Raw genomic sequence first — 287,550 nt, 5'->3', positions numbered from 1 at the left:
TCCCAACATGAACTGAATGTCCTTCAGAATGAAGACTATATTTTGTTGTGTGTTATTGTTTATGCAATGTGCTCTGGTCCTTGCTTTTTTAGGAATACCAGAAGTGATAACTTGGTGGACAGGCTGGATACACCCAGTCCTGCAGTTCCCAAGTCAGTTTTCTGCTTGTGGATTTACCTGACATGGAATTACAAGTTTCACAGCAAAAGGGCAAGAATCAGAATTTGTGCCCTGAGAAGAGAGGAAAGGTTATGAGTAGGACTTAATGGATGAAATGAAAGAAAATAAGCAATCCTGGAGTGCAAAGATGCAGGCAAGCAGTATTATCTGGATGTGTTGTCCCAATCAAGCCCATAAATCTATTCAAAGGAGTACTTTGTACATACACAGTGTTCGCAAACTCAGGCCATGATTAAACAGCAATGACATGTAGCAGCCTATGAAGGAAAGCAGCGGGTGCTAAAATGCTTAGCTGTTTTTCTTTTGAGAAATCAAGTGTGCTTTAAAGATAACAGGCCATGAAGATTAAGCTGCTACTGCACCAAAGGAGGAAAGCAGATGGAGCCACCAGCACTGCCACAGATGAGTACACAGAGATGTTTAAAGGCTAGAGATTTTATCAGTCCCTGCTCAAGGAGGGCTGAAGGTTTCAGCTGTGGAAGCTGGAGAGATGCAAAGAGGAAAAGAAGGGGAGGAACATGAAGTGGAAGGATTTCATTAATTAAAAGAGATTAATTAGCTCCATAGGAGCAGGTACCATGGATTACAGCAACTGTCAACAAAGAGCAGCGACAGCTGCAGCAGGGCTGGCCAGCCACTCCCAGCCCAGCCACGGGCCATGTGCACACCTCAAGCCTCAGGGCAGCAAAGCCAGGCAGCTCAGGCGTCAGAGCGCTCCCAAAGTGAGGGGTAACTTGGAGGATGGATCTCAACCGGACAGTGGAATGAGCTGGGGCTGGTTTTTGTACATTCCATGTCACCTTGAGCAAATCACTGATCTTGCTATGCTCCAGTTCCTGAAATAGGGAGATAATTCTTCTGAACTGCCAATTTAAATTGTAAGACCTTTGGGGCAGAGAGTAGAGCACGCCTTCTATTATATTTATAAAGGATCAGTAAGCATTAAAGAAGTGCTGCAGTAAAGACCTAGTTAGCTGGTAACCATAGTCCAGATGCACAAAGCTAAAGTTAAAAAAAAATGTTCATGCACTCCCCTTCCACCCCTCAATATACCTTTCATATCAATTAAGTATTTCATAATTTAGCTATGCCAAAGATATTTTTAACTAACCTGGAAGCAAATATTACCAGTTTATTTGTTTGTATTTCTATTAAAAACTTTTTCACTTTAACATTTTCTTCTATTTGTAAAACGCCAGAATACAGAAGGGTTCTAAAATTAATATCATGGTAATTTTTCCAAAGTGAAACATTCACATTGCTATTAAAATTGCTTCATTCCCGTTTAGCCAAACTTCTCCAACTATTATGGATTACAGAATACTTTTGATTCCCAAGAAACTCTCTATTTACAGCTATCATTATGACTACCTCCAGCTTGTTCCACTGCAGCACCACAAGTAACACAGACTGTTCACATGCAAAGCATTTTAGTATTTGGTATTCAGCATCTATTAGTCCTGTAAAAAGACATTTATTTAGAAGCAAATAAAGTGTGTTAGTTTAATTCTGTATATGCACAGCACTGGAGGATTTGATCTCCACTAAAGGTCCCATTTGATCCTTAAAACCACAGCATGTTCTTCTGTTGTCAGAAACAGGCTAGAAATCTTGCAGAGTGGGGAGAGCTCTGGAGAGGCTCCTGCTCCCAGCTTTCTAACTCTCAAAGGCACAGAAGAGTCCTTGCAGACACTGAATAGCTTCCCATTTGCCTCAGTTTCTACACATACAAACTGAAGATATTACTTAATACAGCTCCACAATATGTTGTAGGGCAAATATATTTGTCTCTGCCAGTAGAGCAGACAGAGGCTTGGAAGGACAAAGCAACAGAAACAAAACAATTGGTATCTCCTAATTCAGAAACACACAGAGTTCATCTTCAAAAACCTGAACATCCTGGGCAGATTTTAAGAATCTTTAAAGACAGAAAACTAAACTCCAGCAATGAGCTGGGTTTTCTCCTGTGTCCTCAGATGTCATTGCAAATCACACACATCATCTGGATTCCAGCTTGGGGGAAAGAGAATGTGAAAACTGCAGATACATTGCTGTACACCCTGCCATTTGGATTGCAACATGTGAGGGACCCGTTCTTGGCTCCAAGCACAGGGGCAAGAACTACAATATGAAGCTGTAGATTTACTATGTGACACTGGGTGAATCACTTCTTTTCCCCTTGTCTCAGTTGCCCCAGCAACAAGAAGAAGTAGGGAGGTAAATGACATACCTCCTGGAAACACTGGAAAGACATAGTTCACCCTCATCCAAGCACACAGTGTCTGCAAAAGATGCATCATAAGCTGGTTTTGACCTGAGCACTCTGCTATCCGTGAGAGCTCCCCGCTCCTTTAGGATGCTGAAAGCAGCAGTCCTGTAAAGCTCTGTACCTGCCTGCTGTGCACACAGCAGCCATCTCAGCACACAGTGTCAGACTCTGGGCTGCTCCAGTCTATTTTATCACAATTTACTTGGTAACAGGTTACAAATGTGGCATCTGATGAAAATAATGAGCCTTGATGTCACTTAGTGCACGAGGCTCCCTGCGTGTGTGCAGGGAATAGCAAACAACAGCCAGTCTGGCCTCCTCACAGGTGCCAGCACAATTGGTCCCATGGCAGCATCCTCTTTCTGTGCTCTGCCTCAGCAAACCTCACCACCAGCCACACTCAGGCACCATCAAAAGCCCACTGCAGCATCAAGATCAAGCCCAAGGCAATCAGAGCAGGACTAGTCTCCACTGTGACAGGTCAGTGTCCCTTGGAAACCCACCCAGTGGCCAGCTCTCAAGGACACTGCCCTCAGGTGCATCTGTGTCCCACTTCCAGAGGCACAGGTCAGTCAGGAGCAGGAACCAGCCCACTGCAAGGAAATGATCCCTCTTTTCACCTTAGCATTCTTAGTATGATGGGGAAAATTTCAGCGAAGAAAATCCCACTACAAATCTAGAGGAAGGTTATCCAGCTCTTAAGTGACTAAGTACCCCTGGTCTTAGGGGCTGGTCAAACCAAGTCAACACTTGCTAGGTGGTTCCTACCCAAGCCCCTTTGCTCTCCTGAGTCTTATTTTTTCTGTTGCTGAATGGAGAAAAAGTGCTCCTTATACTCCATGTGATGGCCTTAAGGGTAAATCTGACAAAGAACAATGTGGGGCTATGGACAAAGATAAATGTGGGAAGGGTACAAGCAGCTGTGATACAGAGTAGAGAGAAGTGCACCAAAGATGGGATAACCATAGAAAAGATCATGAAAAAAGTGCTAAAGCAGATATAGGAATGGAAGTAAGAAATTTAAAAAGATAAAGGCTGTGGAACAGAGCCATGATACAGCTCTTCATTCATGCTCTGACATTTTGCCTTTTTCTTATAAGTTGGGATTTCCCAGAGATTTTTCAAAGTTTCTACAAAGAAAAAAACCCAAAAAACAAAACAAAAACCCCCAAACAAAACAAAAACAAACAAAAAACAAACTCAAAAACACCACAAACCCCCAAATAACACATGTCTTCAGATGGGAAGCAGGACTCTGTATTTTTGGATGCTTTGGCTAGGTATCCAGACTGATGTCTGACTGACACTGTGTCTGGAACGGGCCAGGTTTAAATGCTTGAAAATCCCCTAGAGGAGTCACCTGATCAGAGAAGAGGAGCTTTGTAGCCCCTAAAATTTACTACAACTGCTATTATTATTCATTTCACTGTATAAAAATATACCGTGACTATATACAGACTTACAATCTTTTGGAAGTAGGAGACAGTATAGAAAAGCACCATCTTTACTCTTTCTAAATCCGAGTAAAAATATAAAAGTTGCCCAAGACACAGAAGAATCCTGCAAAATCAGACCTGGACTAATAAGCAAGAGTTCTCATTTTGCTCCCATGTGTGGTTGAAAACCCAAATACTTGCTTTCCTGTGTGTGAGGATACAGCCTTCCCAAATTTCAGATCAGTTGGATTACAAAGCCAAATTATTATCTGCTTGCCTTTTTTTTTAAACAAGAGACAAATCCTATCATGACAGGGGCTCTGATCTCACGAGAGCCTTTCATTGCTATTGTAACACAAACACTAACCCCACTCCTCTCATTAAAATCTCATCTTCTTCCCCAGAGCTTCAACACTGCTCATAGTCAGGTCACTGAACAGAGCCCATGTGTAAAGGGAAATGGCAGCAGGACAAGAGAGGGTGGATGAGGACATGCTGAATACTTATGTTTGTTGAGCTGGTCACAGTGACACCTAGCTTTTTTTCCCCGAGTTGACAGCATAAAGCATACAAGAAATGTAAATCATAGCTTTGGGTGTGCATAATCTTGCACTGAGTCTAACAGAGAAGCATCTGAACAGAGAAAAAACAATGTATAAAAGGGATTTTATTTTAGTCTAGTAGAAAAAAAGCCTAACAAAAACCAGTGATAGAACACAAATTCAGATGAAAAATATACTCCACTGTTTCAATTCACTGTGATTAGCAATTGAAAGCGTCAACTGAAATAGTGAGTTCTTATTCTCACTATGTAAACTGTACACTATATGTCTTGCTCAGGAGGTCAAAGCAGATTATTTCAGGATTCCTTCTGTGTGCAAATCTATTTTTTCTCTTACCTACTTTCCACTGCTGCCAGTCCCTCACATGATCCTTATAGTCTTTCCTGATCTTGATCTGCATGCCAAACTTTGTCACACCTACAAATTCCTCTTACGTATGTTTATTACTTTTTCAGGTAATTAACAAATATATTAACCAATTCTGGCATTGTTACAGATTGCCTGTTTTGCCTGAATACTTCTTTCAGTGATAGGAAAATTTTCACCATACTCCTTGCCAGTCTGCTTCTTAATGGATTCTCATATTTGAAGAATTTTTTTCTACTATCACTTCAGTGTATGTGAGTCTCCAGAATATGTTAACCAAGGCATTTTCTGTAAATTTCTGTCCAGCGTAGTTTGAGAGTGCCCCTCCTGTAAGGAAGTCTGAGCATTCCTATTTTGCAAATGTAAAAGTATGCCACAAGAGAACTACATCCTGATGCGTAAAGCATTTAAATGTCTAATTCTCACTGAACTCTTATCCCTTATGGATAAGATCTCAAATGACTGTGGGGAGAGCACTCTACTCAAAAATCTTATGTCTTAGGCAAAGTGCTTTAGAAGTACAGAAGCAGACTCCCAGCTCCAGAAAGCCTCCATGCTCACCTGCACACCACACTGTAGAGTCAAGATCCAGACCCACTAAAGCCACCATGTGAAGTAGTTACCATGCTGCTTCATCAGCGCTGGTCTCCAGGTGTGAAACCCACAGCCATGAGCCACTGGAAACAGCTCTCCAGATCAGGTGGATCAGCTACTGGGGACCTGGAAATTCCTGGCCAGTGTGATGGTGTGCATGAGCAGCTGAGCAGGGCTCAGCAGCCTGTATGTCAGCAGCTAGGGAGACTGGCATGCACAGACAGCTGCTGAGCAGTGGCTGAGCCCCACAGCTGGACAATCTGCCTTTCACCTCTGTGGAAGCCAGCGCTGCCAACAACCCAGAGGGCAAAACCAGGTGATCTTTAGGATCCCTTCCAGCCCAAACCATTCTGTGATACTCCTCAAAATGCCTGCATAACCAAGGCCAGCTCAACTCTGCCCAGAGAACTCTGTCTTTACACACTAGAACCCCTAACCCCTGGGGCCTGCTGACTGCGACAGATAGAAAAGCTCTGCGCAGCAGTGTCTGCTGGAATGTTTTTTAATTATCTCTGGAAAGTATGGACTGTGTATCATCATTAACTGGACTAAACACTGACGGTCAGTGAGTCAGGTACCAGTAAACGGTGCAATTAACAGCCAGAGGAGAGAAGTGTATTCAATCTGAAAGCTTTCTTTCTCAATCCATCTCCACTCATCACCCAAAGTGCTGAGCAGCGGACTTTTACTTTCAATTACATTAATCAGGTTAATTCCAAGTTAAAGTCAACATTTTAATCAAGAGGCAGGGAAGTAGAGGGCTGAGGGGAAGAAAGGAAAGAAAAGAAGGGCAAGAGGAAGCAGGAGGAAAGGAAAAGTGCAGGGAAAGAAAGCAAGACATTAAAGTAATAGGCACCACTGAAAAAATAAAATGAAATAAATAAGGAATAAGGTTTTATGTTGGACCTCTAAACTAAAAGGGTTAGCATTTACCTCCTGTGTAACTTCGGCATACTGGGCTCTTGCAGGGGGAAACTGGAATATATCAGAGCAGCTTCCAGAATGCTGTATTTTATGGAAAGAACTGTCCGTATAAATATCTCTTCAAAAGACTCTGTAACGACCCGAGTCACAGACCCATCACACCATGACTTCTGTTTGACCAGGCACAACTCTCCTGCATGCCCTGTAAAGCTTAAAAACATTGCATGCCTAGAAAAACTACCAAGTGCTCCATCAAACTGAACAGGAGTTCCACCTGCGCCACAGCTGAATCAACCATATTAGAGGATCAGGTATGAATGACTACAGAAATATGGAATTAAGTCTTTCAAAGAAGCCTGCTCTGATGAGCCCATTTTATGTCCCTGCCAGAGATTTGTTTAACAAAGTAAATAGTTAGAGGTGCCCAGCTTCCACTGGATTTCAAAAGCACCTGGGAGCCTAATTTCATTGAGCTCCTTTACTGATCACATTTACAGATGATCCAGATTTGCAAAGGAAACCACATAAAGGATGCTGAAAGGTTCATCTGGGATGAAGGTCCTCACTTTTGCCAGGTGAAACATAATGTGTGTGGGGTAAGAAGCAGAGATTTAAGAGTTTAGGTTTTGGCCCATCACACCCTTTCTTTCAGAGTTGCATTAGTTTACAGAGAAAGTCCAAGGCACAGCTCCTGTTTTGTAGAGCCCTACCAAAGCCTGAGTCCTGAGGAGCAGTTTCACTGGCTGTTTCATTACTATCTCCTGGACAGTGAACCTGCAAGTGCTTAGACTGAATCACTCATTTTGGGCCTGAGCAAAGTCTGTTAGTCCTTGGAGCACAATGCCAGTTTCTTCTCTTGGAGTCTTGAACAAAAGTCAGAGGGACATTCAGTACGTGGGAAAATGGAAGCTGGAGGAAAGCAAACTTTCTGTAGGAAGGAAGCCATGATAGAACAGACTGACTACCAGGAACACTTATTCACCTCCCGACTCTGGTACAAACCTCACCCATGACCTTGGGTGAATCATTTCTCCCAGACACATTAACCTTGCAATGGAGACAGCAGTGCCACTGCCATTACCTTTCCAAAGCACTTTGACAAAAAAAAGCTGTAATTTAGCATTATTATTGTTATTATATTTTATTATTAATGACAATTTTAATTAAAATCCTCTTAGGACCATGTCACACCTTTGAGCCAGCTAGATCGTATCTTTGACATCACTAAGAAAATCAGAATAATCATACATTAGGTATTCAGAGCAACAAAACAGTGCAAAGGGATTGAGAAGCACACAAGGGAAAGATATACATAAAGTGAAGAAAAGCTCACAATGTGAAGATGCCTGTATGTGCTACCTACTAAAATTCAAGCTTTGGGGTCTTTGAAACAGCAGCAGGCATTGTGGTTCTGTTCACATGCTTGTGAGGTTTGATAGCATAATAAGAACCACATGCCCCCACTGAGCAGAATGGTACCTGCTTTTAGAAGGGAGCAAGAGACAATGAAAATGTTCCCAAAAGCCATCAGGAGCAGAGTTCCAGGACTTTCTTCCCAGCAGGAACTCAGTTCCAGCACTTCTGAATTTACATTTTAAAAAGTTACTTGCTGTTTCACTTGAATAAGGAAACAAATCATGCAAAAATAGAAAGACTGGAGTAAATAAAAGAAGATAAAGCAGTTAATTAGTGGGTCTGATCAAGAATGCCCTGCCGTGCTCTTTCGTCCTCCAGCCTTCCCACTCTGTGCTCAGCGCTCTGCTCAGAGCCGCACTGCAGTGCAGAGGCCCCTGTGTGCCTGCTCCCCTCACCTCAGCTCTGCAGCACAGCTGGAGCTGAAACAGCCCCTGTGACACCACAACCAGCACTCCTGAACACCAGTCTCCCTAGAAACAGCTCATTCTTTTCCCTCCCTCTTCTCACTGTCACAGCTACAAAGCACAACAGGTCTCAGCAGTGGCAGTAAAACACCTCTTTCCTTAGGAGTAGGAAGAAAGGTAGGAATGTGATGATTTAGTGTATTAATTTGGGATTCCAACAGATTGTGTACTGATAAGGAAAGATGCTGCCAGGTTAGTGAAAACAGCAAATACCTTTTGCCTGGAGACAACCTGCTGAATCTGAGAATCAATGCTGAAGTCAGCCAGGGCCACCAGAAGCATGAATTTTGTCACATGAGGGGCTGTAGCTCTGGGTACACAATTCTGCTCCTGGATATGCTACTGAACTGTTCGTAACCACGTCACTCCATCCACTTTCCTAGGCTGCACACCTCTCATGGAGCAACTCTGCTTGAGGACTTGAACCCTGATAAACAGATGGTTGGCAGAACCACACCTGAAGATGCAATAATAATAGCAAAAATGGAGTTATAGCCATAATTTGTTTCACTTGGATTCGCTAGGAAAGTACAGAGCTCAGTGAAGCTTTTCAGTTGCAGTTGCAAAACTGATAAGTCATCCTGGTGTTTCTACATCATTAAAAACTCTGCATGTACATATGGCTTTACCACATGCCTGCAGATAGCCCAGTTCTTGACAGGCTGATTCTACAGACCATTGAAATGCTACTAAGAATAGGGCACCTTCCTATATAAAAAAATAGCCCATATCCTGAGTGCTGAGGAACTCCCATATCCCCCTCCATCTGGCAGGACAATCAGTCACATTCTATGTTGCAGGTAATGAAATCAAAACGTACAACAGGACCGTGATTTTCATAAAAAGGCTCAACTCTTATTATCTTTTCTTTCTATTCAGCAGTCCTGTCCCTCAGGATCCTCAAAACAAGGTTAGGCTGCTGTGTTCACTAACCTAATTCAATTGCCAACTGTGTCAAATTTCACGTTCCACACCATGGCCTTCCTGGGGCTCAAATCTTCATCTCTTGCCCTGCACATACACCTGGTGACTGATCTTACTGTGTGCTTAGAAATTGGAGCCACATTGCCATGATGCCTGCTGATTCCTCTCATCCTGAGGCTCTGGGAAGTGATATGGAGTGGAAAGCAGAATTAGCAGTCCTGAACCCATTGGCAGAGCTCCCATTTCAATGTAGTCCAAGGAAAAACTGTAAATCATAGCTCGAAGGGATGGAAAATGTCTGGGAGGTCACATTCTCCTCTGAACACACTGCACCTGCTGAAGGCTTAAGGGTCCTCAAAATGCTGTTCTCCTCAATACTGTGGGAAGTTCTAGGGAGAAGAAAGGAGAGTCTCCTGTTCCATTCCCTTTTCTTTGCCTAGAGGCCCTTGTTGAAGGATGGGATATTGATTCTTCTCCCTCCAGCCTCTCCAGCAGTACAAGGCCTTGGCCGGATGGAGTCAGACTCAATCATAATTGCATTTGCATAATACATTTTACCTTTCTCTCCTCTGCTGTAGTTTTCTGAACTTGCCAAGTTGCAAGCTGACCCTGTGAGCCAAGGTGTGATTAACTGAGAAATTCACAGCAGCGCCACTTTAATCAAAGGGGACAGAGGTTACAACAGCTCAATATTAGCGATAACCAGCCTTTGATCCACAGAGCTAGGCCAAGCCTGGCAGGCAAGCTGTGAGGAAATGCACCGTCAGGGCTTTTGTGGGGAAATAATACCTTATTAACCCCCTTCATTTAACCTGCTGTGGGTGAGCAGAGAGAATCACCAGAAAAAAACTCTCCTCCAGAGTCTTAATTACAGCCCACAAAGCTGCTGCTTCTTAAAACTATACCTAAAGGTGTTAAATTCCAGAAAAGAACGACCTTCATCTCAAAAGACCTATAAACTGATTTGTGAGGGCAATGACAGCTTCTAAATGCTCCTGCTTCTACTCTAGACTGACCACCAATGTCAAGCCCAGTAATGAACTGACAGAGACACAGCCCAGGCTATCAGCTTTTAGCAATTCCCTACAGGTCCACACACATGGACAGTGTTTCCAAGTCCACTCCCCACTGCTGCAAAGCCCTGGCCAAGTCGCTCAACCCTCCCTTTCCCTCGTTTCTGCTCTTTTGCCTGAGAAAATGCCATTTCTTAACATGGAGTTCCAGTAGGACCTAACATAATGCAGCCAATCGGCTCAAAATTTAATGTGGACTTCAACAAATAATTAGACATCATTCTCATAATCAGGTTGCACCAAAGATAATATGATATCTAAACAATGGGAGAAGTGCTATTTATAAGAAATGTCTTAAATTCAATATGTAGTGCTGAAACAGAAATCAGACGCAGAATCCCAGGGATAAGAAAGTCCCAGTTTTGGCAACTATAGGGAATTTGAAAATTCTCATTTTCTAAAAAGCTTCCAATTTTGAAATTTGTTTAGCATGGGACTGAAAATTATCCACACAGAATGAAATCTATAATAGAATACATTTCCTGGCCAAAAAAAAAAAATTGGATCAAAATTTTTTATTTTGATAAAATAATTTTTTAAAAAATTAATTTTCTGATTTAAATCCCCTTTGAATATTACAGAATCAAATTCTTCTTGAAAAAAAGTCATTTCAAAGTGAAAAACACCTTTTGCTTTTGAAGAAGGGAAATGGAAGGTGACAATTCTACCAACAGGCTTCTGTCAAAAACTTTTGTGAAACAAAATATCAGTAAAACTGACATTTCAGAGATAAGTTTCTCTTTTCAATTAAACAATCTTCTGTGGCAGGAAACACTCTTTTAATACCAATGCATTCCCTTAATTATATTTTTTTGAGAGGACACAGAAAAAGGAAGTGCCATCTTCCGGAAAGCTTTTTATTTACCCACTCTTACCATCTTCCCTCAAATGAAGACTTGGCCAGAGAACCAGGAAGAAGTCTCACCTCTCCTGCACAGATCAAAAGGACACAAAGTTTTCCAGTCAAGACTTTGGCCCAAAATTCTTTAAGTCAAGGAGGAGCTGTCTTTAAATGGGACCAGCAAAGGTGAAGAAATTAGCTCATATACTCCCAAAGCAATGCATTGTTCAAGTACTCTGCCACTGAAAATCAAACTTCCCAGTATAGTCACATTACAATTTTGGGTCATCACTTTAAAAAACAATTACTTGAGCCCATTTTTGAAGGATTACCTCTAGACACCTCTAGGAGTCCTCATTTTTGAAAAGGAAGGGTCTGAGAACTACACATCTTTCCCAGACTGTTATTATGGCTACAGACAGCTGCAGGCACTTGTTTTGTTTAACAGGGGACTAAAGCTCAGCAGACGCTCTCCAAAGGCACGCCTTAGCTGGGGGAAGTCAACTCTCACCCTGTGGGTCACAGTTTTACAGGTCTCAGCTCCTCTCACGCCACTTTCTCCTCATCACTTCCTGATGGACCATCCTCTGCTACTCCCACACCACATCTATTCACCTTCTTTCTCTTCAACACCTTGGGTTTTGTCTTATTCACGCCTGCATGAAATGTTTCTAGAAACATTGAAGGAAGCAACAGGAAATCTCATTCTGACAAGGAAAGGTGCTTCACCAGAGGCATGATGTATGCCAAAAACCTGTGTTGCCGTTTCTAACCTCTCCCTTGCACCTCAGTAAAACAAACAAACATCAGTTACCTGTAACATGAACCAACCCTCTGACCCAGAAATGCATCCCACTGGTAGAGGATGACAATAGATATCACACCAAGCCACTCAGCACATTGACCTCTGCTTGCCTGTCTGCTAGCAGGAGTCTTTGGCCACTTTCTCCCCCATTCTTCTCTACCCCCCTGCACATCCAGTCATTAATTGATCCCTGATCATCTCACAAATATTTCCTTCTCTCCCCAGGGCAGGTCCATCCGCTTTTCCCTGTTCTCTGCCATTAACATGGGTCTCACATCACCATGCACAGCAGCACACGCACAGCTCCAACACCTCAGGGCAGGCACATCATTTCCAATTGTGAGCAAATGCTGTTGGTTTTCATTAATCTGCAGACACTATATTTGCCAATTTCTCCAACTTTTCTTTCTCACTCTCTCTTTCTGCTCCAAGGCAGGTGAGTGCATCAATTTTCTTCTCATCTGTGGCAGTTAAATTAAATGGAATCGGCCTGATTGCTGAAAATCAAAGAGAAGGCTGATAAAGCAATTAAATCCCTCTAATTCCTCCCCTTGAAAAGGTGCAGCTTGGCTCAGAAGCTAATTAACTTCATAATGAAAATCCTTCTTCACCTTTTTAGGCTTTCTTTCATTCTTGTTTTTGGTAGAGGTGGTAGGTTGCCCATAGAAGAGGGATGTTATAGTGATAAGCATGGCTCCCTTGAACATGGCAGACAACTGGGTGCATGCATCACACCCTTTCCAAGGGCCTAATGTGAGCCAGTTCTGCTATGTTGGACCAGAATGTGCTGTGGTGTTTGCTCTGCAGTTGTACAAAAGATCCCAGGATAACCTGTTAGTCAGTAGCTTTCAAGTTTACCCTGTGCCCAGCCCATGAAGACTATCAAAGCCTAATCCCCTTGTAACAGCTTCAGCTACAGCAATGGCAAGTTTCATCTCTGGGAGTCATTAAATTTCTCATACAACAAAACAGCAGCTTCACATTAGACAATTAATCTTAATTGTTACAGTCATAAAAGATAGGTAGGCACAGATCTTCAGAACTCTGCACTCCATCTTCCTTACTCCAATTCTGCTTAGCATTTTGATGTTTGCTCCTTCCCACTTTCATTCTGTTGGGAGTTGGAAGGCTCTCTCAGATTTTAACAGATATCTTTCAATTCTCTTACAAGTAAGGGAATTTTCAGCCTGTGCTATGCTATGCTCTGTTTTTCTCTGATCATGCTCCTCCCGGTACCAAAGTACCCCACATTATTCTGCATCCAGTCACAATCCAGAGTGTGAGTGGGATCAAACTCCTCATGCTCCAGGACAATCCACCCTAGTAGTGAAGCTCATACAAGTGATGTATTTCAATTTGCATCTGCCAGGACCTAGACAAAGGAGCACTGTTGCAGCAGTACTCTGGCATGCTGAATCTCTAGGCAAAGCCTGGTCCTTCACCAAACCTTAATCCCTTTAATTTGTCAACCTGGGAGTCAGTAACTCCAGTGAAAAGTTAAGGGGACAAATCCCTTTCAGTATCATGCCACTTTACCTACATAGAAAATATTACAAACGTTTTGTAATACCAACATACAAGGGGAAGACAGCTGGTGTTCATGACATATCTCTGTACACTCTAGCATCTAACTTTTCATCAGGAAAATCTGTATCTATGTTTCTACTTTCCAGCATTATTCCTGCTATTAGAAATCTGTGTTTCAGGTTAAATTTCCATTTCCTTTTGTTATAAAATCAGCTTCAGTTTTCCAGGTTAAGTAACTCTTTGCTAACTATTGCTAATTTTTACCAAACACATAATTAATGTATACTGTATATTACCATTCATCAAAATTTTGCCAAATATGAAAGGAAGTATATTCTACTAATAATTATCACAATATCCCATCACCCCTGGGAAAGGTTAATTTTGCTGTTACTTTTATCTTTTGTTCCGAACTGAAGAGGGAATTTTCCTTCCTAAAAATAATTAACTGACCTGTCACCTGTCCCTGATGAAACTTGCCATGGGGTTTTTAATTACCACAAATGTTCTGATCAATGCTGCTGTATCACATGCAGAGAGCAGTTCTCTTAAAATAATGTAGAATGTCCAGCAAAGCCTTGAGACCATCTTTTGTCTATAGAGAAAAATCTAGTTTTGCATTGTGTTTGGGAACATCTGATTTATAGGACAGAAATGCTTTACAGCATAGAGTTTAGACTAATACTAGGTTTTTACTTAGACTGTTATTTGCCAGGACCTCACAACATTGTATAAAGAAATATTTTGTGCACCCCCTGCTAACTCCTCAGCACTCTCCTCTCTACTACTCTGGAGGAAGCACTTCTGAATGGACTCAGGCTAAATCCCAGTAGAGCTTCCATCCCATCCTGCTGGCTTTGAGAGGTATAACCAGGTCACATCCCAAGGAGGTGTGGCCTCAAGTTGTTGGCATCCCTGTGTTATCCTCGCTTTGACAAATGGTTTGTTTTTGCTGCAGCAGTAAATCTGACAGCCATTGTTTACTCCTCTGTCTATGCACTCGTCAGCAGGAATGTGCACAGCTCTGCAAACCCCCAAGCCCCTGGCTAACAAATGGCTGTGCACTCCATTAGTGCTCCCTCTCCACCATGGAAATCCCTGTTTGCAGGCATTAGAAGATATGCAGGGGGAGCCTCTGCCCCTATGCCCAGCATCTGGGGACAGAAGCTTTGTGAACCCAAAGCGCAGCTTATCAAGGAGTGCGGCATCCACTACCTATTGTCCAGTCAGGGGAGCAAACCTTTTCAGCTGGATCCATGTTAGACCCCATGTTTTACTGACAGTCAGGATTTTGCTTTTAACATCCCAGAGATTCTCTTTCACCTAAGGGCAATCCATCACATGCTTAAGGATGTATCACAGGTTTGGTTGTCAGAAACACTAATATTGCTAAAGAGTTAATACTTTGTGATTGCCAGTACCACTTTACTCTGGGGCTCTCAAAATATGTGAGCAATGTCAGCCCTCTGGCATCCCTGTAAGGTCACCCACTATGAGTTGCCCTTCCTGCAAATGAAGGAGGCATAAACACACAGTAATTTGTCAAGGTCACGTAGGAAGCTAGTGCCAAAGTAAGGATTCAGGTGTCTTGATTCTATGCATTTGCGCTAATGAGAAGATGAAACAGTTACACGTTTGGTCCACCACAAGTTGAACAGGTATGGAAGACAGGAACTCCGTAGTTACTCTGTAGTGAAAGTGCTGAAAAGGGAGAATAACAGACCCATCTACAAGCACATGTGTCCATCTCTGTCTAATGCACAACTTCACTTGTTCTACATATGTGATTTTGCAACCATTTACCCTAGAAAATCTACAACTCCTTTGAAAGTAGAGGACCAGATCTTCTGTTTATCATCAGAAAAAACATATGGTGTGCTTTAGAAAGAGCTGCATGCCACCAAATATATACTGAATGTTTATTTCCATCTCCTTGTAATTTTTTCCTTCCTTATTAACAAGGCACCCTTTAGGATCATCTAAAGCTCCTGGGTTCCTTTTTGGGCTACTTTGCTCCAAGCAGCATGTAAGGAACAGACACTGTCAATCACCTGCCTATGAACTGCTGGAATGTGTCACACCAAGGGGAAACGTGCAATATAATGAGAACCTTTGCACACCCTTCAGTACTGGTAAGCAGGAGGCTTATGAAAGCATGCTCACTGGAATACATATACACATCTGAGAGGCATAAATACAAAAATATTGGCTACATAAAGACAGGCACAGGCAGAAGCATCCTTAAAACCCAATACATCAAACACACAGAAACAAGACATGAACACACAGGTGGATACACACAGGTAAACAGGAACACATAAACTCAACCCTTATGAACATAGACTCTCGCAGCATGGGAGACACACAGAAATGAAAATTGCCTACATTCACACACACACACCCCACCGGAGCCACATCCAGACAGTGCCCTGCACACACGCTAAAGTCACAATAGAGCACAGGAGGAAACACCCAGCCACTTGCACTATTCAGCAATAAAGGTCTTTTTCATCCTTCCTTTCATCCCTGTAGGCAGCAGTACTCGGGATGTAGGGCCCAGGTTATGATGAAGGCAGAAGAGTGACATCATTGAGCTTGGGCATCCTTAGCCAGGGCACAGAGCACTGAGGGTATCATAGCCTAGGTTAGGCATTAGGGAACACGCCTAGGATGACTGAGCAGGAGAAGGTTTGTATTTCAATAAACCAGGGGCTGTAACAATCTCTGAACTGAACAGCTTAAAGCCTTGTTAAAAGCAATGGTGCAGCATTCTAACCGGAGGGGCCGTGTTGTCATACAAATGAGATGAGTTTATTTTCTGAGCCGTACCATTTGTTCTGACAGGCAGGGCGGCTGTAAAAGCTGGCGAGGGCACAGCAGGGGGCCCGGCTCTGCGCACAGCGAGAGACCGAGGAGAGGAGAGGCAGAGCAGCACCAGAGTTTGGACCCAGACCAAGTCCCTGCCTCTACCTTCTGTAAGCAACAGCCTTGCAAAGAGACTAAGAGATGAACCAGCCGGCTGTAATACTGTGGAACAAATGTATTCTAATGAGAGGTGCCTGGCAGCCCCAAGGGCACTGCACACGCGCCCATCTCCTCCTGCCCTCACCACCTCCTGGTCTGGCTGCTCCATGCTGCCCAGATCTGGTTTCCAACAGCCAAAGATGCTGCACGGGGCACTGGGACACTCGGTGGGGAGCACACTCAAGTGCTCTCCTGCGTTGCTCCAGGCCAAGTTGCTTGGAAACGTTTACCAAGGTGTCACCTGTGTCTCCCTGCTGGAATGAGATAGGGAAATCTCCTGGATGCTGGCTGTGTCATCTGGGCTGTGGGTGATCCTGTGGTGGATTTCCTGCATCCATTGTCTGTCTCTCCATGAAGATGTCAGAAGGCCCCTTCCACTTCAGGCCAAGAAAAGGCTTAGCAAAGAGCAATGATTACTTTGCCCCTGATTCTCTAGTAGAGAAAATGAACTGCATAAAGCAATGTGACTAGTTTGAAATCGTTTATTATAAGGCAGAAAATCAGGTGTCTCTTACTAAAATACGAGAGAACACAGATTCCTTACTCTGGGAATACATCAACCTGGCAGCAATGGAGCTGGTACAGGTTATTCCACAGAAATTGCCAACTGAGACCTGGAAAAGACAGGCACAAGCATTCCAGAGCAGTTGCTATAGTCCAGAAATCAACAGCAGGCATAGTGATTGCAGTTTTACTTGCAGGATGCCATTTGTATCAGAACTATCAACATTAACCCCTTGATAGGTACCAGGGATGTTTTATCATTTCCCCTCTGACCAGCTTGCCAAGTTTCTGCAGCAAAGCTTCTCCTTACAATGGCAAAAGGATGACATTTTCTTTTGGCTGCTGGGGCACCATGACAACCAAAATGTGGCCACTTTCTCCTAGTAACCAACAACAGATACGAGGGAAAGACAGGGAAGCCAGCCATCATAGCTTGGGGTGTTTTTGTCACCAAAGCAACAGTTAGCTGGTTTAGAACAGAGAATATGTTCCTCCAGATCTGGAAAGAAACTATGGCCCCCAGTCTCACTGATCCAGAGCTTAGTCCATCCTCTGTCACTGTTAGAAAAGTGTTTACTCTTTTGTCATTTGTACAGGTCAAAAACCATATTCAGCATCCAGCTCTTTATTTCTTACACTTTCCCAGTTTGGCTGCAGAAATTGAGAACTTCTCTACACTGGCATGATAAAAATGATAGCAGCCAATGATAAAAAGCAAAATATTTCCTATCCCATCACCAGTTCCAAGAGACATTTAGCCACCCACAGTAAGAAGCAGGCAATAGGAGATCAGGGATGATATTTCTCCTTTAGCATATATTTTCTCTGAACTCTTTTAAATGGGTTGGGAGCCTCTAAAGGACAGAATTTTTAAGTTCTGCCTGCACAAAATGATCTAAACATTTTCTAGGTATGTATAATGAGAGCAAAGAGACTGCACTAAACTCAGCACTATGAGGATAATCTGACTGTGGAAAGTAGCATGGTAGGGATAACACCCTGGAGAACCACCATGAGATGGAAGCACCTCATCCAAACAACTCTAGACATCTATGGTCAGACTAGGAATATCCATGAAGACAAAGGTAGGTAGGCATGCCTTTTTGGTTCCTATAGCAATCTCATACCAAACTTCCAGAGTCTGTTTTTAATAGCTCATTAAATAGCAACAGTTAGGCTTTCTTACTTTGACCCTTTAACTAACTGCCTAGCATCTCAAATGTGAATTAAAGCAAGTAAAATAAAAGTAAGAAAGGCTTCTTACTTTTATTCGTATCAATTTCCTGTGCATCTTCTGCAGTACAAATACATGTAGATTTGGCACTTAGGAATATGGTTTAGTAGTGAACTTGGCAGTGCCAGGTTGATGATTGGATTCAATGACCTTGGAAATCTCCAACCTAAACAATTCCATGATCCTACACAGCAGACTTCCCAGTTCTTTTCCAATGAGGAGTTAATACAGCCCTAGCTCTATATTCTTTGTGAAGTGATAGTAGCATCATCCTGGATCAGCAGTTTGGATCAGGTCTACTTGATGAAAGAATAAATGAACTGACCATTTGGTTGCACTCAGTTGAGTTCAAAGGAGGGGAGGTTTTGGATCATTTCCTCATTATCAGTCCCTGGCTGCTCCACCTCCTCTTCTTGGTGTGCCAACATAACTTATTCCAAGGCTTGTTGGGTTTGGGGATAGAAGGAGAGAACAAGGCAGACAGCCAGAGGATGGTCTCAGTCCTAAGGTGTTAGAGTGTGACAGCCCTGCTTGGCCAATACCCTAAAAAATTAATTCAAGATGTTCAGGCTAACAGCATTCAGTTCAACTCTGACACTACATTGGGTACAGTGGGGATATTGCATGCACTCATCTCCTGGACACACAACAGTCCCTGTAATTCCTGACCAACAATGGCCAAAGGTCACAGGTTCCTGAGACCCCAAAGCTGTGGCTGTACTGAGACAGACCTAGGGCTCACAGATAATATTTTACATATCTCTGACACTAACATATGACTCTTAACAGTCCTGACAGCATGGAACACCTGCAACATCAAGCAGGAGAGCAGCTTATTTCCAGGAGCAACCCCCGCCAATCCCCACATACTCCTGGGGTCTATTTTCAAAGAGAGATAAATGGTGCTTTTAATTAGCACCTTCCATTTTCATTTGAGCCTCAGGGTTTTTGGAGCTGGTCCCAAGAGGGAGACCAGGAATCTGAGGAAAATCAATCTTAATTCAAGCCAGTAATAAAAAGCAGAAGACTTGCTTGAGAGGGCTTTCAAAGAATGTCTTCAGCATAAACTCTCCTTTCATAACCTTTGGCCTCCTAATGCAGTGAGGAAGAGACTCTAAATGCTTTCATTCTGGTTTCATTCTACTTTTTAAACATTTCCCATCTGAACTGGTAAAAATAGAGAGCAGAAGCCCATAATGGTTACATCTAGGCAGTGAAACCTTCAGAAAGAAACCTGGAAAAGTGAAAAAATAGTCCAGAGGCCTCTAAACAAACCAGCAGCTGAGCTATCTATGATGCTGTTTCCCGATATGATGATGTATACTGTATTCTTTGCTGTCTGATCATTGTCCAGGAAAAGCCACGAGACAGCTAGTGTAGTTTTAGCAACTTAAACATGGCTTTGGAGGAAAAAAACATAAATGAGTTTTCATAAGGTTTACTGGAATAACCTAAACTCCTTTCCACCTGCATAGGGCCAAATGCCAGAAGGTCACAGGTAAACTACTCCACAGACACCTCCTCTGCTCCTCTCCTGCCTCTTCACCAATGCAGAATCATAGCCCATGATGCCATTCCCTGTCTAACCGTGCAGTCATTTCACTATGCAATGCTTCCACCTTTCATATGAAAACTGAGGCTCAGAGACACTCACCTCACCAGGTTCCTGCCACATTAAAACCAGCTATATTTTCATCTATGCAGGCCCTCTATGGACAATGGAAAGAACATTAACAGTAGTAACATACTGTGTAATTACAGGTGGTAACTACAGTGTAGGTAAGTATCCTAGAATAAGATCACTCCCAGATATTTAAAGCAGGGTGAGACAAACCCTACCTTAAATGGCTTTCCCAGAACTACATAAGAAGTCTGTGCTCAAATAAAGAATTGCTTCTCCTTACCTGAAGACATCTTAGGCACATAAAATATGCTGTGGTTGTCCAGCACACAGTGGAAGGTGCCAGGAATTACACAGCTTTAGTCTCTGCATTCTGATTCCATCTTTCTGGATGTCACTAATCAGACAGACCTGCCCAATACCCTCAGCAGTGCTTTTCTCAGCCAGACTACTTGAACCTATCCAGACTATTATTGGACATGCCTGCAACATCCCTCTGCCATCTTCCCCACAGTGCTTTCCAGGTGCAAGAAACAGACACAGCCAAGCTCTCTATGTCTGGTCTTCTTGATGCCAAGGGTAGTGAATAAATAAAATCATTTCAGAGTGAGTAAAACCCCTGCTTAGCCATTTCAAATTAATTTTAATCTATAAATAGTACAAGATGAAAGCCATCAGAAGAGGCTGACAGGCCTCCCAGAAACCCACTAGTTAAGAGCTCCTTGTTAAACTGAGTGCCTCCTTTAGGTCAACCATGCAAGAAATACCACCAAAAAGTAAGCTACAAACCTCAGAAGGAATGTTTATTCTCAGATGTAACACTGGTGTCAGTGTACCAGGGAAAACCAGACCTGGGGAGCAAAGTTACTAGTAAGACAATGAAAGGAATTTCCACACTCCTCCTGTTCCAGAAGATTCAGAGCTTTGCAGCTGGGAAGGAGCACTCATACAACAGGTAGGGCTGTATATCTGATTCTTCAGACAAGAAGAGAGGATGGAGTTGGTATCATTACCCATGCTGAAAATGTAAAAGTTCACCAGATACAGAATTCAGATTCAAGAACAGATGCTCTGAACTTGTTGATCAACGATGAAAAAGAGGATGCCACTGAGACCTCATCCTGGAACCTTTCCCGAGCACTAGCCCTGAGCGGCCACAAGCTCCCAGACTGCTGGCTCCAGAACCCACTTAGGATGCCAGAATCCTGGCTGTGCAGCCTGCCACATGCTTGCAGAAACCTGCTTCCCTAATTTAATGCAAGCTTGTAGAGCTTTGTTTCTGGAACCCATCCTGAGCAGCAGTGAGAAACTGCAATGGGCCTGGTCCCAGGCTCTGCAGTAGCCTTGTCTCACTCCACATTCTAGCCTGACCATACACCAGCAGCATCCTGGTTCTCAAGCCCTCGGTGGATGCAGTCAGGATGCAGTCTGGTGGGAAATGTAGAAACACTGATCAAATTCTGCTTGTGAAGTTCTGGATCAGTAAATCGCTCCATATACACCAAGGACATCTACACTGAGTAAAAAAAATTTGGAACCTACCCTCAAACATCTGCAAGATTTTTTAGAAGGCTCCAATGCACAGCAGTATATTTTTTTTTCCATGGAGGTTACTGCTAGAGTGCAAAACCTCAAAACCTACAGATGCAGCGATGCTTTCTTCAGTGGAGAATTCCAGCTGAGATCCAGAGGGCAGATCCTCACACCCATACCTTCCTCTGCCTCTTTAAAATTGCTTAAAAAGAGAATAAAGCAGCAGAGAGCAGCAGTTTGGGATGTTCCTGGCTGGACAGCCCTTGGGATCTCTTCAAAAGGGTTTAGGGTCCAAGTGAAGTGTAAGTTCACACAAAAAGATCCTATGCACAGATCAGAAATTTTCCACACATTCACTCTGGGGCACTGTTCCTCTCTGGAGAAGCATCACAAGAAAGAAAGAGCAAAAAGAAAATAATGTTTTCAAAGAGATCTTACTGCATCTCTACATCAAGACTCCAAACACTCTCTCTTTTCCTGCATACACTGTCAGTACTATACCAATTATAAGAAGTCCTACACCCCATTCCATATGGACTCCCCATAAGGCAATACTCCCATCCAGGCCTGAGGTGTACAATGAATGGGGATAGCTTCCAAACTTTTGTCACATTGTACACACAGTGTGCAGTAAAGCCACTTACAAAGAAATGAGGATTTTAAAAAGGGAATAAAACATAGAAAAAAGACCACATGACACAGTTCAACATCCTAGACAGAGAGGACTTTTTTCTTCCCTTCTCTGGACATCTTTCCTCAGGCCATCTTTTTACATAGCCTTCACAGTTTCCTCCTGTTGTAGCCTTTGGGAGAAGGCTGAGGGCAGCTACAGTCAACACAGCCAGAGTGCTTCAGAGACTGAGTGCTGGGGCTGGCTGTACTTGCTGACAGGGAGGTAAAAGGGTACTTTTCAGCTGAGAGGTATTTGAGGGAGATAGACTGTTAAAGATGCAGCTCCACTATGGCCCGTGACTGTGGCCTGGCTAGAGAGAGCTCCACAGCTACAGAGTACATGCGATGCCAGCTTAGCAGACAACAGAAGATTGCCTTGGTGAAAGTGTCACTACTGCAGCTCCTGTGTGGCCACTGGCCTCATCACAGGCACAAGAAGCCTCATCAAGCTGGAAAGCATGGGAATAGGGCAGGGCTGAGCACCAGCCACCCTTGCCCCATAAAGCTAGCCAAACAATTTCCTGACTGCTGATTAGATCTCAAAATTTGTGCTTCTTCTGCTAAGTCATATTTTCATTTTGGTAAATTTTCCTTAGTCAGAAGGGACATGGGGCTCGTCATCTAAATCAGAGCCAGGGTGAAAACTGAACTGAAAGTGGCATATCACCGCAGAGTATTTCCACTTCATCTTACTTCAAGAAAATTACATTTCAAAAACACCTGGCAGAAGAAGCCAGGGCAAAACTAGCAAAACACGGAGACTGCTTCAGGTGATTAATCCATGATTGGGGTGGTGCAACCAGAAAGGTTTACAGCCACCTTTACGCTTCCATCCCGACTTTCAGCTAAGGCAGCTTGGATGCAACCCAGGATAAACGCCTATTCTCTCTCCGTCTATCTCCCTCTTTCCCCTCCCTTTCTCTTTCTCTCTCAGTGAATCCCAGAGGGCACATTTCCGTGCCAGAATACGCGTCTTTGTGAGGAGCGAAGGGAATGCACAGAGCCGCTAATGAGAACAAAACTGGAAAGCACAACCTCGGGCTGAGGAGAGCCTTCCTCCCTCCCTCCTCCTCGCCGCAGCACCCTCGGCGACTCAGCCGGGGGCGGAGGGCTCGGGGCTGGGTGCCCTGACCTCTCTGGCTCTCCTACCCGTCTGCTCCAACTTCCCTGCCTTTTTAAGGCAGGCTGCAGAAAAGGCAGCAGAACAGCCTTTATCATGCAAATAACAAGAGTAAATGGGCAAATTCCCCGGTGGGCACTTGAGTGAAATGCAGAGCTTCTGGCAGCGGGGAGGGGGGGGAGTAGGGGAGGGGGTGCTTTATTTGCAGGTCTCTGTTCTAATTTAACTGCAATGGCAGCTAAAGGAGACACCAGGGACCTGCTCTCATCCTTGGCACTTCCCGTCGCCTGCCAGGGCCACAGGCAGGGAACGCGAAAGGGGGAAGGAGGGTGAGCGACGCCGCGGTGAGTGAGGCTCCGGCACGGCGGTCTGCGGCGCTCCGACCACGGAATGATGCCCGGCTGGGTACCCCCCCCCTCCCCAGGGAATCCTGGAAAAAGAGCAGGGAGGAGCGTGAGCGAGGGCTCCGGAGGGAGACGCCTTTGATTCGCTCTCTCCCGAGGCTCCAGGGGGTGCCAGCTTCATCCCGTCTCTGGAAGCTTGGGAGCAGGCTGTTCTCCAGACACCCCGAGAGCCCCTGCACCCTGTGGGGGGCGGCTGCAAGGCGTGCACGGACGGATCGGGGCCACCTCCTCATGGCAGCAAACCCGACACCACAGGGTCAGCGCCCGCTGCCGGCACCATCCCTCGGCAACGCAGGCCGGGGCTTGCGTCCGATCCAGTCGAGCAGCCAGCCCGAGCACAGGACGACAGAGGAAATGGGCCTGGCACTCAGGGACCAAACAGCTGATAACCCACCTGCCGGTGCTGGTAACACCGCAATGAGCTTGCAGGTTCACAGGAGTGAGAATTGTGTAGAGAGTCACCACTTCTGGGCTGAGACCAGAGCAGACTAATAGACCTAGGCCATTTTGTGCCATGCTTCCTTCTGTAAAATGAAAATAGTACTCCTTAAGTGAGCAGACACAGCTTCATGAGCTGGGTGGGTAGTGAAACCCCTGCCAGTTACACAAAAAGAAAAAAAAAACCAAAACCACAACACATGGGGAGAACACCAGAGTACTCAGAGAACAGTGAAGGAGGGACATATACCACAGGGTGAATGTAAATGAAAAGCAGCTGATGTAGTCAGAGGCAAAGGGAAGATATGGTGTCAGGAAAAATCCACAATTCCAAAGTTTTCCTGCAGATTAAAAACAAGTCCTACCATGACTGGATTTAAACCCTCAATCATCCTCAGTTGTTTTCAAAAGATATTTGGGAGCTGTCCAGTCCATCAGCTGCAAAGCCCAGTGCATGAGAAGCATCCCCACTTTTCCAAAAGCTATTGATGTCTTTTTCTATCCTGGTTTTCATTGCAGTTTGCTCTGCTCAAATCAAGGATCTCAAAACATTTTGCATCAGTTGTCAGTGTGAACCTCACAGCTGCATAGGGATGGGGGGGAAAATGCTGTTCTGTCCTTCAGATAATGTGAGAAACTGAAGCAGAAGCTAACTGGGCAGAAGCTAAGTGACTGAGCCAAGACAATGGGACATATCAGTGGCAGAGCCAAACTTCAAAGGCGTTCCCTGCATGAAGCCATCTCTTAGGATCCAAGCTACAAAACTCTTAAGCTCTGGGACCTAGCCTTCCCCCTTCTCTCCCCGTATCCAAAAAGTTGAAGCAGTGGAGTCACCTGTCCTGCACACAGCACCTCCCAGTTCCAGAGGTTCTCGCTCAGGAGCAGGCAAGGATGCCCAGCTGGCTGTCTCTGAGCAGCCCCAGCAAGGCGGAGGGTCCCTTCGCTGGCCTCGGGGGGCGCGGGGGACAAGGCGGCAGCCACGACTCATTTGGCATTCTGAGAGGCTGGTGCGCAGCATCCCCATGCCGGCAGGGGGTAAATGAGAGCTCAGACATGAGTTATTGGAGCACTTACGTTCCCAGATTCTCCAAAACGTTGGGAAAAGGACAAACTGTTTAGTTGTAAAGAGCCTGGGGGGTGTGAACGGGGGAGGGTGATGGGGGGAGTAAGGGAGAAGGAGGGAGCTGTGTCAGGCTAGTTTGCAGATACTTTGAAATTGAACACATAAAACAGGGAGGGAAAGGAGGGAAACCAACCTCCAACACCCAAACCTTACCCTGGAAGTCCATAATCCTTCAATGTGGATTCTGACAGCAAATTTGGGACTTACCTAGCACCTGTCACCACAAGATCCAGTAAGGCTGGGAAGCCAACTGCCACTACATGGATATCTGCTGGACTGCATTGTTTGGGAGGCAGTTTCAGTTGTTCAGGAGAAGAAAAAAGGAAAGCTGGGCAGAAGACGAAGCCCTAATTCTCATCAGAAAGAGATGGTTTGTAGGTACCACAAATATGAGTCACCCTAACCTTTCGATAGACATGAGCCACATCTAGACTTAACTACAGCAAGTCTCAATCAAACAAGAAGTCTTAAACTAATTGGTACTAATTGGTCACAAGCGAACTAGTTGAACAATGGGGAAGTCCCAGCCACAGCTGCATGAAGTAAAGATCTGGAGAAATAAGAGTGAAACTGAGGGCTCAGTACACCCAGATGTGCACAGGACATCTCAGAAGAAACTTGGACAGAATTTATTTTCTGTAGCTGAGTCCCCCAGTAATTAAAGATATACAACAATAGGTTAGAAGGATACAATTTTGCCATGAAGGAGCTATAAACTCCCCAGCAGCTAGCCCTCTTCAGCATCCCAAGTATGGTGCAAACCAAATTCTGATCAACTGCTGGACCAATCAACACAGTGCAATGAGCAGAACCAGCCTGGCATTTCTCTACTGAACAGGGCTCACAAAAGAATACCAAAAAAGGGGAAGAGATATTAGAGAAAGCTTGCCTAAATGGTCATAAATTTCTTGTGGTCTTTGGACTTTTTATTTGTATTGTTACTCTGAGACCGTTATCTTGCCATTATGAAATTTCCCTGGCAACATACTTCTCAGAACCACAGGAAATACATTTCTCCAAGCCTTTATTGACCAATTATTTGGATTAAGTGAGGATTTTGGTGAATGCTTTTTTTTTTCATTCTGCACTATAAGCAATGAAGTGCTGATGTGCTAGGAAAAATGTCTTATCAAAAGGCACATATTCAGCTTCATTTGTCTTCTAACTTCTCAGTCTTGCCAGATCATTTCACTTCCATCCTACTGAGGACTATTTCCTTGTCACTGAAGCAGCATCTTTCAAAGGGTGCCTCTTCTGTTTTCTCCTTGGCACATGCAAAAGAAAATCCCCATCACAGAGTGAATACATGAAGGCACACTGGATGTGCCTGAGGGAACTGCCCTGCTCACTGACAGACAGGCAAACTTATAGTCCTCAACATTTTGCAAGACCACACCCTAGCTGAAAAAAAACATTCAAAGGTCCAGCCTTCTCAAAACTTAAGAAAAAGCTAAGTTGAAGAAAGCAATTATTCTGAATACTGTAATACACAGTAATCATGCCAGATATGACCACAGTCTTAGTGACAAAGTCATCTGCCATAGGAACTCAGTCATCACTGTTGTGTTGCCCTTCTCGCGATCTCTCTTCTCAGGAGTACCACACTGATAACAGCACAGGAAAACTAAGTCTCATCAGGTACATTTCCTATTAATTTGTTTCCTGGGTCTTTTGAAGAGTCCAGTCAATCAATCTGTTCTCTTGGTTTTGCACTCATTTCACTTATGTTTGTAGATCAGTTTTGATTATACTTCCTAAAAGTCTGCTATTATCCCTACCTTGTCTACTTCTCTCCTTTCTTCTTGGCATCATTCTCCTTATACTTTCATGTGGGGATTTTCTCTCCACAGGTTTTCTCTCAGATTCTCCCTGATAAATTCCTCGTTTCATCTTAAATGTTCTTAAAAATAGTACATCCTGATTCCCTTTGCCCCAGCCCTCCCTTTCCCATTTCACCACCACCCCCCAATTCCATCTCCCAAGAACACTCCCCTGGCTGCACCTTCAAAACCTCCTCTTCCCACACATGTACCCCACCCTGCTTGCTCATTCATTTTCCATCTGCATCTCTCTCCTCCTGGATTCTTCTCTAAGTCTCAGTGATAAAAGTGCCAGATTGGAGTTGCTGTGTAAAGAGGGTTCATTTGCCATTTGCCACCATATGGGCCCAAAAGCAAAATCGTCAGCTAAGCGATTAAATCAAGTATGTCGAACAAAATGTTATGAACTGACATTATGGGTATATAATTTTATGCCATTTGTTGCCATCTGTTTATCTAAACAGCCACCATTCCACACAAACACACAGAAGTCTCTGCCACGCTCACAAGGCTTCGGTGCAGGGGTCACAGTGCCTCTCTTTTCCTCCTTCCCTCTTTCTCTTATTCTGTCCTTCCATCCTCCCTGTCCGCATTCACCACAGACTTGGAGTTTGGCCATAGACAAATCTTCCACTGCACTTCAGCACAGATCTAAAGGAAACAATCTCACAATAATCAAGGAATTTGTCTCAGAGGGTAAGGTGTGCTCTCTTGCCAAGTTCATTTCTATACAAGAAAATGAAGTATCTGACCAGAAAGGGGGAAGAAGAGAAGGAGAGAAGTGAAATAGTGGTGGTCAGCAAACAGGTGTTATTTGTTGGTACCCATCTGGGACAGAGAAGGAAAAAGATAAGAAGAATAGGCTCTACCAGCCTTCCTTGCTCAGCTGAGCTTTTCCTCTGTTTCATTTTACATTTCCCTGTGTCTTGAAGTGGATCACAGTCTACTTCAAGGTTAGGTGGTGGCTGTGACCGACTGCATACTGACCTGGTGACCCCCTAGCCATCCTGTTTTCTGTAAGAATATGAAGGCACCTACAACTCAGAAAACACTTAAGTGTAGCACAGGATGAAACCATAAGCAGCTCCCTATGGGTTGAATTTATTCCTCAGTTTTAAGACTGTTCTGAGGAAACTAGAGATAGGTATGAAAGAGATTATGTTTACATAAAGATTAACTGTTTCTTTAGAAGCTATTTATTCCACCAAAAACAGCCAGAACAGACAGAAGATCCAGCATGATAGTTTATCTCAAGTCTTTAAAAACAATACACATATTTGCACCACTTTTTGAACCCAAGTTTCCATCATCCACATTACTGGTTATGCAGATGATGAAGTGGACTTTCCTGATGACCACCAAGAAGACACAGCAGTAACTATGTCTGAGGCCAAGTACATCTCAATGTATCAAGGGCTACCTCTTGAATCTAAGAGAGTTGGCAACCAAGCAAGGAAAATATCATGAACCAATTACCAGTGTGTCTGGTTAATGGTTTTAAAGAACTTTATCGCTACCTTTTTTTTAAATGAATTGTTGTGACAGGGTGTCCTTCCTTTTCAGATGTCCTTAGTCTTTGAGGGAAGCAGTGTGTCAGTAATTGTCCCTGTAGTTCTGAATGTGACAAGGTGGCTGGGAACATTTGACTTTCTTCCTAGCTGAACAAAACCCAACTCACCATACACCCTGTAAAGCGAGCCAGCTTCTCTCTGTGAGCCCCTCTTTCTCCTGTACATAATTTCAATCAGTTTGAGGGTTCTTTGGGGGAGAGTGTTGAAGAGAAAAATGGAAATCTCTCACCATTGACATCTCCCATCCTCATTCAGGGGGCTACTGAGCTGAGCATATGTATCTCAGCATGGTGTAAATGGGAAGGTATTATGACTCTGTTACTAATGAAGAACAGTGGCCAGACATTTTTCAAGTGTCTGGAGCACAGGTTTTGCTCAGAAGCCAGCACTTGGCCTCAAAAGTGTCTGTATTTCCCAGGGAGTGGGTAGGTTTAGCTACAAAATTATTTGGCCATGAAGCATCCCTTTATCTTGGTTTTCTTCACCACTGAGAGTTCTAAATTTAACACCTCTGGGCCATCTGATCACTGTATGCTGGAGCCACCCTGGCACATAGCACAGCTCAGATCTGCAGCTGCACACTGGAACCTGGAAAGCACTGCTGTTTCTCCCCAGGGAAACTTTGCAGGCACAGGGAAAACTAAATACCTACTTTTAAAAGCTGAAGAGATTCCTACAGTTCCAGTGGATTTCAGATAAGGCCCTAAATGCTGGCAGCACACAAACGATTACACAGCAAGGCCATACTAATAAACAGGAGCTCCTTCCTTTCCAAGGCCACTGCTGATCTTCAGCTGAGGAAGTACAAACACACAGCATTACCGAGGATGTTCTCAGCACTTGGCACAGCAAGTGCTCTGTGCCAAGCTGCCCTGCTGGAAGCACAGGGCACTGCTCAGTTCAGGACAGCCCTAGTCCGCCTAGCTGTTAATGCAGTTTGCACTGTGTGTGCATGGCTTCTGTTTCCTTCTGCTAGAAACAGTGAAACACCTCAAAGACCCCTGGAGAGCCTCAGCTAGTCCAGAGACAGAAATCACCTGCTTAGACAAGCAACCTGGAATAAGCACAGCCCACCTGTCCTCTGGGTACTGTACCAGCTTCCCATCTGCTCCCAAGTGCATCTGAAGGTGGTCATTTTAATCTAATGAGCATTTGATTACTCCTATTCTAAAAGGCCACCTCTCTGCCAGCACATGCCCAACTACTGCCTTTATCAGATAGGCCCCTTCTTACAGCTTTTGTGTCTGCTGGGTATGGCTGTCACCAAAACTGTTGTAGGCAGCTGGTGCAGGCAGCCATATTGCTCTTTGCCCTAAAGTTTGATTTCCACCAAGGCTTAGAAGGAGAGAGAAGAGTGAATGGGAAAGTAGCTGGTCACTACTGCTTCCCAGTAAAAGAAGCAAGAGTGTTGCTGTGCTGTGTTAGACAGGCACAACCATTCTGCTGCTGCAATAAGCTCTCTCACCCCCACCTTGCTGTGGGTAATATCCAGCCTCCCACCCAAAGCCAGGTTTCAGGCTACCTCTTGTAGCACAGAACCATTGTGTGCCTCTGGATTAGTCCTTGCAGCAGATAAAGAAGTCACCAGCAACAGGCAGGGACAGGAGGGTACCACCAGAGCCCTCCAAATTCCTCCAAGGTGGTATGGGCACAAGATGTTTAAGATGAATGCTTTACCAGCTTCAGAACAATTGAGATATTTGATAGTCTTCAGCTGGATATATGAGCTTCATCCAATATATTATCAAAAATACCATAAATAACTCATTTTAAAGGTCAAAATAAGAGATGGGGTGAAAGTGAAGGCAGGATCATATAGAAAAATCACAAGTTGGGAAGAATACAGCTTTCAATATTCATTGCAACAACACCAAGGGAAAAAGTACACGATGATACACAAAAAAATACCATCTTGGATGTTACACAGCAAATATAGTAACTGGAGTGCCAGGAAGACAAACTATCAAAGAAGAGTCAAAGATATATTACAAGGGGTCAGAATGAGCACAGTAAGTAATACAAGTGGAAAAGCTGTGCTGTCTCAGATTCTATTGTTGCTAAATCAAAAGCTAAAAAAAACTACAAATCATAATGTAACCAGAAGAAACATCAAAATGAGGATGCTCTTTGGCTTTTGTGGGACAAGGCTGAAGAATCTTTTACTACTGTAGAGACTAATTGGTAACTAGCAATGCAAAAAGGAATAGATTTTCTTGTCTGCAAGAAGAAAAGTATTGGACAAAGAAAAAAATTTGACACTCTACAGTAGATATATCAGCAGTATTCAAAAAAACAGTGCTCTCACTTGTGCAGACTGCACATCCTTTAGAGAAATGCTGTTTGTGCAGACTGCCATTTGGGTTGTTACTAGAACAACAAACTGTTGATGGTATGGATACAGATGGCATTTTAAGCTGGGGTAAAACAGCAGAAGAAAATGATCAAAGGCTTAAGGCAATTGTGAAGAGAGCAAAAGCTGCTGGGCTGAATGAGCATGAAATATGTAAATCCCATTTAAGAGAGACAACATACCCTCCAGCAAAAGCAGAAAAGCATGCAGGTAGATCATGACAAAGTTGAAATCACCATCAATATTCATCCTTCAGCATACAAAGGGGTGCCAACAAAGGGTAAACTGCAAGGAATACATGCCCAAATGAGCTGTATGAACCAGCACCCTAGAGCACCACTCTGCAGAACTGTCCAAAGAACATAAGATGAAAATCTCAATAAAATAGCATAAAAATGAAAGAGCTAAAGACAATGCCCCTGTAGGCATTAGGACAGTAAGCATGGAATTAATCTGTCAGTGGCAATTTCAAAGAGGGTAGTGACATTGTCATTTTGCAGCATAACATTTAATATTGAAAAGAGCAGCATATGCCTCTTTGGCACAACAAAAATTAGATGGATGCAAAAAGATGATGATGGGACAAGGTGCACTTTTTGGTTTTTCAACCTCTTTTTTTTCTAATAGGTATTCTCTGAAGTAACAAATAATTCCGTTTTGCCATTGCTCCAAAAATGCTTAAAATAAAGACATACTTGAAATGAAGCACTATAGCAGCATTGGCTCTGCTGGCCACCGAGCCAATCTCCAGGGCATTTAACAGAAGTCCAGAGCCTAACTGTGTGTATCTCAGCTTCATTTTAAAATTAATAGCTTTGTCTCAAATTTTAGACAATGATGTCCTTAAGGAAAGGCTACATTTTGACTTATATTATTAACAGAGTTTGGGAATGCTTGCTTCCAACCACAAGCACAGTTTAAGGTGAAGCACTTCTATCACTAGAGGGGATTTGCTAAAATTGGTGCCCAAGATACTGTGCTGTCATTGTACTATCAGAATTGTATTGTTCATTTGGGTGCTGAGAGATCTTAAAGGAATCTCAAAGTTATTTTATCTAGGCCACAGGTGAGAAGAATTCCAGCAAGGGAAAAAAAGTGCTATGACAAGCAGTAATGTGGATGATATGGAATAACATAACTGTCTTGTAAAAAAACATCATATGTTTGAAGCCAAACATTTCCTTCCTCTTCCCACACTTAGTTTTATGAGAATGTACTAAAGCTAAAAACTCATGTCATAAGTAATTTTTCTAATCCTTGTGTACCTGATTTTGTAACATCTGACAGGTAGCTGGCACTCATTGACAAGGGATTACAAGAATTCAAGCACTATGAAGTAAAGTACCAGGCAAGTAGACAGTACATAGCTCTCCTCAAATCCAGTCCCAGAATGCTGGTTAACATCAACCTAATCAACAACCTGAAAAGAAGCAAAGTGACAGATGACTGGTAAACACTCATTTTACCACCTGATATTTTTTGCAGAAAAAAGCCTTAAGAAAAGGAATGATGAAATTGATAGTACAGGACCTCAGAGTCACAGATGTGTGAAATACATACATAATTAATCTGAAACCCAGTATAATTTCCATAGAGATGGTTTTCATTAAATTAAATTTTTTATAATTTCAAAGCAATTGCAATAATAACTTCAGTCAAAATGTGAACAACAGCTCCCGCTAAGATGCTCATAGTATTGGCAATGCATTGTGAAATGCATTGGGTTTATTCAGCAAGCAGTTGAAAAATCAATAAATGGGAAGTCTGATTGACACTATCAAATGTCTTCTTCAGACAAACAGCAGATAACAATGAAAACCAGCTCACACCCAGTGGATTTTTGGGATTCTACCCCAGGCCAACAAATAAGGACAAATATCAGCTATTTCAGATCTTTGGAGAAAGCCCAGTTAACAGTAAAGCACTGAACACATACTTCAAGGGAATTTTTCCCAGACAGAGCATTTTAGAAGATCTCTGGGACTAGGCTTTTATTTTTCTTCTACACACTACTGTGCTAGGAAATTCATGGCCATGGCCATGCAAATCAATTACCCTTTCATGGGAGTGCAGGCAGGAATTGGGAAAGCATCTTCTGAAGACTCACCAAAGCCTTCTCTTCTATATACAGCATCCAAATTACACCTGCTCACTTGTAGAAGCCAAAATTCCTTTCTCCAAATGTCTCCTCTCCTTTCTGACATGAGGTGGCTCATACACTTCCACTTTACTGGTCACAACCTAACTCAAAATGCCACAGTCACATTGTAAATACTTCAAGTGAGATGCAGGCAAACTGTCAGCCATTTCCTAGGACTAGAGTAAGATCTAAACAACTTGTGAGCTCTGGAACTCTACAGGAATGGATGGAGGAATGGATGGAGGGATGGATGGAGGGATGGAGAGGCACTCCCATTCTACAATATCAATCAGGTATCTGATAAAATCATCAGATGCAGTAAATATCCTATCTTGCTCAATGCAGTCTAGGTGTTGTGGACATTTCATCTTTACCAGGAAATACAGGCAGAATCTTTTGGCTTCAATATCAAGAACCATTTGTGAATACATACATGGATACTCTGGGCTAAACTCTTACAAGCATTTCAAAACCAAGCAAATAGCTGGTAGCTCTAAAAGTCTTCCTTCAACTTCAATCCTAGTGATAATTGCAGGGACTAAAACTCAGACTGTAAATTATAAGTGAGCACCAAATTAGAATGAAATGAGATTAAGATAGGGGCTAAGCTTAGAAACAAGGGAACAAATCATTTGCCCCTCTGTGACAGGCAAACTGTTAGAAGCCTTCAAAAGACAAGTTTGAGAGATGTCTGCCCATTCCAGAGCTGAACAGAGCCCAGAAAAAATGAGAAAGAATTGAGTAGTGAATCTAGATATTTTTTACCCCCTGGCCTCTCTTGTGAAACAATACAGGGCACAAGACATACTACAACTGATGAGCGTATTATTTCACTGCAAATAGACCTCTCAGTCTGCTTCCTGCATATTGGACGACAGTTCTGCCACTCAAACCACTCCTGATTTCAGCAAGAATTGCTTACAGCCCTATTCTTCCTTCTGTGGCATTGGCTGACACAGGGAAAATGAACCATGCTGAAAAGGACTATACATTAACCCTCTCATCAATGCTGTAGAGGTAGAACAAAGAGCTTAGGCTGACATCTCAGGGAAAGCAGGGGTCCTCTGTTCACACAGCAGCAACTGAAAAATACTTGCTGCATGTAGAGACAACAAAATAAGGGAAAGTAAGTCAGTACCCAGATGGCACCTAACAACTACTATGTACAGGAATAGGCCTTAACACAGCAAGGGTAAACCGATCTAGAATGGTCTCTAGAGATGAGAGCTGCAAGCAAGACATCTTGAGGTGCCTTTGAAAGATGAAGCCTTGCTGTCCAGTTCAGCAGAAGGAAGAGTCCTATTCTTTAAGCCTTCCTTCAGATAAGCAAGCATATCCATTGTTGCTTTACAGATGTCAAATGAATCTCATGTTTTTGTCCCTCTCTCTTTCCACTAGGAACAGAATTGCACCCTAATCTGATAGGAACCCTAAGTGGAAGGAGAAAGGGTCTGGTGGGACAGATGGATGAGCAGAGATGTAATTCCAGAGAAAAGCTGCTGTCATCCCATTAAAGATGAGGTTAAAGGTAGCTGCAATGAAAGAGTGGGAGATATTTCACTGGGGGAAATGGAGTGGCACTGAGCTTTGAAATTGCACTGCGTGAGAATATTAATAAAAAAGTTAATGACGCAATGTGCTTTTTGCTCCACATTAATTACACTTTTACATTCCAGTTTTTAATGCATTTTACACAAGACTTTATTTTACATTCCAGGAAGGGGAAAATATAATTGCTGCTTTAATTTCTATAGCCAAACCCTGATAAGATCACAGCTGTGAAAATCTCATAAAGAGCTTTAAATTAAGTTAAAAAAACAACAGTTCCCTTCCCTCCTCCCCTTACTTCTCTTCCTGCATGAGGTGCTATCAGTAGAGGTGGCAAAAGTGTTGGTTCAAGGCAGTGTTGTTCCCTGGCATGGAGACCTTTTCTGAAGGCAGCACCAGCTTATGAGGCCTCGACCATGCAACACCACGTATGCTGCTGGGGCTCACGTACCTCTCTCTGCTGCCCATGGGAATAAACCCTCTGCCAAGATCATTTGTGTGTGCAGGGCCCCAGCTGTAACCCACATAACTCTGGGTACTACCAAAGGCACAGTCCCCATCTGGGGCTGCACGTGCACAGACAAGACTGAAGAGATGACACTGCTATGAACTGTGAACTGAGGCTCAGTAAAATAACTGGTTTACATGAGATAAATGAGAAAGTATATTTGAATGACAGGAATTGAAAATTATTGTTTGGATCTTGTCAGAGATGACTCCCATCACTGCAGAGATAGATCAAAAAAGCTATCGTGAAAGTGAAGTAGCCTGATGCAGGTTCCTTCTTTCTTTGCAAGGGACGGGTTCTGGGTCTGTCCACAGTGTGTCTTTGCAGACAGCCACACCTCTATTGCTACAGATTGCGTCAAATCCTAAGGAATCACTCCAAATATGCCCCTGCCTTGGACTCTGACTTTTCTTTCATTCAGAAATCTCATAGATCTTAGGATCCATTACAGGCATTGCAAAAAAATCACAGCAAGAGTACATTCCTATATCACAACCATCCATTTCCTTTAGGAATATGAATAGAGGCCAATTCATCACTGTGCCTACAGCCCCTAGTGCAGCTAAAGCAACACAGCCACACTACGAGTGCAAGGCACTCGTAGTGTGTTGGGACAGTGGCTGTATGACAGCATATGCAAGTCTGTATGTACTCAAAGCAGTCTGCTGATATTCCACCAGAAAACTGATTTGGCTGTGGAAATGAATTGAATTTTCACTTGCCATTGGAGAAAAGCAAAGGGGAGTTAGACCTTCATCTATTAATAGCAGTCACCTACAATTTGAAACATTCATGCAGACCCTTCCATCCATTTCCTCTTTTTTATTCATCTCGTGGATCCTGCCAAGTTACTTTGATTCTCCACATCCTTATCCCAGGAACTCCAGGATAAGCCAGTGACTTGGTCATATACAAAAAGCTATTTCTTCCAATGCAAGGTCAGTGTTCCTAAACTTATGGAGCCTCATCTCAAGATCTTTAACATAAGCTTATCATAAAAGTGAGAGATCAGATAATCCATCCTCCTGCCCTTCAAAGGATCACTTATACAAGAATCTTCCTTCGCACATATCCCTATATGGACCTGAGTCACTTCTGTTAGAAGCCTGTGACCTTGCTGAACCACTTCTCCTTGGACTGACTTCTTTCCCTCAGAACGCCCAAACTGGATATCCCTGTTTTTTCTCTCCTGAATTCAAACCCAGTCCTCCAGTTTGACTAGTCTCTGTATTCCTATCCACCCTTGCCACCCACATCTGTTCTTGTGAATTCCATTCCAAAACCCCATGCAGACTGGACAACAGAGCTAAAGAAAGATTCACCTCTCCATAAAGATTTTGCTGATCCTTTTGAGCTCCTTCTCCTCGCTAAGTTCCCAATTTGCACCTCTGTAAACAAAAGCAGAATCCAGCACTCACATGTGTATTATTTTCTTTGATTACTCCCTACATGCAAAAAGCAGAAGAATGTGTTTTCACATGTGAAAGAGAGAGGGAGTGAAGAAAAGAAGAGGGATTGAGAGAAAGGAAGAGAGAGAGGCTCTAAAACCTCATTTTCCCGGTAATTTACTCTTCTATTCAGTTGAGTCCTGCTGCTCGTAAGCCTATTCCTGTTACAATATTAGATATAAACAAGTAAACTGTGTAATGGATCACATTAAGCAGGCCCTGCATCTTGAGGCAGGATTTAATTTGCATGGCAGATTATCTTGTCTGCAGTAGGAGAGGCACCCTGGGGCACTGACTGCATTAATAGGATCTAGTTTCTTAAAATCCATTAAGTCAATTGAGTGGACCAGTCTATAATCTCATTTCAAATCCAGCGTGAAAATGCTTAAACACTGGCCCTATGACACCAACAGCAGAGAAGTGACTAAAGGGACACTGGAGACCACACTCTGCCATATTGCTTGCCTGCTGGGAGTACGGAAGAGAAGAGAAAGGGGTAGGGCTCATTGTCTTCTAGCAAACTCTATTCAGAAAGATGCTGACAGCAGGAGTGAGGTGAGCTGAGGAGTCAGAAACAGTGAGAGGGAAGCCTAGACTTTCTCCCAAGTAATGACAGTGAGTTGTTAAACAATGTCAATCGCCTGATGACATTTTGGATACCTTATTCCTCTAACACAGTCAGAAATATGAGCTGGTGAAAGGGGGGGTGCAATTCCAGAAGTGTTCTACTATGAGTCACAGGAATCAAGATTTTCAAACTATCCAGAAAAATAGAATGAGTCTGAGAAATGTGGTGTTGCAGTTAAAATACAGGACTAGAATATGAGAACATCAAAGCTGTGGAATTGTAGGCTTGTGACCCCTTCCACTCTGGACTGCCACCAGCAGGCAATGCTCTTGAACTCGGAGACAGTTGCACAAGGTTATTCTTGGCCTAGCTGATCTGAGTTTTGCCATTTGCCCCATGCCAGAAAATTAGATAAAGGCTCAATTTATCTTTGCTCTGTCAACAAAGTCCCCTAAGTAATAACTCTTGGTTTGGATAGATGTAAACTATTTAACATAAAGAGTCTCCAGTTTGAGATCTGGGTACCTTGACCACATTACATTAACACTGTCACCACAAATAGCAACAATAGTAGTAGGGGATGCACAAAGCCAGATATATTGAAAACTGACAGATAGAAACTCAAATGGAAGAAAAAAGACATAATAACATAACCTAAAAACCAAAAGAATAAGAAACATCCAAGACCAGATGGCATTTATGCAAACACACTAAAAAACTCAAAGTTCATGGAAGTTACTAACAAAATCATTCAGTTTATCATTAAAAATAGCCACTCTCCCATCAGGCTGGAGTGGAGCCAAAACTCTGCACTTCTTTTAAAAGAGGTGCTAAGGGCAATCATGGGAATTATAGACCTCAGTGAGCCTTACGCCAGTCCCAGGAAAAATAGCTGAGAAAATCATTAAAGACAGAGTTATAAAGCACCCGGCTGGGTGAGCATAATGTGGTAAAGAAGCAGCTCAGCTTCTCCAAGCTGACTTTCTGACCTGCTAGTGTTCCTTGGAAATGTCAGCAGAAGAAGCAATGATAAGCAGGAGTCACCTAGCTATTAAGGATTTAACAAAACACACATTCAAAAATTTTAGGGCTCCGCTCCTGCAAATACATGTAAGCCCTGAGGGTGCGATTTTACAGCACACCACTGATTAAAAAAAAAACAAACAAACAAACAACAGAAGTTGTGTTGGGTTCTTGTAAGAATTCCATTCCTCTAATTCTGGCAATGCCTCTAGAAGGCATCAAACTTGGGTTTTAGTGCCTAAGACAGGCCTTTCTCACACAAGCTACGGATGAGCTGTGGCAATGGCTCCAGGAACTTGCTGCAGTGCCTGGTTCCTGGGCCATGTGCAGAACCACGTGTCCTGTATGTGCAGTGCACGTCAGACAACCATAGCAGGTAGGTCCTCAATGCTGGAGCATGCTGGGAACAGGCTACTGCTGAAAGGCCTGCAGAAGTACTGTTCAAGGGCCCATTGTCGAGGAACATTGCCCAGAGTCATCCAGGCTGCTGCGAGTGAGGCCACCTCATGAGACTACAGGATACAGAAGGTCAGAGGGAAATCGATCAGGTTCTTAAGCATTTAGGCAAAACAAAAATGGCATCTGTGAGGAATACCTGTTCCACAGCAAATAAATCACCCACTTTTCAGTCTCACTTTGTTTGGCTTTGCCCTGTTGAATTTATAGTTTTTTGGATCTAGTTGATTTACATGTTTTCCCTTCTTATTCCTTCTCAGCTGGAGTCTCCCAGGTTGGCATGCCTGGCAGCACTCACACTGTTACAGGTCTTAGCACTAGTTCCACCCCTATCAACACAGCTTCTCCTTCTTAGCTTTCAAATGCTGCCAGACTTGCTGCCCAAGACAATTGTGTCAGGGGAGCCCAACAGACTGATATTAGTCCAGAGGTGAATACCAGTCATTGAGTCCAAAATATTTTCCATTTCAAGAAATCTCTCAGCTCTGATTCCTAGACACTATATAGCAGAGTTCACTATATATCCATCCTGTTATTATTCCCTTCCTTAAATACTCACTTTGTAGGGAGACAAGATCACATGGAAGTTAGATATTTGGTTAGTCAGGTGCACCAGATTTCTGTGTTCTAAGCACTGGACTGTTGCACATAATTTTTCACAAAATTGTAGAGGCACAAGCACAGCTTCACTCTTTTCCTTCAGAGCTGTGTACTCTGAGTGCCACCCTGCCCAGATGGACACAAACATTCACACAGCAGTTCCCGTTCAAACTCAACATTTTCTCAGCAGTCCTTACCCAAATTGCTGAACAAAACCTCCAGGGTCATGACAGAAAATGGCAGTCACACTCCTCTGAACTCTAAACTTGCAGTAGGCACTGCACAGGGCCCCTGCTGGGGTAGGTGCCTATGGACAAAAATCCCTTTTACAGACAAGTTAGTGTAAGAAGGGGCAGCCCTTTTACCTGGGGTGAACAACTGCTATTATGCCCTGGAGAGATGCAGAAGGAAATTTTCAGCTCATGGGGTTTTATTGCTGGTTTTGGGCCATTCCCTGCTGCCCCTACAGGAGGCTTGTGGCTTAAAGACACAACCAACACTGTCACCTTTTCTTAAAAATATACCATGACACTGGTGAACTGCAGCTTGCAGAGCAAACCACATTTTGCTGTGTGCTCCCAATTGGTCACTCGATGTCCTGCATCATCACACACCAACACTATTTTTTTCTTTGAAGGAAAGAGAGAACCATCAGCTGTTTGCAAACCACAGCATCATCTACCTCTCCCACACAAACCACAGATCAAAGGTCTCTATTTTCTAAACCACAGGGGGGTCCCAGAGGGTCCAAGGAGCAGATGTCTAGCATTATACTTTCTGCTAGACACCAAGACTGTGCAGCTTCTGCAATACATGATAGAAGGGAAAACATTTCCCATTAGATATCCTACATACATATCCAAAAGATACAAAAACACCCAATCACTCATATCTGCCTGTAGGAGGCACAGCAAAAACTGAGGAGAGCAGGTGAAGATTGTTACACAGCTCCAGTGTGGAGCACTGGCTCATAAATTTGGTCAAAAAACACCACAGCAAGGAGGAGAAATGTACCTCGATTTTACAGCAGGATACACCAGGATACTCAATTTGACACCCATCCTCCTGCTCCTCAGCTTTCATGTTACAATGAAGCAGCTCAGCTCTATCTTGAACATATATGAAAGACTGAATATGTACCCTTCCTGAAGCCATTGGTATCTGCTCAAGCCCGACAAGATATTGAAACAACAATTCCAAGAAGCACAAACTATCCCATTCATCTCCCTGAGTGGCTCACTTGCCTCCTGATGACAATCTGCTAAATATCTTCACTTAATTAGTCCGCTGTTCTTTGAAGCAAGTAAAAATGCAATGTGACGATTGTGCTAGGAGTATCTTTATATAAGCCACTCAAAAGAGACAGTTCATTTTGCTGAAAAGACCTGGCAGTTTTGTGGGATGCATCAACTTATCTCTCCCTCATCAAGAATGACTCAGATTCAACAGGCTCAAAAAAAAACCACCAAAAGAGACAAACCAAAGGAAATTATAAGGTTCTTCAAGGTGCCCTCCAGAGCCCACATTGTGACTCAGTGGATGCTGTGGGCTGCTGGTGTGCTTCAGAAAATGGTGTGCCAGCATTTGGCTGGGAGAAAGATAATGAGTTGTATTTATGTGAGGATGCAGGGGAAACACACAGTTTTAGGAAACTAATATGAACATTAGCAAGGTCTCTGGTTTGAAGAATTGAGGAAGAGAAATTAAAGCAAGGCAGTCTCTCTTGTCAATTTAAGTGTGTATATATATATACCTATATGTCTATATATAGATATATCTAAACAGAAAGAAACACAAGAATTTGTCAAATATGTCAGCACAACAACTTTATCCAGGAGTGACAGTATGGTACAAGTGTGTGTGCAGTGAAGAATGTGAGAACAGACAGCAGGATTTGGCATCCATGGTGGGAGCTTTATTTAACGTGAAAAGAAAGATGGGTTTCCATGAACCTCACCAAGTCGGAGAGGAAAGAAGAGCTTCCATCCCATAACACATTCATTAATTTTTCTTATCAAATATGCTGAGCCAAGTCATATTCCCCTTCTGGGAAAAACTAGGACCTGCCATCTCCTGGAGTGTCACTGTACACTGGGTGAGCTGCAGACAAATCACTAAAGCCTGACAAGGGTATATCTGCTGAAGACTAATGACTGAATGATCAGAAACCAAATCCTCTCTTTGGCAGCCCACTGTACTGCCAAAAAACTGATAGGAAAGCTGAAGAGTATGGGCCAGGCTCATCCCTTGGTAGCTCCACAGAATTTAACTGCCTTATCAGTAATGGCTTTTGTCCAACACGTCTGTGACAGTCAGAAGTAAGCATGGTCCACAACAAACTTTGGCTTAAACACTGAATGAAGATCATCTAGAGTGCCTGCAACTAAAATTAAACAAGGAGACTATCAGCTTCAGTGAGTGCAAAAAAAAAAATACCTCAGCCACAAGGAGAAAGGAAAAGTGTTAGGAAAAGTCACTTACAAGTCATCCTTCAGGTTCTTAGTTTAACCACAGCATTGGTTCTTTCCAAATCTGTGCTACTGCATTAGTAACAGAGTTGCTTCTCCCATGTATACATTTCTTTGCATCCCATCACACAGAGTACAGTCTCCATATTTTCCCAAGCATATGGAAAACTAGCTTTACATAGTGGATATTTTAAAGAGAAAGTTCTGCTTGAACCTTCTCCTTCTATGCAGTGTGGCCTAAAAAGATAGTATAAAAGCAACTTAGAGATTGGTTTTATTTGCTTTGTTATGCAGGCATTTTTGCATGTACTAACCTCTTTACATACTCCAAGCTCATGCAGAGGAGTCTAGGAGAACATCCTGCTGTAGACTGAGAGGTGCTCATCCAAAACTACCAGCTCTTCTGGGTCTGCATCTAGGAAAGGCAAAGGGCCCGTTTGCACTAAGGGATCCAGGCACCAGGCTATAAGCTGAGGAAAAAGAAAGCAAACATTTCTTAGCAGCTGGTGAGAAAACCCCACTTATTCCTTCCCCTCAGAACTATGTTGACATATCCTATTCTATGTTTTCTGCAGCACATGCATGGAAGTCTGAAGTCTTCACTCTTCCCTGCCCACAGACTTATAGACCCTGGAGGTCACAGATTCAGAGGAAAAAGGACTCTCAGTATGTGGCAAGGCAGCAGCTGAAGGTGGTTAAGCTTCTCAGTGCTGCAGTAATTTTCCACCTGATTTCTGAACTCCAGAAGAAATGACAAGGATGGAGAGGAGGAGGGGAATTAGAGGAAACCACGACTTCATCATTCAACAAGAGTTTGTGAGAAAGCAGGTTATGTTGGGGGACCACCAAACGCGACGTCTTTCATTGCCCCACCTCCCACAATGCAAAGGTGCAGTGTTACCTCTTCTCCCACCCCCATCTCATCTACTCCCAGACAAAGTATTCCCGAGCTCACCATATAATGTAGTTTTTCATGGCATGCCTGCTTATCAGGACTCTGAAACTATGTGAGACATGCATGCAGACAATGGGCCTGTCTCTGAGCCACAGAGGGCTCTGAAGGGATCCCTTTCAGCACTCACAGATTGCTCTGTGTTCCCTTAATTGACAGACCCGGCCAAGTCTGACAGCAGCGGCGTGCAGCTGGTGCAGGCTGCTCTGTCTCAGGTAGGCCACCTTTCAGCAGGGAAATTGCTTTTGATTGGCTTTATTGGAAGTAGCTTCTCCTATTCTGCTGGCAAAATACTCTTGTATTTAATGGCTGACAATTTAGGACCAAATAATCCTTCCCAGAAGGTTGCTTCTTTTCCCCATAGGCCTAAATAAGCTATCTTGAACAGGACTGGACCCCAGCCATAAGGTACAACCTTATTTGATCAGAACTGCTAAGGCTCTGAAATTTTCTGGAGCTTAGCTTCTTTTATCTCTCAAATCTCCAAGATTTGGCTATGGCCTGAAAAAATTAAGATCCCAAAGCAAGATCAGAAGAGCTGACAAATACTAAGAGGAAGTCCTTGACTTTAGTGCATGCTCTAGACCTCCTGAGTGTCTAGGCTGCCACTTTCAAGAAGGCTTGCAGAAGCTGGTCTCCACCTTTTCTAAGTAGTTGGTAAAGGATAGACATGAAGTTCCACTCAGACTATTTTCAGCCTTGAGTGTCTGTGACATCAATTATTTACAAAAAGTCATTAGCGTACAAATGAGCATTTCTTGGGAGGGTGGGGGGGAAGGGTGGGAAAATAAATTTTAAAAAGAGAGTGATGAGACTGGTATGCTCTCCTGTAACTTGTTAGCCTGAATCTGGCTATCCTGTCCTTCACTCTCTGGTATGCTAGATGAGGCTGTACAGACTAAGCCAATACTTCATGGGCTGCCAAATGCAGCCCTAGTTCTTTTCTGCATTCAGAGAGAATTGAATTAGGCTTCAGCTTTATCAGAGGAAAGTGTAAAAATAATCTCCAGTGCCTTCCACAGCTTTTCTTTTCCAAAGATCTGTTTGCCTAAAGATTTTTTTATTATTGTTTCTATTTTTTTTATACACTTGCACTCAGCTTTCCATTGCATTTTATGATAGCACTTCTGACAGGCTTTGCTTAACAACAGATAGAATCAGGTTCAATCTTCAGGGATCATTAGTAAAGATCACTTTGAGAACCCACTCAGAAACCTGGAAAAATTAAAACTGAACTACTTTGGCACTCAATGAGATATGCTTCTCCAGAAATGATTACTTCAATGACATAACCAACCAGTTCTTCAATGAAAGGAAAAAAGAAAAAGAAATTGAGAAAAAAAAAAAATTACCAACTGCACCTTTCTCAAAGTACAGCAAGAAGAATTTAAACCTGTCCTCTCAGATTGCCTGCTGCAGAACAGCTGGGACAAGTGAGCAGCTTCCTACTCCCTGTAGTAAAATACAATCCAGCATGTCTGTGCCAAGTCCATTCCTGTTCTTTTGGGCTCCATCCTTCCATCTCCTTCTAGGAAACATTTCTTCTCCTCCTCAGGTATCAAGCTACTAGAAATGGGATCTCTCAAGAGATCCCATTCAAGAGGTGGAGGGGCTCCAGAGGAAGGTACTAATGCTGTTGCTGTAGACTCCTTGCTTAAGAGTAATTTCCCACTTTCGCCAGCTGTGCCTTAGCTGAAGCCTCTACAAGAAGTAAGCACAGGTGAGGAGTGAGGGACTGACACACACCAAAAAATACCATGACTGCAGGTTTATTGGCCTCACCCTGTCCAGTTCTTAGCCTAAACACCAAGCAAAAGGGAAGCTTCTTATGTGATAAAAGCACTGAGCCAGATGTGGGGGAATCTGCATTCTCTTTTAATAGTGCCATAAGACGCTCTAATTTATTTTTTCAAGAATTCCAGACAATTCCCTGAGAAGTACAGACATTTCCTACAGGACTTAAAGTTTCTGGTGCTGCTTCTCAGCTACATAGGTTATTTCAAAACAGTGGTGTTTAATCCTTTATATATTATTGATACAAAGAGAACAGAAATCTCTAGCAGAAGGTCCAAAGATTAACTCTAAGAAATATCACTGTGTTATGCAAATCATCATCACAAGTTGTTCCTATAAACATCACCTATCAACACCTCATATTATAGGATCTGGGCATTTTCTATGTGACACCAGTGAAATCCTTCTCTCTTTCTCTTCTGCATACATCTGTAGGAGATATTGCTTCCTATTGCTTGCTGATTTGTATTATGCTGGTCTGTACTTTTCCGTCTTTAATGTTATCTGAAGTGTTTGCTTGAACAGAAGGAGATGTAAAGTCACAGAGAGGTATTTTTCACACAAGACTGTACCGTGGGATTTCCTAAAGATGCTCAGAACCTGAATTTGTTTGCTTCCTGAAATCTATTCACCTTCTCAAGGAAAGATCTGCTGCATTCCCACCTCTACCATGTTATGTTCCCAAAAGCTACAGTATGTAGATTGCCAGCTGAAATATCTGACCTTTAAAGTAGGTAAGTCTTCTACCTTAGGAACAAATCACTATGACTGAGACCCTCTTGTCTGAAGACAGTGTCAATTAGGCACTGGCAGGGCAGGCTACAGGCTCTACTGCACACTGTCGAAGCACAGGGCAAATGGTAGGGATCCCACCCTCAGCTCCAGGGAATCCAGCTCTGTGTACACTACATGATACAGGAGGACACAGAGTTTCTGCTAGCATAAACTGTTGAGTCTGATTTTCCATTTTTTCAAGTAGAGAATAATTTAGACTTTTTGCTAGGTGGACTGACATGCAGTGGGCTAGGACAGACAACACAGATTCTTACACTATCACAGACCTTATCCTGATACCTAACATCACCCCTTTGGCAACCATAGGCTTTTATTTTGATTTATAAACTAGTGATCTTTTCCACAGTTTATAACTCTTTCAGTACATGACAACACATGCAGTCCAACTAAAGCCCTTTCTCTAGGGCTATTGGGACAAACTGAAAAAGAGAGGCCAGAAAAGCACTGAGAAAGACATAACAGTGGCACAAATTTCCATTGAAGAGGGGTCAATCTGCAAGGCTTTTTTGCTCCATGTGAAAGCTCTTCTGGGGAAGTCTCCAAGCCAAAGGGGAGAGGCCCAGATGGAGAGAAGAGTAAGAGACCCTGAGGGCAGCCAGCAAAAAAAGTTTCTGACACCTGGATAAATAGAAAACACTCTTGTTCCTAATGCTACCTGGGTTAGGGAGGTGACCAACCACTAAGCAACTGAAAGGCCTTCAAGTTTCTGTACTGGCAAGTCCAACATTGTCATCATGACCACTCCAGTTGGAGTCTGGAGTAACTATTCAAGCTACTGACATCTCAGGTACCTATGCTCATAGCCTGATGTAAGGTTTTGCTAAGCTCCCAGTGCTGGCTAGCCCAGACTGGGGCATGAGGTCCAGGGGACATGGCTCATGAGCAGAGGCTCCAGGCCTCTCCCAGTCACTGGAAGCAGAGAAAGGCTATGAAGGAACACAAGGGGTGGCAGGGAAGAAAGATGTTGCAGGGCTACATGTAATGACTGCCATGGGGACAAGCACATAGTCAGGGCTCCTTACGAGGTAACGTCAGTCATTTTCACTGGTGGGGGAGGCGAGCAAGAGAAGCAGGGGAGTAGCTCAGCTGCAGCAAAGCCACACAAAGTTGGTCTGTTCGGCCGCCTTTGTGGCACTGTTGTATTTATTGAAGGCAGCAGCAGTTTGTTCTGTCCTTTCAGTTACTGTACGGGACCCGATCAGGGTGCAGATGGGACTACAAAGCAGCCCTTGTTGTCAGTAATGTGACTCACATGTCAGGCTCTTATTTGCTGTCAGTGGCTTTATTAAAGTCTACAGTTTCAGACCCTAGACCCTTGCCTATTGTATGCCCTGGCCCCAGAGATTCTCTTAGGGAGCGCTCACAATTACCAACTCTCTCACAAGAGCACACAAACACACTGAGCTGGCAGAGCAACTGTGCACTCAGGGCTGCTGTCAGGCTAAAGCCAAGCTGGGGCACTTTTTATCTTTGAAGCTAACACATGTACAGAAATAGAAGAGAGAAGAGGCCATGCCTGGCACAGGATCTCTCCATCTAAGATCATCTGGTAATATACACATTTCAGTTACATACATTTATTTATATGTTCTGCACTTAGAAATATACTAATACTTGCACCCATGCTCACATATGCGTTCTTGGCTTTGCTCTCCCTGTGTTCACATACACATTCACATCTGTACTTCACTCACATGTTTGTGCAATCACACTTGGGCACCAATATCAATACACAGATGGGCTGAACCTTTGCACAGTGCACACCACACATGGTCACATCATCAAGTCCCCCACAGGTACTCACAGCCTCAGTGTCACACAGACAGGGACACTTACTCTCACCATTGCATTCTCACACTCAGAGTGTAGTTTCACACACACAACCCACAGATCATAGTCTCACCCTGATGTATACATTTTCACAAACTCAGCACTAGTGTGGCTGCACAGTCACTGCTACACACAGATGAGAATTCCCACAAAGGCACTTGCATCCCTTCACTTTGAGTAGAACAAAATTCCAATATCAGAAAATCAGCTGAAATTAAAGGCTTATTTCCTAGGCAAGGATTCCTGTGAAGACTCAAGCTCTTACCTCTATATAAATGTAGAACAACTTCTCTGACTTTATAATACACTAGTGTTGCTGAGCTTAGAATTCTCACTTCCTTCTGACACAAAGGTATCCTTCAATGTCATGGTTGTTCCTTACCACCAAAGAGCTCTCTTTCTCTAGAAAGCAGGATACTTGCCACCAGCCCTGCTGCAGTGCACAAAATCTGTCCCCCTGAATCAGCTAGCTACAGAAGAAATCAAGAAACAGACTATCAAGATTACTAAAAACGGTTAGAGTAAGAATGGAATAAAAAAAGGATATAAACAGCCAAGAAAAGATCTTTCATAAAGAGAAAAACACAGCAAACCAGAAATTTGTAACTTAAACCACACAAGTTTGAGAATGAGAATGCAAATGCTCTGATAACAAAGGAGGACTGGCTTGAACACCCTGTGGTGTCAGCGAGAGTCCTTACACAGACTTCTCTAGGACACAGTGTCTTACTGTTTCTTTTCAAGAATCACTTCAACAGCAACAAATAATCATTACAGATAGACATACTATTCACTCCACGTCAGAAAAGTCATATAAACCCAAGCTTATTCTGATTTCTTTTCAAAAAGAGCTTATACCTATGCATAGCAGTAAGAGCAAGCTAACTTCAGTGAGAACCAATTCCACGATTCCCTGCATAAACCCCTATATTATAAAATGACCATGAGAGAAATACATTTTTCTCCAGGTCACAGAACAGTCCTACTGAGTCCTCTTTGAGTACTTAAGCATAAACCCAGCCTCCATTCTACACAAGCTTCAATTTCACATAACCATGACAAAACTTGTGAGGTCTGATCTGCAATGGCAAACCTGACCATCTGTGGGCTTTACAGACCTTGGACACCACACAAGGATGGTGATGTTGGAGCATTGGATCCTTCACACTCCAGCACAAACCCCAATAGCCAGCCACTTAAGCAGCTCTGAATGATTCAGTAGGCTTTGGTACTTTTTATTGCCTGCTGTTAAAATTCTCTGTTGTTTGTGTAGTGGTGCATGCTGATGCATATAGCTGTCCCAAAGACAGGTGAAGCTGAATGAGCAGGTGATGTCAGAAATGCTTTAGATTTGAACCACAGAATCACAGAATATGCTGAGTTGGAAGTGACCCACAAGGATCATCAAGTCCAACTATTAGGCCTTCACAGGACACCCTTGAGAGTCACACCACATTCCTGAAAGCATTGTCCAAATGCTTCTTGAACTCCATCTGACTGGTGTTGTCACCACTTCCCTGGGGAGCCTGTTCCAGTGCCTGACCACCCTCTGGGTAAAAAACCCTTTCCTGATATTCAGCCTAATATCCCCTGATTCATCTTTGTGCTGTTTGATTGAGTCCTGGTCACGAGAGTGCAAAGATCAATATCTGCCCTCCACTTCCCCTCATGAGGACTACAATGAGGTGTCCCCTCAATCTCCTCTTCTCCAGGCTGATTAAGCCAAGTGGCCTCAACTGCTCCTCATACATCTTCCCTTACAGACCCTTCAGCATTCTCATGGTCCTCCTTTGGACACTCTAGTGGCTTAATGGCTTTTTTCTATTGTGGTGCCCAAAACTGCCCCCAGCACTTGAGGTGAGGAGGCCCCAGAGCAGAGCAGGACAATCCCCTCCCTTGCCCAGCTGCCCATGCTGTGCCTGATGCCCCCCAGGACAGGTTTGGCTCTCCTGGCTGCCAGGGCATGGCTGGCTCATGTTCAGCTTGCCATCACCCAGGACCCCCAGGTCAGATTTCAGAGTGCTGCTGTCCAGCCTGTCCTTCCCCAGCCTGTGCACACAAGCAGGGTAATGCACTGCTGTAGGTGCAGAATCTGGCACTTGCTCTTGTTACACTTCATTGATTGGTGATTGCCCCAATTATTGACTATCAAGGTGCCTCTGCAGGGCCTCTCTGCCCCCAAGTGAGTCAATGGTTCCTCTCAATTTAGTGTTGGCCAACTTACTTAGTATTCCTTCAAGTTCCTGTGTCCAAGTTGTAGGTGAAGATGCTGAAGAGCACAGGGCCTGAGATGGAGCCATGTGGAACTCCACTAGTGACAGGTCACCAGCCTAATGTCACCCCATTAACTATAACCCTGTGCCCAACCTATCACATAAAATAATTTTTCAGCTGTATGCTGGACATTTTCTCCAGAAGGATACTTAAAATTCACCCATTAACACTGCAATTGTCATTATTGTTTCAACTTTCATCTCATAAAAGAAATCCCTTTACTGCAGAAGTCACATAGGGTATTTCAAACCAAAATACCTGTATTTACAACTCTGGAAATAGATATGAAGAAAACAAGTCCAGAAGAACACATATATTGATTAGTAAGGCCTCTGGATCCACACAGATTTATTTCTGCAATTTATTTTATATGTCCAGGCAATTATTTTGAAATCAAACTAAACACATTAAAAAAAAAATCTTTTTAGGATTGGAGGCAATAAATATATAGCAGGGACTTGATTTTTCAGAAAAGGTCTGCTTCCTAAAGAATCCAAGTCTGAGTTTCTAAAAAATAAAAATCTTGTTCCAGAAATAAAAGCTGAAACAAGAAATACAGAGAAAACAAAACTGTACCAAAATACAAGATGAACAACTTTTGGGTGCTACAAGCCTATTTTTGCTATTTAATATCAGGCAGAGTGAACCATACATCACATTATTATAAAACACAAGGATACTTTAAATCATCTAAATAAAAAAATGCATCTATATAGCTGACTCATTTATTTGTACTTATTTGCTTTTGTTCTGACAATACGAAGGCTGGTATTTCTGTTTCTTTCTGGAATTCTGCATACTTCAGCCCCACTTGTCACAGGGAAAGCTGCATGGGAGCGAGTCTGGACTAGTAGGAATGCCTCTGTATGTGTGATGGCATTGACGAAAGTGCTTGTACATGAAAAATGTTTGTAACAGGAGACCAAGGCTGGCAATAAGTGCAAAATATCAATTAAAGTAATGCAGATGTACTGCAAACACAGTGCAATTACACTTTTCCTATCAGAGGGTTTCAATATGCTTTACAAATTATTATTGTTCTGTGTTTGTTGCATGCAATGGTAGCCCCAGTGGACTTGATCAGTATCTCCTCAAACTGGGCATAACAACAATGCTTCCCCTACCCTCTATGTCCCAGAGCCTATAATCTGATCATGCTGGAAAGCCACTTAAAAACTGTAGTTTATTTAAACATAGTAGATCCTGAGATGCTGCACGTTTGCTCCCTACCTGGCATGCTTTTATCCCCAGTTAAATAATTTGATTACATGTTTCTTTGGAAGGGCTTTCAGGATCACTTCAATCCTGCTTAGCTGACTTTCATTGTAGTTTGGTTGCAATTTCAAGCTCTTGACTATGCAGATCTGAGGTGATACTAAATTATAAGAGAAGCTAAAAACAGTGTGAAGGCAGAGTCTCTAGATGATCCAAGACATAGATATAAGTATGCAGTCCACATAACCACTAGGTTTCACAACCATCATGTCTCTGACCTGGAAACTTGCTGCTCCTTTCTGCTATGCTACTGCACAGCCGACCTTCCCAGCCTACCTGTCAGTAGAGTTGCCCTCCTTCCTACCTCTCCACTGCTTTTTTCTTTCTTTAAGGCAGCAATCAGAAGGTGCTTGTATTCCCTTTCAAGAGCCTTCACTGGTACCTGTTCTCAATATCTCTTATTTTAGGCAAGAGAGCCCCACATCTTAACCACCTCTATTCCCACATCCACTGTTAATTGCTGGATCTCCAAATCTGTGTCCTTGTGCCCCTCACAGGTTTTATGAAGGAATGGAGCTCCTTATAAATGTCCCTTGCTTGTTTCATTGGTCTTCATCACAAGCCCATCTGCAAAATCCCTTATAATGATACTTTCAAAAATAGTGTTATCCCATTTGTTTATGCTGCTACTGCTACTTCAGACAAATCTCCATACATCCCCTAAGCCACCTCTAATTCTCATCCCCTGTTGCCTTTTATCTTACAGTTCCTCTCTCAGTCTATAGAGCAAAGATTGCCTTTTCTTCTGTTTTCAGCAGCTATTCAAGCAAAACACCAAGACCTTAGGGAATCACCTTAGAAATAAGGATCTTCGCATTGGTTTCTTACTCTGTTCTTTTACTTGGTAACCTTTGCCTTTGCTTCCCTCTCTAGTAATTGGTCTGCTTACCTCCACAAGCATTTATCACACATGCAAAGTATTACAAACTAAAGATCAGGTCCCACAGGTCTGATCCAGTTTACACTCGAGCAAAATTCCTGCCACCATCAGAGAACACCCCGGTGTGTGATTGAGCCCCAACAATTACACACAGATTATTACTCTAGAGAATCAGGTTGCTTATTTGGATTCTCATACCTCCACTATCACCACACAGACAAACCAGACCAGCAGACTACAGATGCTGGTGTACTTCAAAGCCCCTTGGGGTAACTATCTGACCATCTCTGGTGGTAAATGAGCAAAACACTAAAGGTCATCAGCCAGTTACAACCTCTAGTAAAAAGCTTCCTCCATCTTCTAACTCAGGAATTAAAATTTCCAAGACTCAACACTGGCAGCTGACAAAACATCCTCAGCATAGCATTCTATCAGCCGCATTAAATTGTGTTTGTGGAAGTGCAGGAACTGCGGGATATTGAAGTGACTGGGAAAATGTAACAGCATTTCCCTTAATTCGGGCACACGGCCCAATCCTGTAGATATTTCGCCTTAAGGGTTTTTATCAACTGAGATGGCTTAGAACTGTGCTGGCTCTCTCTTCAACTTTCTATCGGCTGGCCCTGCTTGCTAGATAAATAGCTATGCTCATATAGAAAAACCTGCACTAATAAAAACATAGACAGCCAGAAATCTGCTGCCAACAAGCGAAATATCCTATATTTCACTGCACTGCCATGGGAGAGTCATATCTCACTGAACAAATATTCATTCCTAAACACTGTGCTAATGCATAAAAGAGTCTCCAACATATCTTGGAAAATTTATGGAAAAACAAGGCAGACCAAGCTTCAGATTCTCTGGGCTTTGTTTTACCTCTCTTCTTTTTTCCCCATACACTTGAAGAGAAGATAATTTTAGATATTTCCATGTGCTTTTGTTCTTTAACTCTTCCCTCTCTATAAATAGGTCAAGTGGATCAGTGTTTTGGCCTGGGGTTTTTATTGTTGTCATTGGGGAATTTTGCTGCTTTTGTGTTGTTGGGGTTTTTTTGTTTTGTTTTGTTGGTTTGGGGTTTTTTTAGCCAAGTTGAAGCAGAAGCACTCACTTCTCTGGTGTCAATTATAATGATTTGACCATGTCACGATCTTCTGTCTTAGATTGCTGGAGTTCTAAAGCATGAAATCATCTTTCATTTGTTCTGCATTCATATGATATCTAGCATAGGAATATCTTCATAGGTAATATGGATGCTTGGCATTCCAGCAGTACAAATATATAATAGCAAGTGAGGCTTGCAGCAGTAAATGTGTGGGTTCCCTGATTTAAATCAGCAAAATCAGAACTAAGTTATTTGTCTACAAGTCACGCTTGGACTTAAAGCTCTCTGGGACCGTATTTTGTGACTGTCAGGCCCTTAAGCACAAGCACATCCCCCAGAATAAATGAAGACTTGGAAACAATTCAACTTGTGGATTGTCAAGAATCAAGAGGCTATCTCTATGAAATCAAGAAAGAAGCCATACCCTTACATAATTTTTATAGCTTTGGGCAAGCAAAAACTTTGTCTCTAGAGTGATCATGTTGCAAGGCAACCTTCTTCCTAAATTCTTTCCTGATCTATACCAATGGGGTATTCTCCCCTCCTTGTTCACAAAAACGTTTGTGTAGTTCTATTGCAAACTGTAAAGCAAGTTCCACCTTCTAGGCCGACAGAAGTTGGAAGCTTCATTTCTTAAGGAGAGTCTCACAGTATTTACTGACAACACAGGATTTTCATTTGCTCTCATAATTCAGATAACTGTGTGCTTTGAGATCCTTCAGAATGAGAGGCACAACTGGTAATGCAATTAGTTATTATATATGACAGCATTTTTGGAAAGATACTGATTCAAACATTGCTTGTTTTGGCTTCACTATCTGGAAAGCATAAACAAAGAAAGCAAGTAAAGCTTTTCTTAAAAAGCAAGTATCACTATTCTATCACTTTCAAAACTCAAGCTCCTGGCTGTGTAGAGCTTTGGTAGGTCTCATTATAATAAATAAAAAGTATGAACAGGATTGCCTGGTATCTAAGAGAAAAGAAGGAATATTACACTGCCAGGAGCGGAAAAGAACACACACTTCTTACCTGAACCTCACAGGGGCCCTACAGACCTCAAACTCTCAGCTGAACATGGCAGTTTGGGACAGCGGAGTAACACAGCTTCTCTGGAACACAACCTCAGCTCACCCCAGCCTCTGCATGCAGCTGACATTTATATACTTTGGCAACATTAAGAGGGTTGATTCTAGCTTCATTAGCCATGTGCATAACAAATAGGCTAGACACTGATCTTGGATACATTAAAAGTAATATCAAAAATCACTGGGAATGAATGAAAAAGTTTGTTTTCATTATTCAGGTTTCCTAGTTGGAGTTAAAGATGAAAATAAAGTCCTATTCCAGTCCCAAACACAATTCCACTAAGAAACACGTTTCACATCAACAAATGCTAATAGAAAATGTTCCCCACTGCTCACATGAAACTGTTATGCAGATGAAACATGTTTCCTGCCAGTAACAATGAGTTACCTGCAGTTAAAACAGCAGCTAATCAGCTTTACTCACCATTAACGTGAAATGAACATGATGCTAAGTCTACAAAATGTTGGCTCAAAGCAGCCATGGTGGTAAGCTGGCTACACCAAGTGAGAGGTCCTTACCACGTTCTCTCAGCTCTGCCTAAGTACAAGGCTTTAAGATTGCTTTGTTACACAAAGACATCACTGGTGGAAGATGCTTATTCATAGTATCAGAGAGGAAAAGAATTATCTGTGGTTTTCACTTGCTCTCCAGCTTAATGTGCATATTATTTTATCAGCTGCTCACAGGGTTGCCCTATACAGAACATGCTGGTGACCAACAGCCTCTCCCACTTAATCCCAACTGCCTACTTGAAAACAAAGTGGAAAAGTTAACAAACAAATTAGTGTCCAGTTCAGTTTCTCAACTCAGCATTGTGATCCAAAATTAATGTACATCAGGTGGCATTTTTCCAAGAAAGATGACATTTAATCACACAAATTCACATAAAAGGCATCCTCTGTAAAATCTAACTCCAGTGCCCCAAGTTCCTTCCTATGACCATTCATGTCACAAATGTAATCAGCAGTACTGGAACAGGTCAGGATCTAAAAAGCCAATAGCACTGTATTCAATACTGAATTAAAAACAGGGAGACTTGCAGCTGTTCCTCCCAGCACCATGACTCCCACCACGTTCTCCAGCTGTTATTCCCATGTCCTAGTTCACACCCTCTGGCCAGAATAAAGCACATACAACAGAGGCACAGGATACAGCCAACAGCACTTACTGTTTAGAGACCATTCTCGATTTTTACTCAGCAACACTCTATACACATTTTGTTATAAAAGCATAAGGATTCTTTAAGCACAAAGCAGCATCAGGTACTTTCTATTGCAAAGAACTCTATGTACCAGACCAGAACTATCAGCTAGCATAAATCAGCCTCATCTGCCCTTGAATACATAGAAATTAAATTATTTATTCACCACTCAAGGTGTGAAATCACTTATTTTTAGAAAACAGAATTTTCAGTTCTCTATAGCCAAATCACTGAATACACAGATTATCCATACCGGAGCACTCTAGTGCCAATAGATTCAAATGTCTTATTCCTGATCTTGAAGAAAGAACAAATGTTTGGTCTGTGGTAAAGACTAGTGGTTTATTTTTAGGAACCAAAATTAAAGCGATACAGACAGAGAGCTGGATATTTGCTGAATTCTGCAAAGTGAAATAAGGCTAGAACAAGTAGATTCAAGTCTGGTGACAATGAGAGGAGAGTGTATGATGCTGGTAGGTTGGGATTTGAGTTATGCTTAGGTTCAGCAGGATCTGTAAAAAACCAAATTTAATACTGACCTCTGTCAGACCTGTAGAGAAAAGCCAAGGTCTGATACCACTAAATGAGAATGCCAAATTCTGGGTTTCTAAGCTGTCATCAAAAATAGGATTAGAGTTGGGGATAGAGTCTGGAAGAAGAGAGATTAGAGGGATAAATTAATTGTTGAAATCTTTAAGACTCACAAAACTGGATGAAAGTTAATGTTGCTATACTCAAATATTTATTCTTTATTTTTCACTGATAGCAAGTATCTGGGCAGAGGTCAAAGCAGGGTTAGGATTACAATCAGGCTCTAGCTTAGCATTCCAGAAATGAGGCTCTGCTAAATAATTTTTGTTGCTCAATTCTGCCAAACCTGCTCAGGGATAAGTAGATTAAAATGTATCATTTTTAATTGTCAGACAGAATGGGGTTACTGAGCCATGATCAACGCTGGAACCGGAATGGCATCATTGCTTGAGGTAAGATAAGTGGTAAAATCAGTATCAGCATATTTAAACATCTTCTGATTAACTTTTGGACATAGCTGGATTTCTAGGTCATCACTCATGCCAGGAATAAAGTGAGGACTAAAACTAAGATTTAGTGCATATTTACTGATGAGTTCTGTCCAGCCTGCAACAGGATTGCAGCCTGCCTCAGTGGATTTGAATTTTTCATAGTTAATGTTCACAAATCAACAGGTTCTTTAGCCATAAATGACACTGCAAGTAGCTCTCATTTAGGGCAGGAAACAAGAGGCTCTGCAGCATCATATCTCCATTGCAGAACTCTCCCAGGTCCTCCAGGGTAAGATAAGAGGCTCATAGTTGCAAACACCTTTAATTTCTCAGCAGTATTATGTCCTTGTGTTACAATGATCAGTAATGTCAAGGCTTGGATTTGTTACAGGATTCACAATGGGAGAATTTGGTGCTTATTTGTCTGGTCATTGAAGAAAAGTTCAGGGTAGCTGTCAGAATGTTTACATATGTTATGCTGAATTATAAGGGAGCCATGGATTCCTTAGCTCTGGACAACACTAGGGTTAGAGACGGCATTTGGGTTTGGATCTGGAGTTGAAGGCCATGCAGAAAAGTTTATTGCAACATTTTCCTAGATTTATAGGTAAAAAAGAAGAGCCCCTATCAGTAAATTCATACACTTCATCCCTAAATTTCAGATGCAACTGAATTCCCACACTAACACAGAATTATTTAAGTTGGAGAAGACCTTTAAAATCGTCCTTCCTACCCTATCAGTGTTTGGGAAAGCTTCAATAGAGGACTTTGGACAGACAGCTGTGCAAAACAAGCCTTGTGACAGGAGCATCAGTGGTCTACTGCTTCTGTATATTTAGCATAAGAAAGTGAGTGTTGATGTCATAAGATTTCATTATTTAAGCTTGATTTCCAAGCTATGAAAACCACTTCAGTAGGTTTCACATGGATTGCTGTTTGGGATAGGGTGCTCAGCAGTGCATGGGAAAATATTAAATCCTGCCCTGGCTGATGTAACAATTTCAACTGAAATACAGAAATCTGTCTTAAAAACATGAACAAAACAAATCCCTGTCTTTTCCTGCTCCCCATGCCAATAATTTTGTTGTATTTGCTGAAATTTCTGCCATTTTCTTTGGAGATGCATTTGTTTACCCATTTCATCTCCACCTTCGCAATCACTTCACAAAGCCACGGCTCTTTACAACATAAGCATATGCTCATGCCTCTGTATTCTCTTCTTCAGGGTACAGTTGTTGCACTTGACACTTTGTGAAGGTCTTGTGAAGGTTTCAGCATTTCACTCTGATGAGGATTAGGGGACAGATCTATGCAGGGATCTGTAAGAGTCCAGCTTACCGCTAGTGTAGACCTTGTGTCGGTGAGACACAGAACGCATTTTTACCTTGCATACCAAGCTGTGCTGATTTTCAGCTTGGCTTTTCTTCCTGAGCAACTTGGAAGTGATGCAGTGTGCCATGGGATGGCGAGTTAGTGCGGGTTTCGGGTCTGGGCCGTGCACCGGCACTCCGCCGGCTGAGTCGCCCGGGGCACATCGCACCTGTGAGGGGGAACCCCCGATGGGCAGCGTGCCCGGCGGCCGCACCATCCATCCCGTCCGTCCGTCCGTCCATCCGTCCGTCCCTGGTGCCGGGACCGCAGGCCGCTGCCGGGCCCGGCCGGAGCCCCCGCCTCAAAACGCGGCCTGCGGCGCCCCCTGGTGGCCGCGCGCGGCGCTGCCCGCCCGGCCCGAGAGGGGCGCGGAGCCCCCGGGCCGCACCGCCCCCGCCCCGCTAAAACAGCAAGTTGGTATGCAAACCCCAGCTGGCCCCATCGCACCAGATGCACATTCATTTCTATTCCTTTTCATTCTTCACAGAACATGTTATAATCTTTGATCATCATTTGTTTAAATTGTATAAGTAATCTGCCCGGTTTTAATAGGATTTTTCTGTGAATCGGCAACAAACCATGAAATGTGATATTTTCACCATGACCGACCCAGGAAATTAGTCAACTTTGTCCTTGATTTGCATGGGACCTGGCCAACTCCTCACGCATCGCAGCAGCAGCCGCTCACTGCCTGCTCCCCCTACATTTCATATTGCAATTCTTTTCTCTTTTTCCTTCCTCTTCATAAGGGGTTCTATATACACCAGAGATCACCATCCATAAGCAGGGCCTGAATTTAGCAATGCCTCCATGGCTGCCTAAGTAGCCCAGGTTAACAAGCAAAACCCCACAAAACAGACTGGAAAAAAGCACCCGAGATTTATTATTATTAAATGCAATACATGTGGGAGATCTTGTTTTCAGCTTCTCATTCTGATCCTTTTGAGGGCAATAACATCATTTCTTCAAGTTTTCCATAGCAAGTATAAGAGCAAGCTTCCTCAAAAGAAAGCTGAAATTCTCAGTTACAGGAATCCATCCTATGAGCTGGGGCTTACAGGAAAAAATAATTGCTGTAGAACTCAAAATAAAATGGCCAGACTTGAATATGTTGAGACATTCAAGGGGAAGATACAAAAATAGCTGTTTGAGCCAATCTTTCCATCCATTTCACTTTATTCTAAATCATGTGCAATTTCTATCCTAGCCCATATGAAAATCACTTTTATTTCATTATAATTTCAGGGGTTTGACTTGTTTTTCCATCCTATTGTTTGACAGTGTGCATACATGCAAGCTTTGGACAGAAAGTGAAGTTGCAAGCTAGTAATTTGGCATGAAGATTGCAATGAAAAACACCCAGCATGATTCTTGCATGGGTAACAAGTTCCTGTTCAGTCGTGCCCTGCTGGAGGCTATGGCTGTATGGAGGAATGTGGTGTTCCAAAAGCTCAAGCCTCATGAGCTACTTTCCAGAGATTGCGAAGACACTGGAAGGCAGAGTGGACAAACACTGCACAGCCTGCAAGAGCCTGCTGCTAACTGTTTAACTAGGTGAGAGAAAGAGGAAAGCGGTCCTTCAGCTGCATCCCTGCAGCCACAGGACAGACAGCATAGCTGTATGGCGAAAACACAGCGACACATTGCTCCTGGGGCTCAGGGGTGCTCAGTCTCTGCAATCCCACCCCAACAGGCGTCCACTGTGAACAGGTAAATGCTGAGCATGTCAGCAGCTGCAACAGGTAAAGTTTGCCACCTTGCAGAACATACCACAGTTAAATTCAGTTTTATCCTGTCTCCCCACACAGGCAGAGTCTTTGAATGCATGTTTGCATACAGCATTTGTTCTGGATTCCCCAGTGCCATGTCTCTAAGCTATTATGGCAGCTACATCTGTGGTCTGGTAAGCAGCTCACGCAGCACTGAGGGAGTCACATTTCTGGACCACACTTTGTTCCAAAACCACCTTCTGATATCAAATGATCCATTTCCCTCTCTGTCTATTTCAGGTTAAAATCTCTCGCAGACAGGAGCTGTCTCTCACTGCATGCACATTTATTACACAGCAGGGTAAGGACTGGCCATCAGCTGGCTCTTGGGGTGCTTCTCTTGTCTCACCCAAAAAAGCCACCATATTCCTCATCGTCACACTAAACCAGGAGAGCTGCTGCCCCTTCCTTCCCTTGCTTGGCCTCAGCTCTTCAGGGCAGCTAGATTTTCTGTCCTGGAGGCATTTACACCCAACTTTCCAATCCAGGCCTCCCTGCCCCCACATCCCATGCCTCCCCAGTACATCGCCTCTCTCAACTCCCCAGCCTGTGAACAGCCCCTAAGGTTAGGTTTTATATTTCTTACCCACTGGCCCCTCCACTCCCACCAAGTCAAACTTCAACCAAACAAAAAAGAAAACAGAGGGAGAGAAAGGAAGAAAGAAAGGCCCCAAGAGGCTCCCGGTCGTTCCAATCAGGTCACTGTTTCCATACCAATTAGGACAGATGCAAAGCACATTATTAAAAATAGGTCTGCAGACCCATCTATGTTGATTATTGTCCTCCATTTCCGTCCCCAGCCAACTCCGTTAATTAATAAAGAAACTGCCAGAGAAGGAGGGGGGGAATGGGTGGCAGGGATTCCCCTGACTGGAGCCTCCTGTTCAGAGAGTTCAAGAGAGAAATTGGACACTTGAGCCTCTCTGCCATTTTCCATTGTGTGTGTTTTTCCTAATGAACTGTTTAGTGATGCAGGGCTGGAAGTCAGCTTTACCCCACCCCCACTAACTACCATCCATCATTAAGTGACCCAGTAAGAGGTATTTAGTACTTAACCCTCTCTAGAAGAAGTCAGATTGTTGTGTGGCTGGTTTTTCCATCTCCAGCCATCCCTTCACTTCACATCACTTTGTCTGCCTCTGAAAACATCTCTGCGATTTTTTGGAGAGGATTGTTCTTCCTTAGAGGAGCCCTAGAAAGAGACCCCATAGCCAGCCTTTGTGCAGAAGAGGAAGCACTCATGGAGTGGAAAACCAGGGATGAGTTTGTTGACATTGTCGAGGCCAGGATTTCACTCCCACAACTGTAAAGCCATCTGCCTCTGAGAAGGCAAAGAATTTGATGGAGAGATGGCCCTGTAATCTGTGCAAGGAATACTGCTGATCAATATACACATTGGTGATTTGCAAGAGGAGAAAGAATGTAGTCAGTAAAAGTCAAGGAGGGCTGTGAGAAACATAAGTGATAGATAATACTTGCAACAGAGTGCACGCTTGTCTCCTTCCAATTCTGCTAGCCCTGCAGGACTCTTCTCCAGCCAAAACTAATTTATCTTCATAACCCTTCCTCAAAAAGCAGGACAGTGTTATTAGTGCCATTTTGACAGTGGGGAAACTGAGTCAAGGACAAACTAACCTGACCAAATCATTAAATGAGTCAGACAGAGCTAAAAATGGAACTGTGCAGTCCAAGGTTTCTCAGCCAGTGCACCTTTGCTTTAAAGCCGAAGTTAGGGGGAGGCAGAGAGGTTAAATGAACCATTATCATAATTAGACTTGATGAAAGCAAATCTGGGGTTTGGCCCAAGATGGCAGATCACGTTTACCTTAAATGAATGTATGTCAGTGCACCTCCTAAAGTTTCTCTATTAAAATGCCCTCATGAGCTCTGAGCCTGTGAGGTGGAAGTCCCAGATATAATTTAGAGTGCAAAAGGCCCTGCATGATCTTGGTCACATCACTTATCTCTAATGACCTCTAAAGGCACTCTCCATCTCTAAAACAAGGGCTGTCACACCCATTTGTACTGTAAGGTATTTTTTGCAGGGTCTTTCTTACTAACACAGTTTTACAACACTCATGATATTGGGAACTGCTGATACTTCTGGAAAAAGAGCAGCCACAAATTGCAGCCATGTCTGCACCTCTGAGCTGACAGGCAAAACACATTCACAAGCACAAGCAGGACGGAGAACTGTAAAGCATAAGCAAAACACCCACCTGCAGATGCCAGCAAGGCTGTTTCATCTGCAGACTGACTGCAATTTCCAATTAAATGCCAAGTTACTTTCACACAGTCTGTTCTTTCGTTAGACTGAAGGGTTTTGTTTTCTTTTTCCTGAGTCACTCTTTACTAGAGACTTTCCACATCACGTGTTTTATTTTTCACAAGGGCTCTAATGCATCACATAATAAAAACTCATGTCACAAGTCCAGAAAATCCACTGCAGGCTTCAAAAACACACACAGGAGGGGAGGAAAAAAAAAAAAAAAAAGAAAAGAAAAAAGACCCAAACAACAAGGCTTCGATAGAAAAGATGTTTAGATTTTTTTCAGCCTAATCATTGTCATGACATCCCCTACCCTGCAAATTGAATTGCTGGGAACATCAAATGATTGATCTAACACTGAGATGTGATAACATGCTTTCCTACACAACAGAACTGAACTCCTACTGTAGTAGCAGGTCTACTATCATGGAAGAAAGAGACCACAAACATAGAACCACTTAGTTTGCTATCCCCACTTCTGTAAGGATCACTAATAACTCAGGATGCCAATAATCAACAGCCAGCATAGATACATTTCAAGTTCACCAGAGGAAAAACATTATGGGAAATAAGGCAGTCCTAGAAATACAGAGAACCACCAAGATTCCTATAGAGGCAAAGGAGGTCTGGGAACTGACAGCTGCAATGGACTGTATACTGAAGTGAAATCCCCTTATGTATGATGAGACACTTCTGTATAGAGACAAGAAATGAAACAAAAGCTACAGGAGGTGGGTATGTGGCAAGGAGTGGTCTTTTCTTCCTGCTGTACTAGAAATACTCTATTTTCAAAATTTTGGTTTCTGCAAAGTACATAATACATAAAATACATGTGAGGCTGGGTACTACATCTTCAATAAGTACATTGTAAACATGCCAGCTTGGCCTGCACTCTTGTGACTGAGGCAGAGATACCTAAAATTTAAAATAGGACCTATATTTTTCATAGGTCCAGTACAAAGAGTAAAAAAAAACCTCTAACACAGCGAGGCCAGAGAAACATGGACTCAGAAACACTGTCCCACCTGAAGCATCCCAGCATTCAGCAAGGATGAATGCTGGGATGCTTCTCCAAGCCTTTGAATGTGGACATTGGGAACAAAGAATGTACCTGACCTCCTCCCATCGTCATGGCTTTCTTTATCAGGCCAGTGGAGAGAATATCCTTTTCCTCTCTCTCCTTCCCATGAGCAGAGCCCTTGCACTGTGATTACAAGGGACACACACACATTGACTTTTTGTTGGCTGTCTACAAGGAGCAGGACTATCAGAACCTTTTTTTCCTTGGGAAAACTTTGTCTTTCATGTCATTTTTCCTGATGCCGAGGCTCAGAGTAACCAAAATATTTCTTCAAATGAGTCAATGGAACACCCCATCAGCTGGGGAAATGGCATCATCCTGTCTCACATTTACCTCGTGGAGCCAATTTCAGAGGCACTTCATTTCTGAAGCACTTTAGGTCCTAGTACAATTTACGTAGGGCGCACTCTGCTCTCCAGCTAAGCAAACATTGCTTTGTTTTCTTTAGCCCTTGAGAGCTCTTGCCTCCAGCATCCCCCAAGGGGAAAGGAGCAGAGCCTCTTGTGTCGGATGAATGCTCTCATGAGAGGCTGGTAAAGCAAGTGGTCCCTCTTGGCTCATACACAGAGGAAACACAACCCATGGCACAGGATCCAGTGCTGTACCCAGACCTGACCACTGTCTGCTTGCTCCGCTCCTCCTTTACCAATTTGTGAGCAAGTCCCTGACCCAATTGAACAAACCCTCCAGGAGATGCTTCCCTGACTTCCTGAGAGGCATGTTGGTGGCTCCTTGCTGGAGAGCCCTTAGATCAGGCTGAGAGCATCCAAGTGAGTCTAAAGCATACAGGAGGGCCCTTCAACCACAGAGAGCCCAGTCATCCTCCCGCTGCTAAATAAATATAACCAGCAGTGACAAAATCAGCACTCCACAAAACTGTTTGTGGGATTTGCCAGAAAAAGTTAATATCAGCAAGAGCAATGTAGTACTGACTGGGAAGGAGACTTGATAAAGTGCAAGGGAATGCTGGGAGTGAGCAATGGTATAACCAAGAGGAAAAACTGAAAAAAAAGGACAAAACCTGGCATGAGCAGAGATTTGATAATATTGAATTTGATAATATTGAATTTTTGATAATTTGAATATTTGATAATATTCAAATTTGAATATTTGATAATATTGAATTTGCCTCAGCAATTTGTACACCAGCCACTAAGAAATACTGATGATAGAAAATAGTGAGAGAGGCAAAAAACAAATAAAATCAAAGCCAACACAAGACCATTCTGACTTCACCTAAGACAGATCTGATTAGTGCAGCATTCCAGAGAAAGGAAATGCAGGAGTAAAACCAAGCTGGAGAACTAAGTCAGCATGTAAACCAGTAACTAGCATCACAACAACAAAAATAAACAGCTTCAGGTCCAGCTCTAAGAGGGTACATTCAGTGAGCCATAGACAGGAGCTGAACATGCCTTCATTCCAAAGATGCTCCTGGCTCAGCACATGGAAGAGATGAGACAGCCCATTGTATGCTCTATAGCATGTAAATAACTATACATTAGAAATTCCTGCTCTTCTGCAAGTTTGCCCTCCCTTCAGCCAAAAAACTTCTTCAGCCTTTGTGAAGTCCTAATCTACTGCTTTCTCATCAGAATATTTGATTATTTATAAATGGAACACCATGACCAGAAGTAATTTAGGAAGCCACACCATGGAAATACTCAAAGGCTGAGCATTTATGGCCAATATCCAGTAAATCCTGCATCCATACAGCCAGAGCATACCTCAATAAGAACATATGCACAGCAATGAGCCAGTTTAAAGACAGGTGTCTCTCTCCAGGCAAGAGAGAAGTGCCTACCTGCCAGACTAGATGTCCCACCCTGCTCTCCAGCACTTCTCACCCACCAGCTTACACAGCTCCCCAGTCCCATATACTTACATCTACAGGTGCCCATATTTAACACAGATACTTAGATTTCACTGCAAACAAGCTGCCTAGAAACCAAGTGTGCAAGGTCTAAACTCTTTTGTGGACTCCACTCCAAAGCTTTGTGTTTTGCTTCCCAACCTTCAAAATGCAAACAGCAGCAAAGAAATGTGGTGACATCTTCAGGTACTGTTATAATGCAACAAAGCTGAGTAAATACAGGTACCAAATGTAAGGAGGGGAAAAAAAAATCAAAATCTTTATGGAAGCTGTTTGAGGAAAAATATTCCCTGATTATTCAGCCACACGACAGACTATGCAGTTTACAGTCAAATCCCAGTTACATTCTCTCCAGCACTGCCTCTGCTGTATACAAAGAACCACATAGCTCTCTACAGTACTCTAGTGAAATTCCAATGATAGGACAAAATAGGTGGGAAGCCAGAAGCCTTAGTGAATTAAATACTATGTCATTGACTCATTACTCATTTCAGTACTCCAATCCATAGAAATCTCAAAAGGCAGCTGCTTTCCCAACATATTCATGTTTTCACAGAATCCAATGCTCCTAATAAGGAAACTGGTTGAGAAACCTGTGGCCCCAGCACATGCTGTCCTGCATGTCAAGAATATTCATCTCTGATTTCTTATTATACTTGGAAAAATCCAGTCCCTTTCTCTTCGTAGTATATACGAACAAAATTGACCTTGTAGTTATGTCCTGGATAGGATTTGACTTCAGAGCCCTGATTCAGACACCCTGTGTAATAGCAGGCAAATGATCAAGTTTCAAAGCTCCTCAGAGTTAACAGAGATCCTACTATTGTTTCAGTGGTTTTTGAATAAGACTCTTAAGTGTTTTTTTCCACTCAATCTGCACTGTGTATTTACACTGTAAGCTCCCCAAGGCAGAGATTGTTTCTCATTTAACGGTGCCTTTTGTCACAACTAAGATTTAAGTGACACTCTAACAATTATGCCCTGGTCCTGCTCCAGCATACTGACTTAGGGATTGGAAGGGACCAAAAGGGAACCCTCATGGTCAGTGTATTTCCTGCCTTGAGGTGTAGAGCCTTTTGTTTTGTTTTTTGGTTACAGATTAAAGAGATGCACCAGAAAAGTAAGTTTCAAAGACAGAGAGAAAAATCTAATGCTCTAAGATCCAATTCCTGTGCTCTGAGCATTAAATCCATAACTTCCAAAAAAAGATCCAGGCTCAGCATTGCTGCTCAGAAACTTCAGGAAAGACCTTGAATTGTCTCATGTCAAAACTTGCAAAACACAGGAATACAGTGGCTCCCAATTACTGTTGATTACAATGCTGATTTGCTACTCAAACCACAGTCCAGCCCTTGGAGGAAAACAGATTTTGACTTGTATCTGCATCTTTCCTATTTACTAATGCCAAAAGCATGTGCAATACCCAAGGAGAATTAGCTCCAGCACACACCAACACCAAGTTTATTTACAGTAAACAAGAGTGTTTCTTCCTGCCTCAGCATTATGCCTTTTCCTTCAGACTTTTCCCTTTATTTTTGTTGTTCTTCCCCCAAAGGTCCCCACAGGCACAGCTCCTAAGGTACTGCCAGGAGACAAGAGGCACAGCAAAGCCCCAGAATGACTCCTAGGCTTCATGCCACCAGCACCTGCCCCTGTGGCCCTAGCAAAGTTGGTGACATAAAAGCTGGAACATCCCCTAAATCTTCACTAATTATCCCTACAGACTTCAATGTCCTCCAGAACCATGTGAAGGATCTTCCTAATTACCAGCCAGACAATGGAGAGTGGAGTCAGGTCCCTGGGATCCTCAAGCCTGCCAGCCCCAGCCATGCATGTTCCTGTTTGGGGCTGACTGCTCCATATGGAGACCTCCACCCCACACTTCCTCTCTTCCATTTCCACCCAGCTCCCTCCCTGCCCCCATCACCACCACCTCCAGCACGTGGATTTTATGAATGAAACTTTCTGACAGTTATGAGATTGGCAGAAGTCTATTCAGCAAGCTGGGGAATGTGTGAACATCGGGCTTCATTAGAGACTTCTCCCAGTCAGCTGATAGCTCATTAACTTAAAGTGGCCTCTTGTTTTAAAACCTCAGAGACCGGGAGGTGGGGTGTGGAGAAGGGGGGATGGTTCTTATTGTTCCTCTTGCCTCTCTCCCCCTCTGCCCCCTGTGAGATTAGGCGCCCTTGGAGGGGAGTGAGAGAGGGGCTAAAACAACTTTAATTAGTTATTTTCAAAGATTTTCTCCCCCTTTCTTCCTTTTTTTGTGTGTGTGTGGAGCCGGGGGGGTCTCTCAGCTGGGTTTTTCTGCATGGAGGAGCTCACGTCATTATGCTTAAATCCAGCTCCTCCATCCTTTGTTTCCTGGCCAACAATAGAAGAAGGCTTTTTAAAAGCTCCTTCCAAAACTCCTGGAGACTGTCTGAAAAGGAAGATGGGGTGAAGACTCCTCTCTTTCCTCCCTCGGTCACAAAAGTGACAGTCTGGTGCCTGTGCCAACAGCGTTCCTGTGTGAGTACTGGGGGTAAGTAGGGCAAACAGAGTGCTGATTCCTAAACTGCTGCAATGGCAGATGAAAAGTGCAGCCCAGACTCAATTCACAAAGTGTCTGCTAACTGTTCTCTGTGTGGCTTTAAGGTCAGGCTGGAGCTCTGGACACCAAGGCCAGTCTTAGGACTTCATCCCAAGTCCTAATCCTTTTCTTTCTTTTAAAGAGATCATAAAATAAGCGCAGCAATAGGGAAAACTCCCCTGTCATGATTTCACTTCTTAAGAATCTGAAATAAACAACTAAATTGCCATTATTGTCACCCATAGGGAAGCTGGTTGAGAGCAGCACATTCATTTCTTCCAGGCAACCAAACTACAAACCACAATGGCTTTCAGCAACTTGTGCTGGATTGAGTTTGCCAGAATAGAGAAGGTGTCATCCCCTCAGTTGTGGCACAAAGAGCAATAACAAGAACAAAACAAACAAAAAAGGACAACCTAAACATTAAAAAAAAAAAAACCCTAACATCTACAACAAAGAAAAGCACCTTTGTTCCTTGCTATCACCAAAGCCCAGAGCAGTACCCTAGAGTAGCAGTTACTATAGAGCCAACCTCCAGCTCCACTTATAATTCTTCTTTCAGTACTGCAAAGATACATTTCTTTCCATAAATTCTCTTTGGGGCCATCCACAAAAGAGGTGTGTCTCTGAAGAGGATATAAGTTAATGTTTCAGTGACTAAATGAGTTCATGTGTGAGGCAGAAAAGTCTACCATGAACTATGGTTTAAGCAGTACATTTGTAAATCACATTTAATAGCATCTCCTTTGCCTCTTCAAATCAGAAGTCCCCAAGAATCTGGACTAACAAACTGATAGCTCTCAAACTTTATTCCTGGATTGCAGCCCAGACACAAGACCTGAGGTGCTGGTGGATGTTGCAGTTGAAGGCTAGACCAAGGAGTAGGTGAATCAGATTCAAAAGCAACAGTTTGGACAACAGGCTTTCCGGGATAAGGATTTCTACCGCAGTTTAAGCATTTGGTATCCAATTTGGTAAGCTTTCTTACATGAAACTAAGCAACTTCTGCAAGTCTTTAGAAACAAGGACCTTCACTCCCTTGTGCCTTCTTCAAAATCAGAACATAAACCTATCTCCTCTCAAGTCAATGGCATTCACCCATGGCCTGAGGAACCAGAAGACAGGATTTTGACCCTATTTAAACACTGACAGGCCAAGCAGAGTGCTTGGGAGTAATTTCTGCTGCTAAAGCCCTGCACTGCTGCTGCCAGGCAGGTGTCAGAGGCAGCCCCTGACAGGACTCAAACATTCCCCACAAAGGCTGTAAGCCAGAGTTTGTTACAGACATCACAAGAATGTTCTTTTTGGCAATGGTTGTAAGGATGATGAGTCTTTCCCTCCATTGTGTACCTTCTTTTCTATTTTTCCTGCCTTAACCTTATGTCCATGGTTTGTGGAGATTTTTTAAAGTTAAACATCTCCAATATCCCTTCCTAGAAGTGACTGTATTTTCAAAGTAGTAAACATGATTCTTATGTACCAGTAAGAGGCAGAATCATGTTCTAATCCAGTTGCCTAATGAGCCTAGCATCTCTGAATTAAATAAACTCTGCAAGTATTACTTTTTATTGTGCTTTCATTAAAGCAAAGAAGTTTCTTCCCTTGCTGATTGCAAGAATTTTAAAACATTGATTCATTTGCATTTGTGTGAGTTTCAATTCTCTGCCCTCAGCATCAAAGAATGTACTACATTCTGTAATGAGTCACACCAACTTTCCCTTGCCATGAACTGGTAGGTCTCAATGATTCCAGGAAAGGTCACTCCTCAGATTTCATTACATCACTCTTGAATTAAAAAAAAAAAAAAAAAATCAAAAGTCTTCAAGCTCTTTTCTACAGTTACCACCAGAAACAGCTGTATTCATCAAAATACTGGGGTTTCCCTCCAGGAAAGCTTAAAGATGACTCACAGGACACTCACCAAATGTTCCAGAAGAAGAAAGTAAAGATATATAAAGGTATAGAAAAAGACATAGCTAAAGAAATATAAAGGTAAAGAAAAAGGAGAGAGTGCTATAATTCTGTTTTGTTTATCCCTCAGTGAAACAGAAGCATACCAACATCAGGACACACCAGGTACTACCCAACTGCAGGTAAAAGATAAGCTATAGAGATGCTTGAATATGGGTTGGTTTCCAGCCTTTGGATCCAAAGCCAGAAGCCCACAAAGCCTGCACAGAAAAACCCAAGAGAGAGAAGAGTGGCTCACTGACCAGAAACAGACACTGAGCCAGGCAAGTCTGGCTTAGACAAGACAGAAAAGAAGGCAAGAAAGAGTTGTTGTTTTCCTCACTTTACAAATGGATAATGCAAACACAGACTGTGCTATCCCAAGATCAAAATGCAAATTTTGAACAGAACCAGAAGTAAATACTGCATTGCCTGACTACCACTCACAGACTTCATTTTAAAAAATAAAATCTTTTTACTGCACAATGTAGGAAAAGAGCTTGGTTTTCAGACCAATGGATATACTCTTATTATTTTAACTAACAATCTTTATCTACTCCAAATCTTTGGAGTGTCACGAGTGAAATGAAATACTGTTTCACTGAAAAACTGCATTCACCACCTCTTTTTGAGCATTTTCTGTGGCAAAATAGAAGCTGGGCAGAATCTGCATAGCAGTATGACAGCTCCTATGAGTCCAGCAGTTAGAAAAGACTGAGCAAAAAATGGGTCAGAGCATACAATCAGTGAGCAGCAGCAGCTTTGTGCATAGCACTGGCATTCAAATACAAATTTTCCAAAGACATACAGCACTGACATTTTAAACTTCTTTCCCAGCATGAAGGCTGCATCAAGACATGATCCAAATTTAACCTCCATGGGCTCTGTGCTGCCACAGCTGGGATGCTCCCTGTACCCAAGGCAGCTAATGCAGGCTTTACTGAATTTATTTATTTCTTGGCACCAGTCAGAAGTCTAAAGCATCTTTTACTTCTCAGTCTAATGCACAATTCCTGTCATATGGAGGCATAGATTGTTATATTACTGTAGAGTGACTTTAGCCAAAATTTTGACCAACTCTCTAGCTGGGTGCACCCATAGGAAGAAAATTCTTTCTCCGAAGTTTGTGATAGGAACATTCTGAACAGGAAAAGTCTCGATACACAAAGAGATTGAACAACTTGCCAAGGTCACCAGGCAGGAAAATGTTAGATCTTGCATAGGGCTTATCTTCCTGCCTCTCTATTAAGGTACCCTCTGGAAAGGAACAGCTTGATGTGCACAAATTACTTACCTGAAGATCCTTTTCATTTCTTCTTGTACAGGACAATGTGATGTGATCATTTTTTGCCCCAAGGTTTCCCTTTCAAATCCTCAATCACAGAATACAAGGAAGGGAAAGCAAACTTAATGTCTAAACCAAAGTGAGTGGTCTTGCGTGAGCTGTTGACTGTCCTGGCACTTATTAGGGCTACAGGTATTCGATTTTTAGTTCTCTGCTTTCACTGGAGCTCTGAAAGTGCTCCAGCAGGTGCTGGCCTTAGGTTTACAGATACTCCCCCACTCATCTAAACAGGAATTTTAGGGCACTGAGTATCCCAGCTGCTTTTTTTCTTTTGTACCAAGATATAACAATCTCTACCTGATTTTTCCCCTTCCCCCTTATTCAGTGATGCCCAAAAAATAAGCATGGTACAAACCAGCATGAATCTTGCTACATCAGATAGTGCAATGCATTAATATACCCTGAAGATAAGACGTGTCTCCCCTCCCAGCACTGGCCAGAGGTAGAAGATGTTCTGTTCAGTGGAGCATCTCCTGGCTGGTGGGAAATGACATGCATTCTCTGTACCCAAAACTACATAAGGATGAACTTTTGACTTCAACCCCTGCCAGGGCTGAAGAATTTAAAACTTCTTTGTCTTCTCCTTGGAAAACAATCCCTTTTTACTGTGATGTCTGTGTGGTGGTGGCAACTAAGGTTCAGCCTTCTGTCATGGCCAATATAATTTCAGATTTAGCCTGACATCATCAAAGTTCATGCTGAACTGCCAACATCCCTCCTTGTTTTCATCAATTTAATGCCTTTTTTTTTAGAAACATATCCCTATGTCACAAATCCGATGGCATACCTCTCCTAGCTGTCTTTTCCTTCTTCACTGTCACTATTTCATTTATGTATATAAAGATTCATAGATCAAATACAGATCACTCAACATCCTGACATTCTCAAGAGCTAGCTATGAACTCTGATTATCACAGAATTTTTTCCTAAAACAAGTATCACACAGAGTCTGTTTTCTCTTCTCTTCTGAAACCTCAGCCAGCATAATCCTGACATGAGGAACTTCCACATGCTCAGCCACTGGACAATGCTATGAAATAAGGAGATGGTGAGTCATTGCTCAGAGCTTCAAGTTTCTGCAGATGCGCTACACTGGCAAGGAAAGTTGAAGTCATAGCTAAGAAAATGATACATCACCAAAAATGATAATCAATTGTGATAGAAGACAATGGCAAAGCATTACAAAACCTGGCCTGACAGTAAAATGCAAAGCACTGGTATGTTCTCACTCCTAAAAAGTGATTCAGGGAAGCTGAGAACATTTCAGAAGACGGGGCACCCAACAGCACAGTCTTTCAAGAACAGATCTAGTGGCAACTGCCACTAGAACAACAGTAACAGCAGCTGGATAATGAAAGACTTACTTATACTCTGCCTGCTAATATTAAGGTAGAGTGGAACACTTTATTTTTATGGTCCAGCCCAGGCAGGTTCACATAACATTTGGATAGTTATGAAATTCTATTAGACAAGAGGAATAACAAGTCTGTCATCAAAAACAGCATAAGAACAAAAAGGCTACCATGAGGGGGCACTGAAAGAAGGCACTAGTCCTGCAACTAGGGAAAGGATTCTTGAAGAAATATCATTTTGAGGGATCAGGGAAAAAAAGGCCATCTAGTTGATGTCTGTTCTGAAGGATGCAAAGTCGCCAAAGGATAAAGCAGAGAAGGAAAGAAAGGAATAATCAATGTGGAGTTCCTTCAGGAATGCAGTGAGCACGAGGGGTGCCTCTGTTTGGCAGCCCCAGGACGCTTGCAGCTCTGGCTCAGATTGCGTGGATATGTTTTTGACTTGTCCCAGTCAGCAGATTAATGGCATTAACGAAGTTTCCATTAGCATGGGAGATTGGGGAGGAGGGTGAAGAGACAGAGGCGTCCAAGCGGAAAGCCACATGACTGCAGAATTGATAAGGCTAAAGATGAAACGGAGCTTCATTGGCATAAGAGAGGCCAGGAAATGCCACTACAAATTAGCCCCAGGCCTCATTTCTTTTCCCTTCATTATCCAAACCCCTTCAGGAAAAGAATGGAGGAGGTTATGACCCTCTCCCAACACACACATACACAGATATTGAGTGAGTCTCTCTCAATGAACATAGACATGGGTATATCTGTGTGTGTCTAAGGGTCTGTGTGTGTGGCATATTTGTGTCTAGGCAAACCTCTATTAATACACTGAGTAAAAAAAAATATGTGCCAGTATTCACACCAAAATAGATCTACCTATTCATATGTGTAAGGGCACGTGTTCTCATATCTATAAGCTTTGCAGTTAAACTGTGTAAATTTTTGCCATATAATTGAGCTTTTCCTAAAAGTAACAGTATTGAATGCAGAAATCTTGCACAATTCAGTGAGTTCCAGCACCTGAACATGCTGTCTGTGTCCACAGCAACTTTATACATTACTTTCAGAGTTAACTGGGCATCAGTTTCTACATACAGCTTTTCCTGCAGACTTATCCTTGTGCCTGCTTTTGAAGGTCTACATGCAAGGTGTGTTCTGAGGGCAGCTACACCCTTCCACATGGTTTGTTTGTTTTTTTCTTTTGTGTGTGCATATCCTGTGCGTCTCTGTATTCCACCAATTATGTGGAATTCCTTGTGTCTGTCCCAGCTGTCTCTTTTCTGTGCATGAGTGCCTTTTGTAGAAGTCTGCATACCTCAAATAAATTCTGGACTGCGTACACACTTCTGTGTATCTTTCTCTGTTTGTGTATCTTTGAATATATGTGCTGCAGAATACACATCAGTATTTGTGAAAATTTTTCTTCAAGTGACACAAACTATTCTGTTTAAAACTATGGACAAGTTTCAGTGTCTGTTGCTACATGTATCATGCTGGAGCATATATGAAAAATTCTACTTATTGCCCCTGAAACTTAATGAATACAGGTAAATGCAACAGTGAACAATAAGTATTTGTCATAAGAAACACAAATTCCATTATACAGCTATGAGAACTAGTTAAGGAAAACGAATAGAAGATCTGTTTCAGCTAGTCAGATCCAGAAGACTATTTCTTACATAGATTAAAAAAATAACATTTCTGCAAGTCTAATGACATCTGTATGTTCGTAAGAAAGGTGGGTTCTCTTCAAAGAAACTGTTAGCCATAGGCTACTAACATGAGAGACAACTTTGCCTAGGGGTAAACAAGAAAACAACCTCCTTCTGCGTTTGGAAAACAAAAAGAGGAGAGGAAAAGAGCCGGGAAGGATGTGTAAATGGAGCTTTGTGCAATGGTGCTCTGTCATGTGAGCTGTATGTGACAATAGCCCTGAAACCCTATGCGAGCAAACTCATAAAAGAGGTCACTGTCTCTTTAATTAAAGCTCCCTGGTTTGAGGTTAAAAACAAACCCAGTGTTTTATGGCCAGGTGTGCGTGTGAAAGAGATGGGAACACGATCCCCAGCCCAGTGGCACAGCAGCAGAGAGGAGATAAGGGAGGAAAGCTTTTTATTAAGGTGTTGCTTGAATGCTGCACCAGGCAAGGCAAACACTGGTGAGGCAGGACACACAAGCCCCCGGGGACCAAGGCTGCAGCAGGGCAGCACCAGGCGAGGGAAATGCTGGAGAGGCATGATGAACTGCCAGGACCAAGCCTTCCAAAGGATCAGGAACAGGAGAGGGGCTTCCAGGAGTGTCAGCTGAAGAAAGATCAGAAAAAGCACCAAGAAAGAAGGGAGAAAACAGCAACCACTACCAGTCCCTAAGGCCTAGAGAGGCAAAGACAACAGTGATTCTGTAGTAACATTCAGCTGGCAAATAACAGGCAAAGAGCAGCTACAGAGCCCTCCTTGGTAGGGCTTGAGAGGGGCCAACCCTTCCTAAAGCAGTCTGCAGACAAGAGTCTCATATTGTTTGTGAAAACAATAGGGACGAGACTGATCCTAGCATCTAATAAAATGCAAAACCAAGATAAGAAGCCAAGAAGTTGCATCCTCTTCCTCAGCCTTTCCTGTCAGTGATGTGTACATTGCTCAGGACATTCATGTCCCTGACACCATTACTAACAGCAAATCACACTTGTAAACTGGGGCTTCCCTTTGCCCTATAATCTAATCTCTGGATCTCACTCCTAAGGTACCTGCCACTGTAATATTGAACTCCAATGAAGTGCCTGCATCCCGTGGGTCCATTTGGTTACGGATCCTTTCTTTACAAAGACTCCAGCTGTCAGTCCCTGCTCCTAAAACTTAGAAACAAGGAAAATATCAGTCATTTCTCTTTTATATTCACATGGAGAGATACAAGTGCTCAACTGGAATCGGGAGACAATCCAGTTGTCCTGGGATGCAGGACAGTTTCTGCTGGGCAGGAACATAACACAAGCACTGAACACCACTGTCTCTGGGCACTTGAAACCATGTGTTTTGAGACACAAGTTGGTATTCCAACCTCAGCATGGCATGAATACTCCAGAGGCTGGAATGACACAACTATGAGACACTCACCGGACAGATTTGCTACAGTAATTACTAAAAGAAAGCTGAAATGCAACACAAAACAAAAAATCCTCATGAACCGCCCATCTTGTTACACAGCTATGTAAATAACAGCAACAGCACACACTCTTGAAGTGCTGTATTATGAACAAATGAAAAGCTAGCTTAGCATTTTGTGAGTTTGAATGCATGAGATTTTAGAGAAATTTGTCTTGATTTGTACTTCTCTTTAAGAAAACATAGATAAAACTTTAATAGGTAGTACTAAAGGCAGTAGAAGGTCAGCACATCATTTACTGCACTCAGTAAAAATATCACAGATCTGCAGATGAGAAAAGCAAAATGAGAAATGCAGAAGAACAAAAGGGATAGAGGAGAGAGCTGACTACAGTCACAGAGTGATGTTTTACTTGCATTTATCAGTCTTCTGCTATGGAATTTAAATCTATTTCCAGATGAGATTAACTATCCTATCTTTCAGCTATAGGCACAGAAATTAGAGCACAGAGAGGTAGTTTGACTGCCACAGAATTAGGAACAGAATCAAGGTCTCAGCCTTGTGTAAAAAAAAACCACACTTGATCATTCCAGCAATTTCCAACAGCATTTCCTTGAGATTTTTCCCTGCAGAAAGATACTTTTTTTTCAAAACATACCAGTTACAGGTTTGATGCTGAATAATAATATGAAATTCTGCAGCCTGTTCTGTGTGGCAGACCACAGTATGCAAGCTAATAGTCCTTCTGGGCTTGAAAACTAGGAAAACTGAAGATTAAAGTAATCCCTTGTGTAAATCCACTGGAATCAACTAAATTTTACCAATAAAGGGTTGAAATCAGTTATGGTAACCTGTTTGCTAACAGAAAACAGTCAAGGCCCAGAACTACAATTCCATGATGTTTATTTCCCTGCAATGCACACAATTATCCCACGTAGTGTTTCCACAGTCATGACTGCCACTCTTCTTTTTACACCCACTACTAAGTCTGACTTCTAATTTCCAAAGTAATCGGGCAAAACCCTTGGAGGTGTAACTGTTACTCTCCATAAAGAGAGGCTACAACTGAATTTCCCCTTCCCAGTTTCACAATCTGGCTTTATTCAACAGTCTGTGCATACTCACCCACACAAGCATTCTGTGTATGTAACAGCTCAGAAATAAGAACATAGATGATATAAAACAAAGATTTGTTTGTCTAAGGTGGAATGATTGAGCAAGCTTTTTAAATGCAGATTTACACTGACTGCAAATTTCTTTCACATTTGTTTAGCTATTCCAGTCTAGGCAAACTCTTTGAAAATCCAGATCATTCAGTTTGATATTCTGAATGTGAAATGTACACCCTTTAAACTCAAATCTGCAATACTTTCTTAAAATTCAGTTCAATTTTACTTTTTCTTTTAACAAAAAGAAAATCACACTAAATGAAAGTATTTCAGGCAGGCCCAAGGAAAAAAAAAATCTGGTTTTAAACTAATAGAATTATCCTCCAATTTGCTCCATATGTCCCACCTTTTTGGTATTGCAAACAAAGCAGCATATCGGTTATTAGAAATATCCAACTTCAGCAGCCAATAATCTACTTCATTTTCCTTGGGCTGAGTTCTCCCAGTTTTGTTCACTCCTGCCCTGCTGCCCCGACACCGAAGCAAAGCAAACAGAGCAGCAATGAGTACCAGCTAACAGGGACAGTCCCCTCCACCTCCTCTGTGCTTGTGTCAATAGTCACAAACTGGGCACCTGGCACACATGTTTATAGTGGCCTGCTGAGCAGGAACATTGCCAGCATCTGCTTTGTGACTGGTGCTGGGTCTCCTAAAACAAGATTTTAGTGGTAGGGCAAGTAACTTCTTGGTTGGGTTTCTTTTTCCATGTCTCCCAGCTTTGCTTCTTGTCTCTTCCACTGTGCTTCCCAGACTTGAGGAAAATACCATCTCCTGTCACTAAAGCACATTAGCTTACATATTATATCTGTGCTTTAATTTTTTTCCTGAAACACAATAAGAGTAGTTTTGTGGCACAGTTAGGAGCAGACTGACAGCCAGACCTCACTGCAGCTATCCTGATTTACACCAACAGGTTATCAAACTCTTTGAAAAGCTATGAACAAGTCTTAACTTATACCTCCTACACTAGCAAAACACCTATCTTCAAAAAAACCTGTGGCTTCCCTCTATTTTCTGTGCCAGGCACTATAGCTAGTTGGATTTTTTTACATGCTTTTCAGGATGAACATGTAGATTCATCAAACCAATACTTCCTTTCTCAAAGATCAAGCACTTTTGACAAACTACATGAATTAAAACACTTGATGAATAAATATTTTTAAATCTGTATGAAAAATTCAATTTTTCACATTCTACATTATTCCCAATACTAAACTATCTTTTAAAAGAAGTTATTCATCTCCTTTTCACAGTAGGATCATCAAAATCTTAAATTCTCTCCGTAGACCCAAAGTAATGCTTGAGGTTTTCTCTCATTGTAATTCATCAAAAGTACTCACAATTTAATTTCCCATCCTTACACTACAAGGAAAAGTGTCTTAGAATTTAGGGTTTTTCCTTGAACAAGGCAGATATTTTTCCATCCAGAATTACCATAGTTTTGTTGTACTACTCCCCAAATATCAGTGTTTTGTCTCAGTTCATTATCTGTACAACTGAAATAACACTGTCCCTCACCAAGGCCTCCATAACCATAAATGTTTTTTGAGACATTTAAGAGTATGGGAGGCTTGCAAGCACAAAACTACTGTAAAGATGTCTCCAAAGTCATAGTTAGCCAAGTTTGTATCAAGGGGTACAAAAATGTGTACAAATTCACTAACTGAATCATAGGGTCCCAGCACAGTAATAGAGTGAAGCTGAAGTTTGGAAACTAAAGACTGCCTGCCTGAAACTTCAAAATCTTCTTGATTATCATAGTCTTAACTTTTCATTATTCATTTCAGCATTAGCCTGAAATAGAGAGGTCTTACTCATTTTTTCCTTAGTCTCCAAGAAGGGAAGACATAGCCTTGGAATTAAAAGTATTTACATTAGACTATGCAATGAAAATTCACTTTCCATCTCAGCCACAGTTCTTTGGCAGTAAAGAAACCATTTGCTTAGTTCCTTAATTTCCATTACTTATCTCAGTTTATCAGTCCTACTCAATCATTTTCAATTCTTATGAAGATCTTGTCATGTGCTTCTCAAATCCAGCAGTCTGTATTTGTATGGATCATTCTAGATACTTCCATAAAGTAACTAAGAACAATAATAGCAGTAATTTTTAGAAAGCCACACATACAGATCTTCCTGAAACAGAAATAGTTATAAAGTTATGTAGTGGGGGTGGAGGGAAAAGGGGGCAGCACCCACACACTGGAAAGGTTTAAGAGGAAGAAAAGATAAAAGCTGCAAAGGAAACTAACAATCTCTCACATATAATTACACAGCAGTGGAGCTCTGCTGACTGACACTACACACCAAAAGAGATGCAGTGAAAGAATTCCTGCAGGAACCCCACACTCTCTGGAGAGGAGAGCTAGAATGTGAGACTGGCTGCATTTACTCAGAGCAAGGGGTCCCTGCTGCAGTGCCCCCGGGCTCTGCCCTCCTGTCAGCCAGCTCGGGGCCCAGGCTGTGTCACAGCTCCCTCGCCACCGCAGAGAGGCTCAGGAGAGCTGCTGAGTCCTCAGGCCTGCCCCATGGCACAGGGATACAAATGAGACACTTGGAAGAGGGGGCATTCCTGGCTTCTCCAGAAATGCTGAGCATATTCACAGCAGCCAAAAGTGAGCTGTAAGGAGTGGCTCAGAGGCAGTTCTGAGAGAAACTAGCAAAGAAACCAACTTATTCTTAAATGGTTCACAAAAAGATGCCTTTCAAAATACCATTATCCCTGTGTTCTAGGAAAGTGTCTGTCAACCTCAGCCAGAGACTACCAGCCCTGAACTCACCAAGTTCCCTTACAAAATTAGGGATTCTTCATTGTTTTTCCCTTACAAAACAAAATTAATATAGTCCCGCACAGACTCTGTTCCAAAAGCCAGACAGAACATCTTTCTTCCACAAACCTTTTACCCTAGAAATAGCATAGGAAAAAAGTTCCCCTCTACATTTTGTCCATAGAAGTTAAATAAGATTAATGTAAAAGCTGAGCAGTCTGAAGAGTTAGAGTGAATGCCTGTGAAATGTCACACTAGAGCTATGACACAACACTGACACCCTGAAACTCTTCTGAACTAGATAATGACTTAGAGAAGTCACTGTAGAGATGATCTCATCCTGCCCACTAGGGAAAAATGGCTGATCTAGTACCCCCTTTTACATCTCTCATTCCCCACTCCTTGCCGCATTCCATTTTTCCTCAGTTCTTTCAATTATTTGATCTCACAAACTTTATGAAATAGGAAAAAAAATAGAAATTAAAGGTACGACTGCATGAAACTTCAAGAGAGCCAGGCTTTCATTCCCAGTGTCCACCACTGGATTTTTGACAGTACTTTGAAGAGAGTAGAGGCTGACAGTTCTTACCCATACTAGTACAAGTCCTAACAAGCCAGGATCTCTGTATATCCAAGTCCCCTCTTACCCAACTCCTACAGATTTCAAAAAAGAGGAAGGAATGCTTTTATTCTCCACTCTGGCTTTTGCTCATTCCTCTGCTTCTGTTTCCCCTCTCCCCCATTTCCATTCCAAAAGTTTGCAGTTAAAAGCATTGCCTGAAGCAAGATCACATCTCCAATAAGAGAGGCAACTTCATTACAGTTTAACATAAAAAGATCAGCTGATATCGATCCATAATTTGGACAAGTGCCATGCTATTGACAGGAAGACAAAATAAGTTAGAATGGCCATGTTTCAAAAATTCTGTATGTACACTCAATCACTAGAGCAGAAATTGCAGTCAGGTATATAATAACACAGCTGTGTTCTCTATTTCCCCTGTAGATCAATGCTAACACGAGGAGGGTGCAGAAGATGGATGTTGCCAACAGAGAACCTTGAAATCCCACATTAGGACTTAGGGTGGCTTCATGGATAAAATGTGTGTGTGCAATGGTTGCGTAGTTCACGTGCAAAAGACCAAACTCCTTCCTCAATATATGAGAATGCTCTACTTCAAAGTAGTCACTCCTACAATTAAATTCAAGTTAGAGAAAACAGAAACTGACCCAACATCCTGCTTTACCTAAGTATCCAGGCTTCAGTCTCACATCCAAGGGAGCCCAGATGAATTACTCAGCAGACTCAGACAACCACAGGACAATACACCTTCACACACTTACAGGTACACAGAACAAATACACATGGACTTTCTGTACATTACTGGACAATCACTCTTCAGAAGATATTTTTTCCACAAGGTAGGTGGTGGCAGGAAAGACAGAATGTTTCTTTCTGATACTTTTTACAAGAAACTGGCTCCTGAAGTGCCACTCAATTTCTAGAGCATGCTGGCTATGTTGCACTAGTAGGATTTATGATCCCAATGTAACAGATGTTTAAACTGGACAGCGAAGAGCAAGTACAGGAACTCGAACACCAAATACACAATCTTGTACCATTTGAGCTCACATAAAACCTGTTACAGTAAATATCTGTTTATTCTCTGTACAGACCAATTAGTGCAGAGAATTAAACAGCCAGACAATGCATTATACTTGCACTTTGCCAAGAGCAGTTATTTTTGAGTACTTAGTTCTGTAAAGGTCAAACTCGCACACATCTCTACCACAACAGGGTTGGATCCAATCACAGTTCATGTGGGAGGGTTGCACTAGAGTACAGGCCACAAAAGCAAGGCTAGTGTTCTTAGGAAGTTAGCGCTCCAAAAAAAACTCAGCTGTGAGACACGTACCTCCACCATTTCTACCTAAAAAACTCTTGTAGCTAATAGCAGGGAAAAATCTTATTTTCTCTATAAGCCTGCTATTTGAGACCAACATAACTCACTTAGCAATGCATAGCACACTATTCCTGATTATGTAGGAATACCAAGTAACTGAAGATAAATAACACGCATCAGTGCCTAGGACTTTTACCAGGATTCATCCCTTCCTCCAGATTGACATGTATTCATCCTTAAGGCTGAGTACTACAAGCCACAGAGTTCACTCAAAACTATGATGTTGCTTTGGTAAATTCCTCCAGGAAACAGATCTATGTTTCGCTGCTTTCACTGCCCTTTTAGTAGTTCACAGCTTCTTCAGTACTTTGAAGCAACATGTTTGTTTTGCTAATATTACATTACATGAACAGGGAGTACTTTTTAGAAAATGTATAGTATGGGTCACTCACAGAAAGTGATCCATTCCCAGTTGTTCAGTAAAGCAGACTCACTTCCCAGAAAAGATGCTGCCCCATCAAAACTTCATTCCACATTCCAGCCTTGATCTGAATCCAAATTGCACAACTAGCCTTTATCCTGACAACAAGCCAAACCTTTCTTCAGATACCCCTGCATTTTTCTGAGCCACACAATACCCACACTGAGGTTTGTGACTCATGCCCATTATTAGTTTAGTCAGATTATACAGTTTTGAGGCCTGGTTCTCAGCACAATGCTGCAATGTTTAGGAGGTGTATGGGAATGGTGAAGGAGGGGGTTGTTAGCTATACTTCTATTGATCACAAACTTTTAAAGACATACCTGTAGGGCAACTGTACCAGCAGAAACACAGTAAGAGCCACGGGTCTTCAGTTCATCCTTAAACTCTCCTGAAACCCCATCCAGCGAGCCATAACTGCCCTTTCACCCTGCTCTTCCACCCTCCTTTTGAGCCCATCTGGCTAATAGGTCAGAAGTGGGGACACCTGTGCACAAAGCCATTGAAGTCGGGAGATTATTTGCTAGCTCTGGATGGAGGTTTAGTTCCCATCCGAAGCACCTGCTGCTGGCCTGGCTCACGTGGGGCCCAAACGCAGCACCGGTGGCCCCTGATTCACCTTTTCGCTGTTTGTTCTTTGAGCGTCACCGGAGGGGCACGCGAGGAGCTCGGCCTGTCTCGCTCCCCGGGGAGTTTCCGAGCGCTCTCCTTCCCAGCCCTCTGTGCCGGGATGCTGCCGAGCGGCCAGGCCCCTTCTGCGGCCTCAGAGTGGCATCTAGTGCTCGGCTGTGGCACTGCTCCTGCCGGCGCCCCGGGAGCCCTTCCCGGCCGCACTACTCCTGCCGGCACCCCCGGCGCCTTTCCCGGCCGCACTGCTCCTGTCGGCACCCCCGGAGCCTTTCTCGGCACCCCCGGCGCCTTTCCCTGCTCCTGCGGGCACCCCCGGGGCCTTTCCCGGCCCTGCCTCGCCCTTCCCACACACCGGGACAAGGACTTGCTGCTCTGGGACAGCAGGCCAAGCCGCTGGGCTGCCTCCAATGACATGAGTGCGCTTCTCTCACACCCTGCAGGGTGAGCTGATGGCACGGGATGCAATCTATAGCACAGTAAAACAAGAAAGGGAGTAAATTTATCCTCCTGGTTATCCACACTGTGCTGTATGAAGCGGATAATTTCTACACGGCCCAACTAGAGTATGGCAAGTTCTATTTAACTGCATTCACCCTCCACTGCACACTTGGTACGGTGGTTTTACAGATACCTATGGAAATTTACAAATTACCTATGGAAATTTACAAATTACCTATGAAAATCCATTTGTAATTACTAAGCCTTTCTTCAAAGGCCATGCTTGTTCTCAGGTACTGACCGCACTGCTTGTTCATTGCTGCTCACAATAAATTTCTCTTATAACCCTAATTTTTCAAACTCATTTTTTCTTCTTCTTTTATGTGCCAGTCAAAACTGAAATACAGAACTCTCCAACAGCAGGACATCAAAAGGAGACAAGGAACTGAATGCACTTCCAGGGAGTATTTTCCATATATCTGAAATAACAGCTATCAGAATTTTAAAAACCACAAATTATCGGGAGCTCTTGAGGGAGCTCCTGAAGGCAGCATCCTATTTATTATTATTATTATTATTATTGTTATTATTATTCTTTTTACTATATGACCTGCTCAAGTATAATTTTATGTGTATAATTTAATCAGAATGCTCTGCAGGCAGGTACATTATCCCAGCCTGAGATGAAGTAGCTGGATATGTTAAAGAAAAGCTACATAACTGTATAAGAAGTGTGTAGCTTTTTCATATGTTTCTCAGTAGCAGATCTCCAAGTGCTTTAAGAAAAAAAAGTCACATGTTGCTTGCCTTACTTTGTCCATCTGTGAAGTGAGGATAATACCTAAAGACAGTGGAAGGTGAGGATCAAAGACCATGTCCTGAGCTTTTTCCAGTACTGAAATAGTTAGATTTTTTCCCATTACATCTGAACAAAAGAAACACATCAGAATAAAAGAAATTAGAGATAGCAGTAAGACAGAGTGCTTAAATAGTGTTCTGATCCTCTCCACATTTTAGTTCTGCTAACTGCAAAAGTCAGGCATTTATTATGTAAATTCATAGACGTGTTCAAATATAGCTAGTTACATAGCATAATTTTCCAGTTCTTAAAATTCCTCTAAATTAGGAAAAGCTTTCACACTTGAATTCTGGCTGAATTAGCTGCTACAAAAAATAGAAGACAAAAATTACTTTCACATATGAATGCAACAGAAGAACAGACCCTGTCAATACTTTTGTCGATAATATGCATGACAAACTAACAAGCTTCCAATAAATTAAATTTCAAACAGTTTGGCCTTAACCTGGCAAACTGTCCAATATCTACTTTGGCAGATGGCTGAGAAGTATTATGGGTGAGAAAGTTCATCTTGGCAGCAGGGCCTGCATTCACAGGCAAAATGCAAGAAATCACAGCAGTATTGATGCTGCAAATGTCAGTTTCTTCAGAACGACACAACATCCTTTGGCAGCAGACTGTTGATCAGGGCTAGAGATAAGGACTGAGAAAGCCCTTTGTCATACGTGCCAAGAAGAGAAGTGAGCATTGTGAGGGCTGTACGCAATGACTAAGGCCCAGCCTACCGTGGAGCCCCAATGGCAGCACCCACAGGAAGCTGGGAAGAGCTGCCCATCATGGAGCACATGGTGCTCACGAGATCTGCACAGCGCAGCATCTCCACATCCTTGGTGGCCTAAAAGCTCCTCCCAGCCGTGAGACCATCTGACACTGTCAGCTGGAAAGTTACTTGCTATAATGCCACCCACTTTAGAGTTACATCACCATCCCATGTAAGAGCACCAATAGCCTTTTGCAGATGAAAAGCCTCTTCAGTGCTCCTCAATATCATCTTCTTACTGCTCCTTTAGAGTTGGCCAAACTGGAGCAGCTCCAGACATCCCAGCCTGTTACAGACTACCTTTGCTCAGTGTATTATAATATGAGACTGAAAAATACCTTTGTTCACTGATTATTTTATTATTTCACATCCTCAAAAATGCCCGTAAGTAACACACTTCCAACTGGGTGAGTCAGTGAACACAAATTCCTGGTTCCTTTTTCTGGTTCTCATGAAAGACTCATACTGAGACTTTTGGAAATACATCTCATCACTCCGTGCTCCAGCCTTCTGTATATAAAACTGTGCAGAGCACAATGAGTTCCGTGACAGAAAGATGACAAATTATTCATTTACTTATTATTCACATACTTCACTGTTTATTTTTAGGCAGATTGCTCATTTCGCTGTCACAAAAAAATATTCTTCATACCTGCAAGGTAACCAATCACAATACAGGAACGAAACAGATTCATTTGTCATACACAACCACAGAATTGTCTCTTATTTGACTACAAGACCTTTGTAGCTATGACAAGATGTACATGAGAGGAGGCAAAGTGACAAAAAAACCAAGGAAATATTCACTTAGAACTCCATGTTACCAAGAAAGTGTAAAGACTTATAGGCTCTAATAAACCCAGCTGTAACCTAGAGATGCCGATTACTCTACCTGCCAGACTCTCTGAAATTGCAACATGAGTTTTGCCAGGATCAAGGAAAGGAAACACCTCCTGGAGTGCCAAAAAAGGCGCGTTCGTAACGGGCCGAACGAGCGGAGCGCTCGGGAGGAACGCCCGGCGCTCCGCGGCGCGCCCGCCAGAGGGCGCCAGGCCCCGCCGCCCCGGAGAGCCGCCTGCCCGAGCGCCGGGACACGGCGGCTGCCAAACCGGGATACCCCGCGGCTGCCAAACCGGGACACGGCGGCTGCCAAACCGGGATACCCCGCGGCTGCCAAACCGGGACATCCCGCGGCTGCCAAACCGGGACATCCCGCGGCTGAAAACCCGGATACCCCGCGGCTGCCAAACCGGGACATCCCGCGGCTGCCAAACCGGGATATCCCGCGGCTGAAAACCGGGATATCCCGCGGCTGCCAAACCGGGACATCCCGCGGCTGCCAAACCGGGATACCCCGCGGCTGAAAACCGGGATATCCCGCGGCTGCCAAACCGGGACATCCCGCGGCTGCCAAACCGGGATATCCCGCGGCTGCCAAACCGGGATACCCCGCGGCTGCCAAACCGGGACATCCCGCGGCTGCCAAACCGGGACATCCCGCGGCTGCCAAACCGGGATATCCCGCGGCTGAAAACCGGGATACCCCGCGGCTGCCAAACCGGGACATCCCGCGGCTGCCAAACCGGGATATCCCGCGGCTGAAAACCGGGATATCCCGCGGCTGCCAAACCGGGACATCCCGCGGCTGCCAAACCGGGATACCCCGCGGCTGAAAACCGGGATATCCCGCGGCTGAAAACCGGGATACCCCGCGGCTGCCAAACCGGGACATCCCGCGGCTGAAAACCGGGATACCCCGCGGCTGAAAACCGGGATATCCCGCGGCTGCTAAACCGGGATACCCCGCGGCTGCCAAACCGGGACATCCCGCGGCTGCCAAACCGGGATATCCCGCGGCTGAAAACCGGGATACCCCACGGCTGCCAAACCGGGATACCCCGCGGCTGCCAAACCGGGATACCCCGCGGCTGCCAAACCGGGACATCCCGCGGCTGCCAAACCGGGATACCCCGCGGCTGCCAAACCGGGACATCCCGCGGCTGCCAAACCGGGATATCCCGCGGCTGCCAAACCGGGATACCCCGCGGCTGCCAAACCGGGACATCCCGCGGCTGAAAACCGGGATACCCCGCGGCTGAAAACCGGGATATCCCGCGGCTGCCAAACCGGGATATCCCGCGGCTGAAAACCGGGACATCCCGCGGCTGCCAAACCGGGATATCCCGCGGCTGCAAAACCGGGATATCCCGCGGCTGCCAAACCGGGATATCCCGCGGCTGCAGCGGGAAATGCGGGAGCCGTGGGCGCCTTCAAAGGGGTGCTCACACGTTGTTTAAATTTTTGTAGAGCTCTGAATTTGAACACTCATTGCTACTTAAAAAAAAAATAATAAATGGGACTTCTCAAAATACCCCTTCTCTAAATTGCAAAAATGGGAGTCCGTAGAGGACTGAAGATAACCCACAATTAAAATGCAGTTTGAGATAGTATAAATAAAAGCACTGGACAAAACTTAAAGCTGTGTACTGATATTCTAGGCTTAGCAGCAGGAAAGGATTTTAAGCAGTCTCAAGGACACATGAATGTATGACAAGATTAACTGAAAACAAAGGGAAATAAAGCCTAAATATCAGGAAACACATCCCAGTAAAGCGTGCTTTCCTTCAGATTAAGCCCCATCACCAGAGCCTTTCAAAGCTAGAGTATACAGAAACAGCATAATACCCATTGTAGGGAACACTCTGCACTAAGCAGGGGGTAAAACCAGGTGGAAGGGGTACTTTTTTGTTCTCTAATTTCAAGTCAAATATAAAGAGAAGCACATGTAAAAGTAAAATTTCTCACATACAAAAATCATTCACCCACACATTATAATGTCACAGAATAAACCCATTTTGCGTGGTATCCCTGACCATAGTGGGGAGCTGATCTTTAAGGTCCCTTCTAACCCAAACTATTCTATGATTTCAAGTACATTATACAACAAGGAGTTAATAAAAGGCTGAGGAAGGAACAATTTTCCTCTGGCTTGATTCAACACACTTGGATTATTCATCACATTTGTGAAGGAATATGAATCCTATCAAATAATTAGATGGTGTGTTAACTTTTCTGGTTTGCAACAGCCTGTGACTGACAAGTAGAAGGGTTCTCCAAGAACAATTTCCTGTGCTGTTGTTTCTTTCTGCCTGGACTCTCAATGAAGGGTGTATTTTGTGTGCTTGTGCACAGAATCCCTGTGGAGGTTTTGTTGAGCTTTAGATTTAGATTTCTGTGAATTTAACTTAAAATTGGGGAGCTATTAGATGCCATATTTTTTCTGGTATCTATTACCAGTACTACAAGACCAGTCCTCTTCCATTACTGGAATTTAAAAAATCCCACTTTCTTACATCAGAATGAGGTGGGAAGGTGAAATGTCAAATTGCAAAAAAGTACACTAAAAGAAGCCTCTGCTTCCTAGTACTCAATGTACACAACCAAGAAGATTAAATAGTTATAGGAGAATCTCAGTGGTATTGTAACTTAGATTTTCTAAGACCTCTGCTTTAAAGTCCAGGGTGGTTTTCTCCTCCCATCATCATCCCAGCTGATGGTCACCTTAAAAGTCTTGGCTGTAGAAAAAAACAACAAACAGCAGTGCAGTCTGTTGTTGTTCTGAAATCTGTGATACAAACATCATAGGATTTGTAAAATTTTTTAATTGTCCAAACTGACAGTATCTGAGAACTCTCAAAATTTCTTATGGGCCTCAAGGCTTCCAAGCAAGCCAAGGAAACTGCAAAGCAGATTGAGGCTAAATAAATCTAACACAAATCCTTACATTCTGCTGATGAATAGGATGCCATGAACTACCTGGAAAACACTGGTAGAACCTCTTAACATAACATAGTTTAGGAATGTCTGTTCTAATTCAGTTAAGAGTTGGTGAGGGAAGTTAGGCCAAACAGGGTAACTGCAATTGTTTGTCATAGATTTAAAAATTGTTAATTTCTAAGGGCTTTTCCTGGTTTAGGGTGAATTTGGGAAGAAACTTCTGAATGGGATCCCTCTAGAAAACAGATTCAAGCTGCCCCTCTTGGTCACCAGTACAGGAAAGATTTCCTTGGAGAAAAGTGGAAAAAATTGTTTATTTAACAAGCCAAGTACTAACAAACATAAAAAATAATAATATTAAACAATGGAATTCCTTGTTGTCCTGAAGAGAGGCAAATTCAGAGAGAGCCCAGAGTTCTTTTCGTGGGGTGTAGCTCAGCTCACTCAGTCTCTTTTCGGTCCCTCCTGCATTGGAAAAGGCAATCCTGGGCCCTGGTGGGCCACAGGCTGAGCTCCCGGTGCTTTTCTGTGTTTTTGGTCCAAAGCAAGGCTGATCAGTTCCAAGGAAAAGAAAAGCAACTGTCCGGGGAACTTCTCTGCCTCAGCTAGTTTTAAAAACGTTAACTAGAAGCAAAGGAGAGCTCTCTCCTGCTGTCTGTGCTGCAGACAACACAGCCCGTGAGAAAGAATGCGGGGGAGAAAGTGCAGTTTCTGCAAACAAACTGCGCGCTTCTTCTCCTCCCCTTCGCTCTCTGAACCAGTTTTAAAGGCACAAAACATATTTCTGGGCTAAACAGACAAATGGGGATAAAATTCAGCATCATAAAATCACCCCAGGACTGGGCTTTACATGTGCTACTTCATTTTCTTCAAAAATTCTCCTTCCACTTCACTGTGATGAAGCCTGTTCCAGAAGCAGCTTCCTCTCAGCATGTTCTTCACACAATGAGTCACACAATTTGAAACCTAGAAATAGTAGGCTTGGTAGAAGATTTCAAACTGTTTACCAAACTAAGGCAAAAACACAGATGGAAGGAAAGATAATAGAGCGCAGTTGATTACTTCCGGTTAAAGTGTGGATAAGTGCAGCTAAAAACAGTCAAAAGCAGCAGAAATTAAAAGCAGTGGTACTCTTACAATGAGGTACATTCATACAGTGTCAGTGGATGAATGTATGTACATTTCAAGAGAAATAAACAACGAAAACAAATAAACTCTGCTCATAGTAACACTGGAGTGAGTGTGATGTTCCCTACCCAGATGGCATTACTCTGGATTTTTTTTTTTTTTTTTAATAATTGCCAAAGGCAGAATCAGGCTCATTCGCTGGGTATTTAGAAACACAAGACTGAGGAGCATGAGTCGGAGAACAACTATGCCTTGCTGCTTTAGGGTATTTCTTTAGAAGCACCTGGCATAACAGAGTTATTTCTCCAAAGGTGCTCTAGGGAGCACTGCGTTGTCAGACCAGGCAGAGCAGCGAGCAGCGAGCCGGGAAAGGGCCGCGCTCCTGTCCCCATCCCGCTGTGTCCCCATCCCGCTCTGCTCCTGTGTCCCCATCCCGCTGTGTCCCCATCCCGCTCTGCTCCTGTGTCCCCATCCCGCTGTGTCCCCACCCCGCTCTGCTCCTGTGTCCCCATCCCGCTGTGTCCCCATCCCGCTCTGCTCCTGTGTCCCTATCCCGCTGTGTCCCCACCCCGCTCTGCTCCTGTGTCCCCACCCCGCTCGTCGAGCTTGGGTGTGCTGGGTGAGTCTTTAGCCAGGAGACTGCACTGGGCGGCAGCTTGGGGAGCATCCCCTGTGGGAGCGCTGGCGGAACGAGTGGCTGGGCAGCCTGGCCCAAACACCCGTGGTTTCCTGCTACTCTCAGCAGGAAACGCGTCTCTGGCACTTGGCAGCGAGAAGAGCTGCTGGGAGCCTTTCCCGGGGTGGCTCCGCCGAGCGCCCCCATCCCTCCCGCCCGCGCCGCGCCTGCCCGGGCCGCTGCCCACAGCAAAGATGGCGGCGCGGGCAGCGGCAGTGCGCAGCCGCCCCGCCCTGCCGGGCCGCGCGCGCCTGGGCGGCTGGCGCGGCCACGTGACGCGTTCAAGCGCGCCGCGCGGGCCCCGCGCGCAGGGAGGACGGCGCGGCGGGGGCGCGCGGGCGATCAGGTGACCGCTAACCCCCGGCGGCGGCGGCGCGCGCCCGTTACCGCCCCGCCCGCGGGGACTCGGGATGTGGGACACGGGACACGGGATACGGGACACGGGACTGGGGACGCAGGACACGGCGCCGGCGAACCCAGAGTGGGGCTCTCCGGGGTCCGCAGCGCGGGGGGCGGGAGACGGGCCAGGGGGCCGGGCTGGGTAAGGCGCAGCCTCCGCGGTGCGGGAACCGACCCACGGTGCGGGCGGTGCGGCGGGGGCACCCGGCCCGTGCCCCGCGTGTTCGGGACGCTCTGCGGCCTCGCTGTCAGCCCGCGGCAGGGAGTGTGGCCCGCCGGTGGCGGGGAGCAGCCCGAGCGCGCTGAAAGTCGCCCGGGCCGTGTCGCCGGTCCCGCCTGGGGCTCCGGCCGCGGCCACCCGCGCTGCAGAACACCGGTGCTCGCTCTCCGGTGTCTCCTCGGAGCCTCGAGAGACAGCTCCTGCTCGGCCGTGGCGATGAGGCCGGCAGTGCCTTCGCAGTATGTTGGTGATGTGCCGGGACCACTGCTGGCCTTGCTGCACGAACCGTGGATGTTGAAAAACATTGCGGCATCGCAGTGAATTTGAAGGGTGACAGGTACACCATTCTCACAGCCACGTTATCCTTTCACAAAATACATTTTATCCCAAAGAATAAAGCTGCACCCTCTGCGTTAGGGGAAATGGTCACAAGTGATGTAAAGCATAAAGACACCAGTATACAGAATGATTCTCTTGTGCTCCTGCTTCAGCTAATTCAGCTTTCCTTTCCCATAAAGGGGTTCCCTCATTCATGGCTTGAGCCTGGCAGGCATAGGATGGACTGTCAACTCCTCTGCAGGCACTGAAGTGACTTCACAAACAGTGGCCGTGAGCCGAAGACCTCGCGCAGGTGACACGTCTGCTCCGGTAAGGGCCCTGTGCCAGCAGAGTATCCAAGTGCAGCTCTCCAGGGTAGATCTAGAGGGGAGGGCAGGGCCTGGCCACTGGCATTATTATCTTCTATCACTGTAGTTTACTGGGACTAAGCTATGAACAAAAGTCTTACGTTAATTTTAGAGCATTAAGCAGTTAATTGTGTTAACACTCACAGTGACCTCAGTCTGCTTTCCCATAGCAGCCACACTGTGAAAGCACTTTCAGGGACTTCTTTAGCGAGAAAAACAAAAAAATAAAAGCACTGAAATTGTTTGTAAACTGTCATTTAGCCTGGAAAGTTTTCTTTTAAGCCAGCAAAGTTTGAGTCTAATAGTTCAGTGGAGTATAGCCACAGCTTATTTTCTGTCCTGCACATGTGTTTTGAGAAGTTCCCTCTGGGCCTGTTATGTCACAGGCTGCACTGAGGGGGCCTTATATCCCAGAGCAATGCACTTTCCCAAGCATAGACACACCAAGCAGCATAAGACATGCTCTGTGCTTTTTCAGAAAAAAAAAATCAGAGAGAGCTCAGTGAACCATCCCTGTCCCATTATTCACTCGCTGACACTTGAGCTAAATGAACCTTCTCAGATCAGATTTACATAAACTTGCTCTAACCTGTTCTGAGAAACATCCAAGGATACAACACCCACCTCCTTCCACTTGCAGATACCTCTAGTCATCAGTAGGCAAATTTATGATCCCATAAAAGTTGATATACAGTTCCTTAGTTCAGAAACATTCTTCTAAATTGCTTGAGTCTGTCTTGTTGAGACTGTGAGTCCAAGGCTCACAGTCATTCCCACTCCATCACACTGACCATTTAAGAATGATCACTGAACTTGGAGTTGAAAGAGCCTTCCAAAACAGTCTAGCTGTATGCAAACAGTTCAGATTCTTGCCTTTTTTTTTTTTTTTTTTTGAGGAAGACAGATTCATACCAACTTTTCTTCAATATACCATAAGTACCTATTTCATACACCACAAGAGCAATGGTACTTTTAGAGGGATATTATTTCTACATTTGTTTTACAAAAAGCCCCACCAAGCCAACAAAATAAATTTGACATTAACATGTTGGGAAGGAGAATACAAGGGGATGGAGATTGTTGAGATTGCTAGGTTCTCAGGACTGACAATAGGGTGGGAAACTGGCCAAAGCATCTAATACAGAAAATGAATAATTTTCACATTCACAGTTTGAGAACTGATACCACTTTTCTCTGCCTGAGGTGAGGAAATATGTATGCCATGCAATGTTATGTGATTCAAATAAGCACTGCTGGCATTTCAAACTAAGCCTGACTTAATGAGATGACATACAGAGTTCCACTACTCACTCCTTGATAAAAAACCTCAGTGTTTAAAGACTGGGGTTTTTCAGAAAATGACAGGGATTTCCAGGAGCTGAAGCTCTCATGTTCTGACAGTGCAAAACTGCAAGGCTGTGAGCAGAGCAATAGGAGTATCATTTCATCATATGCTTTTAAAAATAGATTCTGTGCAACATGTTACACAGAACCCATATTGCAACAAGAAATGCAGAAGGACTTTCACAAATTTATTTGAATCAGTGACAACTAGTGAAGTGATCTTAAAACTCACATTGCAATTATGACTGGAAGTTTAGAAGTATGGTAACATCTTTTCAGGAAAACTGAGCTCTCAGGAGAGTGATTTCTCTTGCCTTTGGGTTGCAGATAATTTTGTGCATTGTAAATCACTCACACAAAACTGAGCACATAGGATAAGCTCTCCTAGTGAATCTTCCCCTTAACTATTGCAGATCATCACTAGAAGAAGTGTAGCATTTGAAAGTTTAATGCAGAAGGAGTTTTGATGTCCCGAGTTACGTAATTCTAAATTTGGCTGAGTGTCATGGAGTGGTTTTGTTTATAGGCTGCTAACTCTGGAAGACTCCTCTAGTTCAGAAATGCCAAACCTTTCTGATTCCCATGGGACACCAGAATTGTCTGTTAGTAAGCTCTATGACTGTTCCATGAGTTCTGTGTCAAACAGGCCTGGCCAGGTCCTAGTGTGGTTGAAATGAGAGAGCTGCACTGATGGGAGCATGATGACCCTTGGAACCTCTCTGGCCAATGACCATACCAGTTTCTCTAAATGCAAGGCTGGTTTCCTTCCTGGGAAGAACTTGGAAGGAAATTCCAAGAAGGCTCACCAAGAATTTGTCCACCCAGCAGCTCTGTAGACCCCAATGAGAAGGAATGGTTAAGAAACAGCTGTTTTCCACCCTGTTCAGTCCAGGCTCAGTACTGATAGCCAAAGCAGGGCTGTGGGCAGCCCCCTTCTGCCACTGTTTCTGTAGGAGCTCTGTGATTCTTAGAACTCCCCTGAGTTTTGGGTTATCAAGTGCCTCTTGTTGCAGCTGCATCAGCTCTGGAATGGCTCATTTACCGAGCACAACAACGGGCTCCTGTTTGGGCAGGATTCCATTGGCAGTCCATGCCTGACCTGGAGACCTTTGATATTTTGGCTGGCAGACTACTTGTCTGTGCCCTGCTTGGTATTTCCCTGTAAAATATACTCTTGGATATCCTTTCTTTAGGAGACATTACCCTTCCTCCCACTCATTCCTGAGTCAAGTCCAAGCATCACTGCATATGCTCTTGGCTGGAAGGTCCACCCCCTTCTGCAGGGAGTGTACAAGCCCACTCTCTGTTTCTTCCTCACTGGACAGCACAGTCTTCCAGCTCAGAAGGGGTCCCTGGTTCCTGCAGCTGGACACATATGCACTTCCAGCTTTGCTTCCCAGAGGGGACTTGTTAAATGTAGGTACAGCTGCATACTGACAGCATCAACACAGTCAGGAGAGGCCCAACATACTGGGCTCCTTTTTCCAGTAGATCCCCATACTGCAGTTTTTTATGGATATCTTTGCCTGCTGTTACCCGGAGATGACAAGACATTGGAGAAGTTTGTGAATTGTTCTCATGGGAAGAGCACACTTGCCTATACCATACCTGCATTTTAATCTTGATATTTTTATTTTATTAAAATTACATGGAGTTTTTCCTTCTTTTTTTTTTTTTTAAGGAAAAGGCTTAGAGAGATATGGAGATTGAAAGAATCATTCAAGACACACTGACATGCTTCATCCAGTCCCACATCCCTGCAGCAGATCTCAGGTATGTTGAGATAGGCAGTTCCAGTATCGTGCTCCTGCATTGTCACTCTGTGCATTATACTGAATTCTGTAGTTTTCCTGTACTTTGTGTTGCTCCCTCTCAAGTCAGATCCAGGATGTAGCTAATTTGTACAGGCTCTGATGGGAATGCTGGAATAACTATAGTTTAGCATTGCAATCTAGCAATGGCATTTCTTTGATGACCAAGATGATTAATTTCCTGTCCAGTAATACCCATTAGGATATGGGATTTCCTTCATTCCACAGCGCTCCCAAATGGCTTTCTGAGCAGGATCATCTCTTTCAGGCCTCTCTCTGTTTTGAGCTCTGCCTGCATGCAGAGATACAGCCACCTTGAGGCTGGAACACAGCAGTGAGTTTTGCAGCTGGTGGCAGCAGTGACACCAGCGTGGAGTGCAGCAAGCAGAGAACACTGTATCTCACAGAAGGGTAACTCACCTGAAATACCAGTCCATATAGAACAGCCAAGGCCTTGAACACCTGGAATATTTTGGTTAGCTCCGCTGAAGCACCCACAGGAGCACAGCCTCTGGAACACACACTGGGACTTTCATTCAGTGCTGCCCAGGAAGCAGGACCACATGCACTATTTATCTGTTAATGCTTCCCTCTCAACCACTGACCACCTGCTACTTGGCCTTAGGGGTGGTATCTCCTCATAATGTACAGTCACATAGCTCCTGCTGCTGTATGAGAAAGACACAAGGTTAGGCAGAATGGGGATGGAGTGAAAGGAAAAAATGGGTCTGTTGACCTTGCTGTCTGTGTTGTCTTTGTCTCCAGTGGGATGGATGATGTTTTCTTCTCTTACATCACGGGTGTCCTGGAAGAGCTAGGCTCACCAGAGTCCTCTGAAGAGACTTTTGACATGGACATCTTTGTGGAAATGATGGAGGCATATATTCCTGGTTTTGCAGAAATCCACAGGTATGTGATTGTTACTGGTTTGTATGTGTATGCCATGCATCAAGGGCCTGGCCCCAAGACCCCCAATACTACAAATTCTTTTGTTATACCCAGATGAAAATGTATTAGTACTAAACCTGAGCCATCATGATAAGTCACTCTTTGCCTGAATACACAGATGCTAATCCTAATATAGTTTGCAACTAGGTCCTTGGTAATCTGAAATACCAGTTGATTTTACTGGGCTTCCCATCAAGCCTTGTCTTTCTATAAAATGGTAGCCAAGTAGGAGAGGCTAGTGCTTTTATTCCTCATGCTTATTATACAGCTTCTGTCTCTTGCAGTGGGGATGTTTGTGAAATGATGTTCTCCCTGTCAGAAAGGCTTTGTGAAGCTCGCAACAAAGGTGAGTTACACAAACAATGTCAGCACAAGATCTGTACATGTTTTTAGCCTTAATATTTGGAGTTGAACAATGTCACAGAAAAAGTACAAACTTGTTTGCCACAGTTAGGAACTCGTAAGGTAGCCCAAATTGATTGACAGGTTTGGGGTTTTTTTTTCCAACAGTCAGGTTTTTCACATCAACAAATGGGAGATGGGAGGTTAGAGTCATATGGAATACTGTCCAAGACATACTGAAGTGAAAAACACTTGATTAATTCTCCAAATACCTCTATTGAGATCAAAGCCAGAGTAATAAGAAAGAAATAACTAGTTCAGGGCTGCTTGTTGAAATTCTGCTGTGAGTTAATTCTGAAAGAGGATTTCTGCCTGCCTCTGATAGCCATCTGCCTAAGTGGCACTACCACTGGGCAGCCTTTATCAGGTACATCATCAAATAGGGTATCCAGCTGAGTGCATGTATCACATCTAACTTTGAACATCCTCAAAGCTCACTTCCTATTCATCCATGAACCCTGGCACAGATGCAAAATCAGTGATGTGCTCTGACCTGCACTGTGCAGGACTGCTGAAGACTACGCTGTGACAATGGCCCTTTCTAACCTCAGCATTCACAGGCCAGCTGGATTGCTGTATCAATTAACTCTGTGGATACTTTCCACTAAAGAACAGACAGGTTGCAGTGCCTGGATATCAAATCTTTCAGGACATAACCAGTCTGAGTTTTGCTGGTCTAGCAACATCACTGCTGCCTTGCCAGAAGGCTATACAATGTAGAATAGACAGTCCTGTCTTTTATCTTTCTTGCTGCTTTCTTGAACTTGACAAAATCTTCTGCTCTGCTCCCCTGCATCCTACCCTTTGAGGATCCTGATGTAGCCAGAGTGTGGAAGGAAAGCATCATTCCAGTCTTAGGACAGAACAAAAGTGAAATGGTTCTTCCTACTATGGGAGAAAGAGCCTGTAAAAAAAGAGACGATCAGAGTAACCTGATCACAGGATGTGCTGGCTTGCATGCAGCCTGAGGACTACCACAGTGTATTCCCAAGTTTAAAAATCAAAACTACACCTTAGTTCAAAGAGCAAATACCGGGGAATTCTTAGAAGTATCCACAACTGAAGCACTAGTGGACTGAGAATTGAAAAGTATAATTGAATTTGCAAGCAGCCCATGCCCTTTACAGCCTGGAAGTGCAGAACTCAGGCACTCCAGCATGTGCTAGCACTGGCTTCCTGCAGAACAGTGGGAGCAGAGCTGCAGCTGTCCCTGCTGAGGGCAGGAGAAACAGTAGTCCTTCCAAGTATTGTCACTTAAGAAGAGATTTGCTTTGGCACACAATGCACTAGCAATCTAATGCCAACAGAAAGCACAGAGCTCTAGCCTTAGTGGGACTGTTCCTCAGGAGATATCACTGTGTCTTTAAGAAAAACTTGGCCAAAAGGCTGTGGAAAGCAGGAGTGAAGCATCCCCTGAAGATCTCACCAAGGGCCAGGAGGCTGGAGCTGGAGCCTGCAACGGGGAAAGACTGTGCACTGTAACAGACGGAGCCGGGGCCCAGGTATGAGTACCCGCAGAGGAGCAGGAGCACTGGGACAGGCACACAGCACTAGGCTCCCAGCACCACCTGAGGGCATTTTCCAGCTCTGGACAGCATAGGCTGTGACACAGCATCACTTGTGTCCATGATCTTCTCCACTGTATGGCCTGAGCAAGACTGTCAGAAAATTATATGCTGACAGACTGTGAGCCAGTGCTCTGGCTCATCCTTTTCAGTGGCTGGAAAGGGTAAGCAAGAGCAATGGCTGAGAGAGCCTGTCCCAGTGCCTTCGGAAATCCCGCAGCAGCTACACATACTGCAGTACCTTCTACATCAACCCCAGCTTCCTCCCCCACACCCTGCTTGCTGTTGCTCCAGTACTGATCTATTCCTGCTCTGCAGTACAAGCATTCTGTGTCCACAGCGTTCTAGCAAATGCTGCTATGGTGATGCCTTCTGATGTAGCATCAGGTCAGTGTTTAGCAGCCCCTTTCCTTTCTAATCAAAGTACATATAACTTACAAGGTGGGCAGGAGTCAGGCATTCGCACCACAGGGTCCAGGAAACTCACTCACTCTTAAGCATGGCCACACAGATGAGTCAGGTTATGGGAGCCCTGCTTTAAAGCAAGGTGAAATACAGAGGGAGGAGATCAAAGGAGAGTGAGAGGAGTTGGTGCTTCCAAAGATACAGTCCCCTGTTAGCTTCAAGAATCAGATTTAGTAATGATGGTAAGGAGAGCTTTCAGCAAAAGGCAAGCTGAATTTCCTGACTCTGAAAAAACAGAGGCCCTTTTCAGTAGCCCTCTCCTCACTGCTGCATCCCCAACTTACCTCTGTCTTTCTCCAACTAGGAAGGTGCTGACTTGAAGGATGGGGTGGAGCTGCTCCTGGAGATGTTCCCAGCCTGTACTGTGAGCCAGGCAGAGAAGGCTCTTGCCATGACCTTGGGGAACTTGGAAGAGGCAGTGCAGTTAATTGTGGAGGAGAAGGTGGAAATTGGCCCAGCAGGTGCAAGTGTGAAGGTACTGTACTCTGACCAGGGTGGCAGTGGGCCAAGGAGCAGGGCAGAACTCAGGGACATACAGGTGCCACAGATCTCTGCTACTGCAGAAGCTTTATGCACAGTAAGCCAGGAGGATCATGCAGAGTGACAGCTCCTCTCCCTCCCCTGGCTCTATTGGTATAGGCTGTGCCCACCAAGGGAGGCCCCCGTGGAGCTGTGGCTGGCACCCCTTTCCCCCTGGAGTGCTCCCCCATGTGAACTGGAGTGCTTCACCCACCAGTGAACCTCAGCAGGGTTCACTGAGCTAGCAGGTAAGCTGTATGCCCTGTTGTTGTGCTATTCACACACCAGCTTGTCTCCTCCCAGGAACTGGCACGGCCCCGCAGAGCACCCAACCACGAGGAGCTAAAACAGGTCATCCTACAGAAGTAAGTACCCAGCAGCAAAGAACCCTTTGTTTTGCTCCAAATCAATGAAGAGGTAGCAGTTTGGGGAACAGTGTGTGGTCTGTAAAGAACTAGGGGTGGGTATTTGCTGAACACATCTAAGCACAAATACAATCATCAGCTGGGAAGAAGAAAAATAAAAATGAAAAAACCAACTAACCAAACATATACACGCAAAAACCCCAAACAACCCACAAAACCTAAACAACAGAACAGGTTTGGTTTCTTTTAGAGCTCTGGCACAGAAACACATGACCTGTACCAGCTGGGTCACAGCACTGGCTGCATGCAAGGTTTCAGCCTCCTGCAGATGCAGTGTAAGTCACAGTGCTGTTAGCTGAGGTCCTGGTTAAAGGTTCAAGGCACAAACATCATTCTGCAGCTCAGGTAACAAACATATGGTGACCTGTAGAACTACAGTAACTCATTCATACCTCCATTCTTGGAGACAGTCCAAACAAGGTTAAAGATACCTTCAAGAGACTGCCTGTACAACAGCATTGGGAAGATTAAATCTCAATTGCTGAAGGTGTGTATTCAATGCATTTAAAGAAACCTCTCTGAAGTCCTATGGACTTCTTGGGAATGAAAGTAGCTTAAGATTACTTTACCTATATTCATTTCTAAAAGCATTCAAACAGAATTCTCAATGGGAGAACCCACACTGTGGTTTCATCTATCTGCTTTAAGATCACATCTTTCATGAGTATCCTCATGCAGGCATACAGCTTCCACACGTCCATCCAGCCACATCTTTTCCACTTTACATTCTCCCCAGGGACAAAATAAACAATCAATAGGCTAGGAAAGATAAAGCAAGGCAGAACAGCATCCAGGCAGAAGTAGTAATCCTTGTCCTTGCCCATCTCCTGTGCAGGCTCATTTCAGGGGGAGAGGCAAGGGAACAAAAAATCACCAGCTTCTTGTTAATGTTTCTGAGAACTTCACTTTAATGACATTTTGGCAACATCCTGTACTTTAAACATCACTCAAGCACAGGTACAGAAAGCAGATCGCCATAGCTGAAGATACACAAGAGTAACTATACTAACTACTGAGGGAGAAGTCATGGTCACCTGTGCTGAACCAGCACCAAAATCTCAGAGTAGCAACTCAGCAGTACAGCAAGCAAATGCTTGGACCCTGATGTTTCAGTTACATAGGAAATGAGGTGATGCTTTTATCAAGTTGCTTCCAGCACAGACCTGTTTCACAGTCAAGTAGTAGGAGGAGTGTGAAAGGAACACCATCATTCAGGGCAAAAGCAGACAGATTGGTCTTGTAATCTCACCTATTTCTCATTTGGCTGCCATCACTAGCACTGAGAAGGAACAAAGCTGCCCCGATGGCAGATCACAGCAGACCTCAGTACCTCTCTCAGTTCTGCAGTGGCTGTCAGCATTCTCAACCACCTGAGTTTTCAATACCCTTCACATACAGCTAAGGATGCCACTCCAGGACAATCCCACTAGATTCTCACCAGAAGGGTGACATACTTCTTGCCCATTTCATCCAGAGGGGAACATCAAGTTTTCCTAGCTGCAGTGTAGGCAAGTAGGACAGAAACCAGCCAGGGGAGAAGGGACATAGGCTGGGAGTAGCCCCCAGCAATGTATGTTAGAGTGTTCACTGAATGCTTCTTATGTTTCAGATACATGATGGTGGATAGTGCAGACGACCAGAAAACACACCGGCCAGCTCCACCCAAAGAGGTAAGCAGGCCCAGCTCACCAGCAGTTTAAATGTCCCAAAGGTTAAAATAAAACCAGGCTGCAAGTTCAAAAAACACAACAGGGCAGGCCAAAGGCAGGTCTCTTCATAGAACCTGTCACTCAAAGAGGGAAGATTAGCTCAGCTAAGGTGCTGCAGGAAATGTCAGTTCTTACCTTTGCTGACTACCATGGCTCTTGCTCCCTCCCATCAGATAGCACCCTTCCCAGTTTTGGCCAAGATTCCCAACACAGACAATGGTAAAGCAGCCCACCCACCTCCCATAGTGCAGCTCTGCTTTTGCTTGCCCCCTCCATTTCTCTAGCAGTGTGGCTGTCCATCCACTTGGTGCTGATATCTTTCCAGGCTCCCAAGAAGTTGATCCGCTATATTGATAACCAGGTGGTGAGCACAAAAGGAGAGAGGTACAAAGACATCAAGAAGCCTGAGAGTGAGGAGATGAAGAGAACCTACATCAGCCTAAAACCAGCCAGGAAGTATAAGTTCCACTGACAGCCAGGTCCTCCAGCTCTTCAACCTTCCACCTCATTGCCAGGCATGGCAGGATGGATGTGTGGTGCTAGGAATGAGGTCGACTCCACCTGCCACTAACTTGAACTAACCTGGAAGCCAGGACACTGCTTTCAGCTTCCCTTTAACTAACCTGGCTGAGCAGACTTCTCTCCTTGTGTAGCTATCCCTCTGCCCCCAGGGGCACACTGCAGTTGCTCTCCAGGACCTGGGCATTCTCTGCTATTCCTTGCATGGGACATTTTGAGATCTGAGATGTGGCATGTGCTTTTGCAGCAACCTTTTTAACAAGTCTTTGTGCACTGTTGCTTTGAGTGCCAGTATTAATAAAGATGATGTGAGTTGGTGTGTAGTTCAGCCAGAGCGTGCACATGCTTTAAAACACTGCCTCCAAAGACAGGAGCAGGGTCATCCTCTCTTCCTCTCATTACTCTCTTCACGTTCTCAAGATGCAGCTGCTGTTTAATTAATTGCCTAGCAGATAAAAGGGCTTAGGCTCAACTCCAGCACTAGGCTCCCCCTGCCAACACAATCTGCAGCTCTTTCCATAAACTCCAGCTGATAGCAGAGTCAGTGCTCCTGCCATTTCTCACCACTGTTGAGAGCCAAAGCTCCAGCCACACAACAGGGAGCAAAATACAGTAGCAAGCCAGGGCACTGCTAAAATAGTCAGATGCTGGAAGAAACAAATGACAATGACCAACTGCTTTCAGTGACAGCACAGCTAGGTTTGGCATTTTTCTGTCAGTCAAACTGCCATTTGGAGCACAATTCCCACCTTGTTCCAGCCTAAACCAGCACACTAGGCCTGGGCAGACACACTGCCTGTACTGGGGCCATGCTAGTCCTTTGGTGCCAGGCTAGCCAGTGGCTGTGGGCTGGAGCTTAGGCTCACTGCCCTCCTCCCAGAGCCCAGAGGGGCCTGCCCTCTCTCAAGAGGAGGGTTGGTAGCTCTTTCTGCTCCAGCTGGTCTGCTTTGTTCCACAGCTCCACTGGCATGCCCTGCACACCCATCCCAGGGGACAGTCCCCATCAAACACTCCCCTGCTTTCTGGACAGCTGCCACTTAAAGATTTAAAATACAACAAATAACAAGTTCTATCTATCAGCTGGCCTGACCAAGCACCTGTTCAGCACCATGGTGTTCCTGCAAATCACTCGCTCTTTCCACACCACTGCAGAGGGAGTTACTTTCCCCAGAGGCACCAATGAAGTCCACTTATGAGCACTCAGTGGCTGCTACACAGCCCCAGAGGAAAGAGTGAGCCCCACTCAGGCCAGCCTCGCTAATGGGACTGACCTCTCCCTCTGCACATCCCTACAGCAGCCAGTTCCGGCATCCTTCTGGGATCCCAGCATTGTGCCAGTCCCCCCCTCCCCAGCAGCAGCAGTTCTAGATCTGAAGGTTGATGAAAGGGGCGAAGCCAACCACATCCTGCAGCAGAACGAGAGCCCTCTGCAGCGGAGGCTCCACATCCAGCTCCACCCCACGGCTCCGGAGGATGCTCAGGCTGGACTCAGCCACGTTGTGGCAATGCTTGACCTTCAGCGAGCGCAGCTTGGGACAGTACTCAGCCAGGACCCTGCCAAGAAAGACAGCACAGGCAAGTTGCAAGTCAGGACTTCTAAGTTCACCACTCACACACCTCTTTACTCCCAGCAGCCCAGCACTTGTGACTGTGCCACACATGCACCAACCTCTGGGGACAGCACCACGGTGGTATGAGATAAAGTCAAGGGACATCCGGATCCCAGACCTATCCTCCATGATATGCTGGGAAATTTGCTGTCAATAGCACATAGTGCTTCCCCTGAAGGGCCTGCTAGTGGCTTCTCTCCCAGGCTAAGCTCTCACTGCCTTCAGCATGAAGAAACGTGACTTTCCTCTCTGGTTCTGTTCCTCTCCCCATGCCAGACACCTGCCATCCCCACCCTGGCCCCCCATGTTGCTCAGTACCTGATGGAGTCATTCTTGACTCGTAGACACCCCGTGAGGTCCAAGTGCTCCAGCTCTGGGCAGCACTTGGCAGTCTCCTCAACTGCCACGTCGCCCACGTTGGCATTGACAGCCAGTGACAGAGACTTGAGCCTGCCACACTTCTGCACCAGGTAGCAGATGGCCTCGTCCTTCAGCTGACGACAGGCCGTCAGGTCCACGGCCTCCAGGGCCTTGCAGTGGTCAGCCAGGCTGCGCAGGGACAGGCTGTCCACCCACTCACAGTGAGCCAGGGAGAGCTGGCGCAGCTGGGGGCAGCTCAGCGAGATGGCCACCAGCGCGTGGCGGCTGAGCTGGGCGCAGCCCTTCAGCTGGATCTGGTGCAGGTGGTGGTTCTGCCCAATGACCGGGAGCAGCTCCCGGTCCGTCAGCCACTCGGAGCAGTTCTGGAGTGCCAGCTGCTGCAGAACTTCATTGTCCTTCAACAGGTTAACAAAAGCGGCCCGAGGGATGGCAGGTCCGATCTGCGTGGGGAACCCAGGAAGAATGAGGCATCCTCCCAGGGTTTGAGATAAGTCCCCACCAAATACTCTCTCCCCTCCTCTCTTCTTCTGTGACAATAGTGACCAAAGCCATCCCCTGTCCTCATCCCAAGGCAAACTCTACCATCAGACTGCTCACCTCATGCCGATGCTACTGCCACAAGCTAGACGATACTCTGGCTTCTCCATCCCACATTATCACTCCTGCATTTATATCCTCATGATGAGCTCCACACCTCCGCTCTGCAAATATCCCTTTGCTAGACCACTCTGTGTCCTCACAGAATAGCAGCTACTCCAGTCTGTCCCAGGCAGTGGCTCCCAGGAACAGCACAAACTTTCCAATAGCACAAACTTTCCCTAAAGACCAAGCAGAGTTATCTTCCATCAGACCCAACCTACTGCACAACTTTCGTGACGACATGCCACTCCAAAACTCCAAACTGCCAGCCAGTGCCCCATAATGGCCTGGGTGGAGTTTCCAAGCTTACTCCTCCCAGGGCCTCTTACTCAAGACACTGGCATTGCTGGGCCCTGAATCACTGCCTCTCCTTCCTAAGCCCATCTGTCCAGTTTGACACCTGAACTATTAACCCAAGCTTCTGACCAGAAACTACCCTCCTTGCCTACCCTTTCTTCTCCCCACAGAGATGCTCCCCTGTTAGTTCCAGAGCAGTAGGACATCTGTGTCCTCCCCCAGCCTCAGAGCCATCCAATACCTGGCTTGAGTCAAAGCAGCGCATGTTGGCCAGGTACAGCTGGATGAGAGACTGGAATGACTTGCTGACCCTCTGCAAGCTCAGGAGTTGCTGCAGCGGCAGATGACAGAGGATATGTGGAACCAAGATGTCTTCCCAGGGCAGGTCCAGGAGGCATCCCCTGGTCGGGGTCACACTCATCATCAGACACCAGAGAGCCAGGCTACTGCAGGAGCCAGGCAAGATCAGCTCACACCTACTGCCGGGTGCCTCTAGAACAGCCAAAAAGAAAAACTCAGACTCGGCGACGATTCCCTCAATCAGCCCACAGGGAACAGCCTCTTGGCTAGCCATCAGCAGGGCACGTGCCTGCCGCCTGCATCACCACCTCCCCAGCCTGGGACGTTCACTGCTCAGGCATCCGAGTCTACCTGCCCACAGTGCCCTCCAGGAGAGCTTGGGTGGGGCTTTCCGCCAGCTGCTGAAGGAGGCCCTGTCCCTCAGCGAAGCAGCAAGAAGCTGCTGCAGCGTTACCGCGGCAGTCGCACAGTAGCTGTGCCCAGCATTCGTGTCCGAGCATCGCTCTACCTGTCAGCAGTCCCCGCATCCAGTGCCGGGCCGCTCGGACACCCTGCCAGGGGGAGAGACCAGGCGCTTGCTCCTTCCCGCGGGAGAAACAAGGCTCCGGGCTCCCCGCAGGGAATCTCCCTCCGAGGAGCGGCCGTTCAGCGAAGATGAGGCCTCGGGCCGCGAAGGGAAGGAGCAGAGGGGTCCCGGCAGCCCAAAGCCCACCGAGCTGCGGCTGGAGGCCGCGGTTACACTCGGCCCCAGCACAGTCCGCACTTGAGGGGGTCCTCACCCGACGCCATTCCCGTCCCGCCGTCCCAAGGGGCCTCGCTCGGTCCCAGAGCCGCCCCCGGGCAGCCCCACCGCCGCAGCGGGGCGGCCACCGGGACCAGGACACCCTCCCGCTGCCCGCCGCAGCGCGTCCAGCCCAGCCTTGCTTTGCTCTGCTTTGCCTTGTAATGCCCTGCCCTGCTTTTCTCCGGCTCCCCGGTACCTGCGGCCCCGGCGGGGCTCTCCCGGCCGCTCCATCCGGCGCCGCACCCGCCCTGGACACCGGCGGCCGCCCGTGACGTCACGGCGGCGGGCGGAAGTGCGCGCGCGCCACCACCCCACCTTCGGCCCCGCCCCTGACCGCGCCCCGGCGGCGGAGCGCGCTACCGGGAGCAGACTGAGGCGCCGGACCGCGGCGGGGAGTGCCGGGCGGCACAGAGAGACACGGTGGTCACAGGTCCCACTGGTGTCGCAGCGACTCCCACAGGTTGCTCCCGGCGGCGCGGCGCGCACACCGGCTCTGGTGGCCCAGCTCACGGGGCGCAGCCGCTCCCCCGCGCACAGCGCCTGTCCCAGTTCCTTCAGTTATTCCAGATCGCCAGGGCACACCAGATCCCCATGGCCCCAGTTCCCCGGCGTACTCCGGTGGCTGCAGCCCCACAGCTACCCCGGCTCCCCAGAGCACACCGCCTGTCCCAGTTCCTCGGCTGTCCCGTTTCCCTAGCGCACGCGAGATCCCACCGCACACCAGCCGCTTCAGTTCCCCACGGCCTCAATTCCCCCGCGCACACCGGTTGCTCAGCCCCGCAGCTGCCCAGGTTCCCGGGCGCACACCGGCTGGCCCCCTTCCCCACGGCCCCTGTTCCCGGCGCACACCGGCTGCCCCCATTCCCCACGGCCCCGGTTCCCGGCGCACACCGGCTGCCCCCATTCCCCACGGCCCCGGTTCCCGGCGCACACCGGCTGCCCCCATTCCCCACGGCCCCTGTTCCCGGCGCACACCGGCTGCCCCCATTCCCCACGGCCCCGGTTCCCGGCGCACACCGGTTGCCCCCATTCCCCACGGCCCCGGTTCCCGGCGCACACCGGTTGCCCCCATTCCCGCTCCCAGCGCACGCCCCAGCCCCGGCGGGAGGCCGCGCATGCGCAGCGCGGCGCCGCTGTCCGTTCAGCACTACGCGGAGCCGGGACCCGCTGCTGCCGGTGAGCGACGGCCCCGCCAGACCCCCCCCGGCCACCGGCCCGGCTCCGCGGCTCTTCCAGCGGGCTGTGCCGCCCTTGTCCGCCCGCAGCAGCGGACGGATCCCTGGAGCTCGCAGTTCTCATAACACTCTCGACCGGCAGCCACTGGGCCCCGCTCCTCCGCCGGTACCGGGCTGTCCCCGCCTCGGGGCTGCCCGCGGCCCGCCGCTCCCAGCCCGCATCCTCCCACGCTGCCAACCGGCTCCTCGCGCTCCGCTCCCCCGCCGGTGCCCCACCTGCCTCCGCAGCCCCGGGCACAGGGCGGGGTCCCTCCCTTTGCCCGCAGCCCCCGCGGAGAAGCGGCCCGCGCTCCTGCCCGCGCAGTTGCCATAACGACCCCGTAGGAACGGACGCGGCTCCTTCCTGCCCGCTGTCGGTTTGGAGCGGGCACCGGCGGGCACCCGGTCCGCGTCGGTGCGGCACTCGCACACCACACCTCCGAGCCGCCACAGGGCTGTGACTCCGTCTCTGTCTCGGGACTGAGACCTGCTGACTTGTGCAGCATCGAGCTGCTGATTACTGCGGGCATAGAAACTATAAATAAATCCACCTGGCAAAAGAGCAGGGCCCACAGACAGTAAACAAATCCCAAATCCCTGCTCCCAAGTTTCCTGGAAAGCAAGGATCCGTCTGTGCACCCTGCTCTGCTCATTTCCTCAAAACATAGAAGCTGATTTGTGGAAAGGTCTTCTTTCCTCTGGGGAAAACTACCCACCCTGTCTGCCCTAGGACATGTAGCACCTGCTCCTCGAGGATTCCAGTGGCTCTGTGAGTTAGCACAGCGCATTTCTCATTTAAAGGACAAGTGATGCAGGGTTTTAAATTTTCTGTTGTAGTTAAGAATGCCCTTGGCCATGTCCTGGGACGGCTCTTTCTTTCCCTGTGGTGATAGCACTCTGTTCTTGGCTTCCCGCTGTGAAATGGAAAAATGCCACCTGGCAGAGTCCCTTAATGTATGGAATCACTGGGCCTATGGGCAGGAGTGGTAGAGGCTGGACATGAGGCTGGTTAGGGCCACTAAGGTTTATAAGTGCCCCAAGGGCCTGAGAGCTCTTGGCCTGTGAGGGATTTGGCCAGTTGGCTGGCTGCAGCTATTGAGATGTATATGTGACATACTATGAATTACGGATACTTTCCAGCTGTGAAATGTTCATATTGTTCTGGGTTTTTGTCCACAGGTAGTTTGCAGATGCAGAAGGAGCATCAGAGACTGTTAATATGTTGTAGAGGTGTGTGCTGAGACACAGCTTGACACCATCAGGATGTTCAGTGAACTCAGCAACCAAGGTCTACACCAATGGTAAGGATCCCAGACCAGTACTGGTTTTGTGCTCATGTCTATCAAGTTTTCCTGCATGCAGAGAAGTGGTGAAATGACTGTACAGCACTGCAGTACAGGGCTTGGGTGGTGTTATCCACTGTAGCTGTGCAGGGAAGGGACAGCTCTAAGCAGACAAGCTTGAAGAACCAGAGCTTTGCTTTGTTCAGTCAAGATTTGCAGCAAGCTTCTGGCTTTCTGTTGGAATATATTCTGCCAAATTTGGGTGTGCATTTCTCTTGAGAGGTATCTGTGAGTCTCCTTTTTAAGCTTCAGTTGGATGCCCATTTTTAGTTGATTCATAATACCTCAAACAGGTCTGCCAGAGCAGCTTTCTGCGTTGGCCCTGGTGAATGCTGGGCTATGGCACCTGCAGTTCTTGCAGGACAGCTGGGGGAGTGTATTGCACAGGTACCTTCAGCATGCAGGGGACGCTGCTCAGCCCCCTGGCACTCCTGTTATCCCAGAGGCCACCCATGTCCTGTGGGGGAAAGCAGGGCTACTGCGACAGACCATGAGCTGCCCTGTAGTAATGAGTGACCAAGCTGAGCACCAGGGGGAGGAAGCAGATTAGCTCACAACAACTGCTGCAGCTTTCTGGTATATTCCTTGGAAACATACGGTGCTGGCAGCTTGCAGAGCCAGGGCATGGCATCTTTAACCTTGTGAACATCCCCTGAAGTGAACAGAGACTTCAGCCAGCTCCACTGCTGCAAGGTGGTGCTGGTGCACAGCTATACTTCTGAAGAGTCTTGAGAAGCAGTTTGGTCATCACTTCACCCTTTAGGAAGTGGAGATGAGATTTAGGAAACTGGGCCCTGAAGGATGGGAAGTTTTGTGGTTAGAAGAGCTAGCCTCAAGCCAGGAACACAAGGGATTTTTTCCCAGAGATGCTCCTGATTTTCTAGCTATAATGGGCAAGTCTCCCCCACTTATGCCTTTTGACTTTTCCCTTGCATTGAAAATTCAGTTATTTCCGTGTCAGAGGTGTATTCAGAGATTGGCTGGGTTTCTGCAAGCCTGCTGGGGTTTCCAGAAGCTAGTGCTGTCCAAGGGTAGAATTTATTTTTAGGAGATCAATATGATGCCAAGCCAACATTATCCCGATGTTCTAGGATCTGTCAGCCCGTATGATGGCTTGGCACCTTGCTGGCTAAACACTTTTAGCCTTGCAAACACTTTGGGGCCATTTTCTTTGCAGTTTCCTACTAGTCTCAAGTGGGAGAAGAACCTTGTCAAGATCTTGCAAAGGACACCAGTAGTGCTGCAGTATTCACTCCTCTTAGATGTGAGAGCTAGGTGAATGCAGTACCACAAAAGTTCAGTAAAGCCCCTCAACACTGTTTTTTCTTGGACTCTCACCAGGTTCTTTCAAAGGATCTGGTTTCATCTTTTCTCTAGCTGCAGGATAAGTCTGACAGCCCCCATCACTCTCAGGGTTGGAGTGGACCACAGCTGGACTTCTTGGTTGCATGGGAGAAGGTATTGAGCTCATAGGGTAAGCTCTGCTGTCAGCCAGTGCTGAGATTGCACAGTGTAACCAGACACCATTTCTAAGCTGGTGAAACAAGAACACATGGTGACTTCTGTTCAACTCTTCCCTGTACATGCCACCTTCCTACTTCTTATTCAGAAAATAATTTGACTATACAGTCAGGACTAAAAAAAAAATAAATAAATAAATAAAAAGAAGTAAAGCAAGACCAAGTTCTACAAGTCGAGGCTGAGAGAGGATTATGCATGGGAAGCTCCCAGCTAAACAGAAATACAAGGCTGTTCTTCAGCATCCCACTCATGAATCCCCTGCATTCAAGCTTTGAATTTGTCTCAACACATTTTCACAACAGCCATTTTGCTCAGTTTTCTGGCTATATTTGTAATTACTCCTCTATAGCTGACCTTCATGGCCTTTTACACAATCCTGGATGTGACTGTGTTCTTCCTGTTCTGGGTCAGACTGTGTGCCTTGGGCTTACTGTCTCTTGTCTGCATAAAATATTCTGTTTTCATTGCTCTCATTTCCCTTTACACCCTTCCACGTTTCCCCATGTGAATCTTGAGTCTGAAGGTATGGGGAAGGGATCACATCTCATTGCTGCATACATTAGCTGGAGAGCAGTCTGGAGATCTGTGCTGCAGCACAAGCCTGTCCTGGGAGGCTACACCAGAGTTCATGTGATTTGGGCTGTTTCAGACTAAATTTGTCTCTTTGGTGCAGTGACTCACCATGGTGAGGCAGGTCTGGTGAATGACCTGCTGGCACCCAGGAAGCTCTGTCTTCACTGGAGAGCTCACCCTGCCACTCAGAAATCCCTTGCTTTCCTTCAAGACCATCTTTGCCTGAGCATCTTTTTACCAAGAGATACTCCCACACAATTGTTCCCCTAACTGCTGTGTAGGGAGATTATTTATGGCTCAAGCTGTGCTGAGGCCCCACCTCCCACGTCCCCAGGACAGGTTTTATCATGCTGTCATTTCTGCCTTCATCTTGACAGAGCAATGCTGGTGCAGGAGGAAGCCTGCTCCCGGTGCGGGTGCTGCCTGGGGCTGGGACAGAGTCTGAGAGGATTTCTGTGTCAGCAGGTGTGCCTGGGGCATGACAGAAATATGTTGTTACAGCTCATTCTGAGGCCCAGCATACAGTGTTTGCTACAGCCTCTCTACAACTCCACTCTTCCAAGCCCCCGTTCCTCCTGCAAGAGGGAGCAGCACAAGGCAGGGAGCTGGGACACTGGGTAGGGCACTGGCAGATGGGCAGGCAGCAGCCATCCCTCATGTAGAGTCTGCATGGGCTCTTCTCTCTGGTAAGACATTTTGCAGTCTGTACCCTCTTCTAGAATGTCTTTCACCCTGAAAAATCCCACCACAGTCCCACATGAGTGTCCCGTGCAGGGGAGCTGCCAAGAGGAACAGGTTTGCTCTCCCCTGTTCCAGGTCTGGGTGGGAGGGGCTTCAGAAAGGATCTCAGGCACTGTCTTTTTGCCCTGACAAAGCCACAGAACAGCGTTTGTACAGGACTATCCAAGGGAGGGTGTTTTCACCATTTACCTTTAACCACAAGTCTAATGCAATACAGATAAGTGCATCGACCCATTAGAGACTTGGCTTGTGCTGCAATGTAATATATGGCTTTTGTAATATATGGCTAGGTTGTGGTTGGGTGTTGGCACTGGAGGTAGAAGGCATTAATTAGAGACATGTAGTTATGGCTAGGCCCTGAGGGAACACATGCAATTTAATTGGTTGCCCTGGAGCCCTCTATGTGGAGGTGAGGGGAGTTCAGCTTCCCTTGCTTTCACTGGGACTCATCACCTGTGTGGCTGGAGTTGCTATTTCCACATGCTTCCAGTCAGTTGGGTTGAGAAGAGCCCATCTGCTGATGGAGTGACTGTCCCCCCTTGCAGGCCTACTCTGTGCCCTGAGGCTACTGTACAGCCCCAGTGATTTTGACAGCCATGAGGCAGAATATGCCCTTGCACCCTTTGCCTTTAGCTCAAAGCACATCAGAGAGGAAATGGCTCTGACAGCCCCCCTAGGCTCAGAGAAGCAGCCCTGGGGTGCAGCTGCAGCACCTTTCTAGAGACTGATCCATGTGCCTTAGGGCAAGCTGAGCATGAGCATCTCCTGGAGCCAGTTGCAGGAAAGGGCTTTTGTCTAACCCCTCTTCACCCAGATTTCATCTAGATCTGTACAGTTGTTCGGACATTATGATATGTCAGGTTGATCTCTTCCAAGCTGGAAGTTCATTGTTGTGCTGCCCTGATGATATCCAGACCCTTCTGCCTTTGGGAGGGAAAACTCTATTGCTTATGAAGATGACCAAGGACAGTGCTGGCAATATTTAGAAAACCCCTGGAAGCTCCCTTTTGTAGGACCTGGGAGGTGAAAGGGATGCCATGGAGTGGATTCCTCTAATACAGGAAGGACGTGGTACCTGCAGGCAAGGACTTCAGGAGGTCCTGAAGTACCCAAATGATAGTAAAGAGGGTTCCCAGTGCACTGCACTCCTATTTCTCTAGCTAAGCCCACTGGATTGGAGCTGGGAGCTGAGGTGTGGGGAACATCTTCTGTCATCTGCCAGAGGGGTTTTCTGCTCCTCCTGTCCTGCATCAGCTGTGGAGGCATTCACAGCAGGAGGGATCAGGAGAGCCAGGGCTAAATCCTGAAAAATCCTGATCCAAGTGAGGCTTATGTCAGTGCTAGCCAGACCCATGTATGTGGACACCTCTTTCATGAGTTTTAGGGCTGTGGGAAGGTGAGTGGGATATGGAGCAGGACACTGCAGGAAGAGCAACAGCTACTGCACCGGCAGGGAAAACACATGCTCTGGACAGAAATGTGTTTTCTGTGAAAGATCTGGATGTCCAGTCAGGGTGTCTGGAAAAGACCTCTCTTACCTTCTGCAGCTCTCAGCGGGGCTGCCTGCAGGTGCTGGGAAGGCACAGACATGCTTTGTCCTGGTATGGACACACTGGGGAAGCTCTGAGCTCTTCCACTTGGTTAAATTTGTCACTCTGGCTGTGGCTTAGAGAAAAGCCTTCCCCCTCCCCGCCCTTCTGCCATCAAGAAGCTGCTGAAGGAATCAGGTCGTTGATCCTTCAGCAGTGAGGCCCCTAATTAGCCCAGCTTCTTGGAGTCTGCCAGAAAAGCCGGCTGTGTCTAAGGCAGCTGAGTCCCACAGTCCTCAGTGGGGGCGAGAGGCCCCTCACAGGCAGGAGCCTGGAGAGGGAAGGAGAAAATGGCAGCACTTTGATGCATTAAATATGAGGAAACCCTACCCTGCCTGATGCTTTTTCTCCATGCCTGGGAGGGCAGAAGGAGACACACTTTCTGGGTGGCTGTGGGGGCAGGTGAGCTTGGAATTGGACTAGCTGCCAGCCTGGAAAGCAGCAAGGAGAGGCAGCTCTTCCCGAATTGTCTTGTAGATACGATGCGCACATGAAGCCCCAGCTCCCCTGGGCTTCTTGTCTCACATACATTTAATAATGGTTGCTGGGCTGGGTAATAAAGTGCTGTTTAATAGCAAATCGATCTGGCAACCTCTGAGGGCACAAAGTGCTGGCTGCCAGTCCAGGTGGCTGCCACAGGCAGACCCAGTGCACTGGCAGCATAGGGTCCTGCAGCCCTGCCACAGCCCCCCTCACCTTGGTACCCAGCTGTCCCATATGACCTCTGCTCACACGTGCCACTGGTGCCAGTGGAGTCCCTGTGCCAAGGCAGGAGACAAAGGATAGGTGACTTTCCCCCTTTGTATCTAGAAGTGGTTTCCTGAGATTCGTGCAGCATTTACCATCCTTGGGGTGCCTGGTGACACTGTGATATCAAGTTCCTGGGGGCCTGAGACACCTTGGCACCCCTCCTGTAGTGTGCTTCAGGTGATGACCTTTGGAGAGATAAGTGCCTGGCACAGAACCTGTACTCTGGGGCAAGGACTCGCTGATGTTGGTTGGTAGCCTGGACCATATAGCAGCTTTTGTCTTCTCATCCTCCTGGTTCTTAAGCCATGGTGGGGCACGGGGGAGCCTGTACCCTTTGGCGTACGGCACAAGGCACAGGCCGTGCATGCTCACGCATGCCACGTGCCGGTGGCAGGCCGTTCATCTTCATGTGCACGCTGCTGAACGGAGAAATGGACACCAGGACACGGAGACGTGAGTGGTGTGGCGTTGGAACAAGCACACCGGCATCCGGGGTCGCGCTGCCCGTGCATGAGACCCGGTTGGCACTGGCACGGGGGGTGTGCACACCGGAACCTGAGCGTGTGGAGGCTGCTGCACGGGCTGGGGACCCGCCGGCCTGCCCGCACACGGGGACAGGCGCCCCGGTGTGAATCCGGCCGCTCCTCGTGCGCCGTGCCACCGGGTGGGGCGGGGCTTGGCGCCCGGCGGGGGTTTCCCATTGGCTGCTGTGGCTGTCAGCGGGGCGGAGTGACAGCCCCGGGCCGGGATTAGCGCGGCAGGGAGCGGCGGGTTGCGGCCGGTGGCACCGTGCGGCACCGTATCGTACCGAACTGCACTGTACTGTCTCGTACTGTACCGCAGCGTGCCCGCCGGGCCGAGCCGTGCCGTGCCGTGCCGTGTCGTGCCGTGCCGGCAGCAGCGCGGAGGAGCGGCGCGGAGGATGCGGTGGCGGCGGCGGCACTGCCGGTGAGACGTGGGGAGCGGAGCGGAGCGGGGCGGGGCGCGGCGGGGACCGGAGGCCGAAACGGGGCGTCTGGGGAGCGGGGAAAGTTGCAGCAGTTGTTGCAGAGACCGGGGCGTCTCTGCGCCCTCCCGGCGGCGGTGACCGGCGGGCGGCGGCGCGGGGCTGCGGTGGCACCCGGCGGGGCCGAGACCCGCTCCGGCCCCGAGTGCCGGTGCGACGGGAAGGGCGCCGGACCGATGCCCAGGCATGGGGAGATCGCGGCGGGCAGCTCCGCCAGCCCCCCTGGCCGGGGGTGCTCCCTCTTCATCCGGATGGATGTCACATCCACTCAGGGCTGATCCCGCCAAACGGGAGGTGCCGGGCGAGGGAAGCCGGGCAGGGGGGGCCGGGGAGTGAAGAGCATGTTCAGCCTCAGCTCCAAGGCGGGGACACGTCTCCTGCCTGGACAACACAGCTGAAAGAGGTCACCTGTTTGCACCACAGCCTCAGGGCCTCCAGACATCCTGCTTCGGTCACCAGTTCCTCCCCTCAAACTGCTCTGTGTCCCTCCGGAGGGCAGACTCATCTCCCAGGGGCCCCAGCCCCGCAGGTAGCCAGGCAGCCACGGCCTGGTTTCCCCCATCCCCTGCCATGGCTTCCATGTCCAGCGCGCAAATACGGCCCATCGTGTGAATTTAACCCCCAGCCCTGCACCTCTTGCCTCTCTCCCATCGCTGTGCCGTTCTCCACTCAATCTCTTCTCATCCTCCTCCAGTTCCTACGCCTTGTCCCCGCACTCCCGCGGCGTGGGTGTGTGCTTCCCCCGGAGTGTAAGCAGTGCCTGCTGCCTTCGCTCCGCATCGCCCCATTACGCCAGGCAAGCGCTTGCATGGGGAGCAGCCGGCCCCTGTTGCACTGGGTATGGCTCAAAGCAATGGCCAGTAAGCATCCCTGGACATTCCTTTGTCCCTTAAGAAGGGACAGCCAGAAGGAACAAGTTTCTTGTGAGATGTTTTCTTGAACCAATTTAATCCCCCAATGATGTGCAGCCCCTGGCTATCACACTGCAGCTCCTGAGTTTTTCTCTTTGAATGTGTGCCCAGGGTTGCCCAGGCAGACACTCTGTGAGATTTTCTTTGCAGAACTTCTCCTGCCTTTAGGCAGCAGGACCAGCAACGCTTTCTCCAGCCCACCAGTGCTTTACAGCTCAACCCATTCATCACAGTGATTTAAGGAGCATCCTTTTGATTCACAATTGAAATCAGCAACCAGGAAGCTGTAGCTCATTCATTCCATCATTGGTTTTTCATCTCAGTTGCATTTGTGCATTTTACCTTTCATTATTAAAGAAAAGCTCACTCCACTGCAGGGTGTAGCCATCCAGCTTTGGTGGGTCAAAGGTAGGCATGGCCTTTACTCTAAATTCAATAATTCTGTTTTGATAACCAGGAGGACATTCTGCTTATCCCTGTTATTCTAGTAATAACTCACATGTTTTGAGATAGCCTGGTTCTTGTAGATTTGTTATGTTACAGAGAAAACAAACTATTTCTAGAGATAAATTTTTTCCTTGGCATATGTCTTAGTCGCATTGAGATAAAAAGTAGGATTTCATTTGCAATATATAAACCCCACATCATTATTTAGCAGTTAACTTCAGCAACCTTGAATATGAACACAACCATAACAGGAGAAAAATATTGTAAAAATAGTACATAATAAATTAATCAGGAGAATAAAATTTTCAGTGAGCGAATTAGAGATTGCTGCTGCTCAGCAGGACAGATTTTTTCATCAGTATGATAGTGCAGATAAATGGGTGCCTACCCCACAGGTGTGGTTTGGGTTATTTCCTTAATAGTTTTGTCTGTGCATCTCTGGAGCCTAAACACTTGAAAATTCAGCCCTACATCCTTTAGGAATTTAATTCTGTCTGGTTTGATCTCAGAAACAGGGAGAAGAAAATCATGCTTTCCTGTTTGCAGCTGGCATATGGTTTCTCACTTTCAAATGATGAAAGCGAGGGACTCAGTATCTTGGCATCTGTCAGAAGGCACAAGCAGCCAAGGCAGAATCTTCCCTGCACGTTAGGAATTCGAAGAAACTCAGGGAAGAATAGGTACAAGTTCTAGCTCCACTGGGAGAAAGAAAAATGTCAGCAGTCCTGCCAGTGGGGTTGATGGGGGCTCCGGGTCCCGCCTTTCCCTGCAGCCACCCCCCTGCTGCTGTGGGGTGGCTGGTCTCATGTCTGGGTATATGGTCTCTGGGCAGAGACAGGCAGGCGAGTGAGCTGTGTGAAGGGCAGGCTTGCTGTGTTCCCCCAGGCTGGGATTGTCTGTTAGCACTGCTTTTTGAATTTACTGGTGTTGGCAGCTCTGTCTGCACCATCAGTAGTGGCTGTAACATGTGTTGGTGTGACACAGTTTAAACCCAGGCTGACCTCCAAAGACAGAGGCTCCTTGCCCTTGCTGCTCATATTAAACTCCTTGAGCAAGTATAATTGGAGGATGTCTCAGCAATGCAGTAGATACTTTTTCCCCCTTACTTTAGTAGGCTGTAGGCTGTGAGTAGTAAATATATTCAGCCTAAAGCAGAATGAATGAAATCCATTTTATAGTGCATTCTATCGCAGTGTCTGGGGTATGGGACTGTGGGGAAAGTGCCTGAGCATCCTGGCATCCTGGGGAGAATGCAAACACTCTGGGTGCCTGGCGACCAAACAAAGGGCTCCAGCATCCCTGCAGTGGTGCTGCTGTGATACCCTTGATGAACCTTGCCTGCCTCTTGCAGCAGGAGGGGATTTACTGGGGACTGTCTCACCTGGCACATATCTTTCTTCTGCCATGAGGACAGGGCACCTTTGGCCTGTCCTCCCCATGGCCCCAGACTCTTTTCCGTTCCTTCCCTTCCCTAACCAGCCCCTTGCCCTTGTTTCAGAGCTGCCTGAGGATGCATCGCCTCTTGTCTCAGACATCTCAGGGGTGCTGGGAACCTGCCTTGCTGTGCCTGTGCCACCCTGCTGGGCTCCGGACTTGACACCTCTGTGCCCTCTCTGGCAGGATGGCCCAAGCAGGGGCACCTGTCCGCTTCCACCCCGAGGAGAGCTGCACTGCCTCCCCGCCGCCCTTTGCCCGCAGGGTGAACCGGCAGCCCTGGCTGGCGGGGGGCAGCCCCGAGGCCGGGCGGTGCAGCCCCCCGCCCTGCCTCAGCCCCAGCCTCAACGCCGGCCGCCTCCACCTGCTGCGCAAGGGCCTGGCGCCCGATGCCCGCCGCTGCCCGCTCGGCCTCTACAACAGCACCGGCTCCTTGGCCCGCAGGCCGGCTGAGGCGGCGCCCTTTGGCGGCGGGAGCTGCCCGGGCACGGGCCGGCTGACTGCCCCCTGCACCCCGCGGTGGGGCCGGCCCAGCCCGGCTGCCGCCTCCCTGGGCAGCCGCAGTCCGCCAGCCGCAGAGGGACACAGCTCTGTGGTCACCTTCCGCTTCATTGAGAAGGCCAGTGTGCGGACAGTGGGCTGCCCGACAACCCGCCATCTCCGCTGGGAGAATGGCCCCTACAGCCTCAGCCGCAGCCTGGAGCTCGGTGGGGACGTGGGATCCCTCCAGCCCCAGCCCCTGCCTCAGGAGCGGCTCCTGCAGACGCTGAAGCTGGAGGCCTCCGCGTCTGACCCGCTTCTGGCCGGGGGCAGGACTCCAGGGGGGACACGTCCCTGTGGGAAGGAGTTCTGTGCCCTTGACACCAGCTGCCTCTGCCGATCCCTGACCAATGGGCTGCCAGAGGAGTTCCCCACCTTCGCCAGGAGTCCCCTGAAGCCAGAGCCCCGACATCAGGTAGGTACCAGGGTCTCCACACTGGGCATGGCTCTGCCCTAGGGATGCATTGTCCACTCATTGCTCTCCTCTCTGCAGGGCAGCGCCGGGCTGTATCCCCGACAGAGCTCTGCCCATGCCCAGCGCGTTGCCAAGGCCAAGTGGGAATTCTTCTATGGCTCCTCAGATACCCCAAAGACAGGTAAGAAGTTGCAGGTGGATGCCATTGGGTGGGCCCACCCCTCCTTTTAAGTCTGTATTGTTGGCAGGACAGTGCCCAACAAAGAGCTGAGATTTCCCCCAAGATTGGCCAGCCTATGTCCTCCTGGGGTCAGATGATGTGTGTACCAACCTCCTTGCAAAATCCCCTGTGGCCATGCAAAAGAAGTGCCAAAGAGCCCCTGGCTCTGGCTGCCTCTGCAGAAGAGCTTTTGGGTTTAGATGGGGTCTCAGGGCTGGTGGAAGATGCACTAGCACTGACAGCCTCTCTCTGCCTCTCGCACTCTTTCTCTTTCTGCCACCTCTTCACTGTTTCCCTGTGTCCCTCAACACTCTAGAGTCACTATTCCTGGAGGTGTTCAAGAAACAACTGGAATGGCACTTACTGCTATGGTTTTGTTGACATGGCGGTGTTTGGTCAAAGGTTGGATTTGATGATCTTGGAGGTCTTTTCCAAGCTTAACGATTCCATGACATGTGACCACACTCTCAGTGGGGGGGGTGTGTGTGTGTGTGTGTGGGTGTGTGTGTGAGTGATGCTGCAGGAGTTGCTCCTCAGAGCTCCCCATTGCAGCTCCCCATAGCTCTGAATGCTTGGGCCTTCTTTGCAGGCTCCTCTGCCCCCGACTCCACTCCCCTGGCTGAGCTCCCCCAGAAGTCTGTCTCACCACTGCCAGCCAAGCCACCAGAGCTGGTACCTGAGCACAGCCTGAGCCATGTGGAGGTGGAGATAGAAGTGTCTCCTTTGAGCAGCCAGAAGCCTGGCTCCTGTGAAACTGGCATTATAAGGAGGACAGTGAAGTACTCTGAAACAGACCTGGACACTGTGCCACTGAGGTGCTATCGTGAAACCAACATCGATGATATCCTGGCTGAGAAGGAGGAAGTGGATTCAGCAATTGAGAGCCAGAAGGACAGTGAGAGCAACCCAAGTTTTGTGGGCACGCCAGGCAGGAGGAACAGCACACCAGAGGAGCCACCTGCTCCAGGTACCGGCTGCTCCAAGGATGGGCTGCAAGACAGGGACGTGGACGAGGACGATGAGGTTTTTGAGGCGATGAGGAAGGAAAACAGGGAAAGGTGAGGCTCTGTGTGCAAAGGCAAAAAGCTCCTGTCACCCTCGTTATTGTACCCTGCATGGCAAAACAAGCTCTGCTGAAGTGTCTGTGCCAAAATCCCAGTAGCAACATGCCGGCTGTGTGTGAGGGTGGGATGGGGTCCTGGATCACCCAGGGACTGGTGCTGCCCTCACTGCCCTGTGGAAGAGTAAGTCAGCACAGGGGATCCAGCTCTGGATGCTGTGCCATGGACCTCACTCACCCAGGGTGAGCCCTGCTGCTCAGGTTGCTCACCTGAGCCGAGGTTTCCCAGCATGAGTCCTGCCAGGTCAGTTACATCCTGCCATGGTGCTGCCAGGTGTTGGGGTGACAGTGTCAGGACACCAGAGGACAGGTTGTGTCCTAGAGCTACTCTGGGCTGCCAGGTGCTGCTGGGATGTCCTCCCCACAGATGTGCTTCAGCAGCAGGAGCAGTTCCATTTGCTCAGCCTCATTAAGTATTTGCCATTTTCAGAAAAGCACAGGGGATACGTTGGGATCAAAAAAGCATTTTGTTGCCTTCTATGTCATTTTTCACATGTGTGGCAAAACACCCTGTGCTGGGAGGCTGATGGAGTGGGTGGCATGAAGGTTATCATTCAGCTGCCTACCCATGGGCAGCAAGTGTGCTCCCAGCTGCTGTCTGCCCCATCCAGACACTGGCAATGAGCACATTTCATGCCACAAATGGTGGCATGAAACTCTGCCCATGGAGTTTCTGCTGGAGTGGTAGTTTGACCATGAGAAGTGATGGGCATCATCAGGTCCAGAGCACTGTGTGACAGCCATCTGAAGGGGAAAGGCCCTGTGCAGGAATGTTCTGACATGTGCATTGTCAAGTGAGTCAATTGAGTGAGGTGAGGAGGTTCAGCATCATCAGCAAGTGCTCCATAGGAGTAGGGACAGGTCTCATCTGGGAAGCAGAAAACTAGGGTGATGCCTGGAATGCCACATGGCAGCATGAGCTTACCTAGCTGTGCAGAAGGTAGGTGGGGAGCATTTAGGTGGAAGGAAGGGAAAAGGGAGGTTTTGATGTCAGAAGTTAAAAATAATTAAATACATACATTAATAATACATTAATACAGAAGTGCCCCTGCCCTGGGAAGAAAAAGAGTGAAAGTGCTGAGCTAACAAGGAGGGAAGGTGTGTATCTCAAGGGGAGCTGAACTCCTGTCAGTTTGTCCAGCCCTTGCATCTCTATTGGAGGGGACAAATACATGCCAGCGACTCTGTCCTCAAAAATTTGTGTTCTAGAGAAAAGCTGAAAATAAGCCATTTTTAATGTGGGGGTTTTTTTCCAAATAGATGTTTGAGTGAGATATAAAGTTATTGCAAGTTCTTCAATTTGCGGTAACAGTGTTATTTTGTTTCCAGATATCTTTGAGGCCACTGTGAGTTTTATGAGCTGTAAGCCTAGACCAGTTTTTTTGTCCTCTGAGACACCCTACTGTAGCTCCCCAGCCAGTGCTGAAATCTTGAATGTGTCCTTAAACAACCACTGTTTCTCCTAAAAGATGGTGCTGCCAGTATAGTTACCAATGTGTGTATGGGGGTGTCATGTTCATTTGGCACAGCTTCTTTGTAGAACAGTTGTTTTTTTCCCCTGCAGTCCCCTGAATATTCCCCTGGTAAGTGCAGACCCTGTAGACAGTGTCTTGAAAATCACGAGGCCCAAATTGCAAGCTTGTTCAGTCCCTGCATCACAGCCCTGGGTTTTTGCTTACACACTGCTTTGAGCTCTGCAGCTGCAGTCCTTATCCCTGTTTACCAGTCACCAGTATTGATGTTTTCTTCTTCAAGCTTTCTGCTTTGCCTGCTCACAGGAGGGGTGAAGTTGGGGGGATGAAGAAGCCACCCTGGCTTCCTGGACCTGCTGGCACCATTCTGCTGCTGCAGGGGCTGCTGAACCCCACGCCAGTCCTGGTTGCTGGGAAGGACCAGCCTTACAAAACCACTGAAGTGCTTTTTGATGCTGATTTTCAGCTTTTAGACATGTACATCCCTTTTAAAATCTAGCTTTAAGGGTTAGGTACTACCCTTTGGCTTGGTACTGCCTTGTTGTGCTTTATGTTCTGGCCGAAGTTCAGAATCTTCTTTTGTGATTTAACCTCCCAAAATAAGAGAGCATGCTAACAGGAAAAAAAAATCTACCCCAAACAAGACATGAAAAGTGACAGAAGAAATGTTGTCTTCTTCCAGCAAATCTGCTTCCTGAATGTATTCAGAGTTATGTCAACTGACTGTAATGACTAGTCTAAGCCTTTACTGTCTTTGTTCCTATTAGTCCAAGAGAGCCAAGACCTGTTAGTGAGAGCAGGCTCAATTCCCTTCCTCCCTGAGCATCAGCAGACATGCTGGCTAAGCTATAGGAAGAGCCTGCTTTGGCCCTCAGCATGGGTGCCTTGGGCTGATAAGAGAGAAGAGGCTTTGCTAGGGAATGCTCTGCTCCCCTGAGAGCACAGAGGGCTGATGGGAGGCAGTGATGCCTTTTCTCCCTGCAAGCCTTGCCTAGAAAAGCCCTAAGACATGCTCTTTGGAAAGCCTTTCCAGAGCCTTTGTGCTTGCTGCTTGTTGGCAAGAGAATAGCCACAGGGCAAGCCTTGTTGGGGATTAGAAAAATGGTTATGGTCTCAATTTCATCAAATTCTTAAGCATGTGCTTAACCTGCATCAAGCCTCTGATGTGTTGTCTAAGAGGCCAGAGTGGCCACAGAGGCACAACTCAGGTGATGCTCCTGGATGGAGCACGGGGCTTGGGCTGCAGAGGGGATGCTCAGGGTGATGCTGGCAGGGGCCTGTCAATAAGCAGGGGAGGTGTCTGCAGCTCTTGTGGGTGAGCAGGGGACAGCATGATGGCGTGAGGTGGCAGGGGAGTGTGGACAGTCAGGGGAGACTGCAGTGCCTGTGGTCAGTGCCTGTGCCTAAGCATGGGACAGAGCGAGGACACTGAGCCCTAGGAGCAGGCTGCTGCCACGCTGGAGGAGTAGTGCAAAGGAGCCTGGGGGGACTGCAAGGAGCTGCTGTGGCTTGGTGGCGATATGCTTGATCACAAAAGCGAGCCCACCTACCTCTCCTAGAAACAAGATACTTTCCAATCTGCTGGTATTGTCCTCCCTGGCACAGTTTTTGCCCTGCTCATGCTGTTCAACAGCATTAACTTGGTTTAGTCGCATGGGGCTGGGCAGGAAGGATGGAGAATGCACATTTGCATCTGTAAAGCACATCTGCAGGTATTATTAAAGAGGTCTCTTCTGCCTTGTCCTCACCAAAAACCACTTCAGAAGTGGCTGCTCCTGGGGCTTCTATTAAAGAGGTCTCTTCTGCCTTGTCCTCACCAAAAACCACTTCAGAAGTGGCTGCTCCTGGGGCTTCTACAGGAATTATAAGTGTCACCTGGTGCTGCACAACCAGGGAAACACTGGCGGATAGGTGAGATCAGCCTGCACCCTGCCTTCCTTACCTGAGTCTGGCTTCACTGCACTCCCCTTGAAGCCAGCTGGCACTCTGGGGGAGTCAAGCTGCCAGCTTTTGGTCTACTGAAGTAATTGGGGTGAGATTTTTGAGTGGCATGTGAAGGCTAATGAATGGAAATAATCTGGTGTGTGTTACAGCAACGCATCTTCTGATCCCTCTGTAGGAAGCTGTTTTTTCATAACAAATGTTATGACAGGCTGGAGCAGTTCCTCTCCTTTAATCAGAGGAGAGACTGGCATAAGAAGTGCTTTTCTGCTGCTTTAATAAAATGATAGCAGCTTATGAGTAAAGTAGGCTTTTAGGGCTGTGTTTGTGCCTGTACTGCTGAAGCACTGATGTTCCCTGGGCTGAAAACATCCGTGTTGTCACGGGCTTAGGCAGGTGGGCAGGCTGTACTTCACCTCATTTACAGGGCAAAACACTCAGGGCTCCAGGGTTTAGAAACTTCTGTGTTAGGCTGGACCTAGATCAGCACTGGAGACAGGCTGGACCTTTCTGTGGGGCTGATCCCTGACAAGAAGATGAGCTAGGACCAGTCATGGCCTCCAGGGCCTGGGTGAGCTCAGATCCCCAAGCCCAGAGATGGGTGTGAGGCTCCCTGTGTGCTGCCTGGGGAAGCCTGGCGCTCACTGGGACTCAACATCACTTTATGGAAACAGCCAGCAGACCTTGCAGGTGAGTGTTGGTCATGCTCTGAACACAGTACTCTGTAACCACAGAGCAGTGTTCATGGAGGAAGGTGTCATGCTGTCCTGAGCAGCTTCAGTAGGAGCCTTCTTGGTGATAAAAGGTTCATGAAAGCTCATGAAAAATTCAGCCACTTCCAGATTTGGTTGGAAATGGAGCTGAACCACATCCTGCTTCTAGTACTTGAGCCCTTTATTGGATCTTAGCTCAAGTCAAGTGATTGGGAGCAGTAGCCATCTCATAAGCTTCTTATGAGGATGAGCCACTAAAGGAACAAAAGTCTGTGGTGCATTAAAGGAGAAGCATATGTCTGGAGGGAGGCCAGCACAGTCCTGCTTCCCATGGTGCTTGGGCAGGCAAGGCATTTCCTTGGTGGTCTACAGATGTCCAGAAGAGATTTCTACCCTTCTCAGTTTCCTTCTGAAGCAGTGTGTGGGCTTTTGTTTTGGGATTTTGATCCCTTGCTCTTCAATGATCAGTTCTTCTCACTTTCCTTCCCTCTAGGATCATGGACCGAGACACACAGGGTATGCTCAAGTCTCCAGTGCCCTTCCTTCTAGGGCACAGCCTCTCCAAGGATGGCATGGACTCTTTCAGCAAACATTTTGAGACCATCATGGAGTCCCATCGAGCCAAGGGCACATCTTACACCAGCCTGGACTCCATTGACATCCTTTCCTCCCCAGCCCGTACCCATGGGACCTTTTTCACTTTTGACCTCCCAACCCTCACCCCAGAAATACAGGGAAAAATCCGAGACAGCGCCAAGGTGATCGAGGAGAGCTTTGCTCCTCTGGCTCACTTAGAGCCAGACTCTGGGACCAGTTCAGCCACAGATGCCCCCTGGACAGAGAGGGAGGAGGAACAGGGGAGACGAAGGAAGGGCACTCGGCACAGCCCTTGCCACTCGGAGGACAGCTTTGGCACTCCCTTGGCCTCCAACACGAGGTGAGTGACCAAAGTTGCTTGCTGTCCAGCTGGGCCACTAAGGCTTGATGTGGAATCTGATGCTGTGAGATCTGGTTTGCAGCCAGAGCCTAACTCATGTTGCTGGGGAAGGGTCAGGACTGCGTGTGCTAGATTTTCTAGGCAGTGGCTGATCAGGCCAGTGATCACCATGGTATTGTGGCAGGTGTGTTGATGGGAGCACAACTCCTTTTTCCATCTTTACCAGCTTCGTAGGTACTGGAGGACTGTGAGATTTTCTTCAGCCAATCAAGCAGGGAATGCCAGAACTTCAATCCTGTGGGTCTAGGCCTGTATGTGCTGCCCTGTGGCTGTCCTCCTTGTGGCCCCACAAGCTTTGCTGCTAACTGTGGCAGTAGTTGGGATTGGGATCTGCCTTGGAGACAGCCTTGCAGCCTGTGACTTCCCACCTCCCTCAGTGGCAGGAATGGCCAATCAGTGATGCCTTGCATTGCTGGGGAGATGTGGTGTCCCCCAAAGCCAGCGGCCTTGGGTCATACAGCCTTGTTGCTTATGCCAAGGCTCTGGTGTACCTCAGCACATAATAGTTGAGACCATGCTTTTATCTTGACCTTGTATGTGGGAAGTATGTCTAAGTGCAGACCTACGAAGACCTCCCCTGGGATGCCTGCACCTACTCCAGAAGGCTTAGTTGAAAGGGGTGGAGCAGAGACTGAACCCCCTCCCTGCCCTGCCCACAGTGGGACACCCAGCAGTGACATCTCCAGCACAGGCTCTGTGAGTATTTTATCACCTGATTTGGGCAGGTGAAAGTGTGCAGGTCCCTTGCTCTCACTGGGCAGAGCTGCAGTTAAAGCAGGTTGTCCCTGTGGCTATGACAGATCTCTGCAGAGCATGTGTGGAGGCAGAGCTCCCCAGGGCTAGGGAGTCCTTCGGACCCAGGGAGGCCAGCCAGGGATGGATGCAGTGCTGGCAGGATGGTGGGGCAGGAGCTCGGGCAGCCCTGGGAGATTACAGGGACATTACTTCAGTGGCAACAGCCAGAGTTCTGCAGCTGCAGGTCCAAATTGCAGGACTTGGTGCAAGCAGGTGTCCAGAGGGTCACTTGGCTTGCCCAGTCCCTACCAGTACAGGTAGGCACTGTGGGCTGTGGGGCATCAGCCCCGGAGGAATGTAAATGGGCAGCCTGCATCTCTCCGGAGTTGCAAGACCCCTGAAATCCAGCTGCCCAGCTTCCCTGCAATCCCACTCTTCTGGAGCCAGCCTTGGCCTCGGGCACAGTCGTGCCGGTCCCTGAGGTTTGTCCGCGGAGGGAAGAGACGTGACTCGCCCCCCGAGCGAGGCAGGGTCTGCTGGGAGCTCATCGGGGCTTGCCTGCGGTGGGACAGAGAGAAGGGTAGGCGGGCGAGGCAACATCAAAGGTGAGGCTGCAAACCGAGGTGAAAATGGCCAGACAGCAGGGCGAGGGCAGCGCGCCGGGAGCCTCGCTAGAGGGAGAGCTCGGCCCTGGAGCCGCGGCGGTGTGGGAGGAGCGGGGAGCCCGCGGCGCTGGCAGCCGCCCCGGCGGAGGATGCGCCGGGAGTCTGAGCCGCGTCCCTGCCGAAGCACGGGGCCCGCCAGCCAGCGCCGCTGCCTCTCTTTATAAGGCTCCTTTTGTTACTGCAGCGGTCGGGGAGCCGCTGCCCCTCCCCTCCCGGGGCCAGCGCAGGTAGCACTGGGCAAACTGGTGAGGATGCCGTGAAGGGCTGTGCCCAGTGTGGGGCCCCGTGGGGTGGGTTCGGGGTGTGATGCCGGAGATTGAGGCTGCGAGCTGAGCAGAGGAAGGTGGACCTTGAAGAAAGGATGAAGATAGGGTAAGGGAGGTATGGGGTGATAGCACAGTAGGGAGACGAGGCTGGAGTGCAGGATGAAGAGGTCTCCCCACAGGTCTCCCTCTTGCATTGGCACAGCAAGAAATAAAGGACAAGCCTGGGGGGAATTTTCCCCTATGTAAGCTATGTCAGGCCATGAAGAGCAGCAGAAGCCAGGACACAGAACACATCACCCCACCACGGCATAAAAGACAGTGTGTCCCAGGGATGGCAGGTCTGCCTGCAGAGGCATGAGCAGCAGCACATACCCGTGGGATGCAGCCCTGTGTGTCAGGTATTAATTCCAGCTCTCAGATCTGACCCAGAGCCCCTAGGCTGGTCTTGGCCCGAGGGTCCAAGACACCCAGGTTTTCCTGTGCTGGCTCTATGGCATCTGTGTCTTTGAAAGAGAAGACCACCCTCCATCCAGCAGGTGAGTAACTGGACATTTAAGGCTCTTGGCTCACACCAGACATTGTTTGGTGGGATTTTAGTGTCAGTCCCTGTCCTCCACAGGAGCAGTTGTGTTCCTCACAGGAAGAGCTGGTGGGATGGGGTGATGGAGGACAAATAGACATTTCCAGAGAATGCTGGTGCTGGAGGGGAGGTTCTGGAAGTCTGCAGAGAAAAAAGACTGAGGAGGGGCACAGCTGCCCAAAGTTCAGTCCTATCTGGATCTGTCAGCAGTAGCACTGGTGGGTGCTGCTGTGGCTGGGTGATTGTTGGACTCCAGAGCTGCCAGAAAGCACAACCAGCCGTGCCTGTGGTTGGAGGCTGGTCTAGCTGACCTTCAAGTGTCCTCCCAGCCCTAACTTCAATTCTGTGAGGAATGAACTGGCCCAGATTTTTGCTGTCATAAATCAAAGTCATTCCACTGAGACCGATGGAGGGAGCTGCGTTTATTTAGCTCAGCCAAAGATCCGGTCTGGTACATTCTTAGCAGCAACATTAGGCAGGCTTGGTTTGCTTGGCAGAGGCAATCTAGCTATGCACATGGCTTCCTCTTCCAGAATTGAGGGGAGTGCTGCTTTGCCCCATGCACCTGTCCCTTGTGGATCTGCACCAGGCTCCTTACCATGGTTTAGGATGAAACCAGCCTCATGTGGGGAGCAAGAGGTCCTCAAATTGTGTTTAAAGGTCTGGAGTTTCCTGCAGCAGGTGTCTTGCCTGGAGCTGTGTCAGGACAGACCTGGACAGCCCAGGAGCTCAGCTGAGCACACCCCAGCTCCTGGGGAACAGGTTGTTGCTGCAGGAAGGGTCCCACCATGCAGATGTGTCTCTGCTGGCATCTGGGAGGTGGAGGTCAGCCCCTTGGGCTTTCTTGCTGCTCCACATCCCAGAGAGATGATTTGCTCCTGGTTGCTGGAAAACCAAGTGGACATGGTGCCAAGTAAGCTTGGTTGATGGTGACAAGGTGGATAAGATGTCAGGACTCCTGCAGTGACACACTGCATTGCAGCCAGGGATAGTGCTGTGGTCTCTGCTTCTGGGCTCCAGGCAGCCGGCTAGAGGAGGAATATTGGGGTGAGATGATGATCCAGCTACAGAAAATGAGTGTTTGGCCCTGAGAAAGAACATTTGGGCCCTGAAAGAAGCAGTGTGCTTGGTATGGTGGCCCTGAGTAGGACCATGATTCTGCAGCAGCTTTCCAGGGCAGGGAGCACCAGTCCTCCTGCTGAGCTGGGCTGGGAGGTGGTCAGTGAAGAGCCTGTGTGTCAGGGTGAGCCCTGAGCCCTGTGCTGGATGACATGTCTTCCTTGCAGAGACCCCCAGATGTGCCTCACTGCAGCACTCTGGGCTCCAGGAAACGCCTCTGAGGTGGCAGGGGGAACTGTGCTCCCTGTGACATGAGTGGTGCAGCAGGGAGAGGGATGAGCTAGCACAGGGATGTGTCTGCTCAGGAGTGAATTATTTCATGCACACTGAGGATACTTGCACAGTATCAAATTTGATCTTTATTCCTTAAGTGTGTATTTAATGTAAAAAATATTATCTCAGTGTTTCTTCAAGCCAAAATAAAATGTCACTTTACTAAACACACTAAAAAAACCTTTACCCAGAGACCTGCAATTAGCTCATTGGTGAGAAAATTAGCATAACCTCAATTACCTCAGACATGGACACGTCTCTTGCTCTGCTCTCCATTTGCTTGAGAATTGGGCTCTTGTTTTTCTGTCTTTAAGCTGCATGTTCTCCAAGCCAGTTGTGGCTTTGAGTGGTGGCAGACAGGTACCACAAAGGGGGCATACTGAGCCTACAGAGGCTGACTGTCCATATTTAACTGCATGAGAGTGGCTTGAGTGCTAGAATAAAACCCATTTCACTGCATGGTTGAATAGAGCCTCATCCTGAGAGCAAGGTTATGCTTTGCTGTAAAACACCAAATCAGTGCTGGAACTTGGTGAGGGAGGGAGCAGCAAATTTCACTGGTAGAGCTACTTTGAGACTCAAGGTTTGAGATCCCTGCATGCCCATTGCAAGAAGCAAGGCAGGAATCATAGTCACAAGTTGGGACCCTGCAGGGAGATACAGGTATTGAAGGACAAGAGAAATTCTGTAAGTTGCCCCACACCTGGATGATCAGCACTAGGTAGGAAAGATGAGGACAATAGAATAGGAAGAGAGGTCATAGGGGGAGATTTGGAGCTCTAGGTTTTTCCCTGGATGCTCCAGGAACTGGGCCTGTGAGGGAGGACAACCTCTCATCTATCCTAGGCAGGATAGATGAGACCCAGAAGGATATCAGGAGTGTTAGGGATGGTGCAAAGATTTAAAATATATTGAGAGGGTGACTGAGCAGCAACTTGCTCTGGAGATGCTGTTGGACCATGGAGAGTGTTAGAGGGTGGCCAGTCGCCACAACCCATGGCTGGCAGGTGCCAGCTGCTGGGATGGATTAATGTCCTCTGCCTCTGGGAATCAAAGAGCATGTGACCTCTGTCCTTGGTTGAAGCAGTGACTGCTGCCACACAAGGAGCTGAAGTGGGGCCCAAGTGTGTGCCCAGCAGCACCCAGCCTGTTCTGCTGTCAGGCACCCCTCAGAGCGGCTTTGACCATGCCAAACAGTGAGGGCACAGTCAGGCACCAGGGTACATGCCAGCAGCACCTTTGGATGTGGCTGTTTTGGGAGGAGAAGAGCTTTTAGGCAGGTAGGAGATTTGCCCACAGGATGGGGTGTACTCATGATGCAGACAGTGATGCTGGAAGCTGCCTGCCCAGCTCCCAGAGCTGGTGGATTCAGCTCTGGTGAGCTCAGGGTGACCTTGTGACCACTCTTGTGGCTGCTTCCACCAGCGTGCACTGGAGTGATGGATGGTCTCCCTGGGGAGGACTGGAACCAAGTGGGCACAAATCTGCCTTGAGCACCCATCCAGGTCTCACCACAATCACCCACTGGTACCACTGAGTTCAGCAGTGGTACGAGCAAAGCACATCTCTCCAAGGACTTGCACCAGGGAAGTGTCTGACCCACAGGTTTGAGTGCAGAGCAGCTTCTCCTGCTGCATGCTGGCTGGGGATGGCAGGAAGGTGGAGAAGATGGCCCCTGAGAGCCCCCGAGGCGTGAGGCAGCCTGCCAGTGTTGTACAGGGCTCCCCTGGGACAGGCAGCGCTGAGCAGGAGGAGGCTGGTCCTTCTTGAAAAAAGCAGAGCCTCAAGGAGATTGGCCTGGGTAATAGGCTCAGGAGAGCAGGCCTCTTAAAACTCAATTAGAGACTTTTAAAAATAAATCAGACTGGAACATTGTAAGGGCTGCCAGAAAATTTGGGCGAGGTCAGAGTTGCTTAACATTTGTTGTTGATTAGATTCAACCAGCTTTTGGTCGGGATAACTTCTGCGCAGCTGAGTCAGATTGCTTTGGGGGCCAAGCCAAGAGTGTCTCCTAACATGGCCATTTAAGGCGTGGTGGGCTGAGAGCTGATGGGCAGCCTGGGGAAGCCTGCACTCCACTGTGAGCTGGGAGGGTTTTCCTTTGTTCTCTGCCTCATCTCTGCCATCTGGGTAATGCTTTGAAATCAGTGGGTGGGCAAAGGTGAAGGAAGGAATTGGAGTTGTCTTGTCTTGGATAGAAACTGCACTTGAGAGCAGCACGAGGAGTTTGTCCAGATTAAAAAACTGAGTACAGAGCTGTAGGACAGCATGTGATGTTGCACATGTTTCTGCTCCAAGTCTCTGCTACAGCTGAGCTTGGCAGAGCCTAAGCCCACACATACAGTTTCACAAGTTCAAAGTGGGGGACTTTGGAGTAGTTGTCCTTTCCTTCCACATCCAGTATGAATGTTGGTTTGAGTGCCTTGGTCCAGTCAGTCACTGGTGCTGTCCCATCACCCCACCCCTCCTCCCAAACCTGCATTCCTACACCTTCCCTAGCTCCCTTAGCTGACCTCACAGTGTCTCTGACCAGGGCAGTCATCCTGGCTCCCAGCAGTGAGCAGCTAGTCTCCAAAGCAGGGTGAGGAGCATGCATTTCCTGGGAAGCTGAACAAGGGGGGGATCTGTAGGCAGGCTGACGTGGAGTGTCCCTTCCCATTGCAGCGAGCGCCCCCAGAGCCAACTGGTTTCAGACTCGGAGTTGGAGATGGACAGCGTGGAGCAGCTGGCCCTGGGCAGCACGGACACCCTTTCCAATGGACACAAGGCTGACCTGGAGGCTGCCAAACGCCTGGCCAAGAGGCTCTACAACCTGGATGGCTTTAAAAAAGCAGATGTGGCTCGCCACCTGGGGAAGAAGTACGTGTGGGTGTTTGGAAGGAATGTTCCATTCTGCAAGGAGCTCACTTGCACCCGCAGCTGCTGCCCTTGTGGGGCACCAGGCTGGCAGGACCACAAAACCCACTCCTCATGACTGGTACATTTGCACCAGGTGTTCCCTCTAAAGATCTTAAAACCTAGGAGACATCCAGATTTTCATACCTTCCTACCATGACTGAATCTTGGATGCTTCAGTAAGGTGTTGGGGCATGGGGATGGCTAGCTGACCTCTCGGGGGCCCTTCCCTCTATACATGCCCAGTATTCCCAGTGAATTTGTGGGTGACTTCTCGGAGTTCCATGGGAGCATGGAGTATCTCTGTCCCTGGCACACTTCGTGCAACCCTGGGGAGCTCCCAGCCTCCTGGAACCCACCCAACCCCTGTGTGCCTTTAGCAGTCCCCACAGCTTGGTCAATTCCATTCTCATCCTCCCCCTTTTCTATTTCAGCAACGAGTTCAGCAGGATGGTGGCAGGGGAATATCTGAAGTTCTTCGTGTTCACAGGGATGAGTCTGGATCAGGCTCTCAGGTCAGAGCTGAGTGTGTGTACATGTGTGTGTGTGGTGGCCACCAGTGTGGGGTCCCAAAAGACTGTGTCCTCTGCAGCTCTGCAGACACACAGAGATCTGCACAGGAGCAAGCAGACCCCTTGACTGCCACCTGGAGATCCTCTTACCTCTTAAATATGAGAGGGTGATTTCCAAAATGGTCTCTCAGCCATGCAACCAAGAAAAAAGCATTTCTGGTCTTAACTCAATGGTCAGTGCAGTTAAATGACAGTCCGGGTCACCTAGAATTGACTTTCCAGGTCTTGAACTCAAATCCTTCTGTTGTTACACCTACCTCCTTTCCCAGTATAGCTCCTGGTTGTAGGTCTCTGTGATGTGCCAGCAGGATTTGGTGCTGTGGACTTGGAGGAGTCCCACAGTGGGTTTGGAGGGAGGGAAGGTTGTACAAAACAGGGCTTTATCCAGCATACGGGAAGGTCTTGAAACCAGAAAGCACAGCTCCATTCCTGCTCAGGGTGAGTTGAAGAAACTGCAGTGGGCTTCATGTGTGACCAACCCTGCTCCTGCTTTTTCAGGTCCTTTCTGAAAGAGCTTGCCTTGATGGGAGAGACACAAGAGCGAGAGCGAGTGCTGGCTCATTTTTCCCAGCGCTACTACGAGTGTAATCCCAATGCCGTCTCTTCAGAAGGTAAGAATCTGCATGTCTGTGGGGAGTGTGTGTCTGTGTGTGCATGTGTGTGAGTTTCAGAGGAGCTTATGTGTTTGTCAGCTCAGTGAATGTGCTCAAACTGAAACTAGAGAGCAGGCAGAGAGCCTATACTGATGCCTTAGAGGACAGTCCCAGTATGTCATTTCCCTCAAATGACAGATGCTTCAGATTTTTTTTTTTTTAAGCCTGGTCTGGTTGGATGATGCATAATTAGGGCTCAACCCATTCTTAATTTTGACCTTGAGTGGATTAGCACAAGAGACACACTTAGCACACTCCTCACCAAATAGACCCCAGCTCTCAGACCCTCAGCTCAGGGAATATCTAAGTGAGGAACCTAGCCTAGCATTTCAGGAGCACAGACACCTGCTTTGTACTATTTCATGTCTTTGCACCACTTCTGTGTGGGTTCACACAGAATGGGCCTGCTCTGGGCTGGCTGTGGCACTGGTGAGGTTTGGGCTGCCTGGCTGGCAGAGACTGTGTGAGTCCTACCTTGCCATGCTAGGAGCTCTGCAGGATTAGCTACAGCATCACTGCCTGGCTACAGGGGCAGCAGGCTTGGAAGGGAATTTGTATGCTCAGGTTTGGAACCAGCAGCCTCTTACCTATTTACCTGCAGGCTGTCAGCACTGCAGGGACTGCTGTGTCCCCTTGTGTCCAGGGTGGGAGGAGGGGGCTCAGCACTGTCTTGGAGGCTCAGAGACCCCATAGCTTTCCTAGGATGCTGAGGCACTGGAGCACCAGCTGCAGGGCTGGGGGCTCTAATTCCTGTCCTGTGCTTGTGCTGCAGATGGAGCCCACACCCTCACGTGCGCCCTGATGCTGCTAAACACAGATCTGCATGGACATGTAAGTCACCACTGCCACTGTTCCAGTCTGTCCCCTGTCTGTCCTCTCCACTCTGAAACTGTAGGCGCTCAGGGAAGGGTGAGAACAGTGCCACACGAGCAGGAGGCATGGGACCTGGGCCCATAAGAGCTTGTCACCCCTAATGTGTTTGGTGAGGAGAGGTGAGAAAGGCTAAATTAGAGGAGGGGCCAATGAAGGAGAGAGCCGGGCTTTGAAGGAGACTGGCTGAGCTGAAAGATGTAGAGGTGGAACAAGGACAGAAAAGAAAACTGAACAGGAAAAGAAGGTGGGAACAAGACTTCAAAACCAGCTGCCTTTGGGAGCAGGGAGCACACAATTTTGAAAAAGGAGGGTATTTAAAACTCCTGGAGTCTCTGCAAAGCCAGCAGCTTCCCCGTACCTGCAAGCAGCCTTGCAGAGACCAGGCTGGTCCCTCACCCCTCTGCAGGGATTGGTGTGTTTGTTCCTGGGCTGTGGGACCTGCTTCAGCCAGCAGTGACCTCTGTCCCAAAGGAAATCCTGATGTTTCTCTCTCCCTGACTCCCCCAGAACATTGGGAAGAGAATGTCCTGCTCCGAATTCATTGGCAACTTGGAGGGACTCAATGGAGGCACTGATTTCCCCAAGGAGCTGCTCAAGGTAAATTTGGTTGTTCTCCATGGCTGGCCAAGCAGCAGGAGCAGAAGTGAGAGCTTTGGGCTGGATCACATGGAGGGCTACCTGAGATGCTATGAATGCAAGATGCATTTACATGCAAGAACAGTGATGATCCCTGAGCCTGCAGTTGTGCTTCAGCCTTGCTTAGGGGAACGTGGGCTGCTCCATTCCCCCTGCAGGACAGTGGAGCTTTGCCTGGGGTTCTGATTCCCTCATTGCTCCTGCTGTGCCTGTATTGCAGGCAAGGGAGCACACATAGGGCAGCTTACTAGGGCTGGTTTGCCCAGCTGCAGCCAGAGGCTTCCTGCCATCACTCTTGTGGTACTCAGCCCTTTCTGACTCCTTGAAGCACTGGAGCCCAAAACCTTGGCCAGGCCCTGGGACTGGAGCCACCTCTGGGGCAGAGGTGACATGGGCAAGGCATTGCAATGGGGAGAGTGGGCTGGAGGTTAAAAGCTCGGAGCTGGGAACTCACCACACTGGTGGGACTGGGGGACTCCTGCTTTCTCCCTGCCTGACCCAGCTCCTAGAGGGGCTGGTCAGGGACAGCAGTGTTCAGCAAGCACCTCTGGCCTTGCACTGCTGCGCTTCTGTGGCACTGCCTGCACGCAGGAGGATTTTCTGAGCTGCTGTCTCCCTGTCTCAGACCCTGGGAATAGGCTTAGCTCCCATGGGCTCTGCCAGGCAGAAACTGCTGCTGTTGATGAAGCACTGCAGTTGGCAAATACTCATGATGTGGAAGATGGGTTCCCACAGGGTGCTCGAGCCACAACGGGAGGGAGGTGGTTGATGAAAAAAGGCAACAGAGGATGAAAAGCTGAGCTCCCTTTTCAGCCTTTGTGGGTCTATTCCTGGTTGTGTCGCTCACCCCATCATTAAGGGGTTACCAGCAGTTCTCAATAGGGCTGTCCTCCCTCTCAGCCCACACTTCGCCAGTAAAAGGAGTTACTCAGGAAAAATTCTCCTCTAATTTTAAACCCAGCTCCAGAAAAGGCTTTAAGCACACAAAATGGATGGAAACCTATGAAATGTGAACTCTGGCCCTTCAGTGCTGCTACACCTTGGAGTATCTAAGCTCCAAAGACTTCTTGGTGTGCCCCCTTTGCATCCTTCACTGCCCCATGGTTGGGTGCCCACCCTTGAGGCATTGCCCTATTAAACTCAGCCCCTCAGAACACCAGCAGTTCAAACACATGAGATGAAGTTACCACATCAGCTCCCAGAGAGAGGGAAATAGGCCAGCGGGGTAGTGCCATGAAGCTACAGGCTTTCCCTCACAGGCAGTGGCCAAGACCTTGGCTGGGTGTAAGGAGGTGGAGGAAGGCTGCAGTGCTGCAGCACAGCCCTGCACAGCTCAGCCCAGCAGCTGGGAGGCTGCTCTGCTAAAAATGGCCTGTTCCCTCTGCAGCTGCGGTGCTTCCCACCGCCACGTTCCAGCCGCCTCTGTACAGGAGCCATGCTGGGGAGGGGGAGTGGAAGACACTGTGAGGAACTCAGGCAGGGCAGGCTGCAGCTCTTCTGAAGAACCTGAAGCACCGTTCTGCTTTGGAAACCCCCTGCCCGTGCAAGGGGGAGTAGTTTTCTGGGGCAGGTGAGATGGAGAAAGTGCTGTTGGCTTGTGCTGGCAGAAGAACTGGCAAGGGGATCTTGGGCAGCCTCAGCCAGCTCATCCAGAGAAGACACTCTTTCCCTTCTGCCCACTGCTTTTGGCTGCTTGATGCTTTGTGGTCCCTGCACAGGCTCAGGGGCAGACAAGCGGGGAAAGGCTCTCCTGCTGCTGTGTCAACCTGCATTGGCCCTGTTACCCCGAGCAGGATGCTGCCTCCTTGGCAGACCTGGCGGGCTGTGCCTGGGGACTGAGGCTCCTGTGCAAGCGTGCCGCACAGCTGGCTGGCTAATTTTAGCATTCCAGGAGCACATGCGTTTCCTAAGGGTAAGGGGAGGGGAAGGCAGGCTTCACAGGAGCTTCCCAAAGCTCTAGGGCAGGTCTTGGGCAGCTCCAGCACCACAGAAGAAAGGTCCTGGGGCTCTTCTGAGCCTGCCTGGGTAGATAGCACAGCCTGCTACCCCATGGACTTCAGAGCTGGAGGGTTGGAGGTGGCTCTCACCCAAAGCACTCACTGCCAGGGAACTGGGGCAGCAGGGCAGGACCTAGGTGGCTGCAGGGGCACAAGGCCACCATCCCCTGTGCCTCTGAGGACAGCATCAGGAATAGACCCACAGGGAGCCAGAGCACTCCCCTCATCTCTGGCTGCAGGGAGTCCCAAGATAAACGCAGCATGATGCCTGAGAGCATGTGGCAGCTTGAGTCAGACAAGAACTTTATCTGCTACTAGATAATACGTGTAAACAGTCCCATTTTTATGCAGAAGCAATGAAAACACTTGAAGAGCTTTCACAGCTGAGCATCACATCCCCCTCACTGCCAGTGCCTCACTATGCCCTGCACAGCACTGCTGCTGGAACTAAGGCAGTGCTGCCTTACCAGCAGTGCTGCTGGAAACCCTTTGTCTCTGAAAGCTCCCCTGGAGAACTATACTCTGCAGGCAGGGCTGCCCAGCTCTCCAGCTGAGATGTCCCCGTGATCAGGCATGGAGCCATGCCAGGGATATAAGAACCCATGTAATGCTGTGCCCAAAGATACCCACACCTGCAGGCTTGGGCCTGAACTCCTGTGGCCATATGACAGCAGCTGCCCATGCAGCAAGGAAGGAGGTGGAAGCAGTACATCCTGGAGCTGGTGATATTTTGTTTAGCTCTTGAGATGTTGCTTTTCTCTTGACAGTGTGATTCCAGCCCAGGCCCCCTGGGATTTCACTCACCATTGCTGATTGTCTGTTACATTTCAGATGTGGATTTGACCTTTATGTGATTGATCACTTTGTGGAGCCTTAGCTCGTCCCCATCTTCTTTACTCTTTTAATCTTGTGCTTCACTGGTTGGCAGAAGTAGGGCTGAATTGGGCCCCATTTCTCACCAGCGCTGCTTAGCAATTGCAGGAGTGAGCCAAATCTGTGCTGCCTGCCAGCCTAGGAGCCCAGAGCACGTCACAGATGTTAATGAATTAAGCCTGACAATGCAGTCGGGTTCTCGGGGGAGGAAGGTAGGATGGGCCCCCACCTTCCAGCTTGGAGGCACAACAGCAGGGCTCAGACGCTCAGAGTGCTGGGTAAGTGATTAGCAATGTGGGAAGAAAGCCCTAGCTCCCACCTCTGAGCTATAATCACAGGAACGCTTGCTCAGTCTAATCCCCTGGGCTGTTTTTTTTTTTGCCTGTTTCCCCTGGGAACAATGGGCTGCCCTGCCTCTCTCTCCCATGGCTCCCCCGGGCTTCAGGGGCAGCCCAGTACATCTGATGAGCCAGACATACATGCCCCTTCCCTCACAAGTTGTGTCAAATGATCACTATGCCAAACAGTTAGGGCAGAGTGGAAAATTTCCCCTCTCCACTGGCTGCATCTCCTGCTCAGTCAAGCCTAACTAAATTACGTATCGATCCTTGTGCTTTCTGCAAGGATGCCCAGCTCTTTGCTTCTTCACGGAAGCAACTGCCTGAAGCATCTTTGTCCTGCCCATAACCAGCTGGGTGACTGTAGATACTGCTGTTTCCTGCTGACCTGGGAGGGACAGGCAAGAGTCTTAAGTGTGGGGTGGGCACTGTAGATGGAAAGTGAGCGCATCTCCGCTGGGCCCATCTCCTAAAGGTTTTCTGGTGTGGGCTAAGCTGCAGCAGCAGCTCTGAAGCCTGCCCAGCGGGAACCGGGTGGAGGTGCCACCTGGCCCCTGGAAGCCCGGAGTCACCACGGCGGCCCCCGCAGGAAGGCACAGCCACCTGCTCCCACTCTCCGCGGAAAGGAGGCAGGGACGGCGAGGGGGTGCACGGGAGGCAGCTCGGGCAACTCGTGCGGCATCACCATGAGGGATGCGGTCCCGCGGGCGGGATGCCCGCCGCCGGGCCGCCATTGGCTGCGGCGGGCGGGGCGGGGCAGCCCCGCCTCTGCCGGGAGCCGCCGCCGAGCCCGGCCCGGCCCGGCCCCGCTTCAACAGGCGGCGGCGGCGGCAGAGCGGCCGCGGCGGGCAGGGCAGGGCAGGGCACGGCAGGCAGGGCAGGGCAGGGCGGCCGGGCTCCGCGCCGGGCACCCCGCCGCCCCCCCGCCGCCGCCGGCACGATGATCGGCGTCAACAGCATCAACAGCAGCGCGGGGCGCATGCGGTCCCGCTCCATGTGCTCGGTGCGCTACGGGCGCAACTACCGCGGCGTGGAGACCTTCTGCTACGGCTGGCCCCAGCGCTCCCGCACCCTCAAGCCGGTGCTGTACACCGACCTGGTGGTCAGCCGCATCCAGAGCCGCCGTAAGAAGAAGCCGGTAAGCGGCGGGTCGGGGGAGCGGGGAGCGCCGCGGGGGGATGCTCAGCGCCCTGCGCCCCGGCGGCGACATGGGCGGGTGAACGTGCCCGGACAGCCGCCGTCCCGCCCGCTGCAAGAGCCTCAGCTCTGGTACGGATGTAGCGAACAGCAGCCCCATCTCCGTCTCCTGCCTGCTTTCTGCAGAGCCGGGTCTCCACCATGCCCCCTCCGCCCGAGGGTCCCCGTCCCCAAGCCTGGATTTCTCCCCACTGCCATCCCACCCCGATCACGGGAGTGCCGGGAACGCGGCAAGACCTGGGTGACATTGCGCCGCTTACAGTGGTCTGGCAGCAGTGCCTGCTCGAAAACATCGCTGCGAGAGGAATCCAGGACAGAGCGGTACCGCTGGGACCTGCCCTACGGCTTAGCATAAGTGACAGGCTCTGCGGGCTCCGTGCCAAGGGCTGCTCTGCACCGTGCCCTGGCCAGCCCAGCCAGGACAGACTGGCACCCACCTGAGCGTCAGGGAGAGCCGCAAGGCAAGGCGGAGGGGTGACGCCGCAGCCCCGGCTCCCAGCCGAGCAGAGTTTGAGAGGAAGGAGTGGCTGGACAAAAAAGGGCTTTTTCCTGCCAGGAGCTTGCTCGCTGGGAGCCGTCATCCGTTTGGAGGTGTTAGGCTGGTGCGCATCGGTCCTCGGTGGGAAGAAGCGAACAGGCTGTCTCTGGGCGGGTCGTGCCTCGGTCGGGTGCCTGCCTCGGGCGTAGTAGCTGGAGAAGAACGTTCAGCAGCCCCCTCCTCGCAGACAGGCTGGGGCAGAGCAGTCAGGGTTACCCCAGAGCTGCTTGGGCTGCCCCGGTGGCCGAAAGCAGCCCGGCGGGGCCATCGGGGCCGTGCCAAGCCGCGGTGCTGTCATAGCGCAGTACGGTCTGGGGGCAGCATTAAGTTGTGACGCACTCGGATGGAAACATGCAGTTGGGAGACGCTCGGTCGCTGTTTCCCGCGCTGTGGGGCTGCTCTGGCAAGGGTCTGCTGTCCTGAGGGTGATAGTTGCCTGGGCAAGGAGTGGCTTAAATATTTTGAAAGAGGCTGATGCAGCTTACAATGTTACTGAGTCAAAAGTGCGGGGCCGGGATGGGTAGCTGTCACCTGCTGCCACCCATGACTGCAGCAGGGTAGAAGGTGATGCACAGGACGTTGTCCCCGTGACAGCCCCTTCTATGGGAAAAAAAGTCTGTCCCCAAGTCAGTCTGCTCTGTGTGCACACAAGAACCCCTCTGCAGCAGAGGGGGGGAGGGAGGAACGTGATGGTGTATGCAGTAGGGCTGGTATGTGCCAGGTGATGAGTTGTTTTGAGCATGGGTTGTGCATGCTGTGGAGGTGTGGAGTGGGGTGAGGGGGACCTGCCAAGATGAATTAGATACCCAGCATAGGTACAGTTCTGTCGGACATACAGCTCTGATCTGACCCTACTGTTTGGATCAGTGCAGCTGGGACATCTGCGTGCCTGGGGGACCTCACAGAGCTTTGTGCCTGGGTGTAGCAAAGATATTTTGCTAAGATAAAGTTGGGGACAGCCAGCAATTGAGCTTTCATATTTAAATGCTGTCAGTCAGAGAGAGAGGTAGAATGACTGCAGGGAGGGTGCTTGGTGGCTGTGAAGTCTGTCTTGAATGTCCTGAATCCCTGGCTGGTCACAGGGCTGACAAAGAGGAGGGGGAGTCTTGATACGCACCTTGCTGCATGAAGAGCTGAGCTCTGTGTTTAGCAGAGGAACTAGCAGACTGGAAAGGGGATATATCCATAAGAGTTATGATGCAAAAAGAAGCACTCCAGAAAGGGTTAAAACCCTCATCTGGATGCTGAAATTCCTGCCTCAACCTTCATCTGTTACTTGAGTGCTGGGCTAAGCCCTCAGTGCAGCCCCGTGCCAAAGCTGTGTTCAGGCCAGCTTGTTGCTCAGCTCCACAGACCATTGCTGGATCTTGCCTCTGGTCTGGTCTGATCTGAGCTGAGGAGCTGAAGGTGAGTGTCTTCTCCCTGTCCTGCTTACATAGGCTGTCCCCAGCATGGCTGGGCTGGAACATCAGAGCCGCCTGCCTCTTGCCAGTGCAGCCCCTCAGCTGTCCTTGAGACATTCGGTAGAGGAGGACACACAGACAGCCTCTCAGCCTGCTTTTGGGGGGGAAAGCACCAAAGAAAGATGTTGATTCAGTTAGAAATCCCACTGGGACAGTACATTCCTGGTTTAGGGCAGAGCTGGCTGATTGGCCAGGCATGCTGCAACAGTGAGCTCATAACCCAGCGATGGCAAAAAACCCCAACCATGCTTGGGGTCATCATCCATAGTGGCATGTGGCCAGTGCCCAGCTTTCTCTTGGGGAGTACTTGCAAGCTCAGAGATGCCAAAGAGTTGCTGTACTTTCAGCCCAAGGGAAATGAACCCATGGAGCAAAGAGAGTCTGGAGAGAGGGACCTGCTGAGCGATGAATCTGGTGTCTGTGGTCTCTGCTGACGTGGTTGTGAGTTGGGCTTCAGGAACCTGCGTCACCTACGTTTCCCCAGCAGAAACAATCTATGCACCAGAGTTTTGTGGGCTGACAGGCAGTGGCTCTGCTGCAGGACCAGAGCAGTAGGGTGGGCTTTGTGGCTGGAATGCATCTCCTCAGCTAGGACTTGGGCTGAGTCCACCAGCTTTGTACCTGAGATTGGTTTTGTTTGGGGCCGGTGTTTAGCCAAGCAGGATTTTGGAAGGTTTTAAGTGTAGATGTAAACCTTCGTGATGTCTTCTCAATTGCACAGTTTTCCTGTTTGCCTCTCACAGTCCCCTCACACAGGAGTGTTGAGCAGCCCCTGCTTCCCGTCTCTGAGATGGTACTTGGCAGCTCCTGCTGGTAATGGGCTTGGGGTGATGCTCTCGGGGCTTGTAGCAGGGCAGCTGGAGCCTTTTGAAGCCATAAGGCAGTTCAGCCTTTGAAGTATTCAGCCAGAGTCCCAGGGCCCAGGTTTTTGTGACACAGTATTCTGCCAGGCTGTTATCCAGCACTGTGCCATCCCAAATTACTCCTCAAGCGTCTTCTATTGGCTCATTCATTCATTCATCAGCAGCAATCCTTCTGCAAGCCCTGCATGGGGCTGGGGTCTTCTCCAGCCCTCCAAAATCCCTGCTCAGCTGGCTCACATCTCCCTTCCTTGGGGCAGGGAGCTGACACTTCTGTGTATCACCAATGAGCCAGATGGAAGCCAAGCCACGTGTGCCATTCTGCCTGCTCTTTCTGAGGTGCTTTTCTGCTGTTTCCAGTGCCCACTACTCTGTGCCATTTCTTTAATCTCCTTTTTGTGCCTGTTGGTTCTCAGTATTTTTCAGCTGCATCCCTGGCAGTAAGATCCCTTCTGTTTCCCATAGTGACTCCTTATTATCTACATTGCTCTGAGATCCTGCTTATCCCCCTGCTCTGCTCCCAGATTATGTTCTGCAGGGCTTTGGATTGCTTTTTTCCTCCCAGATTCTTCTCTAAGTCTCTTTGCTCCTCTGGCTGCCTTGCTGCCAGCCCACTGGTTGGTACCTCCTGCTCACAAGTTAGCATCCTGCCCCTCTGGCACTGGGACTGCATGAATGGGTATGGGATCAAATCTTCTCTCAGGCTCTGGGGCCATTACCTCTTTATAGGTCTCCTGTCTTCCCAGGAGAGAACTGAACCCTACTTTCTGCTGGCTAGATTGAGACGATGCTTTCCTCCTCTGAGAAACAAGCTGGTGCCATGCCAGCATTTCCCAACGGGAAAGCGTGGAAGGAGCTGGGTTCCTGCTCCATCCTGGCTGCTGCGCCTCCGGGGAGTGATGGATGTCCCTACCCCAGACACCGCTGGGGCCTGTCTGCTGGCCAGCATTCCCGGGCCCCTGCACGCCTCCAGCTGCACTTTCTCAGCCACCAGCAAGATTTCTCAGCAGCAGTCTCTGGCCCAGTGATGGATGTTGACAGCTGCATGAACAGCCTGTGCAAGACTCGATTATTTTCCTTCAAGGATGATGCCTTCCAGATCTTGCTTTGAAGGCCTCTGTGAGCTCTGTATTGAAACCCTCTCTGGAGCCTCCCTGACTGCAGAGCTGTGCTGAGCACTGCTGGCTTGCACCCAGCTCAAACTGGACAAACACTTGGGAGTGGGGCCCTGGAGTATCCTGCTGCAGGCAGGCTTAGCTTGTTCCTGTGCAGCAATACAGGCAGCTGACCCTGCCTTGCTCAGATGGCTGTTGTTTGGGTCTCCGAGGAGAGAGAAGTGTTTGGAAGTGCTGGGGAGGGAGTAGAGGCAGGCCACACCCACTCGAAGCTCCGGCTTTGACCAGCCAAGAGGACAAGGTCCTCTGAGGGCCTTGTGAAGGACAACATGCTAAGGTCTCTGCCAGTGCAGGGCCATCAGTGCTGAAGTCTCTCACAAAGTGTGCTTCTGTAGGAGCAGTGCATTGCCAGGGAGTGCTGGGTGCTTCCATGAGCTGGTCTCTGTCAGCCCAGGATGGGTGCCTGACTGCAGTGTAGTTGTTGGCTGTGGTCTCTTGTGGCATGCAGCTTCTGGAGGCCCTGGAGCAGCCTGAGGTTCCACTGAGTGGGGTGAAGGCATGCACTAATGAAGTCTGTCCCAAAAGCTTGCTCTGCTTGGGCTCAGGATGTCATTTTTACCAGCCTGGAACACCTTGGAATAGGAAGAAACAGCTTTCTCAAACACTTGGGAATGTTAGGTATGTCTCACTATTATGCTGTGCCACTGTCACGGGCAGGTAAAGACAAAGGGTAGGAGAGGCCAAAATGCCAGGCCTATCCCCAGCATTTCTTTGGGATGGGGGGGTTTGCAGATCCCGTGGTGCCCAGGATGAGGTGTCTGTAACCTTAAATGGAGGTCAACTGGCTAGCCTAGCTGGGACAGATCTGCACTGGAACAAACTGACATGGGGTTACCTTAACCTCCAGAGTCCCTGAGCCAGTCTGGCGTGCCTCCTCTGTTCCCTGGAGCAGACCTCCAGCCTGGCACCGCTGCCCTGCTGACCCCCACTCCTCTCTCTGCAGGCGCTGTACGGCTCCATCAAGAACGAGAAGCTGCAGTGGGCCATGTAAGTACCTCTGCAGGGGATGCTGCTGTGTGCCACTGGGTGGGCAGGGAGTCCACCTAGCCCCAGAGGCTGCACACACCATGATGCTGCAAGGCAGCTGCTCCTGTGAGGATGAGGGAAGAAGAGGGAGCTTAGGATGGGCTGGGGTGCAGGCAAGGTACCCCTGGCTGCCCTCAGCACTGCCGTGGGGCCCCTTCTCCAGCGTGCTGGGAGAAAGCCACCTGAGGTTTGCTTCTTGCAGCTTCGGCCTGGGCTTGTGCCTCGGTGGCTGTGCCAGAGTGGGAACAGACAGGCTCTGGAGGTGCTGTGGCTGTGCCGGGGCCCCACAGGGTGCCTGCACCCTCGCCCACAGCTGCCATCTCCAGCAGCAGGAGCGGCAGCGCCTGCGCTGCAGGGATTAATCAGCCCGGTGCTACCCAGCGCTGAGCGATGCACTCGACCGCTGCCATGGCGACGCCGGCAGATGCTGAGGGGTTTAATTAGCAGCGAGCGAGCGGCTGAGGGAGTGGGGAGGCAGCAGCTCCGGGCTCCCACATCTTCCTGCGGACGGGGGAGCGGCACCGGTGCGGCCCGCCCGTAGTGAGGGCCTGTGACCCGGGGGGAGCGGGCTGCCTACACCCTGCCCACACCTGATCCTGCCCTTGGATGGCACTGCCCAAGGCCTTCCTGCCAGTCTCCCTGCACCCCTTTGTCTCTGGCTCTGGGCCTTCTAGTCTGGCTGCCACCCTTAAAATGTGGGGAACAGAGCCTGGGTCTCTCCTTGTGGGGGCAGTCCATTCTATACCCTTCTTCCTACCAGCTGGAGACCTGTGAGCCTGTATGCTGTGGGCTGGGGGGCTGTGGTAGTGCCAAGCCTTGGGGTACTGCTCCTGCATCACTCCTGGCTCATCAGCCTGGCTGGCCTCTGTTGCACTCCTGCCCAAAAAAGGCTTCTCACTCGCTGGGGCAGGCAGGGGTCCCACCCTGAATCAGCAGCAAAAGCCCAATGCCTTGTCTTTCAAGGGACCTCAGCTGTCTAGAGAGACAGGGGCACACAGGCATGGCTAGTTTGGGATGCTCACCAGTGCTGATGAATGGCTCCTCATCCTGGCCTGCTGCTGCTGGCTTCTCTTTCAGAAGCCAGGCCTAAAAGTGGCACTGACCAGGGGGGAACTTGGTATTTGCTGTCCCCAGAAAGGTAACAAACTCTTTCCCCATCCAAATCTGATTGGCAGAGATGAAGAGGAGCTGAGAAAGTCCCTCTCAGAGCTGGCAGATCCCAACCCAAAGTCCATCAAGCGCATCAGCAGCTGCAGTAACCCCTTTCTGGACTTTTCCCAGGACGCCAGCATTGCCACTTACAAGCACGGGCTGTTAGTCCGCAAGATCCACGCCGATCCCGACTGCAAGAAAAGTAGGTGCCTGGGGAGCCCATGGGGGCCCTTGGGGCCAGAGGGCACCAGTGAACTCCGGAACCGAATGGGAAGCAGGGTGGGAGTCACTATGTGATGTCCATCTGTAGCTTTATGCCAGCCTCCAGCATCAGTGCCCCGTCTGTCTGGCTGTGCCAGGCATAATTCAGCCCTCAGGCTGGGGAGCTGGAAAGCCTCTCCCTGCTCACAGCACTGGGAAGGGGGCAGGCAGGGTGGTGGGGTGGGGTTTCTGGGGGTTTCAACCCTGCGACAGGATTGTGTGGATGAAGGGATGTGTCCTGTGGTGTGATAGACAAGGCACACAGCAGGCTGCAGCTGGTTGGGCACTGCCAGGCACGTTCACCGTATTCCCCACAAAATCCCTCCTAAGCCCTGGCCATCTAATGCTGCCTAGAAGTGATTAGATGCAGCTGCCCTTCAAAGCCAGCATTACCTGGCAGGCAGCACTGCCTTGTCCCCATGCCCGAGCACGGAGGCAGTGGTGGAGCTGAGCACAAGCAGCGAGGCGGGAGCACAGCGCTGGCCCCGGGAGGCAGCGGGGCCCCCCTGCCAGCAGCACCATCTGCCAGCCACGTGCTGCACGGGCTCAGGTGCGCAGGGACAGCCCTGGCGTGCTGCCCATCCCGGGGGTGGGTGACGTGCGGCGTGGCAGGGCTGGCTGGAGGAGGCTGGGGGGTGGCTTTTCCCCCCGCTCCATTCTGATGCTGATGTCTGAGCTGCTCTCTCCTCCCTGGCAGCACCCCGAGGGAAGCGCGGCTGGAAGCCCTTCCACGCCATCCTGAAGGGAATGATTCTCTACCTGCAGAAGGTAGGCAGCATGCCACCCACACCAGGGACAGGGATTGTCCCCAGTCCAGAGAGACGGCAGTGAGAGAGGACCTGTAGCACACAGCATGGCAAAGCCTCGCCTAAGCAGACTCGGCATCCTCTATGCCTGAGCTGTTGCTTGGGGACCTGGTGGCACCCCCGTTTCCAGGGCGCTTGGGTACAGCTTGGGCAGTGAAAGGCACTGCTAACTGAGAGCGCTGCGTGCAGGGGGCTTGGCTGGGAGGAGAAGGGCACCAGGGTCTTTCCCCTGAGTGGAGGGTTGGGCTGCACATCCAGTTCCCTGCAAGCACGCACATGGGGAACTGGGGGCAGTGGGGAACAGCCCCCTGTGGTGTTGCCAAGCCAGTGTGCCTGGGTTGTGTAGCTTCTCTCCAGGGGTGTAGCATGAGCTGGAAGCAGAATCTGCAGCTGCCTGGTGAAGGGTGATCTCCAAGCCCTGCCACAGCCAGCACTAGTCTGCAGTTCCTGAAACCTCAGAGCTGACTCATGGTGGGGCGCATTCCTGAACTGGCTCTGAAACACCCCATGATTTGCAGGAGGAGTATAAGCCAGGGAAGGCACTGGCAGAAGAGGAACTGAAGAATGCTATTAGCATCCACCATTCGCTTGCCACACGGGCATCTGACTACAGCAAGCGACCCAATGTCTTCTACCTCAGGACAGCTGACTGGAGGGTCTTCCTTTTCCAAGCACAGTGAGTCCTTCAGGATCCTGGGCTGGGCCCCGCACTGGGGCACAGGAGCTCCCCTGACTTGAGTCTAGGGTGGGATAGGGCTTAGGGCCACCTTGTTCTCTCCTGTCCTGGCCCTTTCTGAGAGGAGAGGGACCTGGTGTCAGTGCTGAGCTTTGCCCAGCTCCTCTTTTTCCTACACTGCCGGGCTCAGATTGGCTGTGGGTAGAGTCCCAGGTGCCATGACTGGCCAGGGCCAGGCCTGAGGGACTCAGACCTTGTCTGTGGAGCAGATCCCTCTGTCTTTGACAGATAGCCCATGTGTATTTTGGCCTTTTTTTCTCAGGAACCCCGAGCAGATGCACTCTTGGATCACGCGCATCAATGTGGTGGCAGCCATGTTCTCTGCGCCCCCCTTCCCCGCAGCCATCGGCTCCCAGAAGAAGTTCAGCCGCCCGCTGCTGCCCAGCTCCTGCACCAGGCTGTCTCAGGTGGGCCACAGTGTGGGGCAGTGCCGAGCCTGGGACAGAGCCCCGGATCTGCCAGTGGCACATTCCCCTGTGGGGGGATCTGTGTGGTGCCATGCACCCAGCTGCCTCCCCAATGAGGTGACGGGCCAAGGGGGAGACAGAGAAGAGGGGTACCGAGACTGGGGGCAGACTGTGAGGTCTTGTTCCTTGCAGTGGGGCTGGAGTCAGGTGATGGTCAGACCATGGAGGAGAAAGTGGTCCCACATCACGGCTTGCAAGGTCCTGCCAGGGACCTTGAAAGGCAACTGACTGGGGGGATTAGCTGGCACTCGTGCATACCAGGGCAGTTATTCATAGAGCAGAAAGGATTTAAAAAAAACACCAGCCTAGTTTCAGAGGGATTAAATTCTGCTTTAAGACTGCAGTCAGTCCCCCTATGAAGTGAGAGCAGATTGCCCCCAAGAGCCTGTGATTTTGCCTGTCATTAAAAAAAAAACCAACCCAGCAGCAGCAGCAGCTAAGATCCTGGCTGCTTCTAGAAGGGGAAAAACCTGTTCTGTCCCTGGCCGTCTCACACTACCAGGGGGACAGAGCAGGGCACTGACATGGTGCCACCCTTCCCCAGGAGGAACAGGTGAAGAACCATGAGACCAAGTTCAAGACAATGTCAGCAGAGCTGCTGGAGCATCGTTCCTCACTGCCTGAGAAGAAGGTGAAAGGCAAGGAATATGAGGAGCTAAAGCAGAAGGAAGAGTACCTGGAATTTGAGGTAAGCTGGAAGATGTCCCCCTCTGCCCTCAGGCCCTCTGCCCCTATCTGTTTGGCCATCCTCAGTGATGGGACCAACCCATCCCATTGGCTGAATTACACTGCCACTGCCATGGTCTAGGACCATGAGCATTCCTCTGCCCCGGGATGCTGGCTGGGTTGGAGGGACCATGAGCATCCCTCCCTGCAGGGATGCTGGCCATAGGACAGTACCCAGCTTGCCAACCTCTGTCTCTGCTGCACTGTGCTCCTCAGAAATCCCGCTATGGCACCTATGCCATGCTGCTGCGGGCCAAGCTGAAGGCTGGCTCCGAGGACCTGGCAGCATTTGAGTCCACCCTCTTTGACACAGTGGGTGGGGAGGACGATGGCCTGAAAAAGTCCCGCTCCAGCCCCTCACTCAACGCAGAGCCCTCCAGCACGAGCACCAAGGTGAAGCGCAACGTCTCAGAGCGCAGCGGCCGCCAGCCCCCTGGCCACCCCCACAAGTCTTAAGTGTGGGGTCTCAGCTGCCTGCACTGCAGCTCTGTTCCTGCTCCCCCGGCACAGGGGCGGAGGCCGTGTGCCTGCCGAGACCCTGCATGTGTCCGTCTGTCTGGGCACGAGCCGGAGGGGGCGACAGCCCTTCTGCAGCCGCCAGCACCAGCCATGCAGGGCCATGGCCCCTCCGCCGGAGACAGTGGCAGAGCAGGACGGTCCCCAGTCCTTGCCTGCAGGAGCTGCCTGGCCCCATCAGACTTGTTCCTGCCCCTCCTTGTCCTGCACTTGGCTGCAGGACCTACTCTTGCTGCCCTGGGGAGAGGGAGCAACTGAAACCTACCCGCTGGGCTCAATTCTTCAATGGCTTAAAAAAAAAAAGACAAACGCAGCAAAACAAAGCCAGCAGCTGCTTCTCCAGCTCCATTGTGCCATGGGGGTAGATGGGAGGGGGCCAGCCCTAGACTGTCCCCTCTCCTAGGGCTGGTGGCCAGGGAAACCAGGCAACAGCACCTGGTTCCTTCCCTGCCACCTCAGTCACCTCTGCACCCTCCCCGCTTTCTTACAACTTTTGAACAGTTTTTGTGATACAGTTTTGCACTTTTTAGTACCAGATCAAGCTGACCACCAGGAAGGTTTTTTTTGGGGGCTACTTTTGATGCTTTTTGGGAACTGTTTAAAAAAAACAAAATCACAAACCCAGCCATATCTTGTAGGCAGTGCACTCTGAGGGAAAAGGGTTTTTAAAAGGACTCAGGGGGTGATCCAGCTCCCCACGCCCTCGCCCTACAGCAAGCTGAGCGTGGGCTACTGTGTGTACTGCTGCTGCCTGCTCCCCTGCTCCACTTCAGCACCAGCAACCCTTTGGGGAGACAGCCCTGTGGCTGCCAGTTCCGAGGAGGCAGCCTTGCAGCCTTGAGATGGCAGCACCCATTGCTGCATGTGTGGCTGCGTGGGAGGCTGATGCACCGGTGCTTCATGACCCCCATTTTCCACCACCCACTGCTGGCAGCTTGGACATGCCCTGTTTGCAGAAGCTGGGTGTGAGCATCGTACCCAGGGTGTGGTGGGCAGCAGTGTGTAAGTACTCGCTGTGGAGTGGTGACCCCTGGAGCCAGGGTTGATAGGGGAGGGTTCCCCTGCCCTATGGGTCCAGTACAGGCTGGAGCCAGCTTCTCTTGCCATCTCTTTTCCAATGCATGGTTGGGGCCTCAGAGGCTACCAGCAAAGCCTGGTCTGTAGTGCTGCAGTTCTCATGCTGCAGCAGCACTGGTGCAGCCCCATCCTCAGAACCAGGTTCCCTCCTTGCCAAGGCGAGGGGCAGGCTAGGGCAGCCCTCATCACTCCAGAGTGGGCTGAAGGATGCTTGCTTGTCTAGAGCAAGGTGCAAGTGATGGAGCATGGCTGCAGGATTGTCCAAAAAGGGGTCCAGGCACAGTGAAGGGCTGTGACCAGGGGCTGGCACACACACAGTTCTCAGCCGCCTGGCACCTGGCTGGTTTCAGCACTGACTTTGCGAATGTGTCAAAACTTTTTATTCTGCTCTTTTGAGTCTATTGCAAAAAAAAAAAAAATCCACCCTTGCCCCAAGTGGCTTGGGGGATGGTGGGGAAAAAAAAACCTTTGTACAGCTTCTTCTCTCAGTTACTGAAGTAAAACTCGCTCTTCAATTCTTGGGTGCGCTGTGTTTCTTCCCCATGGCTGGGGGCAGCCCCAGCACCGAGGGATGCTGAGGTGGGGCTGGCAGCCGTCTCCTCACTGCCAGACTTCAGACCCAGGCAGGGTACAGGGGGGTTAGCACCCAGCTCACTGCTGGGGCTGGAGAGAGGGAGGGCAAAGAACTCCAGCGAACTTGTGTCCTTTTATTCAGCTTAAAAACCATTAAATAAGAGCAGAAACGGGCAGGAGCCAGCTGCATCCCATCCCCCTGAGTCCAGGCAGCCGGATCCCCTAGTCCAGGAGGCACTTGTGTGGGTAAGGCAGAGAGCAGTGCAGCTCCCTGTGTGATCTCTGCTGGATGGCTCCTCAGTGCACCTGTGGCTGCTGGCTGGAGGGCAGCTCACCCCCTGGCTTCAGGGCTAGCGTGGGCGCCTGCTCCTCCTCCACCGACTCACTGCCGTAGGCACTGTCTTCCTTCAGCTCTGCAAAGCAATCCCCAGGTGCTTTTAGTGATGGGGCAACGGGAGGGGCAGCAGAGACAGCCCCTGCCCACCAGCCCTAGCCCTCACTCTCTGTACCTGTGCTTTGCAGCTTCTCCAGTGCCTCAGTTTTGTGAAGCATCCTCACGGCATTGTGGAGCCCCATGGAGTCCAGTGCCTCCAGCAGTCCCCCCAGGCTGCCACCTGCCAGCTGCAGAGAGAGGGAGCACTGAGTAGGGCTGATGGCCAGACAGGCAGGGGGACAGAGGCACCCCAGCCAGGCACTGACCTCGTAGCTGCGCAGGAGGCTGGCACTGGGCGAGGGCGTGTCCTTGTAGGTCTCCACGAGGCTGCACAGCCCCAGGCGCTTGGCCAGCTCGATCCAGTCTGACCCACTGCAGTCCTGGTTCAGCAGCTGCTCCAGCCCCTGCAGTGCCTCACTGTCCAGTGACAGGACCTTCCCTGTGTGAAAGAGGTGCCTCCATTACAGGCTGCCCATCCTTGCTGCTGGGAGGGTGTTACCTTGCCTAGGTGTGGTGCTTCTGAGTCGGGGGGTGGGGCACAGAGGGGCTGCTCACCTGGCTGGGGGGCAGTGGGCAGTTCTGCCTTGGGCCCCTGCTGGGAGGCCTGCAGCAGGATCTCCCGCACCTGCAGACAGACATGGATGTCAACCTTCCAAAGCACTGCCTAGATCCTCCATTGCCCCCTCACACCTTGGGTCTCTGCAGGACACGGAGGAGCACAGGCATCCTCACAGGAGCATCTCCTGGGACTCTGCTCCATCCATGCCGTGGCCTGCACAGAAGCTTTCCCAGAGAGTTTGTCCCGCTGTGCCACACACCTTCTGGCTCCGAGTCAGGTCCAGGGATGTGTGGCAGCGGCGCTGCCGGTGCCCTGCCTGCCAGTGCCCCTGTGTGGAGAGCTTGGAGCTGGTGCTGTGCTCTGCAGCCAGGGCTGGCTCCCCCAGATCCATGGCCAGCTCCTGCTCCTCAGGGTCAGTGTCTGTGTCACTACTGGCCTCTGACGAAGACAGGCTCATGGGCTCATCATTCTCACACAAAACATCTGCCCCTGTTGGGAAAGGTTGGCATGAGCCAGGCCCACAGGTCTGACCTTGTGCCTGGCACCACCCAGTACAGGCAGCCAGAGTTAAGGAGAGGGAAAGAGGAAGGGCAGTGCCTTACCAGCTTTAAGGAGCAGTTTGGTGAGGGTGGGAGAGCCCAGGCCAGCAGCCAAGTGCAGGGGGGTGTTCCCGGCGAAATCCCGGCTGTTGATGTCTGCTCCCAGCTAAGAGAGATGTGAGACCGTGAGGATGGGCTGCCTGGGCACTGCTCCTCCTACACCCCAAGGCCACAGGGGAGCCCCCACTTCTGCCAGGAGCCTGTAGGAGACCCCATCCCTGTCCCACAGCCACCACTACATCAGCCACTCCATACCTTCTTCACCAGGTGGGTGGCCATGTTCAGGTTCTCCATCTCCACAGCCAGGTGCAGTGGGGTCCTCCCACTTTGCCTCTCCACTGCATTCACATCTGCTCCCGTCCTGACCAGCAGGTCCAGGCAAGCCAAACTCTTTTCCTTCACAGCCAAATGCACAGGCAGGAGGCCTGCAAGATGGGGATAGGCTCAGCAGCCTTCTGGCCAAGCCCATGATGGCACACCGGGGTTCTGCCCATCACCCCTGAGCCACACTCACCACGGAAACTGGGCAGGCGGAGCAGATAAGGGGCAGCTGAGCCCAGGTGAGCCAGCAGCGTCCTCAGCATCTCTTCATTGCCAGTCTGGAGTGCCAGGTGCAGCAGGGAATTGCCATAGCGGTCCAGCAAGGTTGGGTCGGCGCGGGCTTGCAGCAGGAGCTGGACCACTTGGGGCTGCTTGGTTATGACTGCCAGATGCAGTGGCGTCTGCAGGACAGCAGCACATCCTCAGCAGCGCTCACAAGAGAAGCCAAGTCCTGCACCACCATTCTCTCCAGTAGCTGCAACTTGTTCAGATCTGCAGCCTCCCCTTAGCAGGAGCAGCTACAGGAGCCCCCAGGGTTGGAAAATAGGAGTGAGGAACTACTCCCAGGTAGAGGAGAACTGGCTGCTTTGAGAAACACGTACCTGTTGCAGGTTATTGGAGATGTTGATGATCTGCTGGCTGGGGATGCTAACAATGATGTCGATCAGCTGCTTGATCACAGCAGTCTGTTCATGGATAATAGCGAGGTGCAAAGGCCTGAAGAGAGAGTGGGATGGCCCCTAGCTCAGCTCCATGCTTCTCCAGATACTCCCTGCTGCCCTCAGAGCCCCCATAACAGCTCTGACAGACAACAAGACCACCATGCTCTCCCTTCCAACCCTTCGTGTGCTCACGTGTCTCCGTTCTCATCCTGTGACGCGGCCAGGTGCCTCTGGACTGCCAGCAGCATGCGGGGGTCGGCAGTGACCGAGTAGTCGAGCAGGGCACGAGCATTGCAACGGGCTAACGCCAGCATCCGCAGCTGGCACAGCTGGGCTGGGGGGCAAAGCAGGATGTCACCTCCAGGGCAGCAGCCCCATCCACCCTTCTGCACCCACCAGGTATGGAGAGCAGCAAACAACCCCAAAAGGTCCCCCGTCCGTGCCTCCCCTCCTGCGCAATGTGCCCCAGCCCTTCCTCAAGCTCAGCTCCTCCTACCGTGCTTCTGCAGCTCCTTGCAGTACGTGCTCTCTTCTGCAGGTGCCTGCCTGTCACTCTCAGGCCCCTCTGCCTCAGGGCCCTTCATCTGCACACCCCCCTGGTAGCTCCCCACTGGGTGGGGGCCAGGCGAGTAGATGCTGTTGTAAGTCAGCCCAGAGGAGTATGGGAAGCTGAGGTTCCCACCTGTGGGGCAAGGCAGAGGATGGGTGAGCAGAAGGGAGCCCCCAGGGCCAGAGCTCAGCCATTTGAGAGAGGAGGATGAAGAGGCATCGCCACTCACCTCCTCCAGAGCCAAAGCCCCCGGCCCCTCCACCGGCGCCCCCCATGTGCGAGCCACCGCCAAAGTGCTGAGGAAACTGAGGCAGGACTTTCTTGCGCTTCCTCTCCACCTCTTCCTTATCTGTGGGGAGAGAGGGGCAGCAGGGTCAGAGGCAGCCCTAGCAGCAGGGGACATGCCAGCCTGCCTGAGTGGTGCTCACCTTCCACCACTGGGTAGTAGGTGAACTGCTTGGAGTCACTCACGTCGCCTCCCCGCTTCCGCTTCAGCTGCAGGAAGACGGTGACAGGACGGTCGATCTTGGGCTTGTGGTAGGGGGGTGTGCGGAAGACAATGGCATACTGTGGGCAGGACATGATGGACATGAGGTTCTGCTCATCCCTGAAGCTGGGGACAGGGCTGCCTCACCCCACAAGGCAGTCATCTGCCTTGAAGCAGAGCAGGACACTCCCACCTCCCCTGTACCTGCTTATGCACATCTGTAGGAGAAAAGTCCCCGAAGGCCTGCCAGCCGTTCTCATCATCCTCGTAGAAACGCACCTCAATGTCATCTGGGGAGACAAGTGGCACTGGCACCGCCTGTCTCCTTGCCCCAAACAGGCTCCAGGGACAAAGACTCCTGACCACCCAGGGGCCCCGGATCTCTCCTGCTGCAGCCCCTCCAGGTGGTTTCAAATGAAGAGAGTGGCTTTACCTTTCTGAACTTTATCACACAGCAAGTAGACTTCGTCTCCTCCCCGCACGGAGCCTGCTGTCTTATCCATCCGTGAGATCTTCAGGTTGGAAGCTCCGGGGGACTCTGCAAATCAAGAGGGGTTGGGAGTCTCTGTGCAGAAGTCCTTACCCCCTCCTGCCCCATCCCCTTCCTGGACTGGCCCCACACTCACTGCTGTCATGGATGGGGTCTGAGATGACAGGCTGGAGAGCCAGCGTGAAGTTGCCACTGCTGTCACGGAGGTAGGCGGTGAAGCGCAACCGCACAATGCTCAGGTCCATCACCTTCTTCAGCTCCTTTGCCTCCAGCTCGATCTCACGCAGCTCCACTTCTGCCAGGGCAGGGCGACAAACTGTCAGGCTGTTTGGGGGGACAGTGCTCCAGGTCCCCTTCCTACCCCCCAAGCCCCACGCTAAGCCCAGCCCCAGTTGTCAACCCACGGTGCCAAGGCCCACTGAGTCCCCAGGCTGCCCTCACCCGTCAGCAGACGGCTCCTGTTACGCATCTTCTGCTGCTTCAGCTTTTCCTTCATGATCTCCATCATATTCTTCTTGGTGACATGGAGCACACCCAGGTTGCTGAACCTGGAGAAGAGGGAACCTGCTGGGATCTGGGAGCATCAGGAGCAGCAAGCCCAAAGGGGCACACACTCCTGCAGCTGGGAAGGTCCCGAGCACAGAGCGGTGCCACTCAGGCAGCAGGGAATCAGCGTGTGTGCAGCCAAAGAGGAGCAACTGCAGAGGAGAGAAAAGGAGCCCCAGAAAGTCTGGGCTCCCACAGGTGACGAGTCCAGAGGGCTGTCAAAGACAAGACCAGGAGAACTGAAGGCCAGAGGGATGCAAATGGTATGAGTTGAGCCAGAGATGGAAATGTAAGAGCAACTGCAGCAGTGGCAGAATAACCCTGTGACTCAGGCTGGCTTCAAAAGTCATCTGCAAAGCTGGGGAGCTGCAACCTCAAGGACAGAAGCTCAAAATAAGCTCCATATGTCAAAACCCAGAGACAGGCAAAATGCTCAGGGGACAGAGTTGTAACAATGAACTACACCTGCCTGACCTCATCCAGCAAACCCAGCTCTAGAGTGCACTAACCCCTATCTTCTCCCCATCTCAAAAGCTGCAGGCAGCACACCCACAGCCACCTCACACGGGCAAGAGGCCACCCTGGCTCCTCCTTGCACATACTGAGCAGTCATGTCCTTGGGTCCCACGATCGTGACACAGTTGCCAGCCTCGTTGCACTGCTTGCCCACCAGGCTGTGGGCATGGACACGGGGAGGGTCACTGTGCGTCACCAGGTCTACCTCAATCCGGGCCATCCCTGTGTAGTTACAGATCTGCAGGGAAGAAGGAGATGGAGGTCAGGTACAGCAAGCCAGGAGTCTGAAGGTTTCTCTACAAATCCCTGTTATACCTCCCCATGGCCACAGCCCTTCCTCTGTAGCTCTCCCATCTCTCCAGCACCAGGACACACACAAGAGCTTGTTATAAATTTCCTGTCCTCCCTTCATGGCTCCCTGGTGATGCTCAAGCACTACTGGCTGAGGACACTGCTCCATCCCCTCCCATGGCAGCGCTCACCTTGACAGTGGGATAGGTCTTGCGCCCCTTCTCGCTGGATGCTCCGGGCAGGCCCCCATGGGAAGGACCCTCGCAGCCATACCGAAATCGGAAACCCCGCTGTGGAGGCAGAGAATGGGTCAGCAAAGGGTGGCCAAAGCCTGATGCCATGAGAGCATGAGACAGTTGCACCTGTCTTTAGCTGGGTGACATCCTTACCTGCTTTGGCTGCTCAATAATGACAAGGTAGGGACCTTCCGCTGGAGGAGAGAAAGGAGAGGTACTAATGAGAAATATGGGATAACCAAAGTGTATGTTCTCACTAAGGATGCTGGAGATACAGGGACAGCACTGAAGGTGATGTGACTCCTGTCTGTCCCATGGGGGTCCTCAGAGCCCCCAAACCCTGTGCTGTCACAGCCCAGCTGAGAACAGCAGTCAGAGTAGCAGCAAGAGGAGGGAAGGGCCAGAGGATGCTCTGCCACTTGGGAAACAGGGACCCCCAGGAGGTCACAGCCCAACCTGGCAGTCCCTGGTAGACTGAGCAGTAGGGACAGATGGAAGAAGCCCCATTCTGGTGTCACGAGTCAGGAATTTCCAGCCAGCCCACAGTGGGGCCAGTAAGGACAAAGCCTGCGGTGCTTCTGGAAACTTAAAGGTGTGAGTCAACCTGCTGGGAAACTCCACTGCAGCTGGGGACCCCTGGAAGGGTGCAACCAGAGGGGCCCTTACCTGTCTCCATCAGCGGCTCCTTCTGCTCCATCATGTGGGAGTCAAAACTGAAGTCATCATAGTCAATCCCATCCAGGCACTAGGTGACAGGAGGGAAGGGGAGCGTGATGAGTGTGTTGGGCCGGAATCCCCCAACTACCCTGGGCGGGTGATGGCAGCTTGGCACAGCACCCCGTTCGGGCAGGCACAGATCCCTGTCCCTCCTCGAGAAGAGAGGAGGGCAGGTGCAGACCCCTCAGTGCCCACCCCGGGAGGCTGACACAGACTCTCCCGCCTCCCAGCCCGGAAGCAGGCGCGGACCCCCACCTCCCACCCCCCCCCGTGGGGTCGGGCACTCCCCGTGCCCAGCTCCGGGGCCGGGAGCAGGCAGGACACCCGCCCGGGCCGCTCCGCTCCGATCCGTGCCGCACTCACGGGCTGGAACTGCTCGTCCATGTCGGCGCGGGGCCGGCCGCCGGCCTGCGGGGAGAGGGGGGGGTTGAGCGGGGAGCGGGGCTGCAGGAAGGCACCGCCGCTCCGGAAAGTCCCTAGAAACCCCGCCGAGCCGGGAAATGACGGGACCGCGCGTCACCGCCCCGCCCCGCCCGGGACACGGCCCGGGCCGGCCCGGGGCACGGCGCGGGGGCCGCGGGACGCCAGGGCCGGCCCGGCACGGCCCGGAGCGCGGCTCTGCTCGGCCCGGCCGCTCCCGCGCCCGCCGGCGGCCGCTCGGGGCAGCGGGACGGGCTGTCCCCTCCTCGCCTGGGAATTTCGGACTCGGAGCCCCGGGCGGGCTGGAAATCCCGGAGCACTCCCGCCCGCCTCCCCCGGGCGTTCTCGCCCGGGCGCTGCCTGGCAGCTCCGGGGCGCCAGATGTGCCGTATTTTCCCCTCGGGAGTACGGAGGGATTTGCCCCACGCCGTCCCCAGCCGCCCGTCCCGCTACGGGTGCCAGTCCCGCCGCGCTGCCATGAGCCCTTGCCCGGCCAGAACTGCCGTGCAGCACGGCTGAAACCACCCGCAGAAACTCCCGGGTTCCCCAAGATCCCCACCCCACATCATCCATCCTGCACAGGGATGTGTCTCCCACACCGGGATGTCGTCTCCAAGCCCCTATGGATTCAAACAGGAGTCGCCCCGAAGTGCTGTCCCCAAGCCCACTGGCTCCCCCCTGGACATGGGAATCTCTCCAGGACTGCAGAGTCAGCAGCCCCTTGCCAGGCACCCAAAGGGGTGCTTCCCCTCTCCCCCGTTTCAACTTACACAGCAGCCGCGGCATCCTTCCCCCGGAGGTGGCCAGAGAGGGGCATTCGCTATCCGTGTTCCCATTGCCTCCTTCCCACTGGCTTCAGAGTGGAAGGGGCAGCCCCAGAGCTCCCTGTGGGAGCATCTCCCACCACCCCAGCACTGGATGCTTCCCGCCGACCCCAGCAAGGCACTGCCAGCAGCAGGGCCCACAGCGCTCACACCCTCCTACTCACCGAGGAGGAAGAGGTTGGTCTCAGCAACCCGTTCAGCCCCAGCATGGCCACAGGGACTGCCAGTACCACACACAGGAGTTCCGCTGGGGCCAAGGTCTGCCTGACCACACAAAACCACCGGCGACTTCTAGCAAAGGGGCAGGATCAGGGGAGAGCCTACGGGCACGCTCCACATTTCTTCTCACTAACCAATGAAAAGAAAAAAAAATCCCATATCTGACTCCATTTCTGAATCAGTGGTTGCTGCAGGTCTCACTCAGGGGATTTTGAGTGTGTGGGAGAAGAGGGGAAGGAAGGGGATTGTTCAATCCGTGCGTGACTCATATTCTTCAGAAGCTGAACAGAGCCTTTTCAAGGAGATTTTTCAGCCTCTCAAGTCTTCCAAAGGGACTGTCCTGTGACCTCAAGCCTGAGGTTTTTCCCGGTTGGCCTGCCACCTAAGCACAGAGAAGCATCCCAGGCAACTGTGCAGCTTGGGACATGGGGTCAGTGGGACCTGCAAGTGCAGGGGAAGGTGCAAGGAAAAGGTAGACATCCAGCACTGAAAAATGAGGTGGGGACCTTCCTCCTATCATTCTGTAGGGGCTTCTGAAGCCTAGGAACATGGACACAACCCCCTGGTGGTCTGTGGGAAGCAGCACAGACTGCCTGCTGTTCGGGTCCCATTGACCATCCCACCTGGACAGCTTCAGCCTGCCACCACCAGTCACCTGCCCCATCTGCTGGGCACAGATCTTGCAGAGAGGTGAACAAAGGGACAAGCAACCTTCCCCAGTGGGCTGGGAACAGCCACCTACCCTACCCACTGAGCCTGGAGGGAGAGCCCGGGCCTGAAGCTGCTGGATAAGAGCAGACTGTACCCCTGGAATAGCACAACTCCCCTTCTCCAGTGGCATCAGCTCCATCTCCTGTTGAAGGGTTTTCACACCTCACTCACTGCTGCCCAGGACACTTCCACTTGCTGCAGCAAACAGCATGACTAAAGAACGTCACGAACTTCTACCTGTGTCTCCCCATCCCACACAGCTCTGGCTCTCTCTGGAGGTTGCCAGCCATATCCCTGCATCCTTGTGCAGTGTGTGCTGGAGGAAGCCCACCTTGCTTGCTGAGCAGAGATGGTGTCACCACCTGCTTCCTTGTTCCTGGAAAAGCAACCTCAGGCAACCTCAGAGCTGCTCTCCAGGTGAAGTCCTGCCTCCTGTGCCAAGCAGCATGCCTTTCTGGCCTCCAGGACTGGGGTTTCCCCTAGGAGTGCAGCATATGCAGCTTTTATCCCCCACACATATGCCAGAAAGGAATGCATCTCTCCTTTCTCCATCAGTAGCATTCCCTGCTCTCTCTTCCCAACACATCTGCCCTGGATCATGGGCTTGAACTGCAGAGCCCATTTACTTGGCTAATTCCTCCCCATCTTCACACACTCCTAGGGTTCAGGCAGGATTCTCTGGGCATTGCTGGGGATGGGGGGAAAGAGCAGCAATCCAGCTACAAGGCACTGCCCAGAGCAGCATCAGCTCCCTGCCCTGGAGTGCAGCACTGCCACAGCACCCTTGCCAGATGGCACAGCCTCCCTGTGCCAGCCAGAGCACTTCAGTTAAGGGCTAGGCTTTAGCAAACAGTGTGAGTTAAAGCCAATCTTCCATGCCTGCAGCTCCTTGAACGTGACCTAGTAATGCAGGTGCTATTTTCTTTCCTCCCATGACAGTCGGCTGACTTGCAGAGCTGATGCCCTGCAGGCAGGAGGGAAACACACATCAGCCTATCAGAGGCAGGAGAGTTAGTAGCCATGGGAAAGGCTGCTCCAGAAATGCAGGAGGCAGCAGGAGCACAGCCCTGCTCTGAACTGTGCTGGTGTACAGCTGACATGTTTCAGCCACTCAGCTGACTGCTCCCCTAACATACTCTTCCCTTTGCATTTTGATTTTCCTTGGGTCTGCTAACACCTGCGAACAACAGCCCTAAACACCTGGCCTTGCTTTCTGCAGGAATCCTGTGCTCTGCTCCATCCCTGGAGTCCCAGCAGCTACTGCTGAGTCTCTCTCATACTGCGTTCACAGTGACTTTGCTCTGAGACCCTTCCTGGAAACCAAGTCTTTGACCAGCAAGCATGGCAGAGAGAAATCCCCTCTTCCTGAAAGCTTTCTAAGCCTTCTTCTCCTGACAGCCTGCTTCTGACCACTGAAGCCATTTGTGTATCTCTGCATAAAATGCCTTTACTCCCATTGTGGCTATCAAGTTGGTTTTGGCAAACCCCAGCCACCCACTGATCTTCTGGTTTTCTCCTCTGAGGGCCTGTAAATCAGCTCTGCTGCTATGACCGATTAACCCAGCTGTATGCCCTTAGAGAAGCCCTGCCAGCGTCAGCCCGGCGCTGGCTGTCTGTCACTCTCTCCAGTTTGCACTCTGCCCGCAGTACCACCGCCGTGTTGGTGCTCACAGCTCCATTGGGGCCATGGCTTGCCGAGCCTGCGGGCACGGATCTGACTCCCCTCGGAGCGGGCAGCAGGCCAGCCGTGCTCCAGCGCAGGAGGGCTCAGAACGCGAGAGGGAGAGCTGCAGGATGGGGCAGAACCCAATGGCAACACAGAAAATAGGGAACTTCCCACCGGCAGGGAAAAGGTGCCTTAGCTGGGACTGGCTGTCTCCTCTCCCCTCCAAGAGAACAAATGTCTCTCCAACCTGGATCTTCCCAACACCCCCACCCCAGCTGGCCGCAAGGCCGGCCAGAGGCGACCCGGGACCGGCTGGAGCGAGAGAGAGCCCAGGACCCTTCCGCTGGGACGGGCAGCCCGAGCACAGGAGTTTTAGCCCCGGGACCGCTCAGCTCCCTTTCCCTGGGAAGCGATCTCCCTCTGGCGCGGGGAGCCCTGCCCGCCGCTGCTCGGGCGCGGCCCCCCGGCACCCCCAGGACCCGCACCCCGCTCACCTCCATCCCCGCCGCAGGCTGGCCGCCGCGCCCCGGCCCGGCACCGGGAAAGTCCCGACCCGGCTCCGCCTCCCGGGGCTTCCCGGACCCGGCTCCGCCCGGCGGGAACAGCGGGAGGGCGGGCCCGGGGACCCCCGAAGGGACGGGCAGCTCCGGGCTGCTGCGTCCCGGCGACATCGCCTGTCCGTGGCACTCGGGTGAGGGAACCGAGCCCCGGGCTCATGGCTGTCCCCCGAGGGGACAGTACCCTTCACCCCATTCCCAAGGCCATTCCCAAGGCCTGCTGCTACTCCAGCGGGGAAGGACCGTCTGCCTCGCCCATGGATGATTTTCACTTTTATTATTGTAAATTCACTGTTGTCCTTATATATACTTTTTTAAAAATATATTAGATACAAAAGTCAGAAAGGCTCCTCTTTGAACTACATATACTGGTGGATTTACAGGCCGGTTTGGAAAAAGTGGGCAAATAGGAAAGCCCAACTTGATCAATGCGCGCAGCAGCAGCAGCAGCAGTAAATGCCCCTCTCCAGGGACAAGGGGACTATATATATATATATATGTACGTGTATATATATATATATTTGTAGATCTATGCATACACACACATGCACACACACACAGCACTCACAGCCCTTGACACCTCAGCCCCCTGCCCAGGACACACCAAGGATGCTGCGGCTGAGCGGGATGAGCTCCCGCCAGGCAGGCATCGGCCACGCACCAGAGGACGGATTTGGGAGTCCCAGAAGAAAGGGGCACATGCTTCTTCTGTTCCTACAGAAGTGCTCCCCCTTTCCATGGCTGCACTCCCTGGACAGCTTGGGCTGGCAGCAGCACAGAGCAGAAGTCCACTGGCCAGCAGGCACGGTGCCTGCAGGACATCCCCTGTATGATGGTAAATTTGAAGACTCATTTCCCAAATTAGCTGGAAGCAGGGAAATGCTGTGACCATGGAGGTGAAACCTGCCTCAGCAATTCTCAAAGCTGAAAAAATGCAGGAAAAGCCATTGACTGATGGCATAGAAGGCCTGAGCAGTGAGAGCCCAGGCATGGGGCACAGGGGTCAGCACAGTCCAGCTGGGGCTGCTGGTGCCATCCTGCAACAGAGTGAGACACCACCTCCACCTGGGAAGGCAGGAGGGAGAGAGCCCCTGCTGCCATCCTCACTGGGGTTCAAACAGACTGACAGTGCAGTCACTTCCCAAGGGAAAAGGCACTCTGTGTTTTTGGCTCCTCTGACAGTCACAGTAGCCAGATGGAAGACTTGCTTACTCCTATGGAGGTGGAAAGAACACAGATCTCATCCCCTTCCAGCCCACCACGTCCCTTTCAGGAGGAAGCTTCAGTATGATTGCCTTCAGCAGCCTGACTCACACCAGGCTACCCCAGAGGCTCAGGGGCAGATCCTGGCTCGGCTGATACCAGGATGGCAGCCCCACAGCCCAGCAGTGATCCCAAACCCTGTGGGCAGGGAGGGGACAGCTCCTGCAGGGGCAGCAGCTGCCAGAGGAGCACTGGACACAGCTCCTGCTGAGAGTGGAGGGCACTGCAGGCCCACATGCACACACACACACACAAACACACACACACACAAACACACACACACACAAACACATACACACAAACACATACACACAAACACACACACACACGCACACACAAACACATACACACACAAACACACACACACAAACACACACACACACAAACACACACACACACACAAACACACACACACACAAACACATACACACAAACACACACACACACGCACACACAAACACATACACACAAACACACACACACACGCACACACAAACACATACACACACACACGCACACACAAACACATACACACAAACACACACACACACGCACACACAAACACATACACACACACACGCACACACAAACACATACACACAAACACACACACACACGCACACACAAACACACACACACACAAACACATACACACAAACACATACACACAAACACACACACACACGCACACACACAAACACACACACACACAAACACACACACACACACACACACACACACACACATGCACACACAAACACATACACACACACACACACAAACACATACACACATACACAAACACATACACACACACAAACACACGCACACACACAAACACACACACAGCAGCAGGGTTTTCAGAAATATTCAAGGTGGGGAGTCACTGTCAGAGCCCAATTTGGGGTCTCCACTGTGGGCTGCCTCCTGTGGGGGTCAGGCCATAGCCAGGCCCTCCACGTGGCTGTGGATGTGGGCTGTACTGGACAGGCTGCTCTCGCCTTTGTAACTTTTGGGGGCCCGGCTGGCTTTCAGCAGGACCAGGAAGGTGTCTGTGGAGATGGCCCCAAACTCAAAGGTGAACGTGCCGTAGAAAACCAGGACATCAATGATGAATATCCACTCACACAAGGCAGCCACGTGCTGTAGCACAAAGCTCTCCTGGATGAAGAACACACCACCTGAGGGTATCCCAGTCAAGGATAGTACAGTGAACCCCATCCACCCCAGAGAGCCAAGTCCCACTGTTATTGCATGCTGGGATGGACATGAGTACCCATCCTCTGCAGGACAGCTACGCCACCACCACTCCTAACACTGAGAAACCCCCACATGCTTCTCCCAGCACCAGAAAGGCCCTGGCACAGGTAAAGCGGTGGCATACATGCCCAAACCAGCCTTGATAAATCACTGATGCCAGGCTGGGATTATCTGAAGAGGCCAGGGCAGGATGAGCTCAGGCTGCAGGTCTCCGTGCAAGCCAGGTGCCCAGATCCTCAACTTCCCCACACTCCTTGTCTCTTCCTCAAGCCAGGCTGGTGTTCTCCATCCTGTCATAGGATGCAGTCAAAGATGATAAAACTCAACCTTTGAAACATGGTTTGGACTGTTGCATCCCAGTCCTGCAGCACCTCCTGTCCTCCTGTGCTGCAGGCTGGCCCACCCCAGAGACGGGGACTGCTCCCACTCCTCCAGATCCTACCACTACCAGAATTTTCTTATCCTTCTCTCATCCCCACCAAAAATCTGCAGGGAAACCTGCTGCAAGAGCTACTGTGGGTGAGGGGAGGAGGTACATTCCCCAGCCCTCCAGGCAAAGCCTCCAGCAGTACCATCTCTTCTGCAAGGGAGACCAAGATCTGGGAGAGCTGCAGAAGCAGGGACCTGACCTGTACAGTGCAGAGCCCTCTGCTCACTCTTCCCATGCCAGAAAGATCCCAGCCCTCTCCCCACACTGTCCACACCACAGCTCGCTGCTTGCCCACTGCCAGTCCCAGAGCTTAGAGAGCAGAATGGCCATAGCAGATGGGCACCACTCCTGTCTTGTCCTTACATGCCCTTCCTGTCCCTTGCAGCTGGCATGGCCCTGCAGCAGTCCTGCCTCTCCCAGCTCCCAGCCTGCCTGCTCTGATGACAGAGCAGGACCCTCTGATATGTGACAGGCCTGCCAGCACCCCCAGGCTCCTCTGGTGCAGCTGATCTCAGCCAGACCTCAGCCAGCCTCTTTGGGATCCATGGACACTGCATGCTTTTTCCCCTTCTTGCCCAATAACCACTACCTTGTTTCCCAATTTATCTTCAACCTCAGTCCCAAATAAACTCCTCACTCCTCAGCCATGCACTTGGGACCATTCTTTGAGCTCTAGCCCACCTGATGCCATGACCTCTCTCCCTGGTAAAGTGTTCACAGCCCCCGTTACCTGCTCACCAACCCCTTCCTTGTCCCATGGGCAGGTTGGCTGGCAAGTGCCCAGAAGTTCTGGCTGGCAGAGTGCCAGAAGTGCCACCTGGCACCTTCACACAGTACTTTTGTACTCAGCTTCGCTCAGAGAGGTAACCCAGATGGACTTTGCATTGCCAAGGGCTCAAAATACCTTTGTCCCATTAAAAAAGCCCAACAATTAACCAGACCTGAGTGGTGTGTGACTGGAGCCTGCAGTAGTGGCTGGGCTGCAGCAGCCAGGGCACAGCTGGTTTGGGGCATGCCAGCACCCCAAGTACACCAGCATCCCTTCCCCTCCTCAGCCCCTGCCCAGCCCTGGTACTGCCCCTGCCCAGCCCTGGTACTGCTGCTCCTCTAGCCTACACCTGCAGGGAGCTGCCCACGCTCAGTGCCCTGCCCAGCTCCTCTCCTGGCACCATGCCTCATTGCCAGACCAAAGGATAGAGAATTTGGGGCATATACCCCACTGTGAGGACCACCTTTCACCAGCCAGTTCCCAATGTTCTTCCCACACCCTTCAGGATACTGAAGACGAGGGTGAAGAAGGCCACGGTGGTGAGGATGCTCCGCAAGTGGCCGGTCCAGTACTGCCCTCGGGTTTTAGCCATGCGGTAGGTGAGGATGGACTGCAGGAGCAGGAACAGCATGCTGGTGGGAAAGGCCACCCCTGCCCCAATGTAGTGTAGCACCTTGGCGTGATCCACCTGTGGGGAAGAAGCCATCAGTGCCATCTCCCTGGGACACTGCCTATCACAGTGTGACTGCTCCAGGAGTTGCACTCCTGCCCAGGAAGGGGTGCAGACAGTGCTGGGAGCAGGTCCAGGCAGCTCACCCTGTGCCTGACTCCTGGCTGAAGAGCAGACTTGGATCCACCATCTACTGCTGGGATCTCAAAGAGCTCTGTTTCTTTTATCCATGGGCCAGCAGCCCTGCTGTGCCCAGGGGCAGGGGCTGCCCTCTGCCCTGAGCAGCACCAGGGACTGCCTGCACCCCTCCCGAGGGTCACAGCTCAGCGCCGCTCACCACGGCAGGGCCGCAAGGGGGATCGGGGCCTGCAGAGCTCCTCCCGGGGCTGGTGTGGGCAGCAGCCTCCTGCCAAGGGGAGGGACTGGCTGCCGGGAGCCCGGGGCCTGGCAGAGCAGGCAGGGGCTGAGCACCGCCGTGCGCTGCCAAGCTGGGCCCGCTCCGCTCCCCGTGAGCACAGGCTCTGCCCCGACAGCTTCCTGGCATCACCCTCTGAGCAGGATCAGGAGCAGCCTGAACAGCATGTCCCTGCACACGTCCATGGAGAGGACAGTGCAGAAGGGGCTCAGGTAAGGGTTTAATGAAACCCAGCAGCTTAATCTGCACTTGAACTATGAATACACAAAGAGGACACCCAGTACCCTGGGAAGCACGGCACTGACTCAGGGGAAGGGAAGGATTGCATGGATGGGACGCTGCACCAAACTGACAGCCCCAGAGCCTTCCTTGCTGAGCACAGCCATTGCCCCCCCAGCCAAGGCCCTCTCCTGCCCCCCTACCCCAGGGGCTCCCGAGGAGATGCCTTACCTGAAAGTTGCCCACCATGGTGAGGCCAGCAGCGCAGACCCAGCCAGTGGCCAGCCCCAGGGTGTTGAGGAGGGACGGCCCCAGGCGCTCCAGGAGGTGGGCATAGCGCAGCAGGCCCACCAGGATGACTGCGGGAGGGAAACACAGCCTGTCACACGCCACTGCCTGCAGCCCCCTCATCCACTGCTGCTCCATGCTGCTGGGGGGTGCAGGGCAGCGTCTCCCAGCCCTGCTTCCCCAGCAGCAGAAGGCACTCACCCATGAAGGAGCCCAGGCTGCAGATGAGGCTGAAGAAGCAGCTCTCAGGAGGCAGGGTGCCACACTTGCTGTGGGGACAAACAAGACCCACAGAGCACTCAGAAAGGGGGCACTGGGCTGTGCGCTTGGCTCCCTCCTGGGCTGCCCTGGAGGGGTCTCAGAGCAGCTCTGCCCCCACGCTGAGGCTGCTCACCTGACGAGGGGGATGTGATCAAGCGTGCAGCAGGAGCTGGGGCCATCCATGTCACAGGACTGGTTGTAACTCCTGCCAGCAGCAAAGGAACAGGGTTAGGAGAGCCCAGATGCTGCCCAGGACCCTCCTGTCTCCTGCCCTGCAAGGGCAGCCAAGTTGCTGTGCAGTGAGTTCAGCCCAAACCCAGGGATGTGCCCACAACCTCCAGGGAGTGACCCGCTGCCCAACAGGCAGAGTCGTGCCTGTGTTTCCACAGCTTGTTTGTTCCCTGCCTGCTGGCTCTGCTGCTCACCCAGAGCCCCCTTCTGTGAGGGAGAGGCCGTGGCAGGGCAGAGGCTGTGCGGGCTAGGTGTGGGCTCAGGGGCCTCTGGCAGCCCCACACCCAGCCAGCCCCCCCACATATTCCCGGCATGGAAGCACCAGAGAAGCCGGGCACGCAGCCATTGACAGCTCCAGGTTTGCAGGAGATGGGTTGGAATGCTGAGCTATGCAGGGAATGGCCCCCACAGGCACCCCCGGGGCAGTGCCACTGCACCTGGGAGGGCAGGAGCTGGGAGGCACTGCCTGAGGGACAGCATGACCAGAGCCAGCCCCAGGCTGCCCTGGAGCCAGGCACACCAGCAGTGCACCCGGGCTGGGCAGGGCTCTCTCTGCTGCCTGCACCCACCACAGTGCGCTGGGAGCACCTCCTGCACACACAGAGCCCGTGAGTCCAGCACCCCGAGCTCTTATCAGCCTTCCTGTACCACAGCTGCTGCCTGCAACCCTAACCAAATTCCACCACGGGGTTCGTGTGCCCTCAGCCTCACAGCTCTCCCAGGAGCTGGCACACACTGGACTGGGGTTTTGTGTCTCTTTGCTGCAGCATCACCCATGCATCCAGCACCTCTGGCAGGCATGGCTAGTGGAACCCCTGTTCACACCACAGGCAGTGAGTGCAAAGTTCTCTGCCCCAAAGGGCCTCTTCAGGCACCCCAAGTCCCATGTGGCAGGGGGACTGAGGGGGGAGAGCACTGTGGGGGGAGCTGTGGGGGGATAGTGCTGCCCTGTCCCTCACCCAGGCTGTCCATCCACCACTTCCAGCAATGCAGCAAGCACATGGTTAAAAAAGCCTTTTTGGAAAGGGCTGGGCTGAGCTCTGATGTTTTTTCAGTCTCCTCAGTTTACTGGTGGCTTTGTTTTCCAACCACTAAACCAAGGCGTGGAGCCCCAGGCCTCCTCAAAGGCTGCTCTTGGGGCTGTGTTTGGTTTGGGAGGGTTTTTTTATTATTATTTTGTTTAAAGCAAGCAGCCCCAGGCCGGGAAGCATTATTCGTCATTAAGGGCTGGCTGTGCAGCAGAGACAACCCGACACACACATTCTTCCCAGGGCAGAATCAGCCATCAGGCAGGAAATGGCAGCAGGATTTTTTTTTTCACTTCTTCAAACACTCCACCAAGAATTAAACTAACATGGATCTTCCTGGGCACATTTTTAAGGCGACACTACAAGCCAAAAACCCTGCAGAAGGAGTTGCCAAGAGACCAAGCAGTGTTTCTTTTCCCAGCCCTTGTCTCTTCCACGCCTCATCCCCCATCTGGGGGTGTTGCAGGCAGTTCTGTCCATGGGGTGTCTGGGTGCTGCAGGACCATCCCATCCCCCTGGCACTGCCAGATTTAGCCTCAAGCAAGCAAGTCACAACCTTTTCCATGGAGACACACAGCCCTCTGTAATTCCCTGACCACTTATTTTCATACTTTCTCCATGCTGTGTTTTTTGAAAGGCCTCCTTCTCCCCTGCCTGGTTTGCAGCAAGGCTGGACTGTTCAGCAGAGTAGCTGTTACCACAGAGAGCCTGAGCAGGGGAGGGAGGGCAGCCCAGCCCTGACTGCAGCTCGCCCCCAAGCTGTTCTGCTCCCAACAGCCACTGGGCTGGGCAGGAGGCATGTGCCCTGGGGCATTTGCACCCCATCACCACCAAGTCTGTTGGGGAAGAAGGCAACTCTGTGCCCCTTTACTGCTCCCACCATCCCCAACCCCCCTTCAGCACAGTCAGGGTGCAGGGAGTGCCTCAGCTACCCAGTGGTCTAGCACAGCTTGGCATACTTTAAGTGGGACAGGTATGGAGGGACTTGGCATTATGAGGTCTTTAATCAAGCCAGGATGTGCCAAAATGCCCCTGCTTCCCTGCAGGCCTTACCAGTTGTGGACAGGGCAGATGTGGTTGTTGGACAGTGCCATGGCATATCTGGAGGAGAGACAACAACAGGGTTACCACAGCCACCCACCTCCCTGCACCCCCTTTCCCTGCCAGCATCCAGAGCAGCCCCAGGGACAAGCTGCCAGAGCAGAGGATACAGGCCCTCAGTGCCTGCCAGGGCCAGCACTCATCCTGTGGCACCTCCCAGCTTTACAAAGCAGGAAAAAGAAAAACAAGTGCATGAGCATGTACTCCACAGAACTGCCACTGCTGGGACCAGGTTCCCCTGCCTTGTACCCCTATCCCTGCTGACAGCCACCTCCTGCTCCAGTTCAGTGCAGCTGCTTCTGTGGGGCCTCCTCCATCGTGCTGCTGTGCTCCACGGGCTCTGGGGGACTGCTCTGTCACAGAGCCTCCCTGGCATGCCCCTGCCATCGGGGCTCTACACCAGCCTGCAGCTGTGCCAGGTGATACCCAATGGTGCTGGCCCTGCTGTGCTTCCCCCAGCCCCTGGCTGGCCAGCAGTGAGGTGAAGGAAGTCTGGAAAAGCAGCCAGTGCACTGGGAGGGCATCATGGGGGCAGCAGCCCCATCAAGCATGTGGCTGTGGAGTCACCCTTGTGCCTTAGTCAGTGTAACAGGGGGTTCATGACATGCATCCTGCTCCACTGCAAGGGCTCTCAGCCCTATGGCCCCCACCCCAGCTATCGAGGAGCCCTCCTGCCCAGCAGCCACAGCAGTGGGCAGCACCTTGTTGTTCAAATCACTGGCGGTTGTGAACAGCTCAGGTTAAAAATAGGCCCCAACACCAGTATGAAAACTCCTCTCCTGCTCAAGCTAGCCATGTAACAGCTGGGCTGCAAAAGGATGATCCCAGAACAGAGGCAAAGAGCAGGACAGGTGGGGGAAACCAAGGAACAGCGTTCCCAGCCACCAAGGAGCAGTGCCCTCACTGAGCCATCTCCCAGCACAGGTCTCCAAAAGAGCCACTCCCAGGGCAGCTCAGGCTGTGAGGATCATGAGCAGCAACTCCCACCTGTGCTGCTTTGGTATGGAGGCCATCTGCCCCCAGGGTCACTCACGGGAGACAGCCCATGCTTTGCAAGGTGTCCGAGGGAAAAACTTGCAGCATAAGTTCCTAGCACCAGGAACAATCGGCTTTGTCGTGAAGACCTGCATGCATGTGGGGTGCATTTGCTCCATCCCATACCCCAGGAAGTCCCACCACCTATACTGAACCTCTTGATGCCTTTGAGAAAAGATCTTCATCCACTGTTTACCTGTGTTAAGGCCTGAGAAATGGACTGCTGGAGTGGACTAGTACTGTTCACCCAAGTGACACAGCGTCTACTCCTAGCACAAGGCCCATCCATCCATCCATCCATCCATCCAGCACATGGGATGGGTGCCCACACACGGACCGCATTCCTGGTGCTGCAGTACCTGGGCTAGTGGCGTGGCTCCCAGTGCCGTCCCCGGGCCACCTGAGCACTCAGGCCGGGACAGGGGTGCACAATTCCGCAGGGTGTCAGGGATTTAAGGACAGGGAGGCACATGCCAGCGCTGCTGCAGGGACGCGGGGACCACGCAGGGAGGCTGTGGGAGCCCCTGAGCGTCCAGAAATCTCCCTGCAATCTCCAGCCCGCTGCATCCCATCCTAAAGCATCCTCCAACCCCCGGCCCTCAGTCATCCCGCAGCACCCGGCCCGGGCCCCGGCCCCAACTCCCGTGGGTGGGGGGCTGGCGGCGACCCCGCGGCACTCACACGATCCACATGCCGGTGATGGTGAAGGCGGGCAGCGTGACGGGCAGGATCCCCCAGGCCGGCATCCTGGGGCCTGGCATGCCCCGCCGGGCTACGGGCGAGCGGGGCCGCCGGGCCGCCGCCGGGCCGCGCTCCCCATGGGCGACGGGGCCGGGCCGGGGCCGGGCTGGCGGGCGGAGCGGGTCCGGCCGTGCGGAACGGCGCCGGGACAGCCCAGGCCGGCCCCGCCCCGGGGCAGCGCGGGTCCCGCTCGGCGGCAGGGCCGGGCCCGCCCCGTCCGGCGGCAGCGGGGAGCGGGACGGGCCGGCGCGGCCCCGGCGCCACGTGGCGGCCGCGCTGCCGGCCCGGGGAGCAGGTCGGTGCTGGGGAGGGCAGCCGGGAGCAGCACAGAGCGGAGCCGGGCTCCGCGGGGCGGGCGGCCCCACAGCGCGCTCGGCTGAGCCGCAGCGAGGGACAGGCTCCCCTAGAGCGCAGGGGAGGGCAGGCTCAGCTCAGCGGCGAACGCTCCTCCCGGGAGCTGAGGACCCGAACAGCTTTGGCCAAGGCTGACCCGGGCATCGACAGCCAGCTGCAGGGCTGGGGGCCTCACCCCCCTCAGCTCCAGGTGATGCTGTCTCTGCCCGAACGCTTTAGTTCACTCTTCTTACATGGGGCTCAGCATTCTGTCCTGAGGACAAGGCTCTGTTTGCACGCCAGGAGTGACTGTCCTTGTGCTCGCACTAAATGGCTGCAGCCACACTGCACACACTCCTGACCCGGTTACCCTGACCTCTCTCTTTCCAGACGCTTTCTACAACTAGGGATTAAGTTTAGCAGCCAGCCCCGCTGCCCAAAGAAATTTCCATTTTTCTCACACAGAAAACGTGAGGAAAGGAAGCACAACTTCCCCTGGCAGAGGAGCAGGGCTGTGGTAAGGCCACGAGCGTCCCATTTCCCTATTGGGAACTCTGCAGGAACTTGCCCTCTTGGCCCCTGGCTGCTTGTGGGGATGTGCTTTCAAGTCCCAACACATCCTCCATCGCCAAGCGGTGTGCACACCCCTTGAGAAGGGAGCATTTGTGCTCATAAAGGCTGCACTTTCCCTCTGCCTTCTGCAGAGAGGAGCTGCCCGGGGACAGCTCTGACCCTGGCCGGTATGGGAGAGGAGCGCTGGCTGCCCACCACCTCTCCCGGGCCAGGGCGCTGGTTACACAACGGCGGGAGCAGTACTGCACACTGGGAATTGTAGTCGTGGGGGGATCGCATCGTCCCCTGCAGCCTCGTCACGGGCCCAGGGTCTCTCCTCACTGTTCAGCCCATCAGTTCGGGGCAAGAGCTGCACTCCAGAGCTTTGCTCCCGAGCCGGCTGTGCTCCCAAAGCTGCCCCGCGCATTGCTGTCCTCCCGCCGGGAGCAGGCCTGGCCCTCCCTCTCCCGGCAGCCTCCACAGCTCACGGACAGCGGAACCGTGCCCGCTGTGCCGGGCTGCCGCCTCCAGCAGCCTTGGCAGCGCTCGGATCACTCCGGGGCCACAGGCGAGAAGCACAAGCCCCGCCGGGCTGCCTTCTGCACGGCTGGGCCGAAAATGCCAGGCACAGTGGCTTCAGAACACATCACCCTCTGTAACAGGCACACATTTTTCCACAGGAGTTCAACAGCTGGCATTTATAGAGCTGAGAGTAACTTCTAAAAAGCCAGTTCCCTGTTGATACGTCCTGGAAATCTTTCTTACAGACCTTTTGAGTATGCTCAGACCCAGTTTTTAAATTGAAATTGAAAGCAGCAGTGCTTCTGTTTCCCAAGTTTCAGTGCCAAATGTATGTTTTATAGTCAGGGCTTATCATTCCATAGGACTTCTCACACAAGTAACTTCATACCAATGAGGAAGACACCAGCTCCACAGTAAAGTGTTCTACAGACATCTGCTAAATCCCAGTACATATTTCTATTCTGTTTTAGCAGTAGAAGTCCTTGATATAAATGGGAACAGAAGAGGCAGGTAAATCCAACACGCAGTGATGTCTGTTCAGCCTCCTCTGGAAAATACTTAGTCAGACCCTGAGTAAAAATGAGAAAAAAGTCCAAGACTAGAAAAAGTATATGCTAGGACAAATCTAAAGGGTATTGTTGTGAACACCACTCCTCACCAGCAGCCATTAGTATGACTGACTTTTATGCAATTTAACTTACAAATAGAGTTCAAGAGATATAGTGGTTAACATATCAGGCAGCACATGCTACCTGACAGTTGATTCTGATTTCCTTTCAGTTCAGTACTTTCCCTGATTTTTTTTTCCCTGTAACATTAAACTTCACTCTTGCAAAATCCAAACAACATCCAAAAAGTTCTTTTTCTGGTTTTCCAGTCCATTCTTATTTACAGCCTAGTGAAAACTGTTTAAAGTGCAATTCTGTCTTTCCAGTCAACATTCCTTCCATTCTAGTCCCACTTCCTGCGGTTTTCTCAGGTGGCATTTGCTTTGCACCATAATTGTCTGAGTTGAGACGTAATGCTCTCTGTAGAAGCTGGGTTTGCAAACTCAGCATGTGTTAAAACACAGCATGTGCCCAAAACAGCTATCAGAAGGCAGCTGGCAAAATGGAGCTTTGCTGTCAGCTGACACCACCCCAAAAAGTCAGAGGACCACCTGGGCCTGGAGATCAAAGCCGCAGTCCTGACATCGAGGCACCTGACCAAGAGTTAATAATCTGAAGCTTTCAACAAGCAGAAAAAACAGAGCTGCAAATAGAAGTGAAGGCTCAGAAAGACAAGACAGAGGGGGGGCTGGATACAGAAGCACTCCATGAGCAGCACAAGGACTCAAATGCATTAATGAAAACATCTGAGGGCTGGAAAGACATAATCTAGAGGCAGTGGAGGGTGAGGAAGAGGGCTGCAGCAGCAAAAATATTCCAGGAATGGTACAAATGGGGTTAGGGAACCAGGATTTATAACCAGGATTTTTCTAGTATGCCCATTACTCTTCCATTATGTAATATTCAGACCTTTTCTCATGCAATTTAAACAAACTCCTAAGTTTTTACCCACTTACCAAGTCTGTAAGAGTCTCTTGGAATAGAGAAGGCACTGGTGCTTCACACAGCTCTGAGGACACTGTGGCACTGCGTGGATCTTGCCATGAAACAAAGTAGAAAATATCAGAAGAGAAGTGTAGTTGTTCAAATCCATGACAAGCACTAGTCCTGGCAGAGGCCAGCATCTCTCACACCCTCTCCAACAAGTCCTGTCCATGGAAACAAGGATTTCTTCTTCATCAGAGAAAAACCAATGTCAGCTGAGCTGTCACCAAGGTCTGTGTTCTGGCACCATGACCAGATGAGTAGAGCACCTGCTCCTCAGTCCTCATCTCTGCTCCCAGTCCTGGTGGTGCATGAGCATACACCAATGTAACACTAGAAATTTTACAGCCCATGTGAAACTATTGCCATCTGAAAGAGCCAATCTCACTATTACAGCTCTGCTTTGTCCATGATGGGAACCATTCCTGATTAGTCCCTTGATGGCTAACCTCCACTGCAGCCCCCCACCCCAAGCTGACAAGTCCCCCTGTGCTCCCTGCAGACAGAGCACTGGTATATGAAGCCAGGGCACAACACCTTCACAAGCAAAATCCCCTTCTCCCAAGGCTCTGAGCCAAAGTTGGATGACAGAAAAGGAGTCTAACACCAGAACAGTCATTTACAGGATGTATTTATTACACTGTAAAAAGTCCATTGGATTTTAGCCATTTACTCTGTATGTACACTGGTTGTATTCCCACACCAACTGCAGGTTCCTCTCCTTACAGGACACACTGGGTTGGAGTCCCATCCATGCCCCTCCCAGTCACCAGGGGGATTTCCAAGATTGAAATTACTGAGAATTTAGCCAACTAGTTGAGGGAGGAGGAGGAGGATGAGCGATGCAGCACTTGGCAGGCAGCCAGCTCTGCTCTGGACATGAGCGGGGAAAGAGCAGGATGTCCTTGCATCCAGATGGAAGCACAAGAATCACTGCCAGGGCCTCAGCTGCAGGGGCCTTCGGGGGGTAGAAGGACATGGGATCCCAACAAGAAGATGCAGAAGGTGCGTTCTCTTCAGAGCCTTCAAGAGAAACCACTGCAGACCTGCTGAGCATCGGTCAGCAGGTGCCACAGATCTCCACATCTGTAGGTGAAGGGGATGTTCTCCTTTCTCCTAAGGAAGGGGCTGGTCAGCTAGAGACCAATGTGTAGCGAGTGGCACAAAACACATGATTGCCCCACAAGTGCTGTGTGAGGCACAGCCATTGTGCTCTGCTCTCAGCATTTTTCCTTCTCATCTACTCAGCTACGCAGAGCCTTCTGGATTTGCCTTCTCCAACCAGAAAGCCTGATTACATTTACAGGAACAGGGATGAAAGCCCCTATCAGACTTGCCTGCTACTTAATCTCTATTTGGCTTGGGGACTGCTGTCATCCATGTTGCAGGAAGGAAAGCATGTACCAGCAGGCAAGAAGTCCTACGCAGCAATCTGAGAGCAATCCACATTTCTAATAAAATACTCTACCTGCTGAACCCAGGCGTGCTTAGATCCCAAACAAAGCAGTACAACCAGAAGAGTCAGCAGGAAAGCTAGGGAATGGCTGGGGAATTGCCCAGGGATTGGACTGAGTAATCTTGAGAGGCAGTCCTGTACTGCAGCCCCTCTCTGGTGTGACATCAATAAGTTTTCCCTCTTTACCAGATGAACTGGTGGCAGCTTGGTCCCAGGCTGCTGGGCACAGGCATTGCCTGGCCCCTGAGATTGCACAGGCAGGAAGGAGACTGGTCAGTGGAACTGGGCACTCCTCCACGGAGACAGGGATTTTTGGGCAGATTTTTAGGTGATGCCACAAGAAGGGAGCAGGATGGACATGCTCCAGAGGACTGTGGAAACAGCCCTTCTGCTCAGGTTAGCATCATCTTTTAAAACAAACATGCCCACTACCAGAGAACATCTGGCCAGCATCCTCCACCCACAGAGCCTCCTCAGCAGACAGTTCTCCAACACCCTCCAACTAATTGACTTCAGAGCTTGTCATAGGGTCAGTGGGCCGTGGAGTAGCTAAGAGGGGAACAGGAGAGGTGGCTTCAATTAGAGCTGGGTTGAGAATGATTGGAAGAGTCATAGGTGGCACCCCAACCTGCAGGGGAGAGGCAAGAGGCTGCAGGATGAGCGGTGGCTGTGCTGTCGTAGGAGGTATGTCTGTAACAGGGCTTGACTTTGCTGAAGCTGATGCTGGGAAGGAAGGAGAGGCAGAGGTGCTGATGGTGGGTGAGGCAGGTGCAGTGGCTCTCTCAGACTCTGGAAGAAGGAACAGACAAAATAGATCCTTACACAGCTCCTGACAAAGTCACCTATTAGCTCAAAACTAAGCAGGGCTAAAAATCAACTCAGGGGCCTTTTCAGACTTGCCCCTTCATACAAGGCCCTGAAGAGCAGGGGTCAATCACAGGCATTCTGCCCACCCCAACAGCCTCAGCAACAACATATCCATATGGAAGCACAACGTTTCACAACACTACAGGCTTGGTCACCAGAGATCATGCTAAAGCAAGGAAAAGCAGATCTATGCCACCATGCTGGGAAAGTGATTCCAGAAAAAAGAAAACAGGACTCACCACTAACACCCGGTTCACATGGCTTCTCCAAAGGAGCCACATGGGTGGATGGTCTCACATCCCCTACAGGAGAAGAGGGCACTGCAGACACTATTGTTTTCTGATGCTGCTGCTCCACTGGTATGTTGGGGACAGGATCTAGGAAGATAAAACATGCAGTGAGATCACACACCAGTTTACTCACTCCTTTCGCCCTCCCTCAATTTGCCCTTGTGCCAAGTTCCCACAGCCTCCTACAACTCATTTCATCAGCATCCAGGCACTCGGGCAGCTGGGTACTGGACAAGGGGCAAGTACTGTCCAAAACCTGTGTTGAGGTTTCCCAGCCTCTGGTACCTTGGATGACTGTCTGTTTGAAGAGCTCATCCCGCAGCCGAGGTAAGAAACAGTCAATGCGCTCCCAGGTGATCTCCCAGAGATCTGAGTATCCCGTCCGTGAGTCGGCACTGTGGAATATTCCAGCCGTATCCATGACGAGCAGCATATTCTTCAGAGACTCTGGAATGGCCTCCAGCTATGATCAGAGACAGGACAAAGAATGGACAGGTAGCAATGAACCAAAGCTCAAAACAGCCAATGGGCTGCCTTGGAAACTGTGGCCAGGCCAAGAAACCATGGAACAAAATGGTTTGGAAAGGAATAAAAAGTTAAAAAAAAACCCCAAAACCCACACCAAATCGAAACACTTTCCAAGTTTAGAAGGTTAAAATGCGATAAATGGTTGTCCAAAGGACTGCATACAGCACCTTACCAGTAAGTCACTGGAGCCAGCATGCATGTACTTGTCCATAAAATCCAGGATTGTGAGCCACAGGGCAGCAAAGGTGGTCAGTGAGAGCAGTGGGGAGAGATGCTGTAGGAATACCTGGGAAAAAACACAACTTGTCAACAAGTAGTATAGGGGCTGCCGCTCACCGACAAGCCAGTCTCACAAATCTGGATTCCCCTTGTGGCAGGCTGGGAACATGCACAGGACTGGCCTGAGGATGCCACAGGCCTCCACTCATCTGAGCTGTGTATGAGAAGGAGTGGATCTTGTCTCCTTTGTGGAAGGCCACTGCAGTCTGCATCACCCTGTCTTCTAGCCCTTCCAGACCTCTGCCTCAGGTCACAACTATCAGCTTGTGATGTGCATCATTTCACCTCAAGAACAGACTTCAACTAATGTTGAGTGAAATCCTTGAATGTTGAACTAATAGAACTGTCTTCAACTAATGTTGAGTGAAATCCTTTTCTCTATCATAAAGTCACAAACCTCTTCCTGACAACTTTTCCAAGGACTAGAATAATGGAGACAGTTCTGGAAAGAAGGCATGTCCCAGCAGCTGAAGCTGGTGGAGAAGCCCAGCACTGAACAGTCAAACTAGCAACCTGACACCTGTCTGGATCAGAGATGCTGAGAAGTGAACACAGCAAACAGTTTGGTTTTCTTGAGGAACACGGTTTCCCCTAAGTTTCCCTAGGCAGCAGAGGTGTGCTCACCTTAGAGAGTAGTGTTGAGGCTCTCATCCTAGTTTCTTCCATCCCACCAACATCAGCTGGGCTGATGTTCTCAAGTAGCTTGGTTAGCAGAGGAAACAGCACCTGTTGGATCCAACACATGTATATTTCAGAGCTGAAAAATGACCGATGAGATTTTAACAGACAGCCTTACAGACAGGCACTGGCTTTAGGGACTGGTGGCTTCTAGACAGAGGACATGATGGTGGCAACGAGATGTGCATGAGTGGATTCACTTCAATACTCCAAAAGGCCCTGTCAGAAGCCTAAGCAGGGGGGAACTTTTCACAGGACCAGAATAGGAAACATCTTGTCTGTTGCAGTGAACAAGCTTCTCAAGGAGACAGTGCTGAAGTAGGACAACTCTCCTGCACACAGCTTTGCTCTTCATGACAATGTTGCCCTGCTCACATGGCCATGCCAGGCAGGTGGTTACCTTGTTGAAGCAGGACTCCCATTCCAGAGCATCCAGGGCCTGCAGGTCATGTACCAGGAGGGCCCGCTGCAAGTAAGTGAGTGCTTGCATCCGGATCTGGCGTCGGGCATCACAGCACAGCCAGGCAATACCTGCAAGAGAGGGACTCAGGGCAAAGCCCACAGGGAGAGTGTCACACCCCTACTTCCCCAGTCTAGAGTAAAAAGTCTAGTGAAGATCAAAAACTCTCTGTGGAATAAAAAGCATCATACTTGTTCCAGGCCACAGACTGGCAATCTACTACCAGATGCAGAAACATGTTGGCAGCTAACTCATCATAAAGATGTTTTTCCAAATCTGATCCAAGTTCTTTTTCAATTAAAACAGACCCTAAAAACAACCTATGCCTGCTTTCTGCAGTTAGTTCTTGGCTCCTCAACTTTCCTGCTATTACTTTGGAAGAGTGTCTGCTCACTGTCATCACGAGGGGATGGCTTTACCCTGTAGCAAAGGACACCAGCAGTTGGACCACAGTGTTCGGGAATCCGCTGTGATTTTCCTGGCTGCTGTCTCCAGGTGTCGCTGCTCCTCTGCCCAGGAGCTATAGATGCCAGCAGCTCGCGTGTGCAGCGTGTGCATGAGGTCCAGGAGCTGCAAGTACATGGCACAGTAAGAAACACACAGGACTTTAAATCTTGAAGCAACTCTGATCTCTGCTGTTCTCCAAACAAGGCTAAAAGGCTCAAGCTACTAGAGCATGCTTTATGTATATACACAGCCACACACAGTTATAGAGATGGTGTCAGGCCCTGCTGTCTGTGCCCTCCCTAAGTGGTTAAGTGCCAGGTATCTTCAACAAGATTGATGTCGGTTCAGCACTCCCGTCAATCCCATCTCTGAGGGACACCATTCAGTCCTGTCTAAAGGAAGAATGAGCTCTTTCCTGGCACAGAGCATTGACTCTCCCAGGCAGAGGGATAAACCCACTGATTCACCTGTGCAGTCCAGAACAACTCTGCAACTTTTTTCCTCAAAAAAAGGTATGTGAAGCACATGCAAAGTTCCCTTGCCTGTATGGGCATATGACAGCACTTTAGTCAGTTTACTACTGAACTGAGACCCAACATCCTGGCAGTCAGCAGGCCTATGCCTTCACACCTTTGAAGTACCAGCTGGGGAGAAATTACTCCCTTAGCCCAGTCCTCTGTGCTTGAAATTCCAGAGCCTCAGCCCCTTTCCTCAAGCTCAGATGCCTTGTCAGACTCCTTGCTAATTCTACAGGAACCTCATGTCTCCAAATGACCTTAATCCATCTTACCTACTACAGTGACTCACAGCTTCAGACCTCTTCCTTGCTTTTCAGAGGACCTCTCTCTCCATTGCTAGTCTGCTTTTGCCAGTACAAATTGCAACCTTCCTCTTTCACTGCAGAATCACATATTGCCCCCACAGACACCCTCTGCCATCCAGTGCCTACTTATCCAGGATGCAGCCCTCCCTTTCCCCACAAAGAATTCCAGTGATTACCTAGCCAGGCCCTAAGAATGGGAAAGGAGAGGAGGAAATCCTTGCTATACTTACGTCCTGACTAACCTGTAAAGACACAGTGTGGTAGCTGGCAGGGATGCTCTCGTCCTCGTCCTCATCACTGTGTGCGTGTGCCTGGTGCTGGCTCAGGACCCGGGATCGCCGTGTGGAGCTGTCTTTGGGCTTTTTTTTTAACCGACTGGATTTACTGTCATACCTGTGGCTCTTCCCCCTCTTCTCCTGGGACTTGTAGCCTAGAACATAAAAGGCAACAACATTGCATAAACAACAGTCCACTACAAAATGTTCTGCTTTTCAACACACAGGGCAGCCACCTTTTGATATCCCTAGCAAAGAGTCCGGTCCTTTGAAATGACCACTACCTGCTTGAAGGGGAGCTAGTGCCCCATAGGAACAACTTCCTGCAAGAGCTGATACTGCTGTCTCCACATCAACTCCAGACCTCCCTTCCATCCCAGGGAGGGGGATAAGAATAAGGTCCCTGCTGCTTGCAGACAGGACACTTTTCTCCTGGTAGACCATTTTCTTTGGGTTGGGGGCTCATTTCATGACAGTATACTTCACACTGCTTGCCAACTGGCCACCCCAAGCTGAATTCTGGTTGACAAGTGCAGGGCCATCTTACCCCCATTCAAGCTGGCCTCCACGAAGATACGTATTGTTTTGACACAGAGTTCAAAGTTCTCAGGTGTAACATGGGCAGCATCTCGCACGATGAAGGACAGGGACTCCACACATTTCATGAGAGACTTTGTGTCATGTGGGCCCAAATCCAGCCCCACCGTCAGGCTGTACTGGTTGACGAGAGGTGACGGACCCAGCCTGCTGAGCCCAGCAGTGGATCTGGAGTTGTCGATGTCATCTTTCCCCACCTGCAGGTCACAGCGAGCAGGTAAGCAGGAGAGGGTAGCATAATGAGAAGGATCTCGTGCTTACACTGAAAAGGCCTTTCTTCAGAAGCCCACAGGTAATGTTTCTGTACGGTCCATTTCCCTTTCTTCCTCATTTGCCTCAAAGCTTTCTCTTTTCCATCTGTGTCTCTCCCTATCCTGCCTTTACATTATCAGCTCATCTTAACTCTCTTTTCTACAGTCTTATTCTTTCTCTCAATACCACACCCTCTGCTCACAACCATGGTAGGAGTAGTCCCCTTTGGTCACCAGAAGCCCACTGGCTACTCACCACTAGCCAGCCACTGTTCATGACGTCCACATCCGTGACGGAGCGATGCATCTTGCCTGGCTTCCCATGGTCTGTGTACACCTCAGAGTCAGAGGTGTAGCCACGGTCCAGGCTCGTGTCACTTGGGTGATAGGAGGAGGACACCTCGCTGTCTGATTGAGCACCTTTAAGACAAAAGACATGGGGTTTAGATCAAAGCCAAATCAAGAACTTGCAAGGGTAGCTGTGGATAAGGGAGTAACAATCCAGATCAGCATCGACCAGGAATCACAAGTGGTTATTAGTATGTTCTACACCTGTCAGATCTACCTGCCCTGACATTTAGGATAACCTTAAATTTCACATGTCTCAAGAGAGAAGTCCTTGCAAGGGACAAATTTAAGTTACCGATATGTTATTAAAAGTAAAAACTTGTCCTCTCCATTGTTCAACACCATCTAGAAACTCATCAGCAGATAGACAGATTTTCTGTGAACAGAGGGCACCAAACATTTTCAGGAGGTAGAAAACTAATGTTTTGACTTGTAAGGTGCCAAGTCAAGCAGTTTGCTCTATCAGCAAAGACAGAAACGGTTAAAAAAAAAAAAAAAAAAAAAAAAAAAAAAGAAAAAATAAAGGAGAGAGAAGAGGAGACAGGTCTGTATTAATCCAGGGAGCAAAGTCCATAAGTATTTTTAAAATCATGCTTCTCCCATCTGTCTAGCACAAAGCATCAGGACCTATTAAAGAAGTTCTAGAAAAGCAAAGAGGAAAAAAAAAAACTTCTAGAAAATTCCTTTATTGCTCTTTGCTTTAGAAGTCTGAAGACATCACCTTCAAATATCCTGACAGCTGGCTAAAGCAAAACTGAACAATTTGCTAAAAGGACCTCCTTTCTAACACAGTCAAGAGAACTGAGAAATACTGCATTGGTCTTGTGGGAATGGTTCTGGGGACTATTAATGCAAATGGATCTGGAAATATAATTTTAAAGAACAGCTCATTTTATGAGAACCTTAAAAATGGACAGAAAAGAGTCAGTCCCACAAAAGAAGCAAATGTGACAGGAACAGCAGCTGGGTTTACATTACATGCCCAGATAAGAGATTACGGTACCCAAGGCACCAAACCACAATCAGCAGAAAATGCTCCTTGGGTAGAGCAAAGACCTCCTACAGCTGCCAGAACTGATATCAGTTTTCCTCCCACCACCCCCCAGGGACTAGCACCTGGATTGCTGCTCACTGAGTAGGAAGAGATGGCAGAATAGGGACAGGAACAGACCATGAGGAGTGAACAGCAGGTGCTGGTCTTTAATCTTGCTAATGTAGTTTAATATCAGCTTTGTTTTCTTGCAGTCCCCTTTGCTAATTGAAAAGCTTGAGGAAGCAGCTAGCTTATCTGGCAGGCGGGCATCAGATTTCCGAGCAAAAGCTGGCCTGTCTTACCTGTGTCGTTATCTGCCCTTGCTGTAACCTGCAGGGCTGCGGGTGGCTTCACCCCAGACCCGATGCACTCCAGGAGGGTGAAGAGCGTGTACCAGTCATCCCCAGAGTGAATGTTGGCAGCATTGGTCTTCAGGAGCTCATGGAGGCCGTAGGCAACCTCATGGCTAACTCTGGACAGCACATTTGGCTTCATCATTAGTAAGATACGTAATGAGAGGAGAACCTGGCCACAGAAGGAGACAAGAATAACAGACCCTATTACTTACGCTCCATTCTCTAACAATGTACTCCTTCAACTGGTTTCCTGTGTCACAGGGTATAGCCACAAAACCCCAGTAACTGCCTTTGACAAATCCCTTACCTGTGCACTGATCTCATCTCGACGCAGCAGTCGAATGGCCAGCCTCAGCAGCCCCACCACTGCCCTCTCCACCAAGAAGCAGAACTCCATTGCATGGATACAGAGGTGATAAAGGTGGTCTCGGACAGTTTGCCAGACACAGGTCACACGGTCCCTAGCCACAACAAGGAGGAGGGAAAGGGTAGAACGAAAGGACATGAGACAAGCAGGACCCAGCAACCTCTCCCACAACTCCATACAATCCACCATTTCTTAACTTCAGTAAAAATTCCAGGTGGGAGGTACAAGAACAGACACACTGAAACAACAAAATGATCAAACTTCTTACTCATGACTTGCAAAGCAATCAGCTGGGAGAATTCTCCCTCTGGAGTTTAGTTTACATTCTCCAAACTTCAGGATATCAAGCACTAATTCATGAGCTAATAGCCTTTCTGTTTGCACATGCTACAGAGGAATTGTTAAGCCCTGAAATTACAGCCACATGCTGCTTCAGCTGGTGAATCACAGACATAAGGAATTCATTCCCTGGACCCATGCAGCAGCTGCAGTAAAGCAGGGACATTACAGTGAATGTGCATTTATTTCAAGGTCATACCTATTCTCTAGAACAATCCGCAGAAGCATCTCCAAGCAGAAGGCTGCATCTTCTTCATCATATGTCTCCTCATCAGGAGTCACAGAGATTAGAGCCTGGAATAGCCATGGTATTTTTATGAATCACAAGCTCCCAAAAATGGAGAACCAACAGAATGCTTTGATTCTGGCCAAAACTGTACTCCACTGCCTAGTGAAGTCATGCATAGTCAAAGGCAGTGGATAAAGGTGAAGTTAAATCTATGGGAAAAATAATTTTTTTTATTATGCAAAATGTAATATGAACTTAAAAGATGTTAAACTCTGACCAAGTGTCTCAGATTAAGAGGAACTGATATCCAGCAGTTTCTTGCTAATAAATATGTGAAGTACAGAAAAAGCAGGCATACCTAAGAATGGCTACAAATACTGGAGTTATGCTCTCAAGCCATCGGCCTGTATACGAAGGGAGAATTCCTGACAATCGGAGTAGCAGCACAATGTTCCCCCAGAACTGAGATGACACTCCCCCAGGGAGATGAGCTTCTCTAGCCCAAAGGCTAATGTGTCCAGCCTTATTTTATCTCCCACAGCAGGCAGGTACCATACTACTTAGGGACACACTGTCAAATATTTCTCTAGAGCTCTTGCCTTTTCAAATTCTCTCATTTGGTACACAGCACACCTGAAAATCTTTTAGCTTTGGCACAGAACTACAAATACTCACTAAGAGTTCTCAAGGCTCTTAGAATGCATTCCACAATTTAATGTTTTCTTCTACTGCCAGAGCAATTTGTGTCTGCCAGCACAGAAGTTACTTTTAACAGGTGAACTAAAAGCTAGTTTCACATCCCAAATAGTTCCAAGACCTCCTCTGAGGACAGAGGAGTTAAGTGAGTCCACAGCACATATCCACTATCATGCATAGCACATTTGTTCCACTGCCACCCAGTCCCTTGCCCAATATCTCTCTCACCTTCATGAGCTCCTGGAGGGATTCAAGTTGGAGAAATTTGCTTTCTGTGATCAACTTCTCAGGATCACATTGCTGCAAAATACAGAAAAGACAACTGTGTGTCTGGGGGTTGTGGAAGACATACAAACAGATCTTCCAGAAACACATAATGTTCACAGGAAAGACACAGGTTGTTGTTATTATCTGGAGGAAAACTCCTTCCAACTAGTTTGCTCTTTAACATCAGTTGCTTTTAACAGACCTCATTTTTGCTAGACAGATTTTATCAGATGACTCCTCTGGCCACACAGTGGTCAAACCCCAGGTTCAGATTTTGTTGGCACCATATACCTTTACACTGTCTTGGAAAAGATTAGTTGTTTGAGAATTCATTAAATTCTCTTCAAATATAGGACTGTGACGCCCAGGGCAGATCCCAGCCTAAGGAATCATTCCTGTTCTGATGTGTTAGTACCTTTGTGCACAGCAGCACAAAAGACCATTTAGCTGTCAATCCAGATATGCTCCTTTGTAGATTCTTTCAGTTCTTAAGTCTCCTGTTACCTGCAATACTGCCAAGCAGCATGCATATTTATACTTCTGTTACCTGTTACCCACATAGTACTGTCACCAAGAAAAAAAAACCAGATTCTTCTACAGTCTATAGGTTACCTTTATGCATTCCAAAGCTGCTCGCTTTGCCTCCTGTGTTTCCGTAGACGGCCCTCTCATACCAGATTGCTCTGTCCCACTGAGGGTGAGCCAACTAACAAAACTCAGTACTGTTGATTCACCACTGCAATTCAGAAGACACTAGCATCAGTAAGTAAACAAAAAATCATGTTATTTTCCAACCTTGGTACAAGAAAGACTGCCTGGGACATCTATGCCACTCACCGGTTGGATGGTGTCTCCTCACGCTGAAGATAGATTTTGCCATTAGGATCCACAAAGTCTTCAACCTAGAACATAGACCAGGACATGCATATGACCTCCCCAACCCCATTATATTTCTCTTAGTGATGAAACACAATACCAAACAGCCCATACATGTGCAGTCAAACCCAGCTCTTCACCCCACTACCCTGTCAGTAAAGTGCTGCTCTCATCTGGTAACACCAATGCAGGGCTCTAGCACTTCATGCCCATAAGCATGTTCCCCTTCTGCACAACATTCAAAATCTGTTCAAATAAAATAAATGCTGGCATTCCTCAAATCTAACAAGAAATAAAATGAGAAAAAAAGAAACAAACTTCAAAAGAAGCTGCAGACAACTTGAACACCATACCCTTCACAGGCTGCCAAGTTCTGTACATTACCAAAGCCAGGCCTTCGCAAGAGAGCTCTCCTACTTTTGGAACTGGCTCTATGAAAAGCCAGCTTCCCACTCTCCTAGTTCTTCAGTTATCCAGCCAGCCAGCTAATTATTACCTCCACCATGGCCTTGGGCAGCAGCTCTGCTCGGAAAAGCTGCAGCATGGCCTCCATGATGTTTTTCCAGCCCTCTCGCAGAATGTCACCATGGCGATGGGCCAAGTGAAACACTGTCTTTGCTGCAATATGGGCCTTGGGATTACTTCCAAAAACAGTGGGCAGGTTCTCAATAGACTGCAGGAAAGAAGAGGCGGTGGCAATCAGTCAGAAAGAGATGTTTTCTTTTCAACAGAAATTAGGGCAGATGCTTCAGAACTGGTTATGGGAAAGATAACAATTCAACAATTCTCTGTATGATGCTTGGATAACTCCTCAGCTCACATTCACTTTGCATATAAACAAGGACAAGGTAGCTCACCAGATACAAGTTAAATCACTGAACAACCTAGTTATAAACTCCTCAAGAATGACAACTCAGAACATTTTGAAAGCGATTGCTGAAAACCCACTAATTTATCCTGCTATAGGAACTCAGCTCAAGATCAAAGCCTTCTACTAAAAGTACCACATCTCCTCTGGAAGCAGCAATTACTCTGCTGTGCTGTTAGAGAAGAAAATTGTGGCCAAAACCATTACTGACTTGCAAAATTACTCCTACCACCACCTAACAGCAAGATTCAAAGTAATTCAATCCTAACGAGGAGTCTCTGCCAATGATTGCTGCATCTCAAATCCTCACAACTTGTTCAATGCACTCACAGCTTTTCACAGTACAAAAAGCCTGCTAAGTCATTGAAACCAACCATACACTGCCAAAGCAAGGAACAAACCAGCTACCATGTCAGCTAATATCAAACAGTGTAACATGCTTCATGATTCTGCAGTTACTTAAAATCATTGCAATCTTCCTTTTGAGAAGAGATGGGCTTTACCATTCTCTTGTTTATGTGGACAAAATCCATAGTTATCTCCTCACCAAGAATGGAAGAGAAGACAAGGGACTGAAGGAGTCAGTGTATCCTATCTCAGATTTGAAGTTCAGAAAAACTCTCTTGCTTCATCCAAACTGATGGAAAAACTGTTATCAAAATAGGTCTTTGATTTAGAAGCAAACTCCATTAGAAGTGCCAATCTGAAATCTGGCAGAAATGTAACAACCAATTTGGATTTTTTCCATCATTGCTATGGGGAAACTACATGAATACAAGTATCTCTGCAGTGTCAGGGTGCAAACAGCAATACACATGATTTTGCTCTCTGGCAAGAAGCCACATCACTGAGAACCACACACACAGGTTTTGCTACTACTTACATACTGAATCAGTATGAGTCTTAATTATGGATCATGAAGTGGGGCACTCATTCTTCCTAATCACTTAAAGACCTTCCATGTTCCTTTCCATTTCCTTTCTTTCAATCAAAGTGGCCATGCATAGCAACTGCAGTGCATGGAGAGGATGCCTGCTTTGACTCATCATCCTCAGAAGATGGCTCCTCCTTCTCTCCTTCCTCCAGACTCTTAAATATTTATTCAGTTATCCTATTCCACTACTGTCCCCAAGCCTTACAGGTATTTAGGACAGCAGAAAGTAGTCTATGTAATTAGAATCTGGCCAAAGATAAGAACTCAGCCTTCTTCAAATCCAGAAGTTCCTGATTCTAGGTCATCATCAAAAGACATGCTTACTTGATTAAGTCAGACCTCAGACTGCTCAAGATTCCAGTCTCTCAGCTAGATGGGATGCAGCTGGCAATAGCTGGTGCATCTGAGGGCTCAGCCTAGTCTAGTTGCTTCTGCTGTGTAAATCTGTGTCAAACTGTTTCATGGCAGACATTCTTCTGCTTGTGTTACCTATTGGTAGTCTCAAGGTCTGGTGTGCCTGAGGATGATCAAATACTGCATCTTTACTGTTGTGAGCTGTGCAGGAAGAGGGAATCTAAAGCAAACCCTCTGCTTGGGATTTCTTTGTCTTTCAAAAAATTCACCTGTCTTGGCCTTTTTACTCCAATGTTTTCAATCTTGAATTATCTTGTTTCCCTTTCCTATACGTGTGGCAATTCTGTTCTGCTCACTGAGGGTCTTGCACTGGTTCTGAGAGCAATACTCTAAGATCCTTTGGGAGTTCTGACCCTTTACAGGAATTGCTGTCAACTACTCCTTAGCAGACAGCATGGTCTGCCCCACACTGTCTATTAAACACTCTGGGGAAAAACAGGTGGATACTGTAACACACAAATAAATTAGAGCAATAAAGCTTACACTAACCACAGCACATTGAATTTATTCTCATGGTACACCCCAAAGGAAGAGTCTTCAGGGCTTGCCAAATGTGGGGCTAACAGCTAATCTGATTACCACAGTCCACACCCCAACTGACAATTCAAAGCATTTATTTTCTAACCCCTTTATGGTTATGCTGTGCATCTACATAGCTCCTACACTTTGGAAGTACATCTCACAAAACAGTCCCCCCAGGGCACTGCATAAACCCTGTCATTGAATAGTCAATATCTGAAATGTATGAACTTGCTTGGGATCACAGGGAGACCTAAGTCTCTTCAGGTCAAATAGGTGAATACACAATTCTACATCAAGGCATTCTGCTCTGCACAAACTGATACTTGTGAGTAAAAGAAAATTTGCATATTTGAACCTGGCCTATGGAAGTCCCACTTCACTACACATCTCCCATTATTTCCTCCAGAAAACTCTGGGCAGGGGCTGACAGATACCTACAGATACAATAACTAAAAAAAGCAAATATTGCTGCTTAACAGAGGAAGAGAGCTCCAGTGTAGTAGAAGTCATGCATTTTTCTCCTCTTTGCAAACTTACCTCACTGCTGAGAGCTGTAAACTTGCAGAGAGAAATTATGAGATTGTCAAACACATCACTAAGGCCATAATGAGCAGAAATCATTGCACATTTCCTGGGGAAAAAAAGAAAACAATAAATAATGTACTAAGTCAGCACAGACAAGTCTGTCTACAAGACAGCAAATCTGAGACCTTCTCTGTTGACATTTTAGACCTTCCTCTCCACCCATTCATAATGAATGCTTACGTATAGAAGTCTACTATTATTGCTTAAATAAGCTCAATCCTTATCCATACATACTGATACTTGTCTATGTTGATGCAAGAATCAATTTAAAGTGAGTCTAAACAGACAGCCCACTTGCACCTGAGCATTATATCCAACCTCCTGTCCTAATATAAGAGAGTTGCTGAGATTGGTGGTAGTGTTGAAGTCCAGTTTCCAAGATGTCATGGCTACAGCAGTGTATTGACAAAGCATTACAATTATGCTTAAAGCATCATTTGGTCTGATGACCAAAGATCATTCCAATAGAGTTGCTCACAGATGACAAGTTTTTGAGTACTGGTCATCTTGGAAGGAAAAAAGAATTCCCACATCCCATTCAGCCACAGCTATGGGATCATACAGTAGAAAGGTTTTGTTCCTACATGGAGATTTTGTCAGCATCACTGTGCCAGTTGAGTGACTTCTCACTTCTAAACAGCCTAGCTGTGTCAGTAGGTGCCTTAAATGTAACCAGGTTGGAGTTTAAAAAGATGTACCCTGGGCACTTTAATTTATTACAACACAGCAGTCAAGCTAAACAGTGACTGGCAAGCCAGAGAGGCCAAGATGTGATGAACTGACACAAATGACAGAACACTGGAGGATCACAGGTCATAAAAAGTGTTTTTCAATTGCTACGAAAAGCAACATTTGATTTTCACTGTGATGTCTCTCCAGCAGATAAACAGGAGCCAATGGTCCCACTTTTACTCTTCTGGGTCTTTATGAAGGTAAGAGCCACCTGAAACCAGAGATAGCCTTCTGGATTATTGTTTCCTCTAAGCTCTTGTCAAAAACATAAGAAAGTGCTGCAATGGTGGGCCCCCAGGTCATGGTGAACAGGTCATGGTCATAGCTTCCAGGAGGCACGTGGAGAAATATTCCCTCATCAGTGGCACCACGATGCAGCAGGACATTCCAGATATAGTTTTCCTTCACCAGACCCGTCTGCTCTTCTGGCATCACTATCTCATCATTTCTACAAGGGAGGAAAGCAGAAAGATTGAATTTTTCATTCTGAGCCAAACCTAACATTTACACAATGTCTTTCATTACGCAGTCCCAGGGCTAAGCAATACCTGTTCTGGAATGATTTCGCCAGCTCCTGAAATATTCTGTTTTCCTAGGCCTCCGTGCTTCTCCTGCCCTTCCTAGATATCCTGAATATAAAGTCTAATGGTTCTCAGAATCACACAGCAGCAACTGTGCAAGGTCAGTATTGAAGAAGCGGGAATCTACTGCTACAAGTGCAAAACACACCATAAACTGCCATTAAATGATAGGAAATTCTGGACAGCACACTGGCAAAGCTTCAACCTCCATCCAACTCTCACTCTGTTAGAGTGTGTTCTTTGTATCATTATTCCCAGTTAAAATGAAATAGTTACATTGCTGCAGTCACCAGTAGGCAAGAGTATCTTTGCATAAGAATAATGGAAATATTCATATTATGCCAAAATCAAATATTAGAAAGGAAAGTAGTATAAAATTAAAAATTAAACAAGAAACCAAAAGTATGATGGGGGATTTATAACCAGGATACCACAGCTCCTTACTCTAACTAGAATGAAGCTATACAGTAATAAAACAATTATGATTAATGCCAAATACTGCTTGCAATCCTAGACTAAAAAACCTAAAGCCTAAATACATACTCTCTAGACTTGGTTATCAATGCACAAGAGAAAATCCTCTGCAAATGACCAACTAAGTGAACAAGAGTCTCAAAGCCACTAAGAATAGCAGATTACAGCCAATCTGAAGAGTTCTTTCTGCAACAACCAAAAAATAACATACTTCAATTGCCAAAGAGGCAATTTTCATGTGCTAACAACAACTATAAAACTGCTCCTGATTTATGCATAAGAAATAAGCTCTTCTCAGCTTCAGGTGCTGGCATATTTTGACAAGAGCTGTTATTACTGGGATAATATAGGGAAGAAGTTTGCAGTAAACAGTGCATTATTTCTAAAATTTCATATATGATTGAAATAACCAGAAACAAGTGAATGAGTTTACTTGGAAAATTTCAGGAAATGAAAATGTGGTCAAAAGTGAAATGGTAAGACCCTGAAGAGATCACACACTACTTCATAGAGATGGCAGTGTTATTTTTTCCCCTAATAATACAAATAAATATTCCTCAGTCTCAACTATGACACTGAGGCAATCTGAGATGGAGCAATACTGAAATGATACATCAATTATTCCAATCATAGAACATACTGGAAAAGCTGAAATATCTGGTGAAGGGGGGATAAAGGGAAACAGACTGGGATAGAGGCACTGGGTAACAAACGTATGTGTATATGCTCAGTTTACTATTCAAAACATTAAGAACATCCTCAGGGGAGAGAGGCCAATCAAAATTAGAGCTCTGTTTGAAAGATAGAGCTATGTCTTGAAGAACTTCCAGATATTCAAGAGAGGCATCACGCCACCTTCCTGGAGAAGGCTCAAAGGGAAGGGTCAGCGCAGGCACACTGCCCTGCTCCCAGCACCAGCTGCTGCTGCCCCTGCAGATAGAAATCAGCTGAGACTCAATCACATCCCGTCTCCTCAAAGATGTAATCCTCTCAGCTTCAAATTGGCTGGGCCTGGATTTATCAATTTACTATTTTTTGAGCTATTATTAAAGCTTCCCAGCCACAGCCAGCTTGTGCACTAAAGGGCCTCAGCTACCAGGAACTCTCCTCAAATACTGCTCTGTGTGCCAAGAGCTTCAGGGGTAGCAGAAGAGGGCGGTGCAGAGAGCAGCCTCATATGAAGAGCTCAAAAGCAGAATATGTTAAACAGAGACATGGACACATTGTGTCAGGGCACAAGTGCTGCCCTGGGGATGAGATTATCTCTTGAATAGCATAAAAAAGTTCTAAAAACCTCTAAAGGCCTGATCTAGAGAACAGAGCTTTCTTATATACAGCATTTCACATGTGCTGGTCTTGCTCAGCCATTATTTCCCATATTCACAGAAGTAACATATTTTTAAAATTTATTTTAAGATCTGGATTAAACTACCATGGCAAAAATCCAAGGTACAAATCCATGTGTAATTGCTGTGACAAGCTTGTTTACCACAACCCCACAAAGAGCTGGAATTTGGTCTGAGCCAAACGGGCACATGAGTGGTGAGTCTCTCTCCATACTCTCCAGGTGTCTCACTGACCCAACAACTCTGCTTTGCTCTCTGAATACATGGAGATGGGCAGGTTGAGTCTTACTTGATGGCATGATACATGTCTTCCAGGATGTCCTGTTCAAAGTCTTTGCCTCCATTCACACCTTTCAGGTTCTTCCGAAACTCCTGGAAAAAGTTACACCGGTATTAATTCCTGGTATCTCCAACTTTAACTGTTTGGCTAGGATCAGTACTCCACTTGTTTTTCACAGGGCCAGGAAATTTTCCTGCATTCTTGAATATACAGACTCAAAATTCAAAGGTCAATTGCTATTCTTAGTGGGAGTAGTGTGCAGCATCTCCTGTCTATGCTCACAAGGAAAGAGCAGAGACACAACATGTGCTTAGCTGAGGCTGGACATCAGAATGGCAGGCCTGTACCACTGCACTGGCACTCACGTGACTTGAGCTCTGTAGAAGCCCACAGCAGTAGAACAATATTCTCTATGTTACTATGTCTGAGGATACAGATTGCTCCCAGAAACACAAGCCTCTTGAAGAATTTGTTAAGTTTTCTGGGAAGCTCCTATTTCTTCAGGCTCTCTCTTGCCTACAGCTGCTCTCTCATATTGTACTCAGCTGTGGCGCTGCACTCCAGCTTACTGTGTACATGAATGAAGGAGGCCAAAGAAAAGAGACAATGCCACTGAGTTAAAAAGAGGTACTACACTGTTTTCAAACCAGAGAAGACAGATGCCTGCACTGGCAACACCCACCTCCAGAGTCATTGGGACATTCTGCTTGCGGACGTTGTGGTTGTGCTGATCAGTGTTCAGCATAATAACTGCATAGGCCAGGGCAAAGCAGGCATCACTATTGGCAAACGGAGACCCGTTTGATTTCTGAAAGGCAAATATATGCACAAATGAATCCTACAGCAACAGTGACAGCAGTGACTAAAACAGCCATTTTCCTAACCACAGTACTGAATCATCTCTGGGACAAACAAAAATCCCAGGTTCTGGCTCCAGCTTCTAAAAAGCAGCCCAGGAATCTATTTACCCCTGCCAGCTCCTACAAAACAACAGCTGCTGCTTGCAGAGCAGTTATATAGGCCATTTGATATGACATGTCCACCATGGCAAGCAGATGGACAAGAAAGCTCAAAACTGTGTTCTTTCTGCCACCAAGTACACACCCTCCAATGCTCTGTGAAGGCTTCTAACAGTCTCTGAATTACAGGTGCCTCTCCTGGTAATCTAAAGGCCTCTAGATAAAGTCGTAAAGCTTCATCCAGCCTTAAACCTTGGAAGCTGAAAGTCCTGCAAAAACAATGAAATGCAATGAGAAGCTGAAACAGGACAGGAAAGGTAAGATAAACTTAATAACTACAATCTTGTTTGCTTAGACAGTAGAGAGGAGGGTGAGAAGAAAAGAAATGTACCACGAACAGCCAAAAACAATAAAGGAGAGTCAACAATCTTACAAGTGATTATGCAATTGTCTCTCCAGTCTTCACGGAAACTGGCCCAGCTGAAAGGCACTTGAATATCATACATATTTAGGGTGTTAACATATGCAAGAGACACACAGAATTAAGGCATGGCAGTACAAAGAGAAGCAAGTGATAGAAATCCAATGCCTCCAGGAACTACCATTCTACTGCTTTTTTTATTATTAAACTCTTAACTCTCACTGTTTCCTGACTGAAGCGATTCAGAAGCACACTCACCCCACAAAGCTTTCCAGCAAGTCTATGTTCTTACGGTCACTCACAAATTCCCCAATCATCTTTTTGTCCAGGCGAGGATTTTCCCGTAACCACCTGGCCACTTCATTGTTGTCAATGGGAGTGGCAAGAAGGTTTTTCTCCTGCAGAAACTGTATCCCTTTCTTTGGTTTTTGGTTGAACTGCTCTGTGCCGGTTATCAGGAGCTGCAGGAAACATTCTGATAATTACAGCTTGAAGTGCATTTCTTATTTTAGATCGTTCTTGGCATTTGAACCAAAAACAAAACAGAGGAAAAATCAGCCTTAGCATGATCAAGTTTACTGTACTGTGTAATCCAGGAAAAAGGCTAATGAAGTACAGAAAACCTGCATTCATCACAAAGTTTTACCATCAAATAGTACTGGACAGAGTAAGCATGAGCTGCCATCGTCGAAAATCTTTAACGTCTAACCGAGCAATAAGCTCTGCTGCTTCAAATGGCTCACCTGCTCTCATTTGTAAACACAGCAGATAAACCCCAGACATGTGGCAAGATCAGCCCTACCCGGTTACAACAGCAGCACTGCTCTATTGTCCTCTCCTGTCCCTTTGGTTCAGGTTCTCATAACTACCTCACCATTAGGAGTCAGGCAGCAAGAATCCTCAGCACTTATTCAACATGTGCCAGAGATGGTCCCAGGAACATCTGGTATTCCAGCCTGACAAGGTTATTTGTAGGCTGGGAAGAGCAGATACATTATTTGGTTCTGAAAGAAAGTCACCTCATCTGCCCTCCTAGGAAACTAGACTGTACCATAGTCACAATGTAATAAAACAACTAAAAAAGGGTTAACTGAATGTTCTTGGTGCTGTTCAGAAAAACCAAAAGCACAAACAATGGTATGAACTTTACTAAGGAACCAGAATAAATGTCAGTTCCCTGTTAGCTCCTATCATGATCAGACTGCTAGCAATGACCTAGTGAACTAAATTCGTGACCATCATGATTACTACCTCCCCTGGGTTTCTCAGTACCTCAGAAGCCACCAACCCTCTGGTCTCTGCTTCCCCTGCCTGTGTGAGCATCCTCAAAACTGCAATGAAACACGGACCCTGAAATAGCATGGAGTGCACAAAGACCCAGTGAGGCCATAATGAAAGAATAACCATGCACTGCCCTGGTCTCACAGGCCTGAAGGGACTGCGTAACATAGGCAGCATTTCTATTCAGCTGTAAATCCTGAAATCCAAGACCAGAGATATTCTATGGACTGGTTGAGACTTCTTAAAACCACTCGAAAGGAGAATGGACTGCTGGCAATTTGCAGTGCATTTACAATTATGTTACTCTTGTGCTTCTGAGCTTCTGGTCACCACCTTTGGAAACATCAAAGAAAATTTTCTGTTTGATGCACAATTTATTTTCTGCTTTTATTTAGCTTTTTTCTTCCTTCCAACTGTGGTAATGTTTATTACTTCAGAGGTTAAAGGAGGTAGTAGAACATGCTGGTGCCAGGTCAGCATCAACATAACTAAAGCTGAGTGTTTGGTGTGCCCTGTGCATGTGCTTAGGATGAAACCACTTGGAGATTTAGAGTCAGAGAACAATTTTCCCTAGACAAACTTGGAGATTTATGAACATCTTCCTGCCCCCTACTCTTGATTTCTTTTAAACTTGTTTTCCAGCAGAGCAAAGCCAGAGTATTACCAAAGGTTTTCAGTTAGAACAGAGGAAGCACTATGCAAGCTCCCTTCTCAAAAATGGACTTTCACAGAGTCCATCAAGCAGAGCTGTTATGAAAGCAAGATTTAAGGTAAAATTCGGTGGTTCCTTTGAATACTGTGCTGATGACCACTTCTCCCCACTGTCCTTGTGGCTGGGGAAACCAGTTACCATTACCCCACTGCAGCACTGTGCTACAGGTAAAAAAAAGATTTAAAAAAAAGAAAAAAAAAAAAAAAAGTACTGCAGTAAATTTCCTAGAGAGAAACCAATGCTTTAAATTACACTCAGATCCAGAGACTGCCAGAGTGGATCACAAAGCACAGATTAATATGGCAGCAGAAGAAAGATGTATTGTATTTTCTTCTACTTCTGATTAAATAAGTTTAAACAAATATGACCATCAATCCCTTGTAAAAATGTAAAATAAAACCACCTATGCTGGAGAGAGAAGCCAGAAGCCTTTTAGTCAGATACAAATAAAAAACGTCTGTCCTTTACCACCAGTGAATACTTCAAAGACAATAATTTCTTTTCTATTATATCATCTCCTTACCCACAACTAGTATGGCCACTCATGTTTCATCCAGGACATGCATTATTTTCATATTCGAATTTCACACCTGAAATGAACCTATCTCATGCATATGTTGTGCAAAGAGAACAAAATATGTCCAAAGAACATAGGTGAATGAAAAAACCTCAAGAAACGCACAACAAAAAAACCTGAACAGTCCCATGCAATCCCTGGGGATTTAAGATATATTCATCCACTGTCTCTGGAGGTGAAAGAGCAGGCCAGTACCAGGTATTTGACATAGGACAGCAGATAAATACAAAGCCATTAGCATGGAGTACCTTTATCAACACTAGGCCTAGCCCAGACCCACTCAGGGAATGGAAAAGTTGTATAAGGTTTAGGCTATAACTTGGACTAACGAGCTTCAAGCAAACAGATTCTGAAAACAAAGAATGGTGCTACCACAATCAGAACAATCTTTTTGGTCATCCTTATGACAAAGAAAACATAGGAATTACCAAATCAGAATGGCAGACCAGTTAATTTCCAGTACAGGCCTCTTGGCACGCTCCCCATTTACATCATTGATAAGAGTAGTGAAGCTGCCCTTTTTGATCAAAGTACCTGATTATCTCCATATAATAAAGACTAAATCCAGAGACTTTCCCACCCAGAAATCAGATGGATCTAGCTTACAAACTGTGCCACAAAATTTCCCAACAACTCCTGCAATCTTCAGCACAACTAAACCAGAACAGGTAATAATCACTGCTGTCTCTAGAGTGTAGCAGGATTTTCAGTGGCTGACTCTTTAATTCTGATCAGCAGAACTCAAAATTTCTGAGGTATGACCAGTCATGCAAAGCTCATATGGGATGGGAAATGAGAACACTCAAAGATCCATACCTTCTTTTTGTTCTTAATCTGCATAAGTTCCTGAGGACTTGGAAGGATACAAGAAAATCGAGTAGGTTTCCTGGGGATACTCTTCTCAGCTAGAATGACAAAGCATCATTACAGTCAAATCTATCCCCAGAGTAGCACCCAGGCATAAGAGTGTCCCATAATAACTTTCAGTCATGGAACCTTTGCTGCAATATTGCTGCTGTCCTGCAAAGGGCAGTCACACTTCAATTTAATTACTACATTCCTCCCACCCACATTATTTTCAGCATAATTGCATACTAGCTCCTTGCCCCAGACAATTTCACACAGCCACAAGATTTAATTTTCTGGCTATTCTGGCTACCTACATTACTGATGCCCTGGAGAGCCCCTACCTTCCTTCAAAACTCTAAGCTCTGCTATGAATTCACACCCTTTTGACCCAAAGTGACACATCAGATCTAATGCCCCCCAAAAGACATGCAACACCTAGCTGGCATAAACAGCACACATATAATAAACATACATTCACCAGATACCTCCTCTTCCAATTCTGAGCACAATAGCTACAATGGTCCACACTATAGCAGGACCTGTCAGCAAATGTCAGGACCATTCTAGGATACAAACCCCCAGGGTACTGCCAAGGCTATTACCTGCTTCACTTCCTCCTTCCAGCTCCATGCAGCTCTCCTTCATCTGGTCAGCCATAAGGCACCCACTGGTGGGAGGACATGCCCCAGCTGCCTCTGAGACTGCACTGGAAGATTTTCCCTCACTGAATACCCTCTCAATATCTGTAGAAGTTAAAACAAACAAATAAGCAAGCAAACAAACAAAACACACAAAAAAATCCCAAACCAAACATACACACAGAAACAAACCCATAAGCCAAGGAAAAAAGCTATCAACAGAAAAATAATGAGCTGATCACTCTAAATTGAAAATGTGCTTATACAGAGGAAGGAACCTTCTAGTAACCACGACTTTGCAGTATCCTCAGTATTTTGTGTACATGAATTCCATGGCAAGCCCTCATTCTGGTGTGATTGCCAGTCTTGACATGGCCTTTATATAAAGCTTTGTGAAAGACAAATTTTAATAACTGCAAATTTTATAAACAGTAAGGTTATTAACATCAGTGTGTAGTTATAAAATGTGTGACAGGAAGACTGAAGACATATTTAAGGAGTTTACTATGTCAGCAACCAAAATGAGATCTCCGAGTTTAGCACAAGACTAAGCTTAATATTAAAATATCAAAGAAAGGGTTCTTACTATTGCTTGTTTCTTTGGTGCTGTTGATGGTTTCTGGGCTGGGTTTGACAACTTCCTTCTCTTGTTGATGTATGTTACTCAGCACTTTGGCCTGGCAATGTGCCTCAGTGCTATCTATCACTGTCAGCAATGCTTCCAGAGACAGCAGATGGACAGTATACAGCTGTCCAGAAACTGGAAAGGCATTCTGGGAAATAACATGTAAGTATTAGTCAACTTTCACGTCTCTCTCACCATAACAGGGCAAGTAAGTTTTCCCCCACAACTTGGGGAAGGCAAAAAACTAGAACAGAACACCCTAAGCTGTCTAGCTTGTATTTAATAGTTTATTTGCTCTGATATTATTAAAGAATAATGACTGTTCTTTTTCTCTTTTGCTTCCCAATGTTCAATGCCCCTCCCCATCTCCCCAGCTCACACCCCCAGACCCTTGGAGCGCTCCCACGGTTCAGTGGTGCCCTGAGACACCGGCTGCCCCTCCCTGCCCTGCCCGGGTTCAGCACCTTGGAGAGCAGCTTGGTGAGCTCCTCGAACAGGTTGGCACAGTAGTAGTCGCAGTCATAGTTAATGTACAGCTCAGTCACAAAGCTGGGAATCCTCCACAGCTGAACAATGGCTTCCAAAGCCATCTCCTTCATTTCATAGGGCATCTTTGGGTTTTCCACAGCGATTATTTCCATCAGCTTCTTGATATACATCTGGCAGAAACACAGGGCAGCTCAGTTTAAGGGAAGAAAAAAAAGCAGGACAGTGAACAGCTTTGAGGACTGCAGAGGGAGATTTAAGCTTCACCTTCCCCCATAACATTCCATCTTTAATGATGGCTCATTCTGAAGGAGGCTGTAAAAAGGTTTCAAACAGTTCTACTGGATCTACAGTTTTAAAAATACAGTCTGAAGGCAGGCAGCATAGTACACCAGTCTCCAAGAGATTTGATTTTCCAACAGAAAAAGGCCTACACAGCCTACCCATAACACTGCGTAATTTATACAAACATAATTTGACACTTAGACTCTATTGTACTGTTCAGATGTATGCATTTAACTGAAGGCCAGCAAACTATTATGAGGCACCCAGTGATATCAAAAAACTCACCTCCAGCTGGAATTTCAGATGTTCTCTCATGCTCTCGAAGAGAAGAAAGCACACCCTGAGGGAGGCTGCATACAGATTGAGCCGTTCAACACTCAGTAGCTGAAGAAGAAACAAAAAACCCTCTAAGAATTACAAAGGCAAGTCATTATGTGCTGTAAGTAGCAGTACGAGGGCACGGCAGGCATCACCTTCAACCAGCCAAAGCTTCACACACTGCCCCCCATATCAATGACATTTTAAAAAACAATCCCTTGTTCAACCTCCTGGTTCCACTTTTTCTAGTGAGGATGAATATACTTAATTCTTATTTGTGTGTGGTAACATTTTACCTACTACAACTTAGTTCTTTTGTCAAGTCCACAGAGACTCTTAGTGGTGAAGGAACTTGGGAGAAGACCTGCCTCTGAGATGATCCCACTGCAATTAATAGCTTGCTATCCCCTAAAAGTTCTGCCTACTACTAAGCTAGTAACTTGCATTCATAATTATCACAAAACAAATTATGTCAAAACACAGTGTTATCCCACAGTAACAGTTCATTCAAATCACACTCATCCTTCTTGGCCCCGGTCTGCAGAAAAAGAAAATTGCATGACAATCTTTCTGGCTCTGCAACAGCGCCATTTGGTGCAATTCAGAACTCTCACTGCAGTGCAGGAGAGAGCTTGCTTGCAGACCTGCCGAAGCTCATCATACTGAATTTCAATACACTCTCTGATGGACATTCCTATCTGACTCCCCAGTGCCACGTTCCATGGGAGCACAAGCCAGACTCACTTGAAAGAGGTGCCGGCACAGCTCCTCCTTGACGAGCCCCAGCAGGGACTGGCAGTTTGCGATGGGCGCAGACTCCAGGGCCACGGTCAGCAGCTGCAGCCCCATGTGGATCATCACCTCCGAGTTGTGGCGGTCATGAGGGTTGGTGAGCGAGATGAGGAAGCGGAACAGTTCTCTGATACACGGCAACCCATATGGGACCAGAGCTGCTCCTGAAGAAAAAGGAGAGATTAGCAATCTAAATTTGCTTTTTGCAGGTGCCTAGGAAGTGTTAAAAATTTAATTGGTACAGACCCACTAAGGAACAGGAGCTTATCAGCCTCTTAGCAGGAAGTGAAATAGAACAGCATTTCAGCAGCACTGCCCACCTCTCACCTTCTTTTTGGGAAGACTGAGTAAAACGCACTCCCCGGGGGTTTACATAGTCCATGTCGTGAACTGAGGCAGAGTCAGAATGTTCTGCTACAGATGTGCACTCCTCTAGGACCTCAGGGATAGACTCGACAGAAGCTGACTGGACCTTCTCCTCCCTCAGACTTTCATTCTTCATTGAAATGTCATTTGAGAATGAAAGAAGCAAAAGAAGAGTTAAGCACTAGACAAGTGAAAAAAAGTTCTCATTTGTTTGCAGGTAATCTGTTAACTATTAAAACAACATAGGCCACTAATGGAAGAGTACCATAAAAACAAAATTTAAGAGAAAAGAGAGCCTCTACCTAAGCTGCAATCCTCTTTACCCTTCCACTTACATCAAGTTCTTATCTGCTTTATATAACTCTGGGTTGTGAGACTATGGACTTTACCTCAAAAAATACTTCCATAACCTATCAGTTTTTACTCCCTCTGAGGTGAAAACTTTTGCTCATTTTTTTAAAATGCTACACAACTTCATCACACTACTTTTGTTTAAGTCTTCCTAGCATTTTTACCATTCAAAACATCTGCAGCTCTGAAAGGTCCTCTGTGGCTCTATGATCCTCTCAATATCATTACTGTTGTGGGGAGAAGTGATCATGCTGGTAGTTGGAACTTTTCTTTGCAAATTATATTAATGTACCTGGAGTTCAGGCTGGTTTTGACTTTCAGTGACTTTGGCCTCATTTGAAGGTGTTCCTGCATTAAGTCCCAAAGAAGCGACTTGGTCCAAATCTGTCAGGTCTTCCTTGGATGTTGTCTGTGAGGACAATTCCAGCCCACTGTCTGTAACAGGGCTGACCGCTGATGAAACATTTTCTGAGCTCCCAGAGGAGCAGGGAGAAGGCCCATCTATGAAAGCAACTCCACTTGCTGATGAGAAACAGAAGCAAAATGATTAGTATTGCTCTGTCCCTCAACACAAATTCATACATGAAACATAGCAACAACAAATTCTCTCATTGCTACTTCATACTACAAATAATCTCAGCAACACACTAATGTGAGAACATAGATAAACTAAGACACCTCTTGCTAGGTATTAATGAATTAAATAGATGAACATTGGAGGTACGAGCAGTTCTCCAAATTTAACACAATAGTTGGGGTCTAACCGACTCAGCAAATTAGCTAACTTACATACTTAGATAAAGGATGCAGAGCATTTACATAAGAAGGAATCTGGAAAGTCTAAAAGGTGTACTTTACTCTTTAATACAATGACACAACCACTTTAAACACTTGCATCAAGAATTAATCATTCCTTCAGAACGAGAATTTTGACTTGATTCTAAAGCAGGACCAATATCTTTAATTCTTCCTAAACAAATGAAGTTGCATTACAATTCAAATGGATCTGAAATACGAGCAGTGAAGAATTTCTACCAAATTCTGTCTCTAAATATGAGACAGTGCTCCAAGAATCTAAGTGTTCCTTATGGAATCACAGAATCAATTAGGTAAGAAAAGACCTCTGAGATCATCGATTCCAACCTATGACCCACCACCACCACCACCATGTCAGCTAAACCATGGCACTGAGTGCCACATCCAGTCTTTCCTTAAACACCTCTAGGTGACTGCATCACCTCCCTGGGCAATCCATTTCAATGTTTAATCACCCTTTCTGTGAAGAAATTCTTCCTAATGTCCAAGCTAGGCCTCCCCTGGAGCAGCTTAGGACTATGCCCCCTTGTGCTGTCACTAGTTGCCCTTGGCTCTCCTCTTGTCAGTGTTCCTGTTCTCAGTCTCTTCTATCTGCTGCATCCTTCAACTCCTCTGCACCACACGGCTGTCCTTAACCTCAGCCACTTCTCCAGGTGTCCATTCTCTTTTGTCCAAACTACCCCTACGAGGCATGCTGAAGGCACAGAAATGCTGTTATGTGCAGGGCCATGCCTTTCTCATCAATATGTATTCCATTTCCTGAAAACTTTCTCCTGGACCTGAAAAGCTATGATATGTCTTATTGCTACAGTAACTGAGAACTATTTTTAAAAGAATTAATGCAAAATAATATACTAGGAGAAATTAAATAAAGATACATTCAAAAAAGCTCTAGCATAGATGCTGTCTGGTCTCTTGAAAAAAATTTCAACTTACCTGCAGTATTAGTAGCATTGCCTGCTGATGGCTCTGTCCCAGGAGAGACCTTAGTTACATGTCGAGGAGGCCTAGGTGATCTCTTCTGCTTTTTCCATTTTGATGATTCACTCATTCCTCCAGCTCTCATTTTCAACTGAAAACCAATAATCATTAGTATCAGTGCTGCAAAAACCACATAGCATAATGGATTACACAAGCCAGCTCACAAAGGCTACCTCAAAAACTTTGAAGTCTGGCAGTAGCACTTAAATATATCACACGAATTAATCAGCACCTCAAAATCATGCAAACTACCCCTTGACTCCCCACATATTAGCCAACACTCCACACCTAAATCAAGGGACAATTAACTCAGTGACTCTGCTATAATATATACTTAACAGTTCAATTATCAAAACACTCCCTATTCCCTATCAATACCTCCAAACTTTAAATTAGGAAAAAGAATTCTCTTGGACCTACACATTTCAAACCTCTCTGCTTTTACCAAAGCTCATAGACTTCTAAAGGGCATCGATTAAAGTATCTAAGTAAGCATTAGTCAAGTTTGACATGAAGCTAAAATGTCACCATCTATATATCAAGCTGGAAATGCAGCATGAGCATGCTGCAGCTCTGTCACTGACCTCTTGCCTTGATTCACTCTTCATCTTTGTAGCAATGCCATGCTCACATTCCTCCGTGCTCACTATTAACAAGTATTTCTAACACTTCACTTGCTACTGGTGCATGTTACATTTCAAATGCTACCTTAGCAATTTAGAAACAAACCTCATTCTCCTTTCACCTGCCTTCTGTCATTACTTCTCTTCTAAACCTAACCTTAACTCTTGATATCTTTGTTGACCAAGATTCTTCTTCTAGTTTGTACACAGAACTTTGATTGGGAAAAGAAGAACAAAACCAGGAGCAGGGCAGACTGTGTGGCACTTGCTGCACAGCACTGCTAATTCAGGCATGCAGAAATGCTCTAGAACTCCAGAAAAACAGTATGATACTTAGTCACATGGCCAATGGCCCTGGCCAGCATGAAAACCAGTTCCTTACGACACAAGTTCCTCCAAGTGCAGGACTGCATGTACTCTTGCATTTAGTAGCTGCAGGCAGCTTTTCTGATGCTGCCACCCCCTCAGTCTGAGTGCAAATTAAGCAGTGAACAGGTATCTTGCGTGTTGTGGAAACCATTCAGCAAGTTTCAGTACCAGGCCCTATTTGGTATTCCTCTTTGTAAATTTATGACAATTAAATTTTATTTTGGGCTAACATATTCCTTATTTCTTATATCTCTAGCATCGAATTTAGCTTATGTAGAAGACAGCTATATTCTTTAGTCTCTTCCATTTTCTGCAACTTAACTCCATCTAGCTACTACTACTCTTAAAAGCCAATAAATCTTCTAGGTTCTACTACTGTTCTTCCTTCTCTTTCCATTTTCCAGGTAGAATTCTAACTCCCTGTATATGGCCTCAGCCTGTATTTCTTCCCATTTAAACAAAGCTTGTCAAAATGTTATATCCCACTGCAGTAAACCATTTGTGTAACTTTTCTTCACACCACAAGTTTTATTTGTTTGATGACTAATCCCCAGGTTTTAGCTATGCTACAGTTTCCTTGAGTGTGCTGATTAATAGGTTCAGAATTATTTTGCTCCTTGTTATTTCTTTCAGAGATTGCAGCAACAATCTTCTAAATCACAGCTTCTGGCAAATACTTACATGACAAGCACACAGCTAAAACCAAATTTTGCAGATGTCAAAACGTTTTACAATGCTTATGGATCACAAACCTTTCATATCAAAACTATCAGCTTTCTCACCTTTCCTATTTATTCCTGCTTCATAGGGCTATATAAAATATGTGTTATTTTTGACTCTGGCCAATTTCTAAAATCTGAGCCTTAAATACTACCAATAGCTGCAATTATTAAAGGCTTAAGCTACAAATTAGACCATATATTTTTACCTACCAACTATTATAGAAACAGCTGTATTTTTTTCTCATTTTTCAGTAACTTATACTGTAAGATCTGAAGACTAGTGGTTCACTGTACCAAACTACTTTCATTAGTTAGGAAATCTGGAAGCATTATGTGTTAAACCAAAAAAAGTCTGTTTCACACAATTTCAAAACAGACATTGTTTCTAGCTACTAAAGCCAGTTATCATTATTTGCCAGGTTAAAGTTACTTGGAGCAGGATGCAAAATTGAATCAGCAAAACAGAGCTGAGATACTGATACAGGCTAAGCATGTACCACTCCTGAGAAACACCTAACATTTTAAACATTCTATCAGACAATGCAACCTCACAACTTAATTACTAATCTCCCCTTTCATACAACACCAAATACCACCTCAATTCAACACTAGCCCTTTCAAAAAGCATTTTTCCCCAGACACAAAATCTACCCTCTGTGATTGTCCTATGTTCTGTTCGAACTTCCAAGGTTGCATCTCAAGGGCCGTAAGATACAGGCCCATCTGTAATAATTTCCATGAGCCTGTGCCATCCTTCAGAGACTGAGTCACAACAGCTTCACACGGATGGGAAACAGTGTAGTCAGGCAAGCAAGAAGACTTACTTGATTTTTAAAGATTCCAAAACATTTAATCAGACTATAAATCATTTAGACCAGAATCTAAGTTTATTTTACCTTTTTAGGCTTTTTTTTTTTGTTATGGTGGTTTTTTGGGATTTTGGTTGGTGTGGTTTTTTGTGGGTTTCATTTTTTTGTGGATTTTGGTTTGGTTTTTTAGGTTTTGTTTTTTTTGTTTTTTTGGTTTTTTTTTCAGGGAATGGAGAGATGGGTGGGGTGAGATGAGATTACCCAGCAGGTCTTTTTCATCTCATACTATCTAATCTCCACATTCTACAAAAACAGGTATCCTTTTATTAGAATTACCTAGAAGGACTACATGGGACTGTTTCCAATATAATTTTGCCCTTCCTCCTTTATATTTTGCTATCTCCTTTTGTTTCAATGCAGTAAATTATTGCACAGCTTTAAAAATTTGCAGAAGCAAACAGAAAAGCTTAATAAAAACATTTCACCAGTGTCATGAGGCTAAATGCTGTTTTAACAAACAAACACTGACTTTGGGAATTCTAAAACAATACATGTATCAAAGGATAGCAAGTAACATCATTCCTTCTGGATTTTCTTTGAATTAAAGGTAACAATCTCACATCTCTTTGCTTTTAATGTTAGTATAAAAAATGTAAAAACACTTGTACAGTTTGCCTTTAACTAAAGGAACTATTTCTAAATTTTGTTTTTACCTTCAATTTCAAGACATTTCCCAGTTTCTCTAGAAAGCTTCATGGTATGTTAACACCCTAATATTTTAAACCTAACATTGCCTTTTTGATTAAATGCAGCAGTTAAATGGCATTTAATAGATCATTAACATATCCTGAATCTTACAAATTATCTAAAACTCTCATTCCCTCTTCCATGCTCAGTGATATTAGAGTTACATTAGTTTTTAGTTTTCTAATCATCAACATCCTTGAGACCACATTAAGCTTGTATTTTTTGACAGTAAAAACCATTTGGGGTTGGTATTTAAAAAATACTCTTTTGAAATGAGAGAGGGAGCTCAGAGGTACTGTTTGTTCATCTTGAAATTCTGTACAGATTCAATTACATTTTTCTGAGTTACCTTTGAATAAAGAAATGTCCACAAAATTACAGAAGAAAAAAGATACAAGACTCCAAATGCTTCCTTTGATAGATGAGGTTTTAGAAATAAAACCCTAACTAAGGTTCAGGAAGGTGAAGAAAAATGTAAGACTACAAGATTCTTTTTAAAGGGTCCACAAGATCTCATTTTTCTACAAGCCACCTTACCTGTACTCGTTTGTTTTTCCATAAGATACTGTAAGCCTCAAGAGAAAAGGGCAGGGGCCAATGATTAGTAATTAAAGTGATTACACTGAAACATGAGCTCATTCTAATGCAGCATGGAACTGGTCAGCACACCAAGTAGCGTTCAAGACACAGAAGCATGCAGAGAGAACGCAGTCCACGGTCTGAGTCCTGGAGACACCAAGGCAATCCAGTCAGCTCATTTTCATACCTGCCTGTACTGCAACAGCTAATGAAGGTTATTTGGTGAATGCATTTATGCATCTTAGGCAACTATGAACAAAAGCCACGCCAAAAATCTGTGAAGATTAAGATTTATGTTCCTCCTCACTCCCACAACAGAACCCTGTTTACCTAGAATGCTTTCTACTGCAAAGGGAAACATTTCTTAGTCTTTTTTTTCTGTGTAACTCTGCACAAATCTGCAAGTCTTGAGCCTTAGACTATCCTGTTCATCTAACTATTTTTGTCTTAGACACAGGACAAGAGTGGCATTTCTAAATGTTCTGTTCAGCTCTGTCTGGACTAAGTAACATCAACAGAAGACAAAAATTAAAGCTACGTTAAGTTTATGACCCAACATGGAAAACTGAGAACTGCCCTAAGTTAGTTTTTCAGGGTTACTATGATTGATCCAAACCAAATAATCTGCATGCCTACAGTATTTCTTTAGAAGTATTATCTAGGGGAATTAGCAGGGACTAACACATTTTGTAAATCTGTTTGGCCCCACTGATCCCCCATTAGCATATACTGTGCTGGGACACATATTTTCAGTAGAAACATGAACAAAAGATGTTGAAAACACACAGCAATCTCCTTCAAAAAATCTTCAGAAAGCATTGAACTCTGTGGCCCTGTACCAAGTAACAAAGCTCAGAGATTCACCTTGACTAAAAAAATGCTATGGCGTGCTGGGTCAAAAGACTCCTCAGGTATATGGAGGAGCTATGTCTATAATAAAGATCAACAGGCAAGACACACAACACTTCAGAGACAAATCTACACTTTTTAAGTTTCCTTTTTTCAAGTTTTCACTGTGAAGTCTTAGCCAGGCCCTCCCACTCCCTTCCCCCAGAGGATGCTGTGATGGTGTCTGAGGTGGCACTCACCAAGACAGTGAATGCTGCAGTAAAACAAGGGTCTCTGCCTCCCAAGCCTGCCCCATCTGCAGCCACAACACTGCAAAGCAACCACGGCATGCACTGTCTCCAAAAGCCATGCTGTGTCAAATGAGTGGAGGGAGATTTGCTGCACACACCGTAACTATTCTCTCAGGTGGTGTTTACAAGAGAAGGAAGAGGGGAGTAAGGTAAGAAGGGAGAAGGGAGAGAGCAACCTTCAGGTTCTTAAAGATCAATACCCTCTCTAACTGGTTCAGGGCTTTGGGCTGTTCCCCACTACTTAGCTCCAGTTTGTTGAGGAGACCTGAAGAAATCTGTGAAAGATAGGCAAATGCATGGTTTAAACAAAGCAAAATAAACCCAAAGAGAAGAATAACCTGGCAGAGTGCAAGGCTGCAGGGCACACTCCTGGCATGCACAGCAAAGAGACAGTACAGGGTAACTGCACAGAGCAGACACAAGACAGAGCATCACTTAACCGAGCTGAGAGCAGCCATCACTTGGGAAGGGCAGCCTTCCTCAATTCAGTCACCCTCCCTTCACACCTGTACACAGACCAACAAAGCCTGGCTCCTGCAGGACGTGAGCCTGATCTCTTTTAGCTTTCTGTGCACCAGCCTACCACCATCACAAATCCTGTTACTTCTCCACAGCAAGGGAAACAAGCACTCATTGGTTTACCATACAAGAAGTAAAGCCCTAAGTCTTACTAGGTTTCAGACTCCTACAAACAAGCATTCAGTCTCTCAAAACACTTCTATAATGGCTCTGAAATGTATGCTTACACTATGCTGCCCCTTTTCTCAACTTACTGAAATACAAACAGAGTGGAAGCTATAAGCTGAATATTCAGTGTTAAGTTGAAAGGTGGTTATTTCTTCTCTAGCACTTTTCCCCATCCTGTTGCTCTCAACAGCAGAATCTAACAACCTTTATTGACATTCTTCATATGGAATATAAAGAATATAGAACTGTATATGGAGTTCCTCAATAGGCCCTCTCCTCAATAAGAAATTACTACATTAATCATCATATAAGGTCACATAATGTTATTTGAAATACAGATTACAGCTACTAAAAACTTCACTATATTTATCAAGATGGTGGTGTTGAATAAATCCAGAACTTCTACCCTCAGAAAACTGTACATTTAGGAAAAGGGAGATAAAGAAAATTCTACTGTGTTTTGACTGCTAATAAAGATGGCACTGATCACGTGAACTAAGGTGCTCACCACAGAATGCTGTCCCTTCTATAAGTCACCAAAGTTTTTTCTACAAAAGCCCATTTCATGCTTTCATGCTGTTTCACCAGCCTCAAAAAGTTTCCCTTCCACACAGTAGGAACTGGACAAAAATATATCCCAAGAGCTCAGTATTGGACCTGTAGTGAATGAAGAATGATTAAAAGAAGCTGGAGAGAGAGCAGAAGACAGCAGATAACCAGACAATGACACCATCAGGTCCCAGAACTTGCTGGGGTTTTCTAGCCCACAGCACTGATGGCTGTTCCCAGAATCCAGACTGTCTCACTTGGGCAGCAGTATCATTAAAAAGACTTGTCACTGGGCTATCTGGACTTAATCCCATAGAATTAACGAACCTATGTCCATTTATGTGGTTAAACATGCTCTTTCAGTGAACTGGGACTTGTGGAAACGAAGAAATACAAGTGTGAAAACAAACAAAATAGAAATGAGCGCAAGCCAAAGACAGGAGCAGAACAGTCAACACAGAGCTGGGTCTTACCTTCTTCATGTTCGTTCCCATGTAGCTTTTAGGCTCTTCTTTAAACTGAGGCAACCTGAAATACAAAGAGCAAGCCAAAATACATAAGCTTATACGGATTAACAAGAAGGGGAAAGAAACAGGCTGGTCTTTCCAGTTATGCTGCAGATACTAACTCTCACAGGTTTACCACAGCTATATGAGCCTCTTTGTGAAGAAACCCAAATTAGGTTTTCTTCACAAAGAGAGACTACTAACTTCTTTTCCTGCCAAAATCTGCCAAGGGAAAGAACTCACACAAGTATAGATGAGAGGTGCTTTGCACACTATTACTGCTAATGGCTGTTTTTCTATATTGATTTTCTGGCCATGTAAAGACCATTTATTTTCCTTCAGTGTATGCTTTCAGCAGTGGACTATTTACATTTGTTCAAAACAGGTTTCTGTGATGCTGCTAGAAACAGCTGCTGAATCAGTGTCATCCACACCAGGACTCTTGCAGTGTACATTTTATTTATTACTAGTCATGGCAATTCTTCTCTTTGAATTTGTAGAAACCCCAGCAGTTATCCTGTGTTCAGCATCATATAAACACAACTGTGGAGGGCAGCAGATGTACATTAAGCTGAATCTTTGGAGATAAGCAGTTCTCATCTCAGAATGAAAAAAGGCTGCTCTCACCTGTGCTACCAAATGACAGCATGTACAGCTCCACAATTCCACACACCCTGCTCTCTCTTGTTTACTGCTTCTTTACTACAGTTCTGTCTTTACGTGATGAGGATGTAAAAGCCTTAGAGCACAGCTTTGCCTGTTTTGTTTTTGGGAAAGCAAGACGGCCAAATCACTCCTGCAGTTGCTGCCTCTGCTTTGCATCTCTATCCCAATGCCCACAGGCACAGATGGTGATGGTGTCTCTGAGCCTTACCAAGAAGGACAGAGGAGACGATTACAGAGTAAGTAATGAAAAAGCACCAAGTAAAATTCACATATGCATTTGGAGAAAAAGTAATGTGGTTTCTCCTCTTTGAGGAGACTGATTCTGTCTTTGCCCAACATTTATCTAGTGCATGATGCAGGACAAACAGAGTAGAAGAAAACTGAGATCTCATTGGAACTGTGTGACAATGGGAAAAAAAATATGATGCAACTGTGTTTCATAAGCTGTCAGTTTCACCAAAATATTTTTCTACTAAAAGTATATATGTACCTGTAAAAGTTTCCTTTTTACAATACCCAGGGAAAGTCTATGATTACTTCACTATTTGGAGAAACAGTTTTTAAGTTAATTAGCTTACTTGAGTTTTAAAGAAGTCATCTTAATTACCTGAAGGGTGCTGAAAAGGGCAGAATGTTTGTGCAAGACACACGATTTCAAGTGTTATAAATGTTCTTTGATGTGTGAGGTCAAAGCTCTCAGCTAGAAATCAGTGTGTGGGTATTCAACACCATTTCTATTCTCTCTGCTAAAGAGAGCTACATTTTTTTAGAGCACCTTTTTTCCAGTGAAGTTTGCATTCTCTGTCCTGAAACTGGTTCTCTATCCTAAAGCTCTTCATTACTTGGCTGTCCATCTCTCCTCAAAGGACACCCTAAACCAGGCAACCTTCCCTACCTCTGTCTCCCTGCAGTCTGACAGGGTCAGCCCTAGAGAAAAGTGCCAAATCCTTCATCCCCTTCCACCTCTAAATAATGACCATTTTGGATGATTTTTCTGAGGGCCCTTAAGTGGAAGTGTGGAATCTTTCTGTCCTTAGAGGGCCATCTCGGCAATGCTGAGGCAAACACAAGCAGGTTTACCTTGTGAAGAGCAGCTGCACCATGTCGACCAGAGTGTGCTCTGCAGATTTTCTCAATAACTCTGCGAAGACAAAAACAAATAACACAGGTGTCATTACTCAGTGTGATATTATCAAGAGGCTTCTTCAAGCAGACTCCCCTCCGAATCTTGTTTACAGAGATTACGGCAAATTTATTAAAACCAGCTCCAACCCCGCGTTACTGCAAACGGTCACGGCATCACACGGTGGCGCTACACAGCTGGGGAACAGAGCAGTCCAAACTCGTACAGCGAACACCCAGCAAATCTTCCATGAAGTTGTAGAAAGACACAATAATATAAAGCTCAGCAGCTTTCCATGGATGCATGCTCTACAACAGCACTAGTTAATGCTGAGGAAACCTGATCGGTTTCTTGGCGGCAGAAGGATGAGCAAACCTACCACTGAGCCTCATTTCGAAGCATATGCGGAAACAGGATTGCATGATCTCACACACCGACTCATTGGTGAGGTGGGCTCCCACTGGGGTGAGCAGCAACGTCCTCAACACCTGCGAAGAACAGCACCCACATGTACCACTCTGCAATGATACTTGCATGCATTCCCAAGAGGAGGCTGGTCTCCTAAGAAAGACTGCCATGAGCAGAAAACCTAAGGAGGCTTCTCCTGGAGTAATTTCAAACTGAATACTGTGCTCAAGAAGCCAGTCAGGAGACAAGAATGATCTGACCCACTTCTAAAAGGGGTCTGATACACTGCATGCTACCCAATACTTAAATTCAGGAACTAGATATCTACTCAGAAGTACACAGACCAAAAAGGTATACAGTCCATAGTTATGACTCCACAAAAAACTTTTCTCAAAAATAAGTCTGAGAGCTCCATATTCTTAATTAACTCCCCCAACACAGACCATGCAGAAGGTAGGATTACCAACACTACCACATTATCAAGTCCATAATTTTAAAATAATTTAATTTAAGCTTTTAACTATTTTCATTTGGAAAGCTTTTACCACAGGTATATGAGCCATTTGTTTTTAAACAAATGTCTGTCACTAAGCTCCTGCAGAGTCAAAACATCGCTTCCTCCTCTTCATTTCTATGTAATAGGATATGTTCCACAACAGGCAGCAACCATTATGGTAATTACCATTTCTCTCATCTTACCTGTAGGATTTTCATCAAGACAACCTCATCGCTTGCATGATCTGTGCCCACAAATCGAGCATGGGTGACAGCATCTGCCATGTTCTCCATCCCCTCCGCTGTGCCCTCATGGCTGGGATCTGAGTAACAGAATAAGAGACGTGTCACAGAACAGCCATCTACAGTCTACCACCTCTGTGGGGAGACATCTACACGGAGATATTGTGTATTCAGCTTTCTCAATTTATGTGACTTGCACTGAGTTGACCTGACAAGAACATAACTCACCTCCCACTAACAGAAAGGCTTTATAACTGGGAGCTTTCAGAAAGATGTATCAAGAATCTACTTACATTTGCAAAAAAAAAAATATAACTTAACAAAGAAAATAATTACAATTCCGTTGTTACCGGTTCTCTATGTTTTACAAGTTAACTTCTAAGACTGTGTCTTGTTCCCTACAATACAGCACAATCAGCTATTAAATGCATTCAGATTCTCCTTGGGAATAAAGAAAAAAAAGAGTTCTTAAACATAGGGGACCTAAAATTTACTCTCATGAGAAGAAAATGCCAAACAGGTTCCACTAAATTGAGGAAGGAAAATTGTCTCTTGTTCTACATCCTTCTCAAGGAACGAGAGCTGGGAAGGAACAGACCAGCAGCTTTCCCCAGAGAAAACAGCAGACAGACACAATCACAGTTTAGATATCAGAGTTGCAGGTCTCCCACTCCAATCATTCATCAAGGCTCCTTCTCTCCATTTCAGTCTTTTGCAGCTACAAACAATGGTGTAGTTGAGAGAATGTTTAGGATGAGATTGTTGCCAGTAACTGTATCTCATGCTACATTACAGTGGCTTCAGAAAAGCTGCCTCTGGCTTTGATTTCATTCTCACTTAGACAATATGGCACTGGCAAGAATCTTGATACCCTTCTACCTAAACAGTCATTAGGAAAGAAAGGAGACAACCTAAACATTGCTTAATACCTCATTAATTGGCAATGGGGCCTCTTGAACTCCAGCAACAATGATGCTGACAGAGCAACCAAGCAAGACCTTGTAAGCTTTGCAGAGAAGCTTTGCAGATTCCCTCTCTGACTCCAGTAACGTTCACATCTAGGAAGGGCTATAAGCCCTTGGCGTTAAAGAAAGCTGCCCTTATTGTGGTCCAGAGACAGCAGCCCTCTACCACACTCCTATCCTGAGTGGCTGCAGGGTAAGAAATTTCTCATAGTTGCATAAAACTGAAATGGCACCAGTGTACTTTAGAAGCACATAAATCAGCATGGGAGCAGCACTTTGCCATTGCCATCTCTTACACATAGCTTTTAAGAACAGAGCTGGCTTACTTCTGACATTGTTCACACACACACACAGAAATCTTGCACAGTTTAGAGCGAATTCCTCTCCTGGTTTGCCAAACAAACTTCACTGAGCTTTTAAGAAGCCTGTTCTAAAATCAATCAGTGACTTTTCACTCAGTTTAGCAGCAGCACACAACAGGATAGAAAACTGGAAGCATTAGGTAAGAAAGAGGTCTGGCTGTCAAAAGCAGTCCTCTGCATTCCTCCAATAATGGCTTATAACCCAATGAGAAGCTACTACTCTTCTACCAGAGGCAATAAAATCAGTCACAGGTTGGTCAGTCATGCACTCTTATTCATGGAGGTAATAGCATAGATCACCAAAGGTGATGCAGGCTCATTCTGAATTGTCTTAATTAAATTAGGCAAAGACCGGTGGTGTTACAATGCCAGCACCTACATGAGCATTACTGTTAACCAACCTCAACAACCACAGTGGAAAGCAGCCCAGTGGGAATCAAGACAAAAAAGCAACTTGCAGCAGAAAAGTCTCCCACAGGCAGCACACAGAGATTCACTTTATTGTCACCTTTTCCAGGAGATGTGAGTTACTCTGGTCTTAGAGATCTATTTAATCATAGTTATGGATAAATAGTCTGTGTGAAAAGGAAATGCAAGCAAGTTGTGCACATGCTTCTTTAACAGATCTGTGAGTACTGTTTCGCTGTTCTAGCCCCTACCTTCAACACCTCTCTCCCAACACACATCACGCCTGACTACTTCAGTTCTGGCTCCCTGGAACAGCACTACAAATTCAGGGCAATTTATAAAGCCTCTTGAGTTCAATTAAAAGCACAGATACTTCTACTTTGCAGAAACAAGATACAGACAAAAATCTTTGTTCCCTTGTGAGAAAACAGTACAGAAAGATGTATCGATGCCTGCTCAGAATCACTAACAAGAAGTTTGAGTGAGCACAATAACAGTTTGAAAATTGCCATCTACAATGCAAAGATCTAGACACCCCATCTAGATACACACATTTCATACCAGGTGCAGTCTTACAACAGGTGGGCAAAAGAACAAAGAGAAATCAGAAAATCCAGGCTCTGAACCAGAGGGAATTCAGGAAAGCCAGAAGCCTGCTCCGTAACACCTTTAATGGAACTAAAATAAATCACCAAGGAGACAGAAAAAGTGGAGGGGAGAACAAACCTTAAACTACTTAAACAGCAAATCCTCTCACTGGAAGCTGAGCAACAGCTACTTTCTTACAGATATGTAGTTTCCAGGAACATCAGGGAAAACTAACTTTAGAAATGGAGTCAAAAGCTGCTGTGGACAATAAAAAGAGCACATACTTTTTCTGAGGGAAATACAGAAAAACCTAATTCTGAAATTTAGCCACTAGTCTTCCTATAGCTAAGGTTTAAGCTCATCCAGCAGGCTGACAGCTCACTAGCTACTGCAAAACCGCTGAGCAAGGAAAAAACTAATCTGAGGGATACAAATCAATAGGAGTTTAGTATTACCACACAGTTTTCTAGTACTTCAAAAGTTATTGTGTAATTTATCAACTAAAACTCTTGTAGAAGAAGTACTTAGAGCAGAAGATAATCACTGTAATGCTAACTATTCCTGCTAAAACACACACATGGTGAATATCGAGTAATTTTATCTAACTGAGCTGTCACACTATATCATTAGTGAATTTGCAATTCAAACTACCAGAGATCAGAAGTCTTCAACTCTACTCAGGAATTATTCTTTTCTAACTGGTTTTAAAATGTAGCCCTGAGAAATACTGGCCTAGAAAGGAGACAGGTAACCACCTGACACGTGAAAGAATAAAAAACCAATAAAGACTGCACAAAGATTAGCAATGAAATACTTTGAAAAGGGGAAGAGAAAGCCATTTTAAACAAAGATATTTATCAGAGGAGTTTGGCCCTTTCCCTGCACCCTGGTTTTCAACCCAGTGTGAACAGCAAAAACCAGCCACTCAGAGAACAGACATAGCTAATGTCACTTTTTAAAAAGTGCTGGCTTCACCTGTCATTATGCAGCCCCAAAACACACTATATTATCTGCCACACTGCAATTTGCCTACCATGGTTATGCCAGCTTTCTTCACTCTTGTTCTGTATAGTTTGAGACAGATTTGTACATCAAGAACAGTTTTAAGCATTTCCTATGTTTAGGCAAGCAGTCTTTAGACTACTTTTAGTCTCATATTACAAAAAGAAATTATAATACCAAAAAGCTTTCATTTAACAACACAACCTAGCCAGATGTTCAGCCAGCACCACTAATCCCAGCCTAACTGGTATCTGGAGCAGCACAAAGGACAAGGCTGCTCTGAATGTCACCTGAAGCAACAAAGAAGGTCTTGAATTACAGGTTCTGCCCCAGAAAAAAAGCCAGGCAGAGAGTCTTCCACTGCCTACTACAAAGACACACAATCACCAACAGCTAAGGGATGCACTCTTGTTGGAGTGACCCAATTAATATTCTAAACAACAGGTAGCTAGAGAAAGGCTATAAATTCTAAACTCCATTTTTTCCTATTTCTGCCTCAAATCAAGGATTTGTAGCCAGTTGCCTGCGCAGACATTGCCTGGACATGTGCTATAGATCATAAAAGCCCAGAAGAAGAGTCCATCCCTAACTGTAATGCTGAAAGTCATATATTTTGCATTATTGTTTAATTCTTCAGGGGGACATGTTTTACAGGCTTATTTTTAAAAATTTTTTATTGTCCTAAAAACTTCTGTCATTATTGCATCATTCTAGTTATATTATTGTACTTAATTCTATCAAACACTACCCACTAACTGAAGTCTTCATACACTAGATTTTCATCCAACACCTCAATCTTTTTTCCTGCAAGTCTCTATTTTTGCTCATTTTAGTTTTGTGTCTTTCCTTCAAAAGTGATTTGCATGGACATAAAGCCCCTTTCTTTCCCTAACTGCCTTCAGACTATATCTAAAGAACTAAATATTTAAAACAACCAAAAATTCAAAGTGCTCCTTTACAATGTAAAGGAGAAAAAGAACTGAGAAATCTGAACTCAGGGGGAAGGAAGACTAATAAAATTGTTTTCCTTAAGTGAGACTATATATAAACAAACATGGATAACAGGTTTTGCAATTCACAGAGGTATGATCACAAAGTACTAGCAGAACTTACAGAGAAAAATCGAGTACCACTAACAACAGGGTGACACATTGGTGGCAGACAGAAAGCCAGCTAGTGAGATACAAGCCAGCTGAGCCACGGGAACTGACCACATGCACATTATTAGTCTTTCACAGCTACAAAGAAAAATGTGCAAATTTGAAAGTTTGATCAGCAGCAAAATACAGTCTCTGCAATGACAATTGTGGAAAGTGAAGAGTACTGGCACACCACTGGACAAGGTCTGGGACTGGGCAAAAAATCATCCTCATTCTAGAGAAGAAATATTAGTCCACAAAATTAAATAAATCCTACTGTGTTTCTACATGTTACAACATTGTAATCTAAGCTGATATTCTTCCCTCCCTAGCCCTTTTGCCTGGAGAGCATTAAAGAGCAGCTGGTGACCAGCACAGTCCTGCAGCAGGCCCTAAGCACACACAGCAGTCAGGGCAGAGCAGAGGCTTTGGCTCTGTCTCCAGACACAGCTGTAGAACCATGAAAGATCAGCCAGTAAGATATTAAGAAACTGCAGATGCTGATTTCCCCAGTGTTAATGACAATTTTTTTATTTCCCTAATCTCCATATTAAGACTGCAAGCATGTATCCTGGCCAAAGACACAGCTCACAGAGATGCATTTGGCTGGCATTTTGGTAAATCCCACCAAGTCACATAACATACCTATTAGTGCATATGAGAGGAACTTATTCACAGAGGTGAGTGCCAATCCAGTTATGGGGCCTGTAGTGTCTTCAGAACGGATTACTTCCAGAAAAGGCCGAAGAAAGACATTCGGTTCAATTTCAGATAGCTCTGTAAAATAAAAATAATTTTAAAATGACAATTAGACTTGATTTTTTTAGGATTCATTTTCTCTTTAAGAATACACATTTTTCATCTCAGAGGGAAAGAAGCCTGCTCTAGGTTAGTTTCAGAAGGCTGGTGGGAAGGTCAGGGTTGCTTTTACATGTACACACACACAAACACACACATAGGTGTATGTGTATATTTTAAATGCAATGCTTTGTAAAGTTCATTTTCTTGCAATCTTCAAAACAGCTTTCTGGAGCCTTTTAAAATCTGATTGTAGGAACACTCTGTAAACGCCACAGAGGCCACTGCTGCCTAAATTTATGCTTTAACTCATTGGCAGATGTAGCTTCATTTCCCTATTACCCTTGGAACTGTGTGAACCTTTGAACTCTATAGACCCTGTCCCACCTTCTGCCACCCCTGTAACATCCTACTACAGATAAAACTTCACACTAATCACATGCAAAGTACAAATGTACAACCAGGTTCACTGGACCTCTTGCAGCTCCTTGCCTGAATACAAACTGCATTTCTACAATACTAAATGTTTGCTTGGCAAAGACAGGAAAACCTCACAAGATACCCTAACTTAAAAACTCTTCTGTCTTGCTCTCAAAATAACTGTATAAGCCTCTCAACCAATTGAAAAGGGCACTCCTCTCCTTGCTGTTTTGGCCAGCAAGGACCCACTCTAAAGCTGCAGTACAAGAAGGCACTGAGCTATTGAGCTGGAGAAAAAACAACTAACAAGCTTCCTGAACTTTCCAAGATGATCAAGAGATGCTTTGGGAATGGAAAAGAAATACAGAAGAAAATAACCAGAACTAGGGAAATTGACCAAGAAAAACAAATAAAAAACCAAACCAAAACAAAAACCAATCCCAACCAAATAAAGCAGAAGGAATCAAGATAAGAGGAGCCCTAAGGGGGATTTAGGAGAAAAAGCATTAAAAACAGGTGAAGGTAACCACAAGACAGCTAGTACATAGACACAGAGGAATGAATTAAAAGTAACTTGAATAATTTTGAGACTAGAAATATTTAAGTACAACACTTGGCTCAATTTGCTGAAACATACTTTTTATTCCTAATAAAAGATACAAGTCTAATGGCTAATCGTGTCACAGGATCACTGGCATTTATACCCTTAATAAAATAATCAAATATTGAACTTATCTGTCATATGAGCTTCTTTGAGACAGGGAGAAAAAAGGACTGCAATTCCTGAATCCTTCGACAAGCTGCTGATTTTCTCTCTACCAATTTTCTAGCAAGAGACATTTCTCAGTGTTTTAACTAGAAAATACAGGATGGTTCTCTACTTAAGTAAGCAGTTTCAGCTCTGGGGGGAAAAAACAACCAAACAAAAAAACCCATCTGAAAACCCACCAAATCTGCAAGCATGACTTCAGCCAAGGGTATTACAAGAGGAAACACCGAATAACTATCCACAAAGAGAAAAAAATTTCACAAGGGACTCCTTAAAGCAGCCTTCCTTTGAAATCTACTCAAAGCCAGGAAAAAATTATATTAAAACATTACTTAGACTTAAATAAAGAGCCTGGTCTGCTTTGGGGAGCCAGCTGGAAAGCACTTCCCATTCTTTTCACACAGGTCCTTTCAACAAAATTTCAGAGAAGCAAGTGGAGACCAGCATCAGCACAACACTCGGTAATGCTCAGCTAGCTTAAAGCAGCACATGGAAATGGAGAAGACAGGAAAGAGTATCTTAAGTAATGTATCAAAAAGCCAACTCTTCAGGCTGGCAATTTTAATGAGGACACAATTCCTTTGAGACCACAGTGCTTTCCTTCATTCTTCCCATGGATTATTTGCACTTAGACACACATGTCTATAATGATATTTAATCAACTAATTCATGTTTAAGCACCCAACTCCCATTTCAGCAATCCCATCCAGCCATTCTGGCACTTCAGCAAACAAACTGCATCAGACCTCTGGCGTCCATTTTCTCCTGAAGTGCAGGAGCAGGTCCCTCTCGGACGAGTTTTCTTATTGTTAGCACACTGTTGGCACATTCCTGATCTAAAACGCTCACATAAGCTGCTTTCTCTGGCAGTTCAACTCTTCACTCCTGAATGACTCTTATCAGGATCGGCTATGCATTCCGAATCAGAGTAAATGAACAAGAAAAAATTGTTTATGACAAGTTATTTCAACATCATTTGTCCCGAGGACAGGCAACTGCAACCCAAACCACATGACCTGGACTCCTCTGATGCAGCAGCTGTTGGCCTTTGACGCCCAGCCTTCAGAAAGGCTGTCTGAGCTCTATCCCACGCACTCTCCAGCGAGGCGAGCCCAGACAACAGCAATGCTTTGAGCATGCAGCACTGTGTTCCCTGCTTGCAAACTGAGCTGCACAATGAACAGACATTCTCTTTTCTTAAGGTGAGAGAAAGACAAAGATAACAGTGTAACAGAGCAGAAATCCAGCTTTCCGGACTCTTGCCTTGGGGCTCAATCAGTTCATGCCACAGAAAATTGAAGTATCAGCAAGTGCTTCCTGGGTCATCCTCAAAACCACTTTCTGCAAACACGGCCATTCTGGCCTACATGACATGCACTTTATTCTCAGTTCACTCAACAAACACCAAAAACATTTTGTCTTTTCACTCAAAGGATGAGAAGCCCCTGCAATCTGGACCAGCAAGTCAGATTGAGTATGTCCCAAGAAAAAAGGACAAAAAGGTACCTGCCTTTTAAAACAATCCTAAAGCATGGAGGGTCACACTTTCTGGATTTTCATAAACATTTTAACTGCTGAAATAAGTGCTGGCTTAATTTCAGCTAGGTCAAAATGTAGGATTGCAGGGAAATGAGAAGTTATTTTGAGTTAGTCCTGTGATTATCAGCTGTTTAATTTAAAAGTTAACAAATCTAGCAAACAGAATTATAGTAACTTGTTCCTCTAAAAATCTTCAGAGCTTGAATTTGCTTTACATAGAGTCCCTAGGTAACAGGCACAGAACAGTATATGCATACTGGTTCTAGGTGCCCTGGCAAAACTGCAACCACAGCAGCTCTACAGCTGATAAACAGAGGAGCACGTTTTTCACCACTCTAAAAACAAATTCTCCACACTGACTGGAACACATGCCACTCTGCACCTGAGCTAAAAGACACCCTGACTTCCAGCTAGCAAATTTACTCCAACTCTGACATTTAACCCCAGACAATAACAGCCAATTAAAGTTGGATGACAAGTGCAAAAAAGCTACGTTATAAATGAACCACACTCATTTGTCCTGAGTGTACGTTCTGCTCCACACAGCCCTGGTACAGGCAGTGTTTCAAGTGAAAAGAATCCTCTGCCACCTCTCCCCCACAAGGGGGTCTTAGTTGCTCTCATTTTGTTTTTCTTGCAATACCTAGACCAGCCCTTGCAACATAGTGCAGTTGGTAGCACATTTGTACATATTTTTTGATCTGAAAGGAGAACAGATTGCCACCTATACAGTCTGTACAGTGCAGCTAGTATTATGAGAGAAAGCTTTAATTTTCCTTCCTGCAAATAATGCCAATGTCCATGAAACTTCATAAACAAGAGGTCATCAAAAGACACCAAATATTCTCTCCAGGTTCCCCACAGTATCATTGTCTTATCCTAATCTAAGCTCTTAATAGACAAAGAAAACAGGATTCTGCCAGCTAAGGAGCCAGAAGCTTACATCCTAGTTTCTAAACACATAAATACTGTGGGGATTGTGCAACACAGTATACATACCCTAGGGATGTGTGGAAGCAAGCTTTGTGCATCTCTGAAATCAATACTTCATTATAATAAATGGTAACAAAAGCTTTGCAAACAATAAACATAAACACAGTCTGAAAATCAAGGATATTCCAGCCAATGAAAGAGAAGTATGAATTAACTACAATCCTTTTGTAAGGATGTCTGTAAAATATACTCTTCAAAGCTAATGTCCTGTGAATTAAAGTGGTCATTCAGGGGCCCCAACCCACCAAACCAAGAGAGAAACAGTGCCATTCACAGCCACACATGAATGCAAAGCTGGAATTACAAATGCAGTTTGACAAGGGGAACCCAGAGATGTCAAGCCTGTTCTGTTTGCCTAATTTCATTACAATGGCACAAATGCTTTCATTTGTCACACTCCAGCTTCGTGTGTTTATCTCCCTTTCATTAAACATGACTTTAACAAATGATTGTTCCACAGTGCCAAGATCTCAAGCACCCCTCAGAACTGAGATTTTTATTTTGGGAAAGCATGACATAATGCATACTGAGCATTTGACTCTTCACATCTTTTAGTTAGGGCAACATAAACTCAACTAAAATACTGTCTTTGATGGAATTACTTATTATATTTCCCTACCAGTGAAGCAGAAGCACTGACAATGCCACCAGTGTGTGCCATTAGTTATAAGGAGTTTCAACTGATGCTGTGCTTCAAATTCAGCTGCTCTGACTGATCATTAAAATTTCCTGGGCATTTTTTCATAAGCAGGAACTTGCTAAAGTATCTTCAGCCAAAACTTCACTGTAAACTCCAGCTGTGTCTCCACTGTTTCCAAAGTGCTTTTCACCCAGCTGTAGTATTCTGTTCTAGAGTGGTATTACAAGCAGAAGCTACTCATTTCAATCACAAGGAAAGCAAATGCCATCATTAGAACTATGGAACTGCACAGGAGGCAAAGTCCCACAGTTTCTATTTGGATGGACTTAAAAGTACAGACATGAGTACTTGCTCCACCTTGAATTTCTAACAGCAGTCATGAAGACTGCTGAGTGTCTGGATATGACGTTATTTCAAAGGCTGAAGTTGTTTAATTCTGTTTTTATTCCTTAGCACTGAGGAGATAGCAGAGACAAACATCTTGACAAACTTTTTTCTGAGCTATGGTTGACACATACTGGTCAGAGGTTGCAATCAAAAGACTGCTTCAAAATAAGAACAGCTCTTAAAAGTGAGCTGAGGGGTAATTTAGCACAGTAAGGTTGAAGGTCATCAGGAGCAGACCTTGCTTCAAATCCTAGACTATTTCCTCCCATCCCATGACCTGAACAACTCTAAGAAGACATGACTAATTCTGATGAAAGGCAAAAAATCAAGTAACTATATAGCAAAAGCCTCCCATCTCCAAACTGCTCTCTCATGAGTGTATCTTTCGCCCGTGTGAAGAGTAATAAGGGTAATTTCAATGTTAATCCATCCTTGTTTTCATGAAAACCTTTCTCCTACTTCATAGTAGAGGACAAACATTAGAGCACCACTTGATTTTGCCAGCACATTTCACAGCAAGATTATTTACATATGCTAGAAATAAGCAAATTCAGAACTGCTTGAATACTTTTTTATCTCCCTTACAGGAAGGCTGATTGCTCTGAGGGAAAGGAGATAGGGTAATACAGCTGATCTAAGCCTCTGATAGGTTTTGGAATATACCACCGGTTTTGTGGCTTTTACAAACAGACAAAAGCTCTAAACTGTTAATGATAATTGGAATGGCATTAATTCTACTCCAGAAAACTGAACTCCCCAATGACCCAAAAACTGACTTGAGATTTTACTCATTCTTGAAGCATTTTTCTCACATGGGTGGAAGTTACTTAGCCTGAAGCTCAGTAAGCTAAACTGCTTAAAAGTTTCACAGGTAACTGAAACTTAACATCCACTTAAAAACTCCAACAAAACAAAACTATCCCATTAAAAAAAGGCAAATAAAATGAAGGCAAGCTTCACTTTTTGTCTGTTCAGAACCAGATGAAGCTGTTTCAAAAGATTCTTGCAGAAAATCACCATGCCTGTGACAACAGCCAGTTTTTGTGACAGACCTGCATCAGGTCTGAAGTTCAGAACCCAGAGGCACTCCTCCAAGCCAATGACACTCAACTCTAAATGAAATTACTAAACCAAAATAAACCAAATCAAAAAGCAGCCATCCCATGACAAATTCATCTGCCCTTGACCAAATGCTGATAGTTATTGATCTTGCTGCATTGTGAATTAGAGCCAGGTTTCCCAAGGTTCCCTCCTAATACGGGGAAGAGAGCGTGGCCAGTCTAACAAGACAGACCAGGCTAAATGAAACCTGTGGGGAATTGCACACTGCCAAGTCCAAAGGATGGACTTAGCTGCTCATCTTACTGACAGTACAAGTTTGATGTATGTCAAGTTTAAGCACTCTTTCTCCTCGCTAAAAGAAATTGGTACATGTTGAAGAAAGAGCAATTAGATTGTGACACTCTACAGAACCCAATTCAGTCACTGGACTTGCTTCACTCTGATATTTTACACATCTTGCACAGTACCAGGCCCAAGCTAAGTAGGCAATTTAAAAGCCCAGGAGAAATTAAAACTCCTTCCCTGGTATTTTAAAGCACAGTAATTCTCCACAGCTTTGTGTGTCTACCATGCTATGAATAGAGCTCTCATTGCAAATTCACCGTGTTGTGAAAAGGAAAACTTCACTATTTCTAGGAGGCTGGAGAAAATATTACAGTTTTATCATCAATTAGCTGTCTGGATGTTACTCCATTCTGTTTACCCTTTCCTCAAGGGAGGCCAATGAGTGCCAAGGGGAAAAATTAAAAGGAAATTGAAGAACAACATATCCCATAGAAGCCAAGACATTTCTTGTGTTGCCAGAGAATCAAAAATGCATCAGTGAGACAGACAAAATCCAAAGAATGAAATGAAGAAAAGCCTGATGACCCAAGAGGAAAGAATCTTTTAATGACAAAAATCTCTCTCAAAGGTTCAATGTACCTTGCTGTTATGATTTGCACAAATTCTTCTATTCGACCTGAACTAATCTAGGAGACATTGTGCTTTGCCATATTAACCAAAAACTCCCAGGTGCTACTGGCAAAATATGATGGCCCAGAGCTCAAGAGCCCACATACCAGGTGACCACAGAACAAAATGGGAGACTGGAGACTTGAGGAAAGCAGGATGCAAAACATCACAGGGATATCAGTTTTCAACCTAGAGGAGTGGAACAGAAGCAAAAGGAAGAAGAGCCCAGTGTGCTGGCAGTCAACACAACCACTACCTTAAGACATACAAACAGTAAAAATAAAAACATTAAGCAACCTTCCACCCCCCCCCCAGCAATAACTGAAGCAATCAGTAATCCTTGCACACACACGTGTGCCAAAATTTTGATGCTACATGCATTAAACAGCAGCTTGATTCCTATAATAATGACAAGAAGTGAGCATTATGTTCCTCCAAATGGACTAGGGAAAGAAATTAATTTCTGCATACTGTAATGTGCTTGAGCAAACCACTGATACAAGGTCCTGATGATACATGAAAAGAAACAAAATCCTGAGTTTCCACACTTTTGACTTTTTTTGGTTAGTTTTTGCATGTGAAGAGATCTGTGAATGGTATTCAATTTCAATGATCACCAAGTAGGATGTATCTTAAGACAGGCATCATGGAAACAATGTTATATCAATCCCCAACTCCATTAAATTCATTTTTTTCCATGCTCTGGAATCATTTATCTGCTCTAAAACAATAAAATGCCTATGAAGAATCAAAATGGCCTAAAATCCATGTAAAGAAACAGAATACAGGTTACAGTCTCTAAGAAAGTGTCAAATTGATCTACTTTAGTCTACTACTAATGTTTTTGATCTAGCACATGCCCATGACACAAGAAACCACTTCTGAGTGGCTCAGAAGTTCAGCTGAGTGATCCTGCTAAAGGCCATCACTGACTCCATGCTGCCCAGCAGGACTGAGGTAAAAGCGACAGCGCGGCGCAAACTTCAACCCCTTCAGACAAACAGGGCTGCTGGCTCAAGCCAGCCCCCAGCTCCTCACTCCCTCTGTTCTTCCCCTAGGCACAACACAGCCTGGCTCTCCAACTGGAATACACAACACACACTGAACAGGTCACCACACACAACCCTGCTTTAACCACTCACCCTTGCTGCCATGACCTCTGGGATGGAACCATTATACTCCAACAGCACTTATTCCCAAAACTCAGTAAAAAGCCAAAGACAGAAGAATTTCCTTTTGATTTTCAATCCTAGACCTAGACCTACAGAATTTGCTCTGACAGGATGTAAGCACATATTCAAATAAACTGACCATCAAGGGGCAGCAAGGCCCTTGATCATAGACAGGCAAATCAGTCTCCCCAGCCTCTCCCACTCATCTCCCCTTCATGGCCTTGGTCAAGTCACTTCATCTCTGCTTCAACTCCTCATATAAAAAGGGAACATATTTGGCCTTAAGTGCTGTGCCATAGGATTACCTGGAAATATTGTCAAAAAAACCCAGCAACACCAATCCAATAAAAGCTTCCCACTCTATCCTCCCAAAATCAAAAGTTAACTAAGACTCTTAGTTAAAACAGCTATTTTCCAACTTATTATTTAAGTTAGGGAAATATGATATGCACTGTATAATACAAGTTGAAGTCAAAATTATATTTACGGTTTATCACACAGAAGAACAGCAGCTGAGCTTACGAAATATCAAGGAGATTCACAGTTACAAACTGGACAAAAAACTCTGCAACGTTTAGCCACTCACTTTTGGGTGTCAAAGAAGTTGATTTTTAAAAAAGCTACCTAATTTTCAGAAGAGCTAAGGAATGAGGGGAAGAAAATATATCTCTTTTTCAAAAGAGCAGCAGCTAAACTGCTAGTAAATTCTCACGGCCTTGTCAGAATGAAATCACTTGACACACACCAGCATTTTCAGCTTTGAGAGCACTACTCAAAACCAAAAAGTGACTCTAGGTAACAGTAGGAGTTTAAGGGCCCTTCCAAAAACTTGGGATGAAATCCCAAAGCCCTGGGAGAGCAAGGCAAGCACCTGTTTTCCTGAACAGTCGATTTTTTTATGCTGCATACTTTACACAGAAGCTGCATTATTCTGGAGAAGCTGCATTCCAGCCAAAAGTGCACAGTTAATGTTTTTTGCAGCCCCCAGCTTCCAGTGATGGATGACCATTTTATAATGAAATACTTTATGCTCAATCAACTTACAAATAACGGATGTTTTATCACACTGAATTAAAAAGAATGTTTTTAACAAAAAAAAAGATAAAAAAATAAACAAAAAAGAAACAAAAAAGAAAGAAAGCAGCAGGAGTGGATCAGTCATAAGCAGAGGGAAAAGTTATTCTTCTTAAGGGTGGGTAAAACCATCCAGATAATGGTTCACTTTAACTTTTTCATGGCTCTCCAATAACATGTGGAAATGATGCACAAGGTAGTATTTACCCTGAAAACACCTACACATAAGCTCTGCTCCAGACCATTGAGACATCAGACTTTTCGGCTTCTACAAAAATTATTTGATTGCAAAATGTCTCAATTAGGTTTCCAAAAACCTAAGGCTAATAAATAAGCACTGTTTAAAGAGAAACCTTTTACAATACTCTAATCTCTCATGCTCAGTCAGCATTACCAAATTCATTTCTTGTGGGAACACCGGGCTTTCCCCTCCTGCACTCCCACCTGTCAATGCTCAGCAATAACCAGAGAAGTCAATGCCCTGTACTCAAAAGACTATAGCAATTCCTAAATCAAGTTTTGGAATCAAACATCCAAACTCAACTGATAATCATGAGTCAGTGTTATACTGTTGTACCACAACTGTTACTGTTTTTACACACTACAAGTCAGGAAACCCCAGACCTGCAGGGCCATATGTGAATCAACACAAGTTCTTTAAAATGCCAGCAGCAGAAGCATTCCTTGTCCCTTTTCTCCCAAATAGCATATGAAAAAGTCTCTAAGCTAGTCCAAACATGCCAAATCACATGAGAACGGAAAGATAACCTTATAGTATTAAGAAAAAAAATCTCTTCTAATAGGAATAAACTAATGCAAGAGCTGCAGTGACAGAAGCTACATGGGGAACACCAATTAGGTATTGGAAAGATTTTTTCTAAAGAAGGGTGGTCAAACACCACAACAGTTTGCTCAGAGAAGGTGTAGAAGCACTATCCCTTCAAACAGTGAGAATTCAGCAGGTTTTAACCCTGCACACAATCTCACAAGTTGGTCCTGCATTCAGCAGGACATCAGAGCAGATGAATTCCAGAGGTCTCTTCCTACTTAAACTATTTAAATTCTGAGTTGTGCTTACCAGGAACAAAAAGTCCCCTCTGTAATTGTACATGTAGGCTCCCTAATATCCACTGAGTGAAGAGAGTTTCCCTCCCCAGATCTTCTATTGGTTAGCAGCAGCAATCAATAAATACCAAGCAGAAGCTCACTCCAGAACTATGCCTAGAAAACATTCTTGATTTTCTAAATCAGTTTTTCAAGCAGAAGCTGCAAACTCAAGCCTGTAACTGAACTGGAAAAAGCAAACCAAATCAAAACACAAACAGAAAACCACCAAAACCACCAAACCAAACACTCCATAGTTTACCAAATTTGGAAACTTTAAGAAAACTAGCAGAAATAGAGCATGTTCTTCCTGTGGTCTCTTAAAAAACCATCACATCTGCTGCAGATATTAATGTTAACAAAAAACCAAAAAAAACAGCACCTTGGCCCAGAGTCATAACTTCAGATCTAAAACAAGTATCATTGCAACCACCTGAAGCTCCACTAAACTCAGATTTAATTTACGGCATTTTCACATACAATTTGAAGAAATGGAAATATTAATCAGGCAGAGATTTTAATCACAAAATCAATTCTCCTCCCTTTCCCATTCCTCAGCTGAAGGCTGGCACTCAATGAACCAGACTAAAGGGAGAATAGTTCCAGCACCTGCTTCAGCTTTTAAGTTTCCAATTTAAACTGCTGTGGTCTGGCAGCAGGCAGTCTGGAGATGTCATTTTGCTGCTCTGTGAATGACTGAATCTCAGTACAAAAAGAATCCAAACAGAGAAAAGAGTGAAGAGAGCAGCAGCAGGCAAAGGAAGGCACAACATAACTTATTCTGGCCAGGGAGAAAGAGCAGCTGAATGCAGCGTGCTACAAACACCGTGTCCTCTTCGTGCTCCCCTGTGTGCCTCCTGACGGGCACTGCCGAGCAGGCAGCGTCTCCGCACTTGGGACAACGCTCCTTCAAACAGTGGTGTCAAATATGACTCAGCACTGATGTATGATTTGGGATCACTTCATTACTAGACATTACAGACTATGGTTGTTTACCACAGTAACATTTTAAAATTTACTGTAAATTTAAATTTACTGGGGTTGTTTACCACAGTAACGTTTTTAAATTTCTAGATTTAAACTCTAGAATACATATATATATTCCTGCTGAAAGAATGTTTCCCTTCTTTTACAGAAGGACACACACAGATAACTCAAAATATAAATCCAAATATGCTTTTCTAGTGTATAGAAAGAATGTCAAACATATTTCTTCCTCACTATAATAGGCTTCAGGAAGTGGTAACAATATACCTGCAAGCAGATTCCTTCCACAAAGAGGAAATGCTCTCACTCTTAGTATGTCTGCTTGAAAAAAAAAAAAGAAGAAAAAGAAAAAAAAAGAAGAAGAAAAAAAAAGGCACTCCCTCTAGTCCTGGTCAACACAGCATCTCTACCACCTACTTTAAAAATCCAATTTAAGCCTATGAGTTAGAATAGCAAAACTCCTAAAATGAATGCAGTTTATTGGGGTCAGAACCTTTACAACAGCATGGCAGCACTCTAGTGCTTAAGCAGCACCTTAAGACTGATGGCAGCAATGTAACTTCAATTTAGTTTTGTCATAGCATAGGACAAAAACTGAGGGGTGCAATAATACAGTTTTTTCAATTGTTTTAAAGAAACTAAAAAAAACCCAAATCAAATCTCCTACACACATTCAATGAACACCCAGTTTTAATCTTATTCCTTTCTCCAACAGAAGCACTGAGAACTAATTCTTTTTCCAGCTCTCAAGGCTTCCTTGATCACAGAAACTCCTCACTGAAATTTCCCAAAAGTTGGAGAAGCAGAAAGAAGAGTGGAGAAAGGGTTAACCCACAGCTGGGAGAAAGTTTCTCTGGAAAATCAGAACACATGCTGTGGCTGTGACTAAATTTCACACTGGTTCTGTTGAGTACAAACATCCACAACTGTGTGCATTTGAGAGAGTAGGAGAAAATGAAATGCTCCTTATATATCAGCTTCACCTGCTAGGTTCCTTCAAATGGATAATGACATACTCAAGGGACCAGCAGAATCCTTCAGACTCACTTCACATTTCAAGCAGAGAAGAGGCACTGGGGGAAATGGAAGGAAAAAGTCCTTCCCTATCCTGCTCCCACATACTTTGGAACATACTGGAGAGCCAAGCCCATAATCTGGCAGAGATAATTCTGCTGTTTAAGACTAGATGTTTCAGCATGGAAATCACCTGAGTTGACACTTAAGACATCTGCGCCATCCAAGTGCACAAAAAGAGGAACTGTACACAGCGAACAGGGAAAAGTATGGGCACTTTAAAGATCATCTGATTATGTTTTAAACAAACAGGCAGCACTTGTCTGATGAGACAAATACAAAGTGGAGATAAGAATTACTAAAACAACCAGCACAGAACCACAGAGAGGTTTGGATTGGAAGAGTCTCTGGAAGTCACCTACTTCAACCAGCATTCAATGACTGCTCTGGAGCTCGGGTTGCCTCAAGGCCTTGTTCAGTCAAACTGTAAAAATCTCCATGGATGGAGATTCCACTCTCTCTTCCCATGTCCCAGTATTGAACTCTCTCTCAACATTTTCCTCCCAAGTACAACTGGAATAATCCATTTCATGGCAATGTATCTCTGGCCCATGTAAGTGGCTCTGCCTTTTTTGTTATCCTCCTTTAGGTAGAAGAAGACCACTATTAGGTCCCACTCATCAATGACTGCTTTATAACAGAATGGCAGTAAATGAAAAAAAAAATAAATTAAAAAATGAAATGAAAAAGGGGAAAAAAAGTATCTTCACTGAGTTGAGAGATCTCAAGAGGGGTTATCAATACAAAAAGGCACAGAGCTAGCACTTATACCTATTATGCCTAGATAATTAATAAATAGCAATAGATTAAATATAGAAAAACACTTCCTTCTCCTCAAAACATTTTTTCGCCAAACTACACAGAAATCTGGCAGACAAAGTATCTGGAAATGGAAGGAGACATGATTACTCCAAGATACTCAACACTCTGTAGGGACAGAAAACTTTGCTCTGCCCTTTTCTATAATGCATTCATATTTAAAAAGGTGGAAAGCAGGGAAGACTTGGATGAACTATACTTGTCTTTATCTGGTTTAGTGCCTTTATTTTCTAAATGCCTGCAAAGTTCTGTTCAAATATATAAGGACTGTTTTGTAGCCATCCCTCCCTGACAGGAACTAGCAAATGCAGCAAATTTACTGCAGATTACAGTAAATCACTCACTATCCATTTCACGGCATAAACTAACTTAAAAGGTTAGAAGACTCTCAAAGCAAGGTATTCATCACTTGCTCTCACCATGACTTTGTAAAAAATGTCCCATCTGACTATTTAAAGAAAACAAAAATTTGTATTTTTAGATTTCTTTTTAATTGTAAATACTTCTATTCAAAACAACTACACATCATTTATTAACTGAATTTAGAGGCATTTATTTGCTTTAGAAAGTCATTGGTGAGGAACATTTACAAAATATCAGACCCTTTACATTTTACTTGTTACTATACAAATTAATGTATGACTGCATTCTAACAGGATTCAGCTGAGTTACACCTGCTGTAACTGTACTAACAGTCACTAAGCCATGCTGTTACTCCTTGCATAGTCAATGTTCCTTTTCACACACAAAAAACCCCAATTCTTCTTCCTTGCTGCATTCTAAATAATTCTTGCAGCCACTGAACAAACATCAGTATATACAAATGTGAACTATTTCAATAGTAAGTAGTGAGGATAAAGTAAAGTACTTTTCACAGACAAACAGAAATAACAACTGCAGCCTATTTAAATTGGAAATCACTGAGTTAAGCAACTAGCTCAGAAATAATCTGGCTAGTGTATGAACAGCCAGCACGTAAACTAACAGAAAAACCTCCCTGCCTCCCCATCAGGCTTTTTAGAAGCAAGAACTATATCTTGTTCTGCTCTACATTGAAATTTTAATTTCTAGTAAGTCCTAGTAATTTCTTAGCTTTCTAGTATGTTTTCGGAGTAACAAATCAACTCAGCAACGCAGAAGACATGGGACTTATAGGAGGATCCACACATCCTCTGACAGCCTGGAATTTCACCATCTTTAAAACAAATCTTCTCTGTCCTTTTACAGCCACTGAAGAACTGTAGCAGTGCTAGGGAGGTGTCTTGAGATGAGGGTACCTCATAGGCAGAGAGGGAAAAAAAAAATCAATCTTACTATAACTCAGTAAAATCCAAAATCTAGATAAAATAACATTTATTTGATAAATCATTAACAGGACAACAATTATTTTGACTATTTTATCATTTTCTATCAGACAATGTTATTTCAGAACCAATGAAAACCTATAACTAAAACCCCCAAATGTAAAAGATCAAAACACACATTTCAGCCAGATTCATATTTAGCATACTTTGAATTTCCTTAGCTACAACCAGATTTATTCCATCAGAAATTGTATATGGTCTCTGAAGAGTTAGTGCATGACCTTGCATCCCTTATGAGAAGTCACAGCTGTATTCCCACATTGACTGATAAAGACAACTGAACAGGCAAGCAGAGTCCCGTCCCCTCTTTGAAACAAGCCAGATATTTAAACTCATCTCACTAAAAAATTATTTGCTACTATCAGAATTAAACATTTCTGCCTTTCTATAACATGGTTCAAAACAAAACGAATCACACTTAAAGCATCAGACAACCTCATACTCGGATCCCAAGTTCCAAAAGGTAAGAAAAAAACTATGAGGTGCCCTATGTCCCCTTTTAAAGGCTAACAACCGAGCAACACAGATCTCAGTCTGGTCTGAATCAGGTTACATCTCAATGAAAATTCAATTCAAAAGCAGAAGTCTTCCAAATAGAGCAGAAATGACAAGTACAGACTTTAAAAAAAAAAAGGTAAGAGTATGTAAGAGTTGTGGAAGCAGCACAGCTGGTTTAAAAAGGTTTGGTTAATAAAGCTCAGGAGGAGGAAGAAGCAATCTTAAAAAAATTACAATTAACATGAGCGATGTATCAGACTTGTACTTGGAACAACAGGCTGGCTCACACTTGGTCAATAGTATCTATCCTCTTGCACAGAACAACTCATCTCTCCAACACTAGTGTGATCCTAAATAGGATCGTCCAAATCTCTGCCTAGGTAAGCATTTCAACTTGAAATGCAACATTCTGTTCTTACTAATATTGAGGAAGTTGGTAGGACAAACTGCAAGTCCTCCTTCCACAGAGATAATTTCTCTTCGGTTCAAGTAGCCTTCAAACATAAAACTTTGTTTCTTTTTCTGAAAATTTAAATGAAAAATAAAATACACTAATAAATAATTTCTCAATTTGTGTCAGGTACAGCTCAGCAAGCTCTGCCTCTCACACTTGTCTCTACCTCTCCTGCCTGCAGCTCTGGTTTAAAAAAATCTGCCCTTCAGCACCACATTCTGGAAAGGATAATCTGGCCACAACCAAGTTTACTTCCCAACCTGTTCAGAGCTACTGGTTCAGTCATACTGAATCTGTGTTTTAATCCTTTCTCCATGAGTGAGCTAGTAAAAGCATCTCAAAAGAAGCAATCTCAAGAAAAGCTCCCTATTTTGTGGCTTTAACTAAAAAGATTTGAAGTGCAAAGAGCAAATGATAGGCATAAAGAGCTTAAAATCTTTGCATACAGATTTTAATCTTTCCTTGCCAGCTCTTACATGGCTAATTCAGCTCACACAAAGGTTTCTTAGACGATAAGCAAAGAAACTTGTGCTGCTCACAGTGCAGTGTTTTGTAGCCTGTCAGCTTTAATAGTCACTGTTTGGACTGAACTTAAATAATTTCCTAAACTCTCACAATCTTCTACCTCCAGCATCTAGAAATGGATCAACTTTAGCTTTGATCTCTCTTCCCTACCATGTCAAACTGTGTCAAACTGGGTATGTCACCAGGGCTGAGGTCAGGAAGTCATCCCTTCAGAGCTATATACACAGACACTACTTACCCAGACCACTGCTTTCTGCTCAGTTGCTTTAAACAATCCTTTCTTAATCAAAACCAGTAAATAGCCCATCAAAAACAATTCCACAGAGACCTCTATCATGCCCACAAGGAAAAAAGACCAGCTATTTTTACAAACTGTTGCAAGAGAAGCCTCTGTTATTTTGAAATAGCAGGTTAATGCTCATTAGCTTAGTACTAATTAACTGTCTTCCTATTCTATACCTCGAATATTTGCAGAGGGAATGTTAACTGGAGCCCTGCATTGAGAGGATCAGGCAGACAATGAAGACAATCTGCTGTCTCCTCAGAGGACAGGAAGGAAAGTGAGCAATTTCTGCTGCTGAGTGCAGCATATAAATGTATTCGTGCTTCCTCCATTCTATTAATTCTATTTTTTAAGCCTCATTTCAGCTGAGGTTACCTCTTGGCACATGCTGTGTCCAGCCAGAAAAATCATTACTACTAATCCAAAAAAGGTAAACTCCACTGAACCGTGTGATAAGTATCCCTTGCACTCCTGTTTCTTCCTAGGCTGTCCTGCAATTGTGTCCCAATCTGCCAGCATTAACACAGATACACAGCGGTATTTATTTGATGCCTATTCCACCACGCTGTATTCACACTAAATCCTCCATGTGTATTTAATAAATCACACTAGTTAGGTGGGCAGGATTAGTTCCAAGTCACCTAATGACTATATCATGAGCTGCAGTATTAAAGGGATTAATATTAATCTTAGCCATTTCAATTCACTGCGAGAGGCCAGTGCCCGCTCCAACAGAAGCCGCAGCAGGCAGCACAAGAAATTCTAAACAAGAGCATGAAGATTAATGAGGGCTTCCTCATTCTGCCTGTGAGTCTTCTCTACCAGGATACAGGGCAGCGAATCCCCAGCAAAGACAGGCTCATAAATAAACACACAACACCACAAATACTTTGAGCAGCTGAGCCCAGCATAGAGTTGTTTTCACTTGCTATCTGCTTCTCCTGTAACCCACATCTCCAAGCACACTCAGAAATTTGAAAGGCTTGCACAGCACCCAATTTGTTTTCTTTCACTTAAAAGCACACACCTCATTACTCATAATAAATTACTCGTTTTAAACGAGCTTGTGGAACTAACGGCTAAAATGAGCTGTGTTCAGAGAGGATGAGAGCAGCAGGGGAATTTGAAAGGATAACTCACTGCACCGAGGTTAAAAAGGATGTCAGACTCCAACAGATTTGACTGCTTTATTCTTGGCAAGAATAATCATTACAAGCAGAAAGAGTTGTTAAAAATGGAGAGAAAGCCCTTCTCTAAAGCATTCATGTTAAACTAAAGCATAAAAATGGACTGATACAAACTGATTTTCTAACAAAGTGCTGCACTCCATAGCACCAGCAAAAACCCCATGTAAGGGTCCTGGCCTCGACTTCACTGATATTAAAGAATATAAACCCCAATCCTTGGCATAAAATTTCAGAAGTTCGGTTTTAGTCTACTGCGGATTTAAATGCAGTTAAGTGTTGAGAAAGGATCAGCCTTTTACAGTTAATTCAGAGCACCACAGAACAAGTAAGAGTCAGTGAAACAGCTGCAGTCTGGAGACTAGTTGGTAAAAACGTCAGATGAAAAAGGGGAGTTGAGTCAGCAGTATTTTCTGCCTTCACTGAAAAACTCTAGACCCTCAAAAAAAAAGACAGATCAGTTTAAACTGGAGCACAGGCCTGTCACAAGCTATCAACAGCTCAGCAGGTCCTCCAGGCGCAACAGCAGCCTCAAACTCAGGGCAGATACAGCGCAGAACTGAATACAGTACAACCACTCAGAAGCACATGGCTCTCAAGCCATGGAACTGAAAAGGATCACTATATTAAACATGACAGAGAAAAAGCCTTGAATTTGTGTTACATTAACGCATAAGTGATGCGAGGGACTGATGCCAGTTTATATCCAAGTTTATAAACTAACCACAAGCAAACAGACAAAGTGGAGTTGCATCACACGCGGCTGAGCAGACGAGAAGGGCTCCATTAAGTGCACTGTCCAACCTTTCCAGAGGCAGAATGGACCAGGGATGGAGTTAACATTCTCTGTATTTGTAAACAATCTGCTGCTTGTTCATGTGAGAAATATATGGCAGCAAGGAAGTGCTCAGTTCACACTCTTACACCTGTTTTTCTTGTTTGGTTTGGGGAGTTGTTTGTTTTTAAGAAAAGGACAAAGAAAATTCAAGACTTAACAAGATGCAATGTTCACAGGTTTTATACTCCATTAGCCCTCAGCAGTCAAAGAGATGAAGTCCCAAAGCATGTTTTAAAATGTCAAGGAATGCTACAGGCCATGCAACTAAAACCATTTCAGATGCTCAAGGAAGGGTTTTGTGTGGTGGGCCAGCTGTTTTGGAATGGATGAAACATTTTACATTCCAAATGCTCATTCAGATATAGGCAGACAATACAGCCACATAAACGTTTAGATGTTTTCAGCTCTAAACATTTAGCTGAATTAAAAAATGACATATATTAAGTTTGGTGCTTAAAATTCCACATAATTGTGCTCTAAATCTCACAATTCAAAATTATTATTAAAAACTGCAAAAGAAAAAAGCCTGAAGATTTTAAGCTATTTACAAACACCATCATGGCTTGTCCAACAACAAAGTAATATCTGCCAAACTTTAAACACTGCAAGAGGCTAGAGCACTTGACACATTTTCATCTATGGACACCCTAAATACTGAATGTGCAACCTCGAGTACCAGCCAAAAGAAACAAAGTAGCAAACCTTACAGTCTTGAGACCAAGTGGAAGTCATTAGTCATCTTTTAAAATTCACTCTACTCCAATCTGAAATAGGTACTCAAAATCTGTAGTAGCTAGCTCACTTACAAATTTTATTTCTGATTCTCTTAACCAAGGTAGTCTTCATCAAATTTACTTTTAGCAGGCAGGTTTCAGGGGAGGTCAGCCATCCAGCCTACAGCTTGCTGTTTGACCTGTGAAAGTTCTAACTGGTAACTTAGCTGACACAATGTTGTGAGAAAAAAATCTACTCTTTTTCTACCTCACAAGTTTCATTTCCAGGAGTGTTTGGTCTATCATAAACAAAAAACAACTGAATATTATTAAGCATGAAACACCTTTTCAGTTTATTTGTTTTCTGAGTTTCTGGAGTTTGGGGTAGGGGTACCTTCTAAACACAGAAAGGCAGACATGGAAAATACAGCTTTCTATACCCAAGCTCCACTTATTGCTGTTGAGAACATCATTTGTTACTTCTGCAATATTTTACAAAACCAATAAAAGTAAACTCTGCTTACAGCTTCGGAGAGGGGATAGATAGAAGGGTATTTTTAGTGCTTTGGCAGGGACAAAGACAGTCCCAGTACCAGACATTCTTGTAGTGCTAACAGGCTGCAAAACCCTCACACGAAAGATGCTATTCAGACCTGTGGACACTGTATAAATATAAGCGTATGTGAGAACTATTTCTGTGCACGATAGCAAATTTTTCCTCCCCATGAAGTCCTCTATAGATGAAGCCATTCTGCCTGCTGCTGTGTCCACAGTCCATTCTGCACACAAGGTCAGGCCCATCCAGTGGAGCTGCATCAGTCTCCTGGAATGCTGAAGTCCACATATTTGCCATTCAACATGAAAACTGCTTTTCAAGTTCAATCAGCTATAAATGTTGCTTTGTTTTAATTTTCCACTGAACTTCCTGGAACCCATTATCAGACTGTCAGGGATGTATATTTAGCAATGGCAACACGGCCTCTTTGCCGCTGCCCCACTGCTCATGTCACCTCCAATAAACAGAAAAACAATCCACCAGCAAATGACATTTTTTGCAGACTATTTACCGCCAGCATGAGGTAGTGGGTGAAACTGGAAGTGCATGGGGAAGCCTTTAGCCATTTAATAATAAAAAAAAAGTTTAAAAAAATCATCAAGGGATCCGTAAGTAGAGAGACAAAAGGGAACATTTAATTTATCATTTACACATTAATTCTCATCTACTGCCCCAAGCTAGTACTCACAAGGCTTAGTCTAAGTGAAAAATGTTTGCAGAGAAAACCTTACTCAATGGAAATATTTGCCTCCAACACCTCTAATAGTTTAAGTTTCAGAGCACTTTTAAATAGTCATGTACTAAATGATTGCATTTGTATACATGACTATTTTTATGCAGTATGGCTCAAGTACTACAGCTTGAAAAAAATAAATTCATAGAATAATTCAGGTTGGAAGAGACTGAAAGATCGTCTAGTTCCAATCCCTCTGCCATGGGTAGGAACCCTGTCAACTAGACCAGGTTGCTCAAAGCCCCATCCAACCTGACCTTGAACACTTCCAGGGACTGGGCATCTGCAAGTTCTCTGGGCAACTTGTACCAGTGCCTTACCATCCTAAGATTGAAGAATTTCTTCCTTTTATCTAATCTAAACCTTTCCTCTTCCGGTTAAATGCCATTCCCCCTTGTCCTACAGCTACACATCTTTGTCAAAAGCCCCTCTGCAGCTCTCTTGCAGCCCCTTTAGGTAGTGGAAGGAGCTGTAAGGTCTCCCCAGAGTTTTCTCTTGTCCAGGCTGAAAAACTCCAACTCTCCCAGCCTGTCTTCACAGTAGAGCCCTGTGCTCAGGTGCTCCAGCCCCTCTGACCATCTTCATGGCCTCCCCTTTAAATTGCTCCAAGAGGTCCATGTGCATCCTATGCTGGGGACTGCAGAGCTGCATGCAGCACTCCACAGAGCAGTGGGGCAGAATCCCCTCCCTCAACCTGATGGCCACACTGCCTTTGGTACAGCCCAGGACAGGCCTTCTGGGCTGCAGGTGCACATTCTCCAGGTCATGTCGAGCTTCCCATCAACCAATACCCCAAGACCTTCTCCTCAAGGCTGCTCTCTATCCACTCTCCTCCCAGCCTGTGTTTGTGTTTGGATTGCCCCAATCCAGGTGCAGGACCTTGAACCTGGCTTTGTTGAACTTCATGAGCCTCACATCAGCCCACACCTGAAGGCCTGTCAAGGTCCCTTTGGATGGCATCCCTTCCCTTCAGTGTGTTGACTACATCACAGAGTTTGGTGTCATCAATAAACTCGATCCCACCATCCATGCTGACAAAAAAATGTTAAAACAGCACTAGTCTCAGTATCAATCCCTGAGGGACTTGTACTGACAGCTGAGTCGCCTGTCACCAGGCTCCACCTGGACAGCAAGCTGTTGACCACAACTCCTTGAGTGCAACCATTCAGCCAATTCCTTATCCACTGAGTGGTCCATCCATCAAATCCATGTTTTTTCAGATGAGAGACAAGGATGTCATGTGGGACAGTGTCAAACACTTTGCACAAATACAGGCAGATGACATCAGCTGCTCTTTCCTTATCCTTAACACTGTAAACCCCTTGTAGAAGCACACTAAATTTGTCAACCATGATTTGCCCTTAGTACAGCCATACTGTAACCAATCACATCCTTTTTTTCCATGAGCCTCAGTTTAGGTTCCAGGAGGATCTGCTCCATGATCTTGCTGGGCACAGAGGTAGGACTGACTGGCTTGTAGCTCTTTGGGTCTTCCTTTTTAAACTTTTTTTAAATGGAGTGAGTTCAAGACCATCTAAGGAAGATGGTACAGTCCAGTTCACCTCACTGTTGAGACACGGCCTTAGAGAGAAGGGTTCTCACTCCTGTTTTGCAAAATAAATTTAACAACATCAACTTCTCTCAAAAAAAATGAAGACATAATCAACTGAGAAAGAAACATAGATAAAAATCTCAAGCAGCTAATGGGCTACAGTACACCTTTAGCATCCTTTATGATAGATGGCAATTTACATGAGTAAAAAAGAAAAATAACAGCAATTCAAAGAACTTCATATGAAAAAGAAGTATTCTTCAAGAACTCAAAATCACCCAGATAAAGTATTGAAAACCCTTGATACAACTAACAGCTGCTTATAGCCAGCTCTAGAGCATGAATCATTATCTGAGCCTTCCATTCTTCTATTTATGGCAATTTTTGCATGAGACTTGAAAGCAAATACTGCTTTAAGCCTGTAGAGATGCATAATGCCAAGCTCTGAGATTTTACCTATCTGTAGATCTAACTATCAGGTTCTGCACTGAAATAATATATAGGGCATACACATGCTGGTCATTTCTAACTTCTGCTCTGTCTAAACAACTAAAGGTTTGGATAACAAATAACTGAAAAGCACCAAATGAAAACTTTTAATATTTTTCAAAAATGTGGAGTACTTTGAATACCATGTTAGTCAGAAATGTATCAAAAATCTCTCTAAAATTTGGTACATCACACCAGAATTACAACTGTTGCATGCTGAAACATGCCAATTTTTAAACTGGTTTATTAGAAGACTATTCACCAGTACTGTGAGCACAGATAAATCAAATACATAGAGCAAGGAAGTGAGGAAGTGCCACCTGTCTACTGTAAGCACAGGCAGCCTCTTCTCCTTTCCCTCCTATTCAGTTGCTCCATCAGACTTCTCAAGCATCCTCATTCAAACTAATGGGCATCCTTCAAAATGCACACATGAAATTAAAACTATATGAAATATGGTATGAAAAAGGGCAAGAAAGAGTTGCAACAAAAGAGAGATATGTAAAAGAAAAACAACTTTCCAGTCACCCCAAAGTGAATGAGTGACAGTGAGACAGTGACCATTAAAACCTGTTTTTTTCAGCCACAAAACCTTTGTAACATAAAAGGCCAGCCAAAGTTTGCAGAGCAGTACACTAAATTCCTTCTCCTAAGGACAACTTTAAACAGGAATTGTGGCTGCACAATTACTGAACAATTGACAAAGCAGCCATATACAACAGCTTAAAGCAAAATTTGCATAACATTTTAATACAACAAACTAAGCTTCCTGCCACAAACAGCAATAGGTAGAAATCAACTAAGAAAACAACTTTTTATTAGCTTTAATTAAAACGTATCTTATATTTACTCCCTGTTCTTCAGAGATTAGAGTATTTCTCCATTATCTTCCATCAGATCTAATCACAGACAAATCAACAGAACTAAAAATTTTATTATTTGCGGTCATTAAAAAAAAAAACCTTATTAGACAAGGAAAAAAAACCCTAAACTTGTGAACTGCATAAAGGTGGACTAAGAGGCAAAAGTCTACTTATAACTGGACAAAGAAAGTTGCAGTCCTCTAGGGATTGTGACAAATATCTCCCTGAAAGCAAGTTCTTGTGACACCTAGATATTAGCTCTGCTATACTTGCTTTACATACTTCATCTAAGAAGAATAAGTAGTGACTGACTTCTGCTGAGAAAGGAGGCTGAGTATTAGGAATAAAACTCCCCATGACTCAAACTGAGGTCTCAGAGCCTGGTAATTTCATTAACAGATAAAGAATGGCTCAGTGCTTAAAAGAATTTTTTACAAGCAGGTATCAGACACTGGAGAGGTGTACACAGCACCAATGGCCATCTATCTTCCCTTCAGAGAGCTGAACATGGCAGACTGTTTTCCACCTCTGAAAAACTACCAAAGAATGACTCCAATAATTGTGTGGCTGCAAATACTTTAAAGACAGAAAAAATAGATAAAACAGACATTAAACATGAAAGTATTAATAAAAGAAACTCCACAAGCCTAGACAAGAATACCTAACAACCTAATTTTAAGCAAATACTTGGCTGCTCTCAGAACAAAGGTAATATAATGTAAGCTTCTCAGAACTTATATTTATTACTTTACACAGCACCTGATGTGCCCAGGTCTGATTTTTAACTGGGTTCTTTGAATGTTGTAACAAATTAAGTACTTAGAACATCCATCAGAAACATATACAACATGGTAAAGGATGACCCTTATAAATATTCAGACTCAGTGCAGCCAGATTAGTAAATGGAAATTCTACATGAACTCTGAGTGGAATTTCTTTCCACCTTTCAGATAATTTATAGCTTAATGTCAGCTAAACATAGTAACTAATCCCATTTGTCCACTGAAAGTAAATTCTTGGCTGCTCTTCCAACGTCATTGCAGACATTGCTGTCAATCCCCAAACTGTGGCCTGACCAATCAAAGTGTCAGCACTTACCTGCTGCTCAACACTTCAGACACATGGGCTGTCATATCAGTCAGTGACTGATCAGGCGCAGAAATCAGAGAGAGCTTTCCCTTGACAAGCAGATATGACCAGAGCCCGAGTTCCACATCAGCCTCCCAAGCCTAACCAACAAGAACCCGGGTCAGCAGGAGGCAGCTCTACTGTTCATGACAGAGCTGCCATCATCTCTGCAAATCCTTGGGGAGAACAGGCCAGGGAGAACAGCAATAGGTGCAGAACAACAACCCCCTCCTCCTTTTCTGTGTGTAAGTGATTAAGCTTAAAAAAGCCAAACAACCATTCCAAGAAGCAAAAGTCCTCTCTAGACACATAGAAGCAGCAAAAAAACTCCAAGAAACAATGACCACCTTGAGCCTGAATTGCCACTACCAAGTCTAAACCCAGCAGTGAAGAAAGGAGGCATTCTTGAAATAAGACTGGTCTCTCTCCAAACACACTTTGATTTTTTAATTGTGCAATATATCATTTGAAAAGTGATAGCAGAAACAAAATTATATAATTAATCTTACAAAGGCTACGGAGTAGCTGAGAAAGAATTTTAGTTTATACCTGTGCTTCTAGATGTTCAGAAGTTAGGCCTGAAATTTAAATCCTGCATGTGCATCTTTTTTTCAGCCACTTCTTTCTCTGACCATGGCTGCACATGAATCGATGAATGAAAAGTATTTTAGAATTTATATTTACAATTTTAGATGCTTCCAGCTTTCTGTCTTTGTGAGGTAGGACTCCATACAAGTCATCTGGCACATTCATCTATCAGGAAGAAGGCACAGCCATCTCACCAAGACGCCATTCCCTCAGTGAATGCACAGCCCCAAGGCAGCAGAGAGCAAATGCTGGTGAGGTGTGACACTGTGCTATTTGTAGCTCACACCAATCACTTCAACACAAGCAACCCAGCCCCAGTAAAACAGGCCCAGCCGTTCCACTATTAAGTTTATCAGTAATAATGTCAAAGTGCCACAAAACTTTTCTTCCCATCACAAGTGCAAAAAGTCAATGCCAGGATGACCTTAGATTGTTTTTAGCTCATGAGTCAAGTTTGCCCAGTGCTGTCATCTTCTAATACAGAGCATGAGCCAGACAGCAGGAAATTACTGCAGAAGCCACAGCTGTTGCAGAGTCCAGTCTTCATCTTCCAGCCATGAGAACTGCTCTATTTCCTTCTTTGATCAACATGTCCAATGACTAAAGAAAAATGGTGCCCCAAACCTGCTACTAGGAAACAAATTTCTACCATTCACATCTCTACTTTGCTCAAAGGCTAAGAAGGTCTGTGAAAGACCTCTTACTTCTCCACCATCTGCTCAGGAGCTCAAGTACTTAAGAGACTTGCTTCTCTAGCACTGTGCATTCACAGCACTACACGAACAAACCATGTTCAAAAGGCTCAGAAAAACTCAGTACAGGCTAACAGAATATCATACAGAATAACAACTGTCCCTTAGAAACACTTCAGAATAGACATGACTGACTGCAAATCCACACTGCCACAAAGACTTGACACCTTTAAGAATAATAATATTGTTAAAGGCTCTCTAGAGAATATTCCAAAACAAAAAAAAAAAAGTACTAAATTCCTCGGCCCAGAACTCGGTTCCAGTTTCTTCCTAAATACAAAGAATATTACAGTCTCAGAGAAAGAGGGGAGTGGAGAAGCACAGGTGTCTGAATTTAATTTTCACCTCCTATTTTTAGTCCTCTATTTGGCAAAGTTAAAACACTGAAAAGTAAAAACTGTCAGTAAGGAAATCTTTCATTTCAATGTACTTCAACAAGCCACATAGAAAAAGCCAGCTTTGCAGTTTGACACCACATTAGCTCTAAAAGAAACACAGATATAAATCTTCAAGGTGTGTACAACAGAGTTCCTAAGAAATCCTGGAAAATTAATTCCGTGCTTCAGTACCCTACCTGTAAAGTAGCAGCAATGTTCCCTCTCTCTGCTCTGTGTCACTTTAAACTAAAACACTTATGCATGCTCAGTGCTTCAAAACCACTGGCATAACCATACGTGGAGCTTCTGAGAGCCATCAAAGTATGGATAATATTATTAACATGATTTAATAAGTAGAGTACAACTACTCACCAGATTCCTATGAACTATTTTCATTGAAATCACTATTGAATACAGTTCTGCATTTATTACAAAGCTGAAACTGTTGCTTTTCAAATTCCCAATGTATTATAACCAAAAATTTGAGAATAAATGGACTCCAGTATATTGGAGCTGATTGTAACTCCATAACTTGAATAGCCTAAGGGAGGACTTTTGCCCAACAGATGAACTCCTTTTCTGTTTAGTTCCTTTCTTTAAATGCATAAATGGAGGAATCACTGTTATGATAAGGAAAACAACTGCCTCACAGTTTAAGTAATTACTTTAAAAAGCTAGGGAAAAAAATCCCCTGCCCACTCCACATGCATTATTTTTATCCAAGTATACTTCACTGTAACAGGAAATAGGGACTGTCAAAATTCTTCCTAATTATTCTGCTCCCATTAGCCTATAAAAATCTGCAGCTGAACCATGGTATGAGTGATAATTACTCCTGAAAATCAAAACAATACTACTTCATGATTCAGAAGCAAAATTGCTTGGATGTATGCTGAAGAAGTAGAATATCTGTTTCCCAGTTCCAGTTAAATCCCTCTAGTATTCAAGAGGAGGAGGCATTCAGTCCTCTTTGCAAACACAAAGGACATCAGAGGAAAGCATTAATGTACAATTTGATGACCCACCAGTACCTACTCAATCACCCCTTTTCTAAGCCAGAGGAAGGGATACAACCTAATGAATAAGAATGAGACATTCATTAGGGTTTTGTTTACACATTACTATTCAATACTAACTTTCAAAATGAACTATGATAAACAGAAGAAAGATAATCTATACATGGTATTATGCAGAAAAGCTGCTGTGCTTTAAAATCACCTTCTCCCTTAAAACAAATTAACATTTAAAGTATGGATAAATTTTTAGTGGGGAGTAAAGTGATTGCTTACAGAAGGGGCTCAGGGTGGAGGGAATTACTTGCACACAATACAACAATAGTGCAAAGATAACAGAAAACTGGGTATTTTCATGCATAAATAAACATATTATTGTAGAACCCTCTGCATGACTTGCATTTGAACATCTAATTTAACAATCATCTTTAGAAACTCTAGGAAGAGTGGAAAAAACACCACCTGTAGAATTCTAATTTGAGGGCAAAAGTACATAGTCATCTTTACTTTTACACATTGTCCTTCATCTCACACTTTTCCTTTCATTACTTAGTCTGCCTACCAATACATGTCCAGTGCTACAAAACACCTTACTGACACTCAGGACTAGAATGGAAACTGATTTCTATTGCCTGCAGGCTGTACACAGACAAACCACTGATTCTGTCAAGAAAAAAAAAATTAAATTAGGAAGGTACCCTTAATCAGTACCAGGACTGCTGGCCTCAGTCTCTCTTCTCTCTCCTCCACTTGATAATGCCTATTATCTAACTGAAAAGGAAAACTTTGATCCTAATGGTTTCCGACACCTGCTGAGAATAAAGCAACACAAAGGGACCTGGTGATGTGTTATTTAACGCATGACTGTTTTAATAGAGCTGTCTAATTTTTAGAGGCACAGGGCCCATATCCAATGCCCCTCACAGCAACCCATCAGCTATTTGCCACATTCCATTCACCACATCACATGATGGCATTATTGGCAGTTCCTGAAGGTTAGTTTAATCAACTTTTGTATACTATGATAATTTCCTGGGTTAGAAAAGGTTAATGAGAGGCAGAGCTAAGAGCAGAACAATTTTTTGTATTTCAACATGGTGAAATTTTTACTGTTCAGAAAAATCTGAGCTAGGTACAAATTACAACCAATTACACAGTATTACTATATTTTTCAACCTTGTAACTCTCAATGTGTTACACACTGCTGTCCTTAGCTTTATATTCTCAAATGTGACATTTAAGCCACACACTGACACACTGACAAGGTGATTTTTCCAGCTTCCATTTCTTTAAATATGAATTTACCTAAATATCCTGTGGGTATATCCAGGTCCTTCAAAAGAACATGAAATTTCTGCATAGAAGTTGGCTGCTAAGGCAGAGCAACTGTTACATCCTGTAACAGGTTACCTCCAGGTATCTATCCACAGCTCGCTCTGCAGAAGTTTCAGGTCACTAAAGACAACTTCTTTTTTAAAGTCTTTATGTCTATGCTAGTTAGATTTCCTATTACCAAGTTTGAAAAAGTAATCTTCCATTAAAACCCAACTCAGCTCAAGACAAAACCCCTACATCTCCATTTTTAATCAACTCCAGTGTAAAGAAGCTTCCTGATAAATTCTTAGAAATCCATTCTATACTTGTGACCCCACATATTCACAGAGAACATGTGACAAGTGAATCACTTGTCACTAAGGAAAGCAATTAAATCCTAGTCTTCATTTTTTAAATTTAGCCTTAAGGAAGAAATGGCAGTTAGTATTTGTCCTGACAAAGCTGGCATGCTACATTTTTTTGGGGTTGAAGAGGAAGGAAGCACTACTAGATCAGACATTTTTTTTACTTGTAATGGGAAGGTAGTAAAGTAAGTACTCGTCTGACACAAACTGATCCCATATTTCAGTCTTTAGACAGGATTTTTCTATGAAGAAAAAGTTCCTCATATCACTTCTCCCTCCTCAAGGTAGTTCTTATACAAGCTTCAAAAATTTAAATGCCAGATTGCAAACAAGAAACTCCCTGTTGTGTAAAAGAACAGGCAGCCAGTAGAGTACTTCTGCTTACCACCAAGTCTAACTCCATCATATCATGATAAAAATCAAAATCTATCACCAAGCAATTTCCCTGATAAATTCCACGCCTGCTATTTCAAATACCGACTGTTCAGATACCACCAACCACTCTAAACACAAGTAATGAAACTAAAAATTGTGAGAAAAGACCCTCAGCATGAACAAAGAATGCGGAAGCCAGATTTGGTTATTGTAGAAATTATTAGGCTCCACGAATGCTAGAATTTGTTTGCTATAACTAAGAGCAGATGAAATACAAGTGCCATCCAGAACCAGGGGACACACAGCACAGCAAAGAATCACATCTCCTTTCTGAGGGAGGGAAGTAGCCAGCTAAGGTTAGAACGTGTTACAGAAGAACCAAGTTCCTGTTTCATCACCACTGCTCCACCCACCACAATCAGAATTACTACCACTCTGATTGATGCTACCACCAAAGGCAGTACCCATCATTTCAAAGCCCCACACTGCAGTCCAGCTGCCAAGCAATTGCATTCAGCCTCCTGCAAGCCCTACAGGTCGGAGTTAATCCAGCTCTCCAGCGGCTGCAGTTCAGAAGCTGGTTTTGTATCCTACACAATGCTTCTGTCAACACTCCAGAGACCCCAAACCTGATTAATTACATTTGCCTGGGACCCTCCATCCACCCAGCATATTGTTGAAAGCTATTGAAGCAGGGCAACAGTTGCAACCTTCTTCACATCAGGCATAAGCCAAACTTGTCATTCCCTGTTTAAAGTGCCATTAACTGGCCAGATTTACAGCTCCTAACCAGCAGCTCAGAAGCACAGCATTGCAATGACTTCTACTAATCATTACTACCTGCCTCAAGTCTCCTGGAAACTTGGGAATCGTTTGCTCCTTCCAGTCTGGGTTACACAGATAAAAACATTTCATCCCAAAAGACTACCTCTTTGCTTCCAGACACAAGTACTTCAAAGCCCACAGACATATCAGAATTGTCTCTGATCCAGATAATGTGAGCTACAGCAAAATTATACTATCATTTCAATAGTTTGATTTATCTACAGAAATCAAATGCTCATTTATTAAAAAGCATAAACCAAAAAAAAAAAAAAACCGGAACAACAAAACAAACAAACCCACCAACAGCCCCCCCAAAACAAACAAAAAAACCCACCACAATAAATCCCAAACCTTTAAAATTTAAACCTTCAGTGTTATCTGATTGGCTGAAAGAAAATTTACTACTATCCTTTCTAAAGCTGGTCATTTATGAGTCCATGAATCCTGAAACAACATCCTTTAAAAAACAATTCACACCACGTTTTTTTTTTTACAGACATCTATTACTAACAATTGAAGGGATTCATTAATGTGATTCAACATTCAAAAAAGAAGAGAAAATTACAAGATGTTCTTTAAATGCCTTCAATAGATGCAAGACATTGCCAAACAGGTAAGACGGTATCAGAAGAAAGGTAGTAAGTCACATCAGGCAGCCTCTGAATTTTACCTAAACACCAAGGAAACCTTCCCCTCCATTTCAGAGAGCAGTGGATGGGGAGTGTCATCCCAAACAGCTTTCAAGAAAGGCAACAGGAAAACGTTGCTCAAGGGAGGTAAATTTTGTATCTCATTGAAATGAATTGCATCCTCCTTTCTAACACATCAACAGATTAATCTTTTATGCTTCCAGACAGCTCATTATCCATGTAGAAATCAGCTTCTCTCCCATGGCTTGTTTCAAGTCACATCTGGCCTATATTATCAGCATAATCCAGTCTCTGCAGGCCAGGTTATCTATACAAAAGACAATTACCTCTTGTTTTGTTTTAATTTTATTCATGCCATTTTAGTCAGCTTTTACCTTAATGCCTGCCAAATGGACTTCCCCATCATTTTTTTGAGGCTCCAAAAAGTTGGGCGTACTGCATTCACATTAATCATTGAAAAGAAAAAAGGAAAAGTCTCTGAGATACCAAAGGATCTTAATGCAATCACCAAGGACGACAGGCTTTATGCACTTTACTTCCCTTCCCTCTCATTCTGACTGATTAACCGTGACCTTATGTTTAAAATTGCTACCCAGGTCAAACCCTTCTGAAGGCCTGGCTCGCCTATAAAGCACCAAGGTTAATCTTCAACAGATTCCATTACAGACCCTTCAGCTATTCTAGCAATGTTGGTTGAACATGCTTCCTCCACAGACCAGGTCTTTTTCCAAGGTGGTGTTAGCTGTCTTGTTATTTTGAGAAAGCAGACTATGTCCTTTTCTTCAGCCCCCACACACAACCCTTCTCATCCTGGACAGCGTGGAACGCCACGCAGGCCTTGCCCACTCTAAGAACGAGGGCACAAACACAGCCCTGCAGTCACTAAGCACAGGGACAAGCAGGCTTGCTTGGCCTGGTGTCCATCTTCAGTCATCCTTGCCTCCTGCATCTTTCCACTTAGCAGCCAAATGCCATCTGCACAGGGGAGGTGATAACACATCATTTAAGTAGTTGCCAAAATGCTTCTTCCTTAGCCAGCCTTGAAGCATTCTCACTTGGCTAGCAGACAGCATAATAAAATACTTTTGACCATCACCCTTCTACTTCAGAACACCAAGCTCAAGGATGAAATAGAATTCTAGCGTTGAGGTCAGTCAGCATCAAGACCTTTTTTCTAAACAGTAGCAACAGGCACAGGCTCAGAGGTCAATCCCTAAGGCTCCAAAACAACTCTCATCATGAAACTGAGAACTTTGCAAGAAGCAAGCAGGTAAGTCTGCATCTAGTAGACAATTTATATGTAACCAAGTGCAGAAACTCTAGGCTAGCTGCAGAAGATATCCAGAGAAAAAATTTTACTGTAGCTTAAAAAATAAAGACATTAATATTAAAGCAAGTTGACTGTGGTCTGTGCTAAAATATTTTATGCTTTTCTTTATTCCTCCCCAGAACCAGATCCCAGCCTAACTATTTCTGCTGTCTCAGGCATGTTAAATCCAGTAAACATGCCAAGTCATGAAAACATCTCCGTAAACTCTCCTCCCCATCCTAGACTTTTGCATCTATACACAAAAAGCACAAAGGAAAACCATCCTTGAAGTAATCTAGACTGTGTCACTAGCTGTGATGGAGAGGAACTGTAAGATACAGATTGTGAAGACAGTGCAAGCCGTGTGCGGCTGGATATTGTATCGGCACATTTCAGCATGAGCGGAGCCAACAAAACCACTTTGTGCATAACTCTACACAAAATGTGCCATGGGAGCTGAACAACTGCTGGGCACCCAGCAACAGATACATACATGTACATAAATCCAGGGACAGTAGTTAGAGTCACAGCTCCTATTCCCCGCTAGCACAGATGTGCTGACAGATGTAAAACGCACAGGTAAAACTGAGGAGCAGATAGATTCACTCTGGAGAATCCTGCTGTGATGAAACAAGCACTAAAATTCTGCCCAGTCTAGACTTTGCAGCTGTCTGTTCCATCTTCCTCCAAAATCATCAACTGCTACTAGACACTTAAAGCAAACATACAGCCACACCCCAGCCTCAGTCTGAAATTCAACAGATGATAAAAAGGTACAACTCCTGACTATTGTCCCAGTGTTGAGAGATTTTTTTTAATGGGCAATTTAAACACAAGAACTCCATCCTGCCATCTTAACAATTTGCTTATTGGAATGACTTCCAATATTGTATGAAACACCACACTATGATCTAACATATCTCATCTGTCAACTGCTTTAGTCTACATTACCTGAGTAAGAAAAGGAACTTTCCACTCCTAAACCTCTTCTTTTCACCCACACTGAAGAAAGGTAAGGGTGGGGACTTCAGAGCTACTGATGACACTCTATGACTAGCTCTCCAAGAAGCAAACCACTGTCAGTCATCCTTATACAAAGGGGATACAATACCTAGTCCTCATTCACATCCCAAAGATCAACAGCCCATCATATAGCTTTTTCAAAGCTGAGTTGCATGTAAAATCAATAAATAGCTTCAAGAGGATTTCACACTGGGGACTCAGTTACTTCACTGACTGGATCAGAACAAAGGCTCAAAAATTTTGCTGTTTCACCAGAAAGGACTAGTGCTAGATGAGCATGACCAGAGACACAGCTCCTCAGTCCTGAGCCCCACGCCCAGGAGCACCCAGGACAAGATGCAGGACACTGCCCAGCAGCTCAGGGGACACCTGTGAAGCCTGCCCACTAAGTGACACAGATGAAATTTCCACCATGCATTCCCTGTGCAGTGCCAAGGGTTAATGTTCAGATGGCAAATTCAGTTTCGAGAGATGCATCTCTGAATTGAATTTAGGTTCAGAAGGCTTGTACTGAGCTTTATGTGCTTCTGAATTCTGGGGCAACTCTTGCTCACCAAACACTGGTATTTGTATGAATAAAAATGAAGGGATTTAACAAATCTTGTTCCTGCACACAGTTGTCAAAAAAATCTGACCTTTAGAACAGGAAAAAGAGGGGGGATTTAAAGGTTTAAAGAGGAGGCAGTGGCTGCCTGATGTATAACAAACCTTTGAAAAATTATGAACCAGTGAAAATCCCCTACAGGTCCCAACAAAATGTGTCCAATTTGCATTCCTGCAAGTCCTCCATACGGACCACTCTTTGCCTGTGTGTACACAGGCAAATAAATCCCTAGGAATAATACAACTGGGACCTGAATCTGATCTCTGATATATTATTGCTCCAGAGCTCCATTCCAACCTTCACAAATGGCTTTTTTTGTTCCAGATAACTAAATCAAAGCAGTCCTGATAAGCTTTCAAAGCAGGGAATGTGAGGAATGGTTTAATGAATGTTACAACTCAACCTATTACAGACTACAGAGCATTACAGAAGACAGGGGAGAAAAAAAAGCACATATGACACTCATGTCTGGAAGTCTCATAAATTCAAATCCAGAAGCACCTGCCTTTCTAAGTCCCTTTATATTAAGCCCAGCAAAAACTGAATACTGACTGTCCAAAGGAACATAAAGAATGGGAAGTGAGAAGAACTGTGTCAGACAAATGCAGAGGGCTTCTTATTGTAAAGTTACATTAGTTATAAGTTTGAAACAGAAAACTCTTACACAGGAACAGACAGGAAAAAAAATGCCTGAACAGAAAGTAAAAGCACAAGAGAAAAAGGGATCAGGAGTCATGGAAGACAAAGCTAAAAAAAAATTTGGAAAATTTTGTTTTTGCAAAGCAGCTTCTGTGGCATTTACACGGGCCCTAATGCTGTTTGCTCCCTACAAGAACCTCTGGCAATTTCTTCACATATCAAACTTCAACTATGCATACTTAAGGTACACATGAAAGGTCTGTATGCTGGTCCCAAGTTCTGCCTTGTTTTCACTGCTTTTTCTATTTCTAAGCATTAAATGATTCTTTTGAACCAAAAATAAGGTTGCAGCATAAGTATTTTACAAGAGTCTGTTGTAGCTAATAAGGCTCCATGCAGCTAAAGGTCGTGGGCTCGGACTGGAAGAGTGAGCTAAGCTAATACTTCAGGTGATTTTCATGAAGTGAAATTTCTGCTCAGAACACACCAGACACTAAGGTTATCACATGAAAGAAATTATCAACTTCCTTCCTACAAACTTGCCGCCTAAAAGGTGTTCTTGAGGACATCAAGTAACTACACTCCTATTTAGCTTCTATATACCTTAATTTTCCTGTTTACTCCTTTCTCCATGTAATGACGTGCATTCTTGTCCCAGAAGTAGTAGATGCAACAGTAAAACGGTTTAAAGGTGTCAAATGAAAAAACTATCTTCTTCATACAGTTAAACAGCTGAGATTATGAGAACAGGTTAGCAATTCAGTATTTACTATCACAAAAAAGTCTTAAATACCATATGCTTTAGTATTACCTAGACAGTTGCAAATTAACTGTAGAATGCAGAAGAGTTACCCTTACAGGGATTAAATGCTTCCTGTTTACATGACAACACCTAACAAAACAGACAGATCACAGTTAAAAGTAATTTTACAGCCACCCTGCAGACATGCAGGATATATCCAGAGCAGAGCCATTCTTATCGTGGAACAATGGTCCCAGAAGCAATCCCTGCAGAAAAAGCTCCAAGGGAAGAGTTTTAAGTATTCTACTCACTTTCCTCAAAATAGCAGGTCCAAAACTTTCTCTCATATATCTCCCAATACTACTCCAATAGTCCTTGCACAGAGCACTTTACAATTTCAAAGCCCTTTACAAATAATTACCTCGTGCTTTGGTTCTTCTAGATTTCTTTCAGATTTAAGTAACTGCAGTTCTTTTTAATACCACGGTCTGATTCTTTGAAAACACTTTCACTGTAGACTATTTCAGCTTCTTGCCTTCAGTTCAGGAAAGAATTCTACTATTTTAAAACAAGATGCAAATGTCGAGGGAAGGAACAACAGATAATATATTCTTAACATAAGTTATGCTTGATTTAATTCCTGCTGCTAGATACCTGATTAAAAGGTCTTTTGCTGTCATACATATTGACAGCTGAGGCAGTAAAACAAACAACAGTGTACTGGTACCCAATGATCACAGAACACAGGTGTCTTTTGATGTGAGATTTCACCTGAAATATTAAGTTTAGCCCTTTCACTTTTATTCCAGGGTGAGACTGGCAAAGGAAAAATAAAATGGAATACAGAACTAGATTTAAAGGGCATTGAAGAACAGCACTGAAGAGAAACAGAGAAACAGTTCTACAGAGTAGACTTCAAATCTCAATTGCTGGAAGCTGGAACACCTGGAATAAGAGGCATGCAGGCAGATAATAGTGTAGCAATAAATTAAACACTGATGATTTGTTTTTTCATAATGAACTGTTCCTGCTGCTGAAGTTTACAGAGCAAAAGGCCTAGGCAAGCCAGGGATGCTATGTAGCACAGCTAGTAAATTGTAACAAGTCTTGAGTGGCACTATGAATGAGAAATGGCAAGGTTTTATTCCTGCCTATATCATGACATGCAGTATTTGGATCAGGTGCAATCAGAAGAAATAACAAATTAATCCTGGGGGCTTACAAATATTTTTGAAGAACACTGTATACTGACAAAATAGTTAACTTAAGCAGGTTTTACTCAAAAAATACTCAAAAAAATAAGCAGGTTTTACTCAAATTCCATCTGTTATCCTACTGCTTGTAATTACAGAAAGCTTTTGGACAACCTCTAGTCTGATTCAGTTGCATTCTTCAGCAAAATAACCATTTCTTCCTAAAAGCCAAAGAAAATTCAACACCAGTTAAGGTCTTCAGACTTCTGAGCATAGGAATTGAAGCTTATTATATGGAAGTTTGTGAGCCAGTTTTCGGAACAGACTTACTGTTCAGTGAAAATGTTAGCATTCATGTAATACTTTTTACAACTACAGTTATTTACCCCCAATGTCCTTGGACACAAATTCCCTGCCTCCACATTTGCGTGGTATGCTGCGCACCTGTTGGCTGCTCACCCCACCCCAGACACAGCCACATCACAGGGCACCAGACTGAGCTCACTACGGTGGGAAGCAGCATGCAACCTCTCAGGAAAGGCAACAGAATCAGCAACCAACTACAGACAACTACTGCACACAAAATTGTCAGGGCTCCTATCTTCGATATGTTCTTGAGCAAGCTGATGAAAAAAACAGCCTACTACGCTAGGAAAGTGCCACAAATGGTACCAACTCCAATCTGTAGTCATCTCCAACTTCCCTTGATAAACTGCAAAAAGTCTGTAATTTACTGTTACATTTGATACTGCCTGCATCTGTTACAATTGTAATTGTCATTGCTCATGTTTATGCCTTTCTGTGCAAAATACAATCTATACTGATATGCCTGCATAGACTTCTGTAGACCACCCTCTAACACAGTTGGATCTATTTTCTCACCAGACAGTATGATTTGTGTTGAGACTTTAACTAATATCACAATACTTCAGGAAGTTTCAATCAGCTTTTGCTGGAGAAAAGCCTTATGATTGGCTTTTTCTATCCCTGCTCATTACCTATGTGTCAACTGCCAATAAAGACAGGTATTTAGAATACTGGCCCTCAGCCCATTATCAAGGAAGAGATTGTGGGGGTTTTTTTTCATTGCTCCCTTGCTTACCATGTGGCCTAGAAACAATTTTGCATCCAAGCAGAAGTCAGGTTGCTTCAATATAATCATGTCCTGAAACCCTGGGTGTTACTTTTCACATTTTATGTCCTTGCCTCTTTTCAAAGGGAATTTAAACTAGAAGAAAGTGGGTGGTGCTACTATTTAAACACCATAGAAAATATTGGTATCAGTTCTCTACACATGTTCCTACCAATTTTACCATTTCTGATAGCACTTCCACCATAAGAACATAGAACAGCAGAACACAGCAAGTATGTCAGAGCCTGCTGTTACCTTAGTTACACCGAAAGAAACAGGTATGTCTCAGAAATATAGGAAATTGTTACTAGACAACAGACAGACAGCACTTCCTTTCCCAGAACAATCTGTCTCCTGCCCTGACAACCCATTCCTGCTATATTTACCCGACCAAATTTCGCCAGTGATATATTTCCAGATGCACTTGAGCCACATGTGCCTGTCAGTCAGACCAAGCACAGAGGAATCTGAGCTCCTAGAAATCACTAGATGTTAATCCATGCTTCCTCTCTTGCTTGCCTGTAGAGTTAAAGGAGACAAAATGTGTAAAGCATTATTCCCAGTTTATTTTGGAAGCAGGGACAAGAGGTACTTCATTTGATACTGCTATTTACTTCAACTGCTGTCTTTATAGCTTGCAGAGATACCTGAACAGTTAAAAAAAAATTCATATGTGAAACATGAAATTAAATATAACTGGCTGTTTCAACCAATTAATACTGGGTGTACAGCAAGAAACTGTAAGACTCTCTTAAAAATTCTTGATGCTTAACAAAGAGCTTACTGTCTAGTCTGCCATGGGAGAGCCAATTCCTCATCCTGTGCCATCTTTGCTGGAGAAAAGCAACACACATCAGTTCTAGATTGTGGATAGTTCAATTTAAGAATGTTGACCAGGTAAAATTAGTTGAGTTTTGGAGCAATAAGAACAAGGTCTAATGAATTATCTGAGCTAAGTCACTTCACTATATTAGCACTTATATTCTTCCTATATTCTACCATACACTTCTGATCCCATGCTATCTTCTTCCAACTCAGCTAGTTTCTCTTCTTTGCATAATTTTATAAAACACTAACACCCAAATTCTGATCCTTATCTTTACTCTTGCTGAATTTCTCCCAGAGATCCTCTGAACAAAAAGGACCAAAAATACTCTCTTCCCACCTCCACATTGCTTAAATATGATCTTCACAGCTCCTACATCAATACTACTTTCATTCCAACGTGCATTTTTTGAGGTTACAGCCATGGGAGGAAAACAAACCAACCCATCCTATCTCATCCCAAAAATCTAACCAACAAAAAAAAAACTCAAAAAACTTCAAAAAACCCACCTCAAACCCACAAACCGAACTCCACAACAAAATCAAGGGAGAAAGAAACCCACTAAAAAATCCACTTTAAAAATCACCACAAAACAACTAAGTCACCTCTCAGAATCTCATTGGCAAGAGGAGATTGGTGGCCACTCAGTGGAACCAAGGTATTTTTCAGTTCTAGGTACCATGACTCCTCCAGAGAGAGTAATGGGAGGCTAAAACACTGATGCAAGAGTAATAAGTGAAGAAAAGAGCTGAGAGGGCTTAAGATGGTAAGTATCTTTCCTTTGGCTCCCTCCACCCCTGGAAAATCTGGAAAGCACAGACAGGCAGTTTCAACTTTTTCACCCTTTATTTAATAGGCTTAACAGAGAGTCCTAACAAACAAGCTTTTTTGCATAAAAAGCACAAGTTGAAATTAATTGTGGCTATATTAAAACTCACTGCCAGGCCAATTTTATTACTCAAAGTGGAATTAAAAACCCCTGTAGCCTTCTTTTAATAGCAGATTTACATACAAGACCTCTTCAACTAGCTGCATGCAGGTAGATTCTTCAGAACAAAAGTACTTTTGATCGATTCTTCTCAAGCAAACAAACACACACACCTAAGTTTGTACCCAAAAGCATACTGTTTAAGGACAAGAACATCCTTTAGAACAGTCTAGATTATTTTTATTACAGCATTAAGCCTTTAAAGTCTTAAAATGCTTTAATTGTTCCTGCTTCCTTAAATTTCGTACAGTTTGCATGTTTTCAGGTACCCTTTCCTTTTCAAATCTGCAGCACTGGAACCCTCTTCAAACATCTGACTAACACATCATAGAAGAGGAAACAAGCACAAAAAAGAAAAGGACCACCTTATAGGTGGAATTGAAAGTTGTTAAAAAAGATACTGGCCAGGGCTGAGTACAATCAAGCAAAATGTGGGCAAGATATGAACTGTACTACATGTAAGAGTTTATTAGCAGCCTCATACAGCTGCTCAAATTCAGGCATCTACTACAAGGATGTGAACAGCTGGTACCATCAGCTGCTGCTGCTGCAGAATGAAAGGGAGTGTGTGACCTCCTGCTGCAGCACACGGGCCTCATGCATGTGAACGAGCACCGGTACGCGCTGCCAAAGTCTAGAGCATTCAGAAACTACAGGAAGGAAAAACTACAATTTAAAGGCAGCTGAACAAGAATGAACTGCCCTTTTAGATTTTTAATGTATTCTTCATAAAAGTGAAGGGAGAAACTGTGTGCAAAATTTAACATGATGTTGTCTGTGACACATGCTTAAATAGTCAATAGTCAGTTACCAAACAACCATTTAGGTAAGCATTTCAGGGTGCCTATGGTGGTCTTCCTCCTCCTCATTAATGAATGATACATTTCTTCAGTAATTTATTTTCTCTGAAATTTCTTAATTTTTTCCAAATCTTGTACTACAACTCAGCTGCAGTTAAGAGTCCTATTGCTTTTTATAATGTCTGAGTATTTTTATTTCTCCTTCTCCTATGTTTCCAACCTGCGAATTTTCTTTCACAACACACTGAATACAACAGTGGTTTGAACTGACAAGTGTTAACTCCACAACTGCACCATGCAAAAAGCACAGACATATTAACTTCAGAAAGTCTAACAGATGAGGATTCTATGTCTATCTATGTCCTTCAACTAAAGAAGAAATATCTACCAATTAGGAGTTCAAAGCAAGAGTAGGTTGTTTTAACACTTGCAGTGACATTTCCAAGTCACACAGATACAGTACATCACACAATACCAGTGTATATCTATCCATTTTCTACAATCACCACTTGATGTGGTGATTGTAGAAAATGGATAAATGTAAATGTTCCTTCTCAAAACACATTTTTTTATCTCCTATAATTTTGTGATGACATGTACTGATTCACCGTCCCTAAAATATTAACATATATTTAATTGCTCATTCTTTTAATAAAACAACAGATTTTCATTCACTCACAAAGTTCTTCCCCAGAAAGTATCTGTTGATACCAACAAAAGCTCACCCATGACACTTCCATCCCTCACCTCAGAATCCATCACATCACAAAACCTCAGACCCTATCTTCAAGCCACTGTACTGCAGACTTTATACATATAATTTTGTCTTTTTTGTGGCTTTGAAAAGTGATGAAAAGCAAGTTAAAATTCTGCTGTCTAAGAGACGACCAGAATTTCCCTAGGACTGTATGCATCAGTTTTATGTCTTTCCTGGACATATCTGCTGTCTTGTATCATTTTCTAAAGACAAATTACAAAAGCAAGATGACAGATCACAGAATATTCTGAATTGAAAGGGATCCACAAGAAGCATCAAGTCCAGCTCTTGAGTGAATGGCCCTGTGGACCCACAACCTTGGTGTTATCAGCACCGTGCTCTGACCAACTGAGCTAATACCATATTGACTGTCCATCCAACATTTTTAAGAACTTACCATAACAAGGTCCATAACATATTGGAAGATTAATATTTTTTCTGATTGCAAAGAAAACCTCCCAAACCAAGCACAAACAAAAAAAACCCTTCAGCAATAGTCTATTCTGTAACACTCAGCTAAAAAGCTAGATACTTATCTTAAACAGAAAAAGCTCCTGCAAGTTTACTTCAAATGGGCAAGCCACCAAGTACACATCCCTCACTATCAACGTTCCTTAACCAATCAATCTGCTATTTTAATAACAATGTTCTCCATTAGTCTGCTACTTTTACACTTACCTTTTAATCCCTGCCGTTCTACTTCTTCTCATCCTGACTTTTTTATTCCACACTAATCATTGAGAGAAGCAGCACTTTTTCACAGATCCCTGCACTACTCCTGAAGAAAAGGACACTTTGCCCAATTGTATCTGCTTTCAAACCTTTCCTTCCAACTCAAATCTTGGTATAAACCATATTAGGGACCAGCCAACAACAGCCTGTTTGAAGGACAAATTGAGGTAATGATTAAGAAAAACCCTCAAGCGTTAACAACTTTGTATACTTAATGATTCCTCTCTGTTGCTACCCTCTTAAGCTACACACTCTTTGAGATGAGGAATACTTCAGTATGCTTCTTGGGTATGCATAATCAACACTTCTTGGCAGTCCTGTTACATACTATGCAACTATATAAATATGCACCTGCACTTTCTGACACAAGTTATTGCTTCTTGGAAGTTAATCACTTTTGGGACAATATTTTTAACAGGTTAGATGGCAACCATTGAGTGAGGAAAGAAGACAGGTAAAAGAAGGAAGGAAGAAGAGCTACATACTTAGTAAACTACTAGTAGAATTAAGCAACTTCATGCATACTCCCACTTCCAGAGGGTTTTTACTATAATGCAAATGGGCACAATTCCTTTTCACTAATCTTGACCACCAAACAAAAACATAATCAAAAAAACTTGATATAAAACCTCAATGGCTGACTTAAGAGGAACCTTAGCTTCTATGCAGCATGTGGTACTGCCTGTCCACCAAATCAAACTGCAATTTATTGCCCCCTAATGTACATCCATTAAGCCATTTCCTTCATGGCTCCACTTCACACAGAAGCAGTAACTGAAGGAAATAATGGAGTGCCCAACAAGTGGGGAAGTAATTGCTCAACAAGCGTGGAACAAGAGAGAGTCAGTTGCACACCATGCACATGTGGCAGCTCTTCAGAGCCCAGCCCTGCAGTGGTAACAGAAGGCTGGTGTTACAGAACAAACCCACTGTGGGAACTCTTCCAAGCAACAGCCAGGAGTGCTTGTCCATCTAAATCCTTGGGTCCTTAAGGATTAGGGGTCAGGAAACAATTCCTCCCAACAGCACCACCTCCTGCCTGTACCTGCCAGTCATTAGCCATGCATAGAAGGAAGACTTCAGCTCCAAGTTCTAGTCTTAAACTGTACTCAGAGAACTGTGTTGAAAGGATGCTTAAGTGGTATCACAAAGGTTGTGGGGCTGAACTGCATAAGGGACTCCAGGAGACATGCAGAAATACCCAGTGTGAAGACCACCTTACTGGGTTTGTTAGGTTTTTTTGCTCTAAATACTCTGAGATTCACTCCACTTCTTTCAATTTCTTTCATTAAATTTCTTACTACACAGAAACACAAAACAGAAGATAATCACAACACCTAAAACATTATCAAATTAAAGATTCCACACAGAATTTCTCCCTTTCTGTATGTCAGTATTAGTAACAAAAATATCTCAATTATAAGTTTCTCCTCAGGAGTTTTAATTTCATTCATTAACCCATGTTGAAGGGCTCAATGTACAATCCAACAGAATCAATTAGAGCTCAGAGTGATACCATCCATACCTGACTCCTCACTCATTCTGCATAAATGCTGTCCTGCACACAACAGAAAAGCCATGAAAAAGGTCATGGTGCTTGTCTTGGTGGATCTTAAATCATTCTTCATCAAGGACATTCTTCCTCCTTCTTTCATACAGAAAGTAAACAAAATTTTAAGTGAAATTTTGACAATTCTTGTGCTCACTTTGGGCTGAAGAAGCTCCCATCCCAGTTGCAGTGCAGCTACCATTCTTAGAGCACATCAGTGCTTAGAGCACATCACTCAGGGAAAATCACTTAGAAAATAAAGCACAAGGTTAGCAAGCACCTGGGAAAAGTCTGATTTATTATTTCTTCAAGAAAACGCAAAGAAAATCAATGCCAAAATACCAATATCTATGCTAAAAATATCCTCGAGGAAGATTCAAAGACCTCAGCCATAAGACAGTAATTTGATTAATTTGAGGCTAAAATGACATTAAAAAGATTAATCTCACTCAGAGTATTTGGAACTATCTGCAGCTTCAAAACAAAAATACTGCACTGAAATACATTCTCTGTGTAGTTGGGAGGATGTCTGCATTCATTTAGACTAGAAACTTGCTTTTAAAATGACAATTTTTACTGTATTGTCTGAACACAGTTAGCAAAACTCAATCTGGATTCAACCTGCAAACAAAGCATGAAATTTAAGTTGGCACCTTAATATTCTTATTTCTTATAATAAGAAAATATGAAGAGACATAAATTATCACTTTTGTACACAGTGTCAGGTCATCCAATAATTTGAGTGAGGTCAAGTTAAAGCTACAGAGGAAGCCTTATTCCATGAGCTTCCAAACCTTCCTTATACCCTCTCCATTCTTCTTTAAAAATTCATAGAGAATGCCACAAAGCTAAATGTTAGCCTGAATTGCTTGGTATTCAAAAATACCAAATTAACACATATGAATACCTGTTACTTAAAAAAAAAAAAAAAACTTTTATTTTTTTGAGTTATCACAAGAACAGACACGATCTGTAAGATCAGTGAGTGTTCTAGATCTTTGATAGGAAGCTGACATGCCACAGGAAAAAAAAGACTGTTTTTTTTTTTTTCAATGGCTGATCTAGATAACATTTCTATCCTTCAATGCAAGCAATGGGAGAAATATCACAGTATGCAGGTCATCACACTTGTTATTTGCCAGTAAATTCAGGCACTTCCAGCAGAAACTCAAGATCTAAATAATAAATAAAATATAGTATTGCTGTTACCTGCAAAGCAATAAGCATCACAGCACTTTACATATCACACATTCATACAGTCTAATTCCTACACTTCTTGATAAAAAAACCACAAACACTACTTTTTTCTAATTTCTTAACTTGAATGAACATCTCATATTCTAACCATTAGCACTTCAATAGCATTGAGAAGAGGCCACATATTTATATTTAGTACCAATTTACCACTTTTTAACTAGATCTTTGAAAAAGTTCAGACATTAATACAGAATCAGGATAAAATTCCTGTATTGTTTTATACAACTGACAGGTTTTCCATAAAAACTGAGTTTCCAGAGCTCAGACATGAGAAAACAAGTGTGCAATCAAGTCTACATTCCAGAAAACTGATGGCTACAGTAACAACTATATTAAGTCAGACACTGGGCAAAGGTTCTCCTACAGTTACAGTCATTTGACCTTTAGCCAGCTCTTAATGCCCCAGCCAACCCTCTAAAGATGGAGATTTGCAGCAGCTTCTTGTCTGAAATAAGCCATGAAAAGATTCTTCTGAACCCACTGTACAAGCATTCATTTAAAATGTCATGAATGTGCATGAAATCAGAGTGCTTCTAACAGCTTACTTTGCAGCTTCTGTTTAAATGCACTAACTCTGAACCACCAGAGGATAAAAGGACTCAAACCTTGCAGTCTGGTACTCATGGACCTAGAATATACACAAGCACCCTCTTCACAGGTGTGTTTACCTAGTTTAAACCTTATTTAAATAGACTCTCACACTTTCCACAAACACCTGCTTCTCCCATGCAGCCATGACTTGCACAAGGCAGCTGCAGTCAGTCATTCCTGTCCCAAAGCCATCCCACACACCAGCAGGCAGCACCTCAGGCACTGACTCAGCTCCCTGGTCAGAGCAAAGCACAAACTCTGTAATGAGAAGAATGACAACAGAAGTGTCTGCTCTTACCTCTACATCCTACCGGAATGGTCTGAAGACTTCAACAGCCAGAGAAGCATTTAAAGAAACTCAATCCTCATGAAATCATGGAAAAGCAGGCTTATAATTAATTCATATTTCCAATTATTTGCAGTTATAAAACCTAAGTTGGAACCATTCATGAAAGAAACAGCCTCAGTTATCATTGGACATTAAAAAGAAGCTTTCTTTAGGTGACCTAAATCCATAACAAAACTGATAAAATGAACAAATGTTTCAATATCCAGACATATTTTTCAGAGTACTCAGCCCACTTTAAAGAGCAGTCAAGTGGAAGCTGTGGTGACAGTGGCCCTTGATCCAAACTTGTATCAATACAGGTTTTCATCAGTTTTAAAATAACCTTTGAAAATGTAGCTATATTTCAATTTTGCATGTATGGACAAAGCTTGATAGTCATTGCTTCCATATGGTCATAATTCAGGACATTGACTTCTGCTTTTTCTAAGCACTAGAAATATGACACACAACATCAAATTTAAGCTTATTGTGGTTATCTTAGCATTGCAAGCATTCAATTATTAAATTTATCTTGGATTAACTTATGCATCACCCAAGACAACAGAACCTCTATTTCCTTTCTGTTTTTCAGGCAACTACTATCAATAGTCAAACACATGAAAATGCAGTCCATGAAAATGTAAAAATGGCGTCCAATAAATCAACTGCCAGTGGACCAGAGGTGGACGTGCTGCTCATTTTCAAATTATTAAATTCTTTTTATAAATCGACAAAAAATTCCCACAGAAATTAGGTTTATCTGAATTTTAAAGAGAAACTTGAAAATATTCAGGTTCAAGGCCCTTAGCTAGATATGCTGAACTGCAGAAGTGAAGTTTCTCTTACCATAATCATGGGACTGTTTGTGCAACACAGCTTCTCTACATGCTTCCTCCAAGAGCACAGGTAGAGGTTACAACAGGATGGAATACCACACTTAGCTGCAGGCACGTAATTTAGTTACTCCTGAGGAGCAATACTTTGAAACAGGAATCTTTAGCTGCTGGGGGCATACAGTGCATCTTTATACCCTTGACCAGGGTATTTCAGCATCACAGGCATGACAGAGTTAATACCCACTAGCTCAGAGGAGAACAAAAGGTACTCCACTGCAACATGCCTAACATTTACATTGCCTCTCTTTGCTCATTAAACAGGTTTTGGTTAAATAATGAACAAACTGTATTACAGACTCCGATGAGAATTCCAAAATTATAAATCAACTGGTAAAGCCCAGAGGAGAATGAAGGGAGTGGGAGGGAAGGAAGGATAATATTGACTAATATAAAGGGCGCAGCTTGACAGTGGATATTCCTGCCACACCTGATCAAACATGCTCCATGGGGGAGGGGAAGGGAGGGAGAGAGCAAGAGGGGAGATGGGACAAGGCAGCCTGAAATTTGCATCCGGAACAGATTAAAATGGGTTCTTGGGGGATTGAGAAAATACATAATATATATTACTATAAATGCAAAATTGTACTAAAAGCTAACTCAAATGTCAAAGATTACAGCTTGAATAAATTTAAATATAAAAGCAATGCGTTTCCATGAGCTAATGAAAGAGACATGAAAGGAAGGTCTAGGGGAAAAAAAAAATCGCCAAAAACCCCCTATGCTGGGACTGGACTTTTGATTGCCTGGAAGGTGATTCAGGACACTCTGCACCATTCAAAGTATTGCTTGGGAACAAGTCCATGTCTAAAATGGAAAAAAGATGGAGCACAGCAATGATGTCCTATCTCAAGACACTAGTCAGTAAATAGCAATCACTGCAGCTGAAATTACCTGTAAAAAGAATCCCATGTAGTCAAACCAACATGCTGTCATCCCCATATACAAGCAATTATTATCTCAGCAGGAACAACACTTACCTGATGACTAATACAAAAGGAGTCTCTGAATCTCTCAGGACATTAAACTTTGCTTTCTCTAACATAAGTAGATAGTGAACTTGGATTTTTTTCCCCAACAAGTCAACAGCACATTGTACCTAGCTGCTCTAGATAAATGGCCAGTCCCTGACATTTACTTATACTGCATTTATTTGAGCATCCTGACAGTCCCTGCTCTTGTTGATGAGAAGAGGTATTTGCAATAATGGCAAAGAACTTCAGGAAGCTTATTAAAAAAAAAAAATTCATCTCATAGAAGGAAGAAATGTAAAATTTCCTCCCAATACACTTTTGGTGACTGCACATATATCTTACAGAAAGTGAGTGAGCTTATAGAAAACCCCCATAAATCCAGACTGTCATGTAGTCCAGGTACAAGCGTAATATCCAGAACAAAGACACTATCCAGAAATGCAAGCTCTTCAGGAGTTCCCTAAGATGTCATGATCTAAGAGAAAAATCCTGCTCACAACCACAGAAAGTTAACCTGGCAGAGAAAAGCAAAGCATTACACTTACAGGCAGACATGTAAGAGGAAGGAATAAAGGCTTAGAACTGGCACGTGTCCTCAGCACCTCTTGTCACCATCCCCTGGAAGCAGCACTGCGGTGCTTCCAAAGAACACACTTCTTATGGGATTCCAGACTCAGCACTGATGCAAGAATAAGCATGCTTCACAGCTAGAAATGCAAAAGGTCCATCTCAAACTAAGGTTGAGTGCAGTTCTGAGCAGTCACTGTAATAAGGGGACCAGAAATGAAGTTTACTTTCAAATACTACAATCAGTAAGAAAAATCCTGGGAAGAACATGCAGAATGCCATATAGAGTTTAGGATTAGCTTCACCTCCAGACTCTCAACATATACTTGGGTTACACTTAAACAATCACTCCTGAAACTACAAAACCAGAAAATGTTGGGGGAAGGGAGAAAGATGGGTTGTGAGAAAAACAATGCTCAGAATACACACCACAGCCTTGTGTACTACTTCTCTAATCAATACATATTTCCAGTGCAGATGATCACAATTTATTTCAGTGCAGGTGATCACAAAGTCTTTCACTTGAAATCCAAGAGAGAGAAACAGAGGTCTGTGGTTTACTTATTACATGATGAAACCAAAGAATGTGAAGAAAAAACAAAAAGAAACCACTTTCTAAGCAGATTTTTTCCATCACTCACAGATCAGAAGGCATAAACAAACCACAAAAAAGCTATGCATGATAATACACCACATTTCATATACTACTACAAGCTTCAATATATCAAAAAAACATGCATCTTTATAAAATTGTGTGTGCATACACACACAAAATTTATATATATCCCTATAGACAGTGGCAGCAGTGGTATTTCTGTGGTATTTCTAGTTTACATTGATATTATTTGCCCAAAAGTATGTGCATGTTTCCTCTTTTCTTGTTCTTCAATAAATGACTTCTGGATAGTAAATAAGACAAATAAATACACCTGTACATTTACTTACATATACCCTAGCAGGTGCACATACCTGCTGATTTCTGTAGAAGCTTACCTGTTATATTATTCAGCACTTCTTTTAGGTGGCTAAAGCTATGCAGCAGGGGATCCCTTTCTTCATCCTATAGGTTATACATAGGAAGCAAGTAATTAAGGAGGCAAACATATTCCTGAAGACAAATCTTAATAATGGGTCTGTTAAAGACCTCAACCTCACATTCACAGAAGTGCTGTGGTTTGAGTTTATCACTGTCAGCATGTTTACACCATCAAATCCAAAAGCAGCATTTTTATTTTCCTGCCAGTGCTCCCCAATATCACACAGCTGAAATGTCAAAGCATGGGTCCAACACTGAGCATTCTGCTTTGGTTTTATTGTCCTTACAAGTATTTCTGATCAGCCTTGTGCTATTCAATAAATTTCACTGCAAATCTAACTCATATCATATTGAAATGGCTCATCTGGATTTGCTATAATGTTAATCTATGCAGATTGTAATGGGAGCAGAAATACAATGACATTTTATGCCATTAAAATAATTTGAAGAAAGAATCACAGTGCAATATTTATATGAATTAGCTGCATCCTTTAGCCTTAGTCTATCTTTATGACATTAAACTAAGGAGGAGCAGCAGTTTCTCCAAGCTGAGTGCAGCCGCACCCACACCTCGAGGAGCGGCCGTGAGCTCTGATGAAGAAATGCCTGTCAGAAAGAAAAAGGGCCCTGCCCTTGGACAAAGTGAAACCACTTGTGCTGGATGACAGCCATCTGCACTCATGTGACATTCCGAAGTGCACCACATCCACACATTTACATTGCGGCAGCCAAAAACCCACCAAAGCAGGGTTACACTTGGAAACACTTTGTTTAGGATTTTTACCAAAGCAGGTTTGAAACTATTGATAGGTTTCAGTCAGGAATATAAACAGCAGGAACAAAACAGAGCTGAAAACAGATATGATGCCATATGAAAAATTTAAAAATATTCTATATATAATTACTTCCCCAATTTTTATTTCATGGCTTTTGTGATGAAGACTATCTTCCCCAAGAAGGTACAAAGGACACACAAAAACACTGTGCTAAATAAAATAACACCATATATGGAAATTCCCTGACACCCCCGGTGATAAAAGTCTAAATGAGATGACTCCCACATGGAATACAATGTGGGCTTTTTGCATTTACAGGATAAGAAGGTAGAAGACTCCTAGTTTTGTAGCTTTGGCAATCACTGGCACGAGATGCCCAAAACAATGTAAACAATGCAGAAAGTTATTCCAACTTTACTTAAAAAAGGTACTTTAACAAGTGCTACAAAAAACTGAGGTACTTTTCCAAAGCCAGCTGGTTTCTGTGATAGGTGTTTCCACCTGCTGCTACAGATGGCAACAATTCAAGGTTAACTTACCAGATGTGTGTGAGTGCTCCATCGGGCATTACGCTTTATGGCTCCCACCACTGCGTTGATTTCACCTTGTACAATGTAAATGTTCTTATCCACCATCCTGACAATTCTGAAAATAAAGGTAATTGAAATTAATCTCTAGCCTCTTAGAGTAATTGTCTTCCTCAGATTAAACAAAGTTGACTCCAACCAAGAAAAGGGCTGCAGTGATGAAAGAAACTCTTTCAAATTTGTTTTGTACAAGCACAAAATACAAGTTAGTACATGTAACAATAAAAGTACTTCATCAAAAGAAAACACTTTTCCATAGCATACTTTCAAAACCATGACAGCAGACAGTTAGTTCTAACAGCATCTTTGTAATGCAAGAGATCACTTTGCCAAGGCACATTCCTAATTTTTTTTCCAGTCTATGTAAGTTGACAGAAAGATAAAGTGTTGGGGTATCAGGACAAACATCCATGGCAATGCCATAACACATGCATCTCCAGCACTTATGCAAATTCCTGCAGCCCTACACAGAACACAAAGCTAACCTTGTACTCTCTTAGAAAAGCATCAGTGGGATGAATGAGCTGGCCAGAGCAAACCTCTTTGGGACTTAAAACGTTGACAAAATAAAGTAATTTGTAACAGATGTTGATTTCACACTTGCTTCACAAAACAAAGCTTTCAAGAAAGCAGGAAAGTAAAAAAGATGTGACTAAAACCCCACAAAGAAATGAGCAAAACTGGATGGAACATGGAGGAAAAATGAGAAAGCTGAAGGCAGACAATTACTCTCCTGTAGTCTGAGGTCTTTCAGGGAAAAAACTTAAAATGATGCATCCAGAAAGAGGCAGAAGGGGGGAAAAAATTGAAAGCAAGAAAGATTTCTGACAGTCTGAGAAAGAAGAGTGAACTTCTGTGGGACTGCTCTCTTTATACTAGCTGTAGCTCAGATACAGTCAAGCATCAAGAAGTAAGAATGAAGGGGAATGAACAGACACAAATGTTTATAAATAAAAACAGAATTTATAAAGAGGCCAAAGAGTCAGATGATACCATGTCTGTAAATGAGAAGGATTTAGTGATATGGTAGCCAAATAATGAGACTTTTTCAGGAAAAGAATGAAAGGAAAATGAGGACTCCAGCTTGAAATCACAACAGGTCATCCACAGGGAAGCAAAAGATTGGAAACAGGTGAAAGACTGATTGTAACACCTCAAACCTGACAGGCTCATGTGAAGGACTCAGCTGGGAAGGGGAGGCAGGGGCTAATAAAGCACAGAGAATATGAGAAGGACTTTTGCCCATGAAACAAAAGCAAAGCTGGAAAGAAATGGTTTTGATAGATTACACGGGACCTCAGAAAGATCACCACAGAAATTTCAGAATATTCATCCTGGATCTGTCAGGCTTCATGTCAACTAGCATGTCTGAATTATCAGCAATGCTTCAAATACACAAACATCCTCTGAATGAGACTAATTTGCTTCAAGACTCCATAAATAATGGAAAGAAAGCAAAGTTTTGTAAAAAGATATCTCATCAAAGGACAGCATCAGATTTGTTGCTTCATTTTTTCAGGTGTTTGCAATAGAATGCTCTTGTGGCAAAACTGTTTATTTCATTAAATGAATTATACATAATGGTACTCCCAGGTGTAAGACAATAATTTAAGCAAAGACAAAAGTATTTTGTAAGAACAGTCATGACAGACAAATAGAAGGTTTCCAAGTAATTTGCGTGTGCCCTGAAGAACAAAGGTTTATATCCTTCCTCCACAATATATAACAGAACCACCAATACACTTCCTACGCATGTGGCTAATGCTTGAGAGATGTTCCCATCCTCAACAGTAAATTATTTCATACATTATTCAGATGATTGCATTGAAATACCATTGATCACGATGTTTCTATTTCACTTTATTGTCCTTGTTTTAGTACAAGGCATAAATGGGAGATTTCTCCTTCATGTAAAATTCCTTGCTTATTTATTTTTTCTTTGAGTAATTCCATTATTTTCTGTATTTCTACATCAGGAGTTTCAGGGCTCAAAATTCTAGTCCAGGGAAATACTTCTGATGAAATACTCTATACACTCTTCTTTGTCAGACCTAAGTTTTTCCTGTTCACTGTTTAAAAACAGTATTGAACGTGTAAAGTGTGTAGCACCATTCCAGGCACTTAGCAAACTGACATGGAAACATTATTTCAGAAAGCATGTAAATGCCAGACAGACATATTACAAACCTTGCACACATATAGGGACTTAATAGTTCTGACAGTATTTAAAATGAAGCCAAAGCTTAAATGCTGTTCTGCCTGAATCTGTTTGTAAGAATTCTATTTCTTCTCCTCTGTTTTTAACATAAAATAATTAAATTAAAAGTTGGTTAAAACTCCATCTCTCCTGAATGTAGAAGACTTAAAATTCCCAGCTAACTGTAAGTGGCAAAATATGAAGAAAATAGACAAAAACCTCCAATACACACCTTTTCCTTTTCACCTGATCCTTGCAAAAACTTTATGTTACTTGGCAGGGCTCTCCTGACATAAGAAAACCCTGCAAAACTTAGGGCAGTATTTCATTGCTAACTGTCTGAGAAGATTCAATGAAAATGCACTCCTTTCCTCATTGCAGATTCTATTAAATACAACTTTATTCAAAAGTACAAAAATTCACTTTATGCATGCCAACAAACTCATTCCAGCAGTGCAACTGAAACAACCTATCATGCCACAGATGCAATTCCCACTCAGGCTCTGAACATCAAACACTGAGCTCACTTCCCCACCAGCACTGGGTGGAGATGGAGGGAAATACTGCTTTATATTTAAGCTTGCAGCTAACCAAGCAATAGCATTCCAAAGTAAACCATAAAGCCAATGGAGCTTTGCAACTTCATATTGGAGAAGGAAACAGAAGAGAACTACAGAGTGAGCATGAAAGACAGACATCTATTTTCAGAGAGATGCACATTGTAAGATAAACCCACCAAAATAATCATTCATCCATGTAAAAATCTAAATTTGAAATTTTATTTCAAGAAATGGATACAGCTTCACTAAACTCCAAACCTCCCAAAGGCTACCCCTTTTAAATTATTAGATAATTTCTGTATGTGTTCCTTCAACTGCAGCATCACCACAAGGAACAACTGATCACACTTTAGAGCTCAGTACAGATGTCCTGAATCAAATGAAGTTTTAAGATTGAAATGAATGCTGTGAAGCAGCAGAGAAAAAAAGTTACACAATTTACCAGACCAGCACTGAATGATCAGCTGGGTTTACAGAAGCATGGTGGGAGTGAAGCAAAACCACCAGACATTCGTTCAACTTAGAGAAGAAAAAATGTTAACATGAATTCAGGCTTAATGTTACAAAGCTATGGTCTGAAGAATGGGGTATTGTAAAAGTGTTGAACAGGTTAACAGAACTAATACTGAAGATCATCAACAAATCAACAAATTTGAAACAACCTACCTAGCAAAGGTATGTTTCAATACCTCCTGATCTCAAACCAAGAATAAATGCCTTTCTTTCAAGCAATCAAGCACAAAAATGTAGTGGATTCAATACAGAAACAAATGGGTTCAGTTCTGTGGTCTTAAGTTAGGGAAAAGGAAAAACAAAACAAAGAAAGGTACCTACTATATTTCAAATGCTTTTTAGCTCCTTAGTCCTTCAGCTAGTAAAACTGAAGGGTTATATAAACTCCTGTTTCTTAGTCAAGACAGATTCACATATCTGCTTAAAACTGCAGATTAGTTCTCAGATATGCTCCAGCACAGAAATTCAACAGACAGCACAGTGAAAATGACAGCTCCAAACCAAGGCAACAGGGTGCCCAGGCCACCACAAGAAGAAGAAGGGAGGCTGCTACCTTTCACAGCCTCACTGACAACACCATTGGGAACACTAAATGGGAAAAGGTTGATGCCTAATCATGTCATAAAAGAACAAAGGCTCATATTCATAACATTGTCAAAACCTTCAACAGTGCTCTATGGATAACAATTATCACTACTCTGAGACTTCTGAAATAGCATCACATGTAGAATCTTCATATAAAAACATTGACAAGATTTACACCTGCTAATGTTATTTCACACATGCACTGAACATTCTGTTTCTTAACCTCGGAATGTCTTGCCCCTACACATCCCAACAGACAGGAAGCCAATTTATTCCTAATATTACCACTCTCTCTTCTGCAGCAAAATGCCTGCAATTCTTCTGCAAACAAGCAAGAGTTGGCATCAGAAGCAACAAGGTCTGGCAGACTTTCATCAAGTCATTTCATTTCTTCCTATCATTAACTTTAGCCTTCAGCCACAGCACCTGATTTAAACGCAGTGGCACTACTCCAATAAACAGCAGTAGTGAAAAACAATATAACCACAACATAGAAAGGTAGTATTTCAAAGTAAGCTTCTGTTGACCCAAATTTTTACTGTTTATGACAATGCAGGAATAATCTAGATAGCTTCTGACCTAGATTTGCCCACCAGAGTCCTGATACAATACACTGCGACTAAAACAGAACACGCAACCTTGAATCACAAACAACTCCTGGCAATCTCACAGCCAGCTAGGTTTCCCAGAAGCCCAAGTGGCAATCAGAAAGTTCCTTTTCTTCCTACTAAACCTCACATGGAAGGTACATGAATGTCGACTAAGAAATTTAACTTGCTTGGGTTTTTCAAGTAGTAACTGTTCTGCAAAAAGCATCAGAGGCAGCAAAAGTTCAAAGAAGTCAGGATGTTTCTCCAAAGACTAGCTCCTAATGCCTGGACAAAAGTGAGATAAAGCAATAATTTTTAACTGTGGTAAGGAACTGTGCAGTCCTGGGCATTTTAAGAATGCCCTTTAAAAGATAAGCAGCAGCAGCATGGTAGCAGTGGCACATCAGAAAGGAAGACAGGGACAAACTTCTCTACAAGCTTCCACATTCAGCTGCAACAGTGAGACTGGGCCTGGGAATCAAGTAGAGAAAGGCAAGTCGCATTTACCTGTCAAAACTGCATAGTAAAAATGAAACCTAAGGTTATTATGGTGAGAGAGATTTTCTTTTTTCCAATTATTTCATACTGTTGAAACTATGAAACATGCCCCCGGATGAACTCCCAACACGGACGCTAAGGGGGCTCTGAGCTTTCCCCCGCCACAGCCACGAGCTGACCATACGCCAGGAAGGGACTGCCCACACCGACTGCAGGCAGCAAGCCCCGTGGGCACGGGGAGCGGGGGTGTGCAGGTGCAGCGCCCACCGCGCAGCTCGCTCCCGCTGTTCCCGCGGCCCGGGGGTCGCTGCCAGGCGGGTCCGTGCGCCCCCCGCCCGCGGGCACCGCCACGCGTGTCAGCCCGGCCGGCCGGAGGGGCGCCCGCCGCCCCCACCCGCGCCCGGCCCCCGCGGCTGCCGCGGTCCCGTCCCCGCCCCCCGCCGGTCCCGCAAGGTTCCCCCGCCGCCGCTTCCCTCCCGCCCGCCCCCACGTCGCGACAGTATCGCGACAGGCGGTCGCTGCCCGGCACTGACCCCCGCATCCAAAATGGCGGCGCCTGGTCCCCGCGGCGGCGGCCGCTTCACATAACCGGGCGGGCGACACCGCGGGCGGGAGGGCTCGGCCCGCCCCCTGTCCGCCCCTCCCTGCCGGCGGCGGCAGAGGCGAGGCCGCGGAGCGCGGGGTCCGCGGGGCACGGGCAGGGACACCGGCCCCGCTCCCTCGCACTGACGTGGAAACCGGCGCACCGTGACCCGCTGCCTGGTTACTGCGCAGACGGACAGCCCGGACAGCCAACCCGCGCACGATGCGCCGCGCAGCTCCCCGCGATGCCCAATGGAAACACGGCTTGCGACCGGAGGAGGCGGGCCCTACGGTGACAGCGGCGGGCAGCCAATGAGAGGCGAGAGGGTAGAACCAGCAGACCCGCTGGCCAATCGCGGCGCGGTGCGACGCCGCAGCCGCGCCTGAGCGGGCGCAGCCCGGGCTGCCGGGCGGAAGCCGGCGGGAGGGCTGCCCTCGCAAAGCATTGTGGGCCGGGCCGGGCGCGGTGTGTGGGAGCCGGGGCCGCCCCGAGCGGGGGACGTGAGGGTGTGAGGGAGTGGGTGACAGCCCCGGGGCTGCACAGCCCGCCGAGGGCAGCAGCGCCCTTCCGCCGTGCTTCGCCAGTATTCCCAACTTGTTCCACAGCCTCTTGCAGCTGGTACCAGGCACGGCAGCGCCCATAGGAGCTCTCAGTCCTGCTCCCCAGTAACTCCCCTCAGAGCTGAGCACAGCTGATCGCTTGGGCTACAAGCCACGGGCTGCAGCCTTAGTTCATCCAGCACAGCGATCTTGGCAGACAGAAACCACCACGGAGTTTAACAGCTATGCGAGGCTGCTTTATTGGCCTGCCCTTTGCAGCAAGAACAATCACAGCGTTGTAGCTATACGGCACTTGGCAAAAGGAGTCCTTGGTGCTACTCCCTCCTTCTCAGGTGCTTTTTATGTCTATGCTTCAGTAGCAATGCTATGTGCCTTAAAGGCAGTAATTTACAGAGGTCACTGCTTGTTTAAGCCTCTGCCCATTGAACTCGGGACAGAGGGCAGAAGGTTCTTGCAGCTGTGTTACAGTTTTACAGCTCTCGGATCTTCAGTCAGGTCAGCCTGGGCATCGGTTGTGGCAGATGTTAGAATTGTCAAAGCAGCAGCTACCCCAAAATCCTACACTCTTTAGGGAAAACACAAATCACTGGAACCAAGAGAAAGGTGAAAGGGTCAAAAAGTATTAATTCGCTTTTAATCACAACTTCATCTACTACAGTGTGACTGAGGAAAGTTCTCAGACAAAGGCTCAAGGGAATATCCAACAGCACTGTTCCGTGGCCAGCCAAATATAAATCTGAGGCTGACTTCAATGCTGCCCTAAAAAATGGCCAGGTATCATCACGTATCAGTAGCTATCAGACTATTGCCTGATCGAGATTCAACATGCCTTACATTGAAACTGCTGTCACCTTCCAGCTCTGACACCACCAGGGGACCTTCTTCAACCTGGCTTTACCTGGCAGCATGTAGGAAGTTTTTGGATTTGGAAGTTTAAGCTGTAATTGCATTAAGCAGCCCCATTCCCTAGAGGTGAAGCAAGAAAGAGCATGCCCCAGTGGTCCAGCCATAGGCTCAGAAGCTGAGATGCATTCCTCCAGCCTCTGCTGCAGCCATGTACATGCAGTTTATCTCGAGTTCCTCAACATGAAACAAACAGTCAAATACCGAGCCCAGATTTCATATGCCACTAGGCAATGAGTGAAGGTTTGCAGAACAAGCAAATTAGTTGCTAATGCTTTCTCCTTCCCTTTTGCCCCACTCCAGCAGATGCTAACTGACAGCCTGGTGGTATTTGCCAGACATTTTGAAATCCACAGGAGTTCATCTGCCACTCCATCCGTCTGCTCCCTGCTCTGGAAAGGGGATTTCAGGTGCTGGCTTAGCCACTGTACACCTTGCAGCTCAGTTCAGGTTTGTCGTGGCTGCCAGGAAAGGGTCTAGACCCCATTCCATGCCTTCTTGCCCCTACACAGTGTCCACTGTGTAGCACAGGCTCCCACCCAGTCACATCTGGTGAACTGGACCCTGCTAAGGTGTTATTTATGGAAGCCTGTCACGGAGTCGGAAACCAAGCCAGGCAGGAGCCTTCTGCTTCACCCAAGTGCATCTTAGTGCATTAATAAAGAGCAAACATTGCAATGTGCTTTGCATTTTTACTTACAATGCAGCACTGCATTGTCTGGAGAGAAAAACAATGTGGTTTGGCCCCACAGTGCCTGGGGAGGAGAGCTCCCTCTCACGCACTACAGCACTGCGTTAGTCAGCCCTCAGACAGCCCAGCACCACCCTGGCTGCACAGCAAGTCCTGCTGATGGGACAGTGTGGCACCAACATCTCCAACCTGGCAGCAGTGAGGAAACCTGGCATGCCTGGTCTGCCTGATCCAGCAGTGTTTGAAGTGAGTGGTGCACAGCTATGGGCACGTGTGGGCAAATGGGAGCACTCTGCACCAAAAGATCCAGGTGTAGGACTAGGACATAGGATAATCCTTTGTCCCTTTATTTCCAAGATAATGCACTAGTTCTTACGCACAACATCATGGTACAATGAAACCAAAGATCAGACAAGCAGTCTGTGCACATCCCCCTGCTATCTGGTCAGGAAAGCTTAGCTTTATCTTCACTGCAAAGATGCAGCTTTTCAGCAGATTCTGTCTTGAGTATTCCTTCTTAGCCCACAAGGAGCATATGGAAGGGATGCAAACTCACCAAACTCACTGACAATCATCCCCTCAGGCCTTTCCCAGCTACCTAGTCAGCTCACCTGCTTTCATGAGGCACCTGAGCAGCCAGCCCCTTGCAAAGAGCACAGTCTCCATATCACACCAGCTGCTTGCCTTTGGTGAGAATGTCAGAAATCCATGCTGCCAACCACCTGCATCTCTGCAATCTGCACCAGCCTTGTACAGACCATAACTCCTGCTCAGGCACCACCACTTCATGGTTATCCTCAGAGCCCAGATATCAGACCCATGGGCACTTGTAATACAGAAATTTTCCAGCAGATTGGGTAGTCTGAGATCTTCCCCTCCTCTTGGAGGCTTTTGCTGTTTCTCATAGGCTTAGTAAGGTCTCTAGAAAAGAAAGCAGAAAGATGGAGTTTCTCAGAAGGCAAAAGTAGTTGTCATGGCTAGAAACTATGTGCAGCCACTCTTCCCAGAGCTAAGCATCCCCAAACCACTACTGATTGTGTGCAGAACACAATCAGTGTTTCTAAGCAGCTGCTCCTTTCCAGAGCAAGCCCAGGTAGAGATTAGCCCAAAGCCAGCTGAAGGATCTCCAAAGGAAAACTGATGTGTGGCATCTGACACCATCTGGAATCCAAGTCAGGACCTACAACTGAAACAGCAGAGCAATTGCAGAAACAATTAAAAGGATTAAATCACTTCTCTGGAAACTACATAAACTATTAAAAACTGTACAAACTATACCAAGTACAGTACTAAACCTGCAGAGCAGACTCCCAAATCTAAAATACCTTGCCAGCTGTTCCACTTAGCTTATGTCTCCAGAATACTGCTGCACTTCCCAGTGACATCAAGCTCCCCCATGAACTTCCCAGTGTGATGTTTTTGTTGTCTCTTCTTGGCCAATGCAAGCCATGCCTTTTTGGCAGGAGCAAGTTGGGCTCAGTTAGTCATATCTTTGTCACTTCTTGGCTAGACTACAGCTATGTGATACACCTGGGCATGAAGCCCACAGTGATTGTCAAATGCCAACTAGAAGAGCATGCTGCAGCGGCAGCCCAGGCTGCCACGAGTGCATCAAACCTACCTCTGCTCTCTAGGCCACCTTCTGGCATGAAAGCCAAGCCAAATTCAAGCTGGAGTCCTGATCTTTAAAGGCATTTGATGGCATGGACCCAGCATGGGTAAAAGATCAGTTAAGACACAGAGATGGAAACCATAATCACCAACAACTCCACCACTCCCCAAGAGCAATGAGCCCATCCAGCATGAGGACCATGTTTGTCTGTGGCAGAGACAGATCTTGTCTGAGAACAAACTCTTCCAGCTGGAGAAAAAGGAGGGGTGTCTAAGATGCTGAGTAATTCCCTTCTTTTTCATATCCCATCTCTCTGCCAAGATATGAATCAGGGTCGCTCTTGGTTTAGTTTGCTTTTACATTTTTTTCTTTTCTATTTTATTTTATTTAAAATAGTAACATCAATCTCCTGAACCCATGTGAAGCTCTTGTTCTCTTCCCCAGCAATGAAGTCTCCTGCTGGCAGGACAAGATGCACTGCAGCTAAGAGGTCTTGGCACTAACCAACAAGATCTACATTTCAACAACAAGCACTAGAGCCTCCCTCTCAAAGACACCCTTCAGGGGTCAGTCCAGCAGTTGAATTGAGGATGCCTTGATGACAAACTCCTTCTGCAGGTCCCTGGATGGTCTAACACAACAGTCTTTGCACTGTGCTCTGCAGGAAACCAACTTGGGACATGGTGTCCAACAGAAATAGCTAAAAATACATTTGTTTCATTATCACTTGTAAGTGTAAGCACAAACTGTGTTTGCTGCAGGTTACTGTAGGTGAAAAGTTTGGAGAGAGAGGGAGGCAGCTGAAGATAAGGTCCCTTCATTGCTGCAGACCTTATGCTCAGTGTTCCACTTCCCTGTGACATGTGGTGATGGAGACAGGGTGCCCTGTGGAAAGTGCTAGTGCTGTTACACTAGCTTCTCTCCTTCTACACGTGCTTCTCCTAATGGAGACAAACCTATGCCGGGGTGGATTAAAATCTGAGCTAGAAACAGATGTGGTCCAGCTTTCTGTCATTTTTGGCAGACAAAAGAGTAGTGAGGCAAACACACGCCCCAGATTACTACCATTAAAAAACCACAGTAATTTCTCACAAGTATGTCAACATTGTGATTCCTTTTAAACTCTCTGTATTTCTACTGAATTAATGTGTCAGTGAATGTTTTTGAGCAATAATCCATAATGCTTGGGTCTGCTTAACCTCTTTTTACATCATGTGTTGCTCCATGTGCATTTGTCTTTCCATGCGTATCTTTATGTCTTGTTATGCATTTATTAGACTCCTTAAATTTGGCTGGTAAATCATTCAGGGTTAAAATTCCCTACTATTCTCACAACATTATTTCCTAATCTTTAAAATATGTCAGTGGAAGAGCTTGAAGGTGACCTTTGACATAAATTGGAGAGCAGGTTGACATGAGACTGACCTCAAGAAAATCAGACCGTGGAATCTCACATCGCACTCCAGAAGAGCCTGACAGGGACAAACTTCTCCCCTGGCCTCCCGGAGGAGGACAGAGAGGCTAAGCCTGGCTTCTACAAACTTCTCCCTGTAAGCATTGGGAGAAAAGGGACCTCTTTAGTTGGAGTAAAATGTGTGCGCCAACACATTCAAGGCTTGCTGTAGCAGATACAAGGATTTGGGGACATTTCAGGGGGTGATCGCACCCTACACTCCTGCACTGGGATTTTGCCGTGAACTTCAGTGGAAGCCAGGCTGGAATCTAAACTACGAGCAGCATTTAGGCTCCAAAAGACCCATCAGTGGCTGGAGCGCGGTGTTTGTCACACAGCCGGTAGCCTCCGTGTCCCGGTAGGAGCGGCACAGTATTGACAGAGAAGCGCTTCCCGGTACCGCCTAGAGCCGCAACAGTGCGTGCGGTAACTAGCCTGGGATTAGGCATGCCCTGCAACTGCTGCTCCATCGCGCAGCGCAACGCTTCCGACTGCTTCCAGCTGACTACGGACTTGGTTCCCCCGAAAAACCTCTGTCTGGCTGACAGCTCGAACTGCAAAACCCGAATTGGCTCGCCGTGGCAGTACTGGGAGGAGCGGATGCTCAGCACGGGCTCCAGGGTGCGGGATGGCCAAGCACTGAACAAGGCAGGCAGTTTGCGCGGTGACAAGGGCGGTGTATCGGTGTGCACGCACCGGGGCTGGCTTTGCGCGGTGACAAGGGCAGTATATCGATGTCCATGCACCGGGGCTGGCTTTGCGCCGTGACAAGGGCAGTGTATCGGTCTGCACGCTCAGGAGCACGGTGTCCCCACGCACCGGGGCTGCCGGAGCGCGGAGCTCCGCTCCCGGGACGTGGCCCCGCACCCTGCGCGGCGCGCGGGACGGGGCGGGGCCAGCGCGGGACGGGGCGGGGCCAGCGCGGGACGGCGCGGCCTGCCGCCCTCCTCATCCAATCGAAGAGCAGGACTGCCGCCGTATGTAAATGAGCCGCGATACGATTGGGCGGTGCGGGCGGGGGGCGGTGCTGGGGCGGACGGCGCTGGACGGGGCGGGCGGCGGCGGGCGCGCAGCTGGAATGGGGCGGGCGGGAGCGGGGCGCCCGGTGCAGCTGGCGGGGGGCGCCGGCCGCCCGCCATAAAGTGAATGGCCAGGGTGAATGGGAGGCAGTCGGCCGGCGCCCTCCGCCTCCGCCCTCCCCGTGAGCCGCGGGCCGGCAGCGACGCGCAGAGTGGCTGGGGAGCCGGGGGGATTTACTTTCTGACAGCGGCAGAGCAGTCCGGGGCGCGGGGCGGCGGTCAGCTTCGCTCCTCTCGCAGGATTAAGTCCACTCAGCCGAACCCGCATCTGGAGCCACTGTAAGTGCCTTTCCGTCCCCGGCCTTCCGGGCGACCTTCTCCACTTCTTTCACTCTGAGCCCCTTCCTCCTAGCCCGGCCGGCCGTAGCCTTTCCGATGCTGGCACAGGGTAAGAGCATCCCCGGCGGGGTGTCTAGGTGTGCTGTGCTCGGCAGCGCGGGGTCAGCGCCAGTTCAGCGCGAGATCGGCTTCCCGTCGCCTCCAATGGGTCAAGGGACGGCAACCAGGTGAGAGCGGGCTGGTAGAGCCCTGCCCTGCCGTCCAGAAGAGGTCCCGGGGCTGTGCGCGGCCGAATTGTCCCCTATCGCTGCCGGGAGCGCTGCCCGCCTGGCAGCGGGGCGCGGTGCTTCCCCTGCTCTGCCCTTGTAGGGCCCGGCGACCCCCTACTCGGGGGTGCCGCAGCCCCGACCGTCCCCTCGGGGCCGACGCGGGCCCCTCTCCGACAAGCGCTGCTGTAGTCTCTCGTCGTTGCTAAACTTAGTCATTTTCCACTGGGACGAGCGGGGAAGGGGGCTGTTTAAATTAGCCGGGATTCGCTGTAAATAACGGCGTTGCGGGCTGCGACTCAGCTGTCTGCAGGGTCCCGGGCAGAAAGGCGCAGGGAGCAGAGGCGGGGAGATGTCGCCGGGGAAAAGGAAGGCAGCCCGACGGCTTTTGGACAGCTGGATAAATGATATTTATGTAAGGGCTGGCTCCTGTTTACAGCAGAGCCGACCTCCCTGCAGCGCCGGGGAGAAGCGAGCCGGCCCCGGCGGACGGAGCGAATCCGCCCCGGGACGCCGCTGGCTGCGGCGCGCCGGCGGAGGGGATTCCAGGGACCCGACCGGGAATAATAGACCTGGTCGGGCTGCGGGGAGGGAGCGCCGACCCCGCGGCAACTCTGCCGGGAGCATCGAGCCTCCCTGCCGGAGCGCGGCTGGCCGCCGCTGGGACGCTGCGGGCAGAAGCGGCTGTCGGGCCTCCGGGCGCTTGCACGGGCTTTCCCGCTTCCCCGGCGCCGGGGGCACGGTGCAGAGCGGCGTCCCTCCGTCCCGTTGAGCGCCCGGAAAGGCCGGCCAATTGCAGCGGGCTCCCGGCGGAGCCCGGTACTGCCCGCTGCCCCGTCTATTTCGCGCTCAACGAGTGCGGCCCCGGGGGAAGAGCCAGCCCGCCAGTGCGGCACCCCCTTGTCCTTTCCCCCGACCTCCTCCTCGGAGCGGGAGTAAAGAACGGCTGCGTCCCGGCTGGCCGCGGCTCCGGCGGGGGAGGGCGACCGAGGCGGGGGCCGATGCCGGCGCTTCGCCGCAGCTGCTGGAGCGGGCTCAGGGAGGGGGGCGGCGGGCCCGGTGCCGCCGAGCAGGGCACACCTGTCGGCCGTTCACCCGGCGCCCCCGCGGCTGGACAGCTGAGGGGACGGGCGGGGAGGGGACTGGATTCCACCCCCGGCAGAGCCAGGGCCCTGCAGAGGCGCTGGCGGGGGTTGCCGCAGCCCCCACCCCTCCCCTCCCCGCTGGGGTTAGGCAGCTCGGGGCAGCAGTCCCTTGGCCGGAGCTGCCGGGCTCCGCACCCCTTCCCCGCCCGGCCCGCCGGGTTACCGGGTGCAGAGCTCGGCTCCGCACGGAGCCGCAGAGGAACGCTGCCTCAGGACGCCGGTGCCCCGCAGAGCCTGGAGGTGAGCCCCCGGCCGCCGCACCCCTCTGATGCTTCGAGCTGGCAGTGCAGAAATCAAAACTTATCCCTCGTGTCCTTCCCGTTCTTTCACCTGGGAGGGAAGCAGACTTCCAACTCATGGGAGCACGACCCGTCCACTCTCTGAGTGGAGCCCAGTGCTGAAAGCGAAGAGAGAAATTTGGCGTCCCCCAGACAAACTTGTGGGTCTTCCACACATGGCCCGTGGCCTGGAAGACAGGATGCTAGGGATGAAATGGCTCTCTCCCATCTGCAATTTCGGGAGATGCTAGAAGCAACTGCTCAGGAAGGTGTCTTTCAGAGTCTCACCTCTGTTCCTGTCCCATCTTCCAAAGACATGGACAGGAGCACCTTTTCAGTGAGGGGATCAGTGTCTCCCTGGCTCCCTGCACCACGTCCAAGCCCGTCAGCCTGCCGATGAGCTGAAGTGGATAGGTGTTTGTGCAGGCTTTGATGGTGCCTCGCTGTGAGGGACAAAAGGCTGCCTTCTGGCTCTGGAGGGAATGTCCAGTCATGGTAGCTGCTTTCAGTTTTCACAAATGTCTGCTGAAGAAGAGCAGAGTTTTATTTTAATTTTTTAAAATTATTATTTTTCATTAGCAAATTGTCACACCATGCCCAGTACTCCTCATAAGGAACCTCACAGAGAGATGTCTTTCCATACCAGCCTGGAGAGGGGTCTGGGCAAGGGCGGTGGTCTTCCTGCTGTTATTGTAGTTCCTGGATTTGCCTGACCTGCAGCCCAGATTCTGCCCATGTAAGCCAACCTATATTCCTGTCCAAGGCACTGGTTTAAAAACCAATATTAATCTTTGTCAGAGAAACTGTTGCAAGCCTCAATTAATATCTATTATGTTTCTATAAGGGCTTAATTCAGACAATTATTAGATAGGCAAATTGTGACTGGATTGCAAAAGTATTGATTAATGTTCCCTATGGAGAGCTGGCAAAGAAACTCCTTGTATCTTCTCTCTGTCAGATGCTACCCAAAACCTTGAGATTGAGAGGTGAGGCTGACTTTGGAGACTGCCAAAAAGAAAAAGCCAGAAACATGATCTAGGAGACCGCTCCAAAAGGAAGATGAGATGAGCAGGGGACATGAGGTCTGTCTCGTGACCTGGCACATGTACCCTGGCCTTGGGGACAGGGGAGGTACCTGGATCTGGGAACAAAGTCCCAGATGGAGAGAACTGCTGGTTTCAAGCTGTGTGCTTTGCATCAGGAAGGCAATGGGATGAGGCTGTGGTGCCATGGAGGGAGGAGGGTCAGAAGCAGGAGGCTGTGGTGTCTCTGAGCAGGCTCAGCTATTTATCTGGCTGTTTAAAAATGGGAGATTGCTATTTACTTAGGGCCTGATGGCAGAGGGGGCAAAGCTCCCCTCTTGCTGTGGGGCCACTGGGGCTGGTGGGTGTTAGGCTGTGCCAAGGCTGGGCATTTGCTGTTGGCTGGGGAACAGTCTCTACCAGCTGGTATTAAAGTTCGTGCTGAGGCTGTTGGAAAAGCCCTCTATTGTCAACACCCGGCTGAAATAGGCTGGGCTTTCGGACCCCTGGAGAAGGAATATTTCTGAGGCCAGTCCGCCACACTTCCCTTCCTGTTCTTTGTGTGCTGCTCCCCCTCACCAGCACCCCTGCCCTCCTCCCGCCTCACCTCTGAATATTAATGCCTCTGGCAGATTGGATAATAATGTGACTGGGAATTGAATGAAGCTGGTTATTAGCTCTGGGCTTCCTTGGGGCATTTAAGGGAGTCCACAGGCTGATTCTGGAAGCTTGGCAGCACAAGGGACCGGGCCAGACTCAGTAAAGAGGGGGGGTCACTTCTATGGGAAAGGATGTGCTTGAATCCTCATTTCCCTCTGACCCCAGAAGAGGACAGGCATGACAGCCTAGCCAGAGCAATTCCTGTAGGATGGTTAGCAATAGATCTGTTGAGTTTCAGCAAAAAAAATTTAAATATTAGAAATTTTTTTTTCAGGAAAGACCTAGGAGATCTAGCTGGGCAGAAGCTAAGAAACGTTTCTGTTACTAGGCTTTAAAAAGAGGTGGGGAGTGAGCAAGGGAGGTCCCTCTCTGTTCTTTCCATCAGTGTCAGAGTATTACCAAGCAGATTCAGGAAGAGAGACAATCCTCTACCCCTAAACAGGAAATTTTCCACTGATTTGCAGGGTGTAGGTTCATCTTTGGAACACTCATTACTGAAGGGCTGAACCTTATGATCTCTCTCCTCAGGAGACTCCTAGCTTTTCTATATGTAGGTCTCTGGATGCTTTAGCATGAAGGGAAATATCCCTGTTGAGCAGACGAGAGCTCTGGCAGAATTTCCTGATCTGAGTCAGAAATACAGCCTCTGTCCCTTGACCCTCAATCTGATGCTCTTTGCTATCTCCTAAACCACAGCTCCACCAGAAAATAAACATTTACAGCCTTTTGAATAGTGCAAAAGAGAAGGGAAACCTGAGCTGGATTTGCAGAAACTGATATTAATTTTGTCCCTCTGATTTTTCAACTATTCAAAATCTTCTGAGATGCATTAATGGGGCTGCAGTTACCAGGCATCTTAGCAGATCCCCACCTTGGAGGAGCTGGGTCCTGCGTGCACTAAATTAACCCCTAAAAATCACCATCAGAGATCACAGATCACTGTGATCGAGACACCTGTTTATAAACCCCTATCAAACAAGTTCACAATCCCAAATCTGAGAGCCTGAGAAATACTTCTGTTGGGAGGATATAGCACATATGCCACTCTGAATCACACAGCACTGATCCTATAGGCTATTCTTTTCAAATACCTACATTAAATTGCTACTTGGGGAGCTTCAGTGGTGTGGTACAGGCTGGAATGTTCAGCACCTGCCGAGCTCTCTGCAAAAACTGAAAAAGGACAAAGATGGAATGAAACAAATGACTAGAAGTTCGCAGTTACTTCCACCTCTCTCTTTCCATTCTGTCTTCCCCTCAACCTTATTTAAAACAGAAACAGCCTTCCCACCCCCCCCGCATTGCCTTTTCTCTCCTTTGCAATGCTGCCATTTATATGAGTCTAATTTTCTTTTTAAAAAGCTGATTATAAATGACCATTGTGAAACATGAGGATTTAACGGTAAATCAAGTTGACCTGTCTGTGTGTGGACGTTTTTATTTACTCCTTTTTTTGAAAAGCAAATAAACATAGAATCGCTCCCACATAAAGCAGCTCCCCACTTAGATTTGAACACAGTTTAAAAGAAATCTCTTTTGTTTTAGCCATTTTTATTTCCTGTTTGTTTCTGAGCTTAGACTTGACAATGAAAACCACATGAAATTCCCTATTTGTTCCATCAGTTTTATTTTTGGTGCCACAATATCCCAACTTCCAGTTCTGTGAGTTGGGTTTGGGGTTTTTTTTTTTTGTTTGCATTTATTTCAAGGCTGTTGTTTTAAAAAATAAATGCATGGAGGTTTTCTTCCAAAATAAAATAAATAGGACTTTTTAGAGGACTGGATGTACTAGGATAATTTAAAAAAAATAAATCGTTAAGGTAAATTAATTGAGCCATAAAGTTCAGCCTCTGTATGAATCCATACCCAAGCAGAAAAAAATACCAAAGCGATGAAAAATATGGACTTTCTTATCCCATTTAAAAGGGTTTCACAACTTACTTTGCGTTGGGTGGGTTTTAACAGCCTGAACTCAGATATGCCCGAGTCGCAGGCCAGGGTGGGAAAAAAGCTGGAAAGCTGTTCCCTGGCCCTGGAGCTGCAGCAGAGGTTGCCCTCAGGGTGACAGGGTCTGGGCAGGCATGGGCATTTTTGGCTGTACAGCCCCGTTCCCGGAGCAGGCTCGTCCGTGGACGGGACGTGGTGTGACCGGCAGCAGCGTTGTGAGATGGCTCACATCCTTCTGCCCCATCCCTTTCTCTCCGAGCCGCTTTGATGGGATCGCCCGAGGGCCAGACTGGCTGAGTAATTCGGGCTCTGCAGCTTCCTCTCCTACCCACCCAAACTGCCTACCTCCCAGGGCTCCGCATGGGATGCGGCCTCGAGCAGATGGAAAAACTGAGGATTTGGCGGGGGAAAGGGGGGGGGTGTGGAAGGAGGAGTAGGGGTGGAGGGAAAAAAAAAAAAAAAAAAGGCAGACTTCGTATACAGTCCTTAGGCAGCGCACTCCCACATTTCAGGATTCCCAAAGTGAAACCTCTTGGTTTTGCTTTAGCAGCGACTATTGTGCCCTGGATTTAGGGACGTGAGACATTTTGCCACGGCCTCGAGTGGGGTCTCTGGGCGAGAGGCTCCGAGAGAAGGGCTGCTAGCCCTCCCTGTTCACGCGCCCGCCCTTTCTCCTCCTCGGCCCCGAGCCGCGTTCGCGGCCGGCGCACGGCAGGGAAGCCGGGCGGACCGCGGGCCCGATCCCGCCGGCACGGTGCGAGGCACTGCGGGATCGGCCCCGGCAGTGTTTGCTAACTGCCTCCCTCGGCCCCTTCAAACAGTGTCTGGGTAAACAGGCTGACCTTCAGGGCATGTTGCAAGGTCCATAAAGATGGAGTGTGGAGAGGGAGCAAGCTCCAGCATCCCTCCCGGAGCACCCTTCTCCTGCCCCAGCCCTACCAGCTGCAGTATCGCAAGGAAGAGGGGAGGGGTACTGTGAGCTGAGATCATCCACTTGTTTTATTCACGGCATTCTTCATTCTACAGGGCTCTTCTTGCCAGAGAGCTTTAAACAAAATTTAAATACAAATTACTTGGGGGTAAAAAAAAGAAAAATCATCAGGAAACTTTACAGCCAAGCACAGCAGACATTGACTCCCTCCAGCACTGCCGGTTTGCACCAAGACAACACATCCCTTGGAGCAAGCCAACAATTTCTGGCCTCTTGTTTCCTTAACCAACAGAGCTGCTCATTGGCCATGGTGGTTGGTGGGGCCATCACAGAATTTCTGGCAGTTACCCCTTTTCCGTTTGCAGCTCTGCAACCTGCTGAGCTCTGTCAGGTCATTTTAAAACAACGATCTAGTACCACCCCTCCTCCCAAAAAAGCTTCTTTCTAGCTGCTGGTTTTGCTGAGTTCTGTCATAGAACAAATGTTTATTATCAAGTTGAAGTTCTCCAGAAAGGACTTCCAGAAGTGGTGATGGATGGCAGCCCTACAGTGCATGGAGGTCAGACAGCCATAGTGGTGTGACATGCTGGTGGCAGGGCATCCATCCCAACCTTCAACCCCCTCATTACCCACTTGATGACGAACTTTCTTGAGCGTGTTTACTAATTGTGAGAATCATTTACATCTTCGATAACATCAGATTTAGCCTTTCATCTGCATACAAATCTCCTAACAGCAGCTGGAGCCACAGAGCTATCTGGGCCTCTCTAAAATGAGCCAACTTTACAGCCACAGAGATACAGAAATGACCCAGCCCCGCTTCTGCAAGCACAGCCCCCGTAGGAATCAGGCCAGTTTCCTTTGACTGCCAGAATAATTAGTCAAATTTATACAATTGCCCAACTAAATACAGCAACACATACCAATCTCCTGATGCCAGGCCCTGGTGGCCTTTGCTGCTGCATGAGCAGCGTGTGTTTGGCTGAGCTGCAGACAGGCTGCCTGCACCTCTCGTTCCTGCCCGGGATCCTGCCTTGCAACTGTCTCCTCTTGCTCCTGGCTCCGCAAGAGCAGATCCCAATCCCTTGTACACTGTGCCTGTGCAGCTGTTTCTCTCATGCAGATGCGGGCAGATCCCTCAGTAGTGGCACGAGTTGCTTTGCAGCCAGCTTGACAGGGCTGCAGGAATGGGCAAGGGCAGGTGGGGATGAACAGAGTCAGTATGTTCCAGCCAGGCCAGTGCTGGCACTCCACTTTAGCAGATCCTTTATTTCAGTTGCAAGATTTTCCCAGGCAGAATTTCCTACTGAAATCAGCCTTTTTTCTCTCTTCCCCAAAACAAAGAGATTAATTTCCCTAAAGGACTTTTCTTCTCCTATAACTGCATACCATGCTCTCAGTCCTAGCACTCCTGCATGGTGGATCCACACCATGCCAGCAACTTTTTGCCATTGAAAGTTGTTTGGGCAAAACTGAGTTTTTGCTGATTTATTTTTTTCCAGATGCCTAACAAACAAAGTAAGCCATAACAAAGCGTAGCCTTATTAATATAACTGCACAGTCTGTCAGAATGAAAATCCCAGTCCTGGTTGATAGATCCAAGGTGCCAAACACCCCACTGAGGTATAGTGTCCAAGGGACACTGGAAACTGGGCTGGACACAGTGAGACCTGAAGCACAATGCTCACAAGAATGCAAGAACTATGAATGTTTAGTTTAGAGGGAAAAAACCCCAACTTTGCAGAAAGTCTGGCAGAGCTTTTCTTTTGTGCTAAGGTTAGCAATTTGTTTCCAAATTTTGTGTGCCATTTCAGAAACCATCCAGGTATGCTAAGGGTAGCGCTGAGGTCTAAAGATTTTAGACCTTTACTTCACCTTTCTTTACTATTGTAAAGAACTTGCTTTGAGCCAAGCCCAAGCATATTACCCTGCCTGTGCAGAAGCCAATGCTTCAGCTTGGCAGGGCCTGCAGCAGTCTGGGGGATTGCAGACACACCTGTTGTGGGGAACGATGCACTGTGTGTGGGGCATGGTGACATCAGGGCGCTTCCACAGCACAGGGGCACAGTGCAGCCCATCAAATAAGCGAACAGGACACATTCCATTGTGGGCTTTTTTTGCTGTGGACATGGGTATGGAGCTGTCAATCCTTGGGACATTTCCATTGTGATAATCCTCTGGAATACAGGCAGTTTATTAACCCTCTGCCACCCAGAGCAGAGGTTTTCAGCCATCATCCTCCGCTGCAGCTGGAGGTTCATGTCAATGTGAGGGAAGCAAGTTGTCTGATCCCATCTTGCAGGCTGCCTTCAGCCCCCAGGAAATGCATTAGGCAGGGTCCAGCATGGTCGGGCATTTTCCTAGCACCTCTTATCTGAGGAACTGAAAGCATTTAAAAGAATTTTGCTTCATTACCTCCACCAGCTCAGATATGCTCATTTTTGTGATTTCTGAGTTGAAGGATACAATCCCAGAACAGTCAAATAATTTTACCTACATCATAAGACAAGTCAGTGGCAGCACCTTACCTCCTCACTCTCTTCCCACCTCACATTATTGGGAACTTCTCCTTAGAGCCCCGCACAAAAAGAGAAATAACCTGGACCCCCTCATCAGAGGGCTGCCAGCTCTCAGGTCCTTGCTGCCAGTTGTGGCCAGGAAGCCTGGCAGCAAGAGCCTGGGCTACTGCAGTTCCATGGCACCATGCACACCTCTCAGTGCTCTGTGGCCCAATCTGTGTGTGGGGCAGTGCCAGACAACTTGCTCTGACAACAAAGCCACTAAGTGCCTCAGGGAGCTTTGGCAATTCCTACTGATGAGAGGAATAAAACCCCTACACCGTGTTCTTCAAAGCAGCACACACCACTGCCAAGCCACCCCTCAGGAGCTCAGGGGTTAGTGCCCAGCTGTAGGGACTAAAACGAGAAATACAGTTTATTATAACCTGTGACTCAGCCCTTGCTGGAGGTCAATGATCCACTTGTGAGTGTGCACCCGAAACCCCTGCTCAGGCAGCCTGAGGCTGTGCACAGCCTGATGTTTTTGGAGGCAGGCAGCTTGCTCTCCTGTCCCATAATGGCCCTGCACTCCGGGTCACCAGTTGGCTGCTGCTGTTTATCTTCCAGTGATTAATGGTTGCTCTTGGTTCCTGCTGCAATTCCATTAAGATTAGAGATTTAAAGCTACACTGAGGTGTTTAGCAGTGGGTGACCTTGGTCTCCCCATAGTTATATTTCTATAGTCTCAAGGAAACAAATATTAACTCATTTTGCACCCCATCCTTCTTGCTTTCTAGCAGTGGGGAAAGCCCCTCACAGGCAGCGCTTGTGTTGGTCAGCAAAGAGAATCTGACTCTTGGTTGCTGCACGATTCATGTGCTGTGCTCATGTGGTACTTTTAATTGCAGCCCACAGGCACTCTGATAGCACCATTGCCTGAACAAACACATGTATGCAGAGAACAAAATGCTCTTCCTCAAGAGAACAGGCACACTCTCAATCACTTCCTCTTTGACAATGAGTAGAGGGAGAGGCAGGGCGTGTTCCACCTTGTCTCAGCCCCTCACAGGGACCAAAGTACAGAGGCAGATCATCTTTCTGAAAATGTACATTTAAATAGAAGCCCAAATGTTTATCTCTCCTAAAAGTAAGCCAGCAGGGAGGGAACATGAGCATGGGAGGAGTGAAGCAATCAGCAGTAGTTTGACTTCTGCGATTGATGGAGCAGGAAGAGACAGCTCTGACCCTAAGAATCTAGTGTAACATCCTATCTTCACCTCAGGGGATGCAAGAATGAAAGGACACTTCCCCCCAAATGATTGCAGAGCACCTTTCAGCCTGAGGGGCAACCCTGAACTCTTTGTGGAGATCAGCAATTCCAAGCAGAAGATTCAGCTACTCTGGCCCTGGCTGGAGGCAGGAAACTCACAGATCCACAGGGCTGTGCGGATCTGCTTGAGAGAGGCCAGCTTAGGGCTTCCCTCCTATCCTTGGGTCATCAGTGGTCATTGTGCTGCTATCTTGCAACCTGAAGCATCAGCCCTTGCTGAAGCATCCCTGCATGCCCATGGGATGTCAAATAACATCAAAACAATGCAAGAGACAGCTTTTCACATCCAGATCAACTTGCCAAAAGCAGGTCCAGCAGGAAGCCTGCAGGCAGTGCAGAGAGCTGAGTAGCACACACTAGTCAGTCTCTGGCAGCTCTCAATGGGCAAGACCCACATCACAAAAGCCACTCCTATAATTAGCCTTACTTTGCTTGAAGTCAGCCTCTATGTTTCCTTCTCAGCCCTTCAAAGAAAAAGACCCC

The 287,550-nt window shown here is 46.4% G+C and overlaps 6 protein-coding genes across 14 annotated transcripts; 2 read left to right on the top strand and 4 right to left on the bottom strand.

Annotated features, from left to right (window-relative positions):
* Positions 1–89,304: 89,304 nt before the first annotated feature.
* CUEDC2 (CUE domain containing 2) lies at positions 89,305–100,377 on the top strand. Of its 2 annotated transcripts, none has more exons than XM_058028621.1 (10): positions 89,305–89,383; positions 90,175–90,304; positions 93,368–93,459; positions 94,263–94,406; positions 94,730–94,791; positions 96,216–96,349; positions 97,182–97,352; positions 97,700–97,761; positions 99,431–99,491; positions 99,856–100,377. In XM_058028621.1, exons 3-10 carry the CDS (start codon positions 93,386–93,388, stop codon positions 100,000–100,002), a joined length of 855 nt encoding a protein of 284 aa, XP_057884604.1. In that variant the 5' UTR covers positions 89,305–89,383; positions 90,175–90,304; positions 93,368–93,385; the 3' UTR covers positions 100,003–100,377. The 2 variants fall into 2 exon arrangements, with proteins under 2 accessions (XP_057884604.1, XP_057884603.1); XM_058028620.1 differs by lacking the exon at positions 89,305–89,383 and adding an exon at positions 89,864–89,993.
* Positions 100,378–100,566: 189 nt separating this feature from the next.
* FBXL15 (F-box and leucine rich repeat protein 15) lies at positions 100,567–105,672 on the bottom strand. Of its 2 annotated transcripts, none has more exons than XM_058028618.1 (4): positions 105,512–105,672; positions 103,218–103,468; positions 101,978–102,480; positions 100,567–101,603 (listed from the first exon to the last, which is right to left on the bottom strand). In XM_058028618.1, exons 2-4 carry the CDS (start codon positions 103,398–103,400, stop codon positions 101,414–101,416), a joined length of 876 nt encoding a protein of 291 aa, XP_057884601.1. In that variant the 5' UTR covers positions 103,401–103,468; positions 105,512–105,672; the 3' UTR covers positions 100,567–101,413. The 2 variants fall into 2 exon arrangements, with proteins under 2 accessions (XP_057884601.1, XP_057884600.1); XM_058028617.1 differs by lacking the exon at positions 105,512–105,672 and adding an exon at positions 104,257–104,332.
* Positions 105,192–146,357, top strand: PSD (pleckstrin and Sec7 domain containing). 3 transcript variants are annotated; one of them, XM_058028609.1, is made up of 18 exons: positions 105,192–105,236; positions 106,454–106,575; positions 115,654–116,544; positions 116,623–116,725; positions 117,354–117,822; positions 122,504–122,947; positions 129,310–129,504; positions 129,975–130,055; positions 130,611–130,723; positions 131,538–131,596; positions 132,146–132,235; positions 141,659–141,702; positions 142,917–143,095; positions 143,852–143,922; positions 144,479–144,636; positions 144,959–145,103; positions 145,708–145,851; positions 146,106–146,357. In XM_058028609.1, exons 3-18 carry the CDS (start codon positions 115,777–115,779, stop codon positions 146,343–146,345), a joined length of 3,303 nt encoding a protein of 1,100 aa, XP_057884592.1. In that variant the 5' UTR covers positions 105,192–105,236; positions 106,454–106,575; positions 115,654–115,776; the 3' UTR covers positions 146,346–146,357. The 3 variants fall into 3 exon arrangements, with proteins under 3 accessions (XP_057884592.1, XP_057884593.1, XP_057884591.1); XM_058028610.1 differs by lacking the exons at positions 105,192–105,236; positions 106,454–106,575 and adding an exon at positions 112,629–112,739 and having other exon boundaries at positions 146,041–146,198; XM_058028608.1 differs by lacking the exons at positions 105,192–105,236; positions 106,454–106,575 and adding an exon at positions 112,631–112,739.
* A 1,994-nt stretch (positions 146,358–148,351) lies between these two features.
* On the bottom strand, positions 148,352–161,265 carry NFKB2 (nuclear factor kappa B subunit 2). Its single transcript, XM_058028611.1, has 24 exons — positions 161,250–161,265; positions 155,871–156,054; positions 154,826–154,870; positions 154,412–154,490; positions 153,899–153,939; positions 153,701–153,799; positions 153,305–153,456; positions 152,598–152,704; positions 152,293–152,451; positions 152,100–152,204; positions 151,871–151,956; positions 151,608–151,746; positions 151,409–151,528; positions 151,126–151,311; positions 150,822–150,963; positions 150,570–150,684; positions 150,161–150,368; positions 149,902–150,071; positions 149,650–149,752; positions 149,307–149,536; positions 149,044–149,113; positions 148,755–148,927; positions 148,565–148,676; positions 148,352–148,468 (listed from the first exon to the last, which is right to left on the bottom strand). Exons 2-24 carry the CDS (start codon positions 155,913–155,915, stop codon positions 148,353–148,355), a joined length of 2,802 nt encoding a protein of 933 aa, XP_057884594.1. The 5' UTR covers positions 155,916–156,054; positions 161,250–161,265; the 3' UTR covers position 148,352.
* Positions 160,747–168,593, bottom strand: TMEM150A (transmembrane protein 150A). Its single transcript, XM_058028623.1, has 7 exons — positions 168,511–168,593; positions 166,747–166,794; positions 164,568–164,639; positions 164,375–164,442; positions 164,117–164,244; positions 163,092–163,269; positions 160,747–161,303 (listed from the first exon to the last, which is right to left on the bottom strand). The coding sequence occupies exons 1-7, from the start codon at positions 168,588–168,590 to the stop codon at positions 161,059–161,061; spliced, it is 819 nt and encodes a 272-aa protein (XP_057884606.1). The 5' UTR covers positions 168,591–168,593; the 3' UTR covers positions 160,747–161,058.
* Positions 168,594–172,184: 3,591 nt separating this feature from the next.
* On the bottom strand, positions 172,185–270,480 carry GBF1 (golgi brefeldin A resistant guanine nucleotide exchange factor 1). Of its 5 annotated transcripts, none has more exons than XM_058028603.1 (41): positions 270,364–270,480; positions 264,840–264,945; positions 263,482–263,548; positions 214,999–215,130; positions 209,851–209,969; positions 209,123–209,231; positions 208,701–208,761; positions 206,922–206,976; positions 204,032–204,067; positions 200,180–200,315; positions 198,720–198,949; positions 198,038–198,206; positions 197,663–197,874; positions 196,886–196,984; positions 196,294–196,488; positions 195,791–195,977; positions 195,169–195,309; positions 194,534–194,622; positions 191,406–191,608; positions 190,872–190,995; positions 190,450–190,575; positions 189,777–189,859; positions 187,298–187,534; positions 186,307–186,400; positions 183,528–183,704; positions 182,993–183,057; positions 182,768–182,891; positions 182,117–182,188; positions 181,163–181,257; positions 180,565–180,718; positions 180,204–180,426; positions 178,777–178,940; positions 178,220–178,466; positions 177,628–177,827; positions 176,547–176,697; positions 176,068–176,198; positions 175,614–175,715; positions 174,883–174,996; positions 174,468–174,645; positions 174,132–174,269; positions 172,185–173,814 (listed from the first exon to the last, which is right to left on the bottom strand). In XM_058028603.1, the coding sequence occupies exons 1-41, from the start codon at positions 270,369–270,371 to the stop codon at positions 173,528–173,530; spliced, it is 5,640 nt and encodes a 1,879-aa protein (XP_057884586.1). In that variant the 5' UTR covers positions 270,372–270,480; the 3' UTR covers positions 172,185–173,527. The 5 variants fall into 5 exon arrangements, with proteins under 5 accessions (XP_057884586.1, XP_057884587.1, XP_057884588.1 ...); XM_058028604.1 differs by having other exon boundaries at positions 177,640–177,827; XM_058028605.1 differs by lacking the exon at positions 270,364–270,480 and adding an exon at positions 269,840–269,858.
* Between the last annotated feature and the right edge of the window lie 17,070 nt (positions 270,481–287,550).

The sequence above is a fragment of the Melospiza georgiana genome, chromosome 8 (assembly GCF_028018845.1).
Source record: "Melospiza georgiana isolate bMelGeo1 chromosome 8, bMelGeo1.pri, whole genome shotgun sequence".
NCBI classification, from domain to species: Eukaryota; Metazoa; Chordata; class Aves; order Passeriformes; family Passerellidae; genus Melospiza; species Melospiza georgiana.
Note: the sequence above shows the minus strand (reverse complement) of the source record. Positions and strands in the feature narration are given on the sequence as shown.

Coding starts and splice junctions, on each gene's coding strand:
- CUEDC2 (XM_058028621.1), top strand. CDS start 93,386: ATGGAGATTGAAAGAATCATTCAAGACACACTGACATGCTTCATCCAG. Junction 94,407..94,729: donor GGTTTTGCAGAAATCCACAG/GTATGTGATTGT, acceptor TGTCTCTTGCAG/TGGGGATGTTTGTGAAATGA. Junction 96,350..97,181: donor CAGACGGAGCCGGGGCCCAG/GTATGAGTACCC, acceptor TTCTCCAACTAG/GAAGGTGCTGACTTGAAGGA.
- FBXL15 (XM_058028618.1), bottom strand. CDS start 103,400: ATGATGAGTGTGACCCCGACCAGGGGATGCCTCCTGGACCTGCCCTGG. Junction 102,481..103,217: donor GCTGCTTTGACTCAAGCCAG/GTATTGGATGGC, acceptor TTCCCCACGCAG/ATCGGACCTGCCATCCCTCG. Junction 101,604..101,977: donor GTCAAGAATGACTCCATCAG/GTACTGAGCAAC, acceptor CTTTCTTGGCAG/GGTCCTGGCTGAGTACTGTC.
- PSD (XM_058028609.1), top strand. CDS start 115,777: ATGGCCCAAGCAGGGGCACCTGTCCGCTTCCACCCCGAGGAGAGCTGC. Junction 116,545..116,622: donor AGCCAGAGCCCCGACATCAG/GTAGGTACCAGG, acceptor TCCTCTCTGCAG/GGCAGCGCCGGGCTGTATCC. Junction 141,703..142,916: donor GAGAAGCTGCAGTGGGCCAT/GTAAGTACCTCT, acceptor TCTGATTGGCAG/AGATGAAGAGGAGCTGAGAA.
- NFKB2 (XM_058028611.1), bottom strand. CDS start 155,915: ATGCTGGGGCTGAACGGGTTGCTGAGACCAACCTCTTCCTCCTCG. Junction 152,452..152,597: donor CAGGAGCCGTCTGCTGACGG/GTGAGGGCAGCC, acceptor CTGCCCTGGCAG/AAGTGGAGCTGCGTGAGATC. Junction 151,957..152,099: donor GTGTGATAAAGTTCAGAAAG/GTAAAGCCACTC, acceptor TTGTCTCCCCAG/ATGACATTGAGGTGCGTTTC.
- TMEM150A (XM_058028623.1), bottom strand. CDS start 168,590: ATGCCAGGCCCCAGGATGCCGGCCTGGGGGATCCTGCCCGTCACGCTG. Junction 164,443..164,567: donor GATCACATCCCCCTCGTCAG/GTGAGCAGCCTC, acceptor TTGTCCCCACAG/CAAGTGTGGCACCCTGCCTC. Junction 161,304..163,091: donor CTTCTTCACCCTCGTCTTCA/GTATCCTGAAGG, acceptor GGATACCCTCAG/GTGGTGTGTTCTTCATCCAG.
- GBF1 (XM_058028603.1), bottom strand. Junction 215,131..263,481: donor AGTGCTGAATAATATAACAG/GTAAGCTTCTAC, acceptor TTTATTTTACAG/AGCTATCTGAAATTGAACCG. Junction 180,427..180,564: donor GAGATGAGATCAGTGCACAG/GTAAGGGATTTG, acceptor TTCTGTGGCCAG/GTTCTCCTCTCATTACGTAT.